This window comes from Leucoraja erinacea, chromosome 1 (assembly GCF_028641065.1).
Source record: "Leucoraja erinacea ecotype New England chromosome 1, Leri_hhj_1, whole genome shotgun sequence".
Lineage (NCBI taxonomy): Eukaryota > Metazoa > Chordata > Chondrichthyes > Rajiformes > Rajidae > Leucoraja > Leucoraja erinaceus.
In genome coordinates this window covers 139,458,686-139,691,616 of record NC_073377.1, presented here as the reverse complement: position 1 = coordinate 139,691,616, position 232,931 = coordinate 139,458,686, and the positions used below count along the sequence as shown (strand labels likewise).

Sequence of the window (232,931 nt, the reverse complement as noted above, 5' to 3'; positions counted from 1 at the left end):
AATACTTGAGATATGAAAGTGAATTTGGTGTCAAATTAAACTTATTGTTATGCTTTATCTGATGGGATAAATTGCAGACTTGATATTTTAAATCTCAAAATTTTGTAACATTGCTACTATACCTCTCAACCTTTCCTATCCATGCATCTGTCCAAATAACTTTTAAATGGTGTTATTTTGCCTACCCATATACCCACCAAACTCAGGTGAAAAAGTTGCCCCTCAGGATCTTATTAAATCTTTCCTCTCTCACCTTAAACCTCCAGATCTTGATTTCCTTTCCCTGGGAACAATACCCTGCATTCATCCCATCTGCCCCTCCTCATGATTTTATGCAATCTCTGTAAGGATGGGAAAGGTTGAGAGGGATATTGACCAAATGCGGGCAATGGTTACTTTATTATCACGAGTATCAAAGTACAGTGAATACTTTTCATAATACACATCAGCAAGACTATCACTATACATACCAACATCCCCCAGTCAGTACGGGATGTAGAGAACATCCCACCGAGTCCATATGGAAGAGGTGCCACTTTGGCGCTGTTTTATAGTCCCAGCTGCAGCTGGCCACATGCGGCCCTTACAACCGTCGCCTCCATTCCGCTCGTCCCATGAACCCTTGTCCCTCTCTACACCTGACCCTGTGTTCTCCGAGGGCACCTCCCGCTGCTGACCTCGAGGGCATGGAAGGTAAGTCCCCGCCCTGTTCTTCTTACCGGGACTTTTGTCCGGCAGCTCCCTCCACCCCCTCTCCCATTCCCGGTCTTCAGGGGTGAGCAGGGGCCATGCTCGTTGGGCTTCCCGCTCCGGTTCCGTGGCAGCTGAACCATCCTTGCTGTTTGGGGCCACGGCATGCCAGGGCCTACTCACTACACGTGGCAAATGGGACTGGCTTGGGCATCTTAGCCAACAAGGGCGAGTTGGACCAAAGGGCCTGTTTCTGTGCTGTATCACTCTATGACTCTGGATGACCACCTCTTCAGCCCCCTGCACTCCAAGGAATAGTCCTAACCTGCACAACCACTCCCCATACCTCAGGCTCGCGAGCCCTGGCAATATCCTTCTAAATCTTCTCTGCACACTTTCCAGCTGAAGGCATTTTCCCTATAGCAAGGTGACCAAAACTGAACGCAATGCTCTAAATGTGGCCTCACTAACATCTTGTACAATTGCAACATAAAGCATATTAGAAACATAGAAAATAGGTGCAATAGGAGGCCATTTGGCCCTTCAAGCCAGCACCGCCATTCATTGTGATCATGGCTGATCACCCACAATCAGTAACCCGTGCCTGCCTTCTCCCCATATCCCTTGATTCGGCTAGCCACTAGAGCTCTATCTAACTTGCTTTTAAATTCATCCAGTGAATTGGCCTCCACTGTCTTCTGTGGCAGAGAATTCCACTAATTCACATCTATCTGGGTGAAAAGGTTTTTACTCATCTCAGTTTTAAATGGCCTCCCCTTTATTCCTAGATTGTGGCCCCTGGATCTGGACTCCCCCAACATTGGGACCATATTTCCTGCATGTAGCTTGTCCAGTCCATTTATAATTTTATATACGGTTCTATAAGATCCCTCTCAATTCCAGTGAATACAAGCCCAGTCGTTCCAATCTTTCCTTGTATGGCAGATTGAGCTATTGGACAAACACACAGATAGAAAGAGTCCAGAGGGATTTGGGCCAATTGCAGGCAACTGGGACTAGCACAGATTGTCAACTTAATCAGCATGAATAAGCTGTAAGGGCCAAAAGCTGTGTATGACTGGGGAATCTATGATTCTGTGATTCCATTTCTCTGACTGATGAAGGCTAGTGTGAAACATAACCTGGTTCTCCATTGAGTTTAGTTTAGTTTATTATTGCCACATGTACTGTGCTACAATACAAAAGCTTTTTGTTGATGATATATAGTCAACGCAAATACAATACATGATTACAACCAAGCCATCCGCCGTGTACAGGATAAAAGGTATAACATTTAGTGCAGATGAGGTCCATCAAAGATAGTTCAAACATCTCCAATTATGTAAATGGGAGGTCAGGACCGTACTCCAGCTGGTGAGAAGACGATTTGGTTGAATGATAAAAGCTGGGAAGAAACTGTCCCTGAATCTGGAGGTATGCGCAGAAGAGTGGAGAAGAAAGAGTGACCAGGGTGGGACTGGTCCTTCAAATATGCTGGTGGACCTGCCGAGGCAGCATGAAGTGGACGTGAAGTCCATGGGAGGGAGGTTGGTTAGCGTGATGGTCTGGGCTGCGATCATGTCAACTTGTGCAATGAGTTGGATTGGTATATGACGGCACGGTCATGAGTGTATACAGCTGGATTGGTCTGTGGCTGCATAGTCATGTGTCATGAGTCATGGTGACTGGAACTGCTGAGTGTCAAGTCGTCAAGTCAAGCCAAGTTTATTCGTCACATACACATACGAGATGTGCAGTGAAATGAAAAGTGGCAATGCTCGTGGAAAAAAGACAAACAAACAAACAACCAAACAAACTATAAACACAATCATAAACACACGCATATTCTTTTACATTAGATATTGTGGGCGGAAGGAAAAACGTTCAGTAAAGTTAGTCCCTGGTGAGATAGGAGTTTACCGTCCGAATGGCCTCTGGGAAGAAACTCCTTCTCAACCTCTCCGTTCTCACAGCATGGCAACAGAGGCGTTTGCCTGACCGTAGCAGCTGGAACAGTCGGTTGCAGGGGTGGAAGGGGTCTCCCATGATTCCTGCAGGAGGGCGAGTGAAGTTCCCATAGTGCGTTCGGCCGAACGCACTACTCTCTGCAGTTTACTGCATACTCTGTTCTTATATTTGGATCAAAACGATCCACTCACTAACACATTAAAATGTTCAAACCTGTGAGCCAAAGCTGCATATGATGGGGGATCTTGATCAGCTGGGCAAGTGGGCCAGGATTAATAATGGAGTTTAATGCAGATTAGTGTGTGTGTTTTTGTTGAATTTTAGGAATGCAAATCATGGCTAGACCTTCACAGTGAACAGCAGGACCTTGGGGAGTGTCATAGAGCAGAGGGATCTACATAGTTCCCTGAAAAGTCTGTCACGGGTAGAAGGCTTTTGGTACATTGGCCATCACCAGTCAGGGAATTGACTATCGAAGCTTGGAGGTTATGTTACGATTGTATAAGACATTGGTGAAGCAGCATTTGGAGTATTTAGTTTAGTTTTTAGTTCAGAGATACAGCGAGGAAATAGTCCCTTCGGCCCAGCGAGTCTGCACTGACCAGCGATCCCCGCACATTAACACTACCCTACACACACTCAGGACAATTTACATCTATACCAAGCCAATTGACCTACAACTGTACGTCTTGGGGTGTGGGGGGGAAACCAAAGATCTATGAGTAAACCCAACCGATCACGGGGAGAACGTACAAACTCCGTACAGACAGCGCCCGTAGTCGGGATCTAACCCACTTCTCAGGCTATGAAAACTCTGTAAGGCAGCAACTACCGCTGCACCACTGTACCGCCCAACTTATTGTGTTAAGTTTTGGTCACTCTGCTATATAAGAAATGCCATTAAGCTGGAAAGGGTTCAGGGAAGATTTACAAGCATGTTGCCTGGGCACGAGGGCTTGGACTATAGGGAGATGTTGGTCTTTACTCCTTGAAGTGTGTGGGGCTGATGTCCAATCTTGTAAAGATTTATAACATCATGAGGGTAACAGATAGAGTGAATGCAAGGTCGGTGAATCAAGAACTGGAGGGCATGGGTTTAGTGTGAGAGGGGAAAGGTTTAGTAGGAACTGGAGTGGCAGCATTTTTACACAGATGATGATCGGTATATGGGTATATGGAATGAGCTGCTGGCGCAAGGAGTTGAAGCAAGTACAATAACACCATTTAAAATACATTTAAACAAGTATATATAGAAATTACGCAAACATAAACATAAACGGACTGATTTGTAATTTTGTGGATTACACAAAGATTACTGGGCTTGTGGACTGTGAGAAAGACTGCCAAAGTACATGGCAAGTTATAGAACCGCTAAAGAAACGGGAGGAGAAATGTAGATGGAGCTTAACCCGAGCGAATGTGTGCGGTCTTGCACTTTGCGAGGCCAAATGTAAGGTGAAAATATACAATTAATGGTATGACCCTTAACAGCATTGTGATCCAAGTCTATAACTCCGTAAATGTGGTACCACAGGTAGGTAGAATAGTATATAAGATGTATGGAATGCCTGCTTTCATAAAGTAGGGCAGGAAGTCATGGTGCAGCTTTATAGGACCTAGATTGACTTAGGGCGTTAACGGTGGCGCAGAGGTAGAGTTGCTGCCTTACAGTGAATGCAGCGCCGGAGACTCGAGTTCGATCCCCCACTACGGGCGCTGTCTGTAGGGAGTTTGTACGTTCTCCCCGTGACATGTGTGGGTTTTCTCCAAGATCTTCGGTTTCCTCCCACACTCCAAAGACGTACAGGTGTGTAGGTTAATTGGCTTGGTAAATGTAAAAATTGTTCCTAGTGGGTGTAGGATAGTGTTAATGTGTGGGGATCGCTGGTCGGCACGGACCCGGTGGGCCGAAGGGCCTGTTTCCGCGCTGTATCTCTAAACTAAATTAGGCCACATTTGGAGTATTGTGTGCATTCCTGGTCACCCCTTTACAGGAAGATCTGGAGGTTTACCAGAATGATGCCTGGATGAGGGCGGAATAATTACAGGCAGAGGTTGTACAGACTTGGATTCATTTCCGTGGAATGCCGGAGGTTGGGAGGAGACCTAATGGCAGTATATAAGATGGACAAGGTAGATGGTCAGAACCTTTTTTCCAAGGTGGAAATACTAAACACTAGAGGGCGTAGCTTTAAGGTGAGAGCGGCAATGTTTAAAGGAGATGTGCGGGGCAGGTTTTTTTGTACAATGGGTGGTGAGTGCCTGGAACGTGCTGCCGGGGATGGTGATAGATAGATAGATAGATAGATAGATAGATAGATAGATAGATAGATAGATAGATAGATAGATAGATAGATAGATAGATAGATAGATAGATAGATAGATAGACAGATAGACTGACTGAGACTGATAGACTGATAGACAGATACAGATAGATAGATAGATAGATAGATAGATAGATAGATAGATAGATAGATAGATAGATAGATAGATAGATAGATAGATAGATAGATAGATAGACAGATAGACAGATAGACAGATAGACAGATAGATAGATAGATAGATAGATAGATAGATAGACAGATAGATAGATAGATAGATAGATAGATAGATAGATAGATAGATAGATAGATAGATAGATAGACGGATATACAGATAGACAGATACAGATAGATAGATAGATAGATAGATAGATAGATAGATAGATAGATAGATAGATAGATAGATAGATAGACTGATAGATAGATAGATAGATAGATATAGATAGATAGACAGACAGACAGACAGACAGACAGACAGACAGACAGACAGATAGATAGATAGATAGATAGATAGATAGATAGATAGATAGATAGATAGATAGATAGATAGATAGATAGATAGATAGACAGATAGATAGATAGATAGATAGATAGATAGATAGATAGATAGATAGATAGATAGATAGATAGATAGATAGATAGATAGATAGATAGATAGATAGATAGATAGATAGATAGATAGATAGATAGACAGATAGATAGATAGATAGATAGATAGACAGATAGATAGATAGATAGACTGATAGACAGATAGATAGATAGATAGATAGATAGATAGATAGATAGATAGATAGATAGATAGATAGATAGATAGATAGATAGATAGACAGAGAGACAGACAGACAGACAGACAGATAGACAGACAGATAGACAGATAGACAGATAGATAGATAGATAGATAGATAGATAGATAGATAGATAGATAGATAGATAGATAGATAGATAGATAAATAGATAGATAGATAGATAGATAGATAGATAGATAGATAGATAGATAGATAGATAGATAGATAGATAGATGTTTTTAGTTTTAATAAACTATTTTGAAACTGGTTAATAAATTAAATGGGAGATCACAGCAACTTGTTCACCACTTGTTTATTACTGCGATTTAAAATCCCAACTGAAGAGAACTTTACTGTAGATCTTAATTAAAACAATATATATTTTTAAAAGTAAATACATTTACTTTCATTTCATCAAAGTCTACTCTTACTATTTTGAGGTTTGAATGATACTTCAGACACTTTAAAAAATGGTCGTCTCTAATAGATAAACACACTATAGCGCGCACAAAGTCACAGGTAATTTCATCTGAAATTTTATTTTAGGTCCACTGTGTTTAAAATTTGTAGAAAGGAACTGCAGAGGCTGGTTTAAACTGAAGATAGACACAACATGCTGGAGTAACTCAGCGGGACAGGCAGCAGCTCTGGAGAGAAAGAATGGGTGATGTTTTGGGTCGAGTCAATAGAAGGGTCTCGACCTGAAAGGTCACCCATTCCTTCTCTACAGAGATGCTGCCTATCCCACTGAGTTACTCCAGTGTTTTTTTTTTGTCTATACAATGGTCAGTATGATCCTTTCTCTTATTGAAATTGTCCTGTTCTGCAGTTCAAGACATTATTTGTCCCAGGTTTCGGCAGTGCATCTTACCAAGGATTCTGGCAGCGTCATTTTAGTATTGCTCATTGAGGTTGGGAATAAGAAAGCAAGAACTAGGAGGAGGAGTAGGCTCTAAGAGTCTGCTCCAACACTGAAAGATACTCCAACCACTCAAGTTAAACTTTAGATAAGATATATAATTTGAAGGGTGTTATGCGTTTGTGTGTGAATGTGTGCGGACAAAATAAAACTAAATATACAATCATTTAGAAAAGGAATATGTTTTATTTCTTAATCTGCAGACTCATGTTAAAACTCACCACAGTATTTAGTGCTAACTTTTTTTTAAATCCAAAATATTAATATTCTTGTGATCATATGTACAATCCTATTGTGAGTGGTTAACATACGAAAGTAAAACGAATACAGTGAAGCACCAAAGCATAAATTTACTTTTATTAAAATCAACATTTCAAACATAACAAGAGGATTTCAGTATAGGAGTAAAGAGGTTCTTCTGCAGTTGTATAGGGCTCTGGTGAGACCACATCTGGAGTATTGTGTACAGTTTTGGTCTCCTAATTTGAGGAAGGACATCCTTGTGATTGAGGCAGTGCAGCGTAGGTTCCGAGATTGATCCCTGGGATGGCGGGACTGTCATATGAGGAAAGATTGAAAAGACTAGGCTTGTATTCACTGGAGATTAGAAGGATGAGGGGTTCTTATAGAAACATATAAAATTATAAGAGGACTAGACAAGCTAGGTGCAAGAAAAATGTTCCCAATATTGGGTGAGTCCAGAACCAGGGGCCACAATCTTAGAATAAAGGAGAGGTCATTTAAGACTGAGGTGAGAAAAAACTTTTTCACCCAGATAGATGTGAATTAGTGGAATTCTCTGCCACAGAAGACAGTGGAGGCCAATTCACTGGATGAATTTAAAAGCGAGTTAGATAGAGCTCTAGGGGGCTAGTGGAGTCAAGGGATATGGGGAGAAGGCAGGCACGGGTTATTGATAGGGGACGATCAGCCATGATCACAATGAACGGCGGTGCTGGCTCGAAGGGCCGAATGGCCTCCTCCTGCACCTATTTTCTATGTTTCTATGTTTCAATGTTTCTACGTTTCTATAATAACATATTACTATTGTTATGAGGCAAGAAGAATAAAATCACATTAAAAAAAAAATGATTCTAGAATAAGGCTTTCCATTAAAAGATCACCTGGGCTTACATGGTAAGCCAACTAAAACATTATTCTAAGTTTTGATGGAACGACATCTCACAAAATGAGCAATGGTTTTAAGAAAATTGCTGAACATTTATAAATCATATACCCTACCACTCTGTACATAATTAGTATGCTATGTCACATATTTACAATGTGTTTGAGATCCCGCACATTAGCTAGCCATCCACAGTAAGAAAGGTATAAGGATGGTAGGAAGAGTAGTGGAGGGACCAAAGCCCAAACAAAATATACCAGCCAGTCCCAATGCAGTAGTGACAAAAATACTCCTCTGGTCTCTTATGATTGTCTTCACTGCTTCACAAAACTGTAAAACAAAAATCAAAATTTTACTAAAACATTGTAACATTGCAAACATTGTAAAAATGAGGGCTGTCATGGTGGTACAGCTGTAGAGTAACTGCTTTACAGCGCTTGCAGCGCCGGAGACCCGGGTTCGATCCCGACTAGTGGTGCTATCTTTTCGGAGTTTGTACGTTCTCCCCGTGACTTCGGTTTCCTCCCACACTAACTTTCAGTTATTTGGCATTTCGGCTTTGTTTCCGTTCGGTTATTTGGCTTCCACTTCTTTGCTTCGGCTTCTCGTCCTTCGACGCCATGTCCGCACACGGCTCTATGTATCTATGCATCTATAAGACTAGAATCAGAATAGGTATTCTGACTGGGCATTCAGAAAGTGCTAATTTACTTTAGAGATACAGGGTGAAAACAGGCCCTTCGGCCCACCGGATCCACGCCGACCAGCGATCCCTGCACATTAACACCATCCTACACACACTCGGGACAATTTTTACATTTACAAAGCCAATTTACCTACAAACCTGTGTGTCTTTCGAGTGTGGGAGGAAATCGAAAATCTCGGAGTAAACCCACGCAGGTCACGGGGAGAACGTACAAACTCCGTACATACAGCACCCGTTGTTGGGATCGAACCCGAGTCACTGAGGTTGCAAGTGCTGTAAGGCAGCAACTCTACCGCTGCGCCACCGTGACGCCCGTTTCAGAGAAGAGTCCGGAGAATTGTCCAAAAGTGCTCAGTCAGCTGCGTTGAAAATACTCTTTTTACACAAATGTCAAAAATAACAATGCATTTGCAATGAGTTGAATGAAGTTTAGAACCTGCTGACTGTACGAGTACTCCACTTAGCACAGACCCACAGATTTGATGAAGTGATGAAGAATTTTACTTCTCTAGTTGGAACCCTCTCAGGTATTTAGTTTACTTTAATTTAGAGATACAGCGCGGAAACAGGCCATTTGGCCCACCGTGTCCCCGACAACAGCGATCCCCGCACATTAACACTATCCTACACACACTAGGGACAATTTATATTTATAAAAAGCCAATTAACCTACAAACCTGGACGTCTTTGGAGTGTGGGAGGAAACTGGAGCGCCCGGTGAAAAGATCTCGGAGAAAACCCACGCAGGTCACGGAGGGAATGTACAAACTCCGTCCAGACAGCACCCGTAGTCGGGATCGAATCCAGGTCTCCGGAGCTGCATTCGCTGTAAGGCAGAAACTCCACCGCTGCGCCACCGTGACCGCCCCTATACTTTATATAGAAGGTCTAGTGCTTGGGGTGCACACTGGTGTACCAGGAACTTAATGGGAGCCCCCTGCTCTCACTGTGCGAGGGGCAATGGTGCGGTGAATCTGGCAGCATCCTGTGGCACTATCAGGGCAAGGAATGAGCATTTAACAATGAGGAGAGACTGCCTGTGAGGTCTGATGTTGAAGGCAACAGCTATTTAGCACTGGGCGGTGGGGGGCTCAGCAATCAAATCCTGGCTGGCAATGGTGATTGTGGGCTTTGCTGGGGACTGGCAGCGACTGTACCAACCGGTTAAATTAAGGGCCTGTCCCACTTACGCTATTTTTTTCGGCGACTTGCCGGCACCCGTCATAGTCGCAGCAGGTCGCCGAAAATTCTCAACGTTGAAAATCCAGCGGTGCCCAGAAAAAGGTGCGACACTTTGGGAGACTGCTCACGACCATACAGGCTTCACTAATCACCCCCTGCTGGGTATGTTTGCTGGGGACTGCTGTCTCACCCCCATTCTACTGTAATCCAGAGGCACAGTGGTGCAGCGGTAGAGTTGCTATAGCATTTACAGTGCCAGATACCCAGATTCGATCCCAACTACGGGTGCTGTCTGTACGGAGTTTTACGTTCTCCCTGTGACCGCGTGGGTTTTCTACAAATTCTTTGGTTTCCTCCCACACTCTAAAGAGGTCCAGGTTTGTAGGTTAATTGACTTGGTCTAAGTGTAAATTGCCCCTAGTGTGTGCAGGATAGTGTTAATGTGCGGGGATCGCTGGTCGGTGTGGACTTGGTAGGCTGAAGGGCCTGTTTCTGTGCTGTATCTCTAAACTAAAAAAATATCAAATTCAGGGATTTGTCCATGTTAACAAGCCCAATCCAGATCGCTTGCCATACAGCTGTGTGAGCAAATAAAGAGAGTCTACAGCTTCCATAGCAGGTAAGATGTTGACCTGGCCCAACTACATCGGGATACAACCAAGAAACCACACCAACTGCCTCAGAAAACTAAGCAAACTCAGGCATGAGGGCTCTATCAATTTCAACAGATGCACTGTACATTCACAAGCAGGTGAGATCACATTAACCTGGCATCATGTTTGGCACAAACATTGTGGGCAGAACGGCCCATTGTTGTGGTGTACTGTCCTATGGTCTATGTAGAGAGTAACCCACTCTGAAGCATTATAAATTGCTACTGCAACTGTAATAAGCAGTTATTCTTTAATAACTTCCCTATTATTATCAGACTCTCGAAGAGACCATACATGATTACAATCGATCCATTCACAGTGTACAGATACACAATAAGGGAATAACGTTCAACGCAAGGTAAAGCCAGTGAAGTCCAATCAAGGATAATCCAAGGATCACCAAAGAAGTAGATAGTAGTTCAGCACTACTCTTTGGTTGTGGTAGGATGATTCAGTTGCCTGATAACAACTGGGAAGAAACTGTCCCTGAATCTGGTGGTGTGCGTTTTCACACTTCTATACCTTTTGCCTGTCGGGAGAGGGGAGACGAGGGAGTGGCCAGGGTGCGACTGGTCCATGATTATACTGCTGGCCTTGCCAAGGCAGTGTGAGGTATAGATGGAGTCTATAGTGCTGGTGCAGGATTCATTTGCAAAATCAAATGGGTTGTAAGGAAGGTAAATATAACGCTAACATTTATTTTGAGAGGACTTGAAAATTAAAAACAGGGATGTAATGCTGAGACTCTATAAGGTGCTGGCCAGGCTGCATTTTGGTGTATTGTGAGCAAATCTGGGCACCATATATGAGGAAGGATGTGCTGGCATTGGAGAGGATCCAGAGGAGGTTTACAAGAATGATCCCAGGGTTGATTGGTTAATGCTCTGGGCTTGTACTCGCTGGAGTTTAGAAGGATGAGGGACGCCACATTGAAACTTACTGAATAGTGAAGGCCTGGATAGAGTGGATGTGGAGAGGATGTTTCCACTAGTGGGAGAGTCTAAGATCAGAAGGCATAGCCTCAGAATTAAAGGATGTACCTTTAGAAAGGAGCTGAGGAGAAATGTCTTTATTCAGAGGGTGGTGAATGTGTGGAATTCATTGCCACAGACACAGGAGGCCAAGTCTTTGAGTATTTTTAAAGTGGAGATTAACAGGTTCTTGCTTATGTCAGGGTGACCAAGCGTTATGGGGAGAAGGCAGGAGAATGGGGTTGAGTGGGAAAGATACAGCAGCCATGATTGAATGGTGGATTAGACTTGATGGGCCAAATGGCCTAATTCTACTCCTGTGACTTATGAACATGAACTTATTTGGAAAATCAGTGATACATCCCCCACCCCGATTCATCCCTGTGAAAGTGCTGTATTCCTGCTGTAAATCTTCTCATAAAGATGCTCCCACTGAGTTAGACAATAGACAATAGACAATAGGTGCAGGAGTAGGCCATTCGGGATGGGGATGGTCCAGTGGCGGTTCGGCTGCAATTGCAGCACCGGAGACCCAGGATAAATCCTGGCTGTGGATGAGGCGCAGGTCTGTGTCCAGAGGCCAATGACCTGGGCATGCAATTCAAGCTCCGCTCTGTGATCTTTGCTCCACCAGGACGTCTCCCTCCAATCACCGCGCTCTATCCTCAGTCCCACCCCCCAATTTCTGCCTCTGACCGACACCTCCCTCCTTCAATCATCGCGCTGCATCATCATGTCCCGCCCCCATTGCCTGCTGACCGACGTCTCTCTCGTCCAATCGGCGCCCTTGATCAGCAGTCCCACCTCCACTGTCTCGCGGAAACAGTGAGGTGGGACTCAAAACACGGGGGGGCTGTAATGGCCCCCCTGTCCCCCACGGGATTTCCGCCCCTGACTCAGGGACCAGTAGGACAAGGAGCACCGTCACTCCATCTAGGGTCCGTAGTGGGAGGAATGGCTCTGCTGCCAGCGACCAGAAGACTGGTGACGGGATCTAGGGAGAGGGTATGGCCGAGGATGTCCTGGTTGGGTTGCTCCTGGGCCTGGCCAAGCTGGCCATCCGCAAGTCACCTCGCCAGGTGGAAGAGGGCTCTGCCCGAGCTCGCGGCTTGCCCCTTTTCCGAGGTTACGTCCGCACCCGGGTGGTGTTAGAGAGGAACATAGTTGTATCGTAGTTATTTAGTATATTTGTAAGGATTGTAACATGGTTGCTTGAAAATTTAGTGCCTGGATAATTTGGTGATTTTGTACTATGGTGGTGGGTGTGTTACCACGGATGAGATGAGGTATCCTTGACCTCATCCCAGAGCTGATGAGGTCAAAGTTCTCTAATAAAGCTGAGATCAATGGGAAAACACTTCGGGGGTTGGAGTTAAATGCCGTACAAGGAAGCTGGTTGTGGTTGTAAAACAGTAATGCCAGAGCATCATTACAGTAGTTCTTTAAGGTTCCTTGACCTGACAATCCTCAGATGCCCATCAATGAAGGCACGAGGGAGAAAGATAAGACCTACATGAAGCAGCAACACCAGTTGTTACCTGAGAGTTTAGTTTAGTTTAGCAATACAGCGGTCACAGTGGCGCAATGGTAGAGCTGCTGCCTTACAGCGAATGCAGTGCTGTAGGTGCGATCCTGACAACAAGTGCTGTCTATAACGGAGTTTGTACGTTCTCCCCGTGACCTGCGTGGGTTTTCTCCAAGATCTTCATTTTCCTCCCACACTCCAAAGACGTACAGATTTGTAGGTTAATTGGCTTGTAAATGCAAAAATTGTCCCTAGTGGGTGTAGGATGGTGTTTATGTGCGGGGATCGCTGGTTGGCGTGGACCCGGTGGGCCAAAGGGCCTGTTTCTGTGCTGTATCTCTAAATACAGCATGGAAATAGGCCCTTCGACCCAATGAGCCCGCGCGGACCAATGTTCACTCATACAATAGTTCTATCTTACACACACTAGGGACAATTTACAGAAGTCAATTAACCTACAAACCTGCATGTCTTTGGAATGTGGGAGGAAACTGGAGTGCCCGGAGAAAACCCACACAGTCACAGGGAGAACGTGCAAACTCTGTCCAGACAGCACTTGCAGTCAGGATTAAACCCGGGTCTCTGGCGCTGTAAGGCAGCAGCTCTACCGCTGCGTCACTATGCCGCAAAAGATTTAGGACAATGAGATTAGCAATAAAGCTGTTGTTAAAATATATCTAGTTGGGACCCATCATTCTCTGTGTAAATAACTTGACCCGTACAGACAGCACCCAAGGTCAGGATCGAACCACGATCTCTGGTGCTGTAAGGCAATAACTCGACCACTGTGCCACCCTATTAAAGATGGAAAGAGGAAGTGAGAACAAGCGAGGTAAGTTCTGCAAGAACTATGAAAATAGAGGTAGGTGGAGGAGGAGAGGCCTTACTGCAGTAGCCATTTTGTGAGCGGCTGTACTATATGGGGAAAGTCGTACGTGATTAATAAGTTTGCAGATTACATTAACATGCGTAGTATTGTGGATGGTGAAGATGAGGTCAAAAATGCAGGAGGTTTAATGAGGCTTCAGCATCAGCAAAATAGTTTAGGTCCAATGCGATAAGGCAAGGTTGGATCGGACCTTCTTATTTACACCAGTAGTTAGAGCGACTAGTAATGGAAATCATTGGAGTAGCATGCTCCCCCAGTGCAATGTGGGAGATCAGGAAGAAGTCAAATGTCCCTTACAACTATGCTTAAAAGAAATTTGTCCAGCTAGAACTCCTCTCAGATCGCCTGGATCGGTGGGAGATGCAGTTTCACTAACTGAGAAGCATTCAGGAGGCAGAAAGCATAGGAGCTTCAGGCTGGAGGTCATTGCAAGGGTGACCACCAGGTGGCCCTGTGCAGGAATCACAGTCAGAGAGTCGTAACCCACACCAGCCAACATGTCCCAGCTGCACTAGTCCCACCTGCCCAGGTTTTCATGGTTTCAAGGTCAGTTTATTATCACATGTGCCAATTAAGGTACAGTGAAATTAAGATTGACATACCAAGAAAGAGCAACAAGACACCCAAATTATTTTTTAACATGGACATCCACCACAGCGACTCCTCCCACATTCCTCACTGTGATGGAAGGCAAAAAAAGTTCAATCTTCGTCCCTTCTTTGTTCTCCCGCAGGCTGGGGCCTCGAACCTTCCGTTGTCAGGCCGATCTTGGCTCCCGCAACTGGCAGTCGAGCCCTCCACGTGGGTGCGATCATGCTCCCGCATCGGGGGGATCTCAGCTCCGCCACGCTGAGCGATCAGACCCCGGGTCGGGGCTGGTCCAACCTCCTGCGGCTTAGAGCTTCCCGGCATCAGTTTCTACCCGAGACTGCGAGCTCCTCGATGTTCAAATCCGCAGGCCGCGGTTCGAGCATCAATCCAAGTAAAGGAATCGCAGGCTCCGATGGTAAGTCCACGGCCCCGTGGTGGGGCTCAAAGTCAGTCTCGAGCAAGGTCTCCAGCTCCATGATGTTAGGCCGCAGAACGACCGGAGATACGATCCGGAAAACAATTGCATCTCCGGCACGGTAAGAGATTTTTAAAAATGTTTCCCCCGATCTGAACCCCCGCCCCCCCCCTCCACATAAAACAAACCAGAGAACATCAACACAAACTTTTTTACACACACTAAAAATAACAAAAAAGACGAAAAGACAGACAGACCGTTGGCGAGGCTGCCATCGCTGACAGCGCCACCTGCTGGATATGGATGTTTGGTCAATATCCCTCCTAACCTGTCCTATCCCTGTACCTGTCTAACTGCTTCTTAGACATTGGGATAGTCCCAGCCACAACTACCTTCTTGCTATATACACCCTCCACCCTTTGTGTGAAAAGGTTACTCCTCAGATTCCTATTAAATCTTTTCCCCTTCACCTTAAACCTATGTCTGGTCTTTGATTCACCTACTCTGGGCAAGAGACTGTGCGCACCTACCCGATGAACTACCGGGGTGGTGCGGCACTACTGGTGCACTACAGGAGGAGACTCCTGCGGCTATTCCCCTCTCCAACTGGTGTACCATTGAGTGGGAAACCAGAGGAAATCAGCAGCAGCCATGTTGGTGGCACCACAACCAGCTCTGATGCACAGCAACGATGGACAAAGTATGGCTGAGCAGTGGCAAGACAGGACTCTTTAGTCAGGGAGCCTGATAGGTGACCACAAGCAAGATACTATGATGGAGTGTTGCCATGTCTGAGAGGGAACAAGATATGGTGACAGAGGAGGGTGAGCAGCCAGAGGTCATAGTTCATAATGCTGGCATTACCTTGCACAAAATGTTATTCCCAGGGTAGCCGGAGACTTGATGTCAAGTATCCCAACAGGCTTTGGGAGTAAGCTGCCAGCTAGAAAGAAACGCTGGGAACAGGAGAAGAAAGAAGCACTGTGATAATGGTCACGTGATGGACATCTGGTGGGAACAGAACTGAATGTAACTTTGTGGCCAGGCAGTATGGCCTTGAGATGATAAGGTGGCTGGGAATGGCCATTTTGCAAAGGAACTGTATGATGAGAATAATGAACTCCCAAGCCTGATAAGGAACGAAGATGCGTTTTGTTTAGACAGCACTTGGATGGGTGACAATTCAAAATGATTCACTTCAGAATTGTGAGAGCCTTGGGTTAGAACAAAGGCTTCCTTTAGGAGATTGAAGGGAAATTAATATAAAAGAAGGGCGGTCCGGCACATCGGCAGCGACAGTTGTTCCCGGGCTGTCGCTGCCAATGAGTCTTTGCTCCTATACTCATCTCCTCTTGTTATGAAGTCCAACATGCCATTCGCTTTCTTCACTGCTTGCTGTACCTGCATGCTTACTTTCAAAGTTCAAAGCTCGGAGAAGACTTCATAACAAGAGGAGTTGAGTATAGGAGCAAATAGGTCCTTCTGCAGTTGTACAGAGCCCTAGTAAGACCACACCTGGAGTATTATGTGCAGTTTTGGTCTCAAATTTTGAGGAAGGACATTCTTGCTATTGAGGGAGTGCAGCGTAGGTTTACAAGGTTAATTACCGGGATGGAGGGACTGTCATATGCTGAGAGAATGGAGCGGCTGGGCTTGTACACTCTGGAATTTAGAAGGATTAGAGGGAATCATATTGAAACATATAAGATTATTAAGGGTTTGAACACGCTGGAGGCGGAAAACATGTTCCCGAAGTTAGGGGAGTCCAGAACCAGGGGCCACAATTTAAGAATAAGGGGTAAGCCATTTAGAATGGAGATGAGGAAACACTTTTTCACACAGAGAGTTGTGAGTCTGTGGAATTCTCTGCCTCAGAGGGTGGTGGAGGCCGGTTCTCTGGATACTTTCAAGAGAGAGCTAGATAGGGCTCTTAAAGATAGTGGTGTCAGGGGATATGGGGAGAAGGCAGGAACGGGGTACTGATTGTAGAGGATCAGCCATGATCACATTGAATGGTGGTGCTGGCTCGAAGGGCCGAATGGCCTACTCCTGCACCTATTGTCTATTGTCTGTTACTCCCCACCAACTGAGTGAACCTGGCCAATTCATCCATATGAGTAATACCTGACACCAAGTCATGAGTTTTATGATTTAGTTTAAGAAGTTTAAGAAGTGATAAGTTGAGATAGTAAAGTAAATGAGAAGTTATTAGAAGTGAATTCTTTGCATGCATGTTCCACATTCAAATTCCACTTTCCAGTTCTCACAAGCGGTAAGTCCCAGGCTGTGGTAGGCCACAAAATGTTGGAGTAATTCAGCGGGATATGCAGCATCTCTGGAGAGAAGGAATGGGTGACGTTTCAGGTCAGGCTGAGAGTCAGGGGAGCGGGCAGTTGCGGACATCCAGCCACCTCCGTCCTTGGACGCCACATCCCTCCCCTCACCCGACCACCTTTGTTCCTGGTTGGTGCGTCTCCCAGCCGACCGTGAGGGTGCGGTGGGCCAGATCCCGGTCCCCTCTCCTCTCCCATCGGCATCGCTCCTGGCTCGTCATCCTTGTCACCGGCTCCATCCCACGAGGATGTTGCCAGGACTCGAGGGCCTGAGCTAGAGGGAGAGGTTGAGCAGGCCAGGACTCTATTCTTCAGGCTGCAGGAGGCTGAGGGGATGATCTTACAGACGTGTACAAAATCATGAAAGGAATAGATACAGTTGATTAAATGCAAAGTCCTTCACGAAGAGCAGGGGAATCAAGAACGAGAGGACATAGGTTTAAGGTGAGAGGGGAAATATTTTTAATAGGAACCTGAGGGAAAACTGTTTTACACAAAGTGTGATGGGTATATGGAACGAGTTTGGAGTATGGAGGTAGTTAAGGCAGGTGCTGTCGTAACATTTAAGAGACATCTGGCTTGTAACTAGGTAGGATAGGTTTGGAGTATGATATGCAAGGCGGGGTGGGACAAGTGTTCATAGGGAATCTTGGTCAGTGTGGGCAGGTTGGGCCGAAGGGCCTGTATGACGTTATGACTCTCGTGCGTATAATAATTGGTCTAGGGTTAGTTTTATTATTGTCATGTATACCGACGTACAATAAAATGTTGTTTTCCAGTTAAACACCATCAGGACCAACTCAATTCAACAGGTAGAGCAAAGGGAAAGATACAGAGTTTGAATAGGAAGATAAGAATAAGGGGTAGGCCATTTAGAACGGAGATGTGGAAAAACCTTTTCACCCAGAGAGTTGTGAATCTGTGGAATTCTCTGCCTCAGAAGGCAGTGGAGGCCAATTCTCTGGATGCTTTCAAGAGAGAATTAGATTGAAATATAGCCGTCAAGAGATATGGGGAGAAGGCAGGAACGGGGTACTGCTTGTGGATGATCAGCCATGATCACCGTGAATGGCGGTGCTGGCTCAAAGGGCTGAATGGCCTACTCCTGCACCTATTGTCTATTGGAACAAATAATTACACATCTAAGAAGCTGGTAAATAAGGGAGGGCTTCGCAGTTTTTAGATCATCGGATGCAGGGTGCAGAAGAAGGATTGGTGGCACCTTATCTGGAAGAGGAACAAGATCCTTGCAGGGAGGTTTACTGGTGTTAAATTGCAATTGGAAGATTTAAATATAATGAGAAAAAGGGTGGTACCCAGAATGATAATGCACAAATTGGGAGTCTGACATGTGTGTAACTTGTACAGGCAAGTCCAAGCAGAGACAATAGGGAAGCACGAGAGAGCTGGTAGATTTTAACAGAATTTGCTTATTTGCAAGGAGTCTCACAGGTGAAGTGGATAAGGTGCAACTCTGGATCAGCACATGGTTTAAGATATTGATGCAATGATGGAAGGATAGTTGAGGGAAGAGCAAGGCTGGTAACTCAATGTTCTGGGGTGTAGACAGTGAAGGCATGACAGAGGAAGGTGCTAAAAGGGAATGGGCACTGCAATGCTGATCAGGGAGAGAATTCTGACAGTGCTCAGGAGGGAATATCCTGCTGGGATCAATCATGATGCTCTACGACTTGTTAATAAGAAAGGCATTGTCATGTTTGGGTAACCCAACAGTCAAGCAGAGTTTGAAGAACATATAGTGTAGGAAGGAACTGCAGATGCTGGTGGTGTGCACTGAAGAGAGACACAAAAAGCTGGAGTGAAGGGCCTGTCCCACTGTATGAGGTAATTCAAGAGTTCTCCCGAGTTTCCCCTGATTTGAACTCGGAGAATTACGGTAATAGCCGTTCGTAGGTACTCGGGGCTCTCGTGGACATTTTTCACTGTGCTGAAAAAACTTCACGAGTTACCGCGTTTCCCAAGAACCTGCTGTTAGCATTACGAGCCGCTACGGGACATCCATGAGCTCCGGCGTAGCCGCTACGTACATTCTACCTACTTACCGCGAGTTTGATTTTTTTTAAACTCAGGAGATCTCTTGAATTACCTCGTACAGTGAGACAGGCCCTTAACTTAGCGGAACAGGTAGCATGAGTCTGAAGAAGGACCTCAACCTGAAACGTTACCCAATCCTGCTCTCTGGAGATGCTGCCTGTCCCGCTGAGTTACTCCAGCATTTTGTTTTAGTTTAGTTTAAAGATACAGCACGGAAACAGGCCCTTTGGCCCACCGAGTCTGCACCGATTAACGATCCCCATATGTTCACATTATCCAACACACTCTAGGGACAATTTACATTTATACCAAGCCACTTAACCTACATACCTGTACGTCTTTGGGGTGTGGGAGGAAACCGAAGATCTCGGAGCAAACCCACACAGGTCACAGGGAGAACGTACAAACTCCATACAGACAGCACCCATAGTTGGGATCGAACCCGGGTCTCTGGCACTTCAAGCGCTGTAAGGCAGCAACTCTACCGCTATTCTATTGTGCTACCCCTATCTTTTGTGTCTATCTTTTAAGAACATACAATTTGTGTAGCTAGGTCGCAGAAGGATTTTAAAAGTAATAAGGTTCTAGTAGTGGACAATTTTAACGTTCCTGATCCTGACAGGGATTGCCTTTGTATAAGGGGCTTAGAAGGGTTGGAATTCAGAAATGCATTCACGAGGGTTTTATTGAAGCATTTTGTAGAGAGTCCAAAAAGAGGGTGGATGGGGGGGGGGCTGGGGTAGGTAATCAATGTTATCTTCAGCAGTGAGGATGGGGAAGTGATAAGTAGAAAGCAGGAACTACAAATGCTAGTTTACAAAAAAAGACCCAAAGTGCTGGAGTCACTTAACGGGTGAAGCAGCATCTTTGGTTAATGTGGTTAGGTTATGTTTCAGGTCGGGACTGATTGTGGTGGGGGAGAGGAGGTAAGAATACTGGAAGAGAGGAGGGGCAAGACAGAGCTTAGCAAGTATTAGGGTGAATGCAAATGAGGGTGGTCTTTTGGTACAAGCAGATTGTTGAACAAAGGCCAATGATGGATAGACTTAAGGTGTGAGACAAAAGGATTGAAGAGTTGCCAATTGTGAAGCTAGAGGAAGGAATGAATGTAGGTGGAAGGGAAGGGGGAGGGGAGAAATAGGTGCAGGTCCAGGTGGGGCACAGCGGAGAGAACCAGGGGCCACAGTTTAAGAATAAGGGGTAAGCCATTTAGAACGGAGACGATTAAACACTTTTTCTCACAGAGAGTTGTGTGTCTGTGGAATTCTTTGCCTCAGAGGGCGGTGGAGGCTGGTTCTCTGGATACTTTCAAGAGAAAGGTAGATAGGGCTCTTAAAGATAGCGTGGTCAGGGGATATGGGGAGAAGGCAGAAACGGGGTATTGATTGGGGATGATCAGCCATGATCACATTGTATGGCGGTGCTGGCTCGAAGGGCCATATGGCCTACTCCTGCACCTATTGTCTATTGTCTATTGTCTAGTAGGAGGTGATAGAAAAGGAAATGAGTGGGTGGTGGGTGGGTGGGGTTGGTTATAGCCTAAAATTGGAGAATTCAATGTTCATACCATTGGGTTGTGAATTACCATATAGCTTACAATTGTAAGTGAATGGGCTAATTGAGAGTAGCCAGCATGGCTTCATACAATCCACAGGGTCATGTCTCACTAACGATTGAGTTTTTTGAGGTGACAATGGGAGATTGATGAACGGAGGGATGTAGATGTTGTACGCATGGATTTTAGTGAGGCTTATGATAAGGTCCCTCATGGTAGACTGATCCAGAGGATTAAGGTATGGGATTCAAGATGACCAGGTCGTATAGATACAGAACTGACTTATTCATAGAAGATAGAGGGTTGTGGTGGAAGGTAGATATTCTGGCTGGAGGCCTGTGACCAGTGGAGTTTCACAGGGATCTGTGTTGGGATCTCTGCTGTTGTGATATATATATAAATTACCTCCAGTAAATATAAAAGAAAGTAGACAAAAAATGTTGGAGAAACTCAGCGGGTGAGGCAGCATCTATGGAGAAAAGCAGTAGGCAACGTTTCGGGTCGAGCCCCTTCTTCAGACTGATGTCGGGGGGGGAGGGGTGAGAAAAAGAAAGGAAAAGGCGGAGACAGTCAGCTATGTGGGAGAACTGGGAAGGGGGCAGGGAAGGAAGGAGAAAGCAAGGACTACCTGAAATTAGAGAAGTCGATGTTCGTACTTTAAATATAGATGGTTTGTAGACAACACTAAAATAGGAGGAGTTGCAGACAGTGAGGAAGGCAATCAGATACAGCAGGATATAGACCAGCTGCAGAAAGGGGTGGGAAAATAGCAGATGGAGTTTAATCCAAAGATCCTATAGCGGAGTAAGATAGACCACTCCTGCTAAATGCAATGGGCTGACGTGCAGTACGCAACGGAGCGGAATGTGGGCCTTTTTTTCACCCATTTCAGTAACCCAACCCGACCCGACTCGCAGTGTAATCAACGTTGCGGGGGAACAGTTTGTGTTAATAAATAATAATTCTGAAAACGAGGAGAAAATTTTTACCAAAGAACTTTTATTTTTACGAGGATGTTTCCGTAACCGGCTTCCGTCTCCGCACTAGTATCTTTGCTCCGCTATGGGATCCTTGGTGCAGAGATGGAAGCCGATTACGGAAGTGGGGCCGAAAATTACCCATGAATCTGCCCATGACCGTAATACGTCTTTTTCGTCGAGTGGGCTATCTTGCTTGTTATAAGATCTTTGGTTTAATCCAAGCAAGGTGTTGCACCAAGCAAGTTGTTGCACTTTGGGAGATCGAATTTAAGGAGAAAGCATATAGTTAATGGAAGATCTCTGAGGGCATTGATATACACGAGCATTGATGTACTGCGTCCAAGTTCATAACTCATTAAAGGTTGTAGCACAAGTAGATAGGGTGGTAAAGAAGGCATGTGGTGTGCTTGCCTTAATTGACAGAGACATTTGGAGTATTGCGTGCAATTCTGGTGGGCCCCATTACAGGTAAGATGTGGAGGCTTTGGCAAGGGTACAGAATGCTGCCTGGAATAGATGGTTTCTGCTACAGTGAGAGGTTGGAGTGACTCGGATTATTTTCTCAGGAATGTTGGAGGCTGAGCGGAGAGTTGGTGGAAGTATATGAAATTATGAGGGGCATAGATAGTCAGAACCTTTTTGGTCACATCTTCAAAAAAACTCAAACACTTTGGTGAGACATAATCTTCCATGTACAAACCATGCTGACTATCCCTAAACAGCTCTTATCCATCTACAAGCATGGACAAGCAATTGGTGTCTATCATTTGGAGAAGCGATTAACTTCCTGTAGAGGAACCTAATGAGAACAGTAACCACAGTTCCGTCAGCTTCAATGTTGTCGCGGCAAAACATGAGATTGATCCTCTGAGATAAGACACAAAATGCCGGAGTAACTCAGCGGGACTGGCAGCACCTCTGGAGAGAGGATACAGGTCTGGATCTCTGGTTAGATTGCTTCTCTCCAGGGATGCTGCCTGTCCCGCTGTGTTACTGCAGTATTCTGTGTCTATCTTCAGTGTAAACCAGCATCTGCAGTTCCTTGCTACACGTTGCTCCTCATGCTAGGGGCCTAGACTGGGGAAAGGCAGATTTCTATTGCTTAAGACAGGACCTGGTTGCAGCAGATTGGGAGCAGCTGCCAGTGGGGAAAAGAACATCTGGTAAGTAAGAGGCAATCAAAAGCGTTACAATACGAGTTCAGTTAGCATGTCCCTGTGAGAATAGGAAGAAAAGATGGTTAGTTTAGGGAACCCAGGTTAGGACATTGGAGATTTGATCAGGGAATAGAAGGAAGCACGTGTCGGTACAAAAGATTGCACTGTATAGATTGAGTCCTTTGAGGTTTTATAGAGGATATAGAAATAACTTAAGAAAGAGACTAGGAGTACAAAAAAGATTCATGAAATGACCTTGGCAAATGGATTAAGGAGAATTGTAAAACTTTTTATAGGTATATTACTAGCGAAGGAAGAGTAAGTCCCTTCGGGGACCAAAGGAGTCATCTATTCATGGAGCCAGTGTGTAAATTGTAAATGAACCCTTCTCATCAGTATTCACCAGGGAGAAATGATCTGAGGCTGGACAGTTCAGGTAAGAGTATGCCTAGTGTTAGAAGGAGGAGATGTTTGAAATGGTGAAGTACATTAGGGTGGATAAATATCCAGGGGCCATCGGACCTATCCTAGGATATTAAGAGTCAAGCGTCAAGAGTGTTTTCTTGTCATATGTCCCAGCTAGAACAATGGAATTCTAACTTGCAGCGGCACAACACAATATGTAAACATAGTACACTGTAAACAATATAATAAACGAGAGATAAAAAAGTTCAGAGTGTGAATCTACCCACATACTCACAAATACACATATATATATATATACACACACGCGCATGCACATACATAAAAAACAAACAATAACAGTGCAATGATAACAATAATAGTCTATGTAGTTCAGAGCTTATTTGAAGTTGTAGTGTTTAATAGCCAAATGGCTGTAGGAAAGAAGCTGTTCCTGAACTTGGATGTTACAGTTTTCAGGCTCCTGTACCTTCCTCCCGACGGCAGGGGTGACATGAGTGTGTGGCCAGGGTGGTGTGGGTTTCTGATGATGCTGGCTGCCTTTTTGAGGCATAGGGGGAGATTGATGGGGCTTTGACAGAGATTTTTGCATCTTTATCAGCCATAGTTAAGGGACCAGAAGATCAAAATTCTTAGGGATAATATTGATGTTTTCTTGGAAAGGCAAGGAATGATTAGGAAGAATCAACTTTGTTTTGTTCAGGGGACGTAATGTCTCACAAGTCTGATTGTGTTTTTTGAACATCTAACAGGAAAATTGATGACATATCATGGTAGTTCTATTTGGCTTTTGACACAGTCTTGGCTTGGCCAGAAGGTTAAGGTACAAGGGTTTTGTGGCAAGTTGGGAAATTTGGATAAAATATTGGCTTGGTAACAGGACACAGAGAATAGTGGTGTTTGGACATTTCTCTGACTGCAAATCTTCAGCAAGTGCTGTACAGTGGAAATTGGTGCTAATTGGTGTTGTTTGTAAGATAAATAAATAACTTTAAGTAGTCTGATTAGTAACCCAGGCGCGGCACAACTTCTCACCTCCAACAGCAGCAGAAGCAGGCAAACGATCGCTGAGCTCGGCCTGGGGCTCACGGCCGTTGCGGACCCGGATCCGCCCCCACTCCTACCCCCAGAGCAAGGCCAAGACGATTGGAGATAGACACAAACTGCAGGAGTAACTCAGCGGGACCGGCAGCATCTCTGGAGCGAAGCAATGGGTGGCGTTTCAGGTCAAGACCCAACTTCAGACTGAAGAAGGGTTTCGACCCAAAACATCATCCATTCCTTCTCTCCAAAGATGCTGCCGGTTCCACTGAGTTACTCCTGCATTTTGTGTCCATCTTCAAATGACGTCATGCGCTCCAGATGGCTGTGCGGACGCATGATGATGCGTGCGACTGTCGTGCGTCCGTCACTACCGGCCTGTCGCATAAATGATGGCCCAAGTGGGACAGGCCCTTAAGTTTGCGGATGACATAAAAAATTGACGAGCTCAATTATTGATATATAGAAACATAGAAATATAGAAACATAGAAAATAGGTGCAGGAGTAGGCCATTCGGCCCTTCGAGCCTGCACCGCCATTCAATATGATCATGGCTGATCATCCAACTCAGTATCCTGTACCTGCCTTCTCTCCATACCCCCTGATCCCTTTAGCCACAAGGGCCACATCTAACTCCCTCTTAAATATAGCCAATGAACTGGCCTCAACTACCTTCTGTGGCAGAGAATTCCAGAGATTCACCACTCTCTGTGTGAAAAATGTTTTCCTCATCTCGGTCCTAAAAGATTTCCCCCTTATCCTTAAACTGTGACCCCTTGTTCTGGACTTCCCCAACATCAGGAACAATCTTCCTGCATCTAGCCTGTCCAACCCCTTAAGAATTTTGTACGTTTCTATAAGATCCCACCTCAATCTTCTAAATTCTAGCGAGTACAAGCCGAGTCTATCCAGTCTTTCTTCATATGAAAGTCCTGACATCTCAGGAATCAGTCTGGTGAACCTTCTCTGTACTCCCTCTATGGCAAGAATGTCTTTCCTCAGATTACATAGCAAAGAAGATTGTTTAAGTAGATCAGATGGAAAAAATGGGCAGACCACTGGCAGATGGAATTTAATTTCTACTCGTATGAAATGAAGTATTTTGAATGGTCAAATTCTGGTACCAAATACATAGTAATTGGCAGGGATCTTAGGAGTGTTGATATACAGAGAGACCTTGGGGTGCAAATCCATAGCTCGGTGAAAGTGGAACGTGGATGGATTGGGTAGGGAGAAGGAGCATTTGCCATGCTTGCCTTCATGGGCAGAGGAATTTGCTGTAAGAATTAGGACATCATGCTGCAATTTTACAGAACATTGGCTGGAGTGCATTTGGAGCATTGAGCACAGATCTAGTCGCTACACTACAGGAAGGATGTGGTAGCAATAAGGGAGCACAGAAGAATTTCATTAGGGCATTGCATTGCTGTGGTTATAAACAGTGATTGGATTGCACAACTTTATTCTCAGTGGAATGTGTAGGAGTCTGATGTGTGACCTTATGACAGTTTATAAAATGACTAATGGGATTTGATTTGGGATAGATAATCATTTTCTCAGGGTGGGGGAACACAATGGGAGTGCCTTGTCCAAAGTATTGCTGTGGTTCAAGAAGCTGCCTTGTAAACAACTTTCTCAAGGACAATTAGAAATGCTTGACCTTCTTTTATAATATTAGGGATGAAAAAATAAATATTTTTGAATTTATCCGATTTAATTTTCCATTTCTTTTCATGCATGGGTATTTTCAGATTAAGATAACATTTCACCAAATGCTAAGTGCCAAATTAAAAGTAACATTTGCAGATGATTAGCAGCTAGCCTCATGTTGTTTGCATTAATTTCAATAATGTCATTAACCTTTTCACATACATATAAGGAAGCTCTTTAGTTATAAGCATCAATCATTCAACATTTAGTTAACATTGCAAATAAATGCTTGATATCGTGTACTGTGCTTCTCCAGTAACATTGCACTAAACACAGTTATTTAAAACAATGATAAAACTTGCACTGCAGTTTTGATGCACAATTCAAATTATGTGTTTGGGTCCCATGTATGTTATTTAATTGTAAACATAGAACAAAAAAATTTGTCCTCAATAGTCAGAGAACATTTTAACTGTTTAGAAATGTGTAAGAAGGAACTGCAGATGCTGGTTTAAACTGAAGATAGACACAAAAAGCTGGAGTAACTCAGCGGGACAGGCAGCACCTCTGGAGAGAAGGAATGGGCGACGTTTCGGGTTGAGACTGAAGAAGGGTCTCGACCCCATTCCTTCTCTCCAGAGATGCTACCTGTCCCACTGAGTTACTCCAGCTTTTTGTGCCTATTAACTGTTTAGAAATGTCTGGATCAACAATTCCAGTACTCCACGTTTAATTAACATACTTTGGGGAAAGCAAATTGCCAATTAGCAAAGCATGAAGTTACCGAAAATATTAGTTAATCCTGTTCAATTTCACATAATGCTTACCAAACTGGTTTAAACGTTTTAATAAAATGTGTACACTTTGGAAATGTGACTGATTTATAGGACTGTTGGGATTTTTATATAAATGGTTAAATGGTGTCACATCAGGTCTAAACTCCGCTCATATATGTCATCCCTCCTTGTCTTGCTGCAAAACAGACCAAAATAACTCCACTGGAATAATTAGCCAAGCGTGTGCTGAGGTCCTAGCATGGAGCCACTATTATGGTTACCAGCTTGACGAAAATGAAGGCAAAACTTTTTCTGACAAAGAACAGATGTCAACAAGATATATTAAATATAGATAAACTAGCAAGTGTGCCTTAAAGACCACTGCCCAGTGGCTCTGACAACAACCACACTTTGGGAGACTGGTCGTTAGCACATCAACTCTAGCGTTGCAGACAATCTAGATCCACTGCAAATCACTTACCACATCAACAATTCAGTGGCAGTTGCCATTTCCTTGACCTGACACTCATCCCCGAATAGTTAGACAACAAGGACACAGATGCCAGACTCCAGTGACTACAGCTCTGCTTCAACGCATTCATTCCAACCAAAGTCATCTCCACATTTCTGGATAGACACAAAATGCTGGAGTAACTCAGCAGGACAGGCAGCATCTCTGGAGAGAAGGTATGGGTGACGTTTCGGATTGAGACCCTTCTTCAGACTGAATGGGTGACGTTTCGGGTCGAGACCCGTCTCGTCACCACCTACTCCTGGACCCAGGTACAAAATCTAATGGGGCATGGATAAAGTGAAGGCGCACATATTTTTTCCAGGGTAGAGGATTCTAAACTATGCATAGGCTTGAGATAAAAGGTGAGAGATTTAAGAGGGACCTCTGGGGGCAACTTTTCCACTCAGAGGGTAATCATCTGGATTGAGTTGGCAGAGGAAGCTACAGAAGCAGATAAGAGTTTCAAACAATATTTGCAGGGAAGTATGAATAGGAAAGGAACAGCTTTTTCCCCACAGCCATCGGATTATTTAAACACAACATCAAATAAGCTCTGAGCTCTGAACTGCAAAAGACTATATTATTATTTATTATTTGCACTATATTTGTTATTTATTGAACTTTTTCTTTTTTTCTCTCCATTATATACAATGTTTACATATTTACATATTCTGTTGTGCTGCAGTAAGTAAGAATGTTATTGTCCCGTCCTGGACATATGACAATAAAACACTCTTGACTCTTGGCTTAGAAGGATGCGGGGCAAATGTAGGCATATGGGCCAAGCATCTAAAGCTGACTTGGTCGGCATGGGCAAGGGCCCGTTTCCATGCTGTAAATCTCCTTGACTATGACACGAACAGGTCAAAACGCTAAAGCCCGACGTTAGAGGGCAAGAGGTACAAAATAATGACCAGGTGAGTTAATGTAACTGGAAAACCACGGGGGCGAGTAAAACTGCAGAGGATGGCATCTGAAACAAAAAAAGCAAAAATGCCAGAAAATCTCAGGCTGTTGACGTGCGCAATCTAATCGTGTTTTAAATATGTCAGGAGCAGCAACAGCCTCAAGGCGATGGGAAGGTACTCTATTCCGAGCTAATAGTTCGGGGGCGCTTGTAGCAACATTTAGGAGCTGCATCGTGTGCTTCGGACATGCAGGGCTAGGCTGCTGGAAAACAAGACGGATAAACACTGAGTCTTTCAATGGGTATGAACAGCAGGCGCTGCATCATGTTCGGGACGTTATGGGAGCTAGGAAAATGTCGTCAAATAACCAAGTTTTAAAAGCAAAAATTGATTTTAATTTTAATACACGTTTTTGATTTTGATAAATCAGTTAATTTCCTTCTCCTTTGAAAAAAACGGATCTGGATTGGTGTGCAAGCGGGAATCGATGCTAGAATATTGCCGAGTTGGGTACAACGACCGCCGCTTTGTATACAACATAAACAATGGAATTCACCATTCGGGGAAGTTCTGCCCCAAGCTGCAGACAAAGCGAGTGTACAGGATACCCCTGTGTGTGCTTGCCCACATTCTCTAATGGCCCGCGTTTGTTGTCAATGCTGAAGTTTCTGTTGACTTCGCCACTGCTCCGAAGTGAGAGACAGTCTGTAAAGGCAGTAGGTACTTTCTCTAACTTCTCCAGAAGCCATTTTAAAAGTGCGCGCTACTTAAAACTTAAACTAAACCTTTGACAATAACAATAGTATTTACAAGTACGAGCCTCGGTCTATTGTAGGGTTAGTTGTGGATTTCATTTGCACTGGGTAGAAAGTTAACTGTATTAAACTCTTACTTCAATCACCAATCTAAATCATCGAGATTGTGGATTTAAAAACTGAACTTTGCTAGAATAAATATGATAGAATCACATGTGCATGAAGGAACTGCAGATGCTGGTTTACACCGAAGATAGACACAAAATGCTGGAGTAACTCAGCAGGACAGGCAGCATCTCTGGAGGAAAGGAATGGGTGATGTTTCGGGTCGAGACCCTTCTTCAAACAGCGACATAATCAGATTTATGATCAAATGTTTAACGTATTTAGAAATATTAAGATAAAAGGAGCTTTAGAAACCTAATCAGAAATGCTCGCTCGGAAGGGTGAATGTTACCTTGTCAGTCTGAATGCTCATTGCAATGCCGTATCTACAGTGGGTAACAAAGTGTTCACAGTTATTCCACAACAGGCTGTACTCTGTGCTTCCCACCAGCTTCTCGGCTCTTCTGGCAACCTCTTCGTTGGGAAGTGCTGGCTTCTTGCACACCAGCCTGTCCATGTGGTTGACGAGGATGCAAGCTCCGTACGCAAAGTCGTCTACCGTGTCCACCCTGATGCTGGCGTTCTTGGAGATGACGCCCAGAATGAGCCGCTGGTTTGTCACCACGTCCTGGATCAGCTTGTGGTCTTCGGTGAACACGGGCAGGATGTCGGGCATGAGATGAGCGACTTGCCCGTCTCCCAGGTAGATGCCGTAGTGGGTAAACAGTGTCCGCGGCACCTCCAGGAGATCCCCCCTTTTAAGCGACCACGTCTCGCAGTAGTTTGCGTTGCTGTCCGCCTCCGAGGCCATTCCGCGTGTGATTGTTGTTGGGATTGAGGTTGTCCCCTGGGCTCCGGCCGCCTTGCAAGCCTCGACCTTCATTCTCATCCATCAGCGGCTGCTCAGCGTCTATTCATAGTCCCGGGAAACCGCACCACAATCTCACGCCCATTGGGCGGCGATGCAATGTCCTCGCCACCATTGGTGGATGCTCGTACTCAAGGAGCTGTGGTTGTGGTTAGAAACAGAACCAGTCCCCATTCTAGACATGGTCCCAGCACCCAGCACAGTCCCCAGCACCCAGTCCCCAGCACCCAGTCCCCAGCACCCTACACCCAGTCCCCAGCACCCAGCACCCAGCACCCAGTCCCCAGTCCCCAGTCCCCAGCACCCAGTCCCCAGCACCCAGTCCCCAGCACCCAGTCCCCAGCACCCAGCACCCAGTCACCAGCACCCAGCACCCAGTCCCCAGCACCCTGCACCCAGTCCCCAACACCCAGCACCCAGTCCCCAGCACCCTGCACCCAGTCCCCAGCACCCAGTCCCCAGCACCCAGTCCCCAGCACCCTGCACCCAGCACCCCAGTCCCCAGCACCCAGTCCCCAGCACCCAGTCCCCAGCACCCAGTCCCCAGCACCCAGTCCCCAGCACCCAGTCCCCAGCACCCAGTCCCCAGCACCCAGTCCCCAGCACCCAGTCCCCAGCACCCAGCACCCAGTCCCAGCACCCAGCACCCAGTCCCCCAGCACCCAGCACCCAGCACCCAGTCCCCAGCACCCAGCACCCAGCACCCAGTCCCAGCACCAGCACCCAGTCCCCAGCACCCACCCAGTCCCCAGCACCCAGTCCCCAGCACCCTGCACCCAGTCCCCAGCACCCAGCACCCAGTCCCCAGCACCCTGCACCCAGTCCCCAACACCCAGTCCCCAGCCAGTCCCCAGCACCCAGTCCCCAGCACCCAGTCCCCAGCACCCAGTCCCCAGCACCCAGCACCCAGCCCCAGCACCCAGTCCCCAGCACCCCAGTCCCCAACACCCAGTCCCCAGCACCCAGTCCTCAGCACCCAGTCCCCAGCACCCAGTCACCCAGCACCCAGCACCCAGTCCTCAGCACCCAGTCCCCAGCACCCAGTCCCCAGCACCCAGTCCCCAGCACCCAGTCCCCAGCACCCAGTCAGACCCAGCACCCCAGCACCCAGTCCCCAGCACCCAGTCCCCAGCACCCAGTCCCCAGCACCCAGTCCCCAGCACCCAGCACCCAGTCCCCAGCACCCAGTCCCCAGCACCCAGCACCCAGTCCCTCAGCACCCAGTCCCCAGCACCCAGGCCCCAGCACCCAGTCACCAGCACCCAGCACCCAGTCCCCAGCACCCAGCACCCAGTCCCCAGCACCCCACCCAGTCCCCAGCACCCAGCCCCAGTCCCCAGCACCCTGCACCCAGTCCCCAACACCCAGCACCCAGTCCCCAGCACCCTGCACCCAGTCCCCAGCACCCAGTCCCCAGCACCCTGTCCCCAGCACCCTGCACCCAGTCCCCAGCACCCAGTCCCCAGCACCCAGTCCCCATAACCCAACAGCACCCAGTCCCCCAGTCCCCAGCACCCAGTCCCCAGCACCCAGTCCCCAGCACCCCAGTCCCCAGCACCCACCCCAGCCCCCAGCACCCAGTCCCCAGCACCCAGCACCCAGTCCCCAGCACCCAGTCCCCAGCACCCAGTCCCCAGCACCCCACACCCAGTCCCCAGCACCCAGCACCCAGCAACCCTGCACCCAGTCACCAGCACCCTGCACCCAGCACCCAGTCCCCAGCACCCTGCACCCAGTCCCCAGCACCCAGCACCCAGTCCCCAGCACCCAGTCCCCAGCACCCACCCAGTCCCCAGCACCCAGTCCTCAGCACCCAGTCCTCAGCACCCAGTCCCCAACACCCAGTCCTCAGCACCCAGTCCCCCCAGCACCCAGTCCCCAGCACCCAGTCCCCAGCACCCAGTCCCCAGCACCCAGTCCCCAGCCCCCAGCACCCAGCCCCCAGCACCCAGTCCCCAGCACCCAGTCCCCAGCACCCAGTCCCCAACACCCAGCACCCAGTCCCCAGCACCCAGTCCCCAACACCCAGTCCTCAGCACCCAGTCCCAGCACCCAGTCCCCAGCACACCAGCACCCAGTCCCCAGCACCCAGTCCCCAGCACCCAGCACCCAGTCCCCAGCACCCCGTCCCCAGCACCCAGGCCCCAGCACCCAGTCCCCAGCACCCAGGCCCCAGCACCCAGTCCCCAGCACCCAGTCCTCAGCACCCAGCATCCAGGCCCAGCACCCCCAGTCCCCAGCACCCAGTCCCCAGCACCCCAGGCCCCAGCACCCAGTCCCCAGCACCCAGTCCCCAGCACCCAGTCCTCAGCACCCAAACCAGACCAGCCCTCGCCCCCGACTTGAATTGGACCCAGATCAGACCTTGGACCCAGATCAGACCTGACCCCAGACCCCTGTCCCCATCACCCAGTCCAGACCAGGACCCAGACCACACCACCCAGACCTGGACCCAGTCCCCGTGACTCACTCCCAGTCCCTATCTCCCAGTCCCCACCATCCAGACTCAAACCCAGACCTGGACCAGACCCGACACAACCCAGATCTGGACCTTGATCCAGCCCCACCACTCAGATCGAGACATTGCCGTGCAGATTCAGATCTAGACTCAGAAGCAGACCCCCTCACCCAGTTGCTCCCCCCCCCCCCCCCCCCCTCTGCCGACCGACCCCGCACTAAGCCCCTCGCCCAATTTCATACTAACCCGATCCCACCCCGGCATACACACCCAGATCCCCAAACGGACTAACCAAACCCAATAGCCCTCACCCAGACAGCCAGAACCACACTGGGTTACACAGAAAAGTCCATCCCACAGCTGGTTCCAGCATCTATGACCGAAAAATCAACCCGGGCCGATACACTTCTTCAGTTCTAATCGGGGGCGTGGTTGTTGCTGACAAGCCAGGGACCTTGCAAGTCCACAGGCTGGATTCAAAGATGACACGCTGGGGAAGGGGAGGAGACAAGGACGCGCATTGGAGGCCCATGTTCATGCCCCCGGGGTATACAAACGGAATATAGGTGCTGTTCCTCCAATTTCGCAGATGGAGCAGACTCTCCGAGAGGTCGGAGGCAGTGTGAGGGGGAGTTGAAGTACAGCCCGGGAATGTAGGAAGGAACTGCAGACCGAGCGGAGGTTTCGGCGAAACCGAAAACCTAGACACAATAGATCTGCTGGCATCTAGAGCCGGAAGAGCGATGAGGTGTGAGATCGGTAATATCCTGCCAATCTATATACTGATTGGGTCCTTGAACGGAGTCGCACTAATGAAACATTATAATCTCTTGCGATCGCAAGGGATTTTGATTCTCAGGGGTGGATCAAGATGGAAGGGAAGAATACAAGGGATATGGAGGGAGCGGTCTTTGCAATTCTCAATGGGGGGAGATGGGAGATGTGGCGAGTAGTAACATTGGAGGTGGCCACGGAGGATTATTTTTTGTATGTACCCCCCCCCCCCCCCCTGTCCTACGACCGAAACCTGTGTGGACATTTAAAAACACAGCGTGGTGCTGCTGAATAACCTTGCGGCGGGTCAAAGACAGCATCCGAGACATCGCGAATTGGAGGCCCACGGATATACAATTATATACGTTTCGGCAGATAGCAACTCTCCGATACAGTGTCGGTACATCCGAAATGTAGGAAGGAACTGCAGATGCTGGTTTAAACCGAAAATAGACACAACATGCTCAATGCAAGCCTAAAGAGCGGATGTACTGTGTCGAAATATCCTGCCAATCTATATACTGATTCCCCATTTGCACTAATGAAACATTATAACCTCTTCGATCTTAGATTTTGATTCTCAGATCAAGATGCCAGCATATAAAGGATACGCAATTCTCCAAGGCTGGGGTTAGGAAAGTAACCATGGCCACGGTCCCCGCCCCCCCCCCCCCGTCTCCTGTGTGGACATTTAAAAACACAACGTGCTGGAATAACTCGGCGGGTCAGACAGCATCCGTGGAGGGTACGGACAGACGACGTTTCGGGTCAAGACCATTCTTCAGACCGAGGACAGAATAAGACGAGTTGCATCAGTACATAACACGAGGCAACTTTCCTCATGGTAGCTAACGATGAGTAATTCACTGGAAAAAGGCAACACATATACACAGCGTTAACCTCTTAAAGAGGGAGTCAGTGAAGTGAACTGGTGGAATATTTCGACGAGGAAAATTGTAACCAAATTTCCACGTCAGCCATGTAGCGATGGCCCGGTTTGAGGGGGCGTCTCCATTCTGGTTGTTTGCGATGTTTTGCCAATATACCCAACATTTACTGATGCACCACGTACAACCTGCAGCGATGCCAAATAGACACAAAATGCCAGAGTAACTCAGCGGGCCAGGCAGCATCTCTGGAGAGAAGGTATAGATAACGTTTCGGGTCCCGGCCTTCTTCAGACCCATATGTGTGGGTATCCCCGTTACTTTTCTCTCATTTGCGTTATTTATAGGTGCGCATACTGTTATACAGGGACGCATACTATTATTGAATATCAACCATGTACATGAATATGGACGAGGTAATATCACATTGAATAACAAATTAACTTTTGTCTGAAGAAAGGTCTCGACCCGAACCGTCACCCATTTCTTCTCTCCAAAGATGCTGCCTGTCCCGCTGAGTTACCCCAGCACGTTGTGTCTATCTTCGGTGTAACCTTTGGAAAACACGGATAGGTGACGTATCGCGTTGGCACCCTTCTTCAGTCTGAAGGATCCCGACCCGAAACGTTACAGATCAATGTTCTTCAGCGATGCTAACCGACCCGCTGATTTACTCCAGCATTTTATATCTTTTTTTTTGTAAAGCAGCATCTGCAGTTCCTTGTATCCATAAATTAACGTTTGTTTGACTCGCTGCTAGATCAACGTGTAGGAAATATTGGATGTCTTCTGATTGCTAGAAACAGTTTAAGGATATGTTACAATAAATACATTATCCTTGTAAGTAATTAATTATTGGTGTTAATTGTATCTTCACATTCAAACTGAGCACAGTTTCTAATGCAGTGATTCCCAACCTGGGGCCATATTTCATGGCAAATTTCAGGGGGAGCACAGAACATTTTGGGGATTTAGGGGGCCACAGGTTCAATGAATGGGGTCACAGAGCTACTAAATTGCCTCCTAAATTTCAGTTCAAATAAATTTAAATCTATGTAGTTGAAATATTTTTGATGTTTGTGGAATAGAATAAAATAGAATATATGTGCAATTAATAGACACTGATATTTTTATGGAAGGTATTATAATATTGAAGTACTTTATTCCGCTAATAATGTCGGTGGGGGGGGGGGGGGGGCACCGAATAATTAAAAGATCCCAAGGGGGCCATGAGCTAAAAAAAAGGTTGGGAACCACTGGTCTAATGGATGGCGAGCACAAGGCGGCTGCGTTACGCATTTGCCCACAGCGCTCCCCGATCTCTGTGATCATTGATTAAACAGATAATCCCAACATAAAACCACAATTTATAATACACCCGAGCCAATTTTAGTGTTTGAGCTGTTCTATCAAGAAACACCCGTGCCTCGGTAGACGTGACAATAAACCAAACTAAATTAAACAAGAGTTTTCCATTTCCAATTTCAGTATCAAGCTTCCAAGGAATGTCTTAAATTAAATGTCGATTGACCAAGTCACCGCTTCTGTTCCGTCAGGCAGCTGTCTGTATAGGGGTTAGATTAAGGAATAATTGGGTGAATTTTGCTTTGCATTCAACCAGAGAAGTTATACACGTTATTAAACATGAACACAACAATAGCGTGTTTTATTAATATATTTAGCATGCATTTAAAAAAATACGCGTTTGCCATTTGTAGGTTGGAGTACGACGAAATTAATGTTAAATACGTGCATTTTGTCCCACATCCCAAACCCTCCCACTTTATCATCTAGGATGGATAGATATGTTTGCTTGCTTGACTCAAGTGATTAATTAAAATGCTTAGAATTAACTGGCAGGCGATAAGCGACCATTTCCTACATTAAAAGATTGATCTTTCTAGTTGGACAAACCACAAATACGAATTCGTCAGATTTGACAGCTACAAGAAGCAAGAGAACGAGAAAGAGCGCCTTTTTTTGTGTTTAGCCTTTCGTAATTCATCATGCAAATGCAGAATTCTTAAACAAGGTCCACAAAGGAGAGGACACATTTAATCCGACAATGGCTCACAGCTTGTAACCAACATTCTTCAGCAAAGCGGCTAATTGACTTGTGACCCACTACGGCCCTGGGTCTCCCGATTTCTTCTGTTTAGTGTAATGATGGATGTCATGGCATTAATCTTACGTGGAGAGAGAGAGAGAGAGGGAAAAAATGATAGCTCCGATCTTTTCTCATCGCTCGCAGCCTTAGCTGGAGCTTTGCATATTACACGCTGCCAAGAATTTGTGCTATTCACCATTGTGTTCCTTCGAAAAGCTTCAGTGGCTCGTTCCCACCGTCTTTATCGTTGTCTGAGCTCTGGGCGCTAACAGACCTCAGCAAGGTCCTCAGGACTGGGGAATGCGGGTTTGGGTAATATAAAAGTGGTTAATTACAGTTTCGAGGTATATTTCTTGCCCGCTAAAGACCTGCATTCCAATGTAACGAATCATTTGAATTGGCAATTCAGCCAGCAACATTTGCATAGGGCAAGGTCCGGTTACAAATCTTTTGACTCACATATAGCCCCCCCCCCCCCCCCCCCCCCCCCCCCCCCCCCCCCCCCCCCCCCCCCCGGGGCAATTTTACTTCGATTGTTATTCGTATGGAATACACATTGTGCGGCTGACAGCGTGTTGCTAATATGTTCCTCTTTGTCGATTGCACAGATTACTCCATTAAAGCGAGGTTGGAAACATATCTGATATCGAGAGAATCACTTGAAATCATTTATCCTTAGATATTCTAATTGGATTATTTTATTCCAATTAAAGTGGAATACGCCTCGCAGTAGGGACTCTTTCTAAACTCGCACGGGAGCGAAACTTTTATTTCCACGGCGGAGAAAGCTCCAGATAATGAGAAAATAATCTTAGCGAGTCCGTTTCAACCGGCGAAAACAGTTGATCGACGAATTATGTTCCAAAATGCTGCGAAAAGATAAGATCCACAGCATGGCGATAATCCATCTCGTGGTAAAAAGGGAAATATTGATGGAGATAGACACACACAAAAAAGTGTCTATCTTCGCTTTAAACCAGCATCAACCAGCAGTTCTTTCCTGCACATAGATGCATGTGTAGCATCAGTAAAATTCAAGACAAAGTGTTTAAGAAGGAACTGCAGATGCTGGAGAATCGAAGGTTACACAAAAAAGCTGGAGAAACTCAGCGGGTGCAGCAGCATCTATGGAGCGAAGGAAATAGGCAACGTTTCGGGCCGAAACCCTTCTTCAGACGTCTGAAGAAGGGTTTCGGCCCGAAACGTTGCCTATTTCCTTCGCTCCATAGATGCTGCTGCACCCGCTGAGTTTCTCCAGCTTTTTTGTGTAAAATTCAAGACAAAGGTTGTGTGTGGAGTGGGGATAAGAATGGCAGTAATTGTCGATGGAGGGTGGGTGGGGGGTAGTATGTGTAGGAAGGAACTGCAGCTGCTGGTTTAAACCGAAGATAGACACAAAAATCTGGAGTTACTCAGCGGGACAGTCGGCATCTCTGGAGAGAAGGAATGGGTGACATTTCGGGTCTGAAGAAGGGTCTCGATCCGAACCGTCACCCATTCCTTCTCTCCAGAGACGCAGCATGTCCCGCTGAGTTACTCCAGCATTTAGTGTCTATCTCCGGCTAAATTAAGTTCCCTATCAACGCACTTTACTGCAATGGACCAAGATTAAACATTATTGAAATAAAGTGATTCATTCGGAAGCGACGGGCCTTATGTTTTGCACCTGTAGCATTACCCCCCCCCCCCCCCCCCCCCCCCCCCCCCCCCCCCCCCCCCCCCCCCCCCCAGGCAACGTCTTCCTATCTTAAGATGAATTTAATTTTAAAAACATAAAATGTTTACATTTCAAACCGCTCTGAGGATGTATGAAGTATCTGACGATGCCGGAACCATGGAAATAAAAATTGTGCGGGTCAGGCAACATATGTCAGAAAAGTAAACATTTCCCAGTTAGCCTTTTATCATTGCAGATGGAAGCATTCGCTGTTTGCTCTACGCAGAGTAGCTTTTTAGGTCCTAGATTGTGACGCTTTAGGCTGATACGAACGAGCCCAAGCAAGGCAATGGACATATTGACTTCTCTAACTTCAAGGAACCCTTGCTTTCCCTCTCTCTCCCCCCACCCTAGTTCCCTGTCTAGTTGTATCGTCCTCTTGATTAAAATGTTACTGATTGTACGCCTTCTCGTCACCTTCCCCTCAGCTAGCCATGCACCCACTCTATATATTTTTTTTTGCATCATCTGCTTTGATCTGTCATTTTCACACCTTACCCTTCCATATCTCTATGTCTTCCTCTCCCCTGAAACGTCACCAATTCCTTCTCTCCAGAGATGCTGCCTGTCCCGCTGAGTTACTCCAGCATTTTGTGTCTATCTTCGATTTAAACCAGCATCTGCAGTTTGGGTTTTATTAAACCTGGGGTTATTGCCATGATGTACATTTACTACCTGTCGAATCTCACTTTTCCTAACCCATCTTTCAACATTTTCCGCTGGACCATGTAAACGTAGCTTGTTTGCACTTGCATCATTTGGACTCTTGAAAGCTCCCATCTGTTTTCTGGCTGCCTTTTAATTTGGAAAGATGTTTTCTTGCGCTCTGTTTTTGACAGGCACTAGAACATAGAACAGTTCAGCACAAGAGCAGGACCTTTAGCCGATAATGTCAGTGCCGAACAAGATGCTAAGACCAGACAATATGTGTAGGGTGTGTATCATGTGTATGTGATGATGTGTATCACCACGTAGCCCTTGCTTTCCCTCTCTCTCTCTCCATCCCCTCCCCTTCCCAGTTCTCCTATCAGTCTTTTACTGTCTCCGATCACATTTTATCTCTGTACCAAAGATCCTATAGCGGATATTTGCTCTGTACCGCTCACTCTCCTGACCACTCTCGACCCGAAACGTCACCTATTCCTTCTCTCGAGATGCTGCCTGTCCCGCTGAGTTACTCCAGCATTTTGTGTCTATCTATGATGCCAAGACCATCTCGCATCTATCCGCACACAATCCATAACCCTCAATTCCCTGCACATTCATACGCCTGTACAAAGTCTCTTAAAATGCGCTATCGTATCTAAATTGGTTTTTAAAATGGCAAATAATTAAAAAAATAACGAGGTACACGTTTTACATTACGCGTTTAGCTACTAGTTTGTCCTTCGTGTTATTTTTCCGTTTTTACTTCAAGGACGCTATCAAGAGTTTCAAGTCTTAATATCGTTGCCACTTCTCAGCTGGATTTGGACGGCACGGTCTTGAGTACAGGCAATCTGTCCAGGGTTGATGGATTCACCAATTATACCGGGTCAACTGCACTGATGACAATGTTCTAGAGGGGGAAAAAGCCAATTTTCCTCGCGTAGGTGTTCCATAATTTTAGTCAGAAGGAACTGCAGATGCTGGTTTATACCGTAGATACAAACAAAACTGGAGTAACTCAGCGGGACAGGCAGAATCTCTAGACAGAAGGAATGGGTGACGTTTCGGGTCGAGACTATTCTTCAGACTGAGGGTCGGGGGAAGGAACCGAGAGATACAGACGGAGATGTAGAGAGACATAGAACAAATTAATAAAAGATATGCAATAAAAGTAACGATGATAAAGGGAACAGATAAAAGGATGAAAGAATCGAGGACCAGAGGACATAAGTTTAAGGTGAAAGGGAAAATATTTAGTAGGATCTGAGGAGTAACTTTTTCACAAATGGTGGTGGGTGTATGGAACGAGTTGCCAGGGGAGGTAGTTGAGGCAGGGATTAGTCCAACGTTTAGGACACAGTTAGACAGGTACATGGATAGGACAAGTTTGGAGGGATATGGACCAACGCAGCCGGTGGGACTAGTGTAGCCGGGACATATTGGCGGTGTGGGCAAGTTGGCCTGAAGGGCCTTTTCCCACACTGTATCACTCTATGATCCTAGGCCATTGTTAGCTGTGGGCTAGGTGAGATTTATTTGAGATCTTAGATGATCGTCCATGCAGTTCTATGCTCCGTATAACTATGTGTAGGAAGGAACCGAAGATGCAGCTTGGAAGAGCCTCGACACGAAACGTCGCCCATTCCTTCTCTCCAGAGATGCTGCCTGTCCCGCTGAGCGACTCCAGCATTTGTGTCTATCTTCGGTGTAAACCAGCATCTGCAGTTCCTTCCTAGACACCGCAGAATTCACCAATTCGTAAGACGAGCTCACATTTTAAATGAGCAACCGACTTAGCATCAATGTGCATCTGTGGAAATATTTCTAACATTCTGAGTTGAGTCCTCAAAAACCTCACTCGGACTTGCAACTAAAAATATTTACCTTGAAAGAAAATTTGAGGGGCAGTTACAGTATTGGGTGAACATTTCCTTCAAAAATGAATAATTTGTTTCTGATTAAATTTGTGTCACATGGAATATGTCACAGGCAGGCTATTGGCTATTAGAATGGCGAGCCATGTATTTAGACCGAATTAGTTTAATGATACTCCATCTTTTGTGAGGTTTATTTAATACTCTTGATATACACAAAGCGCAATAAGCATACCAGAGTACGTGGAATTAAGCAAAAAATATTTAAAGAAAGAACTGCGGTGGCGCGGTAGAGTTACTGCCCAACAGCGCCAGAGACCCGGGTTCAATCCAGACTACGGGTGCTGTCTGTATGGAGTTTGCAAGTTCCCCCCGTGGTGGGTTTTCTCCGGGTGCCCCGGTTTCCTCCCACACTCCAAAGACGCAGACATTTTTTAGGATAATGGGCTTCTTTCAAATTATAAATTGTCCCAAGTGTGTGTAGTAGGATAGTGTTAATGTGTGGGGATTGCCAGACATCGCGGACTCGGTGGGCCGAAGGGCCTGTTTCCGCGCTGTATCTCTAAACTAAACTACACCTATGAAATAGATCAACCTTTAACAAACGCGAATATTGTTATTGATTATATACGTGGACGAGTGACTGAATGCATGTAGATGTTGCAGGGAGCGAGGGACGAGAGGTCGAAAAAGCATGTTCTCACAAAAAGGAGTGGGCCGTTTAGGACTGTGGTCAGAAGCAATTCTTCTGAGGGAAGGTTGTGAATCTTTGGAATTCTTTGTCGACCCAAGTCTGCGGATGTCGGGAAATTAAATATTCACAAGGTTGCGATTGAAAGCGCGTGTGAATGCAGGGATGTGAGATCCGTGGTGTTTGAGACTGGAGGCGTCAGAGTACTAGGCAGGTTCGCCAGGCCTACACTTGCGTCTGTTTCTTTGCTTCTCAGAAATTTACTTTAAAACAAATAAATCAGCATTGAATGTGTGATGGGCATCGCTTGGCGAATCTACTAGACACATAATCAGATTAGACCGTCAACGTGATTTGCACTGAAATCAACATCGTGCGATCGAAAACTTCAGACATCATTCCACGAAGGAAAGGTCGGTAAAATATTCACCAGCTATGGTTAACGAAAAAGAAAGGATTTGTTCGCATTACGTTTAGATTTAACGAATCCGTGTTAATATTTGTGGGGGAAGGAACTCCAGATGCCGGTTTACACCGAAGATAGACACAGAATGCTGGAGTAACTCAGCGGGACAGGCAGCATCTCTGGAGTGAAGGAATGAGGGACAGTTCTGAAGAAGGGTCTCGACCAGAAACGTCACCCTCATTCCTTCTCTCCAGAGATGCTGCCAGTCCCGCTGAGTTACTCCAGCATTCAAGTCAGTGGAGACGTAATTTGATGGATATCTGTAAAGTGTGGCTGTAGGCCCCAGAAATATCGTTTCCCGGCCATCGCCTCCCGTGATATCGAGACGGGCAATATTGAATTCAACACCGTGGTAGAATTTACGGCTTCATGGCCCCGGGTGGAGAGAGGACACTACGGCGCGACTCGTTCAATGTACCTATGGCCTCCGAGAATGCCAGAAGGTTTTTGTTTTCGCACAGTACCTGTTTTGTATATATTTGTTTAATACTGAATAAAGTTTATTTTGTTTAAAAAAAAAATAAAATAAAAAAGAATGTGCTACTTCATTTGAGATTCAACTGCCTTGCAAAGGGCAAGTCCTCTTAAGTTTTCTAAACATGCCCACGATAAGAGGACGTGGGTTTAAAGTGAAGGGAAGATTTATTTCCCCAACCGCTGAGATGGTTAAAATCTGGAACACACTGCCCAGACTGCTGGGAATAGGTGATCTCATATTGACATAATTAGATGAATATTTGAAGCAAGGAAGACTGATTTACAATAAAACCATGCAGATATGCATGGAGGTCTTCGACCTGAAACGGTAAGAGCTTTATGTTTATCTCAGCAGATGCTCCCGGTCTGCCGAGTGTTTCTATGTTTCTGTTGAATAATATAAATGGCACTTGATGGCCAGCGCCGACGCAGTAATCCGCAGGGTCTGTTTTCATGCTGTATGACTATGTGGAACTTTACAACAAAGCTATATCGTAAATACTAATGAGTAAATTGATACCTTTTGAATTGCTTTCAAATTGTATTTTATCGTATGACCAGGATGAAACGACCTGACGCCCAATTCAGGACGTTATCTAAATGCTTCGCTGCCCACGCCCAATGGCCTGTTTCCTTTATCATCGTTACTTTTTTGCATATCTTTCATTCATTTGTTCTATATCTCTCTATATCACCCTGTATATTTCTCGTTTCCCATTCCCCTGACTCTAGTCTGAAGAAGGGTTTCGACCCACAACACCACCCACTCATCCCTTCTCTCCAGCGATGCTGCCTGCCCCGCTGAGTTACTCCAGCGTCTTGTGTATATCTTCGGTTTAAACTAGCATCTGCAGTTCCTTCCTACACGTTGAGCTGTTATAACCCCCGACAGGAAATGCACATCTGTTACTTTAATGATGCCATTAGCAGCCTCTGTCTCCACGAATAGTTGGTGTCTGTTTAATTCCGGCACTTCACATCTGTGGATTAAAATAATGAGCTACATCTGACATGCACTGCTGGTGTAAAGGTCAGACACAGGAAGTACACGGGCCACAGCACGCTTTCCCCGTTTAAGCAGGCTTACAAATTGTAACACAAGTATACATAAGGCATTTAAAGATCGCGGCAAAATAAATTAATTGTACAATCGTAACATTTGATTTACATAAATTATCACACATTACTCTGTTAAAGAAAGTGATTTATTACTAAATTAAAATTAAAATACAAAATACTTGTGTTATAACTGCAGGGTGAACTTAATTAAACACGAACTCGCTATTATCCATTGACACCGTTAAACCCACAACGCGTTTCACTACTTCACAAAGTCGAGGAACCCTATCGACGCGAGTTTTAACTTCGTCCCTCTTTCCCCCAGATACTACGCGACCTGCTGAGTGTTGGCACCATTTTTTGCTTTTTATTTACTATCTCAGTGCAGTCTCTGTTGTAAAACAAGTTGGAATCCGGAGTACAAGATAAACTGTCGGAGAAACTAAGCGGGTCAAGCAGCATCATTGAAGGCAAAGGGAAGGTCTGTGTTTCCAAACTCCGAATATGTCTCTTGCTCTCCACAGATGCTGCTTAGCCACTGAGTTCCTCCAGCAGTTTATATATATATATATATATATATATATATATATTTTATATTTACTCGTAAAGTCATTGGAATGAGAACATGGTAAAATGGATAAAAATAGCAATGGAAAATTCCGAAGTTAGGAGAGACTGCAGATGCTGGAATCTTGAGCAAAACACAAAGTGCTGGAGTAACTCCATGGGTCAGGCAGCGTCTGTCAGGCGACGTATCAGGTCGGGGCTTCTTCAAACTGAATTTAAAATAAAATCAACTTGTTTTAGTTTACTACGTCGAAATTATTAATAGTTTAAGTACAAGGGGTAGGTCATTTAAGACTGAGATGAGGAAACACTTTTTTCACCCAGAGAGTTGTGAATCTGTGGAATTCTCTGCCACGGAAGGCAGTGGAGGCCATTTCAATGGATGTTTTCAAGAGTGAGTTAGAATTAGCTGCTGGGACTAACGCAATCAATGGATATGGAGACGAGGCAGGAACGGGGTACTGATTTTAGATGATTAGCCATGATCATTTCGAATGGCGGTGCTGGCTCCAAGGGCCGAATGGCCTACTCCTGCACCTATTTTTCTGTGTTTCTATATGGCGTGCATTTGTTACTGTGTAAAAAGGCATCACAGCAGAGGCATCGACATCATGTGCTTGTGCAGGCATGCAGCACATGATCCCCAAACTCTCGGCCTTCCGCACGTCTCCTCTACTCATCCACAAGCGCCTTTAGATCAGGGAGATTCCTCAATTGAAAGTCCAACAACATCTGTCCATACGCTTTACCCTGTAAAATAATACTTCGTGTCATTTTTTGTGGGTTCCTTTGCAACCGCTGTGTTCAAAATGAACATTCGGGCAGCGGTGTGCTCGACAGAGAGCCCGTGACCAGTCAACACAGTACGACGACATTTCACACCGCGACCATTCTGTTTAGTGTTGGGTTTAGAGATACATCGCGGAAACAGGCCCTTCGGCCCACCGAGTCCGCGCCGACCAGCGATCTCCGCACACTAACACTATCCTACACCCACAAGGGACAATTTGCACTTATACCAAGCCAATTAAGCTACAAACCTGTACGTCTTTGGAGTGCGGGAGGAAACCGAAGATCTCGGCGAAAACCACGTAGGTCACGGGGAGAACGTGCAAACTCCGTACAGACAGCACCGTAGTGGAATCCCCGGGTCTCTGGCGCTGCAAGGTCTGCACCGCTGCGCCACCGTGCTGCCCCAAAACCAGTGGCAGGTGATAGGAATCTCGGGGGGTGACTTTTTCCACACAAAGGGTGGTGGGTGTAAGGAACAAGCTGCCAGAGGAGGTAGTTGAGGCTGGGACTATCCCACCATTTAAGAAACAGGAACATGGATAGAACAGGTTTGGAGGGATATGGGCCAAAGGCGGGCAGGTGGGACCAGTGTAGCTGGGGCATGTTGGCCGGTGTGGGCAAGTTGGGCCGAAGGGCCTGTTTCCACAGGACTCAGGTTTTACAAAGAGGATGGATGACAAGCTGGCAGTGAGCGCCTTTGAGCGCTAATAAACTGCCGAACTCCTTTAGGAAAACGTAACAAATTCGGCTCACAATACGGCTCACAATACAATTCAACAGTATTGGCAAAGACCTTTCCAGCAATTCTGCCCAGTCGTTGAGCAGTATCGGGTTGGAAAAGCATTAGTGCTACAATAATGTGTGCTTATCAAAATAAAATTGCCTGCTCAAATGACAATAACAAGCAGTCGGCCCGGAACGTCGCCTATTTTCTTCGCTCCATTGATGCTGCTGCACCCGCTGAGTTTCTCCAGCAATTTTGTGTACCTTCAATCTTCCAGCATCTGCAGTTCCTTCTTGAACACTTTGTCTACTCCACTGCGATATCTCCTCAAGGTATGCCTACTTTGAAGAAGTTCTCCTCCTCTCTCCGGAGACAGTTTCACAACCTCCTCTCTAACTGCACACCCTCCTCCCCTTCCTTAACCTTCGAGCTGTCTCCTCCCATCCCCCCCCCCCCCCCCCCCCCTCGGGCTCCTCCTCCTCCCCTTTTTCATTCCTTCTCTCCTCCCACCCCCCCATCAGGCTGAAGAAGGGTTTCGGCCCGAAACGTCGCCTATTTTCTTCGCTCCATAGATGCTGCTGCACCTGCTGAGTTTCTCCAGCAGCAATTTTGTGTGCCTTGGAAGCCTAACCTCCTTAGTCAAACCACACGTCAAAAACATTGGCGTGATATTTGACTCCGCATTAAGGTTTGACAAGCAAGTCAACTCTGTGGTAAAAGCTGGTTTCTTCCAGCTTCCTACAATAGCTGAAATCAAATCTTTCCTCAAATTCGACGACCTTGAAAAGATCATCCACGCATTCATCTTTTCCCGCCTTGACTACTGCAACTCCCTATACACTGGCATCAGCCCATCCATCATCCCTGTCCCGCCTGCAATTGGTCCAAAACGCCGCAGTGACACTTCTGACGGGTACCCGTAAAAGGGACCACATCACCCCGATCCTGGCCTCTCTCCACTGGCTCCCAGTACGGTATAGAATCAACTTCAAGCTCCTCTTATACATTTACAAAGCCCTTAACGGGCTTTCCCCACCTTATATCAAAAATCTTTTAACCAACCATTCTACCTCCAGGTCCCTCAGGTCGGACGACTTGGGGCTACTGATTATCCCGTGGTCTAGGTTTAAGCTCAGGGACGACTGTGCTTTTGCGGTTGCAGCACCTAAACTGTGGAATAGCATCCCGCTCCTCATCAGAACTGCCCCCACCATCGACTCAAAATCCATTTCTACTCCCTAGCGTTTTTGAGCCCCTCTGAGGGGGCGCTGTAAACAGTTTATGTATGTATTGTTGGGTCTGCCCCACCGTTGTATGTATCAAATTACTCTGATGTGAAGCACTTTGGTCAACGTGAGTTGTTTTTAAACATGCTATACAAATACATTGATTATTATTATTATTATAAGCATGGAAACGGTTTCATACCTGCGGGTCAATCCTCAAAGATGCAACACCCCCGCCGCCCAAAGAATTTCTCAGCACAAAATTTAATCCCTGGATCCCCGGAAGGTCAAACCTGAGAACAAAGCTAAATGCTGAAACAAGCCAAATGCATGAATACACGTTAAAACGTTTACTGTAAGTTACTTCAATAAGGTTCTGACATCAAGCTGAGCATGGCTGAACATGTTTAGGTAGTGGGTTGACGTGGCATTTAATCGTCCAGGTCCCCATGCACAGACACATTTATTTCCAAGTGTTGCAACCAAAACATCTTTCCCAGAATGTGACGCACATGTTTCCCAGAATCACATGTTGTCTATTCAGCATCTTCCGCTTAGCTTGATTCCCACAAAAAGACAGGTGGGCAGATTTTAATCGCAGGTGGTACACTTTCAGAATGGACTACGTCCTAAGGCTACGGGTTTTCTGTTTTGGGTGTATTCAGAGTTGAGCTTGATCGACGTTGGCCCAGGGTGTGGAAATTAACTGGAACATGAAGCCGAGGTGCAGCTGGATCACATAGATAGTAGTGGGGAGCAGGGAGGCCACGCCTTATAGCTCCAGCCACTGTGAGGAATCAAACCTTGTCTGCGTGGAGTTTGAACATTTTCCTTGCGACCATACAGATTTTTGCGGCATGCACCGGTTTCCTCCCATATCCCAAACATAGAAAATAGGTGCAGGAGTAGGCCATTCGGCCCTTCGAGCCAGCTCCGCCATTCAATATGATCATGGCTGATCATCCACAATTAGTACACTGTCCCTGTCCCAAAGATGTGTGGATAGGTAGGCTGATTGGCCACATTTCCCTATTCAGCTAGTGAGTGGTAATGTATGGGGGAGTTCATAGGAACATGATGGGAATAAAATGTGCTTCATAGACCATCCAGAACTTTGGTTGGATTTGGTCCAGCTGGGTCTCCATCTTAGGAATGACAGAAGAGACACTGGAGTGAATGAATATTATTCCTGCTAGCAACACCATTGTTCCCAGGCATGTGAAGCCAACACTTCAGCTATTGCTTTCAGACTGGCTCAGCAGAATATCAACACAAGAGCTGTCAACTTTGCTGAGCTGTCAGCTCTGTCAAGAGCTGATCACTATTAGGGCCAGAGACCTGGGTTCGATCCTGACCTCGGCTGCTGTATTTGCATATTTAAGTTTGCATGTTCTCCCTGCGACCGTGTGGGTTTCCCCCGGGTGCTTTGGTTTCCTCCCACATCTCAAAGGCGTGCCGGCTCGTAGGTTAAATGACTTATGTAATGTGTCGGGAGTGGATGTAAAAGTGGACTAACAGGAACTAGTGTGAATGGGTGATCAATGGGCAGCGCAGTCTCGGTGGGCCGAAGGGTTTGTTTGCACGCTATATCTCTAAACTCTACAGTAAATATATGCTGCACAATGCTTTGTGCTTTAAGTAAATGTATTCAGACACATTTACAGTATATGCTTCACAGACCCTGTGAAAATGCTGTTGAGTTGAATTTAATATTATGCATGAAAATGCAATGTTCTCCTTGCATTTGTTTAATTTCACCGTGTGCTGAATTTAGCATAAGTGAGGCTCGGCTGGGATACTTGTTGCTTGATAAGACACAAAAAGGCTGGAGTAACTCAGCGGGACAGACAGCACCTTTGGACAAAAGAATAGGTGACGTTTCGGCTCAAGACCCTTCTTCAGACCTCCTTCCGAAGAAGGGTCTTGACCTGTAATGTCACCCATTCTTTCTCTCCAGAAATGCTGTCTGTCCCGCTGAGTTACTCCAACTCTTTATGTGCATCTTCGGTTTAAACCAGCATCTGCAGTTCCTTCTTACGCTACTTGTGGCTTGATTTGGCCTCAACTGGGAGTTTGCACAAAGAAATGCTGGAAAATCCATAATTAAGATTTTAGGGAGAAGAGAGGGGCGGCTTTAATTGTAGAAGATCTTTGCAACTTCAGGGTTGCTATGCATTTCCAATTAGCTTACCACAACAAGATTCCCAAAAGATATTTGATAAGTTGCCTCAAAACAATTTGGTACCAAGGTTGTAACCTGAAGAATAATAAGGGCTGCAGCACCTTGGATAGTGTCTAAATAATAGGAATAAGAATGGAAGGTAGATAAAAAATGCTGGAGAAACTCAGCGGGTGAGGCAGCATCTATGGAGCGAAGGAATAGGTGATGTTTCTGGTCGAGGAGCTTCTTCAGACTGATGTGGGGGAGGTGGGGGCGGGAAGAAGCGTAGAGTTGGAGGGAAGGGCAGTGAGGGAGGAGGTTGTTAAACTGTCTTCGGAGGGAGGAGCAGAACTTCTTCAAAGTAGGCATACCTTGAGGAGATTTCACAGTGGAGTGGAATGGAAGTATTTTTCACACTGGAGGGAACTGCACAACAGAGCTCCTGAGGATATGGAACTAGAATTTTTCTTAATATTTATGATTAGACAAGGCTGGCTCGGGGGGTGGGGGGTGCTATTAGTGCTGTTGCCTCACTGCTGCTGGTGCTGTCTGTGCGGAGTTTGCATGTTCTCCTGCATCTATAATGTGAATTCCACCCAGGGATTGGTTTTCCTCCCACATCCTTCACACAAGGGTGTATGGAACAAGCTGCCAGGGGAGGGAGTTGAGGCTGGGACTATCCCAACGTTTAAGAAACGGTTGTCTAGGTACATGGATAAGACAGGTTTGGAGGGATATGGACCAAACGCAGGCAGGTTGGACTAGTGTAGCTGGGACTTGTTGGTCGATGTGGTTAAGTTGGGCCGAAGAGCCTGTCTCCACACTGTATCACTCTACGACTCTAACTCAACCACACACTGCTAACTTAATTGGGAGATGAGCAAAGGTGAAACAGGACTGGTGGGATTGCTCTGCAGAGAGCCAGCTTGGATTCATAGACCAAATATCCTCCCTCTGTGTCATTATATGCAAATTAATAAAAACCTGCTCTTGCATGTTTACGTGGCATAACTCGTTGGTGTAATTAACTACAGGAAGGATAAGGATGTTGAATCAAAAAATGTTAAATCAGTTTCTCTATGTACAACCTGCTTGAATGTTGTCAGCTTTTGCAGTTTTTATTTCAGATTTGCAGCAGTTTTTTGATCGTGGACAGACAGGTAGAATAGATGTTTGCATTGCAAATTAAATCTAATGCCGAAAAAGCGGGAAATTATATTTAGGTGAGATGAATAAGAGGAGGATTTAAAAGGGGGGAGGCAGGTGGGCCAACTATAGATGGGGCATCTTGGTCAGCATGGGCAAGTTGGTGGTGAAGGGCCTGTTTCCATGCTGAACGACTATAACTCTAGGTCAGGTCCCACCTGTGGGCATAGAAGCAGAGTTGATATTTTAGACTGAAGATCTTTCATCAGGAGTAGGCAACTCAGTACCTTAAACCTGCTGACACTTGGTAGAAACAAGGAACTGCAGATGCTGGTTAATTCACAAATAGACACAAACTTCTGCAGTAACTCAGCAGACCAGGCACCATCTCTGGAAAACATGGACAGGCGACGTTTCAAGTTGAGACCCTTCCGAATCGTCTTGACCCGAAACGTCGCATGTCCATGTCCTCCAGAAATGCTGTTGACCTGCTGAGTTACTCCAGCACTTTGCTTCTTTCCCTTCTGCTCTGACACTTGTTCACATCATCTTATTCATATTCTGCTGGTCAAGAACCCTCTCAATGTCTATCATGCCAGCCCGTGGACATCAATGTAAGATTTCCCCACGGCTGCACCCAATTTCTCTAGCTGCTTTATCATTGACCTTCCTCAGATCGTAAGGTTGGTTATGGGAATCTTCACTGGTGATTACACAATATTCAATTCTAATGCAATTCCTCAGTAAAATAAGACAGTCTGTGGTTACATCCAGCATGACCTAGACAATATTCAGGTATGGGCTGATTAGTGTAAAGTTGTCAGAAGGCTCAGTGGAAAGGCTCACCGAGAAGTACTGAAGAAAACCCAAAATCCAAACTAAAATGGAACCGAAAGAGATAGATCTGGAACCGACAGAACTCGGAACTGCTATCGAACCAACAGAATGCAGAACTGATTAGGTGACACCCAATTGGTGATGATCTCAGGTATTTATACCCAGAGATAGATTACAAGAGCAGATTAAATGCAGGTTTAACTACTAATAGCTCAGGAGAGGAGTGTGGAAGGCGTGCTCAAGTGTCTGGAGGCATGACAAGTGTGACAGGAGCCCCCTTCCCACGGACACCTCCTGGCATCCTCTTTGGCTGGTCCGGATACTGCTGATGAGTAGTAGAAGTCACGGATTAGGGAGGGGTCCAGGATGTCACGGGCAGGAATCCAGCTCCTCTCCTCTGGACCGTAGCCCTCCCAGACAACCAGGTACTGGATCCCTCTGCCACGCCGCCGGGATTTCAGCGGTTATTTCATGGTGTACACCGGACCACCGTCAATGATGAGGAGTGGCGGAGGTTGCAGAGGAGCGGGGGACAGGGAGCTGGAGGACAATCCCGGGATACGTGGAAGGTGGGGTGAATCCGCATAGACCGGGGCAGTCTAAGGCGGAGAGCATGTTAACTAAGGCGGAGTTAATGATCTTGAGAATCGAGAATGGGCCACTAAACCGGGAGGCCAATTTACGGGACTCAACGCGGAAGCCGAGATCTTGGGTGGACAGCCATACCCTTTGACCAGGGTGATAGGGAGGGGCAGGGGTTCGGTGACGATCTGCCTGTTGTCTGTACCTGGAAGTGGTGCAGAGCACGGCAGAACGGGCCTCCTTCCAGGTCCGAAGACTGCGGCATTGGGCAGAGGGAACGGAGACGTCCTCCTCTTGGTCTGGGAACAGAGGTGGCTGATAACCAAGGGAGTAGTGGAATGGCGACAGACCGGTGGCAGAACTGGGCAGAGAATTGTGGGCATATTCGATCCATACTAATTTGCTAGACTGGCAGGCTTGGTGGACACCAGACAACATAGGGTGGGCTCCAGGTCCTGGTTGGCTCTCTCCAACTGACCATTAGATTGTGGATAGAACCCAGAAGAGAGGCTGGCGGAGGAGCCAACCAGGGAGCAGAAAGCCTTCCAAAATTGTGAGGTGAACTGCGGACTCCTGTCAGAGACGATGTCTCGAGGGAAACCATGGAGTCTGATGACTTGGTTTATGATGAGGTGAGCGAGTTCTACACAAGATGGGAGCTTAGAAAGAGGAAGGAAATGAGCAGCCTTGGAGAAACGGTCCACAATGGTGAGAATAACCATATTACCCTTGGACGGAGGCAAACCAGTGATGAAGTCCAGGGCGATGTGGGACCAGGGACGGTGGGGAACAGGCAGGGGATGAAGGAGACCAGAGGGAGGCTGGTGGTACGTCTTATTCTGTGCACAGGCAGAGCAGGCGGAGACGAAAGACCGGGTGTCTGCCTCCACGGTGGGCCACCAGAACCGCTGGCACAGCAGGTAGAGGGTGCAGCCGATGCCAGGACTACAGGCGAGATTAGAGGAATCGGCCTACCAGAGCACTTCAGAGCGGGCAGAGACTGGGACAAATAACTTATTGGGGGGGTCCAGAACCAGGATCGGGTGATGACGCTGGGCATTGCGAACTGTGGTCTCGATCTCCCAGGTGATGGAGCTCACCAGGCAGGTGGGATGCAGAATGGGTTTGTGGGAATGGTTGTCCTGGTCGGAAAGGAACTGGCGGGAGTCGGGCTTGACATTCTAGGACCTAGGACGGTACGACAAGGTGAAGTTAAACCGGGTAAAACAGGGCCCACCGGGCTTGATGGAGTTGAGCCGCTTCACCGAATGCCAGGAAGGACAACGTGGACTGGTGGAGCTCACACTACTCTGCCTTGACGAACAGCTAGTTCTCCCATAGCCACTGCAGGACGAGACGGACATGGGCGGCTATGTTCCGATGCAGAGTAGACGAGGATGTCATCCAGATACACGGACAAACCGGTTCAGCATCATTGACCAGAGCCTGGAAGACAGCCAGGCGTTGGTCAGGCCGAAGGGCATGGTGGGTTGAAGGCTGTCTTTCACTCATCTCCTTTCTTGATGCAAACCAAATGGTCGGCATTGCGTAGATCTAGCTTGGTAAACATGGTGGCATGTTGCAGGCAGCTGAAGACAGAGGAGATGAGTGGCATGGGGTAATGGTTTTCGACAGTGATGTCATTCAGGCCTTCATAGTCAATGCAAGGGCGAAGGTCGCCATCCTTCTTACTCACAAAGTAAAATCCTGCCCCGGCGGGAGAGGAGGATGGAGGAATTAAACCAGCGGCCAGAGACTCCGAAATGTATCTCTCCATGGTGTTGATCTCAGGAGCAGAGAGGGAGTACAGACGACCAACCGTGGGTTGGAGAAGTACCGGATAATAAGTCAATGGCATAATCATAAGGGCGGTGAGGAGGTAAAGAGGTGGCTCGGGACTTGCAGAAAACCTCTTTCAGGTCATGAAACTCGGATTGTACTTTGGACAGGTCAGGATTGTCACTCAGAGCAACAGACACAGAGGTGAGGGGAAGACAAGCAGACCGAAGACAATTAACGTGACAATGCTCCCCCAAGTGGAGATCTTGCCAGTGGACTAGTCTACGGTGGGGTTGTGAGTAGTCAGCCAAGGCCGACCCAGAACGACAGGGACAAGAGGTGAGTTTAGCAGAAGCAACTGAATTCTCTCCCTGTGGCTCCCATTAACACAAAGTTATAGAGGGAGAGTAGAGAGTGAAGCCATACCAATTATTCTTCCATCAACTGCACTGGCTTTACGGGGCACTTCGACTTTAACGGTGGGAATCAGAACTTTTCGAGCAACAGTGACATCAATGAAGCTATCATCTGCCCTGAGTCAATCAGAGCATTGTTTCAATAGCGTGTCTCCAAAGCGTACCGTAATCGCAGTGTGTCTGGTGGAAATAGGAGGGGAATAAACCGTGCTTACCCTTAATCCCTCTCTAGGTGGGGAGCGGTGGCTTTTACCAGGCAAGCAGCGATGAAGTGTCCAGGACTTCCACAGTCGAGACAACGCCTCTCCCGTATGCGTCTCTGGCAGTTGACCTCGCTTAGCTTGGTGCGGCCTATCTGTATAGGCTCCCCTCCACTGGGTCAGGACCGGGATGCGTGGGGTTTCTTCCTCCCGAGGGAAGCGAGACAATCGGCACACCATGAAGAGAGGGGTGTGATGGGTAATGGCCCTGTCCCACAGTACGTTCATTCCAAGAACTCGTGGTAAGCACGGAGAATGAACGCAGCGGGTACGTCGGTGCTCGGGGACTTCTCTTAGTGGCTCGTAACGCTAACAGCAGGTACTCAGGAAGACTCGCTAACGGCAGGTAAGCTCGGGAAGACTTGTGAAGATTTTTCATCATGTTGAAAAATGTCCACGAGAGCCCCGAGTACAGACGAGCGGCCATTAGCATAAATCTCCGAGTTCGAATCAGGGCAAACTCGGGAGAGCTCTTGGAATGAACTCGTACCATGGGACAGGGCTTTAAGGACACTATTTGAGAGCTGCTGATAGCTTGTCTCACTTTCGCTCTCAGAGCAGGTTATTGATCCAGATGGTTAAATCAATCAGCGCGCCCAGATCCGAGGGAAGGTCCAGAGAGGCCAACTCATCCTTCAGATTCTCTTTGAGGCCATGGATGAAGATACTGAGCAGAGCAGTATCGCACCAACCACTCTCTAAAGCAGTGGTTTGAAAATCAATAGCGTAAACAGCAACAGGGCGTACCCCCTGGCAGAGATGCAGCATCCTCTGGGCTACTCTCTTCCGACCAAAGGGTGGTCGAAAATCTTTCTCAGCTCTGCCGAAAAACGGGCAAAGTCCTGGCAGGTTAAGCTGTCTCTCCCAGGCTGTTGTACCCCAGGCTGAAGCACGTCCTGACAGCAGGGAGACAGCATAGGCTACTTTGGAGCTTTCAGCGCAGAAGTAGGACGGTTGTAGCTCAAAAACCAAAGCGCACTGGGATAGGAATAACCTGCAGGTAGAAGGATCGCCATGGTACCTCTCTAGGGTGGGAAGAACTGGTTCCAGACTGGGCTGGAAACGGCTGGAAGTAGACGGAGGCAGAGAAGCATCAGCGGAGATGGGAGGAATTGGCGAGGTGTACCAAAACCTGGTTGACACTGGTTGCTAACTGCTCGACGGTATATGTAAGTCAGTCTATTCGACCAGTACGTTGGTCTATTCGAACCTCATGGGTGCCGAGAGTGGAGCCTTGGTGTTGAACAGCCTTGTAAAGATGAGCCAATATCTTCTCAGTCCTGGAACTGGATGCATCCAAACTCTGGTCGAGCTGACCAGGATTGCCTGCCAAGTCCATATTGGCCGACTAATCCGTCAGAAGGCTCAGAGATGGAAAGGACTCGAATGCAGGCTGGAACTGGGGGACGACATCCAAACTCTGGCTCGAGCTGACGACAGGATTGCCGGTTCAAATCCCGCTTCCATATTGGTCCGACTTCACCCACCTTTGTCAGAAGGCTCAGAGATGGAAAGGACTCGAATGCAGGCTCACCGAGAAGTACTGAAGAAAACCTAAACTCAAACTCAAATGGAACCGAAAGATATAAACCTGGAACCGACACAACTCAGAACTGCTATTGAACCAACAGAACGCAAAACTGATTAGTCGGCACTCAATTGGTGATGATCTCAGGTATTTATACCAAGTGATAGATTAGAGGAGCAGATTAAATGCAGGAGTAACTCTACATAGCTCAGTGGAGGAGTGTGGAGGGCTTGCTCAAGTGTCTGGAGGCGTGGCCATTGTGACAGATCGATGCTATACAAGATAGTGACAGAAACTAATATCTATGCTATACAAATGCTTGGATTATTTTCACGACAGCAACCCAAACCAGCTACATTCAATGGAAAGTGCCACAAGATTCAGCTCCACCTGTACTTCCAGAACTTGGGATTCATAATTTCAGTGAGTGAAGGAATTTTAAGGGTTTGAGTGGTTGGTTTCTTGTGAGGATGTAGTTAAGTTTCATAGTCAGCATTTATATTCTGTGGATCAGTTCATGGAGCTATCTGGTGCACTAGCCTAATCCTATCTCAGCAACAGAACATTATAGCCCTTCGTCTTGCACTTGGGGATCATGACAGAAGCCTCCTCGTGGCGATCCCTGGAAGCGACGACACGATGCACTCTGTGACGCGTCGGGCGACAATTCTGTCAACGTGTTGGACGACGACAGAAGCCAACAGCGAGTGACATCATCTGACACACCAGCGAACAAACGAACATCTTGCACTACCATGCATTTGTTTTATAATATGTTTTGCACTAACAAAGTCATAGTAATGCAGCATTTATGTTTTATGCCTTGTTCTAATTTACCAGCCTGTGATGCTGCTATGAGCATGATTTTCATTGTAGCTGTACTTCACCGTTCTTGTTTATTCTATTGTTTACAGTGTACTATGTTTACATATTCTGTTGTGCTGCAGCAAGTAAGAATTCCATTGTTCTCTCTGGGACACATGACAATAAAACACTCTTGACTCTTGCGTGTATGATCTGACTTGATTTGACGAGCTGCTTTACAGTTGGCAGTCCTGCAAAATGTTGGGCAATTGCAAGGATGATTGCACAATAACTAAAACTTGACAGTCGCTATCCTGAGGACCTATTTGTTTCTTTAGAATGTTGCTCAACTTGGGAGGGTTAGTTAATTCAGCGTGAGTAGAATGAAGCCCGGGTTGACAGATTTCTGCGCCTGCAGTGGATGAAGCTCAGGATTTTAGTGAATGGGTAATTAGGTGCAGCAGAGGAAAGGAATGCAAGCTGGCATTCTATTACGACTTAAGAGTTAATTTAATAATGGAGGCATGATCGGACACTTCAGACTCATGAAATGCGCATCCTGGAACATGTGGGCACTATGGGACCATCCTGTAGAAAGGAAAGGCAACTTAAATGAGGCATTCACAATTAATGCAGCAGAAAATCTAGAGCATGGAAACAGGCCCTTTGGTCCAACTTCGTCAAGAGTGTTTTATTGTCATGTGTCCCAGATAGAACAATGAAATTCTTACTTGCAGCAGCACAACAGAATATGTAAACATAATACGCTGTAAACAATATAATAAATGCCCATGCTGACCAGGATGCCCCATCGACACTAGTCCCACCTGCCCGCGTTTGGCCCATATCCCTCTAAACCTTTCCTATCCACGTATCTATCCAAATATCTTTTAAATGCTGTTATAGTACCTCCTCAGGAGGCTCGTTCGTTTCATATACCCCACCCTCGATGTGAAAAAGTTTCTCCTCAGGTTTCTATTAATTTTTTCCCCTCTCACCTTGCACTTATGTTCTCTGGTCCTAGATTCACCAACTCTGGGTAAAAGACTGTGCATTTACCCTGTACAGTGCCGTCCATGTTTGGGACAAAGACCCATCATTTATTTATTTGCCTCTGTACTCCACAATTTGAGATTTGTAATAGAAAAAATTACGTGGTTAAAGTGCACATTGTCAGATTTTATTAAAGGGTATTTTTATACATTTTGGTTTCACCATGTAGAAATTACATCAGTGTTTAAACACCCCCATTTCAGAGCACCATAGTGTATGGGACACAGCAGTCATGTAAATGAAAGTAGTCATGTTTAGTATTTTGTTGCATATCCTTTGCATGCAATGACTGCTTGAAGTCTGCGATTCATGGACATCACCAGTTGCTGGGTGTCTTCTCTGGTGATGCTCTGCCAGGCCTGTATTACAGCCATTTTTAGCTTATGTTTGTTTTGGGGGCTAGTCCCCTTCAGTTTTCTCTTCAGCATATAAAAGGCATGCTCAATTGGGTTCAGATCGGGTGATTGACTTGGCCACTCAAGAATTTACCATTTTTTAGCTGAAAAACTCATTTGTTGCTTTAGCTTTGGGATCATTGTCTTGCTGTGGAATGAACCACCAGCCAATGAGTTTTGAGGCATTTGTTTGAACTTGAGCAGATAGGATGTGTCTATACACTTCAGAATTCATTATGCTACTACCATCAGCAGTTGTATCATCAATGACGATAAGTGAGCCAGTACCTTCAGTACCTACATGCCCAGGCCATAACACCCCCCCACCACCATGTTTCATTGATGAGGTTGTATGCTTTGGATCTTGGGCAGTTCCTTCTCTCCTCCATCACTCTGAAGTTAATCTTCGTCTCATCTGCCCACAAGACCTTTTTCCAGAACTGTTGTTGCTCTTTTAAGTGCTCTTGGCAAACTGTAACCCGGCCATCCTGTTTTTGCGGCTAACCAGTGGTTTGCATCTATTCAATTCAATTCAATTCAATTCAATTCAACTTTATTGTCATTGCACAAATACAAGTATAGGTACAACGAGATGCAGTTTAGAGTCTGGTCATAGTCATAGTGCAAGATAGTAGAAGTAAAAATAAAAATACAAAGTTGGCATACAATAAAAGTAAAAAAAAAGACTTTGTGTAGCATGGAGGCAAATGTAGATCCAAAGTGGCAAGAGGGTGGTGCAACATCTACTGCTACTGCCTCACACCTCCAAGGAGCAGGGTTTTGATCGTAACCTTGGTGTTGTCTATATGGACATTGCAAGATTTCTCCATGACTTTCCTCCAGTTACTCTATTTTGCTCACACATCCCAAAGATGTGTTGTGAGGGTAGACAACAAATGCTGGAGTAACTCCACAGGCAACATCTCTGGAGAGAAAGAATTGGTGACATTTCGGGTCGAGACCCTTCCTCAGACATGTGAGGTTATTGACCACCTCTGATTGTGGGTTATTTAGAAAAAGATTCAAATCATGAGCATGTGTGAGGAAGAATATTGTAGAGATATAGGGAAATAAGGAGGGGGAGGGGGGGGGACTAATGGGAATTTTCCCTAGAGAGGCATTAGGCACTGAAGGACCTACTGGTCTCTTTCTGTGTTGTTATGTGCATAAGATTAGTACACATGCAGGCCCCTACCACACTCTGTGTAAAATATTTGCACTGCACACTCCATTCAACTTTTCACCTTTCATCTTATGGCTATGTCCTCTATCTAGTGTTGGACACTGCATAAAAGGTTCTGATTGTCTGCTCTATCTATGTCTATCATATTAATATACATTTATATTAGTCTTTCCTCAACCTCCTGCGTACAGTAAGAATAATCACAGTCTTTCCAACCTCTCCCTGGACCTAATACCATTTAATCCAGGCATCATTCCGGCAAACTGCATCCTTTGCACCCTCTCCAAAGCTTCCACATCTTTCCTTTAGTGTGGTGACCAGAGCTGCATGCAATACTCCAAATGCAACCTGACCAAAGTCATATAGAATTGCATCATGCCTTCTTGACTCTAATACACAATGCCCCAAGCAATGAAGGCAGGCATACAATACACCTTCTTTTCAATCCTATCCACTTGTGCTGCCACCTTTAATGAGCTATGAACTTAGACTCCGGGTCTTGTCATTAACTGTTTACTCTTCCTGGAGCATTGTGTGCAGTTTTGGTCTCCAAATTTGAGGAAGGACATTCTTTCTATTGAGGGAGTGCAGCGTAGGTTCACGAGGTTAATTCCCAGGATGGCGGCACTGTCATATGTTGATAGAATGGAACGACTGGGCTTGTACACTTTGGAGTTTAGAAGGATGAGAGGGGATCTTATTGAAACATATAAGATTATTAAGGGATTGGACACGCTAGAGGCAGGAAACGTGTCCCCGATGTTGGGGGAGTCCAGAACCAGGGGGCACAGTTTAAGAATAAGGGGTAGGCCATTTAGAACAGAGATGAATGGAGATTCACCCAGAAAGTTGTGAATCTGTGGAATTCTCTGCCTAGACAGCGGTGGAGGCCAATTCTCTGGATACTTTCAAGAGAGAGTTAGATAGAGCTCTTAAAGATGGCGGATATGGTGTGAAGGCAGGAACAGGGTACTGAATATGGATGATCAGCCATGATCACAATGTATGGCGGTTCTGGCTCGAAGGGCCGAATGGCCTACTCCTGCACCTATTGTCTATTGTCTACATTCAACCTCCCAAAGTGCAACATGTCACACTTGCTCAGGTTATACTGCTCTTGCCATTTCTTCCCATTTCTGCAGCTGATCTATATCCTTCAGACTTATATCTTCAGACAGTCTTCCTCTCTCTTTGCAGTTGCACCATTGTTGGTGTCATGAGCAAACCTACTCACCAACCCATCTACATTTATGGCTAGGTTATTTATATACTTCGCAAACAGCAGAGGCCCCAGCACAGATCCATGCGGAACGCCACTGGTCACAGACCTCCAGCCAGAATATCTACATTCCATCATAACCCCTTGTCTTCTATGTATAAGCCAGTTCCGAATCCATACGACCAAGTCATCGTGAATCCCATACCTTATTCTTCTGGATCAGCCCACCATGATGGATCTTATCAAACCCTTACTAAAATCCATGTAGACAACATTTATCATCCGACCTTCATCAATCTGTGTTGGTTTCAACTCGTCTTCTGCACCAGTTCCTCGTTGCCCTCAATTGCTTGATCTTTTAAATATTTATCTGTCTCAACCTTAAATACATATAATGATCTGGGCTCCACCATCCTCAGGGCCATTGAATTCTTCAGAATACATTTCTAAGCACCTCATTCTTAAATGACTGCCCCTCATCTTGCAACCATGTCGCCTTGTTCATAACTCACGTGAAACCATCTCAACATCTACCCTATCAAGTTCCCCTTAGGATTTTATTATTTGAATAAGGTCCCTCCTCACCCCTTCTAATTTCTGCGGAATACAGTCTCTAACTGCTTTGCCTCCCATGATAGGATTGTCCTCATGTCAGGAATTAGCCTGCTGTGTTTTTCACTCAGAGGGCGGTGAATATATGGAATGAGCTGCCAGAATAGATACAGCTGAGGCAGGTACCGCCTCTAACAGCTTTTAAAAGACACTTGACCAAGTACATGGATAGGAGTGGGTCGAGGTCTAGAGAGTTAAGGGGCTGTCCCACTGCGGCGACCTAATTGTCGAGTTTGGAAGCGTTTAGGAGAATTTGAAAAAGTGTCATGTTGAAGACCTCCTTCGACTGTGTAGAAAACCTTCTTCGACCTCCTTCAACTACGTTGAAGACTAGCTTCGGGAAAATTGGACACCGAATAGTGGAGAGTGAAGACGACCTACTTCGATCTCCTTCGACCTCCCTTCGACTATGTTGAAGACTATCCACGACTACCTTTGATTACCTTTGACTACCCTCCATTACCTACGAATAACATGCCGACCTACTTCGACTAAACCAACGAGTAACAAAAATATTGAGTTTTTCCATGGCGACCTTTTTTTACTCACAGGCATTTTTCAGCATGTTGAAAAATTTGCCGTGAGCTAGCTGAGGTCTCGAGTACGCGTGGACTACTCTCGAGCATGAAGGAGAGTTACAAAGACCTCCTAGGACCTCGTGTTGACTATGCTGCAAGTATGAGTCGAGGGCAAACTCTTCTAAACTCGCCAATTAGGTCGCCGCAGGATATTTTTAAGGCAGAAAGAGCAGCAGGAGAATATGGTTATGGGACGCAGTGGGACAGACCCTATAGGGATCAAATTCAGGCAAATGGGACTTCCTTAGATGAGAATGTTGGAGAAACTCAGCGGGTGAGGCAGTATCTATGGAGCGAAGGAATAGGTGACGTTTCGGGTCTCAACCCTTCTTCAGAGGGTCTCGACCTGAAACGTCATCTATTTCCTTTGCTCCACAGATGCTGCCTCACCCGCTGAGTTTCTCCAACATTTTTGTCTACCTTCGATTTCTCCAGCATCTGCAGTTCTTTCTTAAACATAGCTTAGATCAAAATGTGGGTCAGCTGGGTTGCACCAAAGGACTTGCACAACTTTTTGACTATCTCTTTTTGGTTTAGGTTTAGGTTTGTTGCAGTCATGTATACCAGTGAAAAACTTTGTTTTGCATGCTTCCCACCAGATCAGATATGCCATAGATAAGTACAATCAAGACAAACTCTGGATAGAGTGGATGTGGAGAGGATGTTTCCACTAGTGGGAGAGTCTCGGACGAGAAGTCATAGCCTCAGAATTAAAGGGCGTTCAGTTAGGAAGGAGAAGAGGAAGAATTTCTTTAGTCAGAGGGTGGTGATTCTGTGTAATTCTTTGCCACATAAGGCTGTGGCAGCCATCAATGGATATTTTTAAGGCAGAAATAGATAGATCCTTGATTAGCATGGGTGGCAGAGATTATGGGGAAAAGGCAGGAGAATATGGTTATGAGGGAGAGATAGATCAAGCATGATTGAATGGGCCGAATGGCCTAATTCTGCTCCTATCACATGACCTAATGACCAAACTCAAGTATAATAGATGCAGCAAAGGAGAAAGTACAGAATTCAGAGTTCTCATTTTGTACTGTGGCCAATGCTTTTTTGACCTTTTTTAGGTAAGTGGCCAAAACTGTGCACAATATTCCATGTGTCGCCATACCACTACCTGTAAAAAAATGGAAACATTCTATAGAGGAATAGCTCGGATAGACGCACAGAGTCTCTTGCCCAGTAGGTGAATTGAGGACCAGAGGACAGAGGACAGAGGTTTAACATGAAGGGAGAAGATTTAATAAGAATCTGAGGGGTAGCTTTTTCACACAAAGGATGGTGGGTGTATGGAACAAACTGCTGGAGGAGGTAACTGGGACTATCCCAACATTTAAGAAACAGGTAGACAAGTAGATGGATAGGAGGTTTGATGGGGTAAGGACCAAACGCGGGCAGATGGGACTAGTGTAGCTGGGACATGTTGGCCGGTGTGGGCAAGTTGGGCCGAAGGGCCTGTTTCTGCCCTGTATCACTCTATGACTCCTATGACTCTAAAATGGTGGAAACATTCAGTGGTTCAGATAGCATCAGTGAAAAGAGAAAGAAGAATTAACTTTGCAATTTTGAAATATTATCTTTACTATTCTGTCACAGATGCTCACTGATGTGCTGCCTGTTTCCAGCATTTTCTGTTGTTATTTCAGATTTCCAGCATCTTTAGTTTATTTGATACCTTAAATTTTATTTATCTTGCTCAATGTTTCAATTAAACCTTTTCCCGTCCGAACTGGGTGCCGTTCTCCTTTTGAATTAATAAGCAGTTTGACTCTATTTCTAAAGAAGACACTACAATTACGTAGGAGGATTGGCAGTGTGTGTGGGAAACAAATTGGAAATGTACAGATGTAGTTAAAGGGAAGGGAAGGGCAGCGCAGGAGAGGTTACTCAAGTCTTCAGGAGAAGTCATAGGACAAATTTTAATTAGGGATAAGAGTCTAATGTCAGGCACAATGGGGACCAATTTAAGAGAGGTAGTGAATAGTGAACTAAAGGTGTAAAGGGCCTGTCCCACTTTCACGAGGTAATTCACAAATTCTCCCGAGTTTTCCTCTTGATTCAAACTCGCAGAATGTTCGTAACGAGTCTGTAGGAGATCGTAGGAGTTCGTAGATATATCGTAGAGGCCCGTTATGCCAGCCGTAGATACTCAGGGCATCAGGTAAGTCGGGACGTTTTTTCTAGCCCAATAAAAAATGTTCACAGGTAGAAAAATGGTCAGGATGAAAGAAATTGCAACTTTTTACTCGTAAGGAGGGCATCAAAATAGTCGTGGGAATTGGTAGACATACTCGTAGGAGTTCGTAGGAGTTTGTGAACATAGTCGTGGAAGGTCGTAGGAGTTCGTAGATTACCACGATCTTGATTTTTTTTTAGGTCCTTTAAACTCAGAAGAGGTCTCAGAAGAATTAAGTCATGAAAGTGGGACAGGCCCTTAAGATGGAATTGTAGATGCTGGTTTAAACTGAAGCTAGGCACAAATAGCTGGAGTAACTCAGCGGGTCAGGCAGCATCTCTGGAGAAAAGGAATAGATGATGTTTTGGATCGAGACCCTTCTTCAGACGGAGAGTCAGGGGAGAGGGAGTCTAGCATAGAGACAGAGAGCAGGAGGAATCACGTCGGAGAGAGATGATGTTACAGAACCCTCGAACTTCTTGAAAGTAGGCATGCCTTAAGGAGATTTTGCAGTTAAGCAGACAGAATGTGTAGGAAAGAATTGCAGATGTTGGTTTAAACCGAAGATAGACACAAAAAGCTGGAGTAACTCAGCGGGTCAGACAGAACCTCTGGAGAAATGGAATAGGAATTATGCAGGAGGCTTCTTTAAACTTGAAAACTTTGATTATGGTAAAAATTAAATAATGAAGCGCGATACTTCGTTGCACCATAACATAATATTCTCATGATTTATACTGACACAGATAATGATAGTAATCACACTTAATTTAGAGTATTGTGCAATCCATATGATGATTACAGGTAGCAATATTCAGGCCAATTTAGTTAGGTGTTCTCTGCAGAGTGAGAAAAACATTCTTCATATTACAAAATAATTTATTGTCTCATGTTTCGAATGCCTCCAGCATCATGCTCATTGCTCATACATTGATATGTTCCAAGGATTTTTTTAAATGAAGAAGCTGTGATCCAAACATTTTTGCATATTTTCAACATATCTGAATACAGAGGTAAAGAATAGCTGGATTTCAGCCATTTTTGATGCACTCAGGTCATAGGGTCATGTGATAGTAGAATTAGGCCATTTGGCCCATCAAGTCAACTCCGACATTCAATCATGGCTGATCTATTCTCCCTCCTAACCCCTTTCTCCTGCCTTCTTCCCATACAGTGCATTCAGAAAGTATTCAGATCTCTTCACTTTTTCCACATTTTGTTACGTTACAGCCTTATTCTAAAATGGATTAAATTCTTTTTTTTCATCAACAGTCAACACAAAATACCTCATAATGAACAAGCGAAAACAGATGTTTAGAAATTTTTGCAAAGTAATTGAAAATAAATAATTGAAATATCACATTTACATAAGTATTCAGACCCTTTACTCAGTACTTTGTTGAGGCACCTTCGGCAGTGATTACAACCTCAAGTTCTTGGGTATGATGCGACAAGCTTGGCACACCTGTATTTGGGTAATTTCTCCCATTCTTCTCTGCAGATCCTCTCAAGCTCTGTCAGGTTGGATGGGGAGCGTCGATGCACAGCTATTTTCAGGTCCCTCCAGAGATATTCGATCGGGTTCAAGTCCGGGCTCTGGTTGGGCCGCTCAAGGACATTCACAGACTTGTCACGAAGCCACTCTGCGTTGTCTTGGCTGTGTGCTTAGGGTCGTTGTCCTGTTGGAAGGTGAACCTCCGCACCAGTCTGAGGTCCTGAACGCTCTGGAGCAGGTTTTCATCAAAGATCTCTCTGTACTTTGCTCCATTCATTTTCCCCTCGATCCTGACTAGTCTCCCAGTTCCTGCCGCTGAAAATCATCCCCACAGCATGATGCTACCACCACCATGCTTCACTGTAGGTATGGTATTGGCCAGGTGATGAGTGGTGTCCGGTTTCCTACAGATGTGACGCTTGGCATTCAGGCCAAAGAGTTCAATCTTGGTTTCATCAGACCAGAGAATCTTGTTTCTCATGGTCTGAGAGTCCTTTAGGTGCCTTTTGGCAAACTCCAAGCGGGCTGTCATGTGCCTTTTATTGAGGAGTGGCTTCCGTCTGGCCACTCTACATGATCGTCACATGTGGGGTGTGATCATATACACCTCTATCAGATCACCCCTTATCCTTCTGAGCTCCACAGAATAAAGTCCTACCCTGCCCAACGTCTCCCTGTAGCTCAGGCCCACAAGTCCTGGCAGCAACCACGTAAATCTTTTCTGCACTCTTTCCAGCTTAACAACATCTTTCCTCTCGCAGGTTGACTAAAACTGCACACAATACTCCAAATGTGGATTCATCCAATGTACTGTACAATTCTAACATAACATTCCAACATCCACACTCAACACCCTGACTGGTGAAGGCCAATGCGCTGAGAGCCTTCTAGGAATAGGGGTGGAGTGGGTAAGGTTTGCCTCAGACTGTTTGGGAGACTGTAGGGCTAGTTAGATAGGGCTCTTAAAGATAGCGGAGTCAAGGGATATGGGAAGTAGGCAGGAACAGAGTACTGATTGTGGATGATCAGCCATGATCACATTGAAGGGCCAAATGTCCTACTCCTGCACCTATTGTCTATTGTCTTTAACCTCATAGTATTTGGTCACACCTGGTATAGGTGGTCGTTTACTATTTAGTATAGATTAAAGATGCAGCATGGAAACAGACCCTTTGGCTCAGTGAGTCCATGCTGACCATTCATACCAGTTCACTTAAGCTTCCACTCCATACACAGTAGGGGCAATTTACAGAGACCAATTAATCTATAAACCCACACATCTTTAGACTTTGGAGATACAGCGCGGAAACAGGCACTTCGGCCCACCGAGTCCATGCAGACCAGCGATCACCCCATACATTAACACTATCCTACACACTTGGGAGAATTTACAATTTTACCAATGCCAATTAACCTACAAAACTGTTCATCTTTGGAGTGCGGTAGGAAACCGGAGCACCCGGAGAAAACTCACATGGTCACAGAGAGAATGTACAAACTCCGTAAAGACAGCACCCGTCGTCAGGATCGAACCTGGGTCTACGGTGCTGCGAGGCAGCGACTCTACTGCAGCGGCACTGTGTCGCTCGATGTACGCCACTTATGTCCTTGGGATGTGGGAGGAAACCAGAACACCCAGAGGAAACTCATGCTGTCACAGGGAGAACGTGCAAACTCCACAGGAGTAGTCAGGATCGAACCCAAGTCTCTGGCGCTGTGAAACAGCAGCTCTACAAGTTATGCCACTGTGCCAGCCTTTGTGCCACCGTGCTGTCCTGTTGCGCCACCGTGCCTTTGTGCTAACCTAAACCGTTTCTGAACCAAGATCTTCAAACCATGATCTGAACCATTTTTTGAGCTATGGTTAGATTTTTGAGTTAGATTTGATAGACTGACAATATATCTACAAATGTATCATGCTCTCACTTGCATGACATTACCGCATTACGATTTAAAGCAAGAATAATTGTAGTGGGAGTCCATACCTGGTGACCATCATAGTGTCAGAATCTGTCTTCTCTATAAGATGCTGGAAGTATTCCTCAACAGCCTGGGCAGTCAATAATTTCCGTAAGTAAGGATAATAGAGAGGGTGCCGAGCGATGACTCCTAGTTGTTCAAAATAGACAATGAAAGCCAATAAAAATAAACATAGAAACATAGAAAATAGGTGCAGGAGTAGGCCATTCGGCCCTTCGAGTCTGCACTGCCATTCAATATGATCATGGCTGATCATCCAACTCAGTATCCTTTACCTGCCTTCTCTCCATACCCCCTGATCCCTTTAGCCACAAGGGCCACATCTCGGTCCTAAAAGATTTCCCCCTTATCCTTAAACTGTGACCCCTTGTTCTGGACTTCCCCAACATCGGGAACAATTTTTCTGCATCTAGCCTGTCCAACCCCTTAAGAATTTTGAAAGTTTTTATAAGATCCCCCTCAATCTTCTAAATTCTAACGAGTACAAACCGAGTCTATCCAGTCTTTCTTCATATGAAAGTCCTGACATCTCAGGAATCAGTCTGGTGAATCTTCTCTGTACTCCCTCTATGGCAAGAATGTCTTTCCTCAGATTAGGAGACCAAAACTGTACGCAATACTCCAGGTGTGGTCTCACCAAGACCCTGTACAACTGCAGTAGAACCTCCCTGCTCCTATACTCAAATCCTTTTGCTAAACCCAAGAGTTTAGTTTAGATTAACTTAGAGATTCAGCACGGAAACAGACCCTTCGACCCACCAGCTCCCACCAGCGATCCATATACACCAACACTATCCTACACACACTAGGGACAACTTTACACTTATACCAAGCCAATTAACCTGCAAACTTACACGTTTCTGGAGTGTGGGGGGAAACCGGAGCACCCGGAGAAAACCCACGCGGTCACGGGGAGAATGTGCGAACTCTGTTCAGACAGCACCAGTGGTCAGGATCGAACCGGGGTCTGGAAGGCAGCAACTGTACCGCTGCACCACCGTGCCACCCAGAGTTATACAGTGTATCAAGTGAGGCCAGCTAAAGCACAATCAGGCAATTCTGACTGAATGAATGTGCACTTCCAGGATGTACTGTGTTTAATAGTGCTTGTACTTTATGGTCCAACTTTTTAAACTACTGATTGCAAACATTTTTAATTTTGTACCAAATTGGCTGCCTCGATTTTCTAGATTTCTAATCTTCGTCAGACAATTAAGGTTTCTGACTCAGTATTAATTCTGTCATGAATATATAATCCGAGCGAAGAGTGTTTTAATGTCACATGTCATATGAAAAGGAGGAAAGAAGGTAAAGGTTATTTGTCTTCCATCACAGTGGGGAATGTGAGATCGCCATAAAAAAAAGATGGTCGTGCTGCCTGCGCTGGTGAGGACTCGGAGGGAGCGCCGTGAGTGCGGTGATCTCAGTGTCTTGCGGGAACATCGCTCAATGTGGACATCCCGGAGTCTAGCGCGAGTGTGGGCGGCTTTTTGACTGTTCGGGCGGACAGGGACTGCAGAGAGAGTGACAGCGGTCAGTACAACTCTGGTCACGTCACGGTGAAGGAGCGTGTGTGTGTGTGTGGGGCCCGGACATTGAACTGATGGCTGTGTGTCTCCGCTTATGCGGTGTGCCCTGGGGATTCTCACACGCTGCTGTGGAGGCTGTTTAAGTGTTTAATTTTTATGTGGTTATGTATCTTGTTGCTATTTTGGTATCATCTACTTGCGAATGAAACATAAATAAAAAAAGGGCCGAATGGCCTACTCCTGCACCTATTATCTATTGTCAAAGGAATAGTTAGATCTCAAGCCGGGTGTTGAGCAGCCAGGTTGTTGTCTCTGCGTCAATGTCTGCCAGGCCCCAAGCTACATGGGTGGTACAGCGGTCACCCAGAGATGACATGGTTGGCTGTCTGTTGTTCTGCTCCACATTCACAGGCTGGGCTCTGGCGGAGACAACATCTCCACATGCTGGCATTGAAACGCCCAACTCCAGTACCAAGTCTGTTGAGCTTCACCCATGCTCCTCTGGGGAGCTCAGACCCTGGACAGCTTTTATCTGGTGAAGAGATGTAGCTGTGTAATGGAGATGAGGTTGCTTTCCACTCCTGTGATCACTTGGTGGCTATCCAGTGTGCTTTTGTTTCAGTTGGCTGGATGGATGCTAGGAGTTGTTTTCCATGTGGAGCAAAGGGGTGACAGGACTTCAGTCGGGGTGGCCTCTGCCCTCTGCTCGAGGAGGTGATCTGGGTCCATGGCACGACCAGATAGAGCCAGAGTTGGTACTAACTTTGCTATGACTGTATGGCAAATCAAATTCCTTGTGTGTTTATATACAGTGGCTTGCAAAAGTATTCATACCCTTTGAATTTTTCCACATTTTGTCACGTTACAACTACAAACGTAAATGTATTTTATTGGGATTTTATGTGATAGACCAACACAAAGTGGTGCATAATTGTGAAGTGGAAGGAAAATGATATATGGTTTTCAATTCTTTTTACAAATAAAAAACTGAAAAGTGTGGCGTGCAAAAGTATTCAGCCCCCTTTGATACCCCTAAATAAAATCCAGTGCAACCAATTGCCTTCAGAAGTCAACTAATTAGTAAATAGAGTCCACTTGAGTGTAATCTAATCTCAGTATAAATATAGCTGTTCTGTGAAGGCCTCAGAGGTTTGTTAGAGAACATTAGTGAACAAACAGCATCATGAAGCCCAAGGAACACACCAGACAGGTCAGGGATAAAGTTGTGGAGAAGTTTAAAGCAGGGTTAGGTTATAAAAAAATATCCCAAGCTTTGAACATCTCACGGAGCACTGTTCAATCCATCATCCGAAAATGGAAAGAGTATGGCACAACTGCAAACCTACCAAGACATGGCCATCCACCTAAACTGACAGGCCGGGCAAGGAGAGCATTGATCAGAGAAGCAGCCAAGTAACTCTGGAGGTGCTGCAGAGATCCACAGCTCAGGTGGGAGAATCTGTCCACAGGACAACTATTAGTCGTGCACTCCACAAATCGGGCCTTTATGGAAGAGTGGCAAGAAGAAAGCCATTGTTGAAAAAAAGCCATAAGAAGTCCCGTTTACAGTTTGCCACAAGCCATGTGGGGGACACAGCAAACATGTGGAGGAAGGTGCTCTGGTCAGATGAGACCAAAATTGAAGTTTTCAGCCTAAATGCAAAATGCTATGTGTGGCGGAAAACTAACACTGCACATCACCCTGAACACACCATCCCCACTGTGAAACATGGTGGTGGCAGCATCATGCTGTGGGGATGCTTTTCTTCAGCAGGGACAGGGAAGCTGGTCAGAGTTGATGGGAAGATGGATGGAGGGCAATCTTGGAAGAAAACCTGTTAAGAGCTGCAAAAGACTTGAGACTGGGGCTGAGGTTCACCTTCCAGCAGGACAATTACCCTAAACATACACCCAGAGCTACAATGGAATGGTTTAGATCAAAGCATATTCATGTGTTAGAATGGCCCAGTCAAAGTCCAGACCTAAATCCAATTGAGAATCTCTGGCAAGACTTGAAAATTGTTGTTCACATACGCTCTCCATCCAATCTGACTGAACTTGAGCTATTTTGCAAAGAAGAATGGGCAAAAATTTCAGTCTCTAGATGTGCAAAGCTGGTAGAGACATACCCCAAAAAGACTTGGAGCTGTAATTACAGCAAAAGGTGGTTCTACAAAGTATTGACTCAGGGGGACTGAATACTTTTGCACGCCACACTTTTCAGTCTTTTATTTGTAAAAATATTTGAAAACCATGTATCATTTTCCTTCCACTTCACAATTATGCACCACTTTGTGTTGGTCTATCACATAAAATCCCAATAAAATATATTTACGTTTGTGGTTGTAACGTGACAAAATGTGGGAAAGTTCAAGGGGTATGAAAACTTTTGCAAGCCACTGTACTTGCCTGATAAATTAATTACAATTATAATTCAGTAATGGAACAATTAATTTCTTACTTAAAGCAGCAGCACAACCGTTTTGTTAACACAATACTCAATAGTTAATCCAATAATCGAAAAGGTTCATTACGAAGATAAAAACCCAATTAACCATGATGTACAGACCGTACATATGAAGGAGCAATTGGGAGACCAACATGATATATTTGCCTCAAGAAGGGTCTCGAACCGAAACGGCACCCATTCCTTCTCTCCAGAGACACTGCCTGTCCTGCTGAGTTACTCCAGCATTTTGTGTCTATCTATGATAGATTTGCCCTCTCTGGAGAAAAGGAATGGATGACGTTTCGGGTCAAGACCCTTCTTCAGAGATGCTGTCTGTCCTGCTGAGTTAGTCTAGCATTTTGTGTCTACCTTCGGTTTAAACCAGCATCTGCAGTTCCTTCTTACACATGATGGACTTTCCCGTTGTTGCTGCTATGTGGGCTTGTTTTGCTGCACCATCTGAATGATTTGAGTTCATTGCCCTGGTTTAAGTACACAATGCCCTTGATTGACTCATGTTTTTATCAAAGTATATCGCCGGCAGCAACGTTTCCAACTTGCAAACTGTTTGGGTTACAAACAGTTCTTGGGAACAGAACTCCCCATTGTAACCTCTGTAGTTACAAGGGAGCAGTTGTTTAAAACTGGCGTCATAGATTGATACAGTGTGGAAACAGGCACTTCGGCCCAACTTGCCTACACCGGTCAACATGTCCCAGCTACACTAGTTCCACGCCTGCATTTGGACCATATCCCTCCAAACCTGTCCTATCCATGTACCTGTCCAACTGTTTCTTAAATGATGGGATAGTCCCACCCTCAACTACCTCCTCTGGTAGCTTGTTCTATACACCCACCTGTGTGGAAAAGTTATCCCTCGGATTCCTATTAAATCTTTTCCCCTTCTTCTTGAACCTGTCCTCTGGTCCTCGATTCTCCTCCTCTAGGCAAAAGACTCTGTGCATCTACCCGATCTATTCCTCTCATTATTTTGTATACCTCTGTAAGATCTCCCCTCATCCTCCTGCGCTCCATGGAATAGAGACCCAGCCTACACAACCTCTCCCCTGGCAACATCCTCATAAATCTTTTCTGAATCCTTTCAAACTTGACAATATCTTTCCTATAACATGGTGCCCAGAACTGAACACAATATTCTAAATGCAGTCTCACCAATGTCTTATACAACTGCAACATGACCTCCCAACTTCTATACTCAATACTCTGACTGATGAAGGCCAAAGGGCCAAAGGCCTTTTTGACCACCTCATCTACCTGGGACTCGACCTTCAAGGAACCATGCACCTGTACTCCTAGATCTCTCTGCTCTACAACATTACCCAGAGACCTACCATTGACTGTGTAGGTCCTGCCCTTGTTCGACGTCCCAAAATGCAACACCTCACACTTCTCTGTATTAAATTCCGTCAACCATTCCTCTGCCCTACTGGTCAATCGATCCAGATCCTGCTGCAATCGTTCACAACCATCTTCACTATCTGCAAAACCATCCACTTTTGTAACATCAGCAAACTTGCTAATCTTGCCCTGTATGTTCTCCAAATCATTGATGTATATGCCAACTAGTAATGGGCCCAGCACCGAACCCTGTGGCACACCACTAGTCACAGGCCTCCATTCTGAGAAGCAACCTTCCACCATCACCCTCTGCTTCCTTCCATGGAGCCAATTTGCCATCCATTCAGCTATCTCTCCCTGGATCCCATGAGATCCAACCTTCCAGAGCAGCCTACCATGTGTCACCTTGTCGAATGCCTTACTAAAGTCCATGTACGCACCATCTACAGCTCTGCCTTCATCAAATCTTTTGCTCACGTCTTCAAAAAAATCAATCAGATTTGTGAGACACGACCTCCCACGTACAAAAACATGCTGACTGTCCCTAATCAGCCCTTGCCCATCCAAATGCCTCTATAACCTATCCATCAGAATACGCTTCAGTAATTTACCAACTACAGATGTTAAGCTCACCGGCCGATAGTTCCCAACATTTTCCCTGCAGCCCTTCTTGAAACGAGGCACAACATTTGCCACCCTCCAGTCTTCCGGCACCTCTCCTGTATTTAAGGTCGACTCATAAATTTCAACCAGGGTTCCTGCAATTTCCTCTCTAGTTTCCCGCAATGTCCTCGGATATGTCTGATCAGGCCCCGGAGATTTGTCTACCTTCAAACATGGCAGTACCTTCAGTACTCCCTCAACGGTAACCCACACTGCTCTCAAGACACTTCCAGTGACTGCTCTAATTTCCTCCGTCCTACTGTCTTTCTCCTCGGTAAATACAGAGGAGAAATACTCATTGAGGACCTTTCCCATCTCCTGTGGCTCCACACAGAGGTGACAGCTTTTATTCCTGAGAGGTCCCACTCTGTCTCTAGTTACCTTTTTCCCCCTTATGTACAGTGGCTTGCAAAAGTTTTCATACCCCTTGAACTTTTCCACATTTTGTCACGTTACAACCACAAACGTAAATGCATTTTATTGGGATTTTATGTGATAGACCAACACAAAGTGGCGCATAATTGTGAAGTGGAAGGAAAATGATACATGGTTTTCAATTTTTTTTACAAATAAAAAACTGAAAAGTGTGGCGTGCAAACGTATTCAGCCCCCTTTACTCTGATACCCCTAAATAAAATCCAGTGCAATTAATTGCCTTCAGAAGTCACCTAATTAGTAAATAGAGTTCACTTGTGTGTAATCTAATCTCAGTATAAATACAGCTGTTCTGTGAAGGCCTCAGAGGTTTGTTAAAGAACATTAGTGAACAAACAGCATCATGAAGCCCAAGGAACACACCAGACAGGTCAGGGATAAAGTTGTGGAGAAGTTTAAAGCAGGGTTAGATTATAAAAAAATATCCCAAGCTTTGAACAGCTCACGGAGCACTGTTCAATCCATCATCCGAAAATGGAGAGAGTATGGCACAACTGCAAACCTACCAAGACATGGCCGTCCACCTAAACTGACAGGCCGGGCAAGGAGAGCATTGATTAGAGAAGCACCCAGAGATCCACAGCTCAGGTGAGAGAATCTGTCCACAGGACAACTATTAGTCGTGCACTCCACAAATCGGGCCTTTATGGAAGAGTGGCAAGAAGAAAGCCATTGTTGAAAAAAAGCCATAAGAAGTCCCGTTTGTAGTTTTCCACAAGCCATGTGGGGGACACAGCAAACATGTGGAGGAAGGTGCTCTGGTCAGATGAGACCAAAATTGAAGTTTTCGGCCTAAATGCAAAATGCTATGTGTGGCGGAAAACTAACACTGCACATCACCCTGAACACACCATCCCCACTGTGAAACATGGTGGTGGCAGCATCATGCTGTGGGGATGCTTTTCTTCAGCAGGGACAGGGAAGCTGGTCAGAGTTGATGGGAAGATGGATGGAGCCAAATACAGGGCAATCTTGGAAGAAAACCTGTTAAGAGTCTGCAAAAGACTTGAGACTGGGGCTGAGGTTCACCTTCCAGCAGGACAACTACCCTAAACATACACCCAGAGCTACAATGGAATCCAATCCAATCCAACTTTATTTGTTAAGCACTTTAAAAAACAACCAAAGTTGACCAAAGTGCTGTACAGAAAAAAAAAAATAAGCAAGACATCATAAAACAGGCAGAATAACAGAACATACAGCTAACATGAGGCGCATAAATTACATACGAAATTCAACAAATGGTTTAAATGGAATGGTTTAGATCAAAGCATATTCATGTGTTAGAATGGCCCAGTCAAAGTCCAGACCTAAATCTAATTGAGAATCTCTGGCAAGACTTGGAAATTGCTGTTCACAGACGCTCTCCATCCAATCTGACTGAGCTTGAGCTATTTTGCAAAGAAGAATGGGCAAAAATTTCAGTCTCTAGATGTGCAAAGCTGGTAGAGACATACCCCAAAAGACTTGCAGCTGTAATTGCAGCAAAAGGTGGTTCTACAAAGTATTGACTCAGGGGGGCTGAATACTTTTGCACGCCACACTTTTCAGTTTTTTATTTGTAAAAAAATTTGAAAACCATGTATCATTTTCCTTCCACTTCACAATTATGCACCACTTTGTGTTAGTCTATCACATAAAATCCCAATAAAATACATTTACGTTTGTGGTTGTAACGTGACAAAATGTGGGAAAGTTCAAGGGGTATGAAAACTTTTGCAAGCCACTGTATTTATGTATTATATTATTTGTGTTCGCTTTGCGGCTCACAAAGGGTGAAACATCTTTGGAACGCCTACAGATTGACTGGGGTCTCCATTTGGCTTCCCTATTGATAGTGTATATTTTGAAAAGTGAATTAAGTACTTTATTGTCGAGTCCGCAGTGCATAAAAGAGATCTTAAGATTGTCCCAAAAAGTTGCTAACCACTTTCAATTTGATTTAGTCATACAGCGTAGAAACAGGCCCTTCGGCCCAACTTTCCCCTCACCGACCAACATGTCCCATCTGCACTAGTCCCACCTGCCTGCATTTGGCCCATATCCCTCTATACTTATCCTATCCATGTACCTGTCTAAATGTTTTTTAAATGGTGTAATAGTGCCTGCCTCAACTACCTCCTCCGACAGTTCGTTCTGCACACCTACCATTCTTTGTGTAAAAAAGTTACCCCCCCGGTTCTTATGAAATCTTTCGCCCCTTACCTTAAATCTATGTACTCTGGTTCTCGATTCCGCAACTCTGGGCAAGAGTTTAACCAATCTATTCCTCTATTTAGTATGGCAAATGCTAATAATCGGATTAGAAAACACTTCAATGTATTGAGGTATTGTGAGACATCTTGAGGAATTAACACAAGAGGTTATTTTAGATGAAGACACTGGAGAAGTGCTGGATTAACTCAGTGGGTCAGGCAGATTCCCTGAAGAACATGGATAGGTGATGTTTCAAGTTGGGACCCTTCTTCAGTCCGAACAAGGGTGCCAACCAAAAACATCACCTATCCACGTTGATGCTGCCTGATCTGCAGTTACTCCAGCACTTTGTCTCTTGTTTTATAAACCAGCATCTGCAATTTCTTGTTTCTCCAAGCCATTGTAGATGATGCATCTGGCATTTGTAAGCTTGTGTCAGCTGATATTTTCATTTTCATCAGATCCTCTTATTGCGCTCACATTACAAGATTAGAAGTTGTTCAGCCAGAGCTAAACACACTTCTCGGCATCTGCATCAATGGCGTCTTTCGTTTCTTGTGCGTAGAGGTGGAAAGATTGGTGCAAACAGAGCCGCGAAGTGGACGCTCTTTCCTTGACCCCATTTTCATGAAATGAAGGGAATCAATGACGATGGTAGTGAGAGGAATCCTTCAGAAAATGTATATTCAGACAGTTTAACTTAATCATACAAAAACGAGTTTACCTATGTTTGCGGTGTTGCCCTTATCACCACTTCTGGTGTATGCGAGTTCTTCTAATCGATAACGGCAAGCCCCAATTGGTAAATCTAAAAATGTGATTATATATAAAAGCAAGGGTCACAAGATAGGAAAACCTAAGTAATTAAAAAGTTATTTTTTGAAATTCAAATGCTTCAATATCTCTTAGTGGGCGGTGGGCTCTAAATTTCATACAAATGTCATCCATTGAAATAAGCACAATTAAAGTATAATAATGAAACTTAAGACTTTTGAGGTGAAAGCAGATTTTTAGCAATTCAATATGAATTCAAAAATATGTTTTCAGCACTGGAAACAAAGTTTTATGTTAATGGATCAGGTTATAATGCTAAACATTCAAATATTGGGAGCATCAATTTCTGCCAATATACATGCATGTAATCTATACCAGCACATTTCAAAACTGCTAGTTCACAATTCATTGGCGGCGCTGCCCAAACAGCTGTGGCTCACCTGCAGTCCGTCTGTCTTTTCTTTCTTTTTGTCCTGTTAGATGTATGTTTTTGGTTTTAGTTTTACTTTATTTTTAGCTGTGTATATGTGGGGGGGGTGGGCGAAACTTTTTAATCTCTTCCCTGAACGGCAATCTTTTCCCTGTCGAGTCTCCCTTGTCATTGCAGCCTAACATCGTGGAGCCAGCGGCCTCCAACCGGAATCGGCCTGGGGCTCCAGTCTCAGAGCCTGCGGACTCACCATCTGGCTAACTGCGGAGCGCTGTGGTGGCGCGCGGCTGCGACCCGACTTCGGAGCTACGGAGGCTCCAGCCGCAGGCCCTGTGGACGGTGGCATCGGGAGCTCGCAGGTCCCTGGTGGGAGACCGCTTTTCAGAGCTCCCGCAACGGCAACTTCGCCCACCCGGATCGAGGGGTTTAAATCGACCCGGAGCAGGGCCTTACATCGCCCGGCGCAACTTAAACGGCAGTGGGACTTACCATCGCCCACCAGGGGCTCTAACATCAAGAGCGTCTATCAGCTCGATGCAGCAGTTTGACTGCTTGACTGCGGGAGAAGAATAAAGAACAGAGAACAGGGAAGAGATAAGACTTTTGCCTTCCATCACGGTGAGGAGGTGTTTGGAGATTCACTGTGATGGATGTTTGTGTGGAATTGTGTTGATAGTGTGTTTTGGTTTTTTGCTGTCATGACTGCAAAAACAAAATTTTGTTTGAACCTTGTTGTTTAAATGACAGTAAATGGCATTCTATCTATCTATTCTATCTAAAATCTGGAAATCTTAACTAAAAACAGAAAATGCTGAAAATATGCAGACTTAAATATCATGTTTACTCTCTCCACTACCTGAGTACCAAAACTGTACTGCCGATGACGACTGCTCAACTACTATCTACCTCTTTGGTGATCCTCGGACTATCCTTGATCGGACTTTGCTGACTAAACGTTATTCCTTTATCATGTATCTATACACTGTAAATGAATCGATTGTAATCATGTCTTGTCTTTCCGCTGACTGGATAGCACGCAACAAAAGCTTTTCACTGTACCTCGGTACACGTGACAATACACTAAACTGAACTTCTGTTGACTTTCATTATTGACCTTAAATGAACTCTATTTCCCTCTATCAATTATGCCTGAACTGATGTATTTCAACAGGTTGGTGTTTAGGAGATTTAAGACCCTCATTTATGAACTAAGATTTAATAACATAACATTAATTGCTGTGTTCTGTCATCAGGAAATAGGAATAGCCAGCCACAATGGTGAGGAATGTTACATTCAAAGTATTGGCTACTTTGCAAGCAGGCTGATGTTAGGACATTCTTGAAACATTATATTTTTTAACGAGCCTATTTCCATTCTTCAAACCACATCAAATTTTTTTTAAGGAATTAATAAACTATAAACAAGCACTTTACAATTTATAAACTAGAAACAAGCATTTAAACGGACAGTAAGGAGAACAAATCAGTGCTGGTAGCAGATGACCATGGAAGGGTGGATCTCATAATGGTCCATTGTTGGCTGGGGAAGTTGTGGTAACAAAAGGAGACAGGGATACAAACATATTCTTGGTGTGGGCTCCTATACATCGGCGAGACCAAGCACACAGTGAATGGCGATCATTTAGCTGAACATTGCCTGCCCTGGCCTACGCGATCTCCAGGTTGCCAAACATTTTAACTCCCCTTTCAGCAGTTATCATGGGTGACTTTAATCTACATATAGATTGGGCAACCAACTTGGTAACAATGTTGAGGAGGAATGTATACAGTGGCCCAGCACTTCAACTCCCCCTCCCATTCCCAATCTGACCTTTCTGGACCTCCTCCATTGTCAGGGTGAGGCCCAGCACAAATTGGAGGAACAGCACCTCATATTTCGCTTGGGTAGTCACTGCACCCCAGCGGTATGAACACTGACTTCTCTAATTTTAGATAGCCCTTGCTTTCTCCCTCCTTCCCCTCCCCCTTCCCAGCTCTCCCACAGTCCTACTGTCTCCGACTACTTCCTTTCATTGTCCCACCTTTTTCACTCTTTCAGTGTGAAGAAAGGTCTCGACCCAAAACGACACCTATTCCTTCTCTCCATAGATGCTGCCTCACCCGCTGAGTTTCTCCAGCATTTTATTAATCTACTTATGGTTTTCCAAGCCAATATATAGAGGAACCGACTAGAGGGCAAGCCATCTTAGACTGGGTATTGTGTAATGAGGAAGGATTAGTTAGCGATCTTGTTGTGCAAAGCCCCTTGGGCACCAGTGACCATAATATGGTGGAATTCTGCATTGGGATGGAGAGTGACACGGTTAATTCAGAGACTAGGGTCCTGAACTTAAAGAAATGAGACTTTGATGGTATGAGACAGGAATTTGGTGATAGATTGGTGAATTAGACTTAAAGGGTTGACGGTGGAGATGCAATGGCAAAGATTTAAAGACCGCATGGATGAACTCCAAAAATTGTTCATCCCTGTCTGGTGAAAAAATAAGACGAGAAACTTCTCAAAGGCGGCTCAACTGTGACTAACGAGGGAAATCAAGGATAGTGTTAAATCCAAGGAAGAGGCATATAAATTGGTCAGAGGAAGCAGCAAGCCAGAGGACTGGGAGAAATTTAGAATTCATCAGAGGAGGGCAAAGGGGTTAATTAAGATTGGGAAAATAGAGCATGAAAGAAAGCCTGCAGGGAATATATAAGCTATCTGTAAAAGCTTCTTTAGATATGTGAAGAGGAAAAGATTAGTGAAAACAAATGTAGGTCCCTAACATGGTGTTGGGTAAATTGTTGGGACTGAAGGCAGATAAATCCCCAAGGCCTGACAGTATGCATCCCAGAGTACTCAAGGAGGTGGCCCTAGAAATTGTGGATGTATTGGTGATCATTTTCCAATGTTCTCTCGACTCTGGATCAGTTCCTGTGGACTGGAGGATAGCCAATGTAACCCCACTTTTTAAGAAAGGATGGAGAGAGAAAATGGGAAATTAAGGACGTTAGCTTTACATCAGTGGTGGGGAAGATGCTTGAGTTGATTATTAAAGATGTTACAGCATTTGAAAAGCAGTGATAGGATTAGTCAAAGTCAGCATGGATTTATGAAGGGGAAATCATGCTTGACTAATCTTCTGGAATTTTTTGAGGATGTAACAAGTAGAATGGATAAGGGAGAACCAGTGGATGTGGTGTATCTGGACTTTCAAAAAGCCTTTGACAAGAGAATAGTGTGCAAAATTAAGGATGGTATTAGGGGTTAGGGTATTGACATGGATAGAGAATTGGTTGGCAGACAGGAAGCAAAGAGTAGGAATTAACGGGTCCTTTTCAAAATGGCAGGCAGTGACTAGTGGGGTGCTGCAAGGCTCGGTGCTGGGACCCCAGTTATTTACAATATATATTAACGATTTAGACGAGGGAATTAAATGTAACATCTCTAAGTTTGTGGATGACACAAAGCTGGGTGGCAGTGTGCGCTGCGATGAAGATGCCATGAGGCTGCAGGGTGATTTGGATAGGTTGGGTGAGTGGGCTGATGCATGGCAGATGCAGTATAATGTGGATAAATGTGAGGTTATCCACCTTGGTGGCAAGAACAGGAAGGCAGATTATTATCTGAATGGCAGACACAAAATACTGGAGTAACTCAGCGGGACAGGCAGCATCTCTGGAGAGAAAGAATGGGTGACGTTTCGGGTCGAGACCCCTCTTTAGACCGGAATGGTGTTCGATTATGAAACGGGGAGGTGCAACGAGACCTGGGTGTGCTTGTATATCAGTCACTGAAAGTAAGCATGCAGGTACAGCAGACAGAAGCTAATGGCCTTCATTGCGAGAGGATTTGAGTTTAGGAGCAAGGAGGTCCTACTGCAGTTGTGCAGGGCCCTGGTGAGACCACACCTGGAGTATTGTGTGCAATTTTGGTCTCCTAATTGGAGCAAGGGCATTAGTGCAGCGTAGATTCAACAGGGTAATTCCCAGGATGGCGGCACTGACATAATGTGAAAGAATGGGTCGACTGGGCTTATATTTACTGGAGTTTGGAAGGATGAGAGGGTATCTTATTGCAACATATAAAATTTTTAAGGGATTGGACAGGCTAGATACAGGAAAAATGTTCCCCATGTTGGGGGAGTCCAGAACCAGGGGTCACAGTTAATAAGGGATAGGCCATTTAGGATGGAGATGAGGAAAAACTTTTTCATCCAGAATTGTGAATCTGTGGGATTCTCTGCCAATTCACTGGATGTTTTCAAGAGAGAGTTAGATTTAGGGCTAATGGAATGAAGGGATATGGGGAAAAAGCAGGAACGGGGTACTGATTGTGAATGATCTGCCATGATCATATTGAATGATGGTGCTAGCTCGAAGGGCCGAATGGTCTACTCCTGCACCTATTTTCTATGTTTCCCATTCCTATAGTGACCTTTCTGTCCTGGGCCACCTCCAGTGCAAATTGGAGGAACAGCACCTTCTATGTCATTTGGGCAGCTTACATTGATTTCTCTAACTTCAAGTAACCCCTGAATTTGCTCTCTCTCATCCTCGTCATCCTACTAGTTACACTGTTCATATCCCTGTATCCTTTCATTATCACCTCTTTCCCAGCCAACATGGGCCATTATGAGCTCCGCCTTTCCTTGGTCATCTGTTGCCGGCCCTAATCTGTTCTGTCCTTTTCCTACCTCCAGTTCCTTCCCACCCCCCCCTACTTTTAGTCTGAAGAAGGGTTCCATCCAAAAACATTACCCCTCCTTATTCTCCATCGATGCTGCCTGACCCGGTGAGTTACTCCAGCACTTTGTGTCTATCTTCGGCTGCAGAAGGACTTGGGCAGGTTGGGAGAGTGGGCAAAGAAGTGGCAGATGGAATTGAGCTTGGCAAAGTGTACAGTCATGCACTTTGGTGGAAGGAATAAAGGCATGGACTACTTTCTAAATAGGGAAAGGATTCAGAAATCAGTTCCAAGGGGACCAGTGTTGCATCTCCCGCAGTTGTAGGGAAAAGTACCTGGGGAGGGGGTGGGAAGGGATGTTAACCAGGGAGTTGCGGAGGGAACGGTCTCTGTGGAAAGCGGAAAGGGGTGGAGATGGGAAGATGTGGCTAGTGGTTGGATCCCGTTGGAGGTGGCAAAAATGTCGGAGGATAATGTGCTGCTTGGCATCTCAACTTCTGTACTCAATACACTGACTGATGAAGGCAAGTGTGCCAAACCCCATCTTCACCACCCTACTTGTGTCACCATTTTCTTGGAACTATCTACCTGCCCACTGCATTTCCAGTTAGATGTGTTAACATTTCACGTATTTATCTTTGCCTTTAAAAAAAAGACTCCATCAGCCTTTAAGAAAAATAATTCCAAACAGAATAGGAGAAACATTTTGCCTGATGCAAAAAACATACTGTTGGAGGAACAGCCCAGATCAAGCAGTATCTATAGAGGGAAAAAGAATGATTAACATTTCGGGCCAAGACTCTGCATCGGGACTGTAAGATTTGTAAACAGTGACCTCCGTTTTACATTCTCTTCTGAGAGGATACACCTTGAGGATCAGTTATATTTCACTCGGTGAATATACCGAACGAGTACGTTATGATATTTTAATTATCTTAATTTAATAGTTAATTATAAATAAAATATTACTTATTTATTTCAGGTACTTATTATAATAATGCATAATTATTTGTTTACATTGCTTTGACTAGAAATTTGATTATGGTTTAACAAACGTTTCTCAGTTTTAAAATAAAGCTTTACGGGCCTGTCCCACTTAGGTGATATTTTAGGCAACTACAGGCGACTAGTTTGCCAGTGGTCGCCGGGAGTCGTCTCCTCGGTCGCTGGAACAGGCCCATTAAGTAACTTTATATATCACACCATCTGTTTTGCAGAAGTTCTGAATAAACAATGCCAAAAATGCACACATTTATAAAACTGTATGCGGCAAAATAGAAGAGATGAAATATTATTCACACACCATTTAGATCATCCTGTTCCTGTTCTGCGTTTTCTTCTGAGGCAGGCAATTGTGTAAAGTTAAAGTCTTCTTTCAAAGTTTCAGCATGCTTTCCATTCATAAATATATCAATCTGCAGAGAAATTAAATGTATCCATTACAACATAGCCATTGAGCCATACAACATGGAAACAGGCCCTTTGAACTAACTTGAGTACAGTTCATTTACGGAGTTCATCCCATCCCTGTGTTTGGCTCATATCCCTCTAAATCTTTCCAATCCATGTCCATCTCCATATTGTAACATACTGAGGACACTAAAGTCTTTGGGCAGTTTAAGCAAGAAGCAGTTCTCAAATTCAGCACAGGTCAGAAAATATTTAGGCCCAGACATCATCTGTCCAATTGCAAACTTGTATGTTGGAAGCCTGGAATTTTTTTTATTTAACTATAATCCTGACAAATAATCAATAATTTGAATTGAATGAGGGAACCAAAGATAATATTTTGCATTTAATCTGTGGCCACTAGTTGTCTATTAATATTATTCTCAATGCTTATTACCCTGCCAAGCTACATGCGTTGAAGTATATACACAGTATACCCATGTATGTAGCAGTGGTCCCAGCACAGCCCTCCAGATTACCACCCTTTGTCTCATATGAAAATAATTTATTGACCACTACTCTCAATCAATATCCATAAGATAACATTTTACCGACGCTGATACCGAACATGAATTCTATTTACTGAAGATGATTATCTCTTAAATATACTCTACATGTGCTGAGGCAGTGAGTTTTTCTTAAGCCTTTAATAACACTCCTTACGTGATTTCTAGTACCCCCAAAGATTTAATTTACTGATCATTTTTAAATTAACGTATAACCATGTAGAATTGGTGGAGACTCCCAGTGAAGATTAATTTACTCGCAGGACGGTGCAACCTTTGTGGCTAAGGACACCTCTAGAGTGACATTCATAAATTAATAAGCTTTGAATTTCTCTGATATGTAGTTTTTAGAAATACAGTGAGAAAACAGGCCCTTCGGCCCATTGATTCCGTACCGACCAGCGATCCCCACACATTAACACTACACTACACACACGAGGGAACAATTTAACATTTATACCAAGCCAATTAACCTAAAAACCTGTACGTCTTTGGAGTGTGGGAAGAAACCAAAGGTCTCGGCGAAAACCCACGCAGGTCATGGGGAGAACGTGCAAACTCCATACAGACAGTCGGCACTGCAAGCGCTTGAAGGCAGCAACTTTACTGCTGTGCCACCGTGCCGATCTTGAAAACGCAAATGCAATTTACATTTATTTCTACATTTCTTTGTATAGGTTGCAATGATTTTAAGTGAATTTTGCTTAAATATATAATGCGATCATGTTGTGGCTGGGAGTTACTGTGCAATCTAATACCATATATGAAATTATAATTTATTATTGCATAAAAGAGTGAGTTTGTGGATTACTCTGCTGATTTGATTACAAGGTACAATGTGGGTATTATCAATTAAAATGATGGTCCCTCTTAGACTGTTGGGTTTCTCTGAATTTCTATTATTACCATACCGTAACATTTTGCTTTGGATACAAAAAGAAGAATGGCTTCAGAACAGGAGACCTAGGAACAAAAAAAAGGAAAATTTAGAGTTCCTCCAAATGATAAATTAAACTTAATGGAAAGTATTCATTTTCATTAAAAAATATATAGCACTGTAGAATTAAACAGTTTAAATCATGTAATCCAGGTCTCTAATCACCACTATGGATTATGTGATCTGATCTGGCAATTAGATGTTATCAGGCAACTGAATCATCCTACAACCAGAGAGCAGTGCTGAACTACTATCTACCTCATTGGTGACCCACGGGCTATCCCTTGATCAGACTTTGCTGGCTTTATCTTGCACTATTCCTTTATTTCCTTATCATGTATCTCTTTGCTGTAAATGGCTCGATTCTAATCATGTATTGTCTTTCTGCTGACTGGATAGCACGCAACAAAAGATTTTCTCTCTACCTCAGTGCAGGTGAAAATAAACTGAAAATGATCTCAACTGGTTAGTGGTTGGGCAATGATAACTGGTCTCACCACTCTCCAGGCATGCAAGTCTGAAGAAGGGTCTCAACCCGAAGCGTCACCCATTCCTTCTATCCAGTGATACTCCCTGTCTCGCTGATTTACGCCAGCATTTTGTGTCTATCTGCAATTCCCTCCTACACAAGTTGGCTGAGATCCTGATTATCACTACTACCCTGCAGTTCCCAATAACATTAATACTAACATGTAAGATTGAATTCAGCAGAGACACACCTCTTGGGCCAGTGCCTTGCTATCAGAACTGTAACATTAGGCTGAAGTACTAAAGGCCATGCTACAGTCTGGAATTATACCCGCCAAAATTCAAGAATCGTGGAAAAAATATCGGCAGCAAACAAAAATTGCTTAAGTCCATAAAAATGTATCAATGTAATGCATTTCATAGTTAAAGAGGTCGTTTTAAAAGTGGTATCTCAACAAACGAGGGAAAAGTTGAGAGGCTAAGGAGAGCATTTGTACAAAATATCGGGGGTATCATAACTTGTTACAGTTGTTCTCTTATTTTATTTATCTCTCAAACTCCAATTGTATTACAAGCTCGGTACGAACTCCACACAGATCATATGAATCCTTTATGGTAAAAACATGAAGATGTTTACCAGAATAATTAACATATGAAGTAATGAACAGAACACAAGAACCCAAAATTGACTATGCAATAAAACAAATTACAAATAAATAAATAAATAAACAAATAAATAAATAAACAAATAAATAAATAAATAAATAGATAATGACTACTTGGCTGCTGAACTCTGGGCACATGAAATAATACTAATAAGGAAGGTACTTCAAAGTCAGTGAAATATAAAATGTAACAATAGTAAACAAAATGTTTGCATTTGAAAGTGTTTGAAAGTAATGGCCAAAAACAGCTCTATTGCAGTGCCGAGTTGTGTATATTTGTGTTACGTCATGTCTTCAAATGAATCATTTTTGTGTCTATTGGCCAACAAAGCATACTCACACCTTGGGTCTTCCGCCAACAATTCCTGTTAGACCAGGTGCTGTTTAAAACAAAATAAAATATTTTGTGCAGAATCTGTAATGTCAAACTGCGAAAAAGTTACGATCTCATCGAGGAGCGTCACAGTGGCACATACGGGTTCAACGCTCAACTCCAATGCAATTCGTGTGGAATTTCTATGTTCTTTCTTGAGTTTTGATTGCTTGGATTTTTTGCTAAATGCGCCAGTTTCCACTGACATTTCAAAGATCTGCAGGTTTGCAGGTTAATTGGACTCCGAAAGCCTCCAGACCTAGTAATATTCACATATATTGCACCCTTTGCAATTTATTGACATCCATCATATAACAGCGTTACTAGAATTGTATACAGTACTCCAAATGTAGCTTCAGCAATGTCATACACAGTTGTCACATTACGTACTGACCCTAGTATTCAATACACTGACTGATGAAGGCAATCATGTCAAGTGCCTTCTTCAACACCCTGTCTATCTTTGACAGAACTTTAATGAAATATATCTGCACCTCCTGGTCTCTCGATTTTTCCACCATTCCCCAGAGCACTATTATTAACGGTGCCAGTCCTGTCCTGGTTTGTCTTACCATAATTAAATTGAAATTATCCAAATGAAACTCTATCTGCCATTCCTTAGTCCACTGGTCTGCTTGATCAAGATACTGCTGTAATCTTAGATAACCTTCTTCAGTAATATCACTCATTTAATTGTCATCCGTAAACTTACTGACCATGCCACATATTCTCATTCAAATTGTTAATATAAATAACTAACAACTGCAGACCCAGCACCAATTCCTGCAGCACAGCACCTGTTAAGGGGCCTCCAGTCTGGAAAACACCTCTCTACCGCCACAGATAGACACAAAATGCTGGAATAACTCAGCAGGACAGTCGGCATCTCTGGAGAGAAGGAATGGGTGACGTTACAGGTCGTGACCCTTCTTCAGACTGATGTCGGGGAGAGGGAGATACATAGGTGAGGACGAGTAAGGTGTGCAAACAGGACAAAGGAAATGGAGATCAATGAAAATGTAGAATATATCATTGTTAGCTGGGAGAAGGTAACAAGCAAACAGAGATAAAATGTAGTCGGAGACAGTAAGACTGGTCGGAGAACTAGGAAGGGGGACGGATGGAGAGAGAGGGAAAGCAAGGGTTACTTGAAGTTAGAGAAGTCAATGTTCATACCTCTGGGGTGACAATAAACAATAAACAATAGACGATAGGTGCAGGAGTAGGCCATTCGGCACTTCGAGCCAGCACCGCCATGATCATGGCTGATCATCCCCAATCAGTACCCCGTTCCTGCCTTCTCCGCATATCCCCTGACTCCGCTATCTTTAAGAGCCCTATCTAGCTCTCTCTTGCTCCCAATCTAGCTCCCAATCCAGAGAATCGGCCTCCATCGCCCTCTGAGGCAGAGAATTCCACAGACTCACAACTCTCGGTGTGAAAAGGTGTTTCCTCATCTTCGTTCCAAATGACTTAGTCATTATTCTTAAACTGTGGCTCCTGGCCCCTCTCATCCTTCTAAACTCCAGAGTATACAAGCCCAGCTGCTCCATTGTCTCAGCATTTAACAGTCCCGCCACCCCGGGAATTAACCTCGTAAACCTACGCTACACTCCCTCAATAGCAAGAATGTCCTTCCTCAAATTAGGTGACCAAAACTGCACACAATATTCCAGGTGTGGTCTCACTAGGGCCCTGTACAACTGCAGAAGGACCTCTTTGCTCCTATACTCAACTCCTCTTGTTATGAAGGCCAACATGCCATTCGCTTTCTTCACTGCCTGCTGTAAGCTATAAATGCGAAATATGAGGTGCTGGTCCTCCAATTTGCACTGGGCCTCACTCTGACAATGGAAGAGGCCCAGAACAGCAAGGTCAGTGTGCGAATGGGAGGGGGAGTTAAAGCGTTTAGCAACTGGGAGATCAGGTCGGTTTAGGCAGACTGTGCTTGGTCTAGCCGATATATAGGAGTCCACACCTGGAACAGCACATACTCTACCTCCACTCCTTCTTGCAAGCCAACTTTGTGTCAAAGTTAAGATTAACAGTTCAGATTTCAGAACTTCATCCATGAAGTATTGGTTTTACACAAAGTATAGGAACAATATCTTTGTTGAGGGAAGAGAGAAGGTTTAGAGAAACATATAGAAATTTAAACATATCAGGCAGAGTTAAGAATTAGCAGAGTGAAAAGGATAAGAAGTTTAATCAAAATGGATGAGAAAGTATCGTACAATCACACACTGTACAGTGCAGTTACAAAAAAACACAAAGTGCTGGAGCAACTCAGCGGATCAGGCAGAATCTCTGGAGTACATGTATAGGTGGCATTTCAGGTTGGGAGCCTTCATTAGTCTATGTGGCTGTAATAGCAAGTCTGGGTCAGAACATGATCAAAGGGGAGGTGAACAGCAGGAATTACAGAGGGGGAGCAGTGAGAAAGGGTCTCACAGAACCATGGCGCAGCAGGGCAGCACAGTGGTGCAGCTGTAAGAGCTGCTGCTTCTCAGCACCAGAGACCCAGGTTCAATCCTGACCTTGGGTGCTGTCTGTGCGGAGTGAGCATGATCTCCCATGGAAACTCCTCATAGTCAGCACCCAAGGTCAGGAGTGAACCTGGGTCTCCGTAAAATGCCCCAATTGAACCTGGGTCGCTGTTAATTGCCCCAAGTGTATTGTGAGTGGGAGCTAAGATTGGGAGCACGGACTACAGACCCTCCAACATCACCCCCACATCCAGCAACGCCTCCTTCCTTGAGGAGCTTAATCACTTCTATGGCCGCTTCGACAGGGACAATCTAGAGACAGCCATCAAGGCTGTGCTACCTGCCGATTACCAACCCCTCACACTCACCCCCTACGACGTGTACGTGGCACTGAGTAGGACTAATGCACGTAAGGCTGCTGGCCCTGACGGCATCCCCGGGCGCGTGCTCAGGGCCTGTGCTGCGCAGCTGACAGACGTCTGGACTGACATCTTCAACCTGTCACTTGCCCAAACAGTTGTCCCCGCTTGCCTTAAAACCACCTCCATCGTGCCAGTGCCAAAACACTCCACTGCGGCAAGCCTCAACGGCTTCCGCCCAGTTGCACTTACCCCCATCATCACCAAGTGCTTCGAGAGGCTGGTCCTGGCACACCTCAAAAGCTGCCTACCCCACACACTGGATCCCTATCAGTTTGCCTACCGCAAGAACAGGAGTACGGAGGATGCCATCTCAACGGCACTTCACTCCGCCCTCTCCCACCTCAACGACAGAGACACTTACGTAAGAATGCTGTTCATCGATTACAGCTCAGCATTCAACACCATTATACCATCAAAACTGATCACCAAACTCGGTAACCTGGGCATCGACCCCTCCCTCTGCAACTGGATACTGGACTTTCTAACCAACAGACCCCAGTCAGTGAGGTTAGACAAGCACACTTCTTCAACCCTCACCCTGAACACCGGCGTTCCACAGGGCTGTGTGCTGAGCCCCCTCCTCTACTCCCTCTTCACCTATGACTGCACACCTGTACATGGTACTAACACCATCATCAAGTATGCAGATGATACAACGGTGATTGCCTCATCAGTAACAACGATGAGCTGGCCTACAGGGAGGAGGTCCAGCACTTAGCAGCATGGTGCGCTGACAACAACCTGGCCCTTAACTCCAAGAAGACCAAGGAGCTCATTGTAGATTTCAGGAAGTCCAGAGGCGGCACGCACACCCCCATCCACATTAATGGGACGGAGGTGGAACGTGTTTCTAGCTTCAGGTTCCTGGGAGTCAACATCTCCGATGACCTCTCTTGGACCCACAATACCTCTACTCTGATCAAGAAGGCTCATCTGCGTCTCTTCTTCCTGAGGAGACTGAAGAAGATCCATCTGTCTCCTCAGATCCTGGTGAACTTCTACCGCTGCACCATCGAGAGCATCCTTACCAACTGCATCACAGTATGGTATGGCAACTGCTCTGTCTCCGACCGGAAGGCATTGCAGAGGGTGGTGAAAATTGCCCAACGCATCACCGGTTCCTCGCTCCCCTCCATTGAGTCTGTCCAAAGCAAGCGATGTCTGAGGAGGGCGCTCAGCATCGCCAAGGACTGCTCTCACCCCAACCATGGACTGTTTACCCTCCTACCATCCGGGAGGCGCTACAGGTCTCTCCGTTGCCGAACCAGCAGGTCGAGGAACAGCTTCTTTCCGGCGGGTGTCACTCTACTCAACAACGTACCTCGGTGACTGCCAATCACCACCCCCCCCACCGGACACTTATTATTATTTATTCAAATCGTTTGCTATGTCGCTCTTCAAGGGAGATGCTAAATGCATTTCGTTGTCTCTGTACTGTACACTGACAATGACAATTAAAATTGAATCTGAATCTGAATCTGAATCTAAAGTGGGATGACATAGAACTATTGTGAACCAGTGTGTCAGCATGAAGGGCCTGTTTTCATGCTGTATCTCGACACAAACTCAGCGGGTCAGGCCGCATCTCTGGAGAACATAGCTTGCAGATATTTCAGGTCGGGAGCCTTCTTCACTCTCATCTTGCCTTTTTCTCACCCCGTTGGTCTTTCCCTGTAACATTAGCTTAAAACTTTCCCAATAAACCGCAACAAATTCACTTCTGCTTTGAGATGAACAAAGCTGGTGCACATGATACCTGAGTTCCAGCTACATGATTCTCTCATGACATACCTCCTCCCATACATTTACCTCTATGTCTTTACTATTTCTATCATGTTTTAGGACACAGTCCTGTTCTGGTTTGTTTTACCATAATGAAATTGAAATTATTCAAATGATACTCCATCTGCCATTCATCAGTCCAGTGGTCTGCTTGATCAACATACTGTTGTAATCTTAGGCAACCTTCTTCAGTAATATTCAGATTCAGATTCAACTTTAATTGTCATTGTCAGTGTACAGTACAGAGACAATGAAATGCAGTTAGCATCTCCTTGGAAGAGCGACATAGAATATGATTTCAATAAATAAATCTATTTACATGCTTACAGTCATATTGTTTTTCCTGTGGGAGGAGTGTCCGGGGGGGTGGGGGTGATTGGCAGTCACCGAGGTACATTGTTGAGTAGTGTGACAGCCGCAGGGAAGAAGCTGTTCCTGGAACTGCTGGTCCGGCAACGGAGAAACCTGTAGCGCAACCAGGATGGTAGGAGGGTAAACAGTCCATGGTTGGGGTGAGAGCAGTCCTTGGTGATGCTGAGTGCCCTTCGCAGACAACGCTTGCTTTGGACAGACTAAATGGAGGGGAGTGAGGAACCGGTGATGCGTTGGGCAATTTTCACCGCCCTCTGCAGTGCTTTCTCTTCGGAGACAGAGCAGTTGCCATACCATACTGTGATACAGTTGGTAAGGATGCTCTCGATGGTGCAGCGGTAGAATTTCGCCAGAATCTGGGGAGACAGATGGACCTTCTTCAGTCTCCTCAGGAAGAAGAGACGCTGGTGAGCCTTCTTGACCAGAGTTGAGGTATTGTGGGTCCAAGAGAGGTCATCGGAGATGTTGACCCCCAGGAACCTGAAACTGGAAACACGTTCCACCTCCGTCCCGTTGATGTGGATGGGGGTGTGCGTGCCACCCCTAGACTTCCTGAAGTCTACAATGAGCTGCTTGGTCTTCTTGGAGTTAAGGACCAGGTTGTTGTCAGTGCACCATGCTGCAAGGAGCTGGACCTCCTCCCTATAGGCCGACCCATCGTTGTTGCTGATGAGGCCAATCACTGTTGTATCATCTCCATACTTGATGATGGTGTTAGTACCATGTACAGGTGTGCAGTCGTAGGTGAAGAGGGAGTAGAGGAGGGGGCTCAGCACACAGCCCTGTGGAACGCCGGTGTTCAGGGTGAGGGTTGACGAGGTGTGCTTGTCTAACCTAATAGACTGGGGTCTGTTGGTTAGAAAGTCCAGTATCCAGTTACAGAGGGAGGGGTCGATGCCCAGGTTACCGAGTTTGGTGATCAGTTTAGAGGGTATAATGGTGTTGAATGCTGAGCTGTAATCGATGAACAGCATTCTTACGTAAGTGTCTCTGCTGTCGAGGTGGTAGAGGGCGGAGTGAAGTGCCGTTGAGATGGCATCCTCCGTACCCCTGTTCTTGCGGTAGGCAAACTGATAGGGATCCAATGTGGGGGGCAGGCAGCCTTTGAGGTGTGCCAGGACCAGCCTCTCGAAGCACTTGGTGATGATTGGAGTAAGTGCAACTGGGCGGAAGTCGTTGAGGCTTGCCGCAGTGGAGTGTTTTGGCACCGGCACGATGGAGGTGGCTTTAAGGCACGTGGGGACAACTGCTTGGGCAAGTGACAGGTTGAAGATGTCAGTCCAGACGTCTGTCAGCTGCGCAGCACAAGCCCTGAGGACGCGCCCGGGGATCATTAATTTTATCAGTTATCTGCAAAATTTACTAACCATGCACAAGGATAATCCTGAGATTACTGCCCTTATCGAAATTATCTTCAAAATTAGGCATTACAAGGCCTCAATTCTCTATGCATTTTTTTAATGGTAAACTCATAAACTATGACCTGTTCTTGTCCCTTTTTGCAAAGTTTAATTGATCTATCATTTTAGTAATTGCGGTAATTTGACCTCTTGACGTAAGAATTTCATTGTCCCATTCGGGACATATGACAATAAAAACACTCTTGACTCTCTCTCTTGATTAGTATACATTTAACTTGTAGAATTCCCTGTAAGTGCTGCATTGTAGCATTTGCCCCTCTTTGAACAGTACTCTGTCTGGAGTACCAAGGTTTTGTTCACGACTACTCTCTTCTGAATGTTGCCACTGTCAAATGTATTCAATATTGAAATCAGCGTTTCAATTTAGGAGCTTCAATGATACAGTCACATTAAGTCTTGTGTTGCCTTTTCCATGATTAAGGCAATGGAACATTTTATTCCCCCATTTTCTAGAAGAAAAGTAATGCTTATACTTTTCCTTGGTGTTTATTTACAAAAAAATTGTGTCTTCAGTTTGAAATTCTTAGCTCAAATAATTTTTGCCCTCTGGAACGGCCCAAACAAAAGGAAGGAAATCATTTGTTTCTGTGAACTGGTTTGTCTTTGTAATGGCAGGCATATTAGCTGTGTGTTCTTTGTAACTGCAGGCCATCTTGTTTCAATATTTAGACAATTTGGTCATTAGAACAGTAATTAGCATTAGACAGAATCACTCACAGTTCCTGTAGTGTAACCTAGCGGACATTCTGAAGTCAATCAAGGGTCACTACTTACTATCTTTGGAAACATTTTGAAGAGATGCAGACTTCCGAGTGCAATACTTCAAGAGAAACTTAATTAACATTGTGTGTGTGTGTGAGGGAGAGGAGAGGTAGTTCGAACAGGAGTTGAAGATCGTTCCATTTACTTCGCAGATTCATACATAATCAGGGCCAAATGAATTGAAGCAATAACTGATCAAGGAACTCAAAAAACAGTCGCAGCTAATGAAACGCAAGTTTTCTGGATTCGTGTATGCTGGCTCATGCCCAGTTCCCGGAATCAGGCGTGACCTAAATTGTGGGATCCTGTCAAGTTGGGAAAATTCTTCATACCATGTTCATTTCCTGAGGCATGTAGGCACTAACAGGCATATTTTAAAAGCTTTTTTTAAATGTCAAAGTATACCAGACTTTCTAAAAATCTAAGAGAGAAAGTATGGTTTATGTAACTTTTTTTTTGGTTATTTTGGATTCATAAAATGCTACGAGGCATTTAAATCCATAAAATTATATTTTAAATGAAAGGAAACAATCAAATTCTATTGTGTAGGAAGGAACTGCAGATGCTGGTTTACACCAAAGATGGGTACAAAATGCTGGAGTAACTCAGCGGGTCAGGCAGCATCTCTGAAGAGAAGGAATGGGTGATGTTTCTGGTCGAGACCCTTCAGACATCAAATTCGATTGCTGATTGTGTAGATTCATGGAAATGTGTGAGTTTGTGATTGTGTACATGATTTTTAACATGAACACACAGGACAATCTAAAGAGGACAATTTCCCAACTACATTCCAAGTTCAAGTGAGAATATTCTTCAGAAACAGAGCAGGTCATCCCTTCAAGCGTAATATTTTTAAGTTTCTGATTTGCTCCCCCCCCCTCTGCTCTGAAGCAGTGCCATACCCAGGGAATGGTTCTTATTGGCATACTCCAGTCATTTAAACTATATATATGCAACCTCATAATTGGTTAGAGAGGTAAGGAAAATAGGTTTGGTTATAATGTCTGATCCAAAAAGCGTTAAGCAGAATGATCTAGCTGATTCATAGATTCCAACCCTTAAATGATTGTGGTAATTAAAATGAGTGCAAGGCTTCCAGCTGATTAATTTATATTCAGGAAAACTCACTGGAAGCCAAATGCCTTTCTATTTATGTCTTTATCATGGTGGGATGTTGGGCAGATTGACTGGAAAACAGAATGTAATCGTGGCGATGGCTTGTTGGAGTTCAATCAACTCTGCGCAAAGTTTAACAAGATTTTTCTTGAATGTTTCAAGAATAAATTCGAGCGAGCATTTTAATTAGTCACATTATTTGGAGACAATCTAACTGAAAAGAAAGAACATTTTGAAAGGAAATGCGGCAGAGAATTTTATTGGTCACATGATGGGCTCATCTTATTAGTGGAATAATACGTGTTAAACTGTTGGCTTATATGAAGTGCCTGAACAACACGGTCCCAATCACGTTGGCTGAGTTATACAGGTCATTTGAAGCTGGAGAATCTTGTTTCTGCCAAAACCCGCAAATCCTCTCGCGGTACACAGCAGTCTTCTAAATCTCAAGAAAAGTTTTGAGAGGACTTTGTAATCCAACAACATGTAAACTAATGGGCCTGTCCCACTTAGGCGATTTTCCTGACGAATGTCAGAGTGGAACACACACACACATCGCTTCCTTCACCACCCCGTTATGCAGGCGGGGGACAGGGCAAGCGGGGGGAGCTGTCTGAGTGAAATTCACACGGTGTAAAGCCAAGGTGATACAGACACACACCGCAATGAACAGGAAGGTTGGCGCTGTAATTAAGACAGTGAAAGCACAATGTACGAGAAGGGTCATGTAAGTCCTTTAAAAGGGAAGGGGAAGGGGGGAGAAGGAGCAGCTCGTCGGACGTTAACATTACCACTCGGTTATCCTTGGTTCTGAAAACTACCGTTTATGTTTTTTTTCCCCTAATGAGCCAATGAAATTGAAGATGCTGGTGATCTGCTCTGTATTTTTGCACGAATATCAGGGAATTGTGGAAAAGGGAACATAATTTAAGTTATCTGAACCACAATGAGATGAAGTGACTTGGCACCATTTATTCAGGATAAGAGAAAGCATTCAAAATGAGGATAATATAAAGCAATTCTCACCACATTCAAGATTAGAACTATAGAACAGGAACTGGAAGGGCACAAATATCTGGATAGTGAATATGAGGTTTAGTTTAGTTTAGTTTAGAGATACAGTGCAGAAACAGAAACACCGATTCTGCACAGACCAGCAATCCCTGCATATTAACACTATCCTACACACATTGGGGACTATTTTACATTTATACCAAGCCAATTAACTTAGAAACCTGTTCGGCTTTGGAATGTGGGAGGAAACCAAAGATCTCAGAGAAAACCCACACGGTCACGGGGAGAACGTACAAACTTGGTACAGACAGCACCCGTAGTCAGGATCGAACTCATGTCTCTGGCGCTGCAAGGCGGCAACTATGCCGCTGCGCCACCGTGCCGCACATGTGTTTGGATCGCATGGTAAGATCTTGGAGCAAGCTGGATTGATCTTTGTCGAGTTTTATGTTTTGGGACCAACCACAATGACACACTATTTACCAGTTGGGTACTTTTCCACATTCTTTCAGTGGAATAAAAGAATCCAAACTAATTAAAACACAAAATAAGAGCCAAGTAGTTTATCCAGCTCTCTGTCCTGGCACAAAAAGTATTGGATTAATCATGATCTTTTTTCTCGCTGACGTTCTGTATTTTTTCAAAGAACTTCATGGAACATTTGGTGCAAAGTTCCTTGTAGATGTCATAATTTATACGGCACTTACAAGTGCTTACAGTTAGAAATTAAAGTGTTCTGAATATTTTTGTAATGTATTGCACTGAATCATACCATCTCTTTATTTGCAAATTGTAGCCTGCAACATATCCTGTGCACAATAAATATGATTTCACATGCCGAACGCATACACTGTAGGACGGGGAGGCATCAGTTTCTTGTGCAATTCACAATCAATGAAGGGTGAAGAGTATGCCATTAATATTGAATGTCGTGCACATGAATGTAAATGTCAACATCAGGAACAGTTTGTGGAGTCCCACCTATTTCAAAGTGATCATCAAATACTTCCAAATTTGTAGGGGAATAAATTGGCAGATTGCACATTGGGCCCAAAAATCTGGAGTTGGAATTTTAACGTATTTTGAAGGTGGACCTTTCTATTTTTCTTAAAGCATAAGCTCATTAGTTACAATCCAACTGGGTCTCAAGCACAATTAGGGGCAGGAGAGGAATTAGGAAGGCAAATCCAATATATTTAGCGAGGCCTAAGGGTGATGGAAAAGGGCTCCTGCCAGAGGAGTCTATTCCCAAATCCATCATCGTCTATATCTCTCGTTTCCCATTCCCATGTCTTTCAGTCTGAAGAAGGGTCTCGACCCGAAACATTGCCCATTCCTTCTCTCCAGAGATGCTCCCTGTCCCGCTGAGTTACTCCAGCTTTTTGTGTCTATCTTCGGTTTAAACCAGCATCTGCAGTTCCTTCCTGCACAGTCACTCACAAACCATGGTCGTATCTGTGAGGGGGATGCAATGAGAATGCAGGGTGGCTTGGACAGGTTGGGGTTGTGGGAAGATGCATGGCAGATGAAGTTTAATGTGGATAAATGTGAGGTTATCCACTTTGGTAGCAAAAACAGGAAGGCAGATTACTATCTAAATGGGAAGTACAACGGGATCTGGGGGTCCTTGTTCATCAGTCTATGAAAGTAAGCATGCAGGTACAGCAGGCAGTGAAGAAAGCAAATGGCATGTTGGCCTTTATAACAAGAGGAGTTGAGTACAGGAGCAAAGAGGACCTTCTGCAATTGTACAGAGCCCTAGTGAGACTACACCTGGAGTATTGTGTGCAATTTTGGTCCCCCAATTTGAGGAAGAACATTCTTGCTATTGAGGGAGTGCAGCGTAGGTTTACAAGGTTAATTCCCGGGATGGCGGGACTGTCATATGCTGAGGGAATGGAGCGGCTGGGCTTGTACACGCTGGAGTTTAGAAGGATGAGAGGGAATCTTAATGAAACATATAAGATTGTTATGGGTTTGGACACGCTAGAGGCAGGAAACATGTTGGGGGAGTCCAGAATCAGGGGCCACAGTTTAAGAATAAGGGGTAAGCCATTTGGAACGGAGACGAGGAAACACTTTTTCTCACAGAGTGTTGTGAGTCTGTGAAATTCTCTGCCTCAGAGGGCGGTGGAGGCTGGTTCTCTGGATACTTTCAAGAGAGAGCTAGATAGGGCTCTTAAAGATAGCGGAGTCAGGGGATATGGGGAGAAGGCAGGAACGGGGTACTGATTGGGGATGATCAGCCATGATCACATTGAATGGCAGTGCTGGCTCAAATGGGCTGAATGGCCTACTCCTGCACCTATTGTCTATGTATCGCAATCTGAGAAATTCCTCTGGAAGTTAGGATTTCTAAAGGCAATCTAGACAGAGATTTATAGATAGAACTCTAACCGATTAATATCCTGCTGCATTTTTTGCAATCATCTTTAGTATCTACAATACCACCCACTTTAATGTCATTTGCAAACTTACTAATTATGCAAATCATCCAAATCGTTGGCGTAAACCAAAAAGAGCAATGGGCCCAGTACTGAACCCTGAGGCTCATAGGGTTGGCAACTTTCTCACTCCCAAATAAGGGACAAAAGGTCAAAATAAAGGACAAAACCCAACGGGATAAAGTACAGAAGGCCTTCGTCGAGTCACCGCTGACGGGCTAAACCCACATCTTTTTTGCTTCCCATTGCTTGCATTGCTGCACAGTCTTTTCCTTTTTGCAGGTTTATCCATATTTGCAGATGTCAAACTGACCGAACAACACCAGACGTTACTGAAACTTTGTGTTTTGGCAGAAATTGGCAAAATATAGCGTACAACTAAAGGTGGCTGTGACTGGACGATGGTGAATCACTCGTGTGTGGCTTCAGCACGTGCCACACGAGCGTGCCCTCTGGAGTAGTAGCAGTCAATACGGGACAAGGGCGTTCCCGTATGGGACAAACCAATTTAGCCCAATATACGGGATGTCCCGGCTAATACAGGACAGTTGGCAACCCTACCCTCAAATCCACAAAACAACCTTTCATCATCACCCTCTGCTTCCTTCTATGAAGCCAGTTTTCTATCCATTTGGCCATCTCTCTTTGGATCCCAAGGAATTGAATCTTCCAGAGCAGCCTAGCATGCGGAACCTTGTCAAATGCTTTGGTGAAATTCATATATACAACCATAGCTCTGCCCTCATTAACCTTTTTGGTCAGTGACCCCGTGAAGCCATGCCTGGAGACCGCCCTGTATTTGGTCCACAATGTGCATTTGGAGAACAAGGTAAAGGGCATGCGGTCGTTAAAAGTGAAGACAGTGTAGTAAGTTGAGAGAACATAGTAACAATGGGCAGTTGACCAAATGTGTAGGAAGGAACTGCAGATGCTGGTTAACACCGATGATAGAATATGCCATTGAATATGACCATGGGTAATCTGAACGTGGCTTCATATCCACTTTGCTGCCTCTTCACATAACATTCAACTTCCCTATGAATCAAATAAAAAATAAAACTGCAGATATTGGATTCTTTCTGCTTTTTTCCCCCGATACACTAAAACATGTCCCTCTCAAGCTTGAGTACATTCATTGATTCAGTATTTCCCTAAAGCAGAGAATTCTACAGATTCATACCAGTTTGGAAAAAAAAATGGTTTTCAGTCTTAAGAGACACTCCTTACTCTGAAACAATGCTCCATGGTTCTCATTCTTCGAAACTAGAGAGTATAGGAACATTCTGGCCCTTCTATTCTTGAATGGCCACCACTTCAATACAGAGAACTAAAAACAACACATAGTAGACACAAAAAGCTGGAGTAACTGAGCAGGACAAGCAGCATCTCTGGAGAGAAGGAATGGGTGACGTTTCGGGTCGAGCCCCTTACAACACATCACAGAACAGGGCCTTTGGCCCACAATGTCTGTGCTGAACCTGAACCAAATCCGATCTGCCTGCACAAAATCCAGAATCCTCTATTCCCTGCACATCCATGTGACTATCCATAGATCTCGTGAACATCACTATCACATCTATCTGCACCACCACCCCCTGCAGCACATTTCATGTACTTTCCACCCCCTGCGTAAAAAAACTTACCCATCACATCTCTATATAACTAAAAGTCTTTGTCTTGTTTGTGTCTGTGTGTGTGCCAATCTTCTTCCAAACGCTAGGACACAGCATTCCCATTTTCACATATCCTACTCATATTTCCCCCCTGGTGGCGATAAACATCTTCCCGTCGCATTTCCACCTATATTTCCGGTTATTAATCATTGAAATTTTAAAAACAGCGAAAACCACCTTCCCACAGCTTCCAGCCTTCTCTCAATGATGATGTCACAGTGCACCAATCACAATGGGCTCTCAAGCTGGTTGCCAACTGCCACAATGACATCACAATGGGATGTTGCCAATGGAAACGAGGTTGCAGCCCCTCTACCCATATCTGAAGGGGCTGCTCATCAAGTTCTGGTTGCATATTGGTCCCACGATCCTGGTGTTTGGGCACAAGGCAGGGAGTGGGGAGGGCCGATCGGGGGGGGCGAACTCTTATCCAAGTCTGTCCAATCTCTCTCTGTAGCTAATACCCCCCTAATCCAGCCATCATTCTTGTAAACCTTCTCTGCACCCTTTCCAAAGCCTCTACATCCTTCCTACAACCTGGCAGCCAGAACTGTATGCAATACTCTAACCTAATTCCTATAAAGCTGTGTCATACATATGTCTTTCTTTCCACTCTATCTATTTGTATTGCCACTTTGAGGGAGCTATGAACCACAAGATGCCACTTTTCATCAATGCTGCTAAGGTCGTGCCATTAATTGTTTATTTCTCCTTGCATTCGGCCTCCCAAAGCGCAACACCTTGCACTCGCTCAGATTAAACTCCTATCTGCTATTTGTCCACCGATTTCTGTAGCTGACCTATATCCTGCTTTGATAGCCTTCCTCACAGCCAGCGACTCCAGAAACCTTGGCGTCATCTGCAAACTTATTATCCAACTCATCCTCGTTTATGTCCAAGCCATAAATATACATCACCGTGCTAATTTCACTGTCATCCTGTCGAGTTTCACTGTCTTTATAACTAGTTATCACCAACTGCATAGCTAACAATGGACCATTGTGTGCTCCATCTTTCCTTGATCATCATTGCTTTTGCATATCTTTCATTCATTTATTCAATGAGCCGTCTGCATCTCTCAGTCCCCTTTCCCGTGACTCTCAGTCTGAAGGGTCTCGAGCCAAAACGTCACCTATTCCTTTTCTTCAGAGATGCTGCCTGACCCACTGAGTTATCCAGCTGTTTGTGCCTATCCCCCATCTATTTCATTACTTTAAACGTTCTTTAAATTTCATTTGAACTTTAAACGATCTTTAATCGGACTTTACCTTGCACTAAATGTTATGCCCTTCATCTTGTATCTGTGCACTGTGGATGACTTGATTGTAATAATGCATAGTCTTTTTGTTGACGGGATAACAAGCAACAAAATGCTTTTCACTGTTCTGCGGCACACGTGACAATAATAAACTAAACTAAGTCACAGTGAATCTTGTGCATCTTCATCTTCTGGGTCAGTCTACCACATAGAATTTTATCAAATGCCTTACTGAAATCATTCACCGTCCTACCCTCACTGATCACCTTTGTCGCTTCTTCAAAAAACTTGATCAAGTTAGTAAAACGTGATCTGCCCTGCACATAGCCCTGCTGACTGTCCATAATTAACCCATTCTCTTCCAAATGACAGTAAACCCTATCTCAAAGAATTCAATCCGATACTTTCACTATCACTGATGTGAGGTTCACTGGCCTATAATTCCCTGGATTCCCTCTCAACTTTCCTTCAAAGAAGGAAGAAACAAAGAAACAACATTAGTTTACTCCAGTCCTCTAGGACCTTGTCTGTGGCGAGAGGATGCTTCTGCAATCTCCTCTCCTCCCTTATCCAATATCCTGGGATCGATTCCGTGAGGCCCTAGGGATTTATCCACATTATTGTTCTTCAAGAGCCAAAACACCTCCTCCTGCTCCTTCACCACAAACTTCCCTTGCTTATTACGATTCTCTACACTGGTCATTGTTCTCCATGTCATCGTCCTTGGTGAAAACAGATGCAAAGTATTTGTTTAGTATCTTGCCCGCATCCCCAGACTCCCAGCACAATCGTGCTCCTTTATCCTTGAGCAGTTCTACCTTCTCCCTGGTAATCCCCCTGCTTTGAATGTTGATATAAAAAACGGAGGACTTGGCCTCGGAGGGGCTGCCGTGAGTGGGGGGAGGGTGGGGGGTGGGGAAGAACAAAGGGGGATCTGGCGCGGGGGGGGGGGGGGGGGGGGGGGGGAATTTGTAACTTTGTAACCTTTATGGGCAACTACTATATTTGTATACCTTGGGTATGCAAGTAAAGAATTTCACTGTAGGGCCTGTCCCACTTAGGTGATTTTTTTCGGCGGCGACTGTCACAGTTGTAGCAGGTCGTCGAAAAAGCGGCGACTATACCCCTCCGCCACAACAATGTCTACGACAAGCGACGACAACCTACGACGACCTAGCCGACGTCAGGCTACCGACAACCGGCGACCCATTAGGATGTCCACCTTCGACCACACCTACGACAACCTATGACCACACAGACGACAAGCTATGATAACCAAAGTCAACCCATGACAAGCAACGACCCTGTCGGCGACAACTGAAGACAATTCAGTCGCCGGTACCTGTCGCCGGTTGACGTAGGTTGATGTAGGTAGTCGCCAATGGAATTCACTGAAGTCAGCACCCGGTGAAACTAATGTCACCTGGCGACAACCTGCAACATCCTGGCGACAACCTATGACAGCACATACAACAGGAGAAGCTACATCAAGCCCAGTCGCCAAAACGTTTTGAACATTTCCAAATCCAGCGGCGACCAGAAAAACGTCATGACTCTTTAGGCGACTTGAGGAGACTACTCACCCCACAACCATGTGGCGACAGCCTAGTCGCCTGTAGTCGCCGGAAAAAATCGTCTAAGTGGGATAAGGGCTTGTGACTTGTCACATGTGCCAATAAAGTATTTAATTCAATTTCTCTGCCTTATCTGCAATGCAAGAACACCTCAACTTAAAAAGGAGACAAGGCCCAGACTCATTAAAGCAGGATTAACAATAGTGGACTTGTAGGTGTATGAACAATGAGCAGCTAACAGCACCACCGGTAAATTTTTAAAAAGCTTAAAAGTTTGTCTCAAAAATTTTTTTGGAAAATGCTCGCATATTGATTGCATTTGATTCCTTTGACAACAGAATGGTCACAATCACTGAAACTTTTTTTTTGTGCAAAGATGTGTGGCAGAAGGTGGAAATGCATTGGAACACATGCTTCAGTCTGTAGTTGGGATAGGGAATAGTTAAAGAAGAAACAACCGTTGGATACTACAGTTTTAAGTAAAGAATGCTGTACAAAACATTAAACTGAAGAACATTCGTACTGACTATGATGTACAGGTGTGTAGGTTAATGCCTGAAGAAGGAGCTCGACCCGAAACGTCACCCATTCCTTCTCTCCAGAGATGCTGCCTGTCCTGCTGAGTTACTCCAGCTTTTTGTGTCTTTCTTCAGTTTAAACCAGCATCTGCAGTTCCTTCATACACATTAAACTTTAATTGTTCTTCCAATTTGATTCTGCTGCAGTGCGCATATACTGGCAATTGGCTTAGGGAAACAACTCATGATTAGAGTATATTAAAAGCAGACAGGCCAATGGGAGTCCCGAGCAGTGCTTTTTTTTTGCATTTTGTTGCATGTTATTATGGGGCAGAGTTTCACGTCATTTGAAGTTACAACACACATGTTAAACACCTGAAACAAATTACTTCAACTGTTTAAATATCTTGGAATTTGAACATCTACAACCCACTGCTGTATTCATTGGAATTTAGGATGAGAGGAAATCTTATAGAAACATATACAATTATTAAGGGATTGGACAGGCTAGATGCAGGAAACATTTTCCCAATATTGGGGAGTCCAGAACCAGGGGCCACAGTTTAAAATCAAGGGGTAGGTCATTTAGAACTGAGATGAGGAAAAACTTATTAACCCAGAGTTGTAAATCTGTGGAATTCTCTGCCTCAGAAGGCAGTGGAGGCCAATTCACTGGATGCATTCAAAGGAGAGTTAGATATTCTTAGGGCTAGTGGAATCAAGGGATATGGGGAGAAAGCAGGAACGGGGTACTGATTGTGGATGATCAGCCATGATCATAATTGAATGGCGGTGCTGGCTCGAAGGGCCGAATGGCCTACTCCTGCACCTATTTTCTATGTATCTATGCTGTCAAAGAGGAGCACATGTTAAGTATTAAACAAACTGTCCCCATTGCACATAAATCATCAGGAGAGAGAAATGAATTTGTGTAGCATGATAAGGACATTACAATCGTTAAAATTTATCACAGGGGCAGCACTGTGGCGCAACGGTAGAGTTGTTGCCTTACTGCGCCAGTGACCCGGGTTCGATCCTGGCTATGGGTGATGTCTGTCTGGAGTTTGTGCGTTCTCCCCATGACCTGCGTGGGTTTACTTCGAGATCTTCGGTTTCCTCCCACACTCCAAAGACGTATAGGTTTGTAGGTTAATTGGCTTGGTGTAAATGTAAATTGTCCCTCGAAGATGGTTGTGAAAAATTGCAGCAGGATCTTGATCAATTAGCCAAGTGGGCTGAGGAATGGTTGATGGAATTTAATGCAGCAAAATGTGAGGTGTTGTATTTTGGGAAGTCTGACATGGGCAGGACCTACACAGTGAATGGTTGGAGTTATGGGGAATGATGTAGAGCAGAGAGATCTAGTAGTACAGGTGCATACTTCCCTGGAGGTGGAGTCACAGGTAGATCAGGTGGACAAAAAGACATTTGGCATATTGGCCTTCATCAGTCAGGGGATTAAGTATTGAACTTGCGAGGTCATGTTGCAGTTGTATAAGACGTTGGTGATGCCGCATTTAGAGTATTGTGTTCAGTTCTGGGCACCATGTTACAGGAAAGATGTTGTCAAGCTGGAAAGGGTACAGAGAAGATTTACAAGGATGTTGCCAGGACTCGAGGGTCTGAGCTATAGGCAGAGGTAGAGTAGGCTGGGACTCTATTCCTTGGAGAGCAGGGTTGATCTTATATAGATGTATAAGATCATGATAGGAATAGATCATGTGGATGCACAGAGTCTCTTGCCCAGAGTCGGTGAATCTAGGACCAGAGGTTTAAGGTGAAGGAATTTTTTTTTAATATGAATCTGAGGGGTAACATTTTCACACAAAGGGTGGTGGGTGTATGGAACAAGCTGCTAGAGGAGGTAGTTGAGGAAGGGACTATCCCAACATTTAAGAAACAGTTAGACAGGGACATGGATAGGACAGTTTTGGAGGGATATGGACCAAATGCTGGCAGGTGGGTCTAGTGTAGCTGGGACATGTTGGCCAGTGTGGGCAAGGTGGGCTGAAGGGCCTGTTTCCACACTTTATCACTCAATGACTCTAATTATCTTTCTCTGAAAATTACTTCTCATCAAAGATAAAAATGTGCAGGAGACAATATTTGTTCTTCTTGGGCTTAATGTCTTCCTGTTTATTACCGTTCCTTGCATACTTAACAATCAAATCACAGATGCTTAACATGTAAAATGGTCAGAACGTCACCCTCTTCAAAGACATAGTTTATGAACTAGGTAGTTCAACTGAACCATGAGACAGGAATAGCATATAAACTTAAAAACCTAATAAAATAAGGCGGTTTGTATTTTTGTGTATCCATTTATACTATTGAATTATATTTTATTTTGACAGGACACGTATAAATGCAGCTGTATGGTTTTTGGTCAATTGGCCACAACAAATATAACTACAGGGTAGACACAAAATGCTGGAGTAACTCAGCGGGACAGGCAGCATCTCTGAAGAAAAGGAATAGGTGATGTTTCAGACTGAGAGGCAGGGGAAAAGGGAAAGATATATATAGACTGTACGTAGGAGAAATGAATGTAAGATATGCAATAAAGCAACTATAAGGAAATGTGGGGGCACACAATAGGCCATTGGTGGCTGCGGAATAGGTGATAACGAATATACAGATCGAGGAACTCAGCAGTGGTTTCAAGAAAGAACTGCAAATGCTGGAAAAATCGAAGGTAGATAAAAATGCTGAACTCAGCGGGCGAAAGAAGAAATAAGCAACGTTTCAGGTGGAGACCCTTCTTCAGACTGATGTCGGGGGGGTGAGGGGGGCGTAAAAAAGAAAGGAAGAGGCGGAGACAGTAGTCTTGTGGGAGAGGTGGGAAGGGGGAGGGGAATGAGGGAGAAAGCAAGGACTATCTGAAATGTGTTTAAGAAAGAACTGCAGATGCTGGATGTTTTAGATAGTCCTTGCTTTCACCCTCCTTCCCCTCCCCCTTCCCAGCTCTCCCACATGCCCATTGTCTCCGCCTCTTCCTTTCTTTTTCCCGCCCCCCTCATCTGAAGAAGGGTCTTGACCCGAAATGTAGCCTATTTCTTCTCCCCATAGATGCTGTCTCACCCACTGAGTTCATCCAGTATTTGAGGTGACAGGTACAGGGCGACAGTAAAACCAGTATGATGTCTAGAGTGGGCGAGGGACGGAGAAAGATGGGATGCAGGGGTTACTTGAAGTTAGAGAAATCCCAAGCTGCCCAAACAAAATATTAGATGCTGGAGTCTGACCCGCTGAATTACTCCAGCCTTTTGTGTCTGTCTTCGGTTTAAACCAGCGTCTGCAGTTCATCCCTACGTAATTACAGGGTAGGTGGGCTATCGAGCTTGGCAGTAACATACTAAAAAAAATCCTGGTTAAGTGCTCAAATTTAGTTCCTAGTGAGTTACTAATAATGCTTAAGGTCAGAGCCTTCATGGCTTTTGTTATGTGTCCTTTCTAAGTATCTAGGTGTACTCTGCATTGTGTGTGTGCAAAAAAAATAAATACAAGATATATATATGGAACGAATTCCAGATGAAAACCAAGAGGAAAACATAAAGCTAGAAAAAGTGAAAAATAGATTTTAGGTTCAAAGGGCCGAGAAGGGAGTTGGAACTTTAAAAAGAAAGGTAAAGAATACAATTTTTCAGCAAAACACAGGGGTGGAAGATTGCAACCTTCACATGGTCCGCCCTTTTTCGACTAATGCAATCAACCTGGTGTGCACAATCAAATAGAACAAGTTGTCCTGCAACTTTAGGCTGCGCACGTCATACGCAAGAAGAAGAAGCAAAACACAAAGTGCTGCAGGAACTTAGCAGACCAGGCATCATCCGCACTATTTTTCAATGAGGAGTAAGCTCCTCAGCTTCCTATTAAATCTTTTCCCTCTCACCTAAATCTATGCCCTTTGGTTCATGGCTTTCCCCTGGGTGAAATACTATTTCCCCCTTCTATTCCCCTCATGATTTTATATACCTCAAACAAAAATCACCCTCTTAGCCTCTCGCTCACCAAGGAATAATGTCCTAGCCTGCCCAATCTCTCCCTATATCAAGCTCTCGTGGCCCGGCAACATTCTCATAAATCTTCACCTCACCCTTTCCAGCTTAACGGCATTTTCCTGTAGCAAGGTGAACAAAATTGAACGCAATAATCCAAGTGCGACCTCACCAATGCCTTATCTAACTGTAAAGCCTCTGACCCATGGGTGATTTTTTCAGCGACTACAGGCAACTGGGCTGTCACCACATGGTCGCGGGCTGACCTATATGGTCGTGAGCAGTCGCGGGCCCGTATGGTCGTGAGTAGTCTCAAGTGGCCTAAAGAGTCGTAGCGTTTTTCTGGTCGCTGCTGGATTTAAAAATGTTCAAAACGTTTCAGCAACTGTGGGCTTGTCGTAACTTGTCTTCTCCTGTCGTAGGTCCTGTCGTATGTTGTCGCCAGGATGATGCAGGTTGTCGCCGGGTGATGTTGGTTGTCGCCGGGTGCTGACTTTGGTGAATTCCATTGGCGACTACCTACGTCAACCTGCGACAGGTACCGACAACTGAATTGTCTTCAGTTGTTGCCAACAGGGTCGTTGCTTGTCGCAGGTGGACGTAGGTTAACTTTGGTTGAGGGAGGTTGTCGCCTGTGTGGTCGTAGGTTGTCGTAGGTGAGGCTGTAGGTGGACGTCCAAATGGGTCGCAGGTTGTCGGTAGCTTGCTGTAGCTCGATGTCTACTAGGTGGTAGGTTGTCGTAGACATTGTCATAGGGGGGTTCAGTCGCTGCTTTTTCGGCGACCTGCTATGATTGTGACAGTCACCGGCAGTTGCCGAATAAAATCGCCTAAGTGGGACAGGCCCTTACATATTGTCCCAATTAAGGCCAGAGTGCCAAAATACTTTATCACACCACATCCACTTTCAGGGAACTATGTACTTGAATTCCCAGGTTCCTTTACTTTGCTACACTTTCAGAGCTCTCCCAGTCACTGACTTCTCAAACTGCAATACCTCACACACATCTGAATTAAACATCATTTGCCATTCCTCGGCCCACTTGCCCAGCGGATCAAGATCCTGCTGCAATTCTTGATAACCATCTTCAATGAAACATGGTGAAAGGCTTGGATAGAGTGGATGTGGAGAGGATGTTTCCAACAGTGGGAGAGTCCAGGACCGGAGGTCATAGCCTCAGAATTAAAGGACGTTCTTTTAGGAAGGAGATGAGGAGAAATTTCTTTAATCAGAGGGTGGTGAATCTGTGGAATTCTTTGCCACAGACAGCTGTGGAGGCCGTCAATGGATATTTTTAAGGCAGAGATAGATATAGATTATTGATCAGTACGGATGTCATGAGTTACGGCGAGAAGGCAGGAGAATGGGGTTTGGAGGGAGAGATAGATCAGCCATGATTGAATGGTGGAGTAGACGATGGGCCGAATGGCTGAATCCTACTCCTATCCCTTATGCCCACTGTCTATAATACATTAGTCTTGTCTGCAGACTTATTAATTATGCCTTGCACATTCTCATCCAAATTGTTGATGTAGATGACAAACAACAATTGGGCCAGCATCAGTCCCTGAGGTACAGCACTAGTCATAGGCCTCCAGTCTGATAAATGGTCTTCTGCTTCCACCCCACAAATATGAAACCAATTCTAAATCCAGTTGGCTAGCTCTCCCTGGGGAACCCATGCGATCTGACCTTCCAGCAGCCTACCTTGCAGAACCTTCTCAAAGGCCTTGCGGAAGCACATATAGACCACGTCTATACCCCTGCCCTAATCAACCTTCTTGGTCACTTTAAAAATTCAATCACATTCGTAAGACACGACCTTCAATGCACAAATTCATGCCTTCCATCCCCAACCAACCCGTCTTTTCAAATATATGTACATCTTACCCCTCAGAATCCTCTCCAATAACTTTCCAACCACAGATGTTAGGCTTATTGGTCTATAGTTCCTGTAGTTAAGTTAAATTATTGACAGTAAAGGAATTCAGAGGCATTTATTGAGAATTTTGCCTCGGGCTTTGCAGTGGAAGGTAGGAAATGGGGCAGTAAAATACCTGAGCAGGATGTGGAGGAGCCACTACTGACATTTTCAAAAGGACTAAAAGTAGAAAGTAATTGTGCCCAGATGGCATGCATTTGAAAGCAATGAAGGAATTCAGGGAGGTGTTAGCAGAGGCACAACCTCTGGATTGGATAGAGTCCAAGAAATTTCTGGGTTTTGAAATTTTGGGTTAGGGAAGTTAAATGTGAATTTCTACTTAGAGCATAACAATAATGAAATGAAATTTACCATAAGTGGCTTTGTAACACGATGTAGAGAAAAACTGGGATGGTGGTACATTGGACTTTAAGGTTAAAGATAGGTAAATGTAATTATGGGTTTAAATGCAAAAATCAATCCAATATGTTTTTAACATTACGTAGTTAAACTGGTGAGTTGAGTTCCATACACAAGGGTATTCAGTACAAGGTATGTGACTGAGCTCCTGGAGTCATAAGATACAGAAACAGGGTCTTTGCCTCCTGCACCCTCGTGCCCATTTTGCCCCATTTTATGCCATGCCGCTGCAGACCCCTCCCGGAAGGCTGCAGAGATGCAGGGCTGGGTCGCAGTTGGAGCCCCGGGAGTCGACGGAGCCCACAGCTGACCCCTAGGTCGTCAGAGCCCGTGGCTGGGGCCTGGGTCGGCGCCATGGAGGCGTTAGGAGGGAACCCGGCGGCGTTAATGGAGAGGTCGGTGCGGCGTTCGATGTTCGATGAGGGCGCCGACCGACGGACAAGGGCGGACACGTGGAAGTGGCGACACCGCTGCCGAGGGGAGGAACACTGGACATGGGGGGACCGCCGTGAGGGTGAACAAAGATGGATATGCTGAGGATGTTCTCCCGTTCGACGTCGGGGTTCCATCATTCCCGGCGAGAGGGGGCTGAACATCGGGCCACCCGTGGCGGCGACTACGGGGTGTTCGGGAGGCCCCGACCATTGGTGAACATCTGGGAAGATCAGCGAGGAGGCTGACTGGACTTGGGTTTCTTCCCTCACAGTGGGGAACCTTGGTGCCGCTGTGGGGATGTTGTGTCGTGGACTTCTGAGTTTTGTCCTTTTTTAAATTTATTTGTATGACTGTAAGGAAAATAGCATTTCGTTGTCTCTTAATTGAGACAATGACAATAAATTGAATCCAATCCAATACGTTGTAACTTTGTTGCCGCCCTTTATGTGATGACTATTTGCATACCTAGGGTCTGCAAGCAAAGAATTTCACTGTGACTTGTCATACAAGACAATAAAGTATTCATTCATTCATACATTCATTCATTTTCTACTATCAGGTCCCTAGCATAGAAACATAGAAAATAGGTGCAGGAGTAGGCTATTCGAGCCTGCGCCGCCATTCAATATGATCATGGCTGATCATCCAACTCAGTATCCTGTACCTGCCTTCTCTCCATACCCCCTGATCCCTTTAGACACAAGGGCCACACCTAACCCTCTTAAATATAGCCAATGAACTGGCCTCAACTACCTTCTGTGGCAGAGAATTCCACAGATTCACCACTCTCTGTGCCTTTCATGCCTGGGCAATTCAAGTACATCGGAGTATTTAAAAAAAATACTGATTACAAAAATCTGGAAACGGGGAACTCCTAGCATGCTCCCAGCAATGAAGGCTGTGAATCTGGACTACAAGATCCCTCTGCACATCAAGGCTGTTACGAGTCTTGCCATTAACTGTATACTCTCTCTTTATATTCAACCTCCCAGAGTGCAAAACCTCACACTCGATTGGATTAAACTCCATCTGCCATTTCTCCACCCATTTCTGCAGCTGATCTATATCCCGCTGTATTTTCTGATAACCTTCCTCACTGTCTGCAACTCCTCCAATTTTGGTGTAGTCAACACATTTATTCACCGACCCATCCAGGAGAGAGTAGGTGGGTGACCACAAGGGGAGTAGACAAGAGAGTGCAAGCAACGCCTGGTGGCCATTCCCTATGAAAACAGATAGACCCTTTTGGATAATGCTGGCGGGGATGACCCCTCATGGGGGAAAGGCAGTGGCAGTCAGGGCTGTGGCAATGAGCCTGGATCTGAGGCACAGCAGGGAAATGCAATGTTCGGCAGAGCCACAGTGGTAGTAGATTCGCTAGATGGGGGGATGGGGGCAGACAGGAGATCCTGTGGCTGCAATTAAGATTCAACGATGGTCCAGGATGTCATGGAGCGGCATGGCATGTTGGCACAAATGACATGGGTAGGAAAAGGGGTGAAGTCCTGTAAAATGATGATAGGGAGTTAGGCAAAAGGCTAAAATGCAGGAGTAGTGATCTCCAGATTACTCCCAGTACCATGTACTGGTATGGATAAGAACAGGAAGATAGGACAGATGAGTGTGTTGGTGAGGAGTTGGTGCAGAGGGCAGGGATTCAGATTTTTATGGATGATTGAGATCTCTCCTGGGGCAGAAGTGACCTGTACAAGAGAGGTGGGTTACACCTGAACTCGACGTGAACCAATATCCTGGTAGACAGGTTTGCTAGTGTTACACAAGTGGGTTTAAACTAGATTGGCTTCTTCTTCTTATCGAGTCCACACACAAGATTAGAAGTTGTTTATCCAGAGCTAAACACATTTCTTGGCATCTGCAAACAATGGTGTCTGTCTTGTACTTCTTGTGCGTGGTGCTGGACAGATTGGTGGAAACAGGGCAGCGACGTGAACGCTCTTTCCTTGACTCCAACAAGATTGGCAGGGGAGTGGGATCCAATGCTGGACTGAGTCAGGTGAGAGGGTAGAAGTCGGTATAAACACTGGGTGGCGCTACCAGCAGTGGCTGCCTCGCCAACAATCTGTCTTGCCTTTCTTATTTTTGTTATTTTTAGTATGTGTTAAAAGTATATTTTAATGTTCCTTGGTAGACAGAAAATGCTGTAGAAAATCAACGGGTGAGGAAATAGTCGACGTTTCGGGTCAAGACCCTTGTTCAGAAGAAAGGTCTCGACCGAAAACGTCGCCTATTTGCTTCGCTCCACAGATGCTGCCTCACCCGCTGAGTTTCTCCAGCATTTTTGTCTAACCGATTTTCCAGCATCTGCAGTTCCTTCTTAAACTTTTAGCGTTCCTTGGTTTGTTTTATGTGTGTGTGGGAGGGGGTTGTTTTGTTTTTCAATCGCTTACCTCGACGGAGATGCGATTTTTTCCGTATCGTATCTCCGTCGCACTGCGGCCTGACATCGTGGAGTTGGTGGCCCTTCCTGGAGACCGACGGCGTTCCAAGCCGCAGGGGTCTGCGGGACTTTAACATCACGGAGCTTGAGATCTCTTTGCCAGGGATCGAAGCTCCAACCGCGGGGCCTGTGGACTTTAACATCGTGAAGCCCGTGGTCTCTGGCAAGAAGAGGCCGACTCGGGAGCTCCATATCGCGGAGAGTTTCAACTGCCCCGACGCGGGGGTTTTAGATCACCCTAACGGGGGCTTCGATCGTCGTCTGCGGGGGCTTTGATGGCCCCGACTGCAGATGGTTTGATTGCCCGACCGTGGGATTATTAGAGGAAGAAGTTTGAACTTTATATATCTTGATACATTTTTTATATACCGCTTCATTTTTTTTTTTTTTTAGAGCTTTAAGCCTTCCAAGTAAAGAAAGTGCAAGAGAATCGTCACCCCTTAGTGAGGAAGTGTGGAAAATAGACTGTGGTGGAAACAATGCTCTTTGTGAACTTTGTTTTTGTTATGTGGTTGATGTGTTTCTTGTTGCTTTTCATACTTAGGTATGGCTGAAATATAGTAACTCAAGGTGTAATTTCAAACTGGACCTTAATTGGTACGTGACAAAAAATAAGCTGACCTTGAAAACTTAAAATGGGGTTATCTGAATGAAAATTCAGCGTTTTGGTACCTTTTATATAATTTTGAAAAAAAAAGTGCGCACAAAAGAGTGCGCTATGGTAGCGGTAGTTTATCACAGATTGGTGAAACATTAGGGAAGATTTTATTTAATTTAGTTTTTGAATATAAAAAAAAAGTGCGCACAATGGCTCAGCGGTAGTGTTGCTGCCTTACAGCGCCAGAAACCCAGGTTCGATCCTGACTACGGATGCTGTCTGTGTGGAATTTGTATATACTCCCAGTGATCGTATGGGTTTCCCCCGGGTGCTCTGGTTTCCTCCCATATTCCTCCCATAGGCAGGTTTAAAGATGAATTGGCCTCTGTAAATTGTGCATAGGATACAAAACTGGTGAACTAGTGTACGGATGACCATGGGTCGGCATGGACTTGGTGGACCTAAAATTCTGATTCCACACTGTATTTCTAAAACCTAAAATAAAAGAATGGACAGGAGTCTGGCAGGGAGTGAGGAAGAACTGCTGGATTGAATTGCATTTATTTTAATGCGAGAGGCCTGACAGGTAAGGCGAAGGTATGGATAGGTATGCGTGACTGTTTTAGTTTAATTTAGAGATACAGCGCAGAAACAGACCCTTCGGCCCAACGAGTCCACATCGACCAGCAATCCCTGCACACTAACACAAGCCTACACACACTAGGGACAATTTATACTTATACCAAGGAAACAAACCCAAGCCGATTAACCTACAAACCTGTACATCTTTGAAGTGTGGGAGGAAACCGAAGACCTCAGAGAAAACCCACGCAGTCACGGGGAGAACGTACAAACTCTGTACAGTTGGAATCGAATCCGGGTCTCCTGCGCTGCAAATGCGGTAAGGCAGCAACTCTACCACTGTGCCGCCGTGCTGCCACTGGGGACATTCCAGCTATTACGGAAACCTGGCTAAGAGAGGGACAGGACTGGCAGCTTAATGTTCCGGGGTACAGATGCTACTACAGCAGAGATTGAGGTGGGGGTAAAAGAGGATGGGGTGTTGCTTTATCGATTTAGGAGAATGGCACGGCAGTAGTTCGAGATGACATTACTAATGGTTTGTCCAGTGAGGCTATATATGGTGGAACTGAGAAATAAAAAGGGATGATCACATTGTTGGGGGTGTACTACAGGCCCCCAAATAGTCAACGGGAATTAGGTCGTTTACAGGCAAAGGAATGTCCGGGGAGCAGGGTGCTTCTAACAGTGTGGATGGCAAAGGTTTGGGGCATCAATGTTCCTGTTAGATGAAGCAGGTGGGCATAAGGAAGGTTGGATGATGAGAGGAACTGAGCTGCTGGTCAGGAAAATGAAGTAGGTATAGGCAGCTGGGATCACGTTTATCCCTGGAGGAGTTTCAGGAACTGAGGATTATACTTAAGAAGGAAATCAGGAGGGCAAAAAGTAGCTCTAGCAGATAATATTAAGGGAAATCAAAATAGATTTTATAACTAGATTAAGGGAAATAAGGTGACTAGAGAGTGAATGGCCCCCTCAGAAACCAAGACAGTTATCCTTGTGTGGAACCGCACTAGAGGGGCGAAATCCTCAATGCGTATTTCTCCTCTGCGTTTATTGTGGCGAAAGACGTGAAGACTGGCGAAATTGGGCCAGAAGTGTCTTGAGGACAGTCAGTATTGAGGTCAAGGAAGTGCTCGATGTCATAAGGCGCAGTATGAAGTTAGATAAATCCCCTGGCCTAATCAGATGTATCTGAGGACACTGTAGGAAGCTAGAGAAGACATTGCAGGCACCCTGGCTGAGATATATGAAACATCATTCAATACTGGTGAGGTGCCAGAAGACTGTTGTGTTTGTATTTAGGAAAGGTTGCAAGAAAAAGCCATGGTACTATACACCAGTGAGTCTAACAGAGAGGTTACTGCAGAATATGTCCATTTGGATAGACCAGGGTTGATTAGTGATAATCAGCATGGTTTTATGTGTGAGACTGTCTTACAAATCTGATTGAATTTTTTGACAAAGTAACTAAAAAGGTTAAGTTTTGTTTAGTTTAGAGATACAGCGTGGAAACAGGCCCTTCGGCCTACCGAGTCCCCGCCGACCAGCGATCCCCACACATTGACACTATCCTACACACATCATGGACAATTTACAATTCTCACCGAAGCCAATTAACCTTCAAACCTGCACGACTTTGGAGTGCGGGAGGAAACCGGAGCTTCCGTACAGACAGCACCTGTGGTCAGAATCGAACCTGGGTCTCTGGCGCTGTGAGGCAGCAACTCTACCACTGAGTCACTGTGCCGCCCAAACATTTGATGAGGGCTGAGTCCTAGATATAGTCCAAATGATGTTTAGATCGCATGTGGTCCAGGGAGAATTAGCCGACTGGATGGAGAATTGATTTCAAGGAAGTAAGCAGACAATGATGATGGATGGTTGTTTTTCAGACTGGTGTGCCTCAGGGATCAGAGTTGGAACCATTGCTATTCCTGGTTTATATCAATGATTTAGGTGAAAATGTACAGGCATGAGAAGTAAGTTTGCAGATGGCACTAAAGTGGGTGGTATTGTAGATAGTGAAGATAGATATCAAACATTACAGCAGGATCTTGATCAGTTGGGCAAGTGAGATGAGGAATGGTTAATGGAGTTTAATGCAGATAAGTGTGATTATGTTTGATATATACTCAAATATATCAAACTTATCAAATATATACTGAATATATATTTCAAAGCAGGGCAAGACCTTCACAGTACGTGGCAGGGGTCTGGCGAGGGTTGTAGAGCAGAAGAGTGCACGTTCAAAGTTCTTTGAAAGTGTTGTCATGGGTAGATATGGTGGTCAAGATGGCTTTTTGCAAATAGGCTTTCATCAGTCAGGGTACTGAGTGTAGAAGTTGGGATGTTATGTTATAGTTGTATAAGACGTTGGCAAGACCAATTTGGAGTGTTGTATTCAGTAATGCTATAGGAAAGATGTTAAGCTGGAAAGAGTGCAAAGAATATTTGAGGATGTTGCCAGGAATTTGGGATCTGAGCTATTGAAAGTGTTTGGGCAGGCCGGGACTTTATTCCTTGGCGCTCAGGAGGACGAGGGATGATCTTATAGTAAATAAGATCATGAATAGATAGAATAGATGCCCAGAGTCTTTTACCCATAATAGGGGAATCAAAAACTAGAGTACATAGGTTTAAGATGAAAGAAGAAAGATTTCAGAGGAACCTGAGGGGCAACTTTTTCACACATAGGTTTGTGGGTATATGGAACAAGCTTCCAGAGGGGTTAGTTGAGACAGGCACTATAACAATATTTGAAAGACATTTGGACAGGTATGTGGATTGCGGGCAGACGGGGCATCTTGGTCGGCATGGGACAGTTTGGCCGAAGGCCCTGTTTCCATGCTGATTCTGTGACTTTAAGGCAGTGTGTATCAAACTAAAACGTTTTCAATCAAAGGAACTAAGTCTGGGTGTCCAAATCAGACTGCACCCCTGAGAGGTCTTCAAAGAACCTGGCACTCTCCTCCCCACTCACTCCCATCTCCTCCCTCCTAAGCCCCACCAATAGCCAATGGTTCACGAGAATCTTCAACCTGTCTCTATCTCTGGCAACGGTCCCCAAGTGCCTGAAAACAGCCACCATAGTGCCGGTACCGAAAAAGTCTAAAGTTACCAACCTGAACGATTACCGCTCGGTTGCCCAAACTCCAATCCCAATGAAGTGCTTCGAAAGGCTGATCCTCTCCCACATCAAATCCAGCATCCATGCCTCACTGGACTCTCATCAATTTGCATACAGGGCAAACAGATCAACAGAGGATGCCATCTCTCTGGCTCTTCACACTGTCCTGACTCACCTGGACAGACAGGTCTGCATTCAATACGGTCATCCCCACCAAGTTCACCACCAAACTCCACCAGTTAGGCCTCAGCTCGCCGATATGCGATTGGATCCTGAACTGTCTGATGGAGCGACCGGAGGCAGTGAGACTGGGCCCGCACCTGTCCTCCACTATCACCCTGAGCACCGGCACACCACAGGGCTGTGTACTAAGCCCCATGCTCTACTCCCTCTTCACTCACGACTGTGTTCCTGCATTCGACATCAACACCATCGTGAAGTTTGCAGACAACACAACAGTGATTGGGCTGATAACCAACGGTGATGAAACAAAATACAGAGCGGAGGTGCAGAACCTGGCGGACTGGTGCGCACGTAACAACTTGTCACTAAACACCTCCAAGACCAAGGAGCTGATTATTGACTTCAGGAGGTCCCATAATGGAGAATACGCCCCAATCTCCATTTACGGGGGAAGTGTGGAGAGAGTGTCCAGCTTTAAGTTTCTGGGCACTCACATTTCAGAGGATCTCACAAGGTCCACCAACACCGCTGCGCTGGTCAAGAAGGCACAGCAACGACTGTTCTTCCTGAGGACATTAAAAAAGACTGGTCTGCCCCAACAGCTGCTGACAACGTTCTACCGCTGCACCATAGAGAGCATATTAACGTATGGCATCTCTGTGTGGTATCTCAGCTGCACAGAGGCGGAGAGGAGAGCTCTTCAGCGCGTCGTCCACAGAGCACAGAGGATCATAGGGACACAGCTACCAGCCTTGGAGGGCATCTACCACACACGGTGCCTCAGGAAGGCCGTCAGCATCCATAAAGACTCATCACACCCTTGTAACGAACTGTTTGAACTACTTCCCTCCGGCAGATGTTACAAGGCCTTCTACGCCCGAACCTCCAGACTCAGAAACAGCTTTATTCCCAGAGCTATAGCGTCTCTGAACCGGCCCTGCTGAGTGCCCCCCACCCCCCCTGGACTGTCTCCCTCGGATGGTCACGTCACAAGGCTTATTTATTTATTTTACTTTTCTCTTACATCGGTTGGAAGCTGCATACTAAATCTCGTTGCACTGACGTGCAATGACAATAAAATATATTATTATTATTATATTATTATTATTATTATTGCTTCCCAACAGATCACATGCCCACAATGGATATCTTGCTCCATCCAACTTGGAAGTGAAAGATAAATCTTTTAATTAAGATGTTTTAGTGCCATTATTTTCTTGGTATTAACTTGCACCATTAACGGGTTAAAAATTATTGCATTTACCCCGATTCAAATGCTTGTCTTAACAATTTTGTAATGCTGTCAGCAACCTTAATTTCACCACTCTCTCAGGCAGTGTATTACTGGCACTTGTTACTCTGTGGATGAAATGAGGTCCTCCTAATTTCTCTTGCAAATTTCCTAACCTTTCCCTAAATCTATGTCCTCTAGTTTTATCACGCTCTGCCATGGAGAAGAGTTTCCTGATGTCTTCCCTATCTATAGGCTTCATAATTTTATCTACCTGTTGTGTCCCTTATAATCTGTTTATTTGCACTTTCAGTTTAATTATTCATGTGTGTATATATTTATGCAATGGTATATGGACACACTTCTGTATTTGTGCCTACTATGTTCTGCTGTGCTAAAGCAAAGCAAGAATTTCATTGTCCTATCAGGGACACATGACAATAAAACTCTCTTGAACTCTTAAGCTCCTTAGCTCCAGGGAAAAGAAACCTAGCTATTCCTCCTAATTGAATCGCATCCCAGCATTGAATCGCACCATCCACCAGGCATTGTACTCTCGCTGAAATCGTGAGCCTGGTCCCCAATGCACCGTCTCCTTGTGTTTTATGACTGTTAGCAGATCAATTTCACTCCTGGGATAAATAAAGTCCTATCGTATTGTAAATCAAACCAATCTTGAATGACATTATTTTAAAGCATAGCCTCCCTGCTCTTGTATTCAATGCCCTGACTACTCCAGATCGCTGAAATCGTATAGGGTAGACTGACCCCCCGACCCACCGCCATTCAATATGATCATGGCTGATCATCCAATTTTTGCACATCCCCAATCCCTTTCCACATCGTCACTCCTTTAAATTTCATGTTTCAGTTCCAGTATCCTTGTGTTTTATGACTTTTAGCAGATCAATTTCACTCCTGGGATAAATAAAGTCCTATCGTATTGTAAGTACTCCAGGTGTGGCTCCCCAAGACCCTGTACAACTGCAGTAGAACCTCCCTGCTCCTATACTCAAATCCTCTTGCTATGAAACCAATCTTGAATGACATTATTTTAAAGCATAGCCTCCCTGCTCTTGCATTCAATGCCCTGACTAATGAAGGCCGATATCCCAGATGACTTTTTAATCAGTTCTGAAGAAGGATCCCAAGCAGAAACTGTCTATTCCCTCTTTTGAATATTGTAGACACAAACTGAGCTGGGGTAACTCACTGCGGGTGACAGGCAGCATCTCTGACTGGAGAGAACATCAATACTGAACCCCCAATGCCTTGTGCTTTAAGTTTGTATACGGTTTGTCGAAAGCCTTGGAAGTCCAGAGACCCACATCCACTGGTTCTCTATCAGTCTAGTTACATTTTCTATAAGCGTCAGACATGATTTACCTTTCGTAAATCCATGCTGACTTTGTCAATCTGAAGACGTTAGCAGAAATACCTGTGCTCAGCAGGCAGCCTTCAGGAATCGTTTTGGGTCGAGACCTGTACATAGCCATTTCTTAGCTACCTGTGTTTCAGGAATCTACACATACTCCAATACTCCTAGGGCTCCTACCAATTCATGGTATATGTTATTAGCACTTTCAAAACATATAGAGCATAGAACATAGGCCAGTACAACATAGGTACAGCTCTGAAGAAGGGTCCCGACCCAAAACGTCACCTGTGCTTTTACTTGCGAGATGCTGCCTGACCCACTGAGTTACTCCTGCACTTTATATCTATCAATCTTTGGTATAAACTAGCATCTGCAGTTCTTTGTTTCGACACAGGAACAGTATCTTTGAGCCTACAATATCTGTGCCAAACATGATGCTAAGTGAAATAATCTCCACTACCTGCACGTGATCCATATCCCTCCATTCCCTGCATATCCATGTTCTTATCTGACAGCCTCGTAAATGCCACTATCACACCCGCCTCCACCATCAGCCCACGCAGCACATCATATTTACCTTGATTAAACTCCATCTGTCATAATTGCACATTAACAAAAAATGACAGCTCTAACTTTATCCATTCGATGTCCCTGCTTATGAAGTTTATGAAGCCTTATTTAAGTTACACAGAACAATGTGCTTCTTATATGTCTCTTAAAAATAGATTTAACTTACATGAACTCTGTAATAAACATTTTGAGCAGTTTTGACAAACAAATAATTAGGCAAAGCTCTATTGCCAGATATTACTCGCACTTCCAAAGCTTTTGATACACGCGGATGGTCATTTGTCATCAGCACCATAAATATACAAAGAATACTTTTAAATATACAAAACTGTGACACTGTTTGGTTGTTTAAATAATCTCAAATGTAAACTTAATGGAGGTTCATGATCAAGGCTTAGTTTTGTATAAATTGGAGATAGTGCTAAGTTACTTGTTGTTGTTACAAAAAGTGTTTTGAAGACTTTCATCAATGTAAGCATGAATTCATTTTTCAAAATGTAAATGTTGTTTGGTTGGAAATTATGCCTATAATGATGCCATGAGAACACTGCTAAGAAATCCTAGATGATGTAGAGCTAGTAACATGTTTGTGGCTGCAGGAGTCAGTACTTTAGAAACTATCCTAAGATCATACATATAAATTAATTTGCAGGATAAATGACTAAAAATGTAATTATTGTGGCCTTTCCAAACATAAGGGTTAGCACTGCATGCTACCAATCCCAGTTGTGGAGACACTGGTATCGCTGTCTCGCTGTAGGACACTGATCTTTCTTTTTTATTCTGGATTTTAATTTGTTTATTGTGGGTTTTTTTAATATATAATTTATGATGCTTTTAAAAGTGATATACTAAGATTTTATATGTATTTTATGATGTTTTTAATATGCAATGTATTTTTATGTAATGTTGTCCCTTGTCTGGACCTTGAGTCCGAAATAAAGTTTATTATTATTATTATTTATGCAGTGGAAACTCACAGGTGCTTTGCAATTTAAAGCTGGCAAGTGTTCAACCTTTATTTCTTTTGCAACAGAAGAGACTGTAACTACAGAAAGTCTCCCACTCTTATCCTACACATGTTAAACATATGTAGTCAACAACATAATTGAAATCATCTGCCAGGCAGAATGTATGTAAATGAGATCTAGAAACTGCTTTATTAGATGTTAATAGCATGAAAATAACATTCTATGTCACTTGAATCCTATTTGTGAAAGTTGTGAAGATTGTGATTTTCAATCGCATTGATGCGTAAAATACTTTTGTTTTTTATGTTGCTCGTGTTCCTGTGAGAGCTACACATTGCACTATTCTCTTGATTAAATGCAGATCAACCTAGATGATAGGGCATTGACACGTAGCGGGAGAGTCTAGGACTAGAGTTCATAGCCTCAGAATTAAAGGGCGTTCCTTTCGGGAGGAGATGAGAAGGGATTTATTTTGTCAGAGGGTGGTGAATCTGTGGAATTCTTTGCCACAGAAGGCTGTGGAGGCCACGTCAATGGATGTTTTTAAAGCAGAGATGGTAGATTTTTGATTAGTATGGGTGTCAGGGGTTATAGGGAGGAGGCAGGCGAATGGGGTTAGGAGAGAGAGATAGATCAGCCATGATTAAATGGTGGAGTAGACTTGATGGGTCGAATGGCCTAATTCTGCTCCTATGACATGACCTTATAACCTTAGCTCTTACAGGGGTCTGCCACCTGGGCTGGTGTACGAGTTTTGGAGAGTAGCAAATGTTATCCTTAGTTCAAAAATAGGAATAAGCCCAGCAACACCAGTTTAGCCTCAGTGGCGGCAAACCTCTTGGAACCATTGATGCAGGGCAGGGTTATTAGTTCTCTGGCTTAATGGAGGCAAGCCCGCATGGATTGTTAAGGGGAAAATCACATATAACAAAACTGAATTTTTGGGTGAGGTGACAGATAAAGTTGAAAGGGTATCACAGCTAACATGATATTAATTGAATTCCAGAAAGCTTTTGAAAAAGTGCTATTGACAAGAGCTGAAGCACAAGGCAATAAAGAGATGTTGATAGCATGGAAACAAACTTGTGCTAGTTGGGAGAGTGGGCAGAGGAGTGGGAGATGGAATATAGTTTAGCATAGTGTATGGTCGTGCAATTTGGTAGTAGATATATTAGCGTAGACTGTTCTTCTAAACTGAGAGAGGATCCAGAAATTTGAAATTCAAAGGGACTTGAGGGTGCTGGTGCAGGATTCCTAAAAAGTTAATTCGTAAGTCAAATTGGTGAATTCAAAGCTAGCATTTATTGAAGACTAGAATATAAAAGTAGGGATGTAATACTGAGGCGTTATAGGGCACTGGCCAGGCGCATTTGGAATATTGTGAGCAGTTTTGGGCTGCAAATCTGAGGAGGGATGTGCTGACTTTGGAGAGGATCCAGAGGAGGTTTAAGAGAATTATCCTGGGGATGATTGGGTTAACATATGATGAGCGTTTGAAGGCACTGGGCCTGTACTCGCTGGAATTTAGAAGGACGAGTCTCATTTAAACTAACCAAATAGTGAAGGGCCTGGATCGAGTGGATGTGGAGAAGATGTTTCCACTAGTAGGAACGTTTAGAACCAGAGGGCACACCTCATAATAAAAAGGATGTACCTTTAGAAAGAAGACGAGGAGGAGTTTTGTTAGGCAGAGGGTGGTGAATGTGTGGACTGCTGTGGAGGCTAAGTCATTGGGTATTTTTAGGCGGAGATTCACAGGTTCTTGATTTGTAAGGGTGTCAAAGGTTACAGGTGTAAGTTATTGGGGCAAATCCTCCCAAAATTATGGAAGAAGTTGGATAAGGACATGGACATTTTAAAAAGACAGATTTGCTGGCTGCAACGGAAAAACCCCCAATCCACAAAGAAAGAATCAGTTTCAAGTTTCAAACCTGTCTGGCCTGTGGACTTCGGCATCACGCAACTTGCGAATGATGTGGGCAGGAAAGGCTGATACGGAGATAACAAGATTATCTTGGAAACACAAAGGAAGGTACCAAGCCTCAGCAGACGGTGGTAAACAGGCCAGCAGCAAGCACAATCACCATCGTGGATGACCCATCCATCGGGACAATGGGAGCCCATCCAGGCGATGGGATAACGATCAGGCTGAGGGATCATGACATCAGCAAACCCCTTATCATCGGAAGCCTATTGTTCATGCCAGATCGAAACTGGGAATCATCAAAAGAACCCTTTTATCCAGAGGACCACCTGGGGGTTTCAAAGGAAACTCAGGTATAAAAGCTGGAGTCAAGCCAGAAGTCGCTCTCTTTCTGCTCTGCTGGACGGCTCGTGAGCCCAACCGATCGACCTAGCTGTAAGTATCCCGGTGACCTGGTGAAGTTCCCGAAATAGGATAGTTGAGAGAAGAAAGGTGAAAGGGGGAGTATACTTGCAAGTAAAATTGTGTAAAGTAAGTTTTACGACGTGCCCAATAGTTTTCCGTCCATAGTCCTAGTTTAAAGCATAAGTTTAGCCACGTATTATGTAGTGTTGGTGAGATTCGATTTCTCATTGTTTAATAAAGCCTGTAAATTTTAGACTTGCTTTGAGTCCATCTTGGTTTCTGTTTTCTCTCATCAGCACACTCTGGTCAATTCAACCTTTTATCATATCCCACTATAATTCTGAGGTCTAGAACCTAGGGGAATCCCTTTTGTTGTATTCTCTCTCTTGGAAACCGCTCGAGTGGAGTGGTGGCCGTTTGACCCTCCGACAAGGGAGAGAATAACTCGAGCAGTTGGGCCCGAAATGGAGCAAAGGGAAACGAAACCCCTACACAGGGAGTAGGCAGGGGAATGGGGTTGAGAGAGAAAGATAGTTCGGCCATGATTGAATGGCGGAGTAGACTCGATGGGCCGAATGGCCTAATGCTGCTCTTAATGAACTTGTGGAAGCAAAAGGTGTATGTTGACGTTTGGGGTTGAGACATTGTATCAGGACTTAAGAGTGAATAGGAACGATTGCCAATGTATTGCTGTACATCGGAGGGTGGGACAGAAGCTGGAGGGTGAGACGCAGGCTGGAGAGTGTTAAGGGAGCCTGATGTGGAGGATGAACACAATGAGAAGAAACCTGTGTGTCCTGGTAAGTGTGTGAGGGAGGAGAGCAGTGGGTGTGTGAGTCAGCTGCAATTAGAAAATTCAACATTCATACCATTGAGTTGTAAGCTATGAAAATGGAATGCAAGATGTTGCTCTTCCAACCTGCATTCAGCTTCTATATAGCAACTGAGAAGGCTGAAGGTAGACAGGTCAGTGCAGGAGTAGGAAGGAGACATGCATCCAGGAGTTTGAGATGGCCGCTGTTGCCACATTACTTGAGAGCACAGTGTCTCGATCTGAAACGTTGCCTTTCACCATTCACCTCCAACCATGCTGCCTGACCCGCTGAGTTCTACCAGCGTTTTGCCTTTGATTTTGCTTTTCATCAGCATTACACATTTAGCGTGCAAAAATGGTGATCTTCAATTTCTTGGAAAATATTTTTAGGTTTAGTTTTTTTTTTAAATCCCTGTATAAGTCATCACATAATTCATTTAGCAGAAGTATTTCCCTTTCTTAGAAAGGTTTATTGTGTGAAAATTCTAAGGAATATATTGTTAGTGTTGCAAAGAAAATAAGACTTCCGTGGATTTTAGTTATAAGCCTATGTCAATAAGAACATTGTCCTTATTACCGGCAAACACCAACTCCGAACAATTTGGACTTATGCCACAATTCATAGATGGTTTACAGAACGTTCTAATGAATGCTCTCAGTCAAGTACACAAATGTGTATCACCTTTTAATAACTGTGTGAAAACAACTGTTCCACTTTCCCTTTGATTTAGCAATAATCCTAAATACATGCTCCCTAGCTTGCAGCTCAGCATCCACTAGAAGCGACCACATTTGATTTAGCAAGATAAAGCCTCGTTTATCCTTTTAACACACTCCAATTCATGCAACTTTGCCCATGCAGAAGGCTCGAAGAAAATCAACGGCAGCAAGTCGCACAGAGCTACATTTGAATTTTATTGTAACTGGTTAAGAAACTTCCCCTTGTATCATCTTTGCATTGGAAATGTAAAGATGGATTACAGAAAGAAGAAGGACAGCTACTTTTATTTTTAAAGTAACTACATTAAGTTGACAAATCTGTAGTGTGATTCAAAATTTGGTAATTTGATGTAAAAAAGTTTGAACTGTGGAAGTTTGGTTTTGAAATACAGCGTGGAAACAGGCCCTTTGGCCCACGACTCCACGCAGACCAGCGATCCCCACACTAGTTCCATTCTACACACTAGAGGCAAATCACAGAAGCCAATTAAACCAATAAAACCAGGTCTTTGGAATATGGGAAGAAACCAGAGCACCTGGAGAAAACCCATGTGGTCACGGAGAGAACGTACATACCGCACCGCACCCATAGTCAGGATTGCTGACTCTGGCGTTATAAAGAGTCTACTGCTACTCTAGTAGCAACTCTACTGCTGCACCACTGTGCCACCCCTAAACAAATATGATCGAGGTTGAGCAGGGTAGGACTTTATTCCTTGGAGCGCAGGACGATGAGGGGTGATCTTATAGAGGTGTAAAAGACCATGAGGGGAATAGATCGAGTGAATGCACAGTCTTTTACTCAGAGAAAGGGAATCACGAACCAGAGGACAGAGGTTTAAAGTGGGAAGGGAAAGATTTAATGGGCAACATTTTCACACAGAGGATGGTGGGAGTATGCAACGAGCTGCTGGAGTAAATAGTTGAGGCAGAAACTATAACAACATTTAGTAGACATTTGGACAGGTACATGGATAGAAAGGTTTACAGGGATAATGGCCAAGCACAGGCAGGTGTAGTTGGGCACCTTGGTCATCATGGGCAAGCTGGGCTGAAGGGCCTGTTTCCGTGTTATATGACTCTATGACAGGCAAGTAGACTGGTAAAGAAGGAATGTTTGCCTTCATCAGTCGGGACATTGAATATAAGAGTTAGGTTGCAGCTTTATAAAACTGGTGAGGCCACATTTGGAGTCTTGTGTGCCGTCCTTGTTGGCCCAGCGCAGGAGGATGTAGAGGTTTACGTGACAAGGTTCCACATGGTAGTCTGGTCTGGAAGGTTAGATCAATGGGATCCATGGAGAGAGAGCTGAATGGATGGAAATTGGCTCCATGGAAAGAAGCAGAGGGTGATGGTGGAAGGTTGCTTCTCGGACTGGAGGCCTGTGACTAGTGGTGTGCCTCAGGGTTTGGTGTCATCTCCCTCCCCCCATTCGCAACAAGAACAGAGTCCCCCTTGTCCTCACCTTCCACCCCATCAGCCGTCGCAGACAGCATATAATCCTCCACCACTTTCGCCAGCTCCAACAAGATCTCACTACTAGCCACATCTTCCCATCTCCACCCCTTTCTGCTTTCAGCAGAGACCATTCCCTTCGCAACTCCCTGGTCAACCCGTCCTTTCCCATCCAAACCACCCCCTCCCCAGGTACTTTCCCCTGCAATGAGTAATTACGGTAGGGTAGACAGTCAGTCGACTTTTTAATAAAATCTTAATCCGCGCATGCGCAGATTGTTCTCCTCTCCGTAAAAATAAAAAATAAAAATAAGTAACAATTCAATTTGCCCAAGGCTTCCAAATCTCCTTCATTTTGAATTACTGAATGGGTGGGGGGTGAAGAGCAGCTGGAGAGATGGTGGGAAAAACGGGAGTACACCGGAACAAGTTGAATTAGTTGTCATCTTATTAAGTGACAATACTAGTTCAAGGGACCAATTGGGGTGAGAGTTCCTTTCACAGCATGTGGTGAGTCTGGCCAGGGGTAAAGTTGCGGGGAGGGCAGGAGTGTTGAGAAGGAGGGGGTCGGGGATCATGCCAGTAACTCACTCACTCAGCGCTGCCGCGGTGCTCCGGACGTGGAGCCACCGCATTGTGGCCAGGGAGGGAAGCAGCTCAGGGGGCTGCGAGCAGCCGCCGGCACCTCAGCGCTTTCTGCCGGCCCGCTTACCTCTGGCAGTGTTCTCCGTCTGAACATCTCTCTCCTGCCGCTTGCCGGCCTCACTCATGTCAGCCGCTTCACGCAAATCCTTAAATTCTGACTGCACGATCAAGGGACCAATTGAGGTTGACCAATTGACCAATGCGGTGGCTCCGTGCCCGGAGCATCGCAAGTGGTTACTGGCACGGTCCCCGATCCCCTCCTTCACAACGCTCCTGTCCTCCCCGACACTTTACCCTGGGCCAGACTCCCCAAACGCTGTGAAAGGAGCTTTCGCCTGACATAGTGCAGCCCATGGAGTGCAGCAGCAGCGCCTCACCCGTGGCCCTGTCGCCCCTTCCCTGGCAGCCCGGCCAGCTGTCCGACCTTCGGATCTTCGCTTACCGCCAACACCACCACCACCACCTCCTTCTCATGGCCGATCATCGGTTCATGAGTTGGATGGGGTGCCGGACTTTGCGCATGATGTCGCGTGGGTCAAAACTCCTCAGCCAGCGCGCTGGCTGGGCTTTGTGTGCAGTCCAGCACCCGGGCCAACTCATCATTCACCCAGCCATGGCCGAATCGGTCAACGAATTGCTGGCGGGAATTTGTCCCTTATTTTGACCGTTTGTCCCTTATTTGGGAGTGAGAAAGTTGGCAACCCCAGTCTCCGACTACACTCTATCTTCGTCCCGCCCACTCCCCGACGTCAGTCTAAAGAAGCGACTCGACCCAAAACATCACCCATTCCTTCTCTCCAGAGATGCTGCCTGTCCCGCTGAGTTACTCTTGCATTTTGTGTCTAACTTATTACTTGCCAGCTTTTGCCCCACGCACCTCTATTTTGCAGCTTTCTCCCCCTTACTCCATCTGTCTGAAGGAGGGTCCTGATCCAAAACATTGCTTCCCCAATCCACCGAACGGAGATTCCCGAATGCCTCTGAGTGCCTTCAGTACTTTGTTTTTTTTTACCAGAATGCCATCTGGATTAGAGGGTTTTAGCTGAAAGATGATAGACATAAAATGCTGGAGTAACTCAGTGGGACAGGCAGCATCTCTGGAGAGAAGGAATGGGTGACGTTTCGGATCGAGATCCTTCAGATTGTGCACACTGTGATTGATCTCACTGGAGCTCTGGAGGTTGTCAGGAGACCTGATAAAAAGTCTATAACATTTTAAGTCTTTTCTTCCTAGGGTAGTTATCTAAAATTCTAGTGGACACAGCCTTAAGGTCAGAGCAGCAAAGTTTTAACGAGATAGACACAGAATACTGGAGAACAGTAACTCAGCAGGAGAGGCAGCATCTATGGACAGAAGGAATGGTTGACATTTCGTGACTCAAAACATCACCCATTCCTTCTCTCCAGAGATGCTGCCTGTCCTACTGAGTTACTCCAGCATTTTGAGTCCATCTTCGGCTGAACCAGCATCTGCAGTTCCTTCCTACACAAGTTTAAAGGAGATGTGCCAGGCAAGGTTTGCTCTACACAGAGTGGTGGGTGGCTGTGACATGTTGTCAGGGTTGGAGGTGGAAACAGATACGATAGTGATCATTCTCTCTCCAACTAAATTCAGACTTAAGGGTCTGTCCCACGAGCATGCGACTCCATGCGGCAAGCGCGACCTAAGCGACTCCATGCGGCAAGCGCGACCCAACCAGAAGCGACCTAACTAGCGGCGGCTGCGGGCCGGCAGGCCGTTCCAGTACGGAATTTTGGACACGGTCAGTTTTTCGGAGCCTCGCGCGATGTCGGGGCCAGCTCCGCACAACTCCATACGGCCCCGCGAGGCTGTACGGCTCAAGCAACCACGTTGGGTCGCGCTTGCCGCATGGAGTCTCATGCTCGTGGGACGGGCCCTTTATGTAACCACATAATATTCTCCTGAGGTAACAGACACAGAAAAAAAAGTCCACTCACCCATTCCAGTGCCAGCTGGAGCAATTTCACGGGAAAATAGTTCCAGAGCTTTCTTCTGCATGTGATGAACTGCTAGCCAAATAACAGCTTCCCGAGGGTTCTGTAAGGGCAAATGCCGACAGCTTACCAATAATGAGTACTTTGGTACAAAAATATAGCTATTTGGTGATCATGATGCAGTCTCCTCTTCACTGATTTGTTGATTGCTATCAAACACTTCTGGCAATTGGCAACATTCACAATTTTAACCAATTGCAGTCTTATGCCATTAGAGAGAAAAACACAATTTCCAAAATAATGCTTAAATGGCCTCCTGCTGTGAAACTGGCAGCCTGTGTTCTTAAGAGACAATGGTATCTGATTACTTTGAGGAGGTACATGTAATCAGGAGTTTTTTCCAAGATAGTTTTTTTCTGCAGTAAACCCGTCATAGCCTGTGTCCAATTTGTACGGGTTCCTTCCCGATCGAAATTACATGAGGATCAATCCTGTCTGTGTAACAGAAGTGCTTCTCAGAGGTGACTGAGGAAATACAGCATTTCTCCTATAACACTCATAAACTTCTATCGATGCACCCCATAAAAGCATACTTACTGTCGGGTTGCTTCACAGCTTGGTCTTGAAACATGTAGCAACAATTTCATTGTCCTATCTGGGACACATGACAATAGACTCTCTTGAATCTTGAATCTTGAAGAAATAGCTGGTTTACACCAAGGATAGACACAAAATGCTGGATTAACTCAGTGGGGGCAGGCAGCATCTCTGGAGAAAAGGAATGGGTGATCTTTCGGGTTGAGACTCGAAAGGTCACCCATTCCTCTCCAGAGATGCTGCCTGTCCCGCTGAGTTACTCCAGCATTTTGTGTCTATCGTTGGTCTAGAAACAGTTCCGCCCATGACCACAAGAAATTGCAGAATTATAGATGTGGGCCAGACTTCTGACATTGCTTCCATCTCCACTTCATGTTGCCTGAGAAAAGTAATAGACGTTCCATCCTGTTCATTCCTTCTTCTCCCTGCTCCCATCCGGCAGAAGGTACACATTCTTGAAAGCCTGCACCATCAGATCCAGGAACAGCTTCTTCCCTTCTGTTATCATGCTTCAGAATTATCCATCTACAAGCTCGGGTAGCTGTGTGATTCACCTCAACCCCATTGTAGACATTGTATAGATAAGAAACCCTGTGCTGCAGGATATTAGCAGTCTGTTGTTTGCCTTGGAGCTGAAAGCTATGAATAAAGAAACCGTGAAACCTATCACTGGACTCAGCGTGATTAAAACATGCGTTCTAACAGAATTTGTTTTTGGAACTGATGCGCTACAATGCTGAGAACTATATTCTGCACTGTATCTTCCCCTTTGCTCTATCTATTTTACTGGAGTTTGATTGCATTTATGTATAGTATTATCTGATCTGTTTGGATAGCATGCAAAACTAAGTTTTTCACTGTACTGGTACATGTGGCAATATTAAACCTAAATCTGAATGTAGTGCTCCCCTAATTCATTAATTGAGTTATATTCAATTCATGTGATGGAAACATGTTACATCAGAAAAATCTGCAGGATAAAGTATTATGGTGAAAAGTGGGAATGATTTGGTTAAACATAATGACAGCAGCATAAAAAGGTGTGATTTACAATGTGTGATAAATCCATTAACATTCCAACATGGGGAAGAGATTTCAATTATGACATTTCTTGCTACATGGTTGGTTGTACAATTACATAACTCCAAACTCAAAATTTGTTGAAGAGTTGGCTGCAATGTGGTAGAATTTTCACCTGGGTTGTTCATAGGGGTGGGACCAGGAACCCGCCCGAAGGCTCGTCTCAGTCTGCCCGAAGGGTCGCAGTTGGCGGGACCTCGCCTGAAAGCTCAGCGGTCGACGAGATCAGGAATCTGCCCCAAGGCTCAGCGGTCGACAGAGCAACGCTTGAAGGTTCAGCAGTCGACAAGATCAGGAAGTTGTCCCAAGGCTCAGTGATCGGCGGGACCTCGCTTGAAGGCTCGTCGGTTGGCGGGATCGTGAATAACCCGCCCGAAAGCCCTTTGGTCAGCGTAACTGGGAGGGAACTGCAGAGACAGGAGCAAGGAACGGTAAGGGGGGTGAACTGGGGTAATGCCTCCAGCACCTCCAGGTAGGCTGTAGGAGGTGGCCCTGGGACACAAGGGTGGCCAGGCGAAGAGAGGCGAGGAGAGGGGCATCGGTTCACGGGAACTGCTCCAGCGTGCGGGCCGACCAGACATTGGACTCTGAATAATGGCAGCACCCGCACTTGTAATATGTGCAAAACGAATTTCACTGTGCAGTTCCATATGTGATAAATAAAACACTATTGACAACTAAAAGCGATGCAAAAATTCACCTTCACTGAAATAAATAGAACGGATTGAAATGCGCAATCACTAACATATTGTGCATTAGGTGCTCGCATTTATGGTCAAATTTATCCTGACTGTTTCTGCATCTGACTATTATAGTTATAATCATAGTTTAATTGGATAATTCCACTTACATTATTTGTCTTTGCAGCTTGCCTTCCATAGATTTCTTCAGATCCCAGAATCTGCACATTAACCGATTTGAAGTCACCTAGGCCAACCTCTTTGAAAATACGTTGCATCCTTGATGGAATCAACAAAACCGACTGAAAGACTTGTTTAAAATCATTAAAACTAGCAAAGATACAACTTGCATTGCAGTTTGATACTGTTTAATATTTGAACAGAATGGCCCGTAAATCTGTTGGTACAGTACAGCCAATTTTATTGCATTGTGTTAAAAATATATTGGCAACAAAGCAAAAATGCATTTCTCAGCTGTTTCACATTGCTTGGTATTCCCAACTATGTTTTCACCTTCTATTCAGCCATGATCACAATGAATGGCGGTGCTGGCTCGAAGGGCCGAATGGCCTCCCACTGCACCTATTTTCTATGTTTCTATTCTTCAAATAATTTCCTGACTCTCCGGTTTCAGCCCAAAACTTTCCCTATTTCTTTGCTCCATAGATGCTGCCGCACCCGCTGAGTTTCTCCAGCACTTTTGTCGACAGGCCAACATGATCCTTTTTCTTCCAACTTCCTCCCACCATCAGTGCCTTCATTTCATCCCTCCCTTTTACCTTCCTAGCTCCCCCTTCACGCTCCCTCTCTCCCTCCCTTTCATCAGGTGTCCAGCCACTTTTTGCTCCAAATTCCAGCATCTGCAGACTCTCGATTTTCCTTTGTATGCCCTGCATAATCCGCTGGGCTGATCAGCCCCTGGTATTACAATGGTGCAGATGGGGCCCATGACCAAAACTGACAGCAGCACTCCAGCATGTTACATTATAATTTCTAGGTCAGCAACTTCTGATGCCTTAAATAATGAGAGCAGGTAAAAATGACAATGATCAAACCACACGTACATTAATAGCAACAGAATTAATATAAATACAAGGAACTGCAGATGATGGTTTATAAATGAAACATGAAGTGCTGGAGTAACTCAGGCTGCATCTCTAGAGAACATGGATAGGTGACGGTAGACACAAAAAGCTGGAGTAACTCAGCGGGTCAGGCAGCATCTCTGTAAAGAAGGAATGGGTGACGTTTCGGGTCGAGACCCTTCTTCAGACTCAAGACTCAGTCTGAAGAAGGGTCTCGATCCAAAACGTCACCCATTCCTTCTCTACAGAGATGCTGCCTGACCTGCTGAGTTACTCCAGCATTTTGTGTCGACCTTCGATTTAAACCTTCGGTTCTTTCCTGCACACACTCAATGTTCATATTGTGAGTTTGTCAGCTACCCAGGCAGAATATGAGGTGCTGTTTCTCCAGTTTACATGTGATCCCACTATGGAAATGGGGGGGGGGGGGGGGGGGGGGCGAGGACAGAAAGGTCAGTATAAGAATGTAAATAGGAGTTGGGATGATTAATAACCATCCATTTCTCTAGCCTATAACCCAACAATGGGAACATTGAATTCTCCAGTTCAACGGTGATTTTCCAAACTCATCTATTGCATTCAATGTTTAAGAAGGAACTGCAGATGCTGGAAAATTGAAGGTAGACAAAAATGCTGGAGAAACTCAGCGGGTGAGGCAGCATCTATGCAGCAAAGGAAATAGGCAACGTTTCGGGCCGAAACCCTTCTTCAGACTCAATGCTCCTGAGCATTCAATGCTCCCTTTGTGAAGTGTTCAGCATCAGTGCAACCATTTTGCCGAGCACTTGCGCTCTGTGTACAGGGACCTGCTAGACGGCATCATTGTTAACCATTTTAATTCCTCTTCCCATTCCCAACTTGACCTGTTTGTCCTCGTCCTCCTCCACTTGTCCCAACCCTTGCCCTCACCTCTCTCTACCAGCTATATCACCTCTACTCCAAGAAGGATACCAACTTGAAATGTCATCTTTCTATTTCCTTCAACAGATGCTGCCTGAACCGCTGAGTTCCAGCGGCAGTTTGCTGTTAGAATTTGGCTTCTTGGAAGTGGTTGGTTTTCCATTTGACAAGGTCTGTCAGGGGCTTAAAAAAATAAATGACAAAATGGGAGAGACTAGGGAAAGGCAGGAAGGTGGCAGAAGAGAGGGAGCACAGAGAAGGGGATGGGTGAAATTGAGCTTGAAAAACAAAATGAAAGAGAAAGCGGATGGGGATATTGGGATGTCAGAAAACAGCACAAAATGTGGATTGGTGCGTGGGGTAGTGAGCGAAGTGGGTTAGGGGTGGTTGAGGAGAAGAGAAATAGAGGTAGGGAGGGACAGGGAAGGGTGGAAGAGGGAGATGAACACAGAAGGCTGCGGAGGCCATGGCAATGGATATTTTTAAGGCATAGTTAAGGGATAGTTAAATTCTTGATTTAGTGTCAGGGGTAATGGGGGGGAGCAGGCAGGAGAATGGGGTTAGGAGGGAGAGATAGATCAGCCATGATTGAATGGAGTAGACTTGATGTACTGAATGGCCTAATCCTGCTCCTATCTCATGATCTTATGAGATAAAGAAAGTTTAGGCCCAGCTCACTTTAACCCTTCTAATGCACATACCTTTTCAAAATGCTCTCTGCTGTTTTCCTTCCCTTCTCCACAGATCGTCGTCCTGCCACGGGACACACCGCTATTGATCGGTAGCCATCTAAATACGTGGCACAAATCTGCAGAGATATAGCGTGGAATGTCAGCAATAAAGTCAAATACAACTGCTTATATACTAAGTGTAACAGGCTCCGCGTTATTTAGACTTCATCTAAATTTAAAACAGGATAATAATAAAGAAAGAAAAAAAAAAGGACAGCTAGTAGTGGAATGGTTCAAATGGTTATTCCTGTGCTGTAAAATTTCAACAAATGTGTTATGCAAAATCGCAGTATTGCAGCTTAGTACTTTTATCAGTGGGATCAATATCAATATCAATGTTCAATCCTATCATTTAGGGTCAGGTAAATCAGTTTTTTTTATACCACTTTACTTCTTAAACTGAGCACTTTTAAAGTTTATAATTCAATGAAATGTATTTTTTAAATGCCTTAGGTAGACATAAAATGCTGGAGTAACTCAGCGGGACAGGCAGCATCTCTGGTGAGATGGAATGGGTGATGTTTCAGGTCGAGACCCTTCTTTAGACTTCAGACTGAAGAAGGGTATCGACCCGAAACATCACCCATTCCTTCTCTCCAGATATGCTGCCTGTCCCGCTGAGTTACTCCAGCATTTTGTGTCTTACTACGGTTTATGTCAGGGGAGTGGGTGGGACAGAGATAGAATGTAGTCAGAGACAGAAAGACTGGTGGGAGAAAGGGGAAGGAGAGAGGGGGAAAGCAAGGGCTAATTGAAGTTAGAGAAGTCAATGTTCATACCGCTGTGGTGAAAGCTACCCAAGCAAAATATGAGGTGCTGTTCCTCCAATTTGCACGGGGCCTCACTCTGACAATGGAGGAGGCCCAGGGCAGAAAAATCAGATTGGGAATGGGAGAGGGGTTAAAGTGCTGAGCCCTGCCATCAGGTAGGTGTTGTGTGGAAAAGTTCAGCGACTGTCGGGGAGCCTCCTTGGTCTCGGATGTACAGTTGAGGGGGATACAGAAGTAAAGGGTGACAGGTGTTGCATCTCCTGGTGCTCTCCTGTGCTTGCAGGGGAAAGTACCTGGGGAGGGGATGGTTTGGGTGGGAAGGGACGAGTTGACCAGGGAGTTGCGGAGGGAACGGTCTCTGCGGAAAACAGAGAGGGGTGGAGATGGGAAGATGTGGCCAGAAGTGGGATCCCGTTGGGAGGTGGCGAAAATGTTGGAGGATTATATGTATTTTAAATGCCTTAATTGGGAGTATCTGATCTCAGAAGATGTAAAGACAGTACGTTAAAAAAAAATGGTTTGTCTAATATTTTAATCTAGTATTTGGTTTGTACCCAAGACACTAAATAGTAGTTGCACATATTGGTACCTACACTGTGAGAGGGGGGAGGAACAATTACACAACTAGTATGGGTGCCAGCTGAGATAAACCAAGTGAAGGAGAGAATTAGGTAGGAAAGAATAATCAAACAGTCTTGCATTGGGAGAACTGGCGGCCTGATGATTTTCCGTGTAGCATAGACAATAGATAATAGACAATAGGTAGGCCATTCAGCCCATTTGAGCCAGCACCGCCATTCAATGTGATCATGGCAGATCATCTACAATCAGTATCCCGTTCCTGCCTTCTCCCCATATCCGCTATCTTTAAGAGCTCTATCTCACTCTCTTGAAAGCATCCAGAGAATTGGCCTCCACTGTGTCTGAGGCAGAGAATTCCACAGATTCACTACTCTCTGGGTGAAAATGTTTTTCCTCATCTCCGTTCTAAATGGCCTACCCCTTATTCTTAAACTTTTGCCCCTGGACTCCCCCAACATCGAGAACATGTTTCCTGCCTCTAGCGTGTCCAATCCCTTAATAATCTTATGTTTCAATCAGATCCCATCTCATCCTTCTAAATTCCAGTGTATAAAGCCCAGTCGCTCCATTCTTTCAACATATGACAGTCCCGCCTGATCCTGCACATTAACACTATCTTACACAGACTAGGGACAATTTACAATTATACCAATCCAATTAGCCTACATACCTTTACGTCTTTGGAGTGTGGGGGGGAAACCGAAGATCTCGGAGAAAACCCAAGCGGTCATGGGGAGAACATACAAACTCCGTACAGATAGCACCCCTAGTCGGGATCGAACCCAAGTCTCTGGCGCTGCGAGTGCTGTAACGCAGCAACCTGGGATGTCAGGACGTTCATATGAAGAAAGACTGGATAGACTCGGCTTGTAATCACTAGAATTTAAAAGATTGAGGGGGGATCTTATAGAAACTTACAAAATTCTTAAGGGGTTGGACAGGATAGATGCAGAAGATTGTTCCCGATGTTGGGGAAGTCCAGGACAAGGGGTCACAGTTTAAGGATAAGGGGGAAATCCTTTAGGATCGAGATGAGAAAAATATTTTTCACACAGAGAGTGGTGAATCTCTGGAACTCCCTGCCACAGAAGGTAGTGGAGGCCAGTTCATTGGCTATATTTAAGAGGGAGTTAGATGTGGCCCTTGTGGCTAAAGGGATCAGGGGAATGGAGAGAGGGCAGGTACGGTATACTGAGTTGGATGATCAGCCAAGATCATATTGAATGGCGGTGCAGGCTCGAAGGGCCGAATGGCCTACTCCTGCACCTAGTTTCTATGTTTCTAACTCAACCGCTGCAGCACCATAATGACTATTCTCCATGACATTCATTTTAAGAAACCAACTAAATCATATTTTACAATAAAAGCAGTGACTTCCGTATAACTGATTTAATAATTTCAAACCATCCTTCCACAGCACCTTGTAACTGTCAGATGGAGGTGATCCCTTTGCTCCTTGGACAAGCACAGCACCACCATCTGTAACTGGAAAATAAAGGAATAAAACAGTCAGCTCTGATTATCTTCGTAAAATGCCCCTCTAAATATCAATAGATTTGGCAATATCAATAAACTTACAACATAGAAGAGTGTATGTCCCTCCATTCCCTGCGTGTCCATGTGCCTTTCTAAAAGAAGCCTAAACACCACTATTGTCTTTGGCTCCACCACCATCCCTGGAGGCACCTTCCACTTGCCCACCACCCTCTGTGAAATACTTTTGACGTTGTATTCCGCCTGCTTAGTTTTTGTGCAAAATCACAAGACGTGTACAACATTTCAGAAAATAACATTTGGATGTGTCAAAAAAACTGCTGGTTTATAATATTTAGCATATTTTAAGTAAATTGGTGAAATATAAAAAGCTCAAATCTATAAATTAATATAAATATCAGATACATGCACATTTCCTTTAAACTACGAGGCTACGAGGTATATATCAATTAATAAACATATAAGGAGTAAACATAGATAGTGCTTTACTCATCACTGGAAATTACAGCAAGGACTCGGTATAATTGTAAAATAAACCAATGCTTATGCTGATTTGAAACATAGAAACATAGAAAATAGGTGCAGGAGTAGGCCATTCGGCCCTTCGAGTCTGCACAGCCATTCAATATGATCATGGCTGATCATCCAACTCAGTATCCTGTACCTGCCTTTTCTCCACACCCCCTGATCCCTTTAGCCACAAGGGCCACATCTAACTCCCTCTTAAATATAGCCAATGAACTGGCCTCAACTAGAAATTGGCATCTACAATTTGAACCTGTGATGCTGTTTTAATATTGCTTACAATTCATCTACTAAAATTCTCATCTTGTCTGTGTGTGCTTGCGTGTGATTCATGCCCTGAATTATGCCAAAACCGTATACGATAGCGCTACAGTTTTTGGACCAACTTAATCATCATTGCCTTGTGGTGTGGTGTATCAAGTTTTGTTCAGATTGATGGTGAATTTTACAAGTTATTCACATTTAAAACTTTAAAAAATGAACTTTTCTCTTCACTTCTCAGTGTCAAAAATCCAAATCCTTGCTGGCCCTGCCCGCAACACTGTTGCAACCACAGGACACTGAGTCCTGGTAGCAAGTGAAATCCAAATGTTTTTCCTGGCTGCATTTTATTTAATGTTTAAAATGAGGGAGGGTGAATAAGGGGAAATGAGCCGCCCCTGCACAGTTGGGGCCTATGGGTGAGAGGCGGAATATTGTGTTGGGGGGAACGAGTTGCGTTGGGAAAACGGATGAGTGGTGGACTATTGCACTGGGGGAACGGGTTGAGTTGGGGGACCAGGCCACCCATTTGACAGGGACTTGTATGTACTAAACGTCACTGACACTTCATAATTCCCAAATGTACTGAGAATACAGATGCACATATGCACACTCTATGTTTATGTCAGGTCTGATTACCTTAATAAGACCATTAGATAATGATATTTGGCCTGAAATATTACTGGTTGAATTCCAAGTAGTGTTTGGTCAATACAGTCCAAAGACCTCCATTGAGGGGACTTTACAATGCCTGCCTTTAATGAATTCTGGAGTCAGACCAGGAGAAGTCTGTTGAAATGCATTGCGATCTGATCAGTCTACCCCTTACGTGAGAATCATGACCAGAATGGTAAACAGCACAGGAACAGGCCCTTCAGCTCACGGTATCTGTGCCAAACATGATACCAAGTTAAACTAATCTCGCTGCATGTGATCCATATTCCTCCATTCCTTGTATTTCAATGTGTTTATTTCAAAGTTTCTTAAACAAAACTTTTGTTTCTCCTTCTCCTTCAATACCACTCCTGGCAGTGTGTTCCAGGCATCCATGTCTCTGTGTGAAAAACTTGCCCCATGCATCTCCTTTAAACTTTCCCCCTCTGATCTTAAAGCTATGCCCTCTGGTCTGAAATTTCCATTCTGGGAATGTCAGACTTTTCTGACTTTGTAAACGATCTACGCCTCTCATGATTTTATATACTGCTATCAGGTCACTGCTCAGCCGCTCACGCTCCAGAGACAAACAATTGAAGATTGTCCAACCTCATAACCAATACCCTGTAATCCAGCCATCGTTCTGGTAAACCTCTACTGCGCATTCTCCATGCTTTGTGCATCCAGAACTGTACACAATAGTCAAATTAAAGGGCCTGTCCCACTTTCATGACCTAACTCGCGACCTTTATTACTCGTGGACATTTTTCATCATGCTAGAAAAAACCCCGACCTACTTGATGCCACGAGTACCAACAACTAGCATCACGGCCTGCTACGACCTACCTACGACCTCGTGACGACCATGCTGCGAGTATGCGTCAAGGGCAAACTTGGCAGAGGTCGTGAATTAGGTCGTGAAAGTGGGACAGGCCCTTAAGCCTGAACCAAAGTTGTAAAAAGCTGTAGTATAAAGCAAAATGTTCCGTTTCTGGATCTCTTCTCGTTAACCCTTCTGTTAACAAGGGGGTCCATTACATTTATCCATTTTCCCTGTCATTTGCAAACAGTTGACATTTAAATCTGTAAAAATGTCAGGTCTGTCACTATTTACATGGAATAAAATAAAATAAAACTCAACTGTTGGGTATAAATGCAGGAATAGCAAGATGGATTCAACAGTGGCTGAATGGGAGAAGCCAGAGGGTAATGGTGGATGGCTGTTTATCGGGTTGGAGGCAGGTGACTAGTGGGGTGCCTCAGGGATCTGTGTTGGGTCCTTTGTTGTTTGTCATGTACATCAATGATCTGGATGAAGGTGTGGATTAGTAAGTATGCAGATGATACCAAGATAGGGGGTGTTGTGGATAATGAAGAGGATTTCCAAAGTCTACAGAGTGATTTAGGCCATTTGGAAAAATGGGCTGAAAGATGGCAGATGGAGTTTAATGCTGATAAATGTGAGGTGCTACACCTTGGCAGGACAAATCAAAATAGGACGTACATGGTAAATGGTAGGGAATTGAAGAATACAGTTGAACAGAGGGATCTGGGAATAACCGTGCATAGTTCCTTGAAGGTGGAATCTCATATACAACAAAATGAATTTCCCTTACAGGCAGTATCATAAAAAAAAAATAATAATAATAAATAAATAATAAAACATATTAAAAAATAAAATTGAAATTGAATTTAAAAAAAAGCACAAACACAGAAAGTCCACGACACAACATAACATAAATGGCACCAAGGTGAGGATGGCACCATAGTCTAGCCAGCCTCCCCTCCGTGTTCATCCGTGGTCGGGGCCTTCCGAGCACCCGCAGTCGCCGCCCCGGGTGGCCCGATGTTCAGGCCCTCATGCCGGGCTGGTGGAACGCCGACGCCGAACCCCGACGGTGAGCATCCTCCTCCTCAGCGGCCCGGACCTCCTGATCAGCCGCCTCCCGCTGCCGGAGTCTGCAGCGCCTGAGTCCACAGGCCGAGCCGGGCAGAATCACAGGACCCCGCGCTGTCCATCAGCGCCGCCCGCGTTGGGAGCTCCACAAACCGCAGCTCCAGGATGTCGGTGCAGCAGGTCCAGCACTCCGGGCTCCAGACGGCGAACCCCAGTAAGGCATCGCCAGCCCCGCGATGTTCCAGCGCTGTCCCGCCGCTGCTGGAGCTCCGGTCGATCCCGGCAGGAAAGGCCGCGCCAATCCAATTATAGGAAGGATATCAACAAAATAGAGAGAATACAGAGGAGATTTACTAGAATGTTGCCTGGGTTTCAATAACTAAGTTACAGAGATAGGTTGAATAAGTTAAGTCTTTATTCTCTGGAGCGCAGAAGGTTAAGGGGGGACTTGATAGAGGTCTTTAAAATGATGAGAGGGATAGACAGAGTTGATGTGGACAAGCTTTTCCCTTTGAGAATAGGGAAGATTCAAACAAGAGGACATGACTTCAGAATTAAGGGACAGAAGTTTAGGGGTAACATGAGGGGGAACTTCTTTACTCAGAGAGTGGTAGCGGTGTGGAATGAGCTTCCAGTGGAAGAGGAAGGTTTGTTGGTATCATTTAAAAATAAATTGGATAGGCATATGGTTGAGAAGGGAATGGAGGGTTATGGTATGAGTGCAGGCAGGTGGGACTAAGGGAAAAAAAGTTGTTCGGCACGGACTTGTAGGGCCGAGATGGCCTGTTTCCGTGCTGTAATTGTTATATGGTTATACGGTTATATCTGAAATTCACCAAGTTGAAAGCTCACAAATCATATCATTGCTCCACCAAGTGATACCACATTGCTTTACCAAGTGATACCATATCCTGTTTTGTTTTAATGCTTCTGCTCGGTTCCCAGTAATTATATTAACAATATCTAAACAGAAAGTTCATGCACAAGTTCACAGAGAGATTAAATTCATTGAACTTGTTCATTATCCCAGCAAATGATGCACTTAAAATAATTACTGATCATAAAATGGATATCATTAATTACAGGAAAAATTGAATATCATCCTACTCACTTATGATTTGACTGTTAAAGCTGCACTGTGATTACATGTCCTATAATGTTCCTAATGGTGGGTGAGTGAAGGTTGTGGAGGGGACCAGCGACGTGAGAGTTGTCAGAGTCACTGAAAAGGCAGTGGCAGACTTTTGAGCATCAGGGGATCAGGTCGTGGGAGCAGAGCACAGTTAATGTAAAGTTATTTTGACATCCTTAGCCAAGATATTTTATTTTCCCAGGGATACTCAATGGGCACGGAAAAAGGCACTTCAGCCCAGCTCATCCATACTGACCAAGCTGCCCAACTGAGTTGGTTGCACTTGCCTGTGTCTGGCCCAAACTCCTCCAAACCTTTCCCATTCAAATACTTGTGAAAGTCTTTTTTAAATGTCGTAATCACACCCGTCACTGCCACATCCAGTATCTTGTGCTTCAAAAATAAAGAATATTTTTTGGAAACAAAACTGTTGTTGAGGCTGAGTGGAGGTATGGGGGTGACGCTAACTCTCTCTTGGAAGCATCCAGTGAATTGGTCTCCACTGCCTTCTGTGGCAGAGAATTCCACAGATTCACAACTCTCTGGGTGAAAAAGATTTTCCTCATCTCAGTCCTAAATGGCCTACCCCTTATTCTTAAACTGTGGCCCCTGGTTCAGGACTCCCCCAACATGGGGAACAATTTTTCCTGCATCCAATCCTTTAAGAATTTTATATGTCTCTATAAGATACCCTCCCATCCTAAATTCCAGTGAATACAAGCCCAGTCGACCCATTCTTTCATCATATGTCTGTCCCACCATCTCGGGAATTAACCTGGTAAACCTACTCTGCACTCCCTCAATAGCAATAATGTCCTTCCTCAAATTATGAGACCAAAATTGCACACAATACTCCAGGTGGGGTATCACCCGGGCCCTGCACAACTGCAGTAGGACCTCCTTGCTCCTAAAATCAAATTATCTCGCAATGAACACCAAAATGGATTAGCTTTCTTCATTGCCTGCTGTGCCTGCATGCTTACTTTCAATGACTGATGTACAAGCATACCCCAGGTCTTGTTGCACCTCACCTTTTCCTAATCTGACACCATTTGGATAATAATCTGCCTTCCTGTTCTTCCCACCAAAGTGGATAATCTTACATTTATCCACATTATACTGCATCTGCCTTGCATCTGCCCACTCACCCAACCTATCCAAGTCATCCTGCAGCCTCATAGCATCCTCCTTTCAGCTCGCACTGCCACCCAGCTTTGTGTCATCCGCAAACTTGTAGATGTCACATTTAATTCCGTCATCAAAATCGTTAATATATATTTTAAATAACTGGGGTCCCAGCAACGAGCCTTGCAGCACCCTACTGGTCACTGCCTACCATTCTGAAAAGGATCCGTCAATTCTTGCTCTTTGCTTCCTGTCTGCCAACCAGTTCTCTATCCATGTCAATACCCTACCCCAATACCATGTGCTCTAATTTTGCACACTAATTTCTTGCGCAGGACCTTGACAAAGGCATTTTGAAACACCACACCCACTGGCTCTCCCTTATCCATTCTACTTGTTACATCTTCAAAATATTCCTGAAGATTAGTCAAGCATGAATTCCTCTTCGTAAATCTATGCTGAATTTGACCAATCCTGCCACTGCTTTCCAGATGCGCTGCTATAACATCTACAACATAAGGATGTACATTTCGAGGATGTACATTCTGGAGTAGTTCCTGAAGATTGGTGGGTAGCAAACGTAACCACACTTTTTAAGAAGGGAGGGAGAGAGAAATGGGGAATTACAGACCAGTTAGTCTAACATCGGTAGTGGGGAAACTGCTAGAGTCAGTTATTAAAGATGGGATAGCAGCACATTTGGAAAGTGGTGAAATCATTGGACAAAGTCAGCATGGATTTACAAAAGGTAAATCATGTCTGACGAATCTTATAGAATTTTTCGAGGATGTAACTAGTAGCGTGGATAGGGGAGAACCAGTGGATGTGGTGTATCTGGACTTTCAGAAGGCTTTCGACAAGGTCCCACATAAGAGATTAGTATACAAACTTAAAGCACACGGCATTGGGGGTTCAGTATTGATGTGGATAGAGAACTGGCTGGCAAACAGGAAGCAAAGAGTAGGAGTAAACGGGTCCTTTTCACAATGGCAGGCAGTGACTAGTGGGGTACCGCAAGGCTCAGTGCTGGGACCCCAGCTATTTACAATATATATTAATGATCTGGATGAGGGAATTGAAGGCAATATCTCCAAGTTTGCGGATGACACTAAGCTGGGGGGCAGTGTTAGCTGTGAGGAGGATGCTAGGAGACTGCAAGGTGACTTGGATAGGCTGGGTGAGTGGGCAAATGTTTGGCAGATGCAGTATAATGTGGATAAATGTGAGGTTATCCATTTTGGTGGCAAAAACAGGAAAGCAGACTATTATCTAAATGGTGGCCGATTGGGAAAGGGGGAGATGCAGCGAGACCTGGGTGTCATGGTATACCAGTCATTGAAGGTAGGCATGCAGGTGCAGCAGGCAGTAAAGAAAGCGAATGGTATGTTAGCTTTCATTGCAAAAGGATTTGAGTATAGGAGCAGGGAGGTTCTACTGCAGTTGTACAGGGTCTTGGTGAGACCACACCTGGAGTATTGCGTACAGTTTTGGTCTCCAAATCTGAGGAAGGACATTATTGCCATAGAGGGAGTACAGAGACGGTTCACCAGACTGATTCCTGGGATGTCAGGACTGTCTTATGAAGAAAGACTGGATAGACTTGGTTTATACTCTCTCGAATTTAGGAGATTGAGAGGGGATCTTATAGAAACTTACAAAATTCTTAAGGGGTTGGACAGGCTAGATGCAGGAAGATTGCTCCCGATGTTAGGGAAGTCCAGGACAAGGGGTCACAGCTTAAGGATAAGGGGGAAATCCTTTAAAACCGAGATGAGAAGAACTTTTTTCACACAGAGAGTGGTGAATCTCTGGAACTCTCTGCCACAGAGGGTAGTTGAGGCCAGTTCATTGGCTATATTTAAGAGGGAGTTAGATGTGGCCCTTGTGGTTAAAGGGATCAGGGGGTATGGAGAGAAGGCAGGTACGGGATACTGAGTTGGATGATCAGCCATGATCATATTGAATGGCGGTGCAGGCTCGAAGGGCCGAATGGCCTACTCCTGCACCTAATTTCTATGTTTCTATGTTTCTATAAGGTCTACCAAAATCCAACTGATCCCTGCTCTTTTATGTGCTTCTGTGGCCCAGACTATCTTTAGCATGTATCACATCTGGAAAATTACCAACAACGCTGTCTCCACAAAATCCTCCAAATTGTTTGGAAGGATAGTCAAACCAACATCAGTGTCCTCTTCCAGACCAACGTCCCAAGTACTGAAACCCGAGTTAAACTCGGTTGGCTGGAATGCATTGACTATGTTCATCGTACGCCTGACATCAGACACCTGAAACTGATATACTGTACTACGTTCTATTACTAGAGAAGAATCCCAGGTAGCCCGTAGAAAAGATTCAAGTACAGTTCAACGATGGATAGGCTGTACCAGACCTTATATTAGGGAATAAGCCTTCCCAGCTGATGGAAGTTGCAGTGGGGAAGCATTTATGAAGAGTGATCATATTCTGCAAGTTTTAGGATAGTCATGGAGAAGGATAAGACTGGTCTTCTGCGGAAAGTGATAAATCAGGGGAAGGATAATAACAACAGATGGAGATGCAGAAAAGAGCTGTTTGAAGGTAAATTTGAAGATAGCCACAAAATGCTGGAGTAACTCAGATGCTGAGCTCGGTCTGAAGAAGGGCCTCGACTCGAAACGTCACCCATTCCTTCTATCCACAGATGCTGCCTGGCCCGCTGAGTTACCCCAGCATTTTGTGTCTATCTTCAGTGTAAACCAGCATCTGCAGTTCCTTCCTACACATTTGCATCGGATATGAGAGTCTTTTAAAGGTCAGCTGATTAGAACTCAAAAACAGCATGTCCCTGTGAGGATGAAAAGGGAAAGATGGCAAGGTTCAGGTACTTTGGATGATAAGAGATATTGTAATTGTAGATTACAAAAAGAAGCATTTGTAAGGTTTAGGATGCTGAAATGAGATAAGGCCCTTGTGGAATGGAAAGAAAACAGGAAAGATTTCAACAACTAAACTAGGAGGACTAAAAGGGGCCACAAAATGTCCTTGGTGAGTAGGATCAAGGGGAATTCAGGCATTTTATACCTAAATTAGGAGCAAGAGGATAACTTGGGAGAGGATAGGTCCACTTAAGAACAAAGGAGGGGTCTAATGTGTCGAGCCCGAGGAAGCGGGTGTGGACTATAATGAGTACATGGCATCAGTATTAATTAAGAAGGACATGGGGGATATGCTAATATTCTACCTCATGTAGATAATAAGAAAGAGGATTTAAAAGATTAAGGTGGGTATGTCCCCAGGGGCTGATGAAATCTAATCCAAGATACTGAGGGATACAAGGGACGACATTACTGGGGCCTTGACAGAGATCTTTATATCCTCTTAAGCAACAAGCGAGGTCCCAGAAGTATAGGCAGTGTTGTTTCTTTGTTTAAGAAAAGCAAGAGGAACAAATCAGCAAAGTTTAGGCTGGTGAGAGAAATTATTGGAGAATATTCTTGGGAATAGAATTTACTTGTATTTTTTGGAAATACATGGACTTATTAAAAAGAGTTAGCATGGCTTTGTACAGGGGAAATGTGTAGGAAGGAACTGCAGATGCAGGTTTAAACCGAAGATAGACACAAAATGCTGGAGTATTTCCCATGATACAGAATGATGGCTTCTGAGCGCTGCATCTCCCGACAACATCGCGACACCAAGTTTTGTTGATTGGTGGCCATAAACGGCGTTGCATCAAGATTTATTGCCCTTTAATCAACGTTATAATTAGGTTATTCAAAGATGACTAAGTGAATATGCAAGCCTCAGGTATTACACCTGGGTGAGGAGCTGAGTAGTACATGGCAAGGAAGCACGATGTGGTTATTGGATTGAGACTCTAAACATGCCTGATGAAAGGCAAAACAGTCGGATCCCTGCACCTTGCCACCATCTAGTGGGCCTTGTGAGAATTGTTTATGCAAATCAGTGGTATGAATCAAAGATAATGGATCAAGAGCTTCTATGATCTTTAGCATGAATGTTGATTTCTCTAACCTCAGGTAGCCCCAGCATTCCCTCTCTCTCTCTCTCTCTCTCTCTCTCTCTCTATCCCTCTCCCACCCAAGTCGCACTATCTTCTCATTTTCACCCAGCAAACAGCTAACAACGACCTGTTTCCTTTATCATCGTTACTTATTTGCATATCTTTCATTCATTGTTCTTTATCTCTCTACATCATCGTCTATATCTCTCGTTTCCCTTGTCCCTAACCAGTCTGAAGAAGGGTCTCGACCAGAAACGTCACCCATTCCTTCTCTCCAGAGAAGCTGACTGTCTCGCCGAGTTACTCCAGCTTTTTGTGTCTACCTTCTGTTTATATATAGGATCTACTTTACCATTCTTTAGTGATCACATTTTGGACAGTAAACCTGCACAGAGGGTTGCGGTGGGCTATTATTCTGGCTGGAGGTCTGTGACCAGTGGAGTTCCGCAGGGCTCTGTGCTGGGACCTCTGGTGTGATACAGTACAAATAACCAACTTGGAAGTAAATGTGTGGGTTGTTTAGTTAGTTTGCAGACAACACTAACATTGTTGGAGCTCTGGACAGCGAGGAAGGCTATAAAACGGGATATAGATCAGCTGCAGAAATGGGCGGAGAAATAGCAGATGAAATTTGACCAAATATGGGATATTGTACTTTAGGAAGTCGAATACGAGAAGAAAGTATAGAGTAATGGCAAGGCCCTTAACAGCATTGAAGTACAGAGTACCTTATCCAAGTCCGTAGCTCCCTGAAAGCGGCTACACAAGTAGATAGAGTCATAAGGAAACATAGAAATTAGGTGCAGGCGTAGGCCATTCGGCTCTTCGAGCCTGCACCGTCATTCAATATGATCATAGCTGATCATCCAACTCAGTATCCCGTACCTGCCTTCTCTCCATACCCCCTGATCCCCTTAGCCACAAGGGCCACATCTAACTCCCTCTTAAATATAGCCAATGAACTGGCCTCAACTACCCTCTGTGGCAGAGAGTTCCAGATTCACCACTCTCTGTGTGAAAAAGTATGGTAAGGAAGGTGTACGTTATGCTTGCCTTCATTGTAAATGGCATTGAGTATAAGAGTCAGGAAATCATGTTGAAGCTACATAAGACGTTGGTTAAGCTGCATTTGGACCACTGTGTGTAGTTCTGATTGCCCCATTACAGGACAGGAGCGGAAGTTTTGGAGACGGCTGTTTTCTCAAGAGCGGAGACCTGATAGAAGTATATAAAATTATGAGAGACATAGATAGGTTTAGATAGTCAGAACCTTTTTCCCCAGAGTGGAAATGTCAAAGACTAGAGGGCACAGCTTTAAGGTGAGAGGGCCAAAGTTTAAAGGGGATGTGTATGCCAAGTCTGTTTAGACAGAGATTGGATTGGACCTGTTTATTATTGTCATGTGTACCGAGTTGCAGTGAAACATTTTTGTTCAGAGTGGTGGGTGCCTGGAAAGCACTGCCACAGTTAGGGATGGAGGCAGATATGACACCGGCATGCAAAATATATTTAGATAGGGCACATGGATATGCAGGGAATAGATGGATATGGATCAGGCAGCAGAAATAAGTTTTACAACTCTCTTAATCTAACATGCTCAGAATTTCAGTGTAAGACTAATACATTTTCCAACAATTGGATGTTATTTTAATTAATCCTGCAACACACATTTCACTTTTTTTTTTAAAGAAATAGTACCATAAAACAGATGTATTAAATTTAAAGTGTGAATGGGTGAAGGAAGCAAGAGAACCAGAACCGAGTTTGTTCTGAAAAAACAAGATATAAACAAGTATATCTCCAAAGACGTACAGGTATGTAGGTTAATTTGTTTGGTAAATGTTAAAAAAAAATTAAAAAATTGTCCCTAATGGGTGTTGGATAGTGTTGATAAACGGGGATCGCTGGTTGGTGCGGACCCGGTGGGCAGAAGGGCCTGTTTCCACGCTGTATCTTAAGCTAAACTAAACAAGTAAAATACTCAAATTGTAATCAAGTCCATGCATGGTAGTGCAAGGGATGGCCTGTAGTGTTCCATGGGGTTAAGGTTTTGCCAGTCAGTTCATGAACCTGATTGCAGGAGAGTAGCTGTTCCTGAACTTCGTGTCGACTTTCAAATCATCAAAATGACCTTATTGTAATTTTAGGTGGAGAAATTACAGATTGAGTTTAACCTGTGCAAGTGAGGTGTTGCACTTTGGGAGGTTGAATGTAAGGAGAGAGTATACAGTTAATGGCATGACCCTTACCAGCTTTGATGTGCAGAGGGTCCTTGGAGCCTAAGTTCACAGCTCACTGAAGGCATATGGTAAGCTTGCCTTCATTGCTAGGGGCATTGAATGTATGTGTCAGAAGTCATAATGCAGCTCTCTAGAACTTTGGTTAGGCTGCAATTGGAGTATTACATACACCTCAAATCTATTGAACACATTATGTTCCTTTACTGATACGATAAATATGAATTACATGCATCAGGAAAATGCTAAAGCCCTATTCAATCTAAGACTTGGTGTCCACCTTCGGTTTAAACCAGCATCTGCAGTTCTTTCTAACTTTATCCACTTCACCAGCAACTTCCATCCGGCACTCCAATACACCTGGACCATTTCCGACACTTCCCTACCATTCCTTGACCTCACTATCTCCATCGCAGGGGACAGACTTCTGACCGACATACACTACAAACCAACTGACTCACATGGCTATCTGGACTACACGCCTTCCCACCCTGCCTCCTGTAAAGACTCCATCCCCTACTCCCAAATCCTCCACCTACGCCGCATCTGTTCCCAGGATGAGACGTTCCACACCAGGGCATCGGAAATGTCCTCGCTCTTCAGGGAACGGGGATTCCCCTCCGCCACCATATATGAGGCTCGCACCAGGGTCTCATCCATACCCCGCAACACTGCTCTCTCTCCCCATCCCCGCACTCGCAACAAGGGCAGAGTCCCCCTAGTCCTGACCTTTCACCCCACCAGCCGACAAATACAACAAATAATCCTCTGCCATTTCTGCCACCTCCAACATGACCCCACCACTCGCCACATCTTCCCATCTCCCCCCATGTCTGCCTTCCGCAAAGACCACTCCCTCCGCAACTCCCTTGTCAATTCTTCCCTTCCCTCCCGTACCACCCCCTCCCCGGGCACTTTCCGTTGCAACCGCAAGAAATGCAACAACTGTCCCTTCACCTCCCCCCTCGACTCCATTCAAGGACCCAAGCAGTCGTTCCAGGTGCGACAAAGGTTCACCTGTATCTCCTCCAACCTCATCTACTGCATCCGCTGCTCTAGATGTCAGCTGATTTATATCGGTGAGACTAAGCGGAGGTTGGGCGATCGTTTCGCCGAACACCTCCGCTCAGTCCGCAATAACCTACCTGAACTCCCGGTGGCTCAGCACTTCAACGCCCCCTCCCATTCCCAATCCGACCTCTCTGTCTTGGGTCTCCTCCATTGCCAGAGTGAGCAACACCGGAAATTGGAGGAACAGCACCTCATATTCCGCCTGGGTTGCTTACGTCCGGTTGGCATGAACATTGAATTCTCCCAATTTTGCTAGCCCTTGCTGTCTCCTCCCCTTCCTTAACCCTCAAGCTGTCTCCTCCCATTTCCCCCCCCCGCCCTCGGGCTCCTCCTCCTCCTCCCTTTTTCTCTGTGTGGAGTGGGACAGACTGGGTGAGTGAAGGGTTTCGGCCCGAAACGTCGTCTATTTCCTTCGCTCCATAGATGCTGCTGCGCCCGCTGAATTTCTCCAGCAATTTTGTGTACCTTCGATCTTCCAGCATCTGCAGTTCCTTCTTGAACACGTTCTTTCTTACATGTTCAGTCTTATTTTTAAATATATAATAAGGTCGATCAACATCGACAACACACAGTATTAAACATTACTATTTACTGTGGAGTCCACAAGGTTTTATTGTTGTTGAAGATTCAAAAACATGAAAGTGAATTTGGTATCATGTTCAGACTCTGATGTTGATTACAGAAAGAAATGCTCTCTGACTGATATGAGAATCAATCACAGGTAAACAAAAGTGCTGGAGAATCTCAGCGGGAAAGGCAGCATCTATGGAGCGAAGGAATAGGTGACGGTTCGGGTCGAGAATCAAATCACAATCATTTGAACTGTTTGTTAAAGGCCTGTCCCACGAGCATGCGGCAAGCGCGACCTAACATGGTCGCTGGAGCCGTACGGCCTCGCGGGGCCGGTTCCACTTCGATCACCGGAGCCGTATGGAGTTGTGCGGAGCTGGTCGCGACATCGCGCGGGGCTCCGAAAAACTGACACTGTCCAAAAATTCCGCGCGGCAACGGTCTGCCGGCCCGCAGCCACATTGAGGCGGTACGCACCGCCTCGACGGGCGTGTGCAGCGTCTCGACGCCGTACGCAGCGTCTTGACGCCGTACGTCACGCGCGAACTTCACGCGGACTTCGCTCGAACTTCACGTCAACTCGTACGGGATCACTCAATCTCCGCACGGCCCCCGCTTCCGGTTTGGTCGCGCTTGCCGCATGCAGTTGCATGCTCATGGGACAGGCCCTGTAGCTTTTATAGTGCATTGCAGCATCTCACACTTCCAGTATATAATGGATTAAGAAATACGACAAAGATGGACATTAGTCACTCACCCAGTCTGTCCCACTCCACACAGAGAGTATCCAAGAACAGCTGAGGAGGTTGGCATGCAATCTCACCCCAGTGTATTCATTCCCCATTTCTAATCACGTTTCAATCGCCATTTCAGTGCACAATTTAATTCAAGAATCACACCCCATCCTTTCAAGCAACTACGAAAGGACAAGGTCCATAAGCCAAATGTTAGTTCATTGTAATTTCCTGAACACCGATTTTCCTGCACCTGATGGTCCGCCCCCCAAACACCCCACTCTAATCCGGACAGAATTACGAGATCAGTTGAAATTCCCTGAGCGGCCACAGATGGCGTTGCGAGTGGTGTGCGCTCTTTCCGGTCGTGTCCCTCTGTCGTGAAAGAGTTAACTTCACTCTCAATCTTCTGTTTCGCAAAGACAATACAGTAAACCCACGTTTTATCAAGCCCCTTATAACAGATGTTGGACATAGAGGACGGACATGTCGACTCATCACCGGCTCCCACCGTCTCCCTGCCCGTTTAGAGCCCTGGTTCCGACACCACTCCCGACTCCCAAGGTGCACCAGCGAGCCCTTCTTCACCCACCGACAGGACACAAAGTACTGGAGTAATTCAGTGGGTCAGGATCTCTGGAGAACACGTATAGGTGCTATCAGGACACTTTCTCAGACCGATTCAGTCGACTGAGTTACTTCAGTACTTAGTGTTTCAGCGCGTTCCCTGGGTCACCATGGGGCTCCCTCCCCTCCCACCTTCTGTCGCTTCTAAGCTGGAGTATGTCAGTGACTGGGGGAGAAAGGGATGGTGGAGGTGGTGGGTGGGGGGAGAAGGCAGAGACCCAAAGGTTGTAAGCCGCTGCTACCCCCTCCATCCCCCGCCCCTCCTCACCATCACCTCCTGCTTCTCGCCCGGAGTCACTGACAAACTCCACCATGGAAGTGACAGCAGGTCGGAGTCGAGGGAACTCCATGGTGACTTAGAGGGCCCACTGAAATACCAAGTGCTGGAGTAACTAAACTGAATCAGTTGTGGAGACTGTGGGAGCCGGGAATGGGTCGCAGGTCATTCCATTCACATTCAGTTTATATTTAATATTTGTTTTATTTAAGTTTCTGGCACACCGTGGTGGCTTAGAAACACGGGAGGGGAGTCATTAGCGAGCCAGGGGTGTATTATTATTTAATTATCACGTGACCTATGTTGGGCCAGAAATAACGGATAATCCAGCAAGGCTCTGGAACTGAGGGTGCCGGAAAATCGGTGTTCAACCTGTACTAGAATTCCTTTAAGTACTTCAGAATGTCATCATTATGCGGCACGTTAACTATTCAGGAATGCGTCATCTTCTAACTTTGCACAACCAGGTCCCAGCACAGAGAGATGATTTCAATACAGCTACAGCTCGACCGATAAACCCATCGTAAATCAAAAATGTCGCAAGTCGAAAACGCATCGCATACAAAGCAATCACGTGACCGGAAGTGACGTGCGGCTCGCTGCTGTTGGCGAGCGTTTGCCAATTGTAAAGTCGAAATATCGTAAGTCGAAGCATCGTACATCGGGGAGCATCTGCAACTTAATGCAAACCAATTCAGAACTAACCACATTGTTTTTTCCATATAAGAACATAAATAGGTCATACAGTGTCTTGATTTTGTAACAATCAGTTAGATCAGACATACAACTTTTCCTGCCCGAGATGTGTATGTCACAACATACTCAACAAAAAATGTCATACAGTTTAATATACTCCAATTTCCCAAATTAAAATTGTCCACAGAATCGCTGATCAAAAACGATCAATTGCCAGAGAAATACCCGTGATATAGATAGCAAATTTCTGTTCAATTGTAGCAAAGTTGAAAAATACCTAACTAATTTGTCTATTATAAATCCAGGTGCACGACCAATTTGCCAGCACCCTTGGTACCAGAGCCAGGCCATATTATCCATTTTGCTTGATCAACAGAGGTCACGGCCTCAGAGAGGAGTCACAATGGTACTGTAACGGTCTACCTAGGCAGCCGAGTAGCTGAGATGCCAGCCTGCAAAGTCGGCTTCAGAATTCGGCTATGGGAACGGCTATTCTGGCCGGGCCGGAATTCTAGAGCCCCGGCTGCAGGGCGCAAATTCGACCCGGTAATCGGCCGAAGTCCTGATGAGGTCAAGATTGGCCGCCTTTTCTAGGGGGACTTCCAGAGGAGGAGGGGGCTTGGGGGATTTCAAGTGTGCTCTCGGATTTTTGTCCATAGAAAAGGAGGTGCCGGACCACCAGTTGTTAGACCTGTATCAGCGGGAGACCTGTATCAGCGGGAGACCTGTATCAGTGGGAGACCTGTATCAGTGGGAGACCTGTATCAGTGGGAGACCAGTATCAGTGTATCAGTGGGAGACCTGTATCAGTGGGAGACCTGTATCAGTGGGAGACCTGTATCAGTGGGAGACCTGTATCAGTGGGAGACCTGTATCAGTGGGAGACCTGTATCAGTGGGAGACCTGTATCAGTGGGAGACCTGTATCAGTGGGAGACCTGTATCAGTGGGAGACCTGTATCAGTGGTGGGAGACCTGTATCAGTGGTAGACATTTTTTTATCAGTGGTGAATCTGTGGAATTCTCTGCCGCAGAAGGTAGTTGAGGCCAGCTCATTGGCTAGATTTAAGAGGGAGTTACATGTGGCCCTTGTGGCTAAAGGGATCAGGGGGTATGGAGAGAAGGCAGGTATGGGATATTGATTTGGATGATCAGCCATGATCATATTGAATGGCGGTGCAGGCTCGAAGGGGCGAATGGCCTACTCCTGCACCTATTTTCTATGTTTCTATCAACTATCACTCACATTGACATACAGCACGGAAACAGGCCCTTCAGCTGAACCTGCCCATGCAGACCACATGTCCCATCTACACTAGTCCCACCTGCCTGCATTTGGCCCACATCCTGTCCAAATTTATTTAAAATGGTGTGATAGTACCTGCTTCAACTATTTCCTCTGGCAGCTAGTTCCATATACCTAAACCCACTGTGTGAAAACATTGTCCCTTAGGTTCCTATTAAATATTTCCCTTCTCACCTTAAACCTATGGATTTTGATTCCCTACTCTGGGTAAAAGACCGTGCATTTACCCTATATATTCCTCTTGTGATCTTTACATCTCCATAACATTACCCACCCCTCTTGCCGTCCAAGGAATGGACCTCTCCTGAAAGCTCTGTCCCTCAAGTCCTGGCAACATCCTTGTGAATCTTCTCTGCACATTCTCCAGCTGAACAACATCTTTCCTATAACAGGGTGATCAAAATTGAACAGAATACTCCAAATATGGCCTCACCAAAATATTGTACAAATGTAACATAACATCCCAACTTCTACACTCTGACTGATGAAGGCCAAAGTGCCGAAAGCCTTCTTCACCCCCCCTATCTACCAGTGATGCCACTTTCAAGGAACTGTGTGCCTGCATTGCTAGAGCTCTGCCATTCACTGTGAAGGTCCCGGCCTAGTTTGACTTCCCAAAATGTAAAGGGCCTGTCCCACTTGGTGATTTTTTTCGGCGACTGCCGGCATCATTGGCTGACGTATCAGGTCATCGAAAAAGTCGCGGCATAAGGCGGTTTGTCGCGGCGTGCTGACGTATTGACGCGCGCCGTTTCCGCAAGTGTCGCAACATTTTTTTTTGTCGCCAGTGGATTTTGAAATGTTCAAAATCGTAGTTTTTTGTCAACATAACCTGGAATGTTAAGTGAATGTTTATCGATTTCAATACTATGTATTTATGCTTTGTGCATTTGAAAGAGATAATAAAAGGAACAGACCTGAAATTTCAGACACAGTAACTTGAGAGAAGTTGCAGACAACATCAGGCAATTGGTAGTTACGGGGGTCGTCAATCTCATATACAAGTTGCTCAGTAACGGTACCAAATGACACCAGGCCACCAGTATTAGGTGGTTTTGAAAGGATGAAACTTCCATCAGAGGAACATTCAACCACCGGAAAACCAATGTTATCCCTGGAAATAGATAAGACAGATGTAATCAGTGTACATTTTAATTATGGGGCACAAATATCTGAAACAAATACAATGACAATACAATAAATTAATAACTATACAATTTAGATTAGAAATCAATAAACTGATTATCCAGAATGAGTTTGAGATGTAAAAATATTTTTTGTTTTAATTAGAACGGATCAGATCCAAGCAGTGTAAATAATAATCCTTAATATCCACCAAACTTTAACTTTGATCCTACTCTGATTTTGCTCCATAATTTTGTTTGTGTTTTTCTCTGTATTACTTTGGGTAGGCTGCATTTGGAGTATTAGGGGCATTTTTGGTTGCCCCATTACAGGAAAGATGTGTAGGAAGGAACTGCAGATGCTGGTTTTTAAACTGAAGATAGACACAAATTGCTGGAGTAACTCAGCGTGACAAATATAAAGATAAAATTGAAGGTTAAAATAAATAAGATTTGTGTAATGCTCTGCCATTGGCACTGAAGAAATGTTGCATGAAAACTAACCAGCCGTGGGTGGCACAATGGAGAAGTCCATGCAAGCGACCGAGTTTGGAACAGTTACAGATAGAATTTAAAAAGTATATGAAACAGTTAATAATGATATACAAGTCTATTTATGAACAGGTAAAGTAAAAGCTGTCGGAGATGGACCAGGAGGAAGGACATTTAAACCTGAAGACAAGGTGTATGTATGAGTTTTATAAATCACCAACCGATGTTCGTTTAGAAGGTTGATATACCTAGTACCATTTCAATAATAAATTAGGCTGTCCCACAGGTAAGAATAGATGATAGCACTCTGGAGAGAAGGAATGGGAGACATACTTCAGTCTGAAGAAGACGCTCCAGCATTTTGTATCAATAATTGAGTATAGAAGTTGGGACATCATGTTAGCACGGTCACATTTGGAGTATTATGTTTGGTTTTAATCACCCTGTGATAGGAAGGATGCCATTAAGTTGGAACAAGCATAGAGAAGGATATTGTCAAAACTCAAGGACACAAAGGTCGGATTCGGAATGGTAGGGAGAGTTGAAGTGCACCGGGAGATCAGGTTAGTTAATGCGAACTGAGCGGAGGTGTTAGGCTCCCAATTCTTCCGTCTACACCGCATCTGCACCCAGGATGAGGTGTTCCAAACCAGGGCATCGGAGATGTCCTCATTCTTTAGGGAACGGGGGTTCCCCTCTTCGACTATAGATGAGGCTCTCACCAGGGTCTCCTCTATATCCCATTGCTCCGCTCTCACTCCCCATCCCCCCACTCGTAACAAGGACAAAGTCCCCCTTGTCCTCACCTTCCGCCCCACCAGCCGTCACATATCACAGATAATCCTACGACATTTTCGCCACCTCCAACGGGATCCCACCACTGGCCACACCTTTCCATCTCCTCCCCGTTCGGCTTTCCCCAGAGAGCGCTCTCTCCGTAACTCCCTGGTCAATTCGTCCCTTCCCACCAAAACCACTCCCTCGCCTGGTACTTTCCCTTGCAACCGCAGGAAATGCTACACTTGTCGCTTTACCTCCCCCCTCAACTCCATCCAAGGACCCAAGCAGTCTTTCCAGGTGAGGCAGAGGTTCACCTGCACCTCCTCCAACCCCATCTATTGCATCCACTGTTCTAGGTGTCAACAGCTCTACATGGGTGAGATCAAGCACAGGCTTGGTGATTGCTTCGCCCAACACCTTCCCTCAGTTAGCATTAACCAACCTGATCTCCCGGTGGATCAGCACTTCAACTCCCCCTCCCATTCTGAATCCGACCTTTCTGTCCTGGGCCTCCTCCAGGCCAGAGTGAATCCCACTGCAAATTGGAGGAGCAGCACCTCGTATTTCGCTTGGGCAGTTTACACCCCAATGGTATGAACATTGACTTCTCCAATTTCAGGTAGTCCTTGCTTTCTCCTTCCGTCCCCTCCCCTTCCCAGCTCTCCCACAGCTTACTGTCCCCGCCTCTTCCTTTCTTCTTCCCTCCCCTCCCCCCCCCCCCCCACACACCCACCCCCCCCATCAGTCTGAAGAAGGGTCTCGTCCCGAAACGTCACCTATTCCTTCGCTCCATGGATGCACTCACCCGCTGAGTTTCTCCACCATTTTTGTCTACCTTCGATTTTCCAGCATCTACAGTTCTTTCTTAAACATAGGAAGTGGTTAGGCATGCTAGGACTTTAATCCTTGGGGTGCAAAAGGCTGAGGGCTTATCATAAAGGTGTATATAAAATTATGATGGGAATAGATGGTGTGAATGCACTTAATATTTTTCCCAGGGTAGGATAATCAAGAACGAGAGTCCATAGGTTCAAAGTGAGAGGGGAAAGATTTAATAGGAAATAGTGCAGCAGATTTTTCATGTAGAGGGTGATGGGTGTATGCAGATACAATAACAATCTGATAGGATATTGGTCGTTTGGGCAGCTGGGCTGAGGTTAATGGAGTTTAATATGGAGAAATGCCAGGTGTTGCATTTTGGAAAATCAAACCGGCAAGGACCTACACAGTGAATGGCAGGGCTCTGGGAAGTGTAGTAGAGCAGAGGCATCTAGGAGTGCAGGTACATAGTTCCTTGAAAGTGGCATCACAGGTAGATGGGGTGGTCAAGAAGGCTTTTGGCACATTGGTCTATATTAAAGTATTGAGTATAGAAGTTGGGAGGTTATGTTACATTGACATTGGCATTGACATTGGCGAGGCCACAATTGGAGGATTTGGTCATCCTGTTATAGGAAAGATGTTGTCAAGCTGGAAAGGATGCAGAGAACACTTATAAGGATGTTGCCAGGACTCGAGGGTCTGAGCTGTAGGGAGAGGTTGAGCAGGCTAGAACTTTATTCCCACACTTTTACCCAGAGTAAGGGAATCAAGAACCAGAGGATATAGGTTTAAGGTGAGGGGAGGAAGATTTAATAGGAACCCGAGGGGCAACTTTTTACATAATGGGTGGTATATAAACTGTACGAGCTTCCAGAGGTGGTAGTTGAAGTAGGTACTATCACCACTTTTAAAAAACATTTGTTCAGGTACATAGATAGGATAGGTTTAGAAGGATACAGGCCAAACGCAGGCAGGTGGAACTGGTGTAGATGGGGCGTGTTGGTCGGCTTGTGCAAGTTGGACCAAAGGGCCTGTTTCCATGCTGTATGACACTATGAGAGTTCTAAGGGCTAACGGAATCTAGGGATATGAGGAGAAGGCAGGCACAGGTTACTGATTGTGAATGATCAGCCATGATCACAATGAATGGTGGTGCTGGCTCGAAGGGCCAAATGGCCTCCACCTGCACCTATTTTCTATGAGGCTAAAAAAACATTTAAAAGGCATGTGAACAGTACTGCAACTATGTCTGTCTAAATGTCTTCTAGAAGTACCACATTGTAACATAATATTTATTTATATCATACAAATATTCTTGGAATAAAAAAGAAAAATTGTAAAAGTTGGTTTAATACCAGTCAGGAACTTTGTGCCAGTCTGTAAATATTCCACCGGTACATTGGGCACCACACTCAATCAGATGACCTGCAAGACTAGATGGCAAATAGAAAATGCATTCTTAATTCATAAAATGTATTCAGAAAGCTTAGAAATGTGTCAGAAACACATGCATGCAAAATACATAATCCAGTGAAATCAGTAAAGTAATGAGCGCGATAGTTTCCTGTTGCTTCTGGGATTTATGTTAATTCAAACCCAGATTGGAAAACCTTCACCCTCTATTAGCTTCAAGATCTGGTGTGATATTGATTTGTAATCCTTGTTCTTACGACACAATGACAAATTCCACTTAAAAGGGACATAATCCGGGAATCTCATTAGAAGAAATCATTAAGAATAATGTGGACAATAGAGAAGCAACAAGAATAGTAGATAGACACAACATGATGGAGTAACTCGGTGGCTCAGGCAGCATCTCTGGAGAGAAAGAATAGGTGACGTTTCGGGTCGGAACCCTTCTGCAGACCAGACCCGACCCGACCTGAAACATCACCTCGTCCTTCTCTTCAGAGATGCTGCCTGTCCCGCTGAGTTACTACAGCATTTTGTGTCTATCTTTAGTATAAACCAGCATCTGCAGTTCCTTCCTACGTACATAGGATAAGACGTAGAGTGGATGGACACAAAATGCTGGAGCAACTCAGCAGGTCAGGCAGCATCTCTGGAGAGAATGAATGGGTGACTTTTTGAGTGGAGACCCTTCTTCAGACAATTATGTACAGTTATGTATATGAAGGAAGGTGGCCTTAGGGGAGGGGAAACACACCAAACACGGAACCTGGTGTGCTGCTAAATTCACGGGAAGGAAATCATGGACATTCTCCGCTGCCATCCAACCACAGTGACAGGGAAAACCAAAACTAGGAGATAACAGCAGGAGATCCTTGCGGACAATCCCAATATTTGAGAGACATTGTCTGTAGGAAGGAACTGCAGATGCTGGTTTAAACCGAAGATAGGCACAATATGCTGGAGTAACTCAACGGGACTCAGCCTGAAGAAGGGTCTCGACCCGAAACGTCACCCATTCCTTCTCTCCACAGATGCTGGCTGTCCCGCTGAGTTACTCCTGCATTTTGTGTCTATATTTGGGAGACATTGGTTGGTGGTGGTGGTACAACAGAGGTCCGGAGGGAGCAATAGTTTGTGCTTGGGAAGAAGCTGGGAGGACCGTGGGACAATTACACTGTCATAGAGAGTGGAAACAGGCTCTTCCGCCCAACATGCTCCATCTACACTAGTCCCACCTGCCTAGATTTGGCTCATATCCCTCCAAACCAGTCCTATTCATGTCCTGTCTGAATGTTTCTTAAACATTGCAAAAGTACCTGCCTCAACTACCTGCTCCGGCAGCACGTTCCATACACTCTCCACCCTTTGTGTGAAAAGGTTACCCCTCAGGCCCCTACTAAATCTCCCCTCGCCTTAAACCCATGTCCTCTGGTTCTCCATTCCCTTACTCTGGCAAGAGGCTCAGTACGTCTGCCCGATTTACTCCTCTCATGATTTTGTACACAAGATCACACCTCATTCTCCTGCACTCCAAAGAATAGAGACCTGGCCTGCTCGACCTCTCCCTAAAGCTCAGGCCCTCGAGTCCAAGCAACATCCTCGTAAATCTACTCTGCACTCTGAACTGAACACGATGCTCTAAAGGTGACCTCACCAACGTCTTATACAACTGCAACTAAGTGATGAAGGGCAATGTGCGACTGATGACGGGCAATGTGCCAAACGCCTTTTTGACCCAATCTTCATGTGACGCCACTTTCGACAAACAATGTACGTATACTCCTCCATCCCTCTGCTCTACAACACTCTCCAGAGCACTACCGTTCACTGTGTAGGTCCTGCCCATGTTCCTGCTCCGAAAACGCAATGCCTCACATTTCTCTGTATTAAATTCCATCAACCATTCCTCAGCCCACCTGCCCAGCCAATCAAGACCCTACTGCAACTTTTGATAACCATCTTCACTATTTACAATACCACCCACTTTTGTGTCATCTGCAAACTTGCTAATTTTGCCGTGTATGTTCTCATCCAAATCATTGGCATGGATAACAGTAACAGGGCCCAGCACTAAACCCTGACGCAGACCACTGGTCACAGGCCTCCAGTCCGAAAAGCAACCTTCCACAATTACCCTCTGCTTCCTTCCTCGAAGACAATTTCCTATCCCTTCAATTATCTTTCCTTGATTTCAATAGACAATAGGGGCAGGAGTAGGCCATTCGGCCCTTCAAGCCAGCACCGCCATTCAATGTGATCATGGCTGATTATCCACAATCAGTACCCTGTTCCTGCCTTCTCTCCATATCCCTTAATTCCACTACCCCTAAGAACTCTATATAACTCTCTCTTGAAAGCATCCAGAGAACCAGCCTCCACCGCCCTCTGAGGCAGGGAATTCCACACTCACAACTCTGTGTGTGAAAGATTCCATGGGCAGCAGCCTTGTCAAATGCCTTACTGAATTCAATGTGTACAACAACTACAGCTCTGCCTTAATCATCCTTTTTGGTCCCATCCTCGAAAAACTCAAACAAATTCATGAGGCATGACCTCCCATGTACAAAACCATACTGACTATCCCTAATCAGCCCTTGTCCACCTAAATGCATGTATTTAGATGCATAAACAGAGAGTAAAGATTGTGATCATGAGAGTCTTGAAGTTGCATGAGGAGATGATAGAAGGAATCCCACACTCCTATTGAATCATCATGATGACCTAAAATGCTGTTTTTGTACCCAGATTATAATCCCAACCACACTAATATATTGCCTAGTAATTCACAACGTGGAAGGAGGTTATTCGGCCCACTTATCTACCTGCGATGCCACTACCTGTGAGTCCACGCTGACCATTGATTACCTGTTCACACTATTTCTATGTCATCCCACTTTCTCATTCACTCCCTTAGTTGTATATTTTGTAAAAAAAAAAAATCACCTTGCATTACTGGCCATTGCAGAAATGGCAGCAAGTTTTACATAATAACAGGATAATGACATAATAATAATGAGGATGGCATTCCTGATTATTTGATTTTTAGAAATGTCACCCTCAATCATTGCCTACCCATTGATTGGACAAGGAGGGGCTAGGTGAGGGAACCAGGTAGATAGATGGCGGTAGAGATGGGTTAAATAGTGACTTCAACATGTTCAAGTCAAAACTATTTACTTGGTTCAGATGTCTCACATATTAATAATAACTTTAAAAGGTTATAACACACAAAGGTATGGGAAGAAGCATTGAAATAAGTGTTAAGAATGTTTTAACTTGTGTCAAAGTGTTATCTGTTTAATTAAGAGATTAATAATGATCGCTTCAAGGTACACATTTATTGATTTTTTTTTACATGATTATATACAGGTGCACAACCTTTTATCCGAAGATCCAAATAACGAAAACCTCCGAATAGCGACATTTTTTCAGTCCTTGAAAAAAGGTCCTTGAAAACGTTCACCGAGGGCGGCCCGCAGAGGTGACAGCGGAACCTCCGGTCGGTCCTCGAAGAAAGGGGAACTAAATCCCCATTCATAAAAGAGAAGGTGAGGGTATATTGCACGGGAGGGTTAATAATTGACAATATGCTGCTGTCTGCCCGCTGAGTTTAAAAGTTCCAACGGTAGACACGATACACAGTGTATCGTGAGTCTTGCGTGGGAATTTTTTAACTCAGTGGGTAGGCAGCAGCAGATTGTCGCTCCCTTCAGTTTCACCCCACCTACACCCCTCTGCTTCCCGGCCATGTGTGTGACCCCTTCCCTCCCCTCTCCAGCTCCCCGCTCATTGCACCGGCGTGGGGGCTTTGCACTGTCTTCACGTCGGCAATGCCAGTCACCGGAGACTTCAGGACCAACGGGACACCGACCCCCAGGCCCACTGCAAGCACGGAGAACCCAGAGACCCACAGCCAGCAGCAGCCCAGCCCCGTTCCAACTCCAGAGGAAAACTGCAAACTAGCGGGAGACATCGGGACCACCAGAAGCCGCTCCCCGATGGGCCGCTACGGCGACAAGTGGCAGTTCGCCCACAGCCCGAGCTGCGCCCTCTCATCGGGACACCGACCCCCAGGCCCACTGCAAGCACGGAGATCCCAGATCAGCAACTCCAGCCCAGCCCCACTCCAACTCCAGAGGGGCAGCTGCTGCTGGTGGTGTGCAAGGTGCGTCTTGTTCTTGGGGTGGTGCGGGCTGCGGGCGAACTGCCACTTGTCGCCGTAGCGGCCCATCGGGGAGCGGATTCCTCTGGAGTTGGAGGGGGAGGGGAGGGGGAGGGGGGTATTGTGCTGTTTGATCGCCCCCTATAATCCCAGGGACAGGGAGACAGGACGTTCACCGAGGGCGGCCCGCAGAGGTGACAGCGGAACCTCCGGTCGGTCCTGGACGAAAGGGGAACTAAATCCCCATTCATAAAAGAGGTGAGGGTACATTGCGCGGGAGAGTAGGAATCCCAAGACAAAGTTGAGTGAGCGTTCACCGATGGTGGCCCGCAGAGGTGACAGCGGAACCTCGGGTCGGTCCTGGAAGAAAGGGAAACTAATTCCCCTTCATAAAAGAGAAGTGGAGGGTATATTGCCCGGGAGGGTATATCGCCTACCTGGAAGAAACCAGACATTTTTGGCGCCTCTGCTGCACACGGATATAAGAGTGTGAAAATGTCGCCTTAGGCCGCCTAAGGGCATGTAGCCCCGCTAGGGTGACATGAGTGCGGGAGGTGATTCAATGCTGAGGTCACATTTACAAATTCAGGAATTCATTCAACACACTGCATTTCATACAGACATTTATTCTGCAAGAAAAAACTCCATTGAAGACTGAAACTCGCGACCGAGGAACTGCCGGGATCAAGGCGCAAACTCGCTACCTTGCGGATATGAGCCGGGCACTCTACCACCGAGCCAGCCATTAAAATCTACGCTAAAAAATTTCCATTCCGAAGACCGACAAATTCCAAATTACGAAAAGTGTCTGGTCCCAAGGCTGTCGGATAAAAGGTTGTGCACCTGTATATATACATTATAAAATATTGATTATATAAAAATTAAAACTGTTTAAATGATTATATATATTATTTTTTGATAAACCATTTATCTTATGACACTTGTGTTTTATAACTGTTGGCAGACCAATTTCCCTCCTGAGATAAATAAAGTAATATTGTATCGTATCGGAATGAACACCTACATCTCATAAGATTGTGCAAACATTTTAATTTTCTTATGCTTCAATCGGGGTTTATGATTAGAAAAACGTGCCAATATATTTGTATTAAGTATATTAAGTTTGTTGAAAGTGGCATCATAAGGTGGTCAAAAAGGTTTTTGGTACATTGGCCTTCATCAGTCAGAGCATTGGGTATAGAAGTTGGGAGGTCATGTTGCAGTTGTGTAAGACGTGGGTGAGGCCGCATTTAGAGTATTGTGTTCGGTTTTGGGCACCGTGTTATAGGAAATGTCAAATTGGAAAGGGTGCAGAGAAGATTTACAAGGTTGTTTCCAGGAGTCGAGGGCCTGGGCTATAGGTAAAGATTTAGCAGACTGGGACTCTATTCCTTGGAGCGCAGGAGGATGAGGGGTGATCTCATAGAGTTGTACAAAATCATGAGAGGAATAGATTGGGTAGAAGCACAGAGTCTCTTGCTCAGAGTAGGGGAGTCGAAAACCAGAGAACATGGGTTTAAGGTGAGGGGGATAAAGATTTAATAGGAATCTGAGGGGTAACCTTTTCACGCAAAGGGTGGTGGGTGTATGAAACGAGCTGCTGGAGGTATTATCGCAACATTTAAATAACCTTAGACAGGTATACGGATAGGACAGATTTGGAAGGATGCAGGAGGTGGGACTAGTGTAGATGGGACATGTTGGCCGGTGTGGGCAAGTTGGGTGGAACGGCCTGTTTCAACACTAAGTCTCCATGTATGATTCTACATATTCTTTAAAACATCTCTAATCCATTCACAGAAATCGTAATACAATAAAAGGTCTCATGTGTAAATTACATTCAAATCAGAGTGAATAAATTGCAATTAATTATGAAAATAAATAATATCTCAAGCAAAAAGCTTTGGTAAAGGAAGGTGAATGGTAATATGTCAGAAGGAAACGGCACAGAAGCATGAAATCATTATATAAAAGACAAAGAAAAGTTTTACCTTCCTGCAGCCAACAGGTCAAACTCATTTTGTTTCCAGCCAAACTGCAATAAAATACTAAATTAGAATGTTAAGAAAACTAAAAAAATGGAAACAAAATGAAGAGCAACAAGCAAGCAAAGATGAAAGAAAACATATTTGACATGCAACTTTTTACATCAACATTTAATATTCATACATAATTTACCAGATGATAAGTTGCATCTAGCCTCGAATAATATCTAACTTTTTCACAAAATTCTGCTTCTGAAGATAGGCACAACTTGCTCACCAACTTATGCCAACACTTCATAACAAAACCTTTCCATTCTTGTTATGCATTTAAGGGCCAAGTATGACATTTCAGTGCACACACCAGCCAAGGATGTTGCCAGGACTCGGAGGCCTGAGCTACAGGGAGATAGGTCCTGCGGAGCTGTGGACTTACCATGGAGCGTGGGGAGCGGTGGTGGCTCGCTGCTGCGGCCCCACTCTGGAGCTCGGAGGCTCCAGCAACGCAGCTTCTGTGGACTGTGACATCGGGAGCTCGTGGGTCCGGGTGGAGACCGCTTTCTGGAGCTCCAGCAACGCAACTTCTCCAGCTCATGTCGCGGTGTTGGAACGACCAACGCCCGGCGCAGCTTAATGGCCGTGGGACAGTCCAGTGCCCGCCGGGGGCTCCAACTTCGTGACTTTTAGACCGGGAGCGGGGCCGTACATCGCCCGGCGCAGCCTAAAATGGCCGTGGGACTTACCATCGCCCGCCTGGGGCTTCAACATCGGGGGAAAAATGGAGAACAGGGGAAAGAAAACACTTTGCCTTCCATCACAGTGAGGAGGAGGTTTGTGTAAATTGCATTGTGTGTATGTCTGTAGGAAACTGTCTTTATTTGTATGGCTGTGAAAACGGAGTTTCGTTTGAGCCTCACTGAGGTTCAAATGACATATAATACAATACAATACAATACAATATTCATTACATCATATAGAGATGCACAAAATCATGAGGGGAAATGATAGGGCGAACGCACAGCGAGTTTTACCCAGAGTAGGGGAATCAAGGACCATAGGGCGGTAGGTTTATGGTGAGAAGGAAAGTTTTAATAGGAACCTGAGGGACAACTATGGTGGGTGTATGGAATGAGTTGGCGGAGGAGATAGTTGAGGCACATAAAAAACACTTGGGACAGGTACATGAATAGGAATGCTTTAGAGGGCTATGCCCCAAATGGGACTAGCTTAGATGGGGCATCTTGGTTAGCATGGATGAGCTTGGCTGACGGAACTGTTTCTGTGCTGCATAACTTTATGACGGAGAGGTAGGTTATTTTCCAATTGTCAGATTCAAATTAAGTGGTGAAAATCTGAAATACAAATTCCAAGTGGAGGAGATTGACTCAAGGAGAACAAGGAGAACACCCATTACTAAAATTCTCCAAAAACAAATACCAAGAAATAAGATAGCATCACTGAGACTTTGTTTATCCACTACATGATGAAAACATCGTATTATTTGGAGTTGATTGCCTCAAAAAGGCAGCCAACATCATCAAGGACCCACACCATTCTGGCCATGCACTCATCTCCCCGCTTCCATCAGGCAGAAGGTACAGGAGCCTGAAATCTGTTACATCCAGGTTCAGGAAATAGCTTCTTCCCCACAGCCATCAGGCTATTTAGATCGCCAACAAACAGACTCTGAACTGTAACAGCCTATTGCACTTTATCTGCTTATTTATGTGTATGTTGAACTGAACTGTTCTGTATTTTTGCTTACAATGTCCTGTTGTGCTGCAGCAAGCAAGAATTTCATTGTCCTATCTGGGACACATGACAATAAACTCTCTTGACTTGATTGTAATTACAATCACTTCTGGATTGTGAAACATCAATTGTTAAATTTGACAGTGCATTTCCTGCCAGGATCCATGGTAATGCATCTAAAATTGTTTAACCCCATCAGACACACATTTAGATTCAATAACCTTGCATCCAGTTCCAGTTTTGCCCACACAAATTGGAGGTTACAGGTTGCCCAAATTACTTTGTTAGTCATTTGTTAGTCACTGTTAAAGCAATTTCCCCATGTATAGTGGGTTCCATTGGAATGACATTTAAAGGACACCTCATTTAATAACACAAAACGCTGCAGTAGGTTTTGACATTTCCTGGGCAGACTTAAGGGCCTGTCCCGAGTCCTGTGCTGAGTTGAAAGGACCTTAAAAGAAAAATCAAGATTTTTGTGATCTACGAACTCCTCCTCCCGACTATCTTTTTACTCGTGGACATTTTGTCAAGCTGGAAAAAACGTCCCGACTTACCTGATGCCCCGAGTACCCACGGCTGGCATAACGAGCCGCTACGATATATCTACGGACTCCTACGGACATTCTCCGAGTTTGAAAAGGAGAAAACTTGGGAGAATTTGTGAGCCACTCGTGAAAGTGGAACAGGCCCTTTAGAAACTTTCCAAATCTTCTTAGTCACTTCATTCTATAATTTCATGCTTACTTAAAAATTTAATACATGATTAGTGTATTTTTCACAGTGCCTCACCGGCCTTACCGTGGGAGCAATTTTTTGAGTAGCAGTTTAATGATAGGTGACCAAAGTAACAAAGGCAAAGTTAGACATCCTGGGGGAGGCATGTAATTATGTGTGCAACAATTATAGCCTTGTTGAGCAAATCTTTAACTCAAAGGAGCTATGCCTCCACAGGCACAACTTCACTAAGATGTTCAATTAGGTGTAATAATACAGCACTGGCAAGATCATCTACATATATGTGGGGACCTCATTGAAACTTACCGAATGGTGAAAGGCTTGGATAGAATGGATGTGGAGAGGATGTTTCCACTAGTGGGAGAGTCTAGGACTAGAGGGCACAACCTCAGAATTCAAGGACGTTCCTTAGGAAGGAGATGAGGAGGAATGTTTTTAGTCAGAGGGTGGTTAATCTGTGGAATTCATTGCCACAGAAGGCTGTGGAGACCAAGTCAATGGGTATTTTTAAGGCAGAGATAGATAGATTCTTGATTAGTACGGGTGTCTGGGGTCATGGAGGAAGAATGGGGTTGGAAGGGAAAATAGATCGGCCATGATTGAATGGCGGAATAGAGTTGATGGGCTGAATGGTCTAATTCTGCTCCTGTCCCTTATGATCTGATATATGTTTCAACTGGCTGTGTGCAAATTAGCTGTCACATTTGTTGCAGTGTGACAGTAGTTCCACTTCATATACACTTTGTAGGTTGTAAAGTGATTTGGGACAATATGACATCATGAAAGGTGCTGCACACAATTATTTTTCGAGCCCCTCATTTACTTTAGTGGCATGTTTAAGGCACAGTGATTATGTTAGGAATAGCCTTCAGTAATGTAAAATTGACAAGTTTTAAGTCTGCACTTTAAAAGTGTACACATTTTACATCTGTGGGAAAACATAGTTAATGTATGCATGCAATTTTCCTATTTACACATACTTTCTTCAATGTACTGTTAACAATTCCATTTGGAAAATGCACAATTTTGCTCTCTCAAAAAAGCTTGGATGATAGTTACGTAAAGACTTTCTTACAGAATGAATAAGAGGTCCCAGAACGATAGCACTGTCGACGCATCTTCCAGTCACCACTACATCAGCACCAAGATCCAGAGCTCTGCTGATCGGTCGGGCTCTATACAAAGAGAAAGACAGGTGCCAGGGGTTATGGGGAGAAGGCAGGAGAATGGAGTTAAGAGGAAGAAATAGATCAGCCATGATTGAATAGTGGAGTAGACTTCATGGGCCGAATGGTCTATTTCTGCTCCTGTCACTTATGACCACATGACTTTATGACCTAAATTGAATAAATAATGGATGTGCAGGGAATGAAGGGGTATGGATCATTTGCAGGCAGACAAGATTAGCTTAGCTTGGCATCATGTTTGGCGCAGACATTGTGGGCCAAAAGGCCTGTTCCCCTGCTCAACTTTACTATGTTAATTATTCATTATTCCAAGTACTGTTTAATAGGGGTGAATGAGTTTAAAGGCATTAAAGTTTTATTCTAACATTTTTTACAACCATTCCCAAGTTTCTAAAACGTGCTTGAAGTGGAGTCATTATGGTTTTGTTGTTTCAGCTAAAATGTAAGTAAAAAAACATGGTCAAACAGACTCTACAAATTGTACCGGAAGTCCATAAACATGTGCAACAGGGTTATTATTAAAAATAATTATATGTAAGACTATATCCACCCTTCAAACAAAAACGTCTTCAAACAGAAACAGAATGTTGGAAGAACATGGTGGGTCAGGAAGCATCTCTGTACATTGATGTTTCAAGCTAAGACCGGTGGTGCAGCGGTAGAGTTGCTGCCTTACAGCGCTTGTAGACCCGGGTTCGATCCCGACTGCGGGTGTTGTCTGTACGCAGTTTGTACGTTCTCCCCATAACCTGCGTGGGTTTTCTCCCAGATCTTCGGTTTCCTCCCGCACTCCAAAGACGTACGGGTTTGCAGGTTAATTGGCCTGGTATAAATGTAAAAATTGTCCCGTGTGTTTGTGGGATAGCGCAAGTGTGCGGGGATCGCTGGTCGGTGCAGATTCGGTGGTCCGAAGGGCCTGTTTCCTCGCTGTAACGCTAAACTAAACCTGGCACCAGGCCTGAGCATTAACAGCAAAGAATGCCAGTAAAGAGGTGAATCGAGAACGTAGGTTTAAGGAGAAGGGGAAAAGTTTGTTTGAAAGGAGTGCACTGGGGATATGGATTATCTGAAACTAGAAAATTCACTGTTGATGCCACTGGGTTAACTAACGAAACCCCTCAACAACTTCTATTTTAATTTCTTTCACTTTCTACAGATTAAAGTGGTAAACAAGGGCACATGCACAGCTCCTAGCTATGCCCGTCTTTCTGTTGCCTGTGACCTTTCATCCAAGAATCATCCAGCAGCACACGCCCCACACCAGTCCTTGAATTCTTTATCAACCAGAGTGTACGGGGTGATCGCTGGTTAGTGCGAACTTGGTGGGCCGAGGGGCCTGTTTCCGCGCTGTATCACTAAAGTTTAAATTATATCTACAACTACATTGTTGCTGCTTCCTGCACTCCTGCAAGTTTCGCCGTGCCGCAAAATTCACCTGAATTATTTCTGACACTTCCTTTCCTGAATCACTCTGTCTCCATCGCTAAGGACAAAGTATCCACTGACACCTTCTGAAAACCCACTGACTCCCTCAAATCTACCTCCTCCCACAATGCCTTTCGTGAGGATGCAATCCCACTTACTCCGTTCCACTGCCATTCTATTCTCAAGATGAGGCCTTCTGCTCTAGTGCTTTGGAATTGTCCTCCTTTTGAAAGTGTAGCTTCCCTTCTGCCGTAGTTGGTGAAGCCCTCGAACATATTCATCCATTTGCCATGAGTCTGCTCTAACCCCCTCCTCACCTCCCCCATCCCTAGACAGAACAGCAATGGATGTCCTCTGGTCCTCACCTTTTACCCCTCTAGTATACACCATCCGATATATCATCCTCCGCTGTTTCAGCCAGCTCCAACATGATTCCACCTGCATGGTCTCTGCATGGTTCCCTCCAGCCTCACTATCCGATATATCATCCTCTGCTATTTCTTCCAGCTCCAACGATTGCACCACCAGTTACATCTTCTCTTCCCCCCTTTCTGCTTTCTGAAGGGACCATTCTCCTCAAGACTCCCTGGTCTACTCATCCTCCCCCACCCATCCTACCCCAAGCCCTGGCACCTTCCCTTACAACTGTAGGAGGTGTAACACATCCCTTTACCTCCCCTCCAGGAGACAAAACAGCCCTTCCAGATGACATAAACATCTGCCTCTCTTATAATAATCAACAACCCTTTTGATGTAAGATCATCAGCCTGAAACATTTGTTTCGCTCTACTCTGATGCAATCTGCCCTGCGGAGTATTTTCAGCATGGAAGGGGGGTGTGTGGGGATGGGGTGTGTGTGGGGAAGGGGGGGTGTGGGAAGGGGGGGGGGTGGGGGGTGGTCACAGCAGGTGCAGCTCGCACTCTGATCACCTTCAGCTTTCGGCCTCATGCAGTAGTTCTCGGTCCCACTCCAGCTTCACTCAGAGGCTTCCGGGTCAACTTAACAGCTCCCGGCTCACGCTGCTCATGGACTAAGCCACGCCTCCGGGGCTTTATTCTCCGCGGGTGTCGGAAAGGGCCTTACCTTCATGACTGACAGGCGAGAAGACCAATCTGCTGATCTCACGATTTTTTAAACCTTCATAAATTTACTAATATTTCACCGATCGGAACAAAACTTGGTGCGCTTGGAGCTGAGGAGAACGGTGAATAAGGTGGTGAAAAAATTGGAGTGATATACGTTAGCGTTTATGCGTAAATTAAAAAAAAAATGCAAACCGGAAGTGGTCGAGATGTTTTAGTAATAGTATGGATGAATAGTCCCACATGCCAGAAAGCCTTCCCACTGTTTCGAAATGTGTCTGATGATATTCTGCAAGGACATGTTTCTGTGCTGTATAAGTTCATGATAGTGCAATGGTTTGTGGAACCAAAGGGAAGCAAAGAAGAGATAATGGGCAGGGATACCAATGGCTGTACTCACATGTGTTAGTATGTATCCGTGTAAGCATTTGCATGCACGCGCATGATTGTGACTGTGAGTTTGAGTGTTTTTGTGTGCATTTGTGCCTCTGTGCCCAAGTTGCAGTAATTAATGCATTTGTGCCGAGTAACACTTACAAATGTGTCCAATGCTTAAGCATTAATGTCATTCAGCAGACCTTAATCTTCCAGACCTCTTGCTGTCTCCTTGGTACTGAATCAAATCCTCAGTCTATTGAACGTGTTTTGTAGCTGTTGTGCACTAGTTATGCCACATTAAAAGAAATTACGAAAAATTCACTCTTCCGTATAAACTTCAAGGCTTGGTATGGAGAATCTTGTGGACAGTCGCAACAATGACACAGCTATACACTGCTCTGCTGTCACAGCTCAACAATATGAAATGACAGGCAAAATGGAAGAAGATTGCTGTCTTCTTGCTGTCAGGAAGCACGCTAGTCTGCCATCTATGCAGCTCTCTCCCTGGCATTAATAGGTGCCCCATGACCTTGCACCTAAATGTAACATAGAACCAATGATAAGGAGATTGAGGAGTCAATTAACTACAAATGCAAGGAATTCTTAGATTGGCAACTCCACAAAATTTCAAGGGAAGAGAATATTTTCCGGAGACCGAGTTACAGCAGGAAATGAATGTAGTTCATGGAAACTCAGGAACTCTTTTACAGCCAGAACGTATGTGTTCAATGCTGTTAAAGTCACTGCAGCTCAAATATCCAAGGTCCGCACTAATGAAAGCCAAGAATGGAAGTTAAGTTATCACAGAATGAGGCAATAACACTTAAGACACCTCACCCTGTCCTTGACCCGAATACCATTAACGTCAACCCACAGAGGTCTGTTACATCCACATGAGGTTGAAATGACAATGAATAAACAAGGCCTCGGGGGCAGACTGTACCTTTGCTGAGGTTCATAACCTTGGTGATGAAGGGGTTCAGTCATGAGTCGAGACCATTATGGTCTACATCTGCATGGCAAAGGTTTTTCCAGGGGACCAGAGGGGCTATAATTATAACCATTTGAAGGAAGGAAACAAATCCTGAGGGGTTCATGCTGACTTTCACAGGAAAATCAATCACCAACTGTTGGTTTAGACGTTGGTGAGACCACATTTAGAATGTTGTGTTCAGTACTGTTATAAGAAAGATATTGTCAAGCTTGAAAGGGTTCAGGAAAGATTTATGAGGATGTTGCCAGGACTAGATGATGTGAGCTACAGGGAGCAGTTGAGTACGCTGGGTCTCTACTCCTTGGGGCGCAGGAGGATGAGGGGTGATCTTATAGAGGTGTACAAAATCATGGGAGGAATAGATTGGGTAAATACAGAGTCTCTTGTCCAGAGGGGAATTGGGGACCACATCACATTGGTTCAAGGTGAAGGGGAAAAGATTTAATAGGAATCTGAGGGGGTAACCTTTTTCACACAAAGGTTGGTGGGTGTATGGAACAAGCTGTCAGAGGAGGTAGATGAGACTGAGTCTATCCAATCGTTTAAGAAACGGTTGGACAGGTACATGGATAGGACAAGTGGGACTAGTGTAACTGAGACATGTTGGCTTGTGTGGGCAAGTTGTGCCGAAGGGCCTGTTTCCACACTGTATCACTTTATGACTCTATAACCTGACTTGGCTGAAGAGTTGCTCCCCAAATCAAAGCATGGATTTGTCCATATCAAGACAAGATGGACAAGAGTTTCCCCCTACAATAATATCAAGAGAAATGCAATACCAATAACTTTAAATTGCCCATTCTAAACTCTACAAAGCTTTTGGGTCCATTCATTAGGATGCATTACAGAGCACCCTCCTCATATTCAACTTTCTGCAAAATTCTTCTCAATCTTTTATTTGTTTTGTTATAACATGCAGGTGTCCGGGGTTATGGGGAGAAGGCAGGAGAGTGGGGTTAGGAGGGAGAGATAGATCAGCCATGATTGAATAGCGGAGTAGACTTGAAGGGCCGAATGGCCTAATTCTACTATTCCTTATGACTGTATGACCTTTTGCACGACATGATCCCTCCACAAGAGGATGAAAAGTCTATGTGGCTAACAGGTCCATAATAGAGGCGATCTCAGTACAAACTAGTGTCTAGCATGGCTGCAACGTTTTCCTATCGTTTTTTCAATTTTGTTCAACACAATGCTGAACTGAACCTCCAAGACATCTCCACTTCAAAATGAATGTTACTTCAATCTCAGAGTTCAAGTTGGAGTAAGCAGCCAATGCTTACTTTTGTGGATGTTTGGATGCAAAGCTCAGGTAATGGAACTCGCAGGAGACTTCCACTCAGTGTGGATGGCATTGAGCAATTCCAGACCAGAATAAAGGGCGGAAGGAACACACGTTCCCAAACTACCAACCACCTGTCCCTTCAAGGACTTCTTTCCTCATCTGTGGAAGATTCACACCTGCGTTCCCAACCATAGACTCATTGGTGCGGCACGGTGGCACAGCAATAGAGTTGCTGCCTTACAGTGAATGCACCTCCGGAGACCTGGGTTCGATCCCGACTCCGGGTGCTGTCTGTACAGAGTTTGTATGTTCTCCCTGTGACCTGCATGGGTTTTCTCTGAGACCTTCAGTTTCCTCCCACACTCCAAAGACGAACAGGTTTGTAGGTTAATTGGCTCGGTAAACGTAAAAATTACCCCTAGTGGTAGGATAGTGTTAATGTGCGGCGATCGCTGGTCAGCATGGACCCAGTGGGCCTAAAAGGAATGTTTCCGTGCTGTATCCCAAAATAAACTAAACTAGTCTCCCCCAACCCCACAGAATCCAGACTCATAATCCAATGCAGTTCTTAAGAGAGTGTCCCTGAGACACATCCATCTTCATACTGAAGTCACACGCCACCATGTTGTGTGGTACTATACATGTGCTAGATGGTAAAGGCACAGAACAGATCTGACCACTGAAAACCGGAGATGGATGAAAATGCGTGGATCATCATTCACGGCAGGAACGTATGCTGTTACAATCTGTGGTCTCGTGGCCCTGGAATAACTATCACTCGGTGATTATTATCAAGTCAAGGGATCAACATGAATTCAATGAGTACAGAAGGACTGGCCAGGTACAGCACCAGACATACCTAAAAATGGCAAGGTGTCAGCAGCATACTGCAATACATACTAAACGGCAAGAGCAGCATACAATGCACAGAGCTCACCAATCTCACAACCAACAGATTAGATCAAAGCACTCAGTCCTATAGCATCTAGTAATTAATGGTAGTCAGCATGGTTTTGTATGGGGAGATTGTGAGTCCTAAATCTGATTGAGTTTTTTTTGAAGAGGTTGATGAGGGCAGAGCTGTAGACATTGTATATATGGATTTCAGCAAGGTTTGTGACATGGTAGGCTGCTCTGGAAGGTTAGATCCCATGGGATCCCAGGTGAGCTAGCTGACTGGATAGAAAATTGGCTTCATGGAAGAAAGCAGAGAATGATGGTGGAAGGTTGTTTTTCAGACTGAAGGCCTGTGACTAATGGTGTGCCTCAGGGTCGGGTGCTGGGCCCATTGCTGTTTGCTATTTATTTGAATAATTTGGATGAGAATGTACGAGGTATGATTAGTAAGTTGTCAGATGACACAAATGTAGGTGGTATTGTCGACAGCAAAGATGGTTGTCAAAGATTTCAGCAGGATCTTGATCGGTTGGGCAGGCGGGATGAGGAATGGATAATGGTATTTAATACAGAGAAATGCAAAATGTTACATTTTGGGAAGTCAAACTAGGGCAGGACCTACACAGTGAATGGCAGGGCACGAGGGAGTGTCGTAGAGCAGAGAGATCTAGGAGTGCAGGTACACAGTTCCTTGAAAGTCGCATCACAAGTATATAGGGTGGCCAAGAAGGCTGTTGGCACTTTGGCCTTCATCAGTCAGAATGTTGAGTATAAAAGGTGGGAATTCATGCTACAGATATACTAGACATTGCTGACGCCACATTTTGAGTATTATGTTTAGTTTTTGTCACCCTGTTATAGGAACAATGTTGTTAAACTGGAAAGGGTGCAGAAAAGATTTGTGCAGATGTTGCCAGGACTCGAGGGCTGAACTATAGGGAGATGTTGAGTAGGCTGGGCCTTTATTCCTTGACAATAGACAATAGACATTTGGCCCTTCTAGCCAGCACCGCCATTCAATATGATCATGGCTGATCATCCCCAACGCACATTGATGTGGAGGATGAGGGGTTATCTTATGGAGGTGTATGAGATCATGAGAGGAATAGGTTTGAATAGTTGGAAAGTTACTAGAGAGTATTCTAAGGGATAGGATATACAGGCATTTAGACGGACAAGGGCTGATCAAGGATAGTCAGCAGGGTTTTGTATGTGGGAGGTCGTGTCTCACAAATCTGATTGAGTTTTTTGAAGATATGACCAAAAAGGTCAATGAGGGCAGAGAGGTACATGTTGTATATATGGACTTTAGCAAAGCATTCGACAAGGCTCCGCATGGTAGGCTGCTCTGGATGGTTAGATCACATGGGATCCAAGGAGAGAAAGCTGAATGGATAGAAATTTGGCTTCAAGGAAGGAAGTAGAGGGTGATGATGGAAGGTTGCTTATCAGACTGGAGGTCTGTGACTAGTGGAGTGCCTCAGGGATTGGTGCTGGGCCCGTTACTGTTGATCATCTATATCAATGATTTGGATGAGAACATACAATGCGAGATTAGCAAGTTTGCTGATGATACAAAAGTGGGTGGTTTTGCAGATAGTGAAGATGGTTGTGAAAAATTGCAGCAGGATCTTGATCGATTGGCCAAGTGGGCTGAGGAATGGTTGATGGAATTTAATACAGAAAAATGTGAGGTGTTGTATTTTGGGAAGTCTAACATGGGCAGGACCTACACAGTAAATGGTAGGCCTCTGGGTAGTGTTGTAGAGCAGAGGGATCTAGGAGTACAGGTGCATGGTTCCTTGAAGGTCGAGTCGGTAGATCTGGTTGTCAAAAAGGCTTTCGCAACATTGGCCTTCATCAGCCAGAGTATTGGGTATAGAAGTTGGGAGGTCATGTTGCATTTGTATAAGGCGTTGGTGAGGCCGCATTTAGAGTATTGTGTTCAGTTCTGGGCACCGTGTTATACGAAAGATGTTGTCAAGCTGGAAAGGGTACAGAGAAGATTTATGAGGATGTTGTCAGGAGTAGAACATCTGAGCTATAGGAAGATGTTAGGTAAGCTGGGACTATTCCTTCGAGCACAGGAGGGTGAGGGGTGATCTTATAGAGGTGTATAAGATCATGATAGGAATATATCGGGTAGATGCACAGAGTCTCTTGATCAAAGTAGGTGAATCGAGGACCAGAGGACATCAGATTCAGATTCAATTCAGATTCAATTTTAATTGTCATTGTCAGTGTACAGTACAGAGACAACGAAATGCATTTAGCATAGGTTTAAGGTGAAGGGAAAAAGGGACATAGGTTTAAGGTGAAGGGAAAAAGATTTAATAGGAATCTTGGGAGGTAACCTTTTCACACAATGTGTGAAAAGGTTATGGATGTGTGAAACAAACTGCCAGAGGAGGTAGTTGAGGCAAGGACTATCCCAACATTAAAGAAACAGTTAAACAGGTACATGGACAGGACAGGTTTGGAGGGATATGGACCAATTGCTGGCAGGTGGGACTAGTGTAGCTGGGATGTGTTGGGCGGTGTGGGAAAGTACGGGCAAGTTGGGCTGAAGGGCCTGTTTCCACATTGTATTACTTTATGACTCTAATAAATACAGTAAATGCGTCAAGTCTTTTATCCAGAGTAGAGGAATTGGGAACCAGAGGACATATGTTTAAAGTGAGGGAGAATAGGTTTAATAAGAGCCCGAGAGACAACTTTGTTTGCATAAAGGGTGTTTTGTATATGGAAAGAGCTGTCGGAGGAGGTAGTTAAGTCAGAAAATATCACAACGCCTAATAAACATTTAGACAGGTACACGGATGACATGTTTAGAGGGCCGCCGCCCGGAGCTGGGGCGGCGGCCCGGAGCGGAGACTGCGGGACCCGGAGCGGAGACTGCGGGACCCGGAGCGGAGACTGCGGGACCCGGAGCGGAGACTGCGGGACCCGGAGCTGGGGCGGCGGCCCGGAGCTGGGGCGGCGGCCCGGAGCGGCGACTGCGGGACCCGGAGCTGGGGCCCCCGCTGGGGCGGCGGCCCGGAGCGGAGACTGCGGGACCTGGAGCGGAGACTGCGGGACCCGGAGCTGGAGACTGCGGGGCCCGGAGCGGAGACTGCGGGACCCGGAGCAGAGACTGCGGGACCCGGAGCGGAGACTGCGGGACCCGGAGCGGAGACTGCGGGACCCGGAGCTGGGGCAGCGGCCCGGAGCGGAGACTGCGGGACCCGGAGCGGAGACTGCGGGACCCGGAGCGGAGACTGCGGGACCCGGAGCGGAGACTGCGGGACCCGGAGCGGAGACTGCGGGACCCGGAGCGGAGACTGCGGGACCCGGAGCTGGGGCAGCGGCCCGGAGCGGAGACTGCGGGACCCGGAGCGGAGACTGCGGGACCCGGAGCGGAGACTGCGGGACCCGGAGCGGAGACTGCGGGACCCGGAGCGGAGACTGCGGGACCCGGAGCGGAGACTGCGGGACCCGGAGCGGAGACTGCGGGACCCGGAGCTGAGACTGCGGGACCCGGAGCTGGGGCGGCGGCCCGGAGCTGGAGGCTGCGGGACCCGGAGCTGGGGCGGCGGCCTGGAGCGGAGACTGCGGGACCCGGAGCTGGGGCGGCGGCCCGGAGCGGAGACTGCGGGACCCGGAGCTGGGGCGGAGCTGCTGATGCTGTGGCGGGCCGTCTCGGAGCGGAGACGGCGTTTCCGGCTTTCGGCGGCGGCGACATCACCACGGGGGTCCGCTGGACTGGAGAGCGGCATCTTCGGCCTGGATCGATCGCCTCAGCGCAGAGGGAGAACAAGGAGGGAAGAGACGGAGACTAAGACTTTGCCTCCATCACAGTGAGGATGTGCTTGGTGAACTCACTGTGGTGGATGTTTAATTTGTGTTTATTGTATGTTTTGTTATTATTGATTCTGTGTATGACTGCAGGCAACATAATTTTGTTCAGACCGAAAGGTCTGAATGACAATAAAGGATCTATCTATCTATCTATCTATCTATATACATGGTACCAGTATCGATGGGACATATTGGTCAGTGTAGGAAGTGTGTTTCCACTCTGTACTTTGGAAGAACGTTCTCCGGCACAATGACAAATGTTGAAGAAATGATGGGCTTGCGAGCATTGCCCAGATCTCAAGAATGAAAAAAGAACACTTTTATCTTACTCTAAGAATATTACATTGAGATATACAGTATTTCCTTTTTCTGATTTATTTTCTTTCACAGAGCGTAACATTTCACATTTCTTTACAGAAAACAGTATTTGCTATTCACTCCAGAATTGATGTCATAGCAATATCAAATAGACAATAGACAATAGGTATAGAAGTAGGCCATTCGGCCCTTCAAGCTATTCACTGTGATCATGGCTTATCATCCACAATCAAATATTCTCTCTCAGTTCAACTCGTCTCAAAAATTGGGATAATTGTCAAAGGTTGATGTCAATTCATCATTCATCGACACAGTCGCAGCCCAGAAACCTGGAATACTGTCATGCAGAGTATGTAGCACCAGGATATCTAATTTTCTTAAAAATATCACAATGTCTGGCCTACATCTCCTTTGCCAAATTGTGATGTTGAGGCTCTATAAGGAGCTGGTAAGGCTGCATTTGGAATATTGTGAGCAATTTTGGGCACCATATCTGAGGAAGGATGTGCTGGCTCTGGAGAGGGTCCAAAGGAGGTTTACAAGAATGGTACCAGGAATGAGTGGGTTAACATATGATGAGCGTTTGTCAGCACTGGGCCTGTACTCACTGGAGTTTAGAAGAATGAGGGAGGACCACATTGAAACATACAGAATAGTGAAAGGCTTGGATAGAGTGGATGTGGAGAGGATATTTCCACTAGTGGCAGAGTCTAAGATTAGAGGTCATAACCTCAGAAACAAAGGATGTTCTTTTAGGAAGGAGATGAGGAGGAATTTCTTTAGTCAGAGGGTGGTGAATCTTTGGAATTCTTTGCCACAGAAGGCTGTGGAGGCCAAGTAAGTGGATATTTTTAAGGCAGAGATAGATAAGATTCTTGATTAGTACGGGTGTCAGGGTTTATGGGGAGAAGGCAGAAGAATTGAGTTAGGAGGGAGGGATAGGTCAGCCATGATTGAATGGCGGAGTAGACATGATGGGCTGGATGGCCTAATTCTGCTCCTATTCCTTATAAATTTGATTCAATTAATATTGTTTGCATCATTATTTCTTAAAATGTTGGCACGGAGACTCAACAGATCAATTTAATTTTGGATAGAATTACATCATCTTAGCTCATTTTGAACTGAAAGGGTTGAGCTGTCGACAGCAATTATGAAATGGAGACACAAGTCATACTCACCCTAGATAAGCATTCATGCTTTGGACATTTGCAGGAAAAGGACTGTCGTTATACATGTCAGTGATGCCCACTTCTTTCAGCAAATCTTTCTGGCAAAAGGACAAAAAGGTGTAAACAATCCATCATTGCAAGATTCCTCAACTCCTAGAAGGCACTGAATAATACTGGTGCAGCCACACCCTGTTCCTAAATCCAGACTACAATCCAATTTTGCCAACTGAATCCACTTGTTCTGGACTCCTCTATCAATTCAGACATCAGCCAACACTCCCGGTGAACAGCAGTTTGGGATACGCCCGATGAACAGAGGGCTAGGACACTCCCGGTGAGCAGAGAAACTTCCGGTGAGCAGGGACAGTCCCGGTGAGCATCAACATTCCCGGTGAGCTGGGACACTCCGATGAGCAGCGGGGAACTGGGACACTGCCGGGGAGCATACCCGACTCGCCCGGTGCGGTCAGACGACGGAGCAGGCCTCGCTTCACAGGGCACCACGGTCGAGGGCAAGCCGGAGCGGAGCAAGTGGTCCAAGTCCTGGCGGTCGGGTTGGGCCGAGGACGAGGTTGGTTCGGAGACTCAAAAGGAGTCGTGCTGAGAATGGAGCATCGCGGACAAGGTCAGGTCGAGGTGGAAGGGCCACGTTACAGAGATCAAATGGGGACCCAGCATGGGGGGGCTGCCAAGAACATGGGTGGACATGTGGGGGGGTGGGGGGGACGAAGTAGGGAGAAGTACTTTGTAACTTTGTCGGCCCCTTTGTGGCGACTCTTTAGTGTACTTTGGGTACAAAGAATTTCACTGCACCTAGCTAGGTACAAGTGACAATAAAGTATGAAGCATCATCAATTCTTGCAAATGGACGGAGTGCAGAAATACATGAAGGTTTTCCAACCAGGCTCTGTTAATTGTTGCTGCATCACTGATCTAATGTGTGAAAATTAACCGCAATTTCAAATCCTAATTTAAAGTAGTTCTGATAACGTCTCAGAGCAAAAGTTAACTTCGGCACCATGGCCTAGAAATTCAGTTGTGTAATGCTTTTTTTAAACCTATCGAATTGTTTTTCTCTGGTGTGAAATTCACAAATGACCACTTACGCGTGCGTCATGTCAGATGAATTTGGAAATTCAATAGGACACTTCCTGTGTTCAGTCACGGTTGAAATCCATATTAAATTTATTTCTACACAAGGATAGTTTCCCTTGTAAGCTCCCCACCGTTGCAATTGCCTCAGTTCCAATAATCTGACAGCCTCTTCCCCCTCATCATTGACTCTGATGGTTTCCTTTCCTATCCCTTCTTCCAACACTATGTATGCTGCCGATCTTCGTCTTAAAACCACACTCTCCCCTACCAATCAACAAAGACAACAGTCAAAATGGGGCAGCACAGTGGCACAGCAGTAGTTGCTGCCTTACAGCGCCAGACACCCGGGTTTGAACCTGACTAGGGGGTGCTGTCTGTACGGAGTTTGTATGTTCTCCCCGCAACCACGCGGGTTTTCTCCAGGTGCTCCAGTTTCCTACCACATTCCAAAGATGGACAGGTCTGTAGCTTAATTGGCTTCTGTAAATTGTAAATTGTCCCTAGTATGTCGGATAGTGTTAGTGTAGGGGGTGATTACTGGTTGGTGCATACTCGGTGAGTGAAGGACATGTTTCCACGCTGTATCTCTAAACTAAAGTTTGAAGTAAAGGACTAAAGTAAAATGCCAATTCCTGATACTTCAAGCCACCAGCTCCCCATAAATAAAAAATAAATAATAAAATATATAATAATCCCCCTCATATATATCGTGAGAACGGCCAGCAACATCGGGCCCCTGTAGAGGCAATTGCGGTAGCCTCAATAGGCCTGACTTTGGGGTGAACTTGGGATAGGGACTGGACATTGTGCCTTCCCCCACAGTGGTGTCCATTGTGGGGGGATAATTTTTTGTCTGTAAGGTAATCCTGTTAGTCTTTGTCCAAGATGGCTGCCATGAAGGGAGAGTGGACGCTGGCGTGCTTTAGCTGCCGCTGCTCTCTCTTCACATTGTGTTTTTGATTTTTGTTTTTGGACTGAATTCTGTTTTTAATTTGTGTTTCTGTGATGTCTTTATTATTTATTTTATTCTGATTATATGTTTATATTTCCTGTTAACCTATGTAAGGTGTCCTTGAGATGTCTGAAAGGCGCCCAATAAATAACATTTATTATTATTATATATAGAACTTTTCCTTGCAATTATCACGAAATAGGAAAATAATTTGCCAAACACTGTTAAGTTTTCAAGAAAGAAGAGGTTTTTTTTTCAACACGTATGATGTGCCAGCAGATATGATAGCAATGTTTAAGAGGTATTTGGACAGATACATGAACAGGCTGAGAATGGAGGTATCGTGATCACGTGCAGGCATCCCCTGTTCCTGCACTATGTACATCTTACCACATTCAGTCCAAGTAGTCATAGCATAGAAGAAACAGGCTCTTTAGCCCATCATGTCCATGCTAACCATCAAGTCCTGTCTATATTAATCCTATTTACAGGCATTTACTCCATGATTCAAGCACTTTTCTTAAATATTGTGAGAGTACCTCACTCCACCACCTTCACAGGCAGTAAACTTCACTGGTAAAAATAATCTTCCTCGAGGCACTTCTAAACTTTGGTCTTAAATGCTTTGCCATGGGGCTTCTCCTTAGTGAACACAGATGAAGATGACTTGTTTAAGGAGGGAAGTAGAGAGAATCCAGGTGAGCCTCACATCAGTGATATGAAAACTATTGGAGAGGATTCTTCAGGATAGCATTTACTCCCATTTTAAAGCAAATGGGTTAATTACAGACAGTCAGCATGGCTTTGTACATGGCAGGTCATGTCTTATTAACTTGACCAAATTTTTTGAAGAGGTGACAAGGGGAGAGAGGTGGATGTTGTAGACATGGATTTTAGTAAATAATTTGATAAAGTCACCCATGGTAGACTGACCCAAAAGCCGAAGAGACATGGGATTAACAGTGCATTGGTCGTACGGATTCTTAAGTAAGAATTTCATTGTCCTATCTTGGACATACTGTATGACAATAAAACACTCTTGACTAACTGGTTTATTGATGGCTGTGGTGGAAGGCCAATTTTCAGGCTGGAGACTGTGACCAGTGGAGTTCCTCAGGGATATGTGCTGGGATCTCTGTTGTTTGTGAGACATATAAATTATTTGTAATTTAATGTAGACTGAAGGAGATGTAGACGAGATTGATCCCTGGGATGGCGGGACTGTTATATGAGGAAAGATTGAAAAGATTGGGCTTGTATTCATTGGAGTTTAGAAGGATGAGGGGGATCTTATAAAAACATATAAAATTATAAAAGAACTGGACAAGCTAGATGCGGGAAAAATGTTACCAATATTGGGCAAGTCCAGAACCAGGGGCCACAGTCTTAGAATAAAGAGGAGGCCATTTAGACAATAAACAATAGACAATAGGTGCAGGAGTAGGCCATTTGGCCCTTCGAGCCAGCACCACCATTCAATGTGATCATGGCTGAGCATCCCAAATCAGTACCCCGTTCCTGCCTTCTCCCCATATCTCCTGACTCCACTATTTTTAAGAGCCATATCTAGCTCTCTCTTGAAAGCATCCAGAGTACCTGCCTCCACCACCCTCTGAGGCAGATAATTCCACACTCACCACTCTCTGTGAGAAAAAGTGATTCCTCGTCTCCATTCTAAATGGCTTACCCCTTATTCTTAAACTGTAGCCCCTGGTTCTGGACTCCCCCAACATCGGGAACATGTTTCTGCCTCCAGCGTGTCCAAACCCTTAACAATCTTATATGATTCAATAAGATACCCTCTCATCCTTCTAAACTTCACAGAGTGTACAAGCCCAGCAGCTCCATTCTCTCAGCATATGACAGTCCCGCCATCCCCGGAATTAACCTTGTAAACCTACGCTGCACTCCCTTAATAGCAAGAATGTCCTTCCTCAAATTAGGGGACCAAAACTGCACACAATACTCCAGGTGTGGTCTCACTAGGGCTCTGTACAACTGCTGAAGGACCTCTTTGCTCCTATATTCGATTCCTCTTGTTATAAAGGCCAACATGCCATTCGCTTTCTTCAATGTCTGCGGTACCTGCATGCTTACTTTCATAGACTGATGTACAAGGACCTCCAGATCCCGTTGTACTTCCTCTTTTCCCAATTTGACGTCATTTAGATAGTAATCTGCCTTCCTGTTTTTGCTACCAAAGAGGATAACCTCACATTTATCCACATTAAACTTCATCTGCCATGCATCTGCCCACTCCCCCAACTTGTCCAAGTCACCCTGCATTCTCATAGCATCCTCCTCACAGTTCACACTGCCACCCAGCTTTGTGTCATCTGGAAAAGTTGCTCATGTTACTTTGAATCCCTTCATCCAAATCATTGATGTATATTGTAAATAGCTGCGGTCCCAGCACCAAGCCTTGCAGTACCACACTAGTCACTGCCTGCCATTCTGAAAGGGACCTGTTAATCCCTACTCTTTGTTTCCTATATGCCAACCACTTCTCTATCCATATCAGCACTCTACCCCCAATACCATGTGCCCTAATTTTGCCCACTAATCTCCTATGTGGGACCTTATCAAATACTTTCTGAAAGTCCAGGTACACTTAAGACTTAAGTCCCAGTACATTTAAAACTTTTTCACCCAGAGAGTTGTGAATTTGTGGAATTCCCTGCCACAGAGGGCAGTGGAGGCCAAGTCACTGGATGGATTTAAGATAAAGTTAGATAGCTCTAGGGGCTAGTGGAATCAAGGGATATGGGGAGAAGGCAGGCACGGGTTATTGATTGGGGACGATCAGCCATGATCACAATGAATGGCGGTGCTGGCTCAAAGGGCCGAATGGCCTCCTCCTGCACCTATTTTCTATGTTTCTATGAAGAAGGGTCTCGACCCGAAACGCCACCCATTGCTTCTCTTCAGAGTTGCTGTCTGTCCTGCTGAGTTGCTCCAGCAATTTGTGTCTATCATCTTTAATGTAGACTGGTTGGTTATAATGTTTACAGATGACAGCAAGATTACCGGGGTTGTACACTGTGAGGAAAGCTACCAAATTATACAGTGGGATACAGATCAGACACAGAAATGGGTGGAGAAATTGCAGATGCAGTTTAATCCGATCAAGGGTGAGGTGTTGCACTTTGGGAGAAAGGAATGTAAGGGGAAAATATATTAAAAATATACAATTAATGACATGACCCTTAACACCATTGTTATACAGAGGGATCTTGAGGTCCAAGTCAATTACTGCCTGACAGTCAACGCAAGTAGATAAAGAAGGCATATAGGTTGGCTTTGGATTTGGATTTCAGTCAGAAAGTCATGATGCAGCTGAATAGGATGAAAGTTGATTTCAGTATTATTAGGCATGACTTGGCAAACAAAGACTGCATTTACATCGACATTCAGGTAGTAGATTTTCTTTAAAATTAAAATGCTAACATGTTCCTATAAGGGGGAAGAGTAAGGAGGATAAGTCCAGGGAACCCTGCATGCTAAATAGAGGATTTGGTGAGGAAAAATAGGAAGGGTAAGGTAAGTAAGAAGAACTAAAATGGGAAGGGTTGGCTTTGAGGAGTGTAAATGTAGTGAGATGCTCAAAAGGAATTAGGAAAGTCAAGCAGCCATGAAATATAGAGGATAATCCCTCAAATATACAAATCCCAGGAAATACTTTCATAAGTATGCCAAGAGCAAGAGGTAACCAAGGAAAGGGCTAGGGACCAAAGGAGCAATCTATGCATGAACATAGTACTGCACAGGAACATGCCCTTCGGCCCACAATGTCTGTGCATAACATGATGCCAAGGCCAACCCTAATCTGCGGGCATGTAATCCATATCCCTCCATTCCCTTTTTTCCAGGTGTTATCCAAAAATCTCTTAAATGCCACTATCATACCTGCCTCCACTATCACCCCTGGCAGTTCGTTCCAGGCACCCACCACCCTTTGAGTAAAGCAAAACTTGCCCAGCACAGCGCTTTAAACTTTGCCTCTCTTATCTTAAATCTAGGCCCCTTTAATATTTGATTAAATTCTCTGCCACAGAAGGTAGTTGAGGCCAGTTTGTTGGCTATATTTAAGAGGGAGTTAGATGTGGCCCTTGTGGCTAAAGGGATCAGGGGGTATGGAGAGAAGGCAGGTACAGGATATTGAGTTGGATGATCAGCCATGATCATATTGAATGGTGGTGCAGGCTCGAAGGGCGAATGGCCTACTCCTGCACCTATTTTCTATGTTTCTATGTTTCTATGATATTTCCAAACTGGGAAATCGGTTCTGATTGCTATCCGGCCTATGCCTTTCATAAATTTACATGTAATGTAAAACCATATAGATTCAGACAGTTAATTTCTGGACTCTCCTTATCCTTTAATAGAGCCGTAGAGTCATACAGAGTGGAAATAGGCCCTTCAGCCCAACCTGCCCCTCACCGACCAACGTGCCGAATCTACACGAGACCGACCTGCCTGTGTTTGGCCCACATCGCTCTAAAACTATCCTATCCATGTACCTGTCTAAATGTTTCTTGAACATTGTAATAGTACCTGCCTCAACCACCTTCTCCGGCAATTCGCTCCATGTACCTGCCACCCTTTGTATAAAAAAAAAGTAGCCCCTCAAGTTCCTATTAAATCTTTGCCCCTTACGTTAAACCTATGTCCTCTGTTATTCGACCCCCCTACTACGCTAACCTTGTTAAAGTTGGCATTTTTAAAGCTTTAATCGCGAATAACGTGTCAAATATAGGATGAAATGTTCAGTGAGGCTGATCACTGCTAGCCTAGCCATTGTGACGTCATCAGTTGAAGCTGGTCGTTTTAATTTCAAAGTCTTTTGACTTTTTTAGACTTTTAATCAGTAATGACTCGAGAATAAGTCGAGAAATAAAGCATAAAATGTTCAGATAAGGTGATCCCGTCCTCGAGGGGAAATATGTCAATCGGAATATGTAAAAATGTTATCGTTACCGCGTAGCGTTTTTGCGAAGATGTAAAGACAACCACATATACACACACAGATACACACACACATATACACACGTACAAGATCACACTTTTAATAAGTATATAATATGATATGGATTATGTGCAGGTGGATAATGACGTCCGGCAGCTCACCCTGAACCTTGAGAACGTGATGCGCCTACTACAATTTTCTAAAACAGTTTTCTAGTCTTACTTAATGAGTTATGGTCATTCTCGCCAAAGTCCCTGCCCACTAACAGTTCACCCACTTGGCTGGCTTCATTCCTTAGGTTAGGGCACGGATTCACCCTTTGATTGTCATAGAGTTATACGGCGCAAAATCAGGTTTTATCGTCCACCACCTTTTTGCCAATCTACACTGTGTATTTGCTCACTTTAGATCAGTGCCTTGTCTATGTAAGTGCCAGCTTAAATGTCCTTTAGGTGCAATGATTGTACCTGATTCTACTACCTTCTCTGCTAGTGAGTTTCGGATATTAGAACATAGAACAGTACAGCACAAGAACAGACTCTTCAGCTTACAATGTCCGTGCCGAACATGTTGCCAAGACCAACTCTTATCCACCTGCACATAATCCATATAATTCCATTCCTTGCATAGCCATATGCTTATCCAAAAGTCTCTTAAATGCCACTATTCTATCTGCCTCAACCAACAACCCTAAAAAGGGATTTTAACCAGGGAGTTGCAGAGGGAATGGAGATGGGAAGATGTGAATAGTGTTGGAGGTGCCAAAAATGTCAGAGAACTATGTGTTGTATGCGACGGCTGATGGGGTGAAAGGTAAGGACTAGGGGGACTTTGTCCTCTGACATTTTCGTCACCTCCAGCGATACTAATTGAAAACCACAACAAATATCTAATTAATCCTAAACAACTACTTACTGTTTTTCAGAGGGAACTGCAGATCGAAGGTTACACAAAAAAGCTGGAGAAACTCAGCGGGTGCAGCAGCATCTATGGAGCGAAGGAAATAGGCAACGTTTCGGGCCGAAACCCTGGTTTTCGGCCCGAAACGTTGCCTATTTCCTTCACTCCATAGATGCTGCTGCACCCGCTGAGGTTCTCCAGCTTTTTTGTGTAACTACTTACTGTTACTTGTCCAGCATTTCTTTCTTAAGGAAATGGAAAATATGAACTTGGCAATGCGGCCCTTAAAGTTCAGTTTAGTAGGCAGTTGACATTTTGAACATATTTATAACACTGATTATTACTCATTACATATTAATGTGATTGAGGACAACATTAGAGAACAAATATATTTGAAGAAGGGAAGAAGAAATATGTCTGAAGGGTCCTGACCCATTCCTTCTCTCCAGAGATGCTGTCTGTCCCACTGAGTTACTCCAGCTTTTTGTGTCTATCTTCGGTTTAAACCAGTATCTGCAGTTCCTTCTTACACATATATTTTCTAGTCGGCTAATATACTGGCATGTATTTGGGAGAGAAATTACAGTATGCATCTAATTTCCAACATTTCATAGGTCCAGGATTTTTATGAACTTGGGACGTTAATCCTATTTCTCATACCGCAATATTACATGACCTGCTCAGTATTTCCATTAACACCAGATTTTATTTCACATTTTCAGTATATTTTGCTTCTCAATGCCTTGTAAGGAATTCAACCGTAAGATTGGGAGAGCAGCCACAGATTGGGAACACCTGCCCATCTATTTCACATAGTTGCCATTTTATACTTTGGTTGCAATAAATCTTTATAACAAAACTAGACTAAGTGGGACCCGTTGGGTCCCATGTTCACACGGGAGGGCTGGTCCCCCAACACAATATTCAACCTCTCCACCAATTCCAATATTAGTAGCCAGTGGAGGCTTTCTGGAGCGCTGGTATGGATGTTTTGGGCTGAAGGGACTGGTCTCCAGAGGACTAGTATGGAAATTGTGGGCCAAATGGATTCTTGAGGCGACAGCTCAGTCCCTCAAGCCTGATGTGCTGGCAGCTCACTCATGACTGGTGGGCTGGCAGTTGACTCACGGCTCTTTCTTGAAGTTCCATTTCAAGCAGGGTGCAAGGCCACCAAATTCAAATCCATTTTCCTACCATTTTAACCAGGGTGCAAGGCCACCAAATTCAAATCCAGTTTTATACCATTTCATACAGGGTGCATGACAACCACATTCAAATGCAGTTTCATACCATTTCATGCAGGGTGCAAGGTCACCACATTCAAATGCAGTTTCATACCATTTCAAGCAGGGTGAAACCACCATAAAACTACATAAAACACCACACTCACAGTTCAGTAGATATTCAGTGTGTTCAGTTGATTCACAGCTCAGACAGAGTTGTGACCTCTCCCTCCCCCATCATGCAGAGACTGAGCCATGCCCACACTTCTGGGTTTTATAATCCCTCCCCCCTCCCACAGGAAAAGGTGTGACATTCATGGCGTGATTGACAGGAGAGAGATTCTCAACATTTTTGAAACACTAATAACACTTTTATTTTTCATTGATGGGAAAAATCCTCTGCACCTGATGAGCGGAGGGGGGCTGAGTAAGATGGCCAAAAATCACAGCAGTAAGTGAAGCGTTTTATCTAAAATTAATATAGAGTGCAAACAGGAAGTTGTCAAGTTTAGACAACCCACCATATGCAATGCTTTTTACTTCAACCCAAAACCCCACCCCACCACTTTGCAGTTCTTTTTACTTCAACCCAAAATCCCACCCGAACCATTTGCAGTTATTTGAACCATTTGCAGTTATTTTTACTTCAACCCAAAACCCCATTTTCAAACCACATTAAGGGCACTCAAGGTCAGTAAAACCACACTCACAGTTTAGTAGACATGTGTTCAGTGTTATTCACAGCTCAGACTGAGAGATGTGACCCTCTCACTTCCCCCATCTTGCAGAGACTGACTGAGGCACGCCACTTCCAGGTTTTATAATCCCTCCCCCTCCCACCAGCAGGGGCAGCAGAGAGAATGTCAACATTTTTTAAACATTAATAACTCTTTTATGTTTCATCGATGGGAAAAATCCTCTTGTCCTGCCCAGCAGAGGGGTCTCTGAGTAAGCTGGCCAAAAATCACAGCCGTAAGTGGCATCGTTTTTTCTAAAATCATGAAACAGAAAAACAGGAAGTGGTCAAAATCTTACTTTTAGCAATATAGATTGCTAAATGCCAAATAATGCTTAATGTTTTATGTTTAAGAAAGAACTGCAATTGCTGGAAAAATCGAAGGGAGACAAAAATGCTGGAGAAACTCAGCGCGTGAGGCAGCATCTATGGAGCAAAAGTGACGTTTTGAGTCGATACCCTTCTTCAGACTTGTTCATAATGTTTTATGTGTCATTCCTAACTGTCACTGTATGTCATGTTGTCACTTGCGTGCAGAGCACCAAGGTAAATTCCTTGTATGTGAATATACTTGGCCAATAAACCTATTCATTCATTCATTCATTTTTTTCATTCATTCATTCATTCATTTCATTCATTCATTCAAAATTATGAAATTTATACAGCTGTTTTTAACTTCAGCCATTTCTGAAAATGATAAATACCTTTTTTTTTTAAATGCATCTCAGTGAATTGTGCAAGATAAACTATTTGACCCTTGTCTATAATTACTGATTTATTAAAGAAAATACAATTTTGACTTACCATAAATATTAAATCATCTCCTGTCACAACTGCAATCTTCAAGTCTAGTTTTGCTTTCATAACAACTTCCTGTAGAGCTGCCGCACAACCAAGAGGATTTACACCACCAGCATTGCAGACCACACGGATTCCTGGAGTACACAATGATGAAATAAGTGCCTTGAGAGAGATCCCTACATTTTTCAAACCTTCCATTATCAATTTCATCACAACTTCTTCTAATTTTTTGAAACTTGAACTTGAACTTGTTTTGAAAACGTTTGTTTCCTTTGCATACACACTGATTAAAAAGTACTTTAAGTACTTTTTTCTTATCCTACACCTCTAAACATGGGCTATCTTCATTGCGCCAAATGAGATCTCTGGTTCATCATTGATTAAAGCCAGTTGACATCTTTGTCTCTAAGGTAACTCTTTATTTCAGCGCTCATTAATGAAAATTAGCTAAGTATCTCAATCATGCAGGCTTTATAGCTGACAAATTTGATCAATGCTCAAAATGTATAGGTATGCAAAGCCCCTGCAATAGTCAGATAGATAATGATCCCGAAAGAATAAACAAGTTAATAGTTTCATCGTGTTGAGATAAGTGCAGGCAATCGCTGCAAAAAAGGACAGCACGGTGGTGCAGCGGTAGAGTTGCTGCCTTACAGCGCCGGAGACCCGCATTCGATCCCGATTCTGGGAGCTGTCTGTACGGAGTTTGTATATTCTCCCCGTGACCTGCGTGGGTTTTCTCCGAGATCTTTGGTTTCCTCCCACACTCCAAAGACGTGCAGGTTTGTAGGTTAATTAGATTGGTGTATGTGTAAATTATCCCTATTGTGTGTAGGATAGTGTTAATGTGCGGGGATCGCTGGTCGGCGCGGACTCGTTGGGCCGAAGGGCCTGTTTCCATGCTGTATCTCCAAACTAAACTAAACTAAGCATGGGGGCTAGGGGGCATGGGGGGAGGTTGTTTTCCTGAAAAGTGCTCTATATTTTGACTTGCATGCAACTAAACATGCAAAGCTGCATTATCTGCACATGTTTGTTTGTTAATTTTGTTCATTTTATGTTTATTACTTACTATTTTTTCACATAAAATCCAAGAGAAAATTTCATTCTGCATCTTGCATATTTGAGCAGTCATTTGTGAATTCTGTAAGCACAATCTTCCATTACTCGAATGGCTGTAATGCAGGGGTCACCTGTACTCAGGAAACCGTAAGGCTCCAATACAATACAATACGGGTTTATTCGTCACATTGCACATAAAGTGCAAGTGAAATGAATATGTCAGCAGCGATACAGTGAGAAAGAACACACAATACACAATAAAAATTTAACACAAACATCCACCACAGCATTCATCACTGTGGTGGAAGGCACAAAAATTGGCCAGTCCTCCTCCATTTCCCCCCATGGTCGGGACCAGAGTCCAGAGCCAGTCCATAGTCGGCTCTTCCCCACTGGAGACCGCGGCTTTAGGATGGTGTAGGCCGCAGGCCGACGGTCGAAGATTTAAAGTCGGAAGCACCGCAGACCGCAGGGCCGGCTGTCGAAGCTCCCCTCCAGGGGTGATGGTAAGTCCATGCCGGGCCCACGGTAGAAGTTGGCCGCGGACCGGCGGTGGATGCCCCTTCTTCCCCCGGGTCCCCCACGAGGGATCCCGGGCTGCAGACGCCGCGCCAGCTGGAGCTGTGCAGACCACGGCTTCAGGCTGCCGGCTGCCGCGGGCCAGCGGAACGGAGCACTCCCCTCCAGCGAGCCCCAGCGAGAGCTTACCCGCTCCACGACAAGAGTCCACGCTGCGCCCGCCGCAGAAGCCCCAGGCGCGTCTCCGGGAAAGGCCGCGCCGATCCTTGTTGTTAGGCCACGGGGGAGGCGACCTGGAAAAAGTCGCCTCTCCGTGGAGGAGGCGACCGAAACGGTTTCCCCCTCACCCCCCCACACAAAACACACAAAGAACCATTAAAAACATACTTCAAAACATACTAAAAAAACAAAAAAGGTTGGAGAAACAAACGGACACGCTGTTGACAGGGCGCCGGCTTGCAGTCCATGGAGCAAATTGGCTACTATTTAAATGTTGCTGCTATTTCTTTGTAGACAATGACAGTTACCAATCTGCACCCTGCAAGCACCAAAGAGTGATACAGCACATTATTTTTTCTCCACATTCCCATCAACTCTTACCCGCGCAAAATATAAAATGGCCAATTAATCTACCAACCTACATATCTTTGGAATGTGGGAGGAAACGGGAGCACCCTGAATAAGCCAACATAGTCATGGGGAGAATGTGCAAACTCCACACAGATAGCGATGGAATTCAGGATGAAACTGACACCATGCACATACATTTGAGACCCCCCCCCCCAACAATAGGAAACAACCTCCCTAAATCTATTTGTTCACCTTTTTATGTGCCTTTTGCAGTATGTCTCAAAAAAGATTACTCCTCATCTTCTAAATGACTAAACAGTCTCACTCAATTTCTCCTAACAAGGCAATCTCCACAACTCTGGGATCAAAGACTCTGAGGCAACTGTAATCATTTGTGACATGGAGACTAAAACTGCATATAACATTCCAAATGAGGAATCATCAAAGTTCTGCACAACTGCACTATATCCCTAAACGAAAACATACTTATCTTCTATAGAAGGTGCAATGTAATGCTCGCTCACAAGCACACTGCAATGTTACCTGGGGTTGCATGGCGAGTAAGTCTGTAAAAGGACTGGAATCCACAGCCTCAGCACTCAAACTGGGAATGTTACCAATTAGTGCAAGTTAGGGAGGAAATTTTGGCTTTTATCCCTTTTTGAAGCCAAGTTGTGAAAATTGTTTCAAGACTCAGCTGCTGCCCTATCAGTTGACTTTGAGAAGGACAAGAAGCTTGCTAACATTGGTTTCACCTGAAACGCCAATGTGATAATTTGATTTCTGATTCCTTGGCAGAAAATACTGAACTTAATTCTCGTATCTTTAACTTGAATGAAATTGACTGTATGGATTTTTATGGATGAAAGGTTACCTAGTCAACAAAATCATCCAGTATTCAGTCCATACCGTTACTTGTTAGCACACAGACCAGTCCTAACAAAGTGTTGGGGTAACTCACTGAGTCAGACAGCATCTCTGGAGGACATATTTTTTTCCTTATTTCCTTATTTCACAGCCTTTGGTCTTTTCATCGTTGGCCTTTGTCCATCTATCTACCAACCATTCTCCCCTGTCCTGCAGTCACCTATCACTTGCCTGGCTATGTCCTGCCCCACCTCTCTTCCAGATTTCTTCCCCCTGCTACAATCAGTAAAGGGTCTCAACCCAAAATGTCGCCTACCCATGTCCTCCAGAGATGCTACCTGACCCGCTAAGTTACTCGAGCACTTTGTGTCATTTTTTAGTAACCCAGCATCTGCAGTTCCCCTATGTCGACCAGCTTCACTTATTTATCTTATCTTGTTACACTGTAGTGTTCGGTATGAGTGTAAAAGACGACTAATCACCGCAAGGGCAAATACCACAGATTTTCCTAAATTCACAAGCAGCTGCCTGAGCAGAAAAGGGTATGTGCCTCAAACTTTAGTATAAAGAATTTATAATTAAAGATGTACTTCAAGCTGATCGGCTGTCATTGAACTCTCACTTTTGAATGGATTATTGAAATTCAGGCCATACTGTATGTTTACTTTTTATTAACTTTTCACAAGGAGAAGTTTCAAACCAGCGTAACAAAGCATTGCAAACTTCAGAAAATCTAAATGGTTCAATAGTCAGAATTCAGGCAAAGAATTGCTCTGCCACAGAGCTAGTTTTCTACATTCTGTCCCAAATAGATATCTTAATATATTTTCAAAAAATACCTTGTTGAGCTGTGAACGAAATGTTCCTAGTAATCCTCATGTCTCTGTAAATAATGGTTCTAATTCAAGACAAATGTGTGTTAAATGCAGCGTGTTGTTTAGTTTAGTTTAGTTTAAAGATACAGCGTAGAAAAAAGGTCCTTTGATTCACCAAGTTCATGCTGACGAGCAATCACCCCTACCCTAGTTCTATCCTACGCACTAATTACAGAATCCAATTAACCTACAAACCTGCACGCCTTTGGAGTGTGGGAGAAAACCAGGTCACAGGGAGAACATACAAACTCCGTACAGACGGCCGTAGTCAGGATTGAACTCGGGTCTCCACTCTACCGCTATGCCCCTCTAAATTTGTTGTTCTAGAACATTTAGAAAGATATCACACATAACACGTAACAAATAAAAGTCACTTCAAATGTTAAGACTTTTCTTTTTTATAGGCATACTGCTGTGTGGATTTAAAGATTTCAAACCGTAGATCAATTCAAAAGAAACAAAAGAAAATAAATCAGAACTGAAACTTTGTTACCTCTTTTATGAATTTCCTTTATAAATGGAGCCATTGCTATCTGCACAAAATCAGGTACATAACCGAGATCCTGTAAGAAAGGTAGATATTATTTCAGAAAACCTGTGAATAAATAATAGCTAAAAACTTTGTTCAATAATCATCAAGCAGAGGTATGCGGAAATTAAAACTTAGCACTGGATACTGACTGTTCACGCACATATATGTGTGTTTAGTACGGGTGTCAGAGGTTATGGAGAGAAGGCAGGAGAATCGGTAGAGTCAACGGTAGGCGGCGCGACTCCTGTCAGCAGCGGCCACTGCAGCCCGTCTGCGTTTTTATTATTTTTTGTCTATGTTTTTGATGTAGTTTTTGTTATTTTTTGTTGGGGTGAGTGATTTGCAGGGTTCACGTGGGGTGGGAGGGAGGGGGTAACTTTTAAATCTCTCCCGGCATGGGAGACCCGACCTTTTCTTTGAACGGGTCTCCTACATCGTTGGGGCTGCAACGAGGAGCGGCATCCAACAGGAAGAATGGGGGCTCTTTTACATTGATTAAACCCGCGCGACTAGATAACCAAGCTGAAGACTCACAAGCGCAGACTAGATAACACCGTCGCGGAGCTGGCCGAGTCCAGAGCGGGTGGAGCGGTGGTAGAGCGCTGCTGCGGCCCGACCTCCGGAGATTCGGAGGCTGCAAATGCGGGTCTGGCGGACGGGGCACCGGGAGCCCGCGGGTCCCTGGAGGCAGACCGCATTTCAGGGCTCCCGCAAACGGCGACTTCTCCCGCCCGAGTAGCGGGGTCGAAGAGCTCCTGGAGCGGGGCCTCACAGCACCGCCCCGCGCGGCTTGGAATGGCCGCGGGACTCTGCGAGCACACGCCGGGGGCTCCAACATCAAGAACCCGGTGTGCGACCTTGCACCACCCGGCGTGGCTTTAATGACCGCGGGACAATTGCCATCGCCAGCCGGGGGCTTGTGACTTATGACTCTGACATCGCTGGGGGGGGGGGGGGGGGGGGGAGAGCAGCAGGAGAGAGATACGTTTTTTTTTTTGGCCTTCCAGGGCCAGCAATGTGATGGATGTTTATGTAAATTATGTTGTGGCTCTTGGGTCTATTTGTTTGTAAGCGTATGGCTGCAGAAGAAACGTCATTTCGTTTGGACCTCAAGGGGTCCAAATGACAAATAAATTGAATTGAATTGAATTGAATTGAATGGGGTTAGGAGGGAGATATATCACTCCTATCACTTATGACCTTATATAAAACAAGAGTTGTGAAATGGTTTCTGATAACAGATCATCAACCTGAAGGGGTGAGAGATTGCAACCTACACGTGGTCTGTCCTGTTTTGACGAATGCAATCAACCCGGCGTGCACAATCAAATAAGATCAAATAGAACAAGTTGACCTACAACTTTAGGCTGTGCACGCCATACACAAGAAGAATGTTAAACGGAGACATTTTACATTGATTAAACCAAGCGCAGACTAGATAACTTGCTGAACACCTGTGCTCTGTACATTATGGTCTGTACATTACATTCTTTCCCATATCCATCTGTCTGTCCACAGCAACCTCCACTGCCAGGGCCAGGCCAAATGCAAACTAGGGGAATGGGACATTATATTCTGACCTTACAACCCAATGGCATGAACACTGAATTCTCTAATTTCATGTAACTCTGTCCCTTTCTACCCAGGCCCTCACAATCGTCTTCCAAAACCTTCCCCCAATCCTCCATGGTCCCCCTATTTTAGAGTTTCTTTCCCTCACCCAGCCACTCCATCTGTACATCACCCATACGCTCATCCAACTCGATCCCCTTGCTGCAGCAGTGTGCAAGACTTGAGCAAGATGTTGGTAAGACTGCTCTTGGGAATATTGTGTTCCGTATTGGTCACCCTACCATAGCTGAGATGCCAGGTAAGCTGGGAAGAGTGCAGAGGAGTTTTACAAGGTTCTTGCTAGGACTAGAGGGCCTGAGTTGCTGGGAGAGGATAGAGAGGCTAGGACTTTGTTGCTTGTTGCGCACGAGGCTGAGGGGTGATCTTATGAAGCGCAAGGGTCATAGATAGATGGGGTATCCTTTTTTTCCCCAGGGTAGGAACTAGAGAGCATCGGTTAAAGTTAAAGGGGAAACATTTAATAGGAAACCGAGGGGCAACGTTATCCACACAGAAGATGGTAGGTATATGAAATGAGCAGCCAGAGGAAATAATTGAAGCAGGTACAAAAACACCATTTAAAAGGCATTTACTCAGATATATGGATAGGAACAGTGGAGAGGGATATGAGTCAGGTGTGGGCAAATTGAAGTAGTTTGGATGCTGCATAAATGAGTCTGGCCGAAGAGCCTTTATCCATTCTGTGTAGGAAGAGACTGCTGATGCTGGTTTAAATCGAAGATAGACACAAAATGCTGGAGTAACCCAGCGGGTCAGGCAGCATCTCTGGAGAGAAGGCATGGGTGACATTTCGGGTTGAGACCCTTCTTCAGAATTCACCCATTCATTCCCTCTTGCACAACCGCTCCAGGATATGTCCCCTCTACTCTTTCAGTTCAAATAAAGGGTCTGACTTGAAACACCGACTACACTTTCCCTGCTGCGTTTCTCCAGCAGCTCATTTGTAACGTTGAAGGGCCTGCCCCACTTAGGCAATTTTTTTAGGCCACTACAGGCGACTAGGCTGTTGCCACATGGTCGCCGGGGTGTCGTCTGTATGGTCGTGAGTCGTCTCCTCAATCGGCCAAAGAATCGTTGCGTCTTTCTGGTCGCCACTGGATTTTCAAAATGTTGGAACATTTTCGGAGACAGGGGGCGACAGTGGGTTTAACGCCAATGAGCGTAGCTTGACTTCTCCTGACGTAGGTACTGTCGTAGTTGTCGCCAGGTTAACGTAGGTTGTCGCCAGGTGACGTAGAATGTCGCCGGTGCTGACTTCTGTTTTATTTTATTGTTCAAGTTTTATATCATAGGTGGATCCAGTCGCCGGTCTTTCGGCAACCTGCTATGACAGTTGCCGGCAGTCGCCTAAAACATAGCCGAAGTGGGACAGGCCCTTAACTGTTTTTCTCTGACCACATGCTGTCCGATTTGCTGAGCATATTCAGTTTTCTGTTTTCAATTTCCAGTTTCTGCAATGCCTTCAGAGAAAATAAATTTTGACTTTTCATGCGAGGTAGGTTCCAGAGAAAGCCAAATATCCAATCATCCTTTACGGGGCAGGACGGAAATAAAGAAAATGAAAATACAGGCAAGGGGTATTTCTGGAAGTGACCGGACACCTCTTTTTGTCCCGGAGTGGTCTACGGTTCAATAAAACCACGGCTTAAGATGTGAGAAATGGTTGAACTAGAAAATACACCACATTGACAATCTAATCCTCAGCAGCAGGATAAAGACCCTTCAATTAGGCAAGGAACTTGGATAACATCAACTTCAGGCAGAAGCAGTGGAGAAGGTTTCAAAACCTCAAGATGATGAGGGATCTTAGATGATAACCAACTTTTCTGCAACTGGTACATGTAATGTAATGGTTAAACAGACAATGTGAGCTAAAATGTAGTTGTTAGCTAAATTAGCAGCACAGCATTTCAAACCCTGCTTAGGAAAACAAGTAGATGTTTTCAAACGGGGTCCCACTACTGGCCACATCTTCCCATCTCCTCCCTTTTCGGCTTTCCACAGGACCGGTCCCTTCGTAACTCCCTAGTCAATTTGTCCCTTCCCACCCAAACCACCCCCTCCCCTGGTACTTTCCCTTGCAACCACAGGAAATGCTACACTTGTCGCTTTACCTCTCCCTTCGACTCCATCCAAGGACCCAAGCAGTCTTTCCAGGTGAGGCAGAGGTTCACCTGCACATCCTCCAACCTCATCTATCGCATCCACTGCTCTAGGTGTCAGCTGCTCTACATCGGTAAGACCAAGCGTAGGCTTGGCGATCACTTCACCCAACACCTCCCCTCGGTTCGAAATAACCAACCTGATCTCCCGGTGACTCAGCACTTCAACTTTCCCTCCCATTCCAAATCCGACCTTTCTGTCCTGGGCCTCCTCCATGGCCAGAGTGAGTCCCATCGCAAATTAGAGGAGCAGCACCTCATATTTCGCTTGGGTAGTTTACCCCACAGCGGTATGAACATTGACTTCTCCAATTTCAGGCAATCCTTGCTTTCTCCATCCTTCCCCTCCCCATCGCAGCTCTCCCACAGCCTACTGTCTCCGCCTCTTCCTTTTTCCCCCCCCCCCCCCCCCCCCCCCCCCCCTGAAGAACGGTCTCGACACGAAACGTCACCTATTCCTTTGCTCCATAGATGCTGCCTCACCTGCTGAGTTTCTCCAGCATTTTTGTCTACCTTAGATGTTTTCAAAGAATGCTTGGGCTAATTCAGAGGGACCAGTAGATCATGAGGACACCTGCGAGGTCGCTGAGATAAGCTTTGCTTTCCCAGAGACATCCGAGACTAGCTCGGTGTCCAATAGGACACATAACTCACGCCATTATGGTACCAAGGAGGATAGCTAGCTTGACACATAATCACCTGCTGTTCTTAGAGATTAATTATATAAATACATGCTTCTACCATGAGAAAAGAGCTTCACCAAGGGGAGAGAGCGAGCGAGCTTGGTGACAGCCAGACATGGAGAATCGAATACTCAGAGGGGCATGAGGCCTACGATTTTGTATTGTTACTTTATTGATAGTTGATAGTTCTTTCTGTGTTTTACTTGTACTTTGCTTTAATAAATAGTTATTTGTGCTCTTTAGCATGCGCTTTCTCCATTCATTGATCCGAATCCTTGAATCCTGCACTCATTTCATTACGGTACACCATCAAGTAAGTTCAGCCATCAATGCAGAATGTTCAAGAGAATTGGCAGGCACAGGAGATTCACATAGCAACAAGGCAAAACGTATTACTGAAAAAACAGTCGTCCCTGGGTTACATACGGCTGCACTGCTGAGAACGGAACAATAAGCTGATTTCTCCATTAGTTATATAGTAACCCATACCGTATTACTCGATGTACACTGCTACACTTAAAAAAAAAATCATCGAGTAATCACCCTAATGCTACCCATAGTTAAACAAGTATTTATACTGAATTCCATCATTAATGAATAAAATGAAAAAGTTTGATTTCTGTAAGTTAGGTCATTCATAACCCAGGGAGCCCGTATATTTTGATGGTTTCTGCAGAGTCTGATTTCATTATCTCATCACGTACCACATTGTTCATTTACAAAGACCTGAATGGGACTAATCAGTCTGTAATTACACTAACCTAGTGATTACAATTTCACTTGTGCTTTCCAGTGATCTGGAGAAAAAAATAACACTATTCCAAGCAACCATCTCTGTAAGTTGAAACCATAATGTTAATATTTTTCACTCATCCGTCTCCAGTGGCACCCTTCTTAAAACACTGAGCTTCAAAGAAACATGAGCGAAGATCGTCCAAGAATGGACTACCTGGTCCCACTAAGAGTGTGATAAGGGATAGCATTCTGGTATTCCCAATTTCCTCTGCCACCCTCCCTCCAATGAAATAATCTCTTGCATGCATTATGTACTGCAACCTGACCACATGCACGTTGTTTTTATAAAATAAACATGTTCTCACGGGTGATTTGGCTTTAGCAGCAGCGAGCAAAGACATGGTGATTTCAGACAGGTAGTCAAACACCAGGAAATCCAGGTTCCCACCAGACACCAACTGTGGAACTGAGGGGAGACAAATGAGAGTTCTTTTAAGATACATTCTTTTAATCCACATGGAGAAATGTAATATAAAATCGCTTATTAAGCACCTACCTTCACCAAAAAAGTATTCTTATGGGCCTGTCCCACTTAGGCGACACTTTAGCGATTCTTTAGGCGACTGCCAGGAACAACTTACGACAGCACCTACGAAACCTGGCGACAATCTACAACAACACCTACGTCTACCTATGACAACCTACGACAGCAAAAATTGTTGCTACTGTCGCTGAAAAATTTTCAACATGTTGAAAATTTTGCAGCAGTCGCCTGTGGTCGCCCAAAAAATTGCCGTGGGACAGGCCCATTACCATGCAGAAGGATACTGGATATTGCAACAGTAATTTTACCATGTATTTCAGTCATGCTACAAAATTGCTTGAATTTATTTTATTGAAACACTGTTGCATTCAGAACCTTTTAATTCTTTATGTTAGGTGATCAGTGGAAGTCATGTTATCATCCTACATTTTGCATAGCATGGCACTGAAAACTATGTTGAATTTTCAGGATTATAATAACACAATTAGTAATAAAAATGGGCAATATTGCTCCTCCATTTAGAAGTATAATAGCTAAGCCAATCTATGAACTTAATTCAATTTTATTGCTCGGCCTGTACTGGCAGGAGTTTAGAAGGATGAGGAGCATCTCATTGAAACTTATTGAATAGTGAAAGGTTTGGATAGAGTGGATGTGGAGAAGATGTTTCCACCAGTGTAGAAGTCTAGGTTATAGCCTCAGAATTAAAGGACGTTCTTTTAGGAAGGAGATGAGGAGGAAGTTATTTAGTCAGAGGGTGGTGAATGTGTGGAATTCTTTGCCACAGAAGGCTGTGAAGGACGTCAATAGATATTTTTAAGGCAGAGATACATAGATTCTTGATTAGTGCAGGTGTCAGGGGTTATGGGGAGAAGGCAGGAGAATGGGGTTAGGAGGAAGAGATATGTTAGCCATGATTGAATGGCGGAGTAGACTTGATGGGCCGAATGGCCTAATTCTTCAAGAATGACCTTATGAGCCCCAAATGCACTGGCTTTGACCTCCCCACCATCGAAGGGATCTATCGAACTCGCTCCCTCAAAAAGGTAGCCAGCATAATCAGAGACTCACACCACCCTGGCCACACACTCATTTCACCATTGCCATCGGGAAGAAGGTACAGGAGCCTGAAAACTGTAATGTCCAGGTTCAGGAACAGCTTCTTCCCTACAGCCATCAGGCTATTAAACACTACAATAAATAAGCTCTGAACTGCAACAGACCATTATTATTATTGTACAATATTTTTTTAATTTATTGAGTATGTTTACACACACACTGAACTTTTTTTTCTCCTGTTATGTACTATGTTTACATATTCTATTGTGCTGCAGCAAATAAGAATTCCATTGTCCTATCTGGGACATATCACAATAAAACACTCTTGACTCTTGACTTGATGATTCAGCGCACCAAGCACTCTGCATAGAGAATTCCAATAGGCCACAATCATTTGAGTGAAGAAATTTCTCCTCCTTTCAGTTTATAATAGCCAGACTCTCAGAAATATCAAGGAAATTCTCATCATTTGGTTTAATTTCACGAATCCAACTACCATTTGGATTAGTGAATGACAGTAAATGCATTCAAAAATGACAGTCAAAAAGGCCGAACAGAGGATGTACTTCCTGCGGCAGCTGAGAAAACACAATCATGCAATGATGATCCAGCGTTATACTGCCATCGTAGTCTGTCCTCACCTTCTCCATCATGGTCTGGTTTGGCTCAGCCACCAAGCACGACATCCAGAGGCTGCAGCGCATCATTCGATCAGCCGAGAAGCACTTCCCCCTGGAAGGCGACTCTGGACTGTCAAAGCCGGACATAAAAACAGCTTTTTTCCACGAGCATTAGCTCTACTCAACAGCCAAAGTCTGCAGCCTCCATGTGCTCTGGTATTTTATTTCATTCTTCATGTTTAAATTTTAATGTTTTATTTTTAATTGTCTACTGTACATCGTGTTGGTACTTGCAAGCAAAGCACCAATGCAAATTTCTTGTATGTATACATACTTGGCTAGTAAAATTTATTCACTTCAATTCAATTCAATTGTGCTAAATGAAACAGGAGACTAGGTGTAGCTTTTTACCTGTCAGAGGGCAGGTTCTTCACAGTAAATGGCAGAATCCTGGGGAGTATTATACAGCAGAAGGATGTGCAGGTATATCTTCCTTTAAAGTGGTGTCACAGGTTGATAGGGTGGTCAAGATGCTTTTGGTACCTTGCCTTTCATCAGTCAGGGTACTGAGTATTGAAGTTAGGATGTTATGTTACAGTTGTACAAAACGTTGGCGAGTTGCATTTGGTCACCCTGCTTTAGCAAGGATGCTGTTAAGCTGGGAAGAGTGCAAAGAAGATTTACGAGGATGTTGTCAGGACTTGAGGGCCTGAGCTATAGGAGATTGGGACTTTATTCCTTGAAGTGTAGGAGGAGGTGGGGTGATCTCATATATAAAATGAGCTGAATAAGATTACGAGGGGAATAGAAAGGGTAAATGCACAGTCTTTTACTCTTTAGTAGGGGAATGAAGAACCAGAGGACATAGGTTTAAGGTGGGAGGGAAAAGATTTAATGGGAACCTGAAGGACAACTTTTTACACAGAGTGTGCTGGGTATATGGACAAGCTGCCAGAGGAGGTATTTGAGACAGGTACTATAACAACACTGAAAAAACCTTTAAACAGATACATGGATATGAAAGGTTTAGCGGGATGAGGGCCAAACACAGGCAGGTGGGACAAGTGTAGATGCTGCATCTTGGTGGGTATGGGCAAGTTGAGCCATGTCATGCTGTAGGACTCTATGATCCTTTGACTCTAACTCAGTGACTGGAAATCTGTGTGGAGTAATGTGCCACAAGATTCATTGGGACTCCAACTGTTTACATAGAACATAAAACAGTACAACAAGGCGTGGTCCCTTCGGCCCACAATGTTTATGACAAACTCGATGCCAAGTTAAATCTGCTTGCGCATGATCCATATCCCTTTATTTACTCAAGAGAGTTTATTGTCATTTGTCCCTGATCGGACAATGAAATTCTTGCTTTGCTTCAGCACAACAGAACATAATAGGCATTGACTACAAAACACATGAATAAATAAACTGATAAAGTACAAATAACAAATAATGGGTTATTAATGTTCAGAGTTTTGGCCGAGCCAGGTTTAATAGCCTGATGGCTGTGGGGAGGTAGCTATTCCTGAACCTGGTCGTTGCAGTCTTTAGGCTCCTGTACCTTCTACCTGAAGGTAGCAGGGAGATGAGTGTGTGGCCAGGATGGTGTGGGCCTTTGATGATACTGCCAGCCTTTTTGAGACAGCGACTGTGATAAATCCCCTCGATGGAAGGAAGGTCACAGCCGATGATGGATTGGGCAGTGTTACTACTTTTTGTAGTCTCTTCCTCTCCAGGACGCTCAAGTTGCCGAACCAAGCCACAATGCAACCGGTCAGCATGCTCCATGCTTCTCCATATCTAAAAGCCTATCGTATCTGCCTCCTCCACCACTTCTGGAAATGCTTACAAGGCCCCCACCATCTGTATATAAACTGCACCCAAGTCTCCATTAAACTTTCCCCTTATTGCCTATTAGTTATGTCCTCCTGTGTTGGATGTTTCCACCCTGGTAAAAAAAGGTTCTGACTGTCTACCCTATCTATGCCTCTCATAATGATATTGTCGCTCTACGTTCCAGAGAAAAAAAACAAAGTTTATCCAACCTCTCCCCGTAGGGAGAGCTTGGATAAACCCTCTAATCCAGGCAGCATTCTGGTAAACCTCCAAAACCCTCTAATCCAGGCAGCATTCTGGTAAACCTCCTCTGCACCCACCTCAAACCTCTACATCCTTCCTGTAATGGTGTGAAGAGAATGCAATACTAAAAATGCGGCCAAACCAAAGTCCTAATTACTGTTATCCACATTAACAATGTGCATATAAATGCAAGAGATACAGTTTGCAGATGACACAACATGGACGATGAACTTGATAATATGGAGGTTAGTTGTACATTACAGGAGATATTGATTTTCTGGCAAGATGAACAGAGCAAAACACATTGAATTTTACTCTCACAACTGTGATGATGCACTTTGGGATGACTAATAAGGATAGGACATACACACTGAATGATCAGATCCCAGACGTTACTGAGGAGCAGAAGGACCTTCATCCAAGGATCTCTGAATGGTCACAACACAGATGGGCAGGATTGTGTAGCAGGCTGACAGCATACCTGAATTCCTTAGCTGGAGCATGGATTGTGTCAGGAGAGGTATATATACACAACTCCAGAGAGAGGGAAGAAAGTGTGGGGGGGGGGGGAGAGAGAGTGGGGAGAAGAAAGGAAAGGGGAGGAAGAAGGGGGGGGTGAAGGGGTAGATGGGGGGAGAAAGGTGGGGGAAGGAAGGGGTTGGGGAGGAATGGTGGGGGAAGAATGGGGGCGTACAAGGGTGGTCAGAAAAAGGGGGGTGTAAGTGGAATACGGACATTTCTTGATAGTATTATCTGATTTGGTTAGATAGCAAGAAAAACAAAGCTTTTCATTGCACATCGGTGAACGTGACAATAAACGTAAATACTAGTTTGTTATCCCAAGTTGGCATCCACTACCTACACATGTGGGACATTTGCAAAGGCCAACTAACTGACAAACCCGCGCGTCTTTGGCATGTGGGAGGAAACCCACGCAGTCACAGCAAACTGCACATAGGCAGCACCTGAGGTCAGGAGCAAACCTTGATCCCCTACACTGTGAGGCAGCGGCTCTTCCAGCTGCGCTGCTCTGCTGCCCCACAGTGGTTGGGAAATGCTTAGGAAGGAACTGCAGATGCTGGTTTACACCAAAGATAAATGTGTAGGAAGGAGCTAAAGATGCTGATATACACCGAAGATAAAATGTGTAGGAAGGAACTGCAGATAAATTGCATAGTAAGGAAATGCAACTGCTGGTTTCATCATGGCCTGGTTCGGCAACTTGAATGCCCAGGAGCGAAGAAGACTGCAAAAAGTGGTAAACACTACCCAGTCCATCACGGGTTTTGACCTCCACATCATCAAAGGGATTTATCATAGTTGCTGCCTCAAAAAGGCAGCCATCATCATCAGAAACCCACACCACCCCTGGCCACACACTCATTTCAGCCCTGCCATCAGGAGGAAGGTACAGGAGCCTGAAAACTGTAATGTCCAGGTTCAGGTACACCTTCTTCCCTGCAGCCATTCGGCTATTAAACACTATAACCTCAAATAAGCTCTGGACTACATAAACTATTATTGTTATTATTGCACTATTATTGTTTGTTTGTTTTTATGTGTACGTATGCAAGCGTGTGTATATACAAACACTGAACTTTTTTTTCTCTCTCATTTATTATAATGTTTGCAGGGTACTATGTTTACATATTTTGCTGTGCTGCTGCAAGTAAGAATTTAATTGTTCTATCTGGGACATATAACAAGAAAACACTCTTGACTCTCTTGGTTTACACCTCACATTTTGCCTGGGCATCTTACAACCCAGCAGTGTAAAAACTTATGTATCTAACTTCAAGTAACCCTTGCTTTCCCTCTCTAGTTTACTGACTAGTTTCACCGTCCTTCTTGGTTCTTGGTTTCTTGATCCTCCAAAATATTCCAAATTAAATTTAAACTGGAGTTTCTGATTAATTTTACAGATTGCATGTCTGCTTGTCACCTTCCCCTCAACTAACAAGGTACACATTTCCTTGATTATCGTCTGCTGTGATATGTGTAGGAACTGCAGATGCTAATTTACACCGAAGATAGACACAAAATGCTGGAGTAACTCGGCGGGACAGGCAGCATCTCTGCTTTGAACTGTCATTTTCACACCGACCCTTCCATATCTCGGTGTCTTCCTCTCCCCTGACGCTCAGTCTGAAGACCCGAAACGTCACCCATTCCTTCCCTCCATAGATCCTGCCCGGTCCCGCCGAGTTACTCCAGCATTTTCAGTGTTGGGAAACGCTGCTCTTGTTTTTTTGTTTTGTTTTTGGATAAAACAGGTTCGTGTATAATAACTAACTGGCCGGTTAGAAGTTGTGCAGGGAGTCTGCAAAGGGCCCAGTGGCCGTCTCCTCACCCGAGGTTGCAGACGGCTATGTATTTGGAAGGGGGGGTGGGGGTCGTGTATAACTAACTGGCCGGTTAGAAGTTGTGCAGGGAGTTTGCAAAGTGTCCAGTGGCCGTCTCCTCACCCGAGGTCGCAGTGTCCCCCCAGAAGCCGGAGGCGCAGGCGAGCCGCACGGGTCTGGGCCCGGCCTCCGTTACCAGGCAGCGCCTGCCCGGCCAACGGGCGCTGGAACGCTGGTCGCCAAATGCCCGGGCCCGGGCCGCCCGCCAAGGCCTCAGTCGACGCCAGCAACACCATCGGTTCATCGCCTCCTTCCACTTAAAGCGCCGTCAGGCGTGTACAACCCGTCAAAACTCCGACCAACTCGTCTCTCTCTTTTTGTCGAGAGAACAATTTGCAGCGACAAGGCCGCAACTGCGTGGACTCTGTACAGCCCTGGTTCGGCGGTAATGAATCTTTGCAAACGGTAGATGGCAGCTGCAAACCAAAGATCTTATTTGCTTCGCTATAAGATCTTTGCTGCAAACTAGTATCTTTGATGCAAACTTCCCCAGGCATTGCTTTTGTAAATCCTGAGTATGAATGGGCAACCTGTGCGCTGTGCTTCAGTGATGATAATCTGTAGGAAGGAACTGCAGATGCTGGTTTACACTGAAGATAGACACCAAAGTGCTGGAGTAACTCAACAAGTCAGGCAGCATCAAAGATACTAGAGGAGTATCTTTGGGCAGCATCTCTGGAGAAAACGATTAGGAGATGTATCGAGCCCTGACCCTTCTTCAGACTGACAATAAATGGTGATGACTTTAAATCTGAAGAAAGGTCTCCACCATAGAAACATTGAAAATAGGTGCAGGAGTAGGCCATTCGGCCCTTTGAGCCAGCACTGCCATTCAATATAATCATGGCTGATCATCCAGAATCAGTACCCCATTCCTGCTTTCTCTGCGTATCCCTTAATTCCGTTAGCCCTAAGAGCTATATCTAACTCTCTCTTGAATACATCCAGTGAATTGGCCTCCATTACCTCTGTGGCAGAGAATTACACTGATAAAGCAGATTTCCACAGAAACGCTACTTATTCCTTTCCCCCATAATTGCTGCCCGATCTGCTGAATTACTCCAGCTTGTTGTACCTATCTTCATCATATTCTGGAGACTGGCCACACAATAATTCACATTAGCCATGTTTTCAAGAGACCATCATCAGCATAGACACAAAATGCTTGAGTAACTCGGCAGGTTGGGCAGCACCTCTGGAGAAAAAGGAATAGGTGACTTTTCGGGTCGAGATTCTTCTTCAGACTGAGAGTCATCAGCATTGCTTGGCACAATCTTTCCCATTAGAGGGCAGGGTGTTATTCAGGACTGGGAGAGTGTAAAAGGAATAAAACAAAAAACCCACTAGGTCGTTCAATGCTGAATTTGTTTAAGTACGATAATTCGGCCATCGAAATTGAAATTCTGGACAGACTGCATACACTGTATGGAGTGAAAGGCAGGTCCAGAACTGACTGTCAGCACCAGTAGGGCCCGCTGCTGCTTGTTTTTACTACAATGAAGGCAGAAGTTAATTCTGTTATTTTGCTTTCTGTATTCTAATCCTCTAATCAGTTTTCTGACCTGGTCAAGCTGACAATTAAGTAAATCTTGCAGCTTATTTCAGTCATGTTTATTCTGTTTTCTTTGTAGGCTTAAGTCACAGGGTTTTTAGGCTCAGTACCTCCAGCGCTTTAAAATACCTGCTGTATGTTGGCCATATATCAGAAATATACAAGGAGTAAGGAATCACTGCTGCTGAATAGACCGTGAGTTTTGTGCCCAGTTTGATGGCTTGATCTTTAAACGCCCATTTCCTCTGATGACTAAATGTTCTGCTGCCACTTTGAAAGTGAAGATGAGTTTCATCATAGATATCTGCCTGCACTGAGCAACAGCTGTTAAGATATAGGAAGTGGTCCATGTTTTCCATGGGATGGAGTGCAGTACCACGGGGGCAGAAGGACAGATTAAATTTGTTTTTTGGATCTTGAGTGTAAGGCACATCAACTCCTACACTTCAGTGAAGGAGCTGATGATAACTTGGAGATTGGCCTAAAAATACACAAATACAAACGTGCAAGAGTTGTCTGCATATTGCAACAAAGCTGCTGATGTTAGGATGATCTTGGTTCTGATGTGGATATGTTGAGTGAACAGTTTCCCATTGGCCCTGTAAATTAGTTCCACTCCAGTGGGAAGCCTGTTGGAGGTAAGATGCAAGAAAGAGGTTAAGAGGTGTTGGGGGTTATGATGAAACCTTGTATATGTCATGAGAATATACAATGCTGTAGGTACTGTGATTCTTTGTAACACTTTGGGTTCTCTCAGAGTGTTTCCCGGTGCACATTCTTTAAGGTGTTCAATAACAATACTGGAGAGGGTAATTTTGTGCTTCACCCATATGTGTCACAGTAATGCACATGTTTCACCCATTACCTCACTAGTCACCTGCTCCTTTCTCCACCTTTGTGTACCCATCTCCAGTCCTCGTCCTTCTCTCGAAGGGCCGAATGGCCTGCATCTATTGTCTTGCCCCTCCCTCCTGAGGATGGGAAAGAGGGGCACTCAGGGATGGGAGATGTGAACTTTTATCTACCTCTGTCAGGACCCCTCTTAGCCTCCTCTTCTCGAAGGTAAACAATCCCAACCTCCAGTCTCTCTCCCACCTTCCAGCTTTACATTTTACTCCTACTCAGGTTTTGGCTTATTATTGTCATATGTACCGGGGTACAGTGAAGAGCTTTGTGTGCATGCTATCCAAACAGATCAGATATACCATGCATAAATACAATTGTCAAACTCAAGTACAATAGGTAAAAGAGCAAAGGAGAGGATACAGAGTGCTGAATATAGATCTCAGCATTATAATCAAAGTCCAATGTCCACAGTGGGGTAGAGATGAATCAGACAGTACCCTAGATTAGGGAAGGTCCATTCAGAAGACTATAACAAAGGAGAAGAAGGTGTTCCTGAGTTGTGTGGTGTGTGTTTCTGTGCCTTTTTCCGGACAGGAACGGCGAAAAGAAGAAATAGCCTTTGCAAGTCCACCCATCTGCCAATTTCTTCCCACCCCACCTCACCTATTTCTGCCTATCACTTGCCAGGTTTTGTTCCATCCTCACTCTCTTTTCCAGATTTTCTTCCCTAACCCAATCAGTCCGAGGAAGGGTCCCAACCCGAAGCGTCATCTGTCCATTCTCTCCACAGATGCTGTTTGACCTGTGTGAGCCTCTGTGATTCAAGTACTTTCTAGTTTAGTTTGGTTCATTGTCACGTGTACCAAGGTACAGTGAAAAGCTTTTTTGTAGCGTGTTTGCAGCCAGCTGAAAGACTATACATGATTACAATCAAGCCGCCCACAGTGTCCAGATACAGGATAAAGGGAATAATGTTTAGTGCAAAATAAAGTCCAATTGGAAATAGTCTGAGAGTCTCCAATGAGAGATGGTAGCTCTAGACCACTCTCCAGTTGGTGACATCCCTGCATTCCCTATCCATTCCTCCATTCCCTATCCTCTCCATCCTCCATTCACATGTTTATCCTAAAGCCTCTTATTTTACTGTTATAAGACTAGCTGTCTTTGACTCTTCAGACAGCATTTTCCAGACTTCAACAAATGTCTGTGAAGAAATTCCCCATCTAAACCTCGTATTTCCCACCTTAACCTACTTCTTGTTTTAGACGCACCAGCCAATGGAAAAAAATCTACCTAGATTTTATCTAACTCGATCAGGATCCCCTTAGCCTCCTCTTCTCCAATGAAATAAAAACAAACCAAGTCTGTATCCATAAATGAAATATGTAGGAAGAAACTGCAGACGCTGGTATATACCAAAAAATAGACATAGAATGCCGGAGTAACTCAGTGGGTAAGGCAGGATCTCTGGTGGAAAATAATTGGTGATGTTTTGGGTTGAGGCCCTTCTTCAGACTTGGAGTCAAGGGAGAGGGGAACTAGAGGTATGAAAAGGTACAGAACAAATCAGAGCTGGCACCGATGGCCAAGAAGCCCACAATGGTCCATTGTGGAGGAGCTGACTACAAAGGGATTATGAAGAGGTGGTACCTCAAATTTCACTTGGGCAGCTTACAACCCAGTGGCATGAATATGGATTTCTCTACTTTCAAGTAACCCTTGCATTCCCTCTCTCTCTTTCCCTCACCCACCCAAGTAATTCTGCTAGATTCACTGTTCGTCTCCCCTTATCACCTCTGGTTTCTGTATTGTCTTTCACATCTACTGATTGTACTTTCTACAATTTCATCCAAGTCAATTATGTAAATCACAAGCATCAACACTCCTAGCACCAATCCTTGTGGTACTTCACTGGTCACAGATTCTCAGTCAGGAAAGAAACCCTGCTTTGCCTCTTAATGCCAAACCAATTTTGGACCCAATTTGCCAGCCAGTTCTGGATCCCACAGGCTCTAAAATTTTGGACCAGCGACCCATGTAAATCATTGCCAAAGTACACGAAAAAACCATCTAGCCCATTGCTATTGTCAATTTTGGTATAGTTCACATTTCAAAATATTCATTTAAATTAGTGTGCAGGATTTCCACCGAATAGTCATGCTGGCTTCCCAATCATTCCTGCATTTCCAAGTGAAGTTAAATTCTGCATATTAAAAAGTTTTTTCCTCCCGCTGACATAAGATCCACTGGCCCATATTACTTGTGTGACAGTGCCCCCTCCCTTGGATGCCGCTCTGATCCCTAACATTGGCTGACAGCACCTCTACTTTATTCATGCTAACGTGCTCCAGAACATTACTGTCCCTCCACTATTTTCTTCTCCTCAGGCAATATAGATGAGAAATGTTCATTTGACATTATTTTAGATTGTAGAGATACAGCGTGGAAACAGGCCATTCGGCCTACCAAGTCTGCACTGACCAGTGATCACTACATACACTAACACTATCCTGCACAATAGAAACAATTTTACTGAAGCCAATTAACCTAGTCTTTGGAGTGTGTGAGGAAACCGGAGCAACGGGAGGAAATCCATATGGTCACACTTTGAACATTCAAATTCCACACAGATTGCACCCATAGTCAGGATCGAACCTGGGTATCTGGCGCCGTGAGACACCAAATTTATCATTGAGCCACTGTACTGCCCAAATTCCCCAGCTCCACATACAGATAGCCCCTTTATTACACTAATTATCCCTTCCTCTTAACATACTTGTGGAACTTTGGAATCAACTTAATCTTATCTCTCAATTATATTTTTGATCTTCACATTCTCTTTTCCTCAGTTGGCCAAAGGCTGGGCTGTGGTGAATTTAAATATCAATATCTGCCTTAGCTGACAGTAACATTTAAGAAATGGTTGTAGTTCACTTTTTCTAAGATCTCACAGTGAACCTTTAATTTTGGAGGACATGTTTTACAATGAAGGCAGAGGACCTTTGTCTTGCAGATCTTCAGAGGAAAACATATCCTCTCAAATACTTCAATTAAAGCTACAACCATGGATTGGAATTTGGCCTCTGTGTTTGCACAAATGTAATCATTATTTGCTGACTGTCACTTGACCACTGAACTTTGGGCAAACCTGGAGTGTTGTCATCTCATTTGATCAGCTACCTTTTAGATTGTAAAATTAACTGCATTCCAAGTTTGTTGGAAAATAAATAAAACAGTTTGGTAGATTGGGACAAGTTTTGGGGAATAATGCAACCATGTTTGACATCGTGAAAGGTTCTATTTAATATCTTGGGGTAAAGTGGGGGAAATTTTCAATGGACTGCCAAATTTTAGGAAGGTGTTCCACGCAGTTTACTGCATCTTTCTTTGGAGATTTTACACAATGAAGGTCATAAGGAATAGGAATAGAATTAGGCCATTCAGCCCTTCAAGTCTACTCAGCCATTCAATCATGGCTGATCTATCTCTCCTTCCTAACCCCATTCTCCTGCCTTATCCCCCAAACCTCTGACACCTGTACAAATCAAGAATCTATCTATCTCAGCCTTAAAAATATCCACTTGGCCTTCGCAGCCTTCTGTGGCAAAGAATTCCACAGATTCACCACCCTATGACTAAATAAATGTTCTCATCTCCTTCCTAAAAGAATGTCTTTAGAGGATATGACATTATTTTCCTAGACTCTCCCAGAAGTGAACGCATCCTCTCCACATCCACTCTATCCAAGCCTTTCACTATTCTAGTGTTCTGTTAGGAAGGTCACGTACACGGCATGGATGGAATACATGCTGTGATTTGAGACGCAGTTCTTCAACCACTGAGAGGAGTCCACGAATGGGACCCTGGTGTTGAATATTTTGTGGCAGGCATCAAGGAGATTTCCCTGTAAATACGACATTCAAGCATGTCTCTTGAAGATGGTCACCACTTATGAAGTCTCCGACTACTCAGATGCGGAAAATAAAGTATGTATTTGTGACTGAAGCTTTTGAAGTTATAGTCATACAACAAACAAGCAGCCCTTGGGCCCACTTTATCCATGCTGAGCATCATGCACTGAACTATACTGATCCCATTTACTTCCACTTGATCTGTAAACTACTATGCCTTGGCATGCTGTGAGTACCTGCCTCCACCATCTTCTCAAGAAGTGCATTGCAGATTGCAACCACCCTCTGGGTGAAACAGTTATTGTTCAGGTCTCCTTTCAACCTCTTATTCCCCACCTTAAATCATTGCCCTCTAAGCTGGAACTCCTCTTCTGTGGGGAAAAGTTTCTTAATCTCTCTAAGCCTCTCAGAATTTTGAATATCTCTATCAGGTCGCTTCCTCTGCTCTAAGGAATCACCAGCTGATCCCAGTCTCTCTTCATAACTGAAACATTTAAGCCCAGTCAATATCCTGGGAGTTATCTGCATCTTAACATAGAAACATAGAAAATAGGTGCAGCAGTAGGCCATTCAGCCCTTCGAGCCTGCACCGCCATTCAATATGATCATGGCTAATCATTCAACTCAGTATCCTGTACCTGCCTTCTCTCCATACCCCCTGATTTCTAGCCACAAGGGCCACATCTAACTCCCTCTTAAATATAGCCAATGAACTGGCCTCAACTACCTTCTGTGGCAGAGAATTCCACAGATTCACCACTCTCTGTGTGAATTTTTTTTTCTCATCTCGGTCCTAAAAGACTTCCCCCTTATCCTTAAACGGTGATCCCTTGTTCTGGACTTCCCCAACATTGGGAACAATCTTCCTGCATCTAGCCTGTCCAACTCCTTAAGAATTTTGTAAGTTTCCATAAGATACCCCCTCAATCTTCTAAATTCTAGCGAGTACAAGCCGAGTCTATCCAGTCTTTCTTCATATGAAAGTCCTGCCATCCCAGGAATCAGTCTGGTGAACCTTCTCTGTACTCCCTCTATGGCAAGAATGTCTTTCCTCAGATTAGGAGGCCAAAACTGTACACAATACTCCAGGTGTGGTCTCACCAAGGCCCTGTGCAACTGCAGTAGAACCTCCCTGCTCCTATACTCAAATCCTTTTGCTATGAATGCCAACATACCATTTGCTTTCTTCACTGCCTGCTGCACCTGCATGCATACTTTCAATGACTGGTGCACCATGACACCCAGATCTCGTTGCATCTCCCCTTTTCCTAATCGGCCACCATTCAGATAATAGTCTACTTTCCTGTTCTTGCCACCAAAGTGGGTAACCTCACATTTATCCACATTATACTGCATCTGCCATGCATTTTCCCACTCACCCAACATGTCCAAGTCACCTTGCAGCTTCCTAGCATCCTCCTCACACCTAACACTGCCCCCCAGCTTCGTGTCATCCGCAAACTTGAAGATGTTGCATTGAATTCCCTCGTCCAAATCATTAATATGTATTGTAAATAGCTGGGGTCCCAGCACTTAGCCTTGCGGTACCCCACTAGTCACCGCCTGCCATTCTGAAAATTACCCGTTTACTCCTACTCTTTGCTTCCTGTCTGCCAGCCAGTTCTCTATCCACATCAATACTGAACCCCCAGTACCGTGTGCTTTAAGTTTGCATAATAATCTCTTTTGTGGGACCTTGTCGAAACCTTCTGAAAGTCCAGATATAACACATTCAATTCAATTCAATATTTATTCCATGTCATTTGAAGCATAGTGACGCTCAAACAAAACTCCGTTTCTACAGCCATACAAACAAAACAATTCCTACAAGACACACAAACAATTCAATTCACACAAACATCCATCACAGTGCATCTCCTCCTCACTGTGATGGAAGGCAAAGTCTTTTCTCTCCTCTGTGCATCATTTTTCTCCCGATGTTGAAGCCCCAGGCGGGCGATGGGAAGTCCCACGGCCATTTAAGGCCGCGCCGGGCGATATACGGCCCCACTACAGGTTTAAATGCCATAAACTTGAGACCCCAGCGGGCGTTGGAATGTCCCGTGGCCATTAAAGCCACGCCGGGCGATGTACGGCCCCGCTCCAGGTCGTTCCAACCCCGCGACATGGGCTGGAGAAGTTGCGTTGCGGGAGCTCCGAAAAGCGGTCTACCACCCGAACCCGTGAGCTCCCGATATCACAGTCCACAGGTCTGCAGCTGGAGCCTCCAAGCTCAGGAGTCGGGCCGCAACAGCGAGCCACCACAGCTCCCCACGTTCCAAGGCCAGCCAGCCCCACGATGGTAAGTCCGCAGCTCCGCAGGCTCCGTGACTGGAGCCCCCAGGTCATTCCCGCTGGAGGCCGTTCCACGGTGCTAGACCCCAACGACAACAGAGACCCGACAGGGAAAAGGTCGGGTCTCCCGTGCAGGGAAGAGATTTTAAAAGTTTCCCCCCCTCGCCTCCCACATATACACAGTTAAAAACAGTATTTAAAAAAAAAACACGACAACTACATTTAACTAGACCAACAAAAAAAAAAGACAGACAGGCTGTAGGGGCCACTGCAACGTGAGTCGTGCCACCAACGCCAACTCTGGTTCTCCCTTATCCACTCTACTAGTTACATCCTTGAAAAATTCTATAAGATTCGTCAGACATTTGATACCTTTCATAAATCCATACTGACTTTGTCCAATGATTTTACCACTTTACAAATGTGCTGCTATCCCATCTTTAATAACTGACTCTAGCATTTTCCCCACCACCGATGTTAGACTAACTGGTCTGTAATTCCCCGTTTTCTCTCTCCCTCCCTTTTTAAAAAGTGGGGTTACATTAGCTACCCTCCAATCCTCAGGAACTACTCCAGAATCTAGAGTTTTGTAAAATTATCACTAATGCATCCACTATTTCTGGGGCTACGTCCTTAAGTACTCTGGGATGCAGCCTATCTGGCCCTGCGGATTTATCGGCCTTTAATCCATTCAATTTACCTAACACCACTTCTCGACTAACCTGGATTTCACGCAGTTCCTCCATTTGACCCCCGGTCCCCTGCTATTTCCGGCAGATTATTTATGTCTTCCTTAGTGAAGACAGAACCAAAGTAGTTATTCAATTCGTCTGCCATGTCCTTGTTTCCCATGATCAATTCACCTGTTTCTGACTGCAAGGGACCTACGTTTGATTTATCTAATCTTTTTCTCTTCACATATCTATAAGAATTTTTGCAATCAGTTTTTATGTTCCCTGCCAGTTTTCTTTCATAATCTATTTTCCCTTTCCTAATTAAGCCCTTTGTCCTCCTCTGCTGGACTCTGAATCTCTCCCAGTCCTCTAGTAGGCTGTTTTTTTCTGGCTAATTTATATGCTTCATCTTTTGTTTTGATACTATCCCTGATTTCCCTTGTTATCCACAGATGCACTACCTTCCCTGATTTATTCTTTTGCCAAACTGGGATGAACAATTGTTGTAGTCTTTAAATGCCTTCCATTGCATATCCACCGTCAACCCTTTAAGAATCAATTGCCAGTCTATCTTGGCCAATTCACTTCTCATACCCTCAAAGTTACCTTTCTTTAAGTTCAGAACCCTTGTTTCTGAATTAACAATGTCACTCTCCATCCTAATGAAGAACTCAACCATATTATGATTGACTTTGGCTCCTCTCCAGTGCAATTGCATACTTTTTACAGTGTGGTGACCAAAGATACTAGAGGAGGATCTTTGGTGGTGACTGGACTTGCACATAACATTCTAATTGCGACCAATGTTTTACACAGTTGCTCCCTGCTACGCTCAGGCAAACCAAAGTCAAGCATATTGCATGTTTTCTTCGCCACCCCAACCCACATGTGCTGCCAGCTTCAGGACTCATTAGACTCATACACCCACGTCCTTTTGATCCTCCGTGTACCCTGGGACCCTATCATTCCCTAATTCCACCTTGCATGATAACTGTTGACACATATTGCAAATGCAAAAAGTACTGGCATAGGAAACATCACTGTTATGCGTAGCTTTGTCATTAAAGTGCTTCACCATTGTATTGTATATCTTTATTGTCATTTCCTGAGTATTCACATACCCAGAGGAAACAAAAAAACGTTGCTCAACCAGTGTCCATTCGGTGTGCATTAAAAATAAATAGAAATAAAAATACATATATCATGAACAAATTTAACACTACTAAACATTCAACAGGCGTTCCGATCGGCAGCGGCAAAACAGTGGCTCTGCTGCAGTGTGTCCAGTGTGTGTGTGTGGCTCTGCTGCAGTAAGAGTCATTGAGTCACACAGTATGGAAACAGGCCATTCTGCCCAAATCCATGCTGACCAAAATGTCCACCTACGGTAGTTTTACTTGTCTGTGTTTGATCCATATCCTTCTAAACATTTCCTATCCATGTATCCCTTAATTTTGTACCTGCATTAACCATTTCCTCTGGCAGCTCATACCATATACTTACCCCCCCTCTGTATGAAAATGTTGCCCCTTAGGTTCCTATTAAATCTTTTCCATTGCACCCTAAACTTATGCCCTCTGGTTTATGATTCCAAACCCTGGGGAAAAGACAGCGTGCGTTTTATCTGTGTCCCATATGATTGTATTCACCTCCCTCAGTCTCTTACGCTCTAAGGTATAATGTCATAACCTGCCCAACCTCGCCCTTTCACTCAGTCTTTCAATTCCTGGCAACATCCTCGTCAATCTGTTTGGCACACTTTCCAGCCCAATGGCATCTTTCTTAAAACGGGGTGACAAAAACTAAATACAATACTCCACGTGTGGCCTTGCATTGTCTTGTACAACTGCAATACAACATCCCAGCTTCCATGCTCAAAGCCCTTACTGATGAAGGCCAGCATGCAAAAGGTCTTTCACGTAATTTCACGTCCACACGTAATTTCTTTGATTGATCTTCTGTGTCCTAATCATGCGAGTTTATGTCAAGCAAGAGTGACCAGGTCAGGTTTCAAGGCTGTGTTTATCGTAACGTAACATTTAGACAAATGATTAACGTGTTCACTTAATGTGAAACTGACAAGAATAAAGTTAATCTGCTTTTCTTGCAAACGGGGCTCATTTGTCAATATTTGCATTTGTTTTTACATTCATCTTGGTTCTTTGACATTTGTTTTGCTGTTTTGAAATATTTGTTGAAAAAACAGAACAAAAGGTCAATACAATGAAGGACATTTTAAGAAATACATCTGGGCTTCAAATAAAGATTGACTCATCTCATTCCTTTTGCTTATAATTTGGTAAATATCCCCTGATTAAAACCAAAATCAAAAGTAACGTGAAAATAGGAATTTTAATTTGTAACAATCCCTTTTAAATTCACAATATGATGTCTGAGGAAAAGTAGGTTTTTTTTAAAGCCATAAAACAAACTAAATATTTGGCATTACCACCAAGTCAAATTTCTCTCCTACAATTTCTTCAAATCATTGTCAGGCTCGCTATCTTTTCAGTTTAATCATAATTATTTCTTGCATTTGAGTACTACTGACCTTTTTAACATCTGCAACACTGCTGTTTCCATCCAACATAATAGATGGAGCAAAAGTAAACCATATCGCCCCATGGGCCTAATCAATCATTCAGTCAGATGATTGCTGCAGTCTTTGCTTCAACTATAGTTTTGTGCTTGCTCTCCAAAACACCATATTACTCCCCAAAATCTTCACAGTTCCTGCTTTAACTATTCAAGTACAATATAATTATCATAATGAATATATTGTATTCAGCTGCACTATCATTCCTGCACTGCAGCATTATATGGGTTACACACATCAAAAATAAGGAGCTTATTTACCAAAATATCAGAATCACACTTATCAAAAGATATAATGTGATTGTTTTGAGTTCAGCCCTCAGATCAGCTCGAATAAGAAATCAAATACTAAATATCATTACACAACTTCCAACCGTCAGAGGGCAGATTATCCCATTTCGTTCTGAGTCAACCACCTATTGTGAATAGAAGCATTCCACTTAGAATTTTAAATCACTAACGTAAATGAATGTCAATAGGACAACATGGGTTTGAAACTCATGCCAAGAAAATGCAGGTGTACCCATAAAAAATGAGGTTGTTGCATGGTGCAAATACCATTTGGTTGCAAGTTGTCTGAATCATATTTCAGCTGCAATCAAGGCTCAAGGTCGCAGAGATGCGAATGATAAGAATCAGTGTAGTGATATTTGTCCTATTTCATTTCACAAACTGTTCTAAGTGAAATGACTAAAACTCCAGCTTATCCCATATAACCACATTGGAACAGATCATGTATTGCATCAATGGATATGTGTTCTGTTAAAGATAGACATAAAATGCTGGAGTAACTCAGCGGTACATGCAGCATCTCCGAAGAGAAGGAAGGGGTGACCTTTCAGTTCGAGGCCCTTCTTCAGTCTGAAGTATATCCAGTGGTGGTGCAGGACTCACTCATACATTATCTCAATCCACTTTGAATAATTGTCCATCAGGATCTTCCACATCTTTCTTGCTGGGGCAGGTGTTGATGTGCTAGAATGATCTTGTGGGCTCCGCAATGTTGAGATCTGCAGTCTTGGTAGTCTGTGCACTTCATTGATTATACTGGGCCAACAGACCAAGCTATTTTCAAGTTAAATAATGTTCACATCCTCAGTTTCTAATTGTGCTTCATAGTTCCTTGAGTAAATGGAAGTTAACATAGTCCCGATTTATGGATAGGGCACAATATCGGTTGGCTTTACATTCCTGTCCAGCCAAATTTCCAAATTGATCAACTACTCATAGTATACTCAAGTATTTACATGAACACTCATTTTGCCATGACTACAATTATTACAGAAACATTATACTTTAATATTGTAACCTTTACAGTATCTTGCTCTCTTGAGAATACATCCAATATTTTGGTTTACTTTAGAGATACAGTGCGGAAACAAGCCGTTTGGCCCACCAAGTCTGCATCGACCAGCGATCCCTGCACATTAGGGACAATTTTTAGATATATACCAAGCCAATTAACCAACAAATCTTTGGAGTGTGGGAGAAAACCGAAGTTCTCGGAGAAAACCAATGCAGGACATGGGGAGAATACTCAAGCTCCGTACAGCCAAATATCCATAGCCAGAATTAAACACATGTCTCTGGTGCTGTAAGCATTGTAAGCATTGTAAGGCGGCAACTCTAAAGCTGCACCACCGCGCTGCCGTTTCTGTTTGAATGTGCAATATTTTAATCATATTTGGTCAGGTGGAGGGTCAACCACAACATTTTCAGTGCTCATCATTGTGGGAAATGTGGATTTGGTTCCAAAAAATAGTCAACAAGGTTTTGATAGAATTCATGGAATTTTGTGATCACAAACATATTTGCCAATGACTCCATTTATAGTGGAATGTCATTGCGTTCCTTTGTTAATGTGATGTAAAAGGTTGTTTATCCATGCTTTTTGTAATATTAATAGTGATTTAAATTTAAATGTTGGGAGCATAATAAAGGTTCTAGACAGAGCAAACTGTGGTCATGTGGCCGACAGTAAGGTTTTGGCTTAAAGCTTTTTAGTCAGCTGGGTAAAAATATGGCAAATTAAATTTAAACCTGAGAGGTGTGTGTTTTTGAGACATTTTGCAATGCAAGAGAAAAGGAGAGGATATTGAGAAATGTGGAGAAATTATCGGACAATATTTACAGATCCTGAAATAATTTAAAGATATATGCATCTTTTTACAATACTGCACACAAAAATGAGGCAAAGGGGGTCGAATTTCAAATTCCTTCAACAAAATTGACAAGCACTTTATTGGGTTCATGACTAACATAGTTTCAACAAAAAATATAAGAAAATAGCATATTGATGGCAAGTTTCCGAAAATGGCATCAGAATACACAAATACATTTTGGGTAATGGTTGGCGCGTGGTGTCCACCAGTGACCTGGTTGGCACAGTAAGTGCACGGATTTCTTATTCCTTTCTATGTTTATGAATACCACATGGAATAATAAGATTGCAAACACAATAGACAATAGGTGCAGGAGTAGGCCATTCGGCCCTTCAAGCCAGCATCGCCATTTAATGTGATCATGGCTGATCATCCCCAATCAGTACCCCGTTCCTGCCTTATCCCCATATCCCCTGACTCCGCTACGTTTAAGAGCCCTATCTAGCTCTCTCTTGAGAGCATCCAGAGAACCTGCCTCCACCACCCTCTGAGGCAGAGAGTTCCACAGACTCACAACTCTCTGTGAGAAAAAGTGTTTCCTCGGCTCCGTTATAAATGGCTTACTCCTTATTCTTAAACTGGCCCCTGGTTCTGGACTCCCCCAACATCGGGAACATGTTTCCTGCCTCTAGCTCGTCCAAACCCTTAACAATCTTATACATTTCAATGAGATCCCCTCTCAACCTTCTAAACTCCAGAGTGTACAAGCCCAGCCGCTCCATTCTCTCAGCATATGATAGTTCCGCCATCCCGGGAATCAACCTTGTAAACCTACGCTGCACTCCCTCAATAGCAAGAATGTCCTTCCTCAAATTCGGGGACCAAAACTGCACACAATACTCCAGGTGTGGTCTCACTAGGGCCCTGTACAACTGCAGAAGGACCTCGTTGCTCCTATATTCGACTCCATGTTATAAAGGCCAACATGCCATTCGCTTTCTTCACTGCCTGCCGTACCTGCATGCTTACTTTCATAGACTGATGAACAGGGACCCCCAGATTCCGTTGTACTTCACCTTTTCCCAACTTGATACCTTTTAGATAGTAATCTGCCTTCCTGTTTTTGCTACCAATGTGGATAACCTCATATTTATCTGCATTAAACTTCATCTGCCATGCATCTGCCCACTCCCCCAATCTGTCCAAGTCACCCTCCATTAATTCCACTTCATTCATCTCATCATGTAGTAGAACACTGCATCCATCTGAGTGGACACCGCAATGCACATTACACATCATACACACAAACGTACATTGTGGTAGACATTAAAAGGTTTTGTGTCCCAGAAAACGAACGTTACACTATTAGAGGAAACCAAACATTTTCACCAATGTGATCTAAATGGTACATTATCTTATGGATTTGAGCTATATCGAAGGCCGATGATTCGTCAGAATGTTTGTTTTAGGCTGATTTTTTAGTAAGTAAATTGTCTCCGTAACGGTCATTGCGGAGCTTCCGGAAGTTGACACCAAGGAATGAAGTTGGCGACTTGGTCCGTACGAAAGGTAAACAAGAGACAGTGTGTTGCCAAATTGAAGATTGGCTCAGTTTCTTAGTTTCGATGACCCAATTTATGTCCAAAATATTTTTTTAATTGATTTTAAAAAGTCGGAAAATATATCGTAAACGGTCATTGCCTTTTTGACCACAATGTTTTTGATATATTAAATTGGAAAAAAATTAGAACTCGCCCAAAAATCGCTACTACCATCGGATACCTCGTTGTGTTTTTGAAAAGCATTAGAGGTTTGGAGCCTCCGTGGTTTAACTTACGGAGGTACCGATCCCGATAACGGTCGTTGTGACAATGGACACCAAGCACAATGACCGTTAGCGGTATACCAGCCATGTTACTGTATTTTTCTCCTGGTATTGATGAAGATATTTCCCTAGATCATTATCAAAATGTATATGTATGAGGGGCCATACGAAGTTTATTTATGAATTATATATTCATGACTAAATGTGGCAAAGTTTTTAATGACACATTTTTGGTGTCCAAAATGGTGGTAAAACAATGAAAATTTGTCTGTTATGAAAAAGGTTTTAGACTTTCGGTCTTGAAGTTATCTAATTTATATCATGTAAGGTTTCACATGATGGGTAGATTTTTGTTAAGAACAGTGTAATGGAATAATAATCATGAATAATAATCTTGTTCCTCAAAACCTGTCCAGTATTGTAAAAAGACTCATATGGGATGCTCTCTATTAACGGCCAACACATAGACTGTAAGAGTGGGATGTTATTATGAATTTTATGAAAACTTTGTAATGTCACAGTTTGAATACTGTGTATATATTACGAGAAAGAGGTGATGGAAACTGTGGAGGTTATTTACAGTGATTTTCCAGAAAATGAAAATCGTAGCTGGGAAGAAAGATTTCATTGGATCAGGTGGTTTTCTTTGGACTAAAGGGGGCTGAAGGAAGAATTACATGAGATGTATAACATTATGGGAATGTTACATTTGTGGTAATTGCTAAAAAGATTTGAGGGTCTGAATAAAAAAATGTTCCAGCTAGAGGTTGGAAATCATTACCTGTAAAGATTGGTGGAGACATTACCTGTAAAGATTGGTGGAGACCAAAATCATTATTGCATTTAGAAACATAGAAACATAGAAATTAGGTGCAGGAGTAGGCCATTCGGCCCTTCGAGCCTGCACCGCCATTCAATATGATCATGGCTGATCATCCAACTCAGTATCCCGTACCTGCCTTCTCTCCATACCCCCTGATCCCCTTAGCCACAAGGGCCACATCTAACTCCCTCTTAAATATAGCCAATGAAGTGGCCTCAACTACCCTCTGTGGCAGAGAGTTCCAGAGATTCACCACTCTCTGTGTGAAAAAAGTTCTTCTCATCTCGGTTTTAAAGGATTTCCCCCTTATCCTTAAGCTGTGACCCCTTGTCCTGGACTTCCCTAACATCGGGAACAATCTTCCTGCATCTAGCCTGTCCAACCCCTTAAGAATTTTGTAAGTTTCTATAAGATCCCATCTCAATCTCCTAAATTCTAGAGAGTATAAACCAAGTCTATCCAGTCTTTCTTCATAAGACAGTCCTGACATCCCAGGAATCAGTCTGGCGAACCATCTCTGCACTCCCTCTATGGCAATAATGTCCTTCCTCAGATTTGGAGACCAATACTGTACGCAATACTCCAGGTGTGGTCTCACTAAGACCCTGTACAACTGCAGTAGAACCTCCCTGCTCCTATACTCAAATCCTTTTGCAATGTAAGCTAACATACCATTCGCTTTCTTTACTGCCTGCTGCACCTGCATGCCAAGCTTCAATGACTGGTGTACCATGACACTCAGGTCTCGCTGCATCTCCCCCTTTCCCAATCGGCCACCATTTAGATAATAGTCTGCTTTCCTGTTTTTGCCACCAAAATGGATAACCTCACATTTATCCACATTATACTGCATCTGCCAAACATTTGCCCACTCACCCAGCCTATCCAAGTCACCTTGCAGTCTCCTAGCATCTTCCTCACAGCTAACACTGCCCCCCAGCTTAGTGTCATCTGCAAACTTGGAGATATTGCCTTCAATTCCCTCATCCAGATCATTAATATATATTGTAAATAGCTGGGGTCCCAGCACTGAGCCTTGCGGTACCCCACTAGTCACTGCCTGCCATTGTGAAAAGGACCCGTTTACTCCTACTCTTTGCTTCCTGTTTGCCAGACAGTTCTCTATCCACATCAATACTGAACCCCCAATGCCTTGTGCTTCTGCTCACTTCCTGGCCCTTGCAGTGTACAGTTCATCAAGGGAGGAAAGGTTGCAGCCAATAAACTCAGCTGATCGGACGATTCGCTGCTTGGTGGCTGAGCCAAACCAGACCATGGTGGAGAAGGTGAGGACAGACTCTATGATGGCATGTAGAATTTGACCATCATTGCCTGTGGCAGATTGTGCTTCCTCAGCTGCTGTAGGAAGTACATCCTCTGTTGTGCATTTTTGACTGTGGAGTCAATGTTAGCGCCCCCACTTAAGGTCCTTGGAGATGATGGTTCCCAGGAACTTAAAATACTCCACAGATGTGACTGTGGTGTTGTTGATGATGAGTGGGGTGAGGAGAGGGGGGGCTCTCATAAAGTCTACAATCAATTCCACTGTCTTAAGAGCATTGAGCTCTGGGTTGTTGCGATGGCACCAGGACACCAGCTGTGACACTTCCTGTCGGTTGGCAGATTCCTCCCCATCCTGGATCAGTCCAATCAGGGTTGTGTCATCCGCAAATGTGAGAAGTTTGACAGAGGTGTCCGTGGAGGTGCAGTCGTTGGTGTAGAGAGAGTAGAGGAGAGGAGCGAGTACGCAGGCTTGCGGTGCTTCTATGCTGAGCGTTTGCGCGTCCGAGATGTGCTTGCCCAGCCTCACAGGCTGCTTCCTGTTTGTCAGGAAGCTGGTGATCCACCAACAGAGGGGTTCAGGCACAGTCAACTCGTAAAGTTTGGAGTGTAGTAGCTCTGACCCAATGGTGTTGAATAAAGAGCTAAAATCAACAAACAGGATCCTTGCATAGGTTCCCTGGCGGTCTAGGTGCTGTAGGATGAAGTGCAGGCCCAGGTTGACTACATCATCCACAGATCTATTGGCCTGATATGCAAACTGCATAAGGTCCAGTAGGAGGATCGTGGTATTTTTCAGCTTGGCCAGCATAAGTCTTTCAAGTGCCTTCATGACTACAGAAGTCAGTGCGACAGGCCTGTACTTATTAAAAGTCTGATCTTGTACGTGTGTATATGTGTGTGTGTATGTGTGTATACACGTGGTTGTCTTTACATCTTTGCAAAAACACTACATGGTAACGATTACATTATTACATATTCTGATTGACATTTTTCCCCTCGAGGTCGTGAGCACCTTCAATAAACATTTTTTGCTTTATTTCTCGACATTACTGATTAAAAGTAAGTAAGAAGTTTAAAAACATCAAAAGACTTTGAATTTAAAACAACCAACTTTCACTGATGGCGTCACAATGGCTCGACTAGCAGTGATCAGCTTCACTGAAGATTTGATCCTATATTTCACGTTATTCACGATTAAAGCTTTAAAAATGCCAACTTTCACAAGATCGTATACATATTCTGATTCACGTTTTCCTCCTCTAGGCAGAGAGCACCTTCACTGAACATTTTCTGCTTTATTTCTCGACATTACAGATTTTACTTTGGAGTCACGTGAGTGACTACGTGAAGAACCCTGCCCAGTGCGCAGGTGCGGCATTAACGTCCAGCTGTGCAACGGCGGCCCAGCGGGAGTCGGGCGCTCCCGCAAACCAGCCTGAAATAAGGAACGTTAGGTAAGTACCTACCTTAATCGGGCCTTGTGTTTTTTGCTCCAGGGGGAGCAAAGCAGCAGAGGAAGCGGCCCCCGTTCGACTCCAGCGAAGGAGCCGACAGTGGAGGGGGATAGGCGCAAACGGGACTGCACACGCTGCGGACCACTGACAGGGAGCGGCGCTGATGCCGGTCCGCTGAACAGCTGTTCGATTAACAGCAGCGGACCGGAGGGAAATTTAAAACCCGACCGGCAACCCCTGCAGACTCCCGACAAGGAGAATCGCCGCCCGGGAACCGCTAGAATGCCGCCCAAAAACGGCAGGCAGCCTCTAACAACAGGTAAGACAAAACCTTACCAAAAATACAGGTTCTACAGAATCAACTTTCCTCTAACTCTGGAACAGGCTGGAGACAGCAAAAACAAGTATGTCTGTCTCCCCAAGCCAGAGGAGGTCATGGAGCTAAAAACCTCCAGAAAAACGAGGGGTCACTGGCTGAATGCCAAGGGAGCTAACACTCCCACCCCAGTGCTATTGCACTAGCCATCTCCCTTGTCGAGGGATTGATGGGACCACGGAGGTAGGGCATATGCCTCCTCCACAGAATTTACAGCACCCCTTTGCTCCCTCTTTATTCGAGGCTAGCAAGGGAGGCCAGGGCTGGGCTGGCTCACACCCAGGGCAGGCGGACGAGAGCAGGAGAATGCCAGGGGAGCAGGATCATGAAGAGCTGCTGGGTGTCGTGGGCCACTATATGGCACCTCCATGCGCAGGAAGACTACTGGAACCCAGATGGCAGCCAGTATCAACCATCTTTCCAACAAAGCCCTGCAGGAGAAGGCCTTTCTAGAAGCTTTAGAGCTTTAGAGCGCCAGAGAATTGATCCTATATTTCACGTTATTCACGATTAAAGCTTTAAAAATGCCAACTTTCACAAGATCATATACATATTCTGATTCACGTTTTCCTCCTCTAGGCAGAGAGCACCTTCACTGAACATTTCCTGCTTTATTTCTCGACATTACAGATTAAAGTTTAAAAAAATCAAAATACTTTGAATTTAAAATGACCAACTTTCACAAGATGTTTACTGTTAAAATCATTCCTGTCAGCTTCCAACACACTTCGATACAATGTTGTGACTCAGGAACACTCTGAACTTTGCACCTCACAGGAGACGGAGGTCGAATTGCTATTGCAACACGCAGAACAAGTGCAATTGCGGGCTACGGGTAAGGAATGGGTGAGTTGGGGGAGCATACCCAACAGGTCTGCACTTGGTCTAGTACACTATTAAGATTCACCTTATCCCTATTTAGGGAGCTATCTCGAGGACCTGCGTCATTTTTTTACATGACTACATTGAAGCACACTGAACTCTGGTCACTGTTCCCAAAGAGCTCCTCCACAGACACTTCCCCTCCACAGACTAAGTTCCTTGCACTATTATAAACATCATTTTATAGCTGTGAAATTAAGACGCAGCTTTGACATGTATAATTGTAATGATTAGCATTATATAAACAGTTCTAATAATTGTTTGTGGATTATAGATTTCTACTAAACAAATCACTAATGTCTGAGGAATGGTCTCGACCTGAAACGTCACCTATTCCTTTTCTCAGGAGATGCTCTGACCCACTGAGTTACTCCATCTTTTTGTGTCTGTCGTCACGAACGGATAATTAGTTTCAACATTATGACAAACTGACAGAATCCAATTTACAATGAAAGTTGCATGTATTTCTCAAATTTCTCTATTTGCCTAACAAGCATATCTAAACCACCTTAACTTTGTTTTTCAATCTAACTTAGAGGTTATTTTTTAATTGTTGTTTATTATTTAAGTTCACACAAGATAACCATTCATGGGATTCATAATCAACGGTGTGAAATGCATGCAATGTAGTTAAGCAATCTTCTTGGTATCAATTTAAAAATCTGAAGTATCTAAGATGAAAAAAAGTTGTGTCCACTTTTCATTTTGCAATATGTTCACAGCGTAGGGGGATTTTAACCTTGACTACTTTAGAACACAAAGTCAAAGGGCCATTTGAGTAAAAATAAACTATCTGCCCACAAAAGGTCTTACAGTTCCACAGCTGTACCAATCAACTATATTTTTTTTTTAAGGTTTTTGCCTTCATTTTCTGAAGGGTCAGCTGTCACTCCAGGTCATGCTGCAATATAGAAATTAAACGAATAGTAGAAAGGAACAGCAGACGCTGGTTTAAACTGAAGATGGACACTAAATGCTGGAGTAACTCAGCGGGACAGGCAGCATCTCTGGCGAGAAGGATGACGATTCAGATTTAGTCTGATTGAGTGTTTAAATGCAAACATAGGCAGGAAGATAGGAAATTTACTTTGAGAAGAGATATGCAATTACAAAGAGCAGGTTGTTTATAAAGTGGAATATTTAATTATCCTTAACTCTCACTATTCTATTATTTTGGGGTAAGTTAATCTCTGAAGAAGGGTCTCGACCCGAAACATCACTCGTTCCTTTGCTCCAGAGATGCCGCCTGTCCCGCTGAGTTTTGTGTCTATCTTTGGTTTAAACCAACATCTGCAGTTCATTCCTACACAAGTAAATGAGCAAGTTGACTTAAAATTGATTCATCAAATTGATCAAAATGAGAAAGATCATTTGGTCACTTTGCACTTCCATTGAAAAAGACGTTGGCCTCACATCAGCTTATAGCACTACCGCATGATCTCCCCTCAAATGGAAAGCTGCCTGATATGGATCCTAAATTGCTTTTCATGAGTTTGAACTTTACTAAGGGTTGGCACGGTGGCGCTGCAGTAGAGTTGATGCCTTACAGCGCTTGCAGCACCGGAGACCCGGGTTCGATCGCGACTATGGACACTGCCTGTACGGAGTTTATACGTTCTTCCCGTGACCGCATGGGTTTTTTCTGATATCTTCGGTTTCCTCCCACACTTCAAAGACGAACATTTTTGTAGATTATTTGGCTTGTTGTAAATATAAATTGTCTTAGTGTGTGTAGGATAGTGTTAGTGAGCAGGCATCGCTGGTTGGCACAGCCCCGTTGGGTCGAAGGATTCGTTTCCGCACTGTATCTCTAAACTATTCCCTATTCCCTAACACTCCCTATTCAAATGTATCTTTGAACTAAATTAAAATAAATTCAAACGTATGCTTCTTCTGCACACTTCCATGACATCCGCTTTCATTTGCTCCTTATTATCTAAAACTATAACTTATTTTTTGTCATACAGCATGGAAACAGGCCCTGCCACCCAACTCGTCCATGCCAATCAAGATGCCCCATCTAAGTTTGTCCCATTTGCCCAAGTTTGGCACTAAAACTTTCCTATCCATGTAACTGACCCCATGTCTTTTAAATGCTTTTATAGAAACATAGAAAATAGGTGCAGGAGGAGGCCATTCGGCCCTTCGAGCCAGCACCGCCATTCATCGTGATCATGGCTGATCGGCCCCTATCAATTAGCCGTGCCTGCCTTCTCCCCATATCCCTGGACTCCACTAGCCCCTAGAGCTCTATCTAACTCTTTCTTAAATCTATCCAGTGACTTAGCCTTCACTGCCCTCTGTGGCAGGGAATTCCATAAATTCACAACTCTCTGGGTGAAAAAGTTTTTTCTCACCTCAGTCTTAAATGACCTCCCCTTTATTCTAAGACTGTGGTCCCTGGTTCTGGACTCGCCCAACATTGGGAACATTTTTCCTGCATCTAGCTTGTCCAGTCCTTTTATAATTTTATATGTTTCTATAAGATAACCCCTCATCCTTCTAAACTCCAGTGAATACAAGCCTAGTCTTTTCAATCTTTTCTCATGTGACAGTCCCGCCATCCCAGGGATCAATTTCGTGAACCTATGCTGCACTGCCTCAATCACAAGGTTGTCCTTCCTCAAATTAGGAGACCAAAACTGTACACAATACTCCAGATGTGGTCTCACCAGAGCCCTATACAACTGCTGAAGAATGCTTATCTCAACTACATCCTGTGGTTGCTCGATCCATATAGCCACCATCTCTGAGTGAAAATGTTGCCTATCAGGTTCCTATTAAATCGTATCCCCATTACATCTTTTGCTTTCTTTTCTGTTCTCCATAACATCTTGCAGTGCCATCTCTTCCATCTTTGCAGCCTGCCCACTGTCTTTGCCTCTTTACTGCCTTACCCACGACTTCACACAATGTTTCTCTCGGTATCTCCCTCACTGCCCCTTTTCTGCCTACACAGTTGCCTCTCCATCTGCCTCTGCTAAATTCCCCACTGCCTCTCTGTTGTCAAAGTCAAAGTCAATTTTATTCGTCACATGCACCCAAAGGTGCAGTGAAATGAATTTGCCAGCAGCGATACACTTAAAAAGAACACACAATACACAATAAGATTTTACACAAACATCCACTACAGCATTCTTCACTGGGGTTCAATGCAACAAAGTTCAATCAGTCCTCCTTTGTTCATCCGTGGTCAGAGCTATAAACCCTCCGTAATCACCACTACAAACGGCCAGACGTACAGGCCCTCTCTGATCCAAACTCTGACGTCGGGATGGTCAAACACACTCGGCGGCTTGGAGTGCCCAAATCGGCACATTCCTACGGAAACCGCGGCTTCAGGATGTTATAGGCCGGCGGTCGGAGCTCTTCTCCGGCGATCCCCCGGCGAGGGATCCCAGGCTCCGGATGGTAAATCTCCGCCCCGCCCGTGGCTCCCCCTCTACCACTTTGCTATCTGATGCATCCCACAATGCCTTTTCCATTGATTTCATTAACTTTTCCATCTTGTTAACTTAAGGGCGGCATGGTGGTACAGCGGTAGAGTTTTTGCCTTACAGTGCTAGTAGACCTGGGTTCAATCCTGACCACAGGTGCTGTCTATTTGGAGTTTATATGTTCTCCCGTGACCTGTGTGGGTTTTCTCTGAGATCTTCAGTTTCCTCCCACCTTCCAAAGCTATACAGGATTGTAGGTTTAGGAAAGAACTGCAGATGTTGGAAAAATCGAAGGTAGACAAAAATGCTGGAGAAACTCAGTGGGTGAGTCAGCATCTATGGAGAGTAGGAATATGTGACGTTTCGGGTCGAGACCCTTCTTCAGATTGATAGGTTAATTGGCTTGGTATAAGTAAAAATTGGCCCAAGTGTGTGGGATAGTGTTAACATGTGGTGATTGCTGGTCGGTGCGGTGGGCCGAAGGGTCTGTTTCCGCTCTGTATCTCTAAAAAACTAAAAATATCCTTCCTCCCCCTGCTGCCTCACGCTACCAGGTTTCTTTCATCACTGCCCCTCTACTGTCACTCAGTCTCCATATATCCAATGTGTTTCCCTCAGTCTATACTGTCTCACATGCTGCTTCTCTCTGCTGCGTTCCTTCTTCTAACATAGAAATATAGAAAATAGGTGCAGGAGGAGGCCCTTCGAGCCAGCCACCATTCATTGTGATCATGGCTGATCGTCCCCAATCAATAACCCTCCACTGCCCACTGTGGTAGGGAATTCCACAAATTCACAACTCTCTGGTTGAAAAAGTTTTTTCTCACCTCAGCCTTAAATGGCTTTCCCTTTATTCTAAGTGTGGCCCCTGGTTCTGGACTCGCCCAACATTGGGAACATTTTTCCTGCATCTAGCTTGTCCAGTCCTTTTATCATTTTATATGTTTCTATAAGATCCCCTTCATCCTTCTAAACTCCAGTGAATACAAGCCTACTCTTTTCAATATTTCCTCATATGACAGACCCGCCATCCCAGGGATCAATCTTGTGAACCTACGCTGCACTGCGTCAATCACAAGGATGTCCTTCCTCAAATTAGGAGACCAAACCTGTACACAATACTCCAGATGTGGTCTCGCCAGAGCCCTATACAACTGCTGTCTTTTCGTCACTTCACCCCACCCCCACCTCATATGTCTTCACTATCTTCTTTTCCTCTTGGAAAATATAAATTGTCAACCCTGAATGGCACAATCAAACATTAACCAAGTGTGGACAAGGCCACGTGTGGCTGCAAACAACGTCATATGTTTGGGAGCTTACCGTATCTGAAAGGGAAGTTGGCTGTCCTGAATGATGTTGATCCAGTCTAGCAATATTCACATAAAACCAATAGAGACCATGGTGGTGAGACCGGCAATGCCCACCACAGTCACAACTCCTTGAAATGAGTAGTCAATGATATCTTCACCCAATTTACTCTAATGTTGTGGATCACGTGGGATCTAAGGAGAGCTAGCAAATTGGGTGCAAATTTGGCGTGGTGGTAGAAATCTGAGGGTGGTTGGTAATGGGGGATGTTTTTCAGATTGGAGGCCCGTGACCAGCAGTGTCCCGTAGAGATTGATGTTAAGTCCACTGTTGTTTGTCAATGATTCAGTGGTCCCCCTTTGTTCCCGGTGCTCCCCCACATTGGGTCCCACTTTGTTCTCGGTGGGCTCCCCCATGCCAGGTCCCCCTATGTTTTCTCGGCGGCCCAACCCCCACGCGGGCCCCTCTTTGTTCTCGGCGGTGCTTCCAGCACCTACGCCTCCGACCCCTTGTGAGGATCTAAATTTGTGGGAAAAGTGGGACAAACTAATGACAGGTGGAAATTAACTTGGACATGTGCATGTCCTTGGATGACATATACAGGGCCCGATGCTTGCGCCGGGCCACAAATATCAAGCAGGACACATCCCACCCTGCCAACCACCTTCTTACTCTGCTACCCTCTCGGAGGCGATTCAGGACTCTGAAGGCTTGCACCGGTAAACTAAAAAATAGTTTCTACCCATGTGCGATAAAATAGCTAAATTCCAACAGAGAACACTGGGGAAGCAAAATGTAATTCCAAGAAATGCCGCCAAATTCTTTTAAATTCTTTTAAAATACCTATTTATTATTTTATTAATGTATACATATGTGTTAATGGTTGTCGTGTTTGTATATTTTTTTTTTTTTTTTTTTTTAACCGGAGGAGATGTAATGGAATTTCGTTGGACAGTATTGTGCAATGACAATAAACGTATTCATCCATTCATTCATCCATTCATTCATTCAAAGTGTTGCATTTTGTGAAGTTGAACCAGGACAGGACTTACGCAGTAAATGGTAGGACCTTGGAGAAGGCTTAATTTAGTTTAGAGATGCAGCGTGACAACACCCCTTCAGCCCAGAGTCGAATTGGTAGTAAAGAAGGCAAACGCAATGCTAGCATTTATTTCAAGAGGGTTAGAATCCAAACACAGGGATGTTATGCAGAGTCTCTATAAGGCGCTGGTCAGGCCACATTTAGAGTATAGTGAGCAATTCTGGGCACCATATCTGAGGAAGGATGCGCTGGCTCTGGAGAGGGTCCAGTGGAGGTTTACTAGAATGATCCCAGGGATGACTGGGTTAACTTATGATGAGCTTTTGACGGCACTGGGCCTGTACTCGCTGGAGTTTAGAAGAATGAGGGAAGACCTCATTGAAACATACCGAATAATGAAAAGGTTCGATAGAGTGGATGCGGAGAGGATGTTTCCAATAATGGGAGCGTATAGGACTAGAGGTTATAGTCTCAGAATTAAAGGAAGCAGATGAAAAGGAATTTCTTTAGTTAGAGGTATGTGATTCTGTGGAATTCTTTGCCACAG

General features: G+C 44.8%; 2 protein-coding genes across 3 annotated transcripts; both read right to left on the bottom strand.

The window, feature by feature from the left end:
* Positions 1–6,860: 6,860 nt before the first annotated feature.
* Positions 6,861–30,027, bottom strand: LOC129702629 (lecithin retinol acyltransferase-like). The gene is made up of 2 exons (XM_055644470.1): positions 29,347–30,027; positions 6,861–8,139 (listed from the first exon to the last, which is right to left on the bottom strand). Exons 1-2 carry the CDS (start codon positions 29,881–29,883, stop codon positions 7,987–7,989), a joined length of 690 nt encoding a protein of 229 aa, XP_055500445.1. The 5' UTR covers positions 29,884–30,027; the 3' UTR covers positions 6,861–7,986.
* A 13,122-nt stretch (positions 30,028–43,149) lies between these two features.
* lratb.1 (lecithin retinol acyltransferase b, tandem duplicate 1) lies at positions 43,150–207,495 on the bottom strand. 2 transcript variants are annotated; one of them, XM_055644448.1, is made up of 20 exons: positions 206,039–207,491; positions 199,637–199,737; positions 194,021–194,090; positions 189,638–189,768; positions 178,971–179,059; positions 167,461–167,560; positions 163,905–163,948; positions 157,694–157,771; positions 154,038–154,234; positions 135,933–135,997; positions 133,131–133,237; positions 130,615–130,723; positions 128,091–128,190; positions 85,418–85,457; positions 83,919–83,970; positions 82,356–82,467; positions 75,889–75,972; positions 66,539–66,662; positions 46,532–46,622; positions 43,150–44,337 (listed from the first exon to the last, which is right to left on the bottom strand). In XM_055644448.1, the coding sequence occupies exons 1-20, from the start codon at positions 206,217–206,219 to the stop codon at positions 44,260–44,262; spliced, it is 1,953 nt and encodes a 650-aa protein (XP_055500423.1). In that variant the 5' UTR covers positions 206,220–207,491; the 3' UTR covers positions 43,150–44,259. The 2 variants fall into 2 exon arrangements, with proteins under 2 accessions (XP_055500423.1, XP_055500431.1); XM_055644456.1 differs by lacking the exons at positions 43,150–44,337; positions 46,532–46,622 and adding an exon at positions 57,014–57,808 and having other exon boundaries at positions 206,039–207,495.
* Between the last annotated feature and the right edge of the window lie 25,436 nt (positions 207,496–232,931).

What these genes read in the sequence shown, in the direction of transcription:
- LOC129702629 (XM_055644470.1), bottom strand. Translation starts at nt 29,883, where the DNA reads ATGAGAATGAAGGTCGAGGCTTGCAAGGCGGCCGGAGCCCAGGGGACA. An exon ending in TGAGCATTCAGACTGACAAG is followed by an intron (nt 8,140 to 29,346) that starts GTAACATTCACC and finishes TTTGTTTTACAG; the next exon opens with TTTTGTGAAGCAGTGAAGAC.
- lratb.1 (XM_055644448.1), bottom strand. Translation starts at nt 206,219, where the DNA reads ATGAACCGATGGTGTTGCTGGCGTCGACTGAGGCCTTGGCGGGCGGCC. An exon ending in TGGCACAAAGTTCCTGACTG is followed by an intron (nt 154,235 to 157,693) that starts GTATTAAACCAA and finishes ATCTATTTCCAG; the next exon opens with GGATAACATTGGTTTTCCGG. An exon ending in ATCCAAAGCAAAATGTTACG is followed by an intron (nt 82,468 to 83,918) that starts GTATGGTAATAA and finishes ATTTCTCTGCAG; the next exon opens with ATTGATATATTTATGAATGG.